At 59.1% G+C, this 216,500-nt stretch overlaps 16 protein-coding genes and 2 non-coding genes across 20 annotated transcripts; 6 read left to right on the plus strand and 12 right to left on the minus strand.

Annotated features, from left to right (window-relative positions):
- Positions 1 to 21,965: 21,965 nt before the first annotated feature.
- On the minus strand, positions 21,966 to 22,943 carry LOC136571428 (olfactory receptor 52B2-like). The gene has a single exon (XM_066571805.1). The coding sequence runs from the start codon at positions 22,941 to 22,943 to the stop codon at positions 21,966 to 21,968; it is 978 nt and encodes a 325-aa protein (XP_066427902.1).
- Positions 22,944 to 36,377: 13,434 nt separating this feature from the next.
- Positions 36,378 to 38,575, minus strand: RPS11 (ribosomal protein S11). Its single transcript, XM_066571741.1, has 5 exons — positions 38,474 to 38,575; positions 37,640 to 37,771; positions 37,368 to 37,443; positions 36,786 to 36,915; positions 36,378 to 36,541 (listed from the first exon to the last, which is right to left on the minus strand). The coding sequence occupies exons 1-5, from the start codon at positions 38,486 to 38,488 to the stop codon at positions 36,418 to 36,420; spliced, it is 477 nt and encodes a 158-aa protein (XP_066427838.1). The 5' UTR covers positions 38,489 to 38,575; the 3' UTR covers positions 36,378 to 36,417.
- Positions 36,628 to 36,717, minus strand: LOC136553827 (small nucleolar RNA SNORD35). The gene has a single exon (XR_010783228.1). It is a non-coding gene; the product is annotated as a small nucleolar RNA SNORD35 (small nucleolar RNA).
- On the minus strand, positions 37,186 to 37,269 carry LOC136553826 (small nucleolar RNA SNORD35). The gene has a single exon (XR_010783227.1). It is a non-coding gene; the product is annotated as a small nucleolar RNA SNORD35 (small nucleolar RNA).
- A 1,399-nt stretch (positions 38,576 to 39,974) lies between the features above and the next one.
- On the minus strand, positions 39,975 to 49,299 carry FHIP1B (FHF complex subunit HOOK interacting protein 1B). 2 transcript variants are annotated; one of them, XM_066571742.1, is made up of 14 exons: positions 49,195 to 49,299; positions 48,789 to 48,830; positions 46,989 to 47,250; positions 46,664 to 46,912; positions 45,873 to 46,259; positions 44,950 to 45,108; positions 44,783 to 44,869; positions 44,494 to 44,661; positions 44,243 to 44,322; positions 43,876 to 44,048; positions 42,235 to 43,176; positions 41,987 to 42,165; positions 41,556 to 41,718; positions 39,975 to 40,535 (listed from the first exon to the last, which is right to left on the minus strand). In XM_066571742.1, exons 3-14 carry the CDS (start codon positions 47,124 to 47,126, stop codon positions 40,264 to 40,266), a joined length of 2,997 nt encoding a protein of 998 aa, XP_066427839.1. In that variant the 5' UTR covers positions 47,127 to 47,250; positions 48,789 to 48,830; positions 49,195 to 49,299; the 3' UTR covers positions 39,975 to 40,263. The 2 variants fall into 2 exon arrangements, with proteins under 2 accessions (XP_066427839.1, XP_066427840.1); XM_066571743.1 differs by lacking the exon at positions 39,975 to 40,535 and adding an exon at positions 40,542 to 40,643.
- Positions 48,765 to 53,721, plus strand: CNGA4 (cyclic nucleotide gated channel subunit alpha 4). The gene is made up of 7 exons (XM_066571806.1): positions 48,765 to 49,328; positions 50,050 to 50,309; positions 50,790 to 50,903; positions 50,979 to 51,085; positions 51,514 to 52,506; positions 52,577 to 53,010; positions 53,650 to 53,721. The coding sequence occupies exons 1-7, from the start codon at positions 48,765 to 48,767 to the stop codon at positions 53,719 to 53,721; spliced, it is 2,544 nt and encodes an 847-aa protein (XP_066427903.1).
- Positions 53,722 to 54,158: 437 nt separating this feature from the next.
- CCKBR (cholecystokinin B receptor) lies at positions 54,159 to 58,055 on the plus strand. The gene is made up of 5 exons (XM_066571744.1): positions 54,159 to 54,439; positions 55,232 to 55,483; positions 56,039 to 56,294; positions 56,362 to 56,489; positions 57,046 to 58,055. The coding sequence occupies exons 1-5, from the start codon at positions 54,283 to 54,285 to the stop codon at positions 57,561 to 57,563; spliced, it is 1,311 nt and encodes a 436-aa protein (XP_066427841.1). The 5' UTR covers positions 54,159 to 54,282; the 3' UTR covers positions 57,564 to 58,055.
- Positions 58,056 to 58,624: 569 nt separating this feature from the next.
- Positions 58,625 to 63,240, plus strand: SMPD1 (sphingomyelin phosphodiesterase 1). Its single transcript, XM_066545612.1, has 6 exons — positions 58,625 to 58,889; positions 59,785 to 60,563; positions 61,086 to 61,257; positions 61,337 to 61,413; positions 61,820 to 61,965; positions 62,199 to 63,240. Exons 1-6 carry the CDS (start codon positions 58,626 to 58,628, stop codon positions 62,612 to 62,614), a joined length of 1,854 nt encoding a protein of 617 aa, XP_066401709.1. The 5' UTR covers position 58,625; the 3' UTR covers positions 62,615 to 63,240.
- A 379-nt stretch (positions 63,241 to 63,619) lies between these two features.
- Positions 63,620 to 70,962, minus strand: APBB1 (amyloid beta precursor protein binding family B member 1). Its single transcript, XM_066545611.1, has 13 exons — positions 70,365 to 70,962; positions 69,806 to 69,984; positions 69,465 to 69,521; positions 69,284 to 69,390; positions 68,897 to 68,933; positions 68,442 to 68,579; positions 67,934 to 68,058; positions 66,483 to 66,597; positions 65,439 to 65,523; positions 64,897 to 64,980; positions 64,659 to 64,780; positions 64,081 to 64,257; positions 63,620 to 64,007 (listed from the first exon to the last, which is right to left on the minus strand). The coding sequence occupies exons 1-13, from the start codon at positions 70,888 to 70,890 to the stop codon at positions 63,840 to 63,842; spliced, it is 1,920 nt and encodes a 639-aa protein (XP_066401708.1). The 5' UTR covers positions 70,891 to 70,962; the 3' UTR covers positions 63,620 to 63,839.
- A 3,017-nt stretch (positions 70,963 to 73,979) lies between these two features.
- TRIM3 (tripartite motif containing 3) lies at positions 73,980 to 83,255 on the minus strand. The gene is made up of 12 exons (XM_066545610.1): positions 83,147 to 83,255; positions 82,015 to 82,156; positions 79,984 to 80,218; positions 79,413 to 79,573; positions 78,973 to 79,153; positions 77,840 to 78,563; positions 77,546 to 77,649; positions 77,032 to 77,199; positions 76,780 to 76,948; positions 76,048 to 76,118; positions 75,820 to 75,960; positions 73,980 to 74,644 (listed from the first exon to the last, which is right to left on the minus strand). Exons 2-12 carry the CDS (start codon positions 82,140 to 82,142, stop codon positions 74,492 to 74,494), a joined length of 2,235 nt encoding a protein of 744 aa, XP_066401707.1. The 5' UTR covers positions 82,143 to 82,156; positions 83,147 to 83,255; the 3' UTR covers positions 73,980 to 74,491.
- Positions 83,256 to 85,563: 2,308 nt separating this feature from the next.
- ARFIP2 (ADP ribosylation factor interacting protein 2) lies at positions 85,564 to 91,261 on the minus strand. The gene is made up of 8 exons (XM_066545616.1): positions 91,175 to 91,261; positions 90,199 to 90,306; positions 90,000 to 90,108; positions 88,460 to 88,575; positions 87,834 to 88,055; positions 87,376 to 87,533; positions 87,122 to 87,296; positions 85,564 to 86,788 (listed from the first exon to the last, which is right to left on the minus strand). Exons 2-8 carry the CDS (start codon positions 90,295 to 90,297, stop codon positions 86,633 to 86,635), a joined length of 1,035 nt encoding a protein of 344 aa, XP_066401713.1. The 5' UTR covers positions 90,298 to 90,306; positions 91,175 to 91,261; the 3' UTR covers positions 85,564 to 86,632.
- A 6-nt stretch (positions 91,262 to 91,267) lies between these two features.
- Positions 91,268 to 92,298, plus strand: TIMM10B (translocase of inner mitochondrial membrane 10B). Its single transcript, XM_066545617.1, has 3 exons — positions 91,268 to 91,394; positions 91,661 to 91,756; positions 91,827 to 92,298. Exons 1-3 carry the CDS (start codon positions 91,356 to 91,358, stop codon positions 92,031 to 92,033), a joined length of 342 nt encoding a protein of 113 aa, XP_066401714.1. The 5' UTR covers positions 91,268 to 91,355; the 3' UTR covers positions 92,034 to 92,298.
- Positions 92,299 to 92,678: 380 nt separating this feature from the next.
- On the minus strand, positions 92,679 to 102,349 carry RRP8 (ribosomal RNA processing 8). Of its 2 annotated transcripts, XM_066545615.1 has the most exons (18): positions 102,154 to 102,349; positions 101,917 to 102,077; positions 101,435 to 101,840; positions 101,022 to 101,151; positions 100,649 to 100,755; positions 100,453 to 100,549; positions 98,101 to 98,280; positions 97,468 to 97,785; positions 97,004 to 97,086; positions 96,531 to 96,669; positions 96,093 to 96,227; positions 95,875 to 95,998; positions 95,665 to 95,801; positions 94,928 to 95,041; positions 94,516 to 94,697; positions 94,184 to 94,409; positions 93,317 to 93,527; positions 92,679 to 93,115 (listed from the first exon to the last, which is right to left on the minus strand). In XM_066545615.1, the coding sequence occupies exons 1-18, from the start codon at positions 102,216 to 102,218 to the stop codon at positions 92,847 to 92,849; spliced, it is 3,084 nt and encodes a 1,027-aa protein (XP_066401712.1). In that variant the 5' UTR covers positions 102,219 to 102,349; the 3' UTR covers positions 92,679 to 92,846. The 2 variants fall into 2 exon arrangements, with proteins under 2 accessions (XP_066401712.1, XP_066401710.1); XM_066545613.1 differs by lacking the exons at positions 100,453 to 100,549; positions 100,649 to 100,755; positions 101,022 to 101,151; ... (1 more) ...; positions 101,917 to 102,077; positions 102,154 to 102,349 and adding an exon at positions 99,398 to 99,587.
- Positions 102,350 to 102,532: 183 nt separating this feature from the next.
- On the plus strand, positions 102,533 to 108,866 carry ILK (integrin linked kinase). Its single transcript, XM_066571745.1, has 13 exons — positions 102,533 to 102,615; positions 104,435 to 104,528; positions 105,557 to 105,722; positions 106,045 to 106,140; positions 106,232 to 106,328; positions 106,421 to 106,504; positions 106,610 to 106,695; positions 106,934 to 107,043; positions 107,300 to 107,427; positions 107,522 to 107,643; positions 107,726 to 107,825; positions 107,900 to 108,030; positions 108,269 to 108,866. The coding sequence occupies exons 2-13, from the start codon at positions 104,440 to 104,442 to the stop codon at positions 108,416 to 108,418; spliced, it is 1,359 nt and encodes a 452-aa protein (XP_066427842.1). The 5' UTR covers positions 102,533 to 102,615; positions 104,435 to 104,439; the 3' UTR covers positions 108,419 to 108,866.
- Positions 108,867 to 109,358: 492 nt separating this feature from the next.
- TAF10 (TATA-box binding protein associated factor 10) lies at positions 109,359 to 111,046 on the minus strand. Its single transcript, XM_066571747.1, has 5 exons — positions 110,866 to 111,046; positions 110,436 to 110,587; positions 110,218 to 110,282; positions 109,993 to 110,107; positions 109,359 to 109,519 (listed from the first exon to the last, which is right to left on the minus strand). The coding sequence occupies exons 1-5, from the start codon at positions 111,044 to 111,046 to the stop codon at positions 109,430 to 109,432; spliced, it is 603 nt and encodes a 200-aa protein (XP_066427844.1). The 3' UTR covers positions 109,359 to 109,429.
- A 251-nt stretch (positions 111,047 to 111,297) lies between these two features.
- Positions 111,298 to 117,168, minus strand: TPP1 (tripeptidyl peptidase 1). The gene is made up of 13 exons (XM_066571748.1): positions 117,104 to 117,168; positions 116,537 to 116,632; positions 116,323 to 116,462; positions 116,100 to 116,250; positions 115,716 to 115,837; positions 115,251 to 115,441; positions 114,845 to 115,043; positions 113,465 to 113,653; positions 113,304 to 113,376; positions 112,693 to 112,813; positions 112,409 to 112,567; positions 112,202 to 112,339; positions 111,298 to 111,540 (listed from the first exon to the last, which is right to left on the minus strand). The coding sequence occupies exons 1-13, from the start codon at positions 117,112 to 117,114 to the stop codon at positions 111,400 to 111,402; spliced, it is 1,731 nt and encodes a 576-aa protein (XP_066427845.1). The 5' UTR covers positions 117,115 to 117,168; the 3' UTR covers positions 111,298 to 111,399.
- Positions 117,169 to 119,835: 2,667 nt separating this feature from the next.
- On the minus strand, positions 119,836 to 159,973 carry DCHS1 (dachsous cadherin-related 1). The gene is made up of 20 exons (XM_066545618.1): positions 158,231 to 159,973; positions 144,563 to 144,751; positions 144,234 to 144,465; positions 142,974 to 143,210; positions 141,671 to 142,690; positions 141,101 to 141,288; positions 136,478 to 136,574; positions 136,007 to 136,164; positions 133,638 to 134,472; positions 133,114 to 133,353; positions 132,580 to 132,705; positions 132,128 to 132,337; positions 130,745 to 131,608; positions 130,161 to 130,274; positions 128,198 to 128,409; positions 127,901 to 128,055; positions 126,622 to 126,752; positions 125,872 to 126,158; positions 125,169 to 125,307; positions 119,836 to 124,947 (listed from the first exon to the last, which is right to left on the minus strand). The coding sequence occupies exons 1-20, from the start codon at positions 159,971 to 159,973 to the stop codon at positions 122,333 to 122,335; spliced, it is 9,792 nt and encodes a 3,263-aa protein (XP_066401715.1). The 3' UTR covers positions 119,836 to 122,332.
- A 23,995-nt stretch (positions 159,974 to 183,968) lies between these two features.
- Positions 183,969 to 207,795, plus strand: LCMT2 (leucine carboxyl methyltransferase 2). Its single transcript, XM_066545619.1, has 15 exons — positions 183,969 to 184,006; positions 184,793 to 184,917; positions 186,610 to 186,691; positions 187,020 to 187,200; positions 189,502 to 189,658; positions 190,079 to 190,268; positions 190,671 to 190,778; positions 192,817 to 192,907; positions 195,054 to 195,311; positions 197,338 to 197,568; positions 198,569 to 198,666; positions 200,365 to 200,552; positions 200,747 to 200,882; positions 202,813 to 204,878; positions 205,059 to 207,795. Exons 1-14 carry the CDS (start codon positions 183,983 to 183,985, stop codon positions 202,978 to 202,980), a joined length of 2,037 nt encoding a protein of 678 aa, XP_066401716.1. The 5' UTR covers positions 183,969 to 183,982; the 3' UTR covers positions 202,981 to 204,878; positions 205,059 to 207,795.
- Positions 207,796 to 216,500: the final 8,705 nt, after the last annotated feature.

The raw sequence follows: 216,500 nt of genomic DNA on the forward strand, positions 1-216,500 counted from the left end.
AAAGCAATGGGCTGCACATGTGGCTGCCCCAGACTGGCCCTGGCTGGAGGCCCTGGAGGGCAGAGTCAGCCCTGAGCAGGCAGCCTGGTCATCCCTCACAGAATAACAATGCCAGGGGTAACCTCCAAGCAACCAGAAATGAACCCAAGCTGCTGAAAGAAAATTCTTGTGTTCCATCTCAGAATGGCATTAGAATTTTTTTTTTTTTTTTGCTATTTTTAGAGAGCAACGTGCTCAGTCACATGGCTCACTGCACCAGAGCTGCAGCTCTGCTCTGGGGATGTGGCTCTGCTGTCTCCAGCTGCTGTTCCAAACTGATGCCCAGGAGATTTTTAAGCTCCAGGAAAGCAGCTACTCTGCAGCAGGAGCATTTTCAGGATTTGATAACAACAATTTGTTTCAATGCCATTCTGTGATTCTTCTGAGAGTGATTTTTCACTGACATGTTTACTCAAAGTAAGGTCAAGTGATGCAGTTAAGGAATAAAGACACCCCATGAATGCTGAAGTGCAACACTTGGTTTTATTTCTGTATTGCTCCTTCTGGAGATTTTTCAATACTATGAATTTTAATGAAGAACAACCCTCTAAGATGAATTTCATTATACATGTGTCATTCAGAAGAACACACTCATTACAAGTCTTTCCACCTGAGTCCAGATTTATTGTCACACCACAGTAGAATTCCACTTTCCTCCTCCTCCTCCTCCTTGTAGGGGATTTAGATGGGAACTTCCAGCTGAGCACGAGGGAAATCCTTTTGCTGCGTGGCTGATGGAGCACTGGAGCAGCTGCCCAGGAGGTTGTGAGGTCTCCTTCTCTGGAGATGGCCAAAGCCCACCTGGCTGTGCTCCTGTGCAGCTGCTCTGGGCGAGCCTGTGTGAGCAGGAGGGTCAGCTGAGCCGATCCCTGCAGGTCCCTTCCCACCCCAGCTCCTCCATGAGCCTGGGGCTCTGGGGTTCCCAAAGGTGATGTGCCTGGGGAGGGTCTCATTCCCGTCATCTCTCTCCTTCCATTGCCAACCTGCCATCCTGATTTTTGCCTTTTTCTTGCATTTTGCACAAGCCTGGGGACAGCAACGTGAGGATGTCGGGTGCTCTGTATTTGCCTGGGGTAGCAGACTTGGGGTGTTGCCTGACGGAGAATTTGGGGTGGGGAGCTGGAGCCCCATTTAGGCACCCACCACTCTCACTCTTGTCTGGGTAGGTGGCCCTTGGGGCAGATGAACAGCACCAGGACCCTGTCCCTGATCTGCTGCCCATCAATAAACCCCATCCCTGACCTGCTGCCCATCAATAAACCCTGCCCTGATCTGCTGCCCATCAATAAACCCTGCCCTGATCTGCTGCCCATCAATAAACCCCATCCCTGACCTGCTGCCCATCAATAAACCCCATCCCTGATCTGCTGCCCATCAATAAACCCCATCCCTGATCTGCTGCCCATCAATAAACCCCATCCCTGATCTGCTGCCCATCAATAAACCCCATCCCTGATCTGCTGCCCATCAATAAACCCCATCCCTGATCTGCTGCCCATCAATAAACCCCATCCCTGATCTGCTGCCCATCAATAAACCCTGCCCTGATCTGCTGCCCATCAATAAACCCCATCCCTGATCTGCTGCCCATCAATAAACCCCATCCCTGATCTGCTGCCCATCAATAAACCCTGCCCTGACCTGCTGCCCATCAATAAACCCTGCCCTGACCTGCTGCCCATCAATAAACCCCATCCCTGATCTGCTGCCCATCAATAAACCCCATCCCTGATCTGCTGCATCCTCACAGGATCGCAGTGATCCTGGGAACACTTTCAAATTTGACCTTAGGAGAGCTGGACTGGGAACTTGTGCTGAAGGAATACAGACTGGTTCCATATCTCAAGGCTAAGTTAAAACCAGCAGGTTCTGCTGAGGATGACCTCGTTTTGGGATTGTTATGAACAAGTTACCATGTTTGTTGGTTGTTGGATGTTGGTCACCAAGTTGAGGGTGTTAGTTCTGTTGATTGCCAATATTGCTGATCACCCAGCAGTCCCTTGCCTTGCCTGTACCTTTTTCCCATCGAGTATTGCCTCAGCTGCTTCCCAGGATGCCTGAGCTATGAAGGAGAGAGCGATGTCAGATGTAAATTGAGAGACATCCAGTACTGCTTGAAAGAATAACACCCTAAAAAGACCCTCAGCAGTGGGGGGAACAGCCCGTACAGGCTGGCCAGCAGGATGTGTGCCTCAGGGGTGTCCTGGTTTAGGGCAAATTTGGGAGGAAACCTCCAAAGGAGGCCCCTCCAGAAAGCAAAGCCAAACGGCTCCTCCTCCCAACAGGGTCAGGCAGGGGGAAGGACTGACCAGGGAAGAGCCCACCAGGGATAACACTTGGGGAGGAGGGGAGAAAGGGGAAGACCCTGTGGTGGTAGGATACAAATCATGTGAACAGTGCAAATTACCAAACACCCAGTGCAAACAGCTGAGTAACTGTTTATTGCAGTACAGCAGGCGCAGGCCAGGCAGGTGTGCCCGCAGTAGGTGTGCACAGCGAGGGTGCACTAACACCCACAGACACACAGCAGGACAACGTGGGAGCCCAGGACATTCCTCTGCCTGCCCTGGAGGGCTCGAGACCCTGCCTGGGGGCTCAGAGACCCTGGCACAGAGCCCAAGAGCCCTGTGCCTTTGATTGAGCCCTTGGAAAAAACAATGACCAACCTTGTATGAAGAATGACAAGCCACGACAGTTTAAGTAGAATGATAGTGAATTTATCACAAGGTGAAAAATAGATTTTGGGGGTTTTTGGAATGGGGGTTCAGGGGGCAAGATGGGGGAATCTGGGCATGTCCAGCCTTTCTCCTCCTTCTTCTTGGCCTCCATCTTCTGCTGTGATGGTGGCACTTTTGGATTGGTTTAGAGTAGAAGCTCACTGTCTAACACAGGTGATAGGTATTGGGAAGTAATTGTAAATATTGCACATGTAGTTTTTAGAATAAAAAGATAACACTGCCCTGGGGCAGGCAGAGTGCCTCTGACTGACTTGCTGAGTGGACCTCAGCAAGACAAGAGAAAAAAATTTATAGATAAGATACAATAAACAACCTTGAGACCGAGAAATGAAGAGCCCTGACTCCTTCTTCGAGCGCCGAGCTAAGAAAAGAGACTTTCTAATGTTTCTGGAAGTCACTCTGAGCAGCAGAGACTCCAAGAAACCACCACAGCAGGAACACGCAGGGGAGAGGATGCAGAAACTCCTCAGCAGAGCTGCCAGCCCCATCCTGGCCACAGCAGATGGGAAGTAGATGGCCACAAAGGGGTCAAGGGCTGGGGCCCCAGGCAGGGATACAAAGCCAGGCTGGAGCCCCAAACAGGGGTACAAAGCCAGGCTGGAGCCCCAAATAGGGGTACAAAGCCAGGCTGGAGCCCCAGGCAGGGGTACAAAGCCAGGCTGGAGCCCCAAACAGGGGTACAAAGCCAGGCTGGAGCCCCAGGCAGGGGTACAAAGCCAGGCTGGAGCCCAGCCTAGGGTACAAAGCCAGGCTGGAGCCCCAAACAGGGGTACAAAGCCAGGCTGGAGCCCCAAACAGGGGTACAAAGCCAGGCTGGAGCCCCAAACAGGGGTACAAAGCCAGGCTGGAGCCCAGCCTAGGGTACAAAGCCAGGCTGGAGCCCAGCCTAGGGTACAAAGCCAGGCTGGAGCCCAGCCAAGGATACAAAGCCAGGCTGCAAACCTCGTGTCCTCACACCCTGATGTGTGAGAGCCAGGGTCCTGATCTCCTCCTCGCTTGATTCCAACACAACAGTCACACATTTTTCTCCCAAGTGCTTCCACTCGAAGCAGAGTGGCTGGAGACAGAACCGGCTCCTGCTGTATGAATACTGGGATATTTCTGTGCTCTCCGAGTCCAGAGCAGAAGGAAGAAGTCAGGCAAGGAGAGAGGAATGGTGAAGGGTTTGCAGGGGTGAGCAAGATGTTCTCAGGCACCCAGAGTGGGGAGTTCTGGGGCCCCTGGGCTCAGCCAGGACAGAGAACAAAATTAACTCCAGGTTTGGAGCTGGCTGCCCATATCTCCAAACCTTTCTTGCTCTCCTCTTTTAGCTCTGAGACCCAGTTCAATTTGCTTTGCAGCATTTTTCAGAGGAAATCTAGCAGAACTAAAATTTAGCCAGGCAGTAGGAAAGACCCTTGTGTCAGAGGAAAAAAACCTGTGGGAGATGGAATCCTCCCTCCAGCTAAAGGAAGGGAGGCGCTGCTGCCATGGAGAGCCCTGAAGAGCCCCAGGGGCTCAATCAGACCCGGTCACACAAATTAAGATGGAATGTGACTGTTTTCAGCAACTCAGGTCTTAAATCTCAAAACTCAACCATAAGGATTTATCCATAAGGCGGGAGGAAGTGGGGTAAGTGCTGAAAAAATGTCATGTTGTTGCACACCAAAATATTGACTCTGTGTATGAAAAACCACCTGTATCTTCAACAACAGATTGGATTCCCTGCTCACACTCAATTCCATGTCTAAAATACCCTGAACCAAGAAAGTGCCCAGGGAAACACAATATGGCAGTAGATCATCTTTAAAAATAAAATTAATAAAAAATCATACGGGATTCAAGAAGAAGAAGAAGAAGGAGAATAATTATTATATAACAAAAACTACTATTCTCTAATAATAACAACAAAATTTGTCAATTTTTAAAAGCAGTTCAGAATAAATATTGCATCAACCAAAAACAGATGTGAGGTGTTAACAGAAAAGATATTACTAGTGCTGGGAGCTGGCAGCGGTGCTGCCATGCCAACAGCTCAGCCTCTGTGACAAAATGCAAATATTAAACTGCAAATAAACAGGGATCCAGTGGGAATCTCAGAGCACCCAGGAGCTCTGCACCGAAGGAGTCCCTCAGCTTTAGTCCCTTCTTCCACACCTATCAGAGCCCTTCCTCCACCACGTTCCAGGTCCTGTCCCATGACCCATCCTCACTATAAAACTCCATAATTACATTTTCAATGCAGCTCTGAGGATGCAGCTCGCACAGCTCTGCCCAAGCGGCTCCTTGGACTCTTCTCCCCTAAAACCTTTCCCTTTTTCATTAAACTCCGAGCAGCGACCCTAAAACACGAGCTCCATCTGCGGCCAGACCGACAGGGGCTGGAGCCCCCGGCCCGGCCCTGGGCAGGCGATCGGGGACAGGGGGTTCCCATGGATCCGGGGGGTTCCCATGGATCCCGAGGGTTCCCATGGATCCCGGGGTTCCCACAGATCCCGGGGCGTTCCCATGGATCCGGGGGTTCCCATGGATCCCAGGGGGTTTCCATGGATCTGGGGGGTTCCCATGGATCCGGGGGTTCCCATGGATCCCGAGGGTTCCCACGGATCCCGGGGGGTTCCCATGGATCCGGGGGTTCCCATGGATCCCGGGGGGTTCCCATGGATCCCGGGGTTCCCACAGATCCCAGGGGGTTCCCATGGATCCGGGGGGTTCCCATGGATCCCGAGGGTTCCCATGGATCCCGGGGGGTTCCCATGGATCCGGGGGGTTCCCATGGATCCGGGGGTTCCCATGGATCCCGAGGGTTCCCATGGATCCGGGGGTTCCCATGGATCCTGAGGGGTTCCCGATGATCCCGGGGGGTTCCCATGGATCCCGGGGGTTCCCATGGATCCTGGGGTGTTCCCATGGATCCCGAGGGTTCCCATGGATCCGGGGGGTTCCCATGGATCCAGGGGTTCCCACAGATCCCGGGGCGTTCCCATGGATCTGGGGGGTTCCCATGGATCCAGGGGGTTCCCATGGATCCGGGGGGTTCCCATGGATCCCGAGGGTTCCCATGGATCCGGGGGGTTCCCGATGATCCCGGGGGGTTCCCATGGATCCCAGGGGGTTCCCATGGATCCCGAGGGTTCCCATGGATCCCGGGGGGTTCCCATGGATCCAGGGGGTTCCCATGGATCCCGAGGGTTCCCATGGATCCCGGGGGGTTCCCATGGATCCCGGGGGGTTCCCACGGATCCCGGGGGGTTCCCATGGATCCCGAGGGTTCCCACGGATCCCGGGGGGTTCCCATGGATCCCGGGGTTCCCACAGATCCCGGGGGGTTCCCATGGATCCTGGGGTGTTCCCATGGATCCCGAGGGTTCCCATGGATCCCGGGGGGTTCCCGATGATCCCGGGGGGTTCCCATGGATCCCAGGGGGTTCCCATGGATCCCGAGGGTTCTCATGGATCCCGGGGGGTTCCCATGGATCCAGGGGGTTCCCATGGATCCGGGGGTTCCCACAGATCCTGGGGGTTCCCGATGATCCCGGGGGGTTCCCATGGATCCCGAGGTGCTCCCGATGATCCTGGGGTGTTCCCGCAGGTTCTGGGGGTTCCCACAGATCCCGGGGGTTCCCGCGGATCCCGACTCTCCCCAGGACGGAATGAAGCTGCAGCCGCGTTTCTCTTGCCCGGGGGTGCGTCCGCGGCTCCGGGCGGGGGCGAGCGGGCGGTGCTGGAGCTGGTGGCCCGGTCCGGTCCAGCCCGGTCCAGCCCAGCCGGCACCGGCCCCGAGCATCGCCCGGTGGGCACCCCCTGTGCCCGCGGCCGCTGCCCGGTCACCCCAGCCCGGGCACCCCAGCCCGGTCACCCCGGCCCGGGCACCCCGGCTGCGGGGATGCTCTGTCCGCGTCCCCGTCCGTGTCACGGCGGCTCTCGGCAGGGAGGGCTCTTGCCCCGTTTACCTTCCCGGGGAATTCGGGAGCTCTGGGCCAGCCCCTCGGCGCCGCAGAGACCCCTCCATCCCCGGATCCCCAGCACGAACAGCTCCGCGCTCCCCGGCCGGGGACGAAGGGAGCAGCGGTCCCTCCGCGGGTGCCAGCGCCTGGGGACGCTCCCGTCCCGCTTGAGAATCCCCGGTGCCTGCCCGGTGTCTCCCCGGTGTCCCCCGGTGCCTGCCCGGTGCCTCCCGGTGCCTCCCCGGTGTCCCCCGGTGCCTCCCGGTGTCCTCCGGTGCCTCCCGGTGTCCCCCGGTGCCTGCCCGGTGTCTCCCCGGTGTCCCCCGGTGTCTCCCGGTGTCCCCCGGTGCCTGCCCGGCCCCGCACACCGGGAGCTGCCGTTCGCCGCGGGCTCTGACGGCCCCGTGTCCCCCCAGCCCACCGAGGGCCCCCCCGTCCCCGGGACCCCCCGGCACCGAGGGCGGACCCCGGGCGATGGCAAACACGGCGGGGAGAAGGGGCCGGCGTGAGGAGCCTGCAGAGCGCTCCGGCACGGGATGATTCCGCCAACGGCAGCGCTCTCTGTAAACAGCAATCCCTGATCTGAATAGTCATTGTTATGCGGATCGCTCTTGGCGATTAACTGGGTGAAGGGAATTTGGAAGAGTTTCCCGGTGGGAATGCGGGAGGAGCTCTGAGGGCTCGGCGGCTCCAGGGATGGGAGCAGAGCTCGGGCTCAGGATCCCTGCTGGGGCTGAGTGGGATGGCATCCGTGCCCACTTAGGGCGGTGAAACGCCCTTTAGGGCGCCTCCCAGACCCAGCCCGCCCTGTGATGCGGTCCTGCTCATGGGTCAGGGGTGGCCACCCCTCCCTGCAGCCCCAGGATCCATGCCCCGTGCTGGCTGTGGGACCCCATCCCTCTGCGGGCAGGAGTTCCTGCAGGCTGGGCCATCCCAGCCACAGCCGCGGGCGTGTCACCCCCAGGGCAGGAACACGGGCAGGTTTTGACCATAACAAAGCCAAGAACTCCACAGGAGCAGCGGTGGCACTCAGCATCCAACAGCCCTGAGCCCCCGAGGCAGGAGTGCCACCCTGCCAGTCCTGGTGAGGCGTGCAGGTACAGCAGGAATCACGGAATCACAGAGCCATGGAGTGGGGTGGGCTGGAAGGGACCTTAAATTCATCTCCTTCCAACCTCCTGCCACCTCCCACTGTCCCAGGTGCTCCCAGCCCCAGTGCCCAGCCTGGCCTTGGGCACTGCCAGGGACGCAGGGGCAGCCCCAGCTGCTCTGGGCACCCTGTGCCAGGGCCTGCCCACCCTGCCAGGTGACAGCCTCTGACCTCCCTTGGCGTAAAGCATTCCCTGTGTCCCACCACTCTCTGCTCATGGGACTGCTAATCCAGGTCAATCCAAAATCCAGGCGATGCCTGTCTGGTCTGTGTTGCACTCAGGGCTGGCCCAGGATCAGCCAGCAGCTGGTGTTCTCCAGGGGAGCGTTGGGCAGAGGATATCAGAGGATATCCAGCAATGCGTGCCTGGAGGTGCCCACGGCTGCTGCCTGTGCCAGGGACCCTGGGTGGGCACTGCAGCCCAGGCACTGCACACAGGGCAAGGTTGGTACCCAGGGGCCTCATCTGTGGGGAGAGCAGAACCATGGGTGGAAGATGGGGGCTCCGGGGACTGCAGGGCCATTTCCTCTTGGGACAACCACCTCACCCAGCCACTGGCCATCTGCCCTGGCCAAGTCCCCTGGAAAGCCCCAGAGACCCTCCCTGTCTGCTCCAGCCCCTTCTTCCCTGGTTCCTTAAGCCCCCCATCCTGCCAAGTGTGCTTAGGGGATGTAAAACACCCTGGCACATCACAGCCCAGGCAGCCTTTGGGTCCTGCAGGGGTCCTGCTGCCAGCCCTGTGTGCCCACACCTGGCTCACCCTCTCCTCTCATGGGCTCCCAGCAATGGCACATTTGGGCAGCATCCTTGTTCAACTCCCTGTGCCCACAGCAGACACCTTCCAGCACCGCCAGCAGAACAAATATTTACCCAGCTGAGAAAAAGGGTGTTTGTTTCAAAAGAAAACCAAAAGGAGGCAAATATGTCCCAGCAACCCATGGCTCATTTCTTGTTTGTGTGCTGCATGGAAAGAAATGTCCACGGTGCCTGGGTCACTGCTCAATTTCATCTGCAAAATCCACAGAGGGACCCGAACACCCAGGTGCAGAGCCAAACCTCTCCATTGGTTCAGGCTTCACTCACAGCTTTCAGGATATCTGATGCTGACATCAGTTTTCTAAATTACAGAAGTTTTCCTTCCATCAGAAATCTCCTGATCAGTTCCCAGAGAGCCTGGCTCGTGTCTCAGCTGCTGCCCAGACAGCTCCCGAGGGGTGTGGGTGGTGAGGGCGCCCTGAGGTGCCAGGGGCCCATGCCCCAAGCCCAGCAGCAGCCCCAGAGCTGCTCTGCACTGTCTGTCTGTCTGTCTGGGCAGAGCCCCTGCCATGCACAGCCGGGACAGACACCCACACCAGGTCACTCCCTGTCCCCACTGACCCTGTGTCCCCCCACTGCCACCCACAGCCCTGCTGCTGCTGCTGGGGACAGCTGTGGCAGTGTCCCCATCACTGCTGGCTGAGCCCCGGCCCCAGGTCAGTGAGAAATGATGGGATGGCACAAGGAGAAACAGGTTTAAACTAAAATAGGGAAGATTTAGATGGGACATTGGCAATGAGGAATTGTTCCCTGGCAGGGTGGGCAGGCCCTGGCACAGGGTGCCCAGAGCAGCTGGGGCTGCCCCTGCATCCCTGGCAGTGCCCAAGGCCAGGCTGGGCACTGGGGACAGTGGGAGGGGTCCCTGCCATGGCAGGGGTGGCACTGGGTGGGATTTAGGGTCCCTCCAACCCAAACCATTCTATGATTCTAAGCTAGAGCACCCCCGGGTAGCCCCAGTCCCTGAGGGGCTGCACAGAAACGACTCCTGTCCAACAGCCACAATTCCTGGCCTCTGCAAGGGGCTGGGGGCCTGGAGATGAGTCTGGAGATGAGGCTCCCCCATGCCAAGGGGACACAGGTGACAGCAGCTGGGGCAGTGCCAGGGATGCAGGGGCATCCCTGCCTGCTCCTTGAGCTTCTGTGACTAAAAAAGGACAAAAGTTCAGTGCTGGAGCTCTGGAACAGACGTGGCACAGCCTGGCCCACACCAGTGGCTCCCAGGCATAGAACTGGGGGCACTCCAGGCTGGGCAGGAGCCAGGGACACCTGCGGGCACTCAGTGTCAGCCAGGGCTGAGCCTCAGCTGCCTCCAGGGATGGACCCTCCAGGAACCTGCTCCGGGCTGGGAATCACAGCCCAGGCCAGGGACAGGTGGCACAGGTACCCAAGGTGGGACCAGGGCATCCCCTCCCCAGCTCAGCAGGGATGATGCCTTGGGAAGGCTGAGCCAGAGCAGAGGCTGGGCAGAGCTCCAGAATAAAGCAGGGATTGATTCAAAGCATCTCCTCCATGGATGCACCTTGGGCAGCACCAGAGCCCAGCCAGGGCTGCACCCAAGATGAACCAAAATGGCCCCAAAATGCACGGCCGGGCACGGGGTCTGTCCCTGGGATCAGTTCTGCTCCATTTGCACCTTGCAGTTCATTGTCCCATTCCAGCTTCAGCCCCTGCAGTCCCACCCTGCTTGTTTTTCTCTCTCCAGCCCACGGGGTTTGTGCTCTGGGGCTGAGATTTGGATCATTTGTCCTTGGTGCCCAGCTGGAGCAGGAATTGTTTTGTCTCCCTGCTCTGTGCACAGAGCTCACCATCCCAGAATGTGAACCCAGACCCACACACTAAAGCAGCACAGAACCTGAAAATATAAGAGCTCAAACCTGAGGCATCATTTCCCCCCTTTAGAGACTCAACAAGGCCTTTACCTTGCCAAGTCTCTTTTCTAAATATATACTAATAATGGGTATTTAATAACAGATAAGTATCTAACAATAGTAAAAAATTATCAATATAAACATCTAATAATAAACATCTAACAACAGATAAATATCTAATAGTAAATAAACATCTAATACTGGATGAATTTCTAATAACAGTAAATATCTAACAGTACATGTCTGATAAGAGCCTGTTTTCCTCTTCTCCCCAGCTCGATTCGCCTCCCTCCATCCCCACAGCATTTCGAAATGTAAGCATTGACTGAAGAAACAGAAAATTCACGCTTTGTTCCTGTTGCAGCTGGTAATTTACACTGTCCAGAGAGAGCTGGGATTCCAGGCCGGTGTTTCAGCTCCTGCTTTGCTCTGGTGCCAGAGAACTCTGCAGATGCTGCTCACAACCCAGAGATGCCCCTGACCCAAAACAGGGCTTTGCTCTCCTTGCCTCACCAGACACAGGGAAGGGCTGGGGGCAGGAGGGTATTTAACACCACGAATGCTGAAATAGATGTCAGGAGAAAGCTCCCCACCTCCCAGCCCAGCCCAGGGCCAAGGCAGCACCCAGGGCTCACCTGATGTCACCTGGTGGCCTCCCATCCCCTCAGCTCAAGGAGCCTGGCTTGATTTCCAGCAGTTCTGGGACCAAAGTCTCATTTTCCCCAAGGAAGGACAGCAGGGATCACCCAGCTCTGCCCCTGTAACCCCTGCAAGGGGCTTTGCTCTCAGCGGGCTGGGAGCAGCCAGGCTGGGACAGGGGACGTGTGTCCAGGGGAATTGGGCACTGCAGCCCTGGCTGGGCAGGAGCAGGGCCTCTCCTGGGGCCAGCACAGCCCCGGCCCTGCTGGTGCCACCCACGCCCAGACCTGCCACCCTGGGGGCTGCGGGAGTGCTGGGGAGCCAGGTGAGGGACACCGGCCCTGGGCTGCCACCCTGAGCCTGCCTGGCTGCAGGGACAGACACACTGACACCCTGCCTGCTGCAGGGACAGACACCCTGTGACCATCCCTGGCTGCAGGGACAGACACACTGACACCATCCCTGGCTGCAGGGACAGACACACTGACACCCTCCCTGCTGCAGGGACAGACACACTGACACCCTGCCTGCTGCAGGGACAGACACACTGACACCCTCCCTGGCTGCAGGGACAGACACACTGACACCCTCCCTGCTGCAGGGACAGACACACTGACACCGTCCCTGGCTGCAGGGACAGACACACTGACACCCTGCCTGGCTGCAGGGACAGACACACTGACACCGTCCCTGGCTGCAGGGACAGACACACTGACACCCTCCCTGGCTGCAGGGACAGACACACTGACACCGTCCCTGCTGCAGGGACAGACACACTGACACCCTCCCTGGCTGCAGGGACAGACACACTGACACCCTCCCTGCTGCAGGGACAGACACACTGACACCGTCCCTGGCTGCAGGGACAGACACACTGACACCCTCCCTGCTGCAGGGACAGACACACTGACACCCTGCCTGCTGCAGGGACAGACACCCTGTGACCATCCCTGGCTGCAGGGACAGACACACTGACACCCTCCCTGCTGCAGGGACAGACACACTGACACCATCCCTGGCTGCAGGGACAGACACCCTGACACCCTGCCTGCTGCAGGGACAGACACACTGACACCCTGCCTGGCTGCAGGGACAGACACACTGACACCCTGCCTGCTGCAGGGACAGACACACTGACACCCTCCCTGGCTGCAGGGACAGACACACTGACACCGTCCCTGGCTGCAGGGACAGACACACTGACACCCTGCCTGCTGCAGGGACAGACACACTGACACCATCCCTGCTGCAGGGACAGACACACTGACACCATCCCTGGCTGCAGGGACAGACACACTGACACCATCCCTGGCTGCAGGGACAGACACACTGACACCCTCCCTGCTGCAGGGACACTCTGTGACCCAGGGACACCCTGTGACCCTCCCTGGGGCCACCCAGGTGCCCCCACCAAGGTGCTCCTTCCCCCAGACCCCTGAGCTGCCCTGGCTGGGGCCAGGCCTCTCCTGCTCTCCCCTCGATTAAATTGGTAAATTGGTAAATTAGTAAATTAGAGTCTCTGTATCAGCCAGAAACCTCATTAGCAACGATTTTGGGCTTGTGTTTACACAACTGATCCCAATCACGCAGCATCAGAGCCAGCATCAGGCCAGTCCCTGCAGGCCCTCTCCAGGGGCACACAGGAGATGAGGCCTGCATTGGAGGGAGGGTTTGCAGATGGCAGAGTCCCCCAGCAGCGGCTTTACTCGTCATTTATTCACGTGTTTGTGTGCCACAATGAGCTCTGTAGCACAATGCTGTGAATATAAACGCACTCAGGGTGCATCAAGCCTGGGGTCAGTTTTTCAGGCTGGGGGTAACTTTATCAGCCATGTGGATGCAGCAGAAAATGAAATCCCATGTCTCCACGGAAGCTGAATGCCCAAACGAGCCCTGATTGCCGTTAATTACATTCCTGCCCTTTTACACTTTATTGATCAAGTCTCAGATTCACTTTGCCATTATTTTATTTGAATCTAAAGGCAAATGAAGCTGTTTCAGATTTCTCAGATAATCCTATTTCTCTGTTCAATTTAAGCACATGAACTGTTTTCCTGACTTAAGTCAGAAACTTGTTTCTTTTACCTTTTTTTTTTTCCCCTGGTTAGGCTGAGCCAGAGATACCTGAGAAAGGTTTGCTTGGCATCTGCACCAGGCAAACAGTGAAAGAGAAGAGGGTGGGCAGAGAGCAGAGGACACCAAGAGTTTAGGGCAGAGCAGGGTGCAGGGCTGGGGCTGCCCTCCCTCCCAGATCTCGGGTTTTGGTTGATAATTGCAGCCCCGAGATGTGCAGGGTGTCTCTGCTTCGGCCCGTGCAAATGAAAAACGAGTCTGGACTCTTCACTTTTCGGTCCTGAGGTTGTTCATTAATTCTGATCTATGAAATTTTCTTTCTGCCCAGCCGAGATCTGCTCAGCAGGGCAGCCACAGGCACTGTGACCGCCCCTGAGGCGGTGCTGTCCTTTTATACTGCAAACTACATAGACCATATTGATACTTAATTCCAATACCTATCACCTGTGTTAGTGCACTTCTACTCTAAATATAACATATTGACACTTAATTCCAATACCTATCACCTGTGTTAGTGCACTTCTACTCTAAATATAACATATTGACACTTAATGCCAATACCTATCACCTGTGTTAGTGCACTTCTACTCTAAATATAACATATTGACACTTAATTCCAATACCTATCACCTGTGTTAGACAGTGCACTTCTACTCTAAATATAACATATTGACACTTAATGCCAATACCTATCACCCAGGTTAGACAGTGCACTTCCAATACCTATCACCCAGGTTAGACAGTGCACTTCTACTCTAAATATAACATATTGACACTTAATTCCAATACCTTTCACCCATGTTAGACAGTGCACCTCTAAATATAACATATTTACACTTAATTCCAATACCTATCACCCAGGTTAGACAGTGCACTTCTATTCTAAATACAACATATTGACACTTAATTCCCTATACCTATCACCTGTGTTAGACAGTGCACTTCTACTCTAAATATAACATATTTACACTTAATGCCAATACCTATCAATCACCTATGTTAGACAGTGCACCTCTCTCTACTCTAAACCAATCCCAAAGTGCCAGCATCACTGCAGAAAATGGAGAACAAGAAGAGGAAAGTCTAGACATGCCCAAGTCCCTCCATCTTGTCCCCAAAACCCCCATACCAAAAATCCTAAAATCTGCATTTTCACCCTGTGGTAATTTTATTATTACACCATTCAAGCCTCTGTGACTTTCATGTCCTCATACAAAGCTGGTAACTCGCTCCAGGGGTCACCATCAAACCCACAGGTGCTCTGGGCTGGGTGCCAGGGTCTCTGAGCCCCCCAGCCGGGTCCTTGGTAACTCTGGACACCCGGAGGGATGCACTGAGTTCCGACACCTCCCTGCAGTGAGAGCAGGACCCAGCACCCAACACAGACCAGCATGGGGAGCCCTCTCCAGCCCAGGTATCCCCAGGTGGAGCACAGGACAGGGATCCTGCCTGGCTGGGTGCTGACATGTGTCCCCAGGCAGCACAGCTCACCATTCCTCACCTGCAGGAGCTGGGGAATCACAGAATCACTGAATCACACAAGGTTTGGGCTGGGGGGGGCCTTAAATCCCATCTCATTGCAGCCCTGCTGTGGCGGGGACACCTTCCCTGTGCCAGGCTGCTCAGAACCCACCCAGCCTGGCCCTGGGCACTGCCAGGGTGGGGATCCCAGAGCTCTTTGGGCAGCCTGTGCCAGGAGGGTGTAAGGAAATGGCCCCAAGAGCAGCTGAGTGAGGAGGTGGCTCAAGGCCAGCACTGCTCCTGGCACAGACACCTTGACTTCTGGGTCACCTTTTAACTGGGAATAGTAAATATGGGACAGTTTGCTTTATCAGGGTGCCCCTCCACTGTCCTGGCTCCTTCATCCTGGCTGGGAGCTGGAATTTCTGCTGCTGGAGCCTTGGAGATCAGAGCATCTCCTGCCTGCAGCTGCCGAGCTGGAGCAAAGCTCAGAATCAGTCACTGAGGCTGGAAAAGCCCTCTGAGACCAGAGTCCAGCCATTCCCTGCACTGCCAGGGCCACCACTGACCATGTCCCCAGGTGTCACATCCACAGGGCTGTGAAATCCCTCCAGGGATGGGCACTCCAAAGCTCCCTGGGCAGCTGTGCCAGGGCTGCACAGCCCAGTCTGGGAAGGAATTGTCACAATATCCAAGCTGAGCCTGCCCTGGTACAGTTTGAGGCTGATTCCTCCTGTCCTGTCCCTGTTCCCTGGGAGCAGAGCCCGACCCCCCCGGCTGTGCCCTCCTGGCAGGGACTTGTGCAGAGCCACAAGGGCCCCTGAGCCTCCTTTGCTCCAGCCCCAGCCCCTGCCCAGCTCCCTCAGGGATTCTGCAGCCCCTGCCCAGCTCCCTCAGGGATTCTGCAGCCCCTGCCCAGCTCCCTCAGGGATTCTCCAGCCCCTGCCCAGCTCCCTCAGGGATTCCCCAGCCCCTGCCCAGCCCCATTCCCTGCCCTGGACACGCTCCAGAAGATTCACTCTGGATGTGCCAGGAGTTGAAGTTAAATCCCGAAAAGGCTGAACCAGCAGTGCCAGGTCCCAGCCTTGCTCTGTCACCCAGCCCTGCCCCTGCCCTGTTTGTCGCAGCCCAGGGGTGCACAGGGTGGGTGGGGAGGGGGCTGTGCTCACCCTGAGCCTCTGGGGAGGGGCACAGGGACCTGGCCAGGTCTGTCCCTGGGCATTTCCTGCAGCTGCACTCGTTACCTGCACTGCACAGCCCTGCAGAGCCTCAGGCTGCCCTCGCCTGTCAGAGCCCAGCACATTGCTCTGGCTGCCCTGGGTGGATCCAGACCCTGCCAGGGGGCTCAGAGACCCTGGCACAGAGCCCAAGAGCCCCGTGCTTTGATTGAGCCCTTGGAAAAAATTACCAACCTTATATGAGGATCTGCAGGCCACGAAAGTCTAAGTAGAATGATAGTGAATTTATCACAGGGTGAAAATGTAGAATTTTGGGGTTTTTGGAATGGGGGTTCAGGGGGCAAGATGGAGGAATCTGGGCATGTCCAGCCTTTCTCCTTCTTCTTCTTGGCCTCCATCTTCAGCTGTGATGGTGGCACTTTGGGATTGGTTTAGAGTAGAGGTGCACTGTCTAACACAGGGGATGGGTATTGGAATGTTATTGTAAATAAAGCACATGTAGATCTCAGTATAAAAAGCCAACACCACTCCAAGGGCAGTCAGTGTGCCACAAACCGACCTGCCAGACAGACCTCAGCAGGTCAGAGAAACAATGTGATAAATAACAGAAAATAAACAACCTTGAGAACGAGAACAGAGGAATCCTGACTCCTTATTTGACTGCCAGGCTAGGAAAAAGAGACTTTCTAACACATCTCAGGGTGGCTCTGAGCAGCAGAAGCCCCGAGAGTCACCACCCCATCACTGGTGCTCCTGGGCCAGAGCCACCTCGGCACAATTCATGTCCTGCCCCTGGGGCACAGAGAGGCTCCCAGGGCTGTGCCTGTGCCAGCCTGGGCTGGCAGGGACACGGTGAGAGCTCTGCCCCTGCCTGGAAGTGCTTTAGGACCCAGAACTGTTTGAACTTTTTGGAGGTCAGCAGACATCCCTGCTAAAAACCTCTCAGGTGATTTTGTCCCCATTTCTGATTTTTTGGACCACTGGAATTGGACCCCCCAGAACCCTGCAGAGGCCCTCGGCAGGGAATTGCAGTCAGCAGCTCCCTGAGTGCCAGCACCCTTCAGGGAGCTGTCAGGGACCTCTGGGACCAGCAGGAATCTCCAGTCCATGAGATCAAACCACGCACCCAACACTTGCCCCGAAGGCTGAGTCACCATCTCATTTCAGCAAGGAGGTGATGCTGTTCATTATCTGCCTTCTGTGGAGTGGGATTTTGTTGTAGTAAGGCTGGAAAACCATCAAGAAAGGCTTCATGAAATCAAGGCTGCTCTCCAGGCTGGCCTTGTCAAAGCCAGCCCTTTGCGAGTTCCCACGTGAAAGCTGCCCTGGTGTGAGCAGCTCGTTAGCAGAACAATCTACTCCTGCCTGAAAAACAACCAGCACTTGTACAAACTGGTTTTGCACCGTTAGATGGAAAAATGAAAACTATCTTTTATAAAGAACTGTCCCTGCAGGTACTCACAGGGCTTGAGTGACCAATCAATACAGAATAACAACTTGTTATTAACCAAAAAAGTTAATTGGCAGGGAAGCTCCTGACCAATTGGGGTCACACAGGAGGTCTGTAAAAATGATACAAAAACGAGTTACATGAATAAAGAAGAGGCTTTTTCCACCATGAAGAAAATGGAGTCCGTGATTTATTCCCATAGGATTTTATTAAATTAACATTTCACAGAATGATGGAATCATCCTGGTTCTCCCCCTTCCACTGGACCAGGCTGCTCCAAGCCCCATCCAGCCTGGCCTGGAGCACTTCCAGGGATCCAGGAGCTCCCAGCGGGCTCCCCACCCATCCAGGTGGGCTCCACGCCCCCAGGTGCTCCCTGGCACCGAGGGGGACCCTCCCCTGCCCATCCATCCCTCCGGGAGCCTCTGTCCTGCCCTTTGCCAGGCAGTGCCAAGAGAGCAGAGCTCAGACCTGAGAATTCTGCTCTAAATGAGGGACAGGTACCCAGCACCATGTTTGTGAACAGAAACAAAGCTGAGAGGGAAAGGGCCCCTGAGCCTGGCACACCCTGAGCTGTGTCCCTGTCCCTGCAGCACTGCCATCCCTCCCCAGCCCTGTCCCTGCAGCACTGCCATCCCACCCCAGCCCTGTCCCTGCCATCCCTCCCCAGCCCTGTCCCTGCAGCACTGCCATCCCTCCCCAGCCCTGTCCCTGCCATCCCTCCCCAGCCCTGTCCCTGTCCCTGCCATCCCTCCCCAGCTCTGTCGCTGCAGCACTGCCATCCCTCCCCAGCCCTGTCCCTGTCCCTGCAGCACTGCCATCCCTCCCCAGCTCTGTCCCTGTCCCTGCCATCCCTCCCCAGCTCTGTCCCTGTCCCTGCCATCCCTGCCCAGCCCTGTCCCTGTCCCCAGCCTGACTCACAGCCCAGGGCTCCATCTCTGCTCCAGTGCAGGCTCAGCTCCTTCTCCGGCACAGAAACATTCACTGAGGGCACACGAGGGTTTCACAGTGACTTCCACTTATTGCCCACAGATTCCTGAGATTCCATTTACTTCTTTCATGTGGGAAAAACACCCTTTGAAATGATAGAATAATGGAATTCTATGAAATGATAGAAAAATGGAATGGTGGAATGGTTGGGGTGGGGAGGGACCCTAAAGCTCATCTTGTTCTAACTCTGTGCCATGGCAGGGAGCCTTCCTCCCTCCCAGGCAAAGATGCCTGTAATCCAAACACACTCACAAAAGCCATGAACTGAGCTAAAACCACAATGGGCGTCTCCAGATTTGGAAAAAAAAAATATCAAGGAGCTGTGGTTTCCCACCCTGTGTGAGTTATTAAGCTGACATTTTAACCACCTTGGAATATAAATCTCCCTGCTTGGCTGGCTAATGCCCCATTAGGCACGGGCCCCTGGCCAGGAATGGCCCAGCTGGTGATTCATTGACTTGGGGACATTTCCCTGGGCAGTTTCTCCTGACCTGGCCCCACCTCCAGCCAAGGAGCCGAGCAGGGGCTCACGTTCAAATCTGCCTCCTCCATGGTGTAACACCATCCTGGGAAATCCCAGGAGCAGACAGATCCACAGAGCCATGGGGGCACAGAGCAGTTTGGGCTGGAAAGGACCTTAAATCCCATCTCTGCCATGGCAGGGCCACCTTCCACTGTCCCAGGCTGCTCCCAGCCCCATTTATTGACAAATCCAGGGGGCAGCTCGGTTGTTCTCGGAGCTGCCCACAGCAACGTGCTCTCCTGACAGATTTCCCTTCTCACAGCTCCATCTCCTATCAAAAATCACATGGCAGCTCTGTGCAAACACTCTTTTTTTTCCCTTTTTGCTAAGAAAGCCAAGGCAAACACGAAGGTTTGGGGACATTAAAAGCCCAGCGACAGCAGCAGCTTTTGTACCAGCTCCGTTATCTCTGCTGCTAGACAAACAGCCTTTAATGAACAGACTTTCATTTCCCCTGTGCCCATCACAGGGTGCCACCTTTGATCAAATCAGAGGGAAATAAAACAAAGAAAAGAAAAAACGTGATGCAGAAGTGAAAAACTTTTGGGGGGTTCTGATCTGAAACCATGAATCCATCTCTTGCCCTTTTCTTTTGAGGCCGTGGCAGCATCACTGGTGTGGCTGGAGCAGAGTTTGCTGGGTTGATCTCAGCCCCTGTGCCACTCAGGTGTGAACACACCTGGTGTGCCCCGGGCTCCTGCCCTGCCCCAGGACACGGGGTGTGATCAGCCCCAGCCAGGATGGCCCCACAGCAGGGCCCTGATGCAGGGCACAGCATTTCACAGAGCCCAGGTCCTGGCAGAGCCATTCCCAGGCCACCACCCCTCCAAACGAGGCAGCTCCAGGTGTGCAGCAGAGCCTTCTCCACCTGGGCAGGTCCCACAGGGCTCTGCAGCCCAGCGGGCTCCGGGACTGCAAGTGCTGGCTGCCCCCAGCCAGGGCAAGCGGAGGTTCTGCAGAAGTGGCTGATCTGCTCTATCTCAGGAGTAACACCAGGAACACACCAGACCCTTCATGGGGTCTCACAGGTGACACAGGGTCAGACCATCCCTCTCCTGCATTGCTGTGAGAGCTGTGGGGCCTCCAGAAGGGGCTCCCTGAGCACCACAGCCCAAACTCTCTGGTCACTGCCTGGATGAGGCAGAGCTGTGCTGCCAAGACAGAAAGCATCCCTGTCACCCCCATTTTTTAAGTTTTTCTAAGCCTTCTGATGTTTACATTTTTGTAACAAATTTCTCACGCATTTTATGTAAATAACTTGCTGGTTTGCATTCTTTTATGGAAGAAGAGAAAATTAGTGGACTGTTGTTTGTCCAGTGTCACTGGAGAGGTGGCACTGTCACCCGTCAATCCACTGTCACTTTTAGAAATCTATAAATGTTAAGAGTCAAAAATTAAAAGTTCTCTTTTTACCATCAAAAACTGTGTGTCCATGTCATGTTATTTCATGTCCTATAGTGACACATCCCTGTGGGATGTGCTGGGTGTAGGAAACCTCTGTCCCTTTACACACCACTCTGAAGGCTTGAATTGCATTTGGGGGTGATGGTTTGAGGGAAATGTTTCTCTCAAACACGGGAAAATAAAGCCTTTCCCAAGCTCTCAGGGCACTTCAGCAGTGAGGGCAGGAGGACAAACCCCCTCTGTGCCATGGTGAGCACTGTGGAGCCCATCCAGCCATGCTTGGTGTGCCATGCTTCAGTCTGACGACCAACAAGGTGTCCATGGTGTGGTCTCTGTTGGAAAGGGGAAGGAACAGGCAGAAATGAAGCTGTAGGACAGCAAACGTAACCAGCTGCAGCAGGTGACAGCGAGTCAGCAGGTCTGAGTGCCTGGACGTTTCTCAGCTGATCCTGCCCAGTCTCTGCCAGTGAAGGAAATCCAGGGGAAGCAGCTCCAGGAGAAACCAGCAGCAGTGGAGGTGCTGATGAGCCCAGCCCACGTTCCCAGAACCCCCACCACCTTCCGCTTCCCTGGAAGCCCTTGGGCAGACGGGCTCCTCCAGGCCCAGCAGAGCTGCAGCCTGGGTGCTGCTCTCCAGACCCCATCCCACATCCCAGAGCTGTCCCATGTCCCAGAGCCATGCCCCATCCATCCCTGCTGTCATATCTAGCGCAAGAGTTCCATTGTCATTACACTGCAAGGGTTCCACATTGCCAGAGTTTCGTACCTCCTTGATGTTTCTTGTAGGCAGCTCCTCCAGGCACTGACTCTTCCTCATCCTCACAGCAGCCAACTGGCTCCAGTTCCCTCAACCAACCAATCCACTCTTTTATAACACTCTTCTTCTGATTGGCCACAGGTGTGGCCTGTTAACATCAGGCCTGCTCCTAGTCCTTAATGATTGGCTCAGCTACAACTCTTTAAGGGGTAAGATTATTTTCTATACTACCTTTATTTACTTATGTTCTATCCCCCTACATTTCCCCCCTTTTTTTTAATTACAGAGTTGCAGCATTTCTAGAAGGACATGTTCAAATAAATTAACATTATGACACATTCATGTAGTTCATTTAGAACTAAGACTTATACAAATGTTCAAACAACATATTATAGTACGAATATATATATATTTCTGAGTGTCAGTTCAGATTTGCAGCTTTTCTCAGTTTACAAAGTACTTATCTTCAAAATCTTTTATACTCATATTTAACAAACACCAATGGCTGCAATTGATACATTTTACCAATAGTTTAGTATTCAAGTCCTTTTCCCCGAATCCACGGGGTCATATAGTTTAGCATTCACATCCTTTTTCCCGAATCACATTGGCGTCACCATTTTTGTCATATCTAGCACAAGGGTTCTACTGTCATTACATTGCAAGGGTTCCACATTGCCAGAGTTTCATACCTCCTTGATGTTTCTTGTAGGCATCTCCTCTAGGCACTGACTCTTCCTTGTCCTCGCAGCAGCCAACTGACTCCAGTTCCCTCAACCAACCAATCCACTCTTTTATAACACTCTTCTTCTGATTGGCCACAGGTGTGGCCTGTTAACATCAGGCCTGCTCCTAGTCCTTAATAATTGGCTCAGCTGCAACTCTTTAGGGGGTAAGATTACTTTCTGTACCACCTTTATTCACTTATGTTCTATCCCCCTCCATGTCCCTGCTCAGCAGTTGTCCCCCCAGGCGGGGCAGGCACAGCCCGTCCCCGCGGGGCAGAGCAGGCGGGTGACGCGCTCGCGGATCTGCCGCGTCCTCACCCCGTAGACGATGGGGTTGAGCATGGGCGGCACCACCACGTAGAGGTTGGCCAGCAGGATGTGCACCTGCCCAGGGATGTGGCGGCCGAAGCGGTGGGTCAGGAAGGAGAAGAAGGCGGGCACGTAGAACATGAGGATGACACAGAGGTGGGAGCCGCAGGTGCTGAGGGTTTTGAGCCGTGCCTCGCGGGTGGGCAGGCGGAACACGGCGCGGAGGATGAGCGCGTAGGAGGCGGCGATGAGCACCACGTCCAGGCCCGAGGAGAGCAGCGCCGTGGTCAGCCCGTACCAGACGTTGGCGCGGATGTCGGCGCAGGCCAGGCGGGCGATGCCCATGTGCTCGCAGTAGGTGTGGGGCATGACGTTGTGCCCGCAGTAGGGCAGGCGCTTCAGCAGGAAGATGGGCGGGCACATGATGCACAGCCCGCGGGCCACAGCAGCCGCCGCCACCTTGGCAATGGCCGAGGGCGTCAGCAGGGCCCCATAGCGCAGCGGGGCGCACACGGCCACGTAGCGGTCGAAGGCCATGGCCAGCAGCACCGAGGACTCCACGATGAAGCTGAAGTGGGTGAAGAACATCTGCGTGATGCAGGCATCGAAGGAGATCTCCCTGGCGCCGAACCAGAAGATGGCCAGCATTTTGGGCACGGTGGTGGTGGACAGCAGCAGGTCCGAGAGGGCCAGCATGGCCAGGAACAGGTACATGGGCTCGTGCAGGCTGCGGTCCGTGGCGATGAGGAAGAGGAGCAGCAGGTTGCTGAGCACGGCGGTGAGGTACATCAGGCAGAAGGGCACGGAGATCCAGATGTGGGACTCCTCCATGCCCGGGATGCCCGTCAGCACAAAGGTGATGGGGTCGAAGCTGCTCTCGTTGAGCTCGTACATGGCGCTCCCGGGCTCAGCCCCGGCCTGACCCGGCTCTAAGCAGGAAGCAGAAGGGACAAACCAGCCCTGTGAGCCTGGCCTTGCCCATGACACCTGAGAGATGCTGCAAAGCAGGACACACGTGACAAGGCTCCTGCCTTCCGCCCCAAGGGCTGCCCTCCCTCGCTGTGTTCTGGACAAAGGACCCTGTTTGTCCTGCCATGTAGCCGTGATATTTTCTGAAAAATCCTTTCCTTAGGATTTTTCCTCCTGAGAAGCTGAGAGGCCTCAGGAACAAAATGCAAACAATGGTTATCTGCTGCTGTGGAATGCAACAGGTGCATCTGGGATTGGGCTCATGTGGTTGTTTCTAATTAATGGCCAATCACAGTCCAGCTGGCTCAGATCCTCTGGCTGAGCCACAAGCCTTTGTTATCATTCTTCCTTTTCTATTCTTAGCCAGCCTTCTGATGAAATCCTTTCTTCTACTCTTTTAGTATAGTTTTAATATAATATATATATTAAAATAATAAATCAGCCTTCTGAAACATGGAGTCAGATCCTCATCTCTTCCCTCATCCTGGGACACCTGCAAACACCATCACACTGCCAGTCCCACCAAGTGTGGCTGGAAGAAAAACATCTGTGCCCTCCCACTGCTAAACAGGTCAGGCCTTTTTCCAGCTCTGCTTTATCCACTGCCACAAAACCCTTGTAAAAGTCATAGAAACAGTCATAAAAGTCACCCTCAGCCTTGTCCCAGCCAGTGGCTCCATCTGTGAGCACACACAGAGCTGTGTCTGTGATGGGACTCCAGGTTCCTCCAGGGATGTGGAATGACACACTTTCTCACCCTGCTCAGACCAAAGTTCCTTGTAAAACCCTGAACACAGGAATAAAATGAGGCACTGGAAGGGGCTCCAGGGTCACCTTCTCCAGCCTGAACAGCTCCAGCTCTCCCAGCCTGGCTCTGGAGCAGAGGGAGCCCTTTCTTTTCCTGCCTTTTGCTTCATTCCTTTTCCGCTCCTTCATTAAGAGGGGCAAAGACATGGTGGACTGCACAGAGTGATCCCTGGACAAAGAAATTCTGGCCCAGAGCAGAGCAGAAACACCCCAGGGAGACACCCCGAGGGCAGAGCTCTGCACTGATGCTGGCCCTGGAGCCCTTCCAGGCTCTGAGCGCCGTTTTCCCGGCCCCTGAAGCGCTGGGCAGCCGGAGCTGGGAGCACCGTCCCCACCTGCAAGCACTGATGGCCTGAGGGCATCTCTGGAGATCTCAATAATGCAAACCAGCCAAGCTGCAAATCCTCCGCAGGAGGGCTTTGGGGAGTTCCCACCGCAGCGCTGCTGGGTCCATGGGCTTCCCCCATCTTACCCCTGTGTCAACTCCATCATACATCAGAAGAGCTCCAGGCCAGGGCTGGGATGGAGGAAAACCAGTTGGATTCGGGCCAAAGATAAACCTTCCCTGCTTGCAGCCTGATTTACTTTCCTTGCAAGCAGCAGGTACCCGAGCCAGACGTGTTTGCATTTCTAAGCGCTTCCATTAAGGACTCTCAGCTCCCTGAACCAAAAGCCCACAGAAAACACGGCTCAGGCCGGGAAAGACCTTCAGCTCATGGCAAATATTTGCACAGTCGCCTCTCCCACCTGCAGACCCATGTCACCCGGGTGGACGGAGCCAGCGTGGGTCCAGAGCAGGGGATTCAATCAGCCTGGGCGCATCCCCAGCCTCCAGCACCGGAGTGTGCGTGGGCTACAGAGCAGCTCAGCAAGGCTTTCCACCTCCGCTTCCCAGGAATATGGAAATCTATTCCTCTCGCACACCGCTGTGCTCCCTCCAGCCTCTCCAGCAGAATCGCTGCCCCAAAGCCCGGGGGTCGGCAGGGAAGGACTCACCGAGGGCCAGCTCCGGCTGGGGGAGCGCCCCAGGGCTGGGGCACCGATCCTTCCTCTGCACACCTCAGGACGAGCATCAGTCCCTGCGCCGGGCAGGTTTAAATCGCCGGCGCATTAACCATTAACAGCAGTTAACACTCCCGGGGAGGCATTTCCTGCCCTCCCAGCATTTGCACTGCGAGTGATTTTCCTCTCTCCTGGGGCACCGGGCCCCGGGCCGGGCTGGGGAGAGCAGGAGATGGGCACGCCTGGGATCCAGGGCACCCTGGATGTCTGAGAGTTTACCCGCAGCAGGGGACAATTGTCTCTCTCCACCGCTGGAACCTCCCTGAGCATCCCCTCGGGCTGCCGGGTCCCCTCTGCCACCCGCCCCAGCCCATGGGCACTGATCGACCACCCTGATTATAATTATCAATTATCAATGAGGATCATTGATCAAATCAACAATCCACGAAATCATTATTAATCCACAAAATCATTATTAATCCACAAAATCATTAACCCTAACCCCAGCCCATGGGCACTGATCAACCACCCTGATTATAATTATCAATTATCAATTTTAATTATCAGGAGGATCATTGATCAAATCAACAATCCACGAAATCATTATTAATCCACGAAATCATTATTAATCCACAAAATCATTAACCCTAACCCCAGCCCATGGGCACTGATCGACCATACTGATCACAATTATCGTGAAGATCGTTGATCAAATCAACAATCCACAAAATCATTATTGGGAGGGAATTGTTCCCTGGCAGGGTGGGCAGGCCCTGGCACAGGGTGCCCAGAGCAGCTGGGGCTGCCCCTGCATCCCTGGCAGTGCCCAAGGCCAGGCTGGGCACTGGGGACAGTGGGAGGTGTCCCTGCCATGGCAGGGGTGCCACTGGGTGGGCTCTGAGGTCCCTCCCAACCCAAACCAGTCTGGGATTCCATGATTCCATCATTTTGTGACCTCCAAGACCATCAAGTGCAAAAAGTACTGTCAGGAAAGTCAATATTGAGCCGTGTCCTGCCCCACCCAGCGACAGTGATCTCAGTTCCAAGCCCTCCTTCCCCATCCCTCCTTCACCCCGGGACACATCTCCCTCCTCCCCAGAGACGCAGCTCCTCGGGCAGCAAGGACCAGGAGCTTCTGCTGCTGCAGGAGGATTCTGGCTGCAGGGAAGGCTCCGACACCATCCCTCCTGCAGCTGCTCTGGAAATGTTCAACAGGAACCTCACAATTACAAATATTGGTGTTGTCTCTCTCTGCTGCCTCATGCATCTCAAAATGCAGCGTTTGGACTGGATTCCCCTTGCTTCAGCTGCAGGGAGGGTTTGTGTCACAGACACATTTTATGGAAAATCCTTTCCTTAGGATCTTTTCTCCTGAGAAGCTGAGAGGCCTTGGGAATGAAATGTACCCAATGGTTATCTGCTGCTGTGGAATGCAACAGGTGCATCTGGGATTGGGCTCGTGTGGTTGTTTCTAATTAATGACCAATCACAGTCAGCTGGCTCAGACTCTGGTCAGTCACAAGATTTTATTATCATTCCTTTCTATTCCTTGCTAGCCTTCTGATGAAATCCTTTCTTCTATTCTTTTAGTATAACATTTTCTTTTAATATAATATATATCATAAAATAATAAATCAGCCTTCTGAAAGATGGAGTCAAGATTCTCATCTCTCCCCTTGTCCTGGGACCCCTGTGAACCCCAGCACAGGTTTGGATGATGCTGTGAGCCCTCGGGGGTGAGCTGGGCTCCCTCTGGGGCTGCTCCTCCTGGGCAGAGCCAGAGCCTCGGGCAGGGCAGGAGCTGCAGGGAGCCTCAGCTGAAGGCTGGACCCAGTGCCTTGGGAGGTTTTTTATCTGTGTCCCGGCAGGGCAGGAGCTGCACAGGGTCTGTCAGCTGAAGGCTGGACCCGGTTGTTAAAAATAGATTAGAAACCGTTGTAAAATAGTTGATAATTGTTAAGCATGTGCTGTTAGTTTGGTTGTTATATTGTAAAAGGGGTTAAAAGGGCAGTTAAAGGAAATAAGGTACCATCACACACCTCAGTAAAGTGCACCAGGAGCCAGCCACTTCCCATCCCACTGTCACACCCCAAAATCCCCAACTTCCCAGCCCAATTTCACACCCAAAATCCCCCACTTCCCACCCCAATTTCACAACCTAAATCCCCCACTTCCCATCCCAATTTCACAACCCAAAATCCCCCATATCCCACCCCAATTTCACAACCCAAATCCCCCACTTCCCATCCCAATTTCACAACCCAAAATCCCCCATATCCCACCCCAATTTCACAACCCAAATCCCTCACTTCCCATCCCAATTTCACACCCCAAAATCCCCCATATCCCACCCCAATTTCACAACCCAAAATCCCCCACTTCCCATCGTTCCAGGAGCAGAGCTGGCTGAGCCCCAGGGCATTCCCAGCTCCAAAATTCACACCCCAAAATCCCCCACTTCCCATCCCAATTTGGCACCCCAAATCCCCCAATTCCCATCGTTCCAGGAGCAGAACTGGCTGAGCGAGCCCCAGGGCATTTCCAGCCCGGAGGGAGGAGGAGGCTGAGGGCAGGTGGCACAAAGGGGTGCTTGCGGCTCAAACTCCACAAACCCGCAGGAATTTCCCTGATGATTTCTGTGGCGGCTCCTGCATTGCTGGGGTGACAGAGATTGGGCTGTGGCTGCTGGTGAAATAATGATTTTACTGAAAAACTAAATAATCACATAACTAAGTAATTAAATAATGAATTTCCAGAATAACTAAATAATTAAAGTCATTGGTAATTAATTAATGAATTTATGGAATAAGTAAATAAATAACTAAACAACCCAATAGCTAAATAAATAAATAAATAGACAATTAAGTGCCTCATGCAGAAGCAGCAGGCAATTAATTATCTAGCTAATTAATTGTTTCAATTAACTGCCCTCTCTGCCTGTGAAAAACACCAATCACTTCTTTTTAAAATTTTAAAGAGTTTAATGATAATAAAATGGTTCTAAAATAGCAATATAATTAGAGTAATAATAATTTGGACAATTTGCATTAGGACAATATGAGACAATAGAAACAAAGAGTTACAGACAGTCTGGGTACCTTTTCTGGGCAGCATAAGCCCGGAAAAGGCCCCACGTTTACAGAGGATTAACCCTTAACAGCAACAGCCTGTTGCATATTCCTACACCTCATCCATGATGCATAAATTCCATTCAAACTCAGGATTCTGGCTGGGCAGTGTCAGCTGCTTCCTCTGAACCCTGACGGTGTCATCATGGCTGAGTGAGGCAGGAAGAAGTTCATTTCTCCTGATAATGGAGCAATGAATTCTCTTTCTCTGAAAGATTCAGGTGTCCTGTGGCTGCTATCTGGTGTGAGTACCTCATTCCTTTCTCTAAAAAAAAATCCCACATACATAGTTCCTATTTTAGCTACAAAAGTCACATTTTAACGACAAAACTACATTTACCATACTATTAAAATGTTAATACAGCACTACGAATCGATACAACAAAATACACAGAGTAAATATCTGCGTGGAGCCGTTATCAAATGCACTTTTCCCACTGCCCACAGGGCAGCAGCGCTGCGGGAGCAGCACAGAGCCCAGAGCGGCTGCACGGGGGGGCAGAGATGCACCTGAGCCGCTGCTGCTGCCCCACACCTGGAGCCCCAGGAGCTCTGAGGGAGGAAAAGACCTTCGAGATCACCAAGGCCAGCCTTTGGTCCCCCCCTCTGTGAAAAATGCGTATTTTATGGCTGGCTTTTCACAAATATTACAATGAATATTAGATGTGTTATGTTAGAAAGTTATGCTGTGTTAATTTTCTTAAGTAGCGTGTTAAATATAGTTTTAGGTTATGTGAAAAACGCCAATCACTTGTTTTTAAAATTTTTAAAAGTTTAATAGTAATAAACTGGTTATAAAAATAGTAATACAATTAGAGTAATAATAATTTGGACAAATTGAATTAGGACAATATGAGACAATAAAGACAAAGAGTTACAGACAGTCTGGGTACCTTTTCTGGGCAGCATAAGCCCAAAAAAGGACCCACATTAACAGAGGATTAACCCTTAAAAGCAACAGCCTGTTGCATATTCCTACACCTCATCCATGATGCATAAATTCCATTCAAACACAGGATTCTGGCTGGGCAGTGTCAGCTGCTTCCTCCAAATCCTAACAGCGCCTTCGAGGTGGGAAGAAGTTCCGTTCTTCTGATAAGAGGGCCATAAATTCTTCTTCTCTGAAAGATTCAGGTGTCCTGTGGCTGCTATCCCACTGCGAGTCCTTTCTTTAAAAAACTATCTTACATAGCAGAGTTTCTATTTTAACAATTTTCATAACCTAAAACTATATTTAACACAGTACTTAAGAGAATTAACACAGCATTACTTTCTAACACAACACATATAATATTCATATTAATATTTGCAAAAGCCAATCATAAAATACCCATTTTTCACAGGTTATAACAAAATGTTAAAATAGAAATTCTGCTATGTAAGATACTTTTTTAAAGAAAGGACTCACACCAGATAGCAGCCACAGGACACCTGAATCTTTCAGAGAAAGAGAATTCATTGCTCCATTATCAGGAGAAATGAACTTCTTCCTGCCTCACTCAGCCATGATGACACCGTCAGGGTTCAGAGGAAGCAGCTGACACTGCCCAGCCAGAATCCTGAGTTTGAATGGAATTTATGCATCATGTGTGAGGTGTAGGAATATGCAACAGGCTGTTGCTTTTAAGGGTTAATCCTCTGTTAACGTGGGGCCTTTTTCGGGCTTATGCTGCCCAGAAAAGGCACCTGGATGTCTGTAACTCTTTGTTCTTATTGTCTCATATTGTCCTAATCCAAATTGTCCAAATTATTATTACTCTAATTTTTATGACTGTTTTTATAACCATTTTATTACTATTAAACTTTTGAAATTTTAAAACAATTGATTGGTGTTTTTCACCCCCTCTGGGAGCAGAGCCCAGCTGCTCCCCCAGCCCTGCCAGGGCCACCAGGGACCCTGTCCCAAGGGTCACACACAGAAAAGGGGGCGGGTGTGTGGTGGCAGCAAGGTGAGCGGGATGTGGAGGTCTCCAGGCCACAGCAAGGTCAGGAATTCCCATGGGAGAGTCCCTGGCTGGGGAAAGGCTGACTCAGCACAGGCTGAACCCACCCCAGCACATACTGTCACCAAAACGGCAAAGAATTGCACGGAATGGCGTGGAATTACACATAATTACGATGATGAGGTGTAATTACCCTCCTGAGTGATGCTGCACGACAGCTGTCCTGGCTCTGGGCAGCCACAAAAGCAGCAATTCCAGCACCAGGGAGCTCCTGGCCGTGGGCTGGGCAGCAGCTGGGAGGGAGCTCCTGCCCGGCACGGGCTCTGCAGCCGGGCAGTGGGGTCAGAGCGGGGCCAGGCCTGCTCTGCCCCATCACAGACACCCCCGGGGGCTGGGGGTGCCCCGGGAGTGTGGCTCAGACTGGGACAGAGACCCCCAGGCAGGGAAGAGCCCAGGACGTTGCTGGAACCCAGGACATTGCTCTGGCTGCCCTGGGTGGATCCAGCCCCTGCCAGGGGGCTCAGAGACCTTGGCACAGAGCCACAAACACCTGTGCCTTGGATTTTAACCCATGGAAACCATTACTGACCTTATATGAGGATTTACAAGTCATGAGACTTTAAGTAGAATGATAGTTAGTTTATCACAGGGTGAAAAAGTAGAATTTTTGGGTTTTTAGAATGGGGGTTCAGGAGGCAAGATGGAGGAATCTGGGCATGTCCAGCCTTTCTCCTTCTTCTTCTTGGCCTCCATCTTCTGGGTGATGTTGGCACTTTTGGGTTGGTTTAGAGTAGAGGCAGACTGTCTAACATAGGTGATAGGTATTGGGAAGTTATTGTAAATAAAGTACACATAGTTTTTAGTATAAAAAGCCAACACCACCCCAAGGTGGTCAGTGTGCCGCAACCCGACCTGCCAGACAGACCGTGGTGGGTCGGAGAAAGAATAACAGAAATAAGAAATAATAAATAACCTTGAGAACAAGAGCAGAAAAATCCTGACTCCTTCTTTGACTGCTGGGCTGGGAAAAAGAGATCTGTACATATCTCAGAGTCACCATGACCAGCAGAAATCCCGAGAGGAGCTGAGCCAGGGCAGGGGGCACAGGGACACCAAACAGCCCAGGGAGCTGCAGCTGGCCCAGGGCAGGGGGCACAGGGACACCAAACAGCCCAGGGAGCTGCAGCTGGCCCAGGGCAGGGGGCACAGGGACACCAAACAGCCCAGGGAGCTGCAGCTGGCCCAGGGCAGGGGGCACAGGGACACCAAACAGCCCAGGGAGCTGCAGCTGGCCCAGGGCAGGGGGCACAGGGACACCCAGCTGTGCTCAGGCTCCCGGGCAGGGCTGGCACGCCCTGAGAAGCCCAATGGAGCCCACAGGGGCCCCCTGGTTTTACCTGTTCCCTCTGGTGAGGGAACTGACCAAGCACACCCCCCTTTTGGATGGGGGCAGCTCCTCTCCTGCCCTGCTCCTTGCAGGGGCACAGCAGCCCTGGCAGCACCTCCAGCCCCTGCTGGTCACAGTGCCCAGCTGGGGACACCACAGCTGCCACTCGTGGCAGTGTGTCTCTGGCAAAGCCACTGATCTCCTCAGGGCAATGGCCATCCCCTCAGGGTACTGGCCATCTCTCCAGGACAATGACCATCCCTTCAGGGCACTGACCATCTCCGCAGGGCATTTGCCATCTCCTCAGCACATCTGTCCATCTGCCAACTCTCTCCACAATTGGCAGCAGCTCCCCTTCACGGGTTTAGATCTGGTGTCTCCTGTCCCCAGTGCCACCCCTGCTCTGTCCCTGGGGGTCCTTGGGTGTCCCTGGGGGTCCCAGGCCCCCTCCCTGCCCCTTTCAGGTCCCAAAGGCTGATGCCCCTCTCAGGATCCATCACTCTGTCTCTGATCCCACACGGACCCTGGCACTGCTCCCAGCACTCCTGGAGCTGGAACATCCCACTGGGCTGGAGAGGGAACAGGACAAACAGCCTGGGGAGATTCTGGGGAGATTCTGGAGAAATTCTGGGGAAATAGGGAGTGAGGGAGCCTGGCTGGCCATGGGCCATGGCGTGGTGTGGGACAGGGTGGGACAGTCACAGCCCAGGTGGGAACAGGGATTTGCAGCTCCAGGAGGAGCCCAGCACATTGCCATTGCCACAGGCCGGGGATTGAGGGCCTGGAGCTGGGCTGGGCACCAGCTCTGTCACCATCAGATTTTCTGAAAAATCCTCTTTGCTCAGGATTTCCCTCCTGGGAAGCTGAGAAGCCTCGGATAAAAAGGAAAACTATTATCTCATTTGCTTCTCCTGTGTTTTGCTGCTTTGGAATGTGGTTGGAGATTGTTTATCCAACATGTGAATTGTTTTTATTCATTGGCCAATTTTGGCCAAGCTGTGTCGGACTCTGGAGAGAGTCACAGGGTTTTCTTTAGTATCTTTTAGCCTTCTGTCTGTATCCTTTCTCTATTCTTTAGCATAATATCATATCATATCATATCATATCATATCACAATACATTAGCCTTCTAAGAACATGGAGTCAGATTCATCATTTCCTTCCTGCCACGGGGGACCCCGAAAACACCACATGGGTGTCCATGGGACCCTGCAGCTGGGGCTGCCCCTGCATCCCTGGCAGTGCCCAAGGCCAGGCTGGACACTGGGGCTGGAGCACCTGGGACAGTGGGAGGTGTCCCTGCCATGGCAGGGGTGGGATGGGATGGATTTTAAGGTCCCTCCCAACTTGGGCAAATCGGAATTGGGGAGCTCCACCTTGGAATCTGGAGCCCCTTAGATCCACAAATGTCCCTGCATTTGGGAACTTTGGACTGAAAACAGAGGTGCCATGGTCAGCCCAAGGGTGGAAAATTCCCACTTTGAGGCAGGGAGAGTACCAGGAGCCCCTTGGCAGCTGGAGCAAAAGCAATCAGAGTAACTGAGCTGCCTGGCAGGGGAATTCATTCCCAAATGTGCCAGCCAGCAGAGAGCTGGGCGAAGATGAGGCTGACAATGTGAACCCTCAGGTGATGGAATGGGGGCTTTACTCCAGGCAGGCAGGGCCATGGCCAGGGCAAACGAACAGCCACCAGCTCCTGGGCCATGGATCAGCCAGGCTGGCTCTGCTGTGCCAGGCTGGAGCTCTCTGGGACCATGGATCAGCCAGGCTGGCTCTGCTGTGCCAGGCTGGAGCTCTCTGGGACCATGGATCAGCCAGGCTGGCTCTGCTGTGCCAGGCTGGAGCTCTCTGGGGCCATGGATCAGCCAGGCTGGCTCTGCTGTGCCAGGCTGGAGCTCTCTGGGGCCATGGATCAGCCAGGCTGGCTCTGCTGTGCCAGGCTGGAGCTCTCTGGGGCCATGGATCAGCCAGGCTGGCTCTGCTGTGCCAGGCTGGAGCTCTCTGGGGCCATGGATCAGCCAGGCTGGCTCTGCTGTGCCAGGCTGGAGCTCTCTGGGGCCATGGATCAGCCAGGCTGGCTCTGCTGTGCCAGGCTGGCTCTCCAGGGACATGGATTGTGCCAGGCTGCCAGGCTGGCTGGCCCTGTGCCAGAGCATCCTCCCATCCCCACAGCCCCAAAGGCAGCAGTTCCTGCTCTGGAGCAAAGCAGCAAAGGACAAAGTGCCCCACTCCTGCCACAGGAAGGGATTGGTCCCTCAGCTCTGACTCTGAAGTTTCTGTGATCATTTGTGAGAAGGTAAAACCCAGGAGTGGGGAAATGGGGGTCCCAGGGGGACACAGATCACTCCCCTCACCACTGCTGGGAGCTGCTTCCCTAAAAAACCCAAATCCAGCAGCTCTGAGCATGTCATGAGGGTTTAGGAGGGATTAGAGGGATTAAGAGGGAAAGCTTTTAACATGAGCTGTCCCTGTGCCAGTTCTGGGGGTGCAGCAGGGACATCAGGACCCCACAGCTCCCAGCAGGGGGAACACAGCCCACCCCCAGCTCAGACACCCCGCTAAAATCACAGTTTGGGGTTAAAAACCAGCCTGTTGGGGTAATTCACAGGGGAGGTGCATTAGCCAGGTAAATCTGCTTAAGGGAGTGAAGGAGGAGGACTAATCACTCTGGGATGAAGGCTTGGGATAATCTCCCAAGGAGAAAATAATTGGGCAGTGAGGTGTGGGGGATGTAGGCTGCAAGCAGGCTGTGCTTTGTCCTGGCCCTGGGGGAACTGTGGGGACAAACACCACAAACCCTCAGCGCTGCAGGGCTCCTGGGGCTCCTCTGGACCAGACCTGGCTCTGCCCGGGAATGGGCACCGCAGCTCTGGGAAGTGGCACACACTGGCACACAGATATCACAGAGACCCAGCACCACCAGGGCAGCCCCAGACAGGCTGCTGGGAACAGGGAGAGAGGGACAGGGACCATGAGGGTGGGACAGGGACATGGGACAGGAGTGCTGGGAACAGGAGAGGGACAGGGACCATGAGGGTGGGACAGGGACACAGGACAGGAGTGCTGGGAACGGGGGGAGAGGGACAAGGACCATGAGGGTGGGACAGGGACACAGGACAGGAGTGCTGGGAATGGAAGGAGAGGGACAGGGACCATGAGGGTGGGACAGGGACACAGGACAGGAGTGCTGGGAATGGAAGGAGAGGGACAGGGACCATGAGGGTGGGACAGGGACACAGGACAGGAGTGCTGGGAATGGAAGGAGAGGGACAGGGACCATGAGGGTGGGACAGGGACACGAGGCTGCACAGCCCCACTCACCTGGCTCAGACTCAGGTAAAGGTGTCCCTGGGCTGGAGTTGGGACTCATTCCCAGCATCCCCACCACCCCACAGTGGCATTTGGCCCCAGGAAGGGTCAGCCCAGGGCAGCTGAGGGCAGAGCTGCCACAGCCCTGCCACAGGAATCACCACAAATGAGGTTTTCACAAGGCCAGTGCTCCCAAAGCCCCGGTGCTGACAGACTGCAGCTGCACATGAGGGGGGCCCTGCAGCAGGACCCACCCACCCTTCCGGGAGCCCCCAGGACAGCAGGCTCAGGCAAACCTGGTGCACCAGAGCTGCTGCTGCCCACAGCTCCAGCCTGCCCCGAGCACACGGGCTCGGGAATCAGCTGGGCGTGCACCTTGTGCTGCAGTGCCTGCTGTGGGACACACGGGGCTGGTGGCACCAGCGCCTTGTGCTGCAGTGCCTGCTGTGGGACACACAGGGCTGGTGGCACCAGCGCCTTGTGCTGCAGTGCCTGCTGTGGGACACACGGGGCTGGTGGCACCAGCGCCTTGTGCTGCAGTGCCTGCTGTGGGACACACGGGGCTGGTGGCACCAGCAGCTTGGGGTCTCTGTGCTGGGGGGATTGAGCTGCCCCCACTCAGGAGCTGGGGGGATCACACATGCAGGGTCCCAGGGATGGATGCCCTGTTCCGTGTCCTCTTTTCTCCCCTACCCTATGCTCCCCTTTAATCCCGACTGGAGGCGCTTCATGCCCCAGGCAGTGACATCACCCGAGGCTGAACGTGGGGAATGTTCCTGAGACCAGGGTGACTGGTAGGGCACAGGGATCCAATGGTCCCCGTGTGTCCCTCCCAACTCAGGCAGTCCCACGACCCTCCAAAGTGGGGGTGAGCCCCAGGGCACTCCTGGCACCTCCCAGCACTGGACACCAGTAGGACCCCTCCAGCCAACTGGAAACTCTCCTGCTTGTTGTCCCTGGACACCAGGTCCCTTGTCCTGCACTGCTCCCTGATTTCCAGTGCAAACACGGGACAGTCCCGTGGTTCTGCCAGGACCAGGAACGAAGGCATGGATGCCACCAAGCCTCAAAAATCTGAATTTACTTGGAATTGTGTGAACTTACCTCAAACGCTGAGCTTTCCTTCAGGAGTCTGAGCAGGAAGAGTGGCTACAGCCCCACCCTGGTGCTGCAGCTCCAGCCCACAGCCAAAGGCATGGGGCTCACCTGGGGCAGGTGAGGCAGCCAGAGATCATGGAATCAGTTTAGGCTGAGGGACCTCTAAAGCTCACCCAGTTCCACCCCCCTGCACGGGCAGGAACACCTTCCACGAGACCAGGGTGCTTCAGGTCCTGTCCAACCTGGCCTTGGGCACTTCAGTGTGAAGGTGACACCGCCAGAGCTGGCCCCAGGTGCTGCCACCAGTGCTGAACCACTCATTCCCGCTGAGAAGGACCCTCAGGGCCACACCTGTCCCTGTCACCAGCAGGTGACTTCACATTCTGGATTATTACCAAACGCACACCCAGCACCTGCTGCAGCAGCACTGGGAAGGCAGACACAGCCCAGAACAAACCAACGCTGACCTGGGGCACAGCAGGGGACAAGAGCAGCTGCAGTGTCCCCTTCTGCCGTGACCTGTGCCCCAGCAGCACACACCTGAGCCTTCTGCTGTGACCTGTGCCCCAGCAGCACACACCTGAGCCTTCTGCTGTGACCTGTGCCCCAGCAGCACACACCTGAGCCCACACGTCACCGGTCCCAGGCTGCACCACACACAACTCATTCAGCTCACACACAGGTAGTTCCACCTTCCCTTCCCAACATTTATTGCTCCCACAGGTGTCAGAACTTCTGGAACTGTTTCTTGGTGCCCGCAGCCTTGGTCACCTTGAGCACGTTGAAGCGCACGGTCTTGCTGAGGGGGCGGCACTCGCCCACTGTCACGATGTCTCCGATCTGCACGTCCCTGCAATGACACCGGGGGGTCAGGGAGCTCCTGGGGCTCACCTGGCCCTCAGAGCCTCCTCCTGGCACAGCCAGTGCCAGGAACCTGCCCCTGGTTCAGTGGATGCCAGAGGCATTGTCAGCAGCCCCTCAGCCGGGGCACTCTGCAGACCATCGTGAGTTTGAACATCATAACCTGTGGGCAGGCTCCAGGGAGGACAGGCTGTGTCCCGCCCAGGTGGGGACAGCCCAGGGCCAGCACTCACCTGAAGCAGGGGGACAGGTGCACGGACATGTTCTTGTGGCGCTTCTCGAAGCGGTTGTACTTGCGGATGTAGTGCAGGTAATCGCGGCGGATGACGATGGTGCGCTGCATCTTCATCTTGGTCACCACACCTGCCACACAGGGGACACACACCTGAGGGGCTGCAAGGGCACTGCCAGGGATTGCTGGCAGCAACAGGCACCAACCCCAGCAACCTCTCCTTGTTTATTGGCCCTCAGTGCCAGCCCACAGCCTCCCTGATTCTGTTACAAACCCTGCCACGGCTCCTCTCCAAACCCTTCTGACACACTTCCTAACACTCCCCACACCATCAGCCCCCATCCCACCCCACACCATCAGCTCCCATCCCACCCCACCTGCCCCCAGCACACCTGGTCCTGACAGCTGCATCAGTACAGCCATGTGGCAGTGTCGTCATGCCCACACAGGCTCAGCAGACCATCGTGAGATTGCCATCATTTGCAGCTCCAGGACTGGCAGGCTGCAGGGCCCTCGGGGGTTGTTACCTCGGTTACCTGCCCCAGACCTGCCCTGGCACTCCTCTGGGGATGCTCCAGCTCACCTGAGAGTATGCGGCCCCGGATGGAGACGTTGCCCGTGAAGGGACACTTTTTGTCGATGTAGGTGCCCTCGATGGCCTGCAGAGACAGGCGAGTGTCAGATGGGCACAAACAGCCCATGTGCCATCAGAGCCCAGAGAGCACTCAGACACAGGTGGGGAAGAGCCAGCAGAGGCCTCGAGTCCAAGCAGCACTGCCAAGGCCACCACCGACCCGTCCCGAAATGCCACATCCACATCAGGGCCACCACAGCCCACAGCCCAGGCGCCCTCACCTCCTTGGGGGTCTTGAAGCCCAGCCCCACATTGCGGTAGTAGCGGGGCAACTTCTCCTTGCCCCCCTCACCCAGAAGCACTCGCTTCTTGTTCTGGAAGATCGTCGGCTGCTTCTGGTAGGCGCGTTCCGTCTGTGGGCGGGGACAGCGGGGGATCAGCACCGGGGGGAGCCGAGGCCCGGGGGAGCCGGCAAGGAGAACTCAGCACCGAGAGTGAGCCCCGCCCCGGGGCACCGAGACCTCACAAAACCCCCGAGCCCCCAGATCCTTCCCCTAACCCCCGGGACACCGGACCCTCTGCCCTCCCCCACACCCCGGGGCACCGAGGCCCGTCCTGAGTTCCGGGCTCGGAACACTCTGCTCCATCGCCCCCGTGTCCCGAGACACGGCCCCTCCCCGCGAGGGGTACAGCCCCAGGGCACGGGGGTTTCCGTTACCCCGGGACCCCGAAGCTAGGCATCCTCTGGGCTCCCCTGCCACGCCGGGGCACCGAGAGCCGCCCCCGCCGACCCCTCCCCGAACCCCGGCCCATCGAGACACCCCCCGCCCCTCGCCGGCTCCGGGATTCCGGCCCCCCTTCGTTCCACCAACCCCGGGGAACGGGTCCCCCGCGGGGAACGGGTCTCCACACCCAGATCCCCCACACCTCCCCTCATCACCTTCCCCACGCCCTTAAGGCCCCGAGCGTCTCTCCCGCACGCCGCCCCTCCCCGATCCGGGCGGCCTCTTCCGCGCCCCCCACCACCGCAGGGCCGGTATCACCCTCCCAGGGTCCGGGCGGGGCTGTCCCGGGGCTGTGCCCGGCCTGTCCCGCGGGCCCCAAGCAGCACCCACCTGCGTGTCCGCCATCTTGGCGAGCGCGGCCGGAAAGAGGCCGCGGCGCGCGCGGGGCGCGGGTTAACCCGGGGCGGGGCCAGGGGCAGGAAGTGACGTCACGCGGCCGGTGTGTCACGGCGGGGCCGGAAAGGCGGGAACGGCCCCGGAATTCCTGAGGGAAGCGGGAACGGAGCGGGCCCGAGAGCTCCGAGAGCCCTGGCTGTGCCCTCCGAGTGCCGGCTGCAGGGGACACCTGCAGGGCTGGGCACTGCAAAGCTCCCTGGGCAGCCCCTGCCAAGGCCTGAGCTCCCTTTCCATGGGCAAATTGCTGCTGCTGTCCACGCTGAGCCTGCCCTGGCCCAGCCTGAGGCCGTTCCCTCTGCTCCTGTCCCTGTTCCCTGGGAGCAGAGCCCGACCCCCCCGGCTGTGCCCTCCTGGCAGGGACTTGTGCAGAGCCACAAGGGCCCCTGAGCCTCCTTTGCTCCAGCCCCAGCCCCTGCCCAGCTCCCTCAGGGATTCTGCAGCCCCTGCCCAGCTCCCTCAGGAATTCTCCAGCCCCTTCCCAGCTCCATTCCTTGCCCTGGACGTGCTTCAGCCCCTCCATGTCCTTCCTGAACTGAGGGACACAGCCCTCGAGGTGTGGCCTCAGCAGTGCCAGCACAGGGCGCTTCCGTGCCTTACTGGCCACACTGTTTCTAGTACAGTCAGGACCTCCTGTCGGGCAAAAGCCCCAAGAGGGTGAGTGGGACTTGGTCACAGATGGATTGGCGATTGTGAAAAGGCTCGGCTGCAGGGCTGGAACTGCAGCTAAGGCAGGCAGCACCCCCAGGTTCTGGCCTGGGCTGGCTCCACATCCCTTTGCTGGCTGGCTGGCTGATGTTGCACACTGCTAGGACAAGGCTGGATACAGCTCACCCCACTCTGCCCGGAGCACCTGCCCCGTGCAGCTGGAGAAAAGCTGAAGACTGACTGCAATAAACACGTGAACTACTGAAATCCAGGCATTTTCCAGTCCTTGTTCCCACAGGTCGCATAGCCAGGGGGTGTTTGGGACACAGAATGGAGCCATGGCCTGGTGGGCTCCCAAACCCCCAGGAGACACCACCACTGTGTATCCAGCCCCTTCAGCCTCATCCCATCCCACCCCCATCCTCATCATCCTCATCCCCATCCCATCCTAATTATCTGCATCTGCACTCTCACCCCAGGAACACTTGGAAACCTCTGTGTGAGGGCCATGAAGGGGTCCTGGGGGTGTCCCCAGGGGTGTCCCCGGTCAGTGCTGGATGGGAACTGCAGTGGCAGCTGGAGGACCAGTGCTGGCAACACTCCACGAGCTGCCTGCTGTCCCTGGCAGTCACAGCCTCAGCCAGGGCCCGTGGCTGCCCACAGACCCCCGCAGACGCCCAGAGCCGAGGGGGAAGCAGGCACGGGCTGTCCCAGGCAGTCACCCGGTCGTGCAGGGGAGCCCTGGCCAGCCCCCGAGCCTGAGCGCTGCACAGACAGGGAGGCACTGCCCTCAATCAGACCCTTTATTGCCAAGGGTTTACACAGCACAGACACACAGCCCTCCCCATGCACAGCCCCCCCAGCCCAGCCCCCGGGGCTTGCATAGAGAGCGGCCGGCCGGCGGGGCCGAGGGGGCAGAGCCAGCCCGCCCCGCGCCCCCCGCCCTGCGAGCCCCGGGGGCCCCCCAGGGTCCTGCCCTGCTCCCCCGGCGGCGGCGGGGCCAGCCAAGGTGCGGCCCGGCCTCGCCCCGCACCACCCCAATAAATTAAAAAGGTCCGAGTCCGGGTTAAAAAGGGGGCTCACTCCTCGGGGGGCTCGGTAAGGAACGGCGAGGTGACGGCGTGGGCCTGGGCGATGGCGGCCAGCTCCTTGAGGAACTCGCTGAAGATGACGGCGCAGTAGACGGCGTTGCGCACTCGCAGGGCCTCGCCGTGCCGCGCCGGGGGTCCCAGGGGGTGCAGCCCCCCATCCCGCAGCCCCTGCAGCGCCAGCTGCGCCGCCTGCCGCGCCCGCGTCGGGCTGTTGGCATGCCGCAGCAGCAGCTCCCCCAGGGACGGCTTCCGACTGCGGGCTGGGGACACAGGGGGTCAGGGACATGGGCTGGGGGCACAGGGAGACCCAGCACAGCCCCCAGCCCAGGCACCCAGCCCGGACCCCAGGGACGGCTTCCGACTGCGGGCTGGGGTGGGGGCACAGGGGGTCAGGGACACAGGCTGGGCGCACAGGGACACCCAGCACCCAGCACAGCCCCCAGCCCAGGCACACAGCCCCCAGTGCAGCCCCCAGTCCAGGCACACAGCCCCCAGTGCAGCCCCCAGCCTGGACCCCAGGGACAGCTCGTGGCTGTGCACACACAGGATGGCACCCTGCCCCCAGTGAAGCCCTCAGCTCCCCCACACCATCTCCAACTCTCGTTATCACACAACACACGACCCCCAGGCCCCCTCCCCAGTCCCTGCATGGACCCCTCACCCCACCCACACACCAGACTCCCAAAGAAACCCCCAGCCCACCATGCACAGCCAGCCCCTTGCACAATGCAGCCTGCTGCACAGCCCCCAGCCCCCCATGCAGCACCCACCCCCTGCACAACACACTGACAGACCCCAGACCCCTGTACAGCCCCCACCCCCTGCACTACACACTGACAGACCCCAGCCCCCCGTGCAGCCCCCATCCCCTGCACAACACACTGACAGACCCCAGACCCCTGTACAGCCCCCACCCCCTGCACTACACACTGACAGACCCCAGTCCCCCGTGCAGCCCCCATCCCCTGCACAACACACTGACAGACCCCAGACCCCTGTACAGCCCCCACCCCCTGCACTACACACTGACAGACCCCAGCCCCCCGTGCAGCCCCCATCCCCTGCACAACACACTGACAGACCCCAGACCCCAGTACAGCCCCCACCCCCTGCACTACACATTGTGCAGACCCCAGACCCCAGGCAACGCACAGGGCAGCCCCCAGCTCCTTGTTCAACACAGCGTGCAGCCCCCAGCCCCAGGTGCCAGTCCCAGCTGCCTGCAGAACCCGCAGCCCCCCAGGCAGACCCCAGCCCCCCAGACAGGGCCATGTCCTCACCCAGGGTGTCAGTGCGCCGCAGGGCAGGGACAGCCCCGGGCCCCTCAGCCCAGTCCAGCCGTCCCCGGGCAATCAGGTACTTCTTGGCCTTGAAGAGCAGCGCTGGGAAATCCTCTTGAGTGGCAGCAAAGCTCTCGATCTTGTTCTTCACCGAGCCCAGCACCTGCAGGACCACAGCACGGGGGTCCCCACAGGAACAGGGGTCCCCATCAGATGGGGCATTCCCTTGAGCACAGGGTACCCCAACAGGAAAGGGGGAGTCTCCACGGTAACAGGGGATCCAGAGGGGGTTACAGCCATGGGGGACATGGGGCAGGGGTGGACTGGGCAGCACAGGGCAAACTCAGCAATCTTGGGGTTAAAAAGGGTTAAAACCCTTTCCAATGCTTTCCCATGGCTCCATGAGGGCAGGGGCTCCCCAGGGGCCATACCTGGAGCAGGGACTTGACACTGGGCTGGAAGACCATGTTGGTGTTGAGCAGGAAGGAGCGGAGCAGAGGCTGGGGGTAGCAGGCCAGCTGGGCCACCAGCCCGGTCAGCAGGAAGTTGACATACAGCGAGTTGTGGGGCATGTTCTCCAGCTTCCCAAAGAGCACCGACACAAAGGGGCCTGGGGACACGGCGGGGTCAGGCAGGGCCCCGCGGGGAGCCGGGACCCTCCCTGTGCCCCCGTGCTCACCTGTGAAGGGCTGGCTGGGGGGCGGCCCCACCGCCCGCGGCGGGCTGGCCACCACCTGCGCCAGGGGGTCCGGGGGCCGTGGCGGCGCCCGCCCGGTGCCCGCGTCCCCCTCAGGCAGTGCGGCGAAGCTGGCAAAGGCCTCCTCCTCCTCGTGGGACAGGGGCGGCTCAGGGGGGTCCGTGGGGGCGGCCGGGGCCCCCCCCACACCCCCGTTCTGCATCTCAGCCTCGATCTCCCGCAGCTCATCGGTGAAGGTCTCGATGGAGACGCCGGTGCCTGGGGCCTCGGCGGGCACGCGGGCCAACAGCTCCTCCAGCAGCGAGTCCACCGAGGGCAGAGGCTCCCAGCCGGGCGGCTGCGCCCCAGGGGCCCCATTCGGAGCCCCCCCGCCACCCTCCCCCTCGCCCTGGGGGCTCCGGCGCACCTTCTTCACGGCCACGTCCCCCTCCGGCCGCCCCGGCTCGGCCGCCCCGTGCGCCCCGTTCACCAGCGTCCCCCCCTCCCGGGGCTCGGGGCCGGGCCCCCCCACGCGGGGCTCATCGCCCCCGAGGGGCCCGCCCAGTGCCTCCCGCGCCCCCTCCTCGGGCAGCCCCCGCTTCTTAGTCCGTGGGGTGGGGGGCCCGGGGGGCCGCCCCGGGGCGCTGTCGGGCTCGGGGGCGCGGGGCTCCTCGCCGTCGTAGGGCGCCGACCAGACGCGGCAGGCCCAGGCGCAGCGGTCGATGCTGTGCCGCGCGTCCCGCAGGTACTCCAGGTAGTTCCTGTCCAGCTCGGCCACCTCGTCCCGGGGGCCAGGCCGGGGCGGGCTGCCCGCAGGGGGCCCAGGCGAGCGGGGGGCCGCAGCCTCGGCGGGGGCCGCGCTGGCCTGGCGCATGAAGAACGAGAGGCGCGACGGCGTGGAGGGCTTCGGGGCCGGGGGGGCGTCTGCGCCGGGGCTGCTGTGGCCTGCAGGGGACGCGGGGCAGCACCAAGGTCAGCACGGGGATCAGCACCGTGAGCAGCAGCAGGGTCAGCACCGGGAGCAGCAGCAGGGTCAGCACCGGGGGTCAGCACGGGGGTCAGCACCGAGCTGGGGCTGGGGGAATTCCAGGTGCCACGGGGGTGGTGGCACAAGGCTCAGCACTGAGCTGGCGGAGGAACGGGGTCCCAGCGGCTGCAGGGGTGGCACAGGGGAGCCCAGTGCCAGGACAGGGCTCGGGTAGGTGGGGATGGCATGGCACGGCACGGGGGACTGTGGCAGGATGGGGTGGGGATGGGGCTCAAGTTGCCACAGGAACGGCACCAGGGGCTTAGCGCTGAGCTGGGACAGGGTCCAAGGGGACAGCAAGGCAGAGCTCAGCAATGGGACGGATGGGCAGGCAATGAAGGGGCCATAGGGAAGGCACAGCTAGGACTATCAACAAGTTGGAGCAGGGGTGGGTTACAAGTGGCCATGGAGACCCCAGGAGAGGGCTCCCCATCAAGCCAGGAGGGGGACGGGGTCTAAGGGGCCACAGGGACAGCACGGGACAGCTCAGTGCCAAGCCAGGGTAGGAAAGGAGTCTGAGGGGCTGCAGGGATCCTGGGAGAGGGCTCGGTGTCAGGACAGGGTCCAAGGGGCCATGGGGAGGCTGTGGGGGTCTCTGAGGGGCCAGAGTGGCGTACCTCTGGCCCGGGAGGGGGGCTCCTCATCCCGGTCGCGGGGCGGCGGAGGGCTCTCGGGCCGGCAGCAGCGCGGGATCAGGGACAGGAACTTGGCCGCTGTCTTCCCGTAGATGTCCAGGTCCCGCACCGCCCGCTTCTGGCTCAGCATCACGTGGCTGCAGGGCAGCAGGTACCTGCGGGCAGGGTGGCACAGGGCAGCTGCAGGGGACACACGGGGACAGGGACCCTCCGCAGGACCCCAGCCCCTCCACAGTGGGGCAAACGATGTGGCTGCCTCACATCCGCATGCCCACCTGGAGACAACTCCCCAGGCCCATCCCAGAGGAGCCCCAGAGTGGGCCAGCAGCAGGTGACCTCACCCACTCACCTGAGCACCAGCTGCAGCATCACATCCTCGCAGTTGAGGCTGAGCAGGGTCCGGAAGAGGCTCAGGGACACCATGCACAGCTGGGGACAGTGCAGGGTGTCAGAGGGGCAGCGGAGCGGGCGGGGGGCAGTGCCACCCACCCCACGGCAGGACAGGGGAAGGAGATGGGAATGGGACAAGGATGGGGACACTGGGAACAGGATAAAGATGAGGACAGGGATGCTGGGGGGCCGTGGGGGCATGGGGCTCACCCGGGAGTTGCTGTTGATGCGGCCCACCAGTGTGTCCAGGATGGTGGTGTTGTCATGCCGGTGCAGCAGCACAAAGCGCAGGAAGGTTTTCAGCAGTGCTGTCTCACTGACGCTGCGCAGGAACAGGTCCAGGTACGCCGTGCTCGCAATCATCTCCTCCACCGAGGTCTGCAGGAGGGGCACGGGCAGCTGGGAGCCGCAGGGCCAGGCCCCACGGGTCCTGCCACCCACAGGGGCAGTGGCACGGGCAGGAGACCCCCATCCCACCCCTGCTGCCAGGGCCCCTCACCTTGTGCAGCGCCGGCCCCATGACGGGCACAAGAAATCCGTTGTGGACGTAATCCACCAACTGCTTCTGCACCAGCGGGTGGGCGACCTGAGCGGCCACAGGGGGGTCAGGGAGCGCCCTGTGGGGCTGGGAGCCCCTCTCAGCCCCTCGCAGCCCCTTAGCCCCACCTGGATGACGGCGTTGCAGAACTCGAGTGAGTTCATGAAGAGCACGAGGGAGGAGACGCCGATCCAGTCCTCACGCCGCAGGAAGTGCCAGTCATCTCCTCGCACCTCGATCTTGCGGGGCAGGGAGGAGTACAGGGCGCTCAGGCCCGTGGCCAGCACCTGGGAACACATGGACTCTGCTACCCCGCAGCCCCTCGCACCTCTGGCTGCTGCACCCAGCCAGCCCTCCCCACACCCCAGGAACCTGCCCCCACAGACCTGCCCCACTCCAGCGCTCCAGGCAGGGCAGCTGGGCTGGGTCCTGCCCAACACTGACCCCAGGGAGTGGCTCCCTCATCCCCAGCCCAGCGCGGGGCACTCCACCATCTCCAAGCTTCCCATCACCACCAAGTCCCCCCATCATCTCCAAGCACCCTGGTCCCGGGCCCATCATCCCCAAGCTCTCCATCATCTCCAGGCTACTCTGTCACCTCCAAGCCCCTCATCACTTGCAGACCTTCCATCACCCCCAGACCCCCCATCATCTCCAAGCCCTCTATCATTTGCAAGTTCTCCATTGCCCAGCTTCCATCATTCCCAAGCCCCCCATAATCCCCAGCCCTGCCCCCCACCATCCCCAAGCCAGGGCAGGACTTCTCCCTCTAGGCCTGTCTGGCTCTTGCCCCAGCTGGCCCAACTCTGAGCCAGCCATGCAGGGTCCCAGCACAGTCCTGGGGAGGGGACATCACTCTGGGGAGGGGAACGCTGCCCCAGGGAGGGGAACGCTGCCCAAGGAGGTGAACGCTGCCCCAGGGAGAGGAATGCTGCCCTGGGGAGGGAAACGCTGCCCAAGGAGGTGAACGCTGCCCCAGGGAGGGGAACGCTGCCCCGGGAAGGAGAACATTGTCCCAAGGAGGGGAACGCTGCCCCACGAGGATCCATACCGGGCAGAAGTAGGAGTTGTCGGTGATGGACTGGGCCACGGCGCGGTTGCTGGCTGACATGGCCATGATGAGCAGCAGCGCGTCCCGTGCCTGCTGGCCCCGCGCGCCCTCGTGGTGGATGAAGGGGATGAGGAGCGAGAAGATGATGAGGTTGGCGGGGCCCTGGTCCGTGTGGCTGTGGAAGAAGAGCTCCAGGATGGCGGGCTCGCGCGCCACGGAGACACAGAGCTGGTTGAGCAGCAGCACCAGGCTGTTCTCCAGCGGGGCCGAGGCGGGCTCGGCGCACACGCTCAGCAGGCGCAGCAGCGGCGTCAGCACCGGTTTGTGCCGCAGCAGGGGCTGCCGGGCCTGGCTGATCAGCATCTCATACAGCTTCAGCTGCTCCACCTGCACACAGCACACAGCCAAAGGTACAGAGACCACCCGGGCCTGCTGCTCCTCCAGCACAACCCAGCCCACTCAGCCACGGCCCCAGGTGCCACATCTGGGCTGGGGATCCCAGCACTGCCCTGGGCATCTGTGACAGGGCTGGAAAGAATTCCTCCCGTGAGGAATTGCCTACAGCATCATGGAGTTTTCAGGATGGCTCAGGTAGTCTCAACCCCAATCCTACCTGAACTTGCCCTGGGACAGTGCCCTACCCTTGGCTCTGTCAAGGGCATCACCGGGACAGGGCCAGGACTGCCCAACCCCAACCCCAACCCAGCACCTTCACCCTTGGGATCCAGCCTGTCCCAACCTCCCCACAAACCCCCCAGCAGTGCAGATCCCTCTGCTCCCCTCACTCAGACCTTCCTCTCCTCAGTGAAGTCGCCCTGCAGATGCCAGCACAGGAGCCGCTCCAGCAGGTTCTCAGCAGCCACAAACTCCAGGATGGGCCCGCAGGCCATGTCCCCGTCCCCCTGTGACCTGTCCTTGTCCCCATCCCCCCAGGGCCGGTCCTCAGCCAGCAGGTTCAGCATCTGGTAGGTGTTGTTGCGGACGGCGCTGAGGTCGTCGGGGGCCGGTTTGCTCCCGCGCCGCTCCAGGATCCGCAGCACCTGTGGGAGGGGGGCTGGCAGTGGGCCCTGGGGGCTGCAGGGCCGGGGGACCCTCGCCGCCTCCAGCCCCGCTCACCTGTGCCCAGTGGTTCTTGAAGACCATGAGGCAGGTCTCGGGGTCGGCGGTGACGGGGGGCTGCAGGCTGGCGCTGCGGGGGGCTCGCTGCCCGCCCGCCCGTGGGGTCAGCTTGCTCAGCCAGCTCATCCTCTCCATGGGCACGGGGTCACGCACGGCACCGGGGCACCCCAGCCGGGCTGGACGCGGCCTGGCACCACCGCGGGGGCACAGGGCAGCGGGCGGGGGGCCAGGGTCCTCTCTCCATGCTGCTGCCAGCGAGCTGCAGGGACAGGGGCATCAGAGGGCCCGGCCCAATCTCACCCAGCCCAACCTCACCCAGCCCAACCTCACGGCCAGCAGCAGGGAGGGAGGCAGAAAGGGGAAGAGGAGGGAAGCCAGGAAGGAAGAAAGTCAGGAGGAAAGGAAGGCAATCAAGAGGAAAAGGCAGGCAGGAGAGACAGCAGCGGGAACTGGGCTGGGCAAGCATGCCGGAGCAGTGGTGACTGGAGGACTCTGGATCCCAGCCCTGCTCACACCCAGGACTGGACTTTAAACTAGGAACTGGCCCAGCATGGGTGTGGGGCGTGCCCAGCAGCCACAGGGACACCAGGACAGCTGGGACAGCTGCCCCCCCTATGCTCAGCAGCACCCACGACAGCACTGCCAGGATATTTATAGTGCCCCGTGCCCTAGCACCAGCACTGCCACCGCAGGCACCCGCACAGCACTGAGCACCAAGGCCCAGAGCCACAGCACTGCTCTCTGCCCAGGGCAGAGAGACACCACAAAGACACCACAGGGGCCCCCCACTTCCCCACCAGCTCGTGGGGAGGGCAGTGGCTTTGAGAGCCAGTGCCACAGCCCTTACATGGTGTTTGGGGAAGTGAAAGAGCCATTAAGACACCCCAAACCACAGGGGCAGGAAGGGAAAGTGGCTGAAGCTGGGGCAGTGGGACACAGCACAGGCAGGGCCTGTCTATTTATACCCAGCTCAGCCCGTCCCACCCACAGCCAGCGCTCGTGTGGCTGCTAAAGTTAGAGCCACTGAATGCCAGGGCAGTGCCAGCCCTGCCACCAGCACTGCGGCCCTGCAGGAACACGGAGGCAAAGACCACAGTATGGCACACTGGGGTGTCCCTGTGCAGGGACCCGTGTGACACACGGCCAGGACCATGCTGGTGGGACAGGACACCAGCTGCCACCACTTCTGTCCTGGTACCAGTGCCCCTCACCCCAGCCTGGCTGTGCCTGTCACATGCCAAAGCACCCAGCCACTGGGGCACAGCAGAGGGCCGTGGCATCACCCCAGTGTCACCTCAGTGTCACCCCAGTGTCACCAGGATGGGCTGAATGGGAGAGCACCTGCCCAGGGAGCAAGTACCGAGAGCACTGGGGGTGATCAGGTGCCACCAGACCAGGGAAAGGGACACTGCAGGCAGGACACCGAGGGCACAGGGACACCAGGTGCCACCAGGGCAGGGACAGGGCCACCGGGGCACAGCCACCGTGGGCAGAGGATGGCTCCCAGTGCCAGGAGGTTGTGGGTGATGAGCCCCGGCCCCTCCGGTGCACCCGGGAACCGAAGCACCGTGCGAGGGTCACCGAGGGGCCGCCAGGGCGGCCGTCGGTAGGCGCCGGTGGTCCGGGTGAGGCGAGGGCTGTCACAGCCCGGGGCCGCGGTCCCGCAGCCCGCGGAAGGCGCTGCTCATTTGGGCATCCTCAGCCCCGGAGCCGTGGAGCACCGGTACCGGGACGCCCTCGGGCTCCGGGGTCACGCGTAGCCGGGGCCCCTGCATGCCGCGGGGCCGGGCCGCCTACCTGGGTCAAGGTCGCGGCGGTCCCGTCCCGTCAGCGCCGCACCTGGGGAGGGCACAGGAGGCGTCGGGCGCGGGGCCGGGACCCCCGGGACCCCCCGGGACCCCGCGGGCCTGCGCGGGACGGGGCCCCTCGCCCCTGGGCACTGCGGCCCGCTCGGACCCGTCCCCGCCGCGGCCCCTCGCCCTCGACACCGCCCGGGCCGGGCCGGTCCCTCCGGTCCCGCGCGGCCAAGGGCGGGCGTCGGCCCGGGCACCCCGGCACCGCGGCACAAGGGCGGCTGGACCTTCCCCGAGGCCCGCCCCGCTCCCCGCTCCCCCCCCTCCCGCTGTCCCCGCTCGCCGTGTCCCCATTGCCGGTGCTCCGGCGCCCCCCGGCCGCTCGCGGTCCGCCCGGCGCCGCCGCTCACCGCCCGCCCCCGCCACGGGCCCCGCGCTCCCGACGCCATCTTCCCGCCGCGCCCGACGCACCGCGCGCGCGGCCACGCCCACCGCGGCACGGGGACACGCCCATCGCGGCACGGGGACACGCCTACATTCCTCGGTGGGCGTGTTCTCTCCGGGAAAGCCTGAGCTCTCATTGGCTAAGCTGTGAGTGGGGCGGGGCCGGGGCGCGTGGGACTCGGGAACCGGGAACCGGGATCCGGGATCAGGGACAGGCGGTACCGGACACGCCGGCACCGGGTACCCTGTACAAGCACCCCCGGAGCGGGGCATCCCCAGAAACCAGGAAGCCCTCCCAGCCGGGCAGCAGTAACCGGGTACCGAGCTGCCGGGACTCTCGGCACCCAGAGCCCCAGCACGGGCACCACTCGGAACCGGGCACCGCGCTGCCCAGCCACCCCTGTACTGGGACCCCCGTAACTGGGCACCCCGGTACCGGGTAACCCTGCACCGGATAACCCCTGCACGCTGCTCCCGGAACTGAGCACTGCTCGGAATTGGGCACCCTGGTACCGGGACCCCCAGAACCCCTCTCGCGGGCACCCCAGAAACGGGCCCTCCCTGGCCCTGGGCACCCCTGTGCCAGATAACCTTGCATCGGGCACTCCTGTGCCAGGCAGCCCTGTGCCAGGTGCCGGGAGCCGCCGCCGCCTCTGCACCGGGCGCTGCCTGGCACCGGCTGTTGTTCCCGGAGCTAACCTGGGACCCGCACACCTGGCCACGGCTCCGTGCCCCAGCGTGCCCGGCGGAGCTGGCACGGTGGCTGCTCCGCCCACGTGTCCCCGGGGCCAGCGGGTGCCCTGGGGACCCCTCGTTGCTAGGACACGCCCGGTGTCGCAGGAGCCGCGGGGCTGCGTCCCCTGGAGGAGCCGCGCCCGGCACCGGGGCAGGCGGCAGCACCCGGCAGGTGTGCAGGACCCCCGGCCACCGGGACGTACGGGATCCCCGCTGTGAAGGACCCCACCGGGACCTTCGGCTCCGTCCTGTCCTGCCGCTGGGCCGGGCTCCAGCCTGGCAGCACCGCCGGAGCCATGGCCGCAGCCCGGGCTGGCACCTGCACCGGCACCGGACGCGCCTCGGGGTGAGCGGGGCACGGCCGCCTCCTGCGGCCTTGGGGTAGGGGCGCCACAGGGACCCCCTGAGTCCCACCGGTGCTGGGGGGGCTGGCTGAGCCTTAGAGCCACTGGCAGCCGGGCTGAGCACGGGCAGAGGGACCCCAAATGGGCACGGAGTGACCCCAGTCCCCCTGTGCCTCCAGCCACCCCCCAGAACTAGACCCCAAATGGAGACAGAGTGACCGCCGGTCCTCCTGTGCCCCCAGCCACACTGCCACTCCCCTGAACTGGACCTGGCCCCCAAATGGGGACAGAGTGACCCCCAATCCCCCCTCTGTGCCCCCAGCCACACTGCCACCCCCCTGAACTGGACCTGGACCCCAAATGGGGACAGAGCGACCCCCAATCCCCCCTCTGTGCCCCCAGCCACACTGCCACCCCCCTGAACTGGACCTGGACCCCAAATGGGGACAGAGCGACCCCCAATCCCCCCTCTGTGCCCCCAGCCACACTGCCACCCCCCGGACCTGGACCCTGGACCCCGCCGGGCACTGGCACTACCAATGGATCAGCCTCATGGTGCTGCCCATCCTTTACAACTGGGTCGTCCTCATCCTCAGGTGCCAGGCAGTGGGGTTGGGGTTGGGGTTGGGGTGTCCTGGCCCCGTCCCAGTGATGCCCCACTCGTACCCCAGGTGCTGCTTCCCTGAGGTGCAGGAGGCACACGCAGGGCTGTGGCAGGCCCTGGACGGGCTCAGTGACGCACTGTACCTGCTGGACATCATCGTGCACCTCCACACAGGTACGGACACGCAGACACACGGACACACAGGTACACATGGACACACACACAGGTACAGGTGTGTGCACAGACACAGAGACACAGGTACGTACACACAGACACACAGGTGTACACACACACACACACACACACACACACACATGTGTGTACATGTGCACTCCCACCTGGTACAGCCACCACCCAGCCCCACACAGAGGATGTCTGGGTGGGTGGTCTTGAGTCCCACAGCCACCCCTCTGCCCCTCAGCCCCATGGCAGCTCAGGGAGCTGCCAGTGACCTCCCCCAGGGTGCCCACCCAGGGTTCCTGTGCCTCCCTGTGCCCCAGGCTGGGCGCCTGCGTGGTCCCCACTGCCATCACGGGGAGCAGCCCCTGTCCCTGCAGCGCTGGGTGCCGGGGGTGCCACGGCTGCCCTGGCTGCCCACCCAGGTTTCCTGGAGGACGGGATCCTGGTGCGGGATGCCAGGCAGACGCGGCGGCACTATCTGGGCTCCTGGAGCTTCCCCTGGGACGTGGTGGCCGTGCTGCCCACCGAGCTGCTGTGTCTGCTCCCGGGGGTCCCGAGGGTCCCGGGGGTGCCAGCGGCACGTGCCAACCGCTGCCTGCGGGTGCCACGGCTCTTTGAGGCCTTCGACCGGTGCGAGACGCGCACGGGATGGCCCAACGCCTTCCGCATGGCCAAGCTGATGCTGTACCTGCTGCTGGGCATCCACTGGCACGCCTGCCTCTACTTCGCGCTGTCGGCACGCCTGGGGCTGGGCACCGACCCCTGGGTGTGCCCCAGCTTCCCCCGGCTGCTGCGCCGCTACCTGCACAGCTTCTACATCTCCACGCTGGTGCTGGCCATGGTGGGTGACACGCCGGCCGCACAGCGCGAGGAAGAGCTCCTCTTCCTCACCGCCGGCTTCCTCCTGGCCGTGCTGGGCTTCGCCACCATCACCGGCAGCATCAGCACCGTCATCGTCAACCTCAGCTCGGCCGCCAGCGCCTTGTACCCCGAAGCGGGCCCGGTGCGGCGGTACCTGCGGGCGCGGGGCGCGGGCGGGCCGCTGGCGGCGCGGGTGGCGCGCTGGCACCAGCACCTGCGGGCGCAGCGCAAGCTGCCGGCCGAGTGGCGGGTCCTGCAGCACCTGCCGCGGGGGCTGCGCGCCGAGGTGGCGGCCAGCGTGCACCTGGCGGCCCTGCAGCGTGTGGGGCTGTTCCGCGGCTGGGAGCGCGGCGTGCTGCGGCAGCTGGTGCTGCGCCTGCGGCCGCAGGTGTTCGGGCCCGGCGAGTTCGTGTGCCGGCGCGGGGACGTGGGCCGAGAGATGTACTTCATCCGCGAGGGCCGCCTGGCCGTGCTGGCGGCGGACGGCGTCACGCAGCTGGCCGTGCTGGGCGAGGGGCTCTACTTCGGCGAGATCAGCCTCATCAACATCAAGGGTGAGCTCCGCACCGCGCCCCGATGCTGCTGCCCCGCGCTCCCCTCGGGCTCACGGCCCCCGCCCCGCAGGCAACATGGCCGGGAACCGGCGCACGGCCAACATCCTGAGCATCGGCTACTCGGACCTGTTCTGCCTGGGCAAGGAGGACCTGGCGGAGGTGCTGGCCGAGTTCCCCAGCGCCCGCGCTGCCATGGAGGCCAAGGGCCGGGAGCTGCTGCTCCGCATGGGCCAGCTGGACACCGGGGCTGAGGCGGCGGCGCTGGCGGCCGAGGCCGAGGCTGAGCGGCGTCTGCGGGGGCTGGAGGCGGCCCTGGAGGGGCTCCAGACGCGGGCAGCGCGGCTGCTGGCACAGCTGGAGGCCAGTGCCCTGCGCATGGCCCTGCGCGTCCGGCGCCTCGAGGGACGCCTGCAGCTGCGGGACGGAGCCGTGCGGGACAGGGCAGTACGGGATGGAGCGGGGCGGGACGGAGCCGTGCGGGACGGAGCCGTGCGGGACAGGGCGGTACGGGATGGAGCGGGGCGGGACGGAGCCGTGCGGGACAGGGCGGTGCGGGATAGAGAGGGGCGGGACAGGGCGGGGCGGGACGGAGCCGTGCGGGCAGACAGAGCAGCAGGAACGGCCTCAGCACAGCAACCTGCCGGCCCACAGGGTCCTACCGGCGGACAGAGCCCCCCCAGAGTGCAGGGTTCAATCGAGGCACAGGCTGTTCTCAGGGCACACGGTACCTCCCGGGCACAGGGTCCCTCCGAGGTGCAGGGTGCCCCAGGCTCCGCAGAAGGACGGGGTCGCATTGGGGTGCAGGGCCCCTCCAAGGCACAGGGTCCCCACAGGGCACACAGTCCCCATGGAGCACAGGGTCCCAGTGACATGCCAGGTCCTCCCAAAGCACACGGTAGCCCCACGGTGCAGGGGCCACTCAGAGCATGGGGTCGCATTGGGGCACGAGGTCCCCGTGGCATGTATGGCCCCATGGCACAGGCTCCCCTCAGGGCACATGGCATCCCCATGGCAGAGGGTCCCCTCAGGGCACAGGGGCCGCCCCGGGCACGGAGGCGGATTGGGACACGAGGCCCCAGTGGCATGTACGGTGCCGGAAGGGCGCAGGCTCTGCCCGGGGCACGGGGTCCCTCCGGGGCACAGAGATCCACAGGGGCACACGACGTCCCCGGGGCTCAGGGGGTCCCACGAGGGGCGGGGGTGCCGCGGGACTGAGGGGTGACTGGAGGGGGGACACAGCAGCGACCACTGTTGTGGGTGACACCGACAGCTGCTGCTGCGGCACCGGGAGAGGAAGGAGCCGGGATGGGGACGGGTCAGGGTCACGGAGTTTCGGGGCCGTGAGCAGCTTGGGACCTCCGGCCGGGCCGGGCCGTCCCGGGGCAGCCGCAGGGACGCGGTGACAGACCCCGAGGTGGCGGCCGTCGCCCGGTGCCTCAGGAGCGCTCCCTGCGAGCCCCCCAAGCTGCCCGACCCGCCCGGGACTCGGCCGCAGCCCGGTACCCCCCGAGCCCCGCTCCCGGTGCTCTCCATGGCCCCGCCCCCCCCCCGTCCCGGGCTCCCCCTGTTCCCGCCTCCCCCGCGCCCCCCGGGCTCCCCCCGCCGCCGCCACCGCCCCCCGCCCCCGGCCCGCCCCGCGCCGGGCGCCGCCCCCGCTTATCCACCGGCGGCTCCGAGCGGATCGGAGCCTCGTCCCTCCCGGAGCCTCCCGGTGCCTGCTCCTTCCCGGTGCCTCCTGCCGGAGGAGGGGCGGGGGGAGGCGGGGGGGTCCCCGCCATGGACCCCCGGCCCCTCAACGAGTCGCTGCAGGAGATGCTCTGCCGCTCCGGGAACGGCACCGGGAACGGACCCGGCACCGGCATCGGCAACGGGACCAACGGCTCGGTCTGCGACCTCCTCCGCAGGGGCCTCCGCGGGCCCCCGGCGCCCAGAGGTGAGAGCGGGTGCAGAGGGAAGGAGCGGGATGGACCCGGGAAGGGACCCCCTCCCCCGTTCGTGCCCGGCCCTGCGCTCCCCGGCACGCCGGTACAATCCCGCTCCGTCCCGCCGTGCTGCCCCGGTGCCCGCCGCTCCCGTTCCCCCGGCCCCCGAGCGGTGCCGCCCCGTCCCCGCCGTGCCCCTCCTCAGCCGGCACCATCCTCCCGATCCCCGCGGGCTCGGTGGCCCCGGCGCTGCCCAGCGGTTCCGATGCGGATCTCGGCGCTGCCGGAGGGAACACGCCGGGCTGTGCCGGTGGCAGCGGGAGGGCGGAGAGGACTCCGACAGGGACGCCACGGACACAGCCAGCGCCCGTCCCGCACCCCTGCCCCATTGCCGGGGCCGGGACCTCCAGCTGGACCCTCGACTGGGACGACCCCAGCCCAGCCCCGGCTGGGACCCCTGCTCCGGTGTCACTCCGCTCTCCGGGCAGGACGTGCCCGGTCCCCGCGCTCAGCACCGAGGCGGAGGGTGGGCAGGATGGGGGCACCCACCTGGATGAGGGTCCCTCAGGCTCAGGGAACTGATCCGAGGGGCGGGGGGTTCACCCCGAATGCCAGCGGCTGCCACACGGGGGGAAACGACGCACTCATCTGGTGGGTGTCCACCGTGCCCACGCCGGAGCCCCGGTGTCCCGGTGCCCGGGCCTGTGCGGGGGCGCCTTTGGGGTGCCCTCACAGCGTGTCTGGAGGGCCACCGGGCTGCCCTCGGGGTGCCCCGGGGTGCCAGCGCAGCGCCATGCCCGCAGAGCTGGACGTGGCGGTGCGCGTGGTGCTCTACGTGCTGATCTTCGTGCTGAGCGTCGGGGGCAACGCGCTGGTGGTGGCCGTGCTGGCGCTGAACCGGCGGCTGCGCACCGTCACCAACTGCTTCCTGCTGTCCCTGGCCCTGAGCGACCTGCTGCTGGCGCTGTGCTGCATGCCCTTCACCCTGCTGCCCGGCCTCATGGGCGCCTTCATCTTTGGCGACGTCGTCTGCAAGCTCGTGGCCTACCTCATGGGTAGGGTGGGACACGCGGCAGGGGCTTGTCCCCTCTCCTGGGTGGGGCACAGGCAGGGCTCGTCCCCTCTCATGGGTGGGGTGGGGCACACAGGGCTTGTCCCCTCTCCTGGGTGGGGTACACGGGGTCTTGTCCCCTCTCCTGGGTGGGGTGGGGCACAGTGGGGGCTTGTCCCCTCTCCTGGGTGGGGCACACAGGGCTTGTCCCTTCTCCTGGGTGGGGCACAGTGGGGGCTTGTCCCCTCTCCTGGGTGAGACACACGGGGCCTTGTCCCCTCTCCTGAGTGGGGTGGGGCACACGGGGGTTTGTCCCCTGTCCTGGGTGGGGCACACAGGGCCTTGTCCCCTCTCCTGGGTGGGGTGGGGCACGGCAAGGGGGCCTCATCCCTGCCTTGTCGGTACGGGGGGCGCAGGGAGGGGGCTCGTCCCTACCCCGTGGATACCTGGAGGTTATCCCCACCCCTGGGCGCACGGAGCGCAGCACAGGGGGGCTCCGGGAGGAGCTGGGGGCCTGCAGGATCACACCGTGCCCACCGACACTCCCTGCTGCCCGCAGGGGTCTCGGTGGCCGTGTCCACCTTCAGCCTGGTGGCCATCGCCATCGAGCGCTACAGTGCCATCTGCAACCCGCTGCAGTCCCGCGCCTGGCAGACGCGGTCCCACGCGTGCCGCGTCATCGCGGGCACCTGGGCGCTGGCGGCGCTGCTGATGCTGCCCTACGCCGTGTACAGCAGCACCCGGCCCGCCGCGCCGCGCCCGCCGCCCGCACAGTGCACACACCACTGGCCCAGCGAGCGCGTCCGGCAGCTCTGGTGAGTCCGGGCACCCAGGGGGTTCGGGGCCTGAGGGGACACCGGGTGACCAGGCCACCTGTCCCAGGTACGTGCTGCTGCTCCTCGTGCTGTTCTTCATCCCGGGCGTGGTGATGACGGTGGCGTACGGGCTCATCTCCCGCGAGCTCTACCGGGGCATCCGCTTCGAACTGGACGTCAAGAGGGACGTGGCAGGTGAGGGATGGGGCAGGAGTGACACTGCGGGTGACACTTGGTGTGGCTCCTGTGTGGGCAGAGTGCCCACCCCAGCAGCAGAGGCAGGGCTGAGCCCTCACCCCTGCTCCCACAGCAGTGTGCTCCTCAGGGACACCCCCTTTCCCGGGGACCTCCTGGTAGCCTCGGGGTGCAGCGTGTCCCCATGGTGCCATGGCCATTTCCACATCCCCTGCTCCTGGAGGATGTTCCCGGCAGTGTCGGGGTGCAGCATGTCCCCGTGGTGCCACGGCCATTTCTGTGTCCCCTGCATCCCATCCCATCCTCCTGGAGGGTGCTCCTGGCAGTGTCGGGGTGCAGCGTGTCCCCATGGCACCATGGCCATTTCCATGTTCCCTGCACCCATCCCCTGCCCCTGGAGGATGCTCCCGCAGTGTTGGGGTGCAGCGTGTCCCTGTGGTGCCATGGCCATTTCCATGTGCCCCGCACCCCATCCCATCCTCCTGGAGGACGTTCCCGCGGTGTTGGGGTGCAGCGTGTCCCTGCAGTGCCATGACCATGCCTCCTCGCTCCACAGCCCAGCGTGGCACCAGGGGGGACCCAGCGCCCAGCTGCGACGAGGGTGACGGCTGCTACCTGCAGCTGTCCCGGCCGGGCGCGGCGCTGGAGCTGCGGGCGCTGGGGGCGGCCGCGCAGCAGGACCGGGCCCGCATCAACAGCTCAGGGGCGCAGCTGGCGGCCAAGCGGCGGGTGATCCGCATGCTGGTGGTCATCGTAGCCATGTTCTTCCTCTGCTGGCTGCCCATCTTCGCCGCCAACACCTGGCGCGCCTTCTCCCCGCGGGCAGCGCAGCGGGCGCTCTCGGGCACGCCCATCGCCTTCATCCACCTGCTGTCCTACACCTCGGCCTGCGCCAACCCCCTCATCTACTGCTTCATGAACCGCCGCTTCCGAAAGGCCTTCGGGGCCACCTGCGCGGGCTGGGGCTGCCGCCGCGCCTGCCCCCGCCGCCCGCCCGAGGACGAGCCGCCCATGGCCAGCGCCTCGCTCTCCAAGTTCAGCTACACCACCGTCAGCAGCCTGGGACCCCCCTGAGCCGCCCCCCGAGCTGGAACCCCCCGAGCCCCCCAACACCGGTGCCTGGGCCCCCCGAGAGCGGGACCCCCACGGCCAACCCCTCTCTCCCCAAGCTCAGCTACAGCATCCTCAGCAGCCTGGGACCCCAGAGCTAGCCCCCCTTAGGGACCCTAACACCAGTGCCTGCCCCCCCCCGCCCCCCCCGAGCTGGACATCCCCACCAGGACACCCCGAGCATGAACCCCTGCCCTGCCGGCACCTCCGTGCCCCGCTCCGCTGCACCCCCAGACGCCCGCCCGCGCTCCCGGGACACGCTTGCCCGGCACCCCCCGCTCCATCCCAGCGGCCCCGAGCCCCGGCGGGGTGGGGGCGAGGGGCGAGCGGGAGGAGCCCCGGGGCCGGGCAGGGGGAGGCTCAGGGAGGGCGAGGCACACAGCCCAGCTCAGCCCGGGGTCTCTCCGCGCTGCTCCCCGGCTACGGCCACAATAAACTGACCCCGTGCCCACCTGCGCCGCTGCTCCCAGCGCTCCTGCCCGCCGGCACGGAGCCTCCGCGGGGCAGAACCGGGCGGGACGGGGGGTCAGCACCGCGGGGCAGAACCGGGCGGGACGGGGGGGTCGGCACCGCGCGAGGCTCGGGGGCTGCGGGCTGGGACCCTCCGCTGCGGGAACTGCTGAGCCCGGCGGCAGCTGGGGATGGGACGCCCGGGCCCGGTGCACCCAGTGCCGCCCCGGAGCGGGGGGGGGGCCAACCGCACACAGGGGAGGGGACCCCAGGGGAGTGGGACCCTGGGGAGCGCCACCAACCCCAGGACTCCATCTCCCACCGTGCCCCGCGCGCCTTACGTAGGCCCGGCTCCCTCATTTGCATACGGTCCCCGCCCCGGGTGGCCACGCCCCATCCCCGTGGACATTGGTCACGCCTCCCTGTCGGCCACGCCCCCGCCGCGCTCGGCCATGGCGCCGGGGGCGGGCCCTGCCCCGACCTTGACCCCTCCCTTTGCGCCCTTGCCCCGCCCCCTCGCCCATAAATGGCGTTGCTCGGCCCCGCCCCCGAGCCGGCCCCGCCCCTCCCTCGGCCATGGCGGCCGGGGCTCGGGCCCCGCTGTCCCCGCGCTCCCCGCGGCCAAAGCTGCCACCGCGCCCACCGGGGCCATCGCTGCCACCGCTGCCACCGCTGGCCCTGGCCCTGGCCCTGGCGGCGCTGCTGGCGCTGCCGGTGTCGGCGGGGTCGCCGCCCGGCCCCGGGGAGCAGCTGGCGGCGGTGGCGCCGCGCTGGGGCTGGCGGAACGTGTCGTGCCCGGCCTGCCGGGTGCTCTTCGGGGCGCTGGACCTGGCGCTGCAGGTGGGCACGGGGGGTCGGGGAGTGCCGGGACACGGGGGGCACCGGGGGGACACGGGGATAGGTGGACAGCGGAACACCAGGACGGGAAGAGCGGGGGCGACAGAAATGGGATAGGAACGGGGACAGAGAGGACAGGACAGTGGGGACAGGGCGGGACAGGACAGGGACGGGCCGGGCCAGTCCCTCGTGACGGGCCGGGGCCGGGACAGGCCAGGACAGGTCGGGGCTTGTGACAGACACGAGACCGGGCTGGGAATGCGGACAGGGACGGGCGGGGACGGGGAGAGTGACAAGCTGGGACGGCTGGAAGAGCAGCGGGGACGAGCGGGGTCCTGCCAGTGGCTCCACTTCGGGGAAGGGGGACAGGAACCGGGACAGGAACCTGAACCGGGACAGGAACCTGAACCGGGACAGGAACAGGAACCGGGACAGAGACAGGAACCGGGACAGGCTGGGGCGGGGACGGAGGGAGGAGGGCACCAAGCCGAGAACCAGAGGGGCTGGGGGACCCTGTGGGTCCCTTCTGGCCTCGGGATATCCAGCTGGGTGGGCCGGCGGGTGTGGGACAGTGACAGCAGCCAGGGACCATCCCGGGAAGCTGCTGGGTGCGGCACGATGATGGCAGCTGGGGTGCCGTGCCCCTCCCGGGGAGTGCCGTGCCCATCCTGGCAGTGCCGTGTCCATCCCGGGGGTACTGTGTCTCTCCCGGGGGTGCCGTGCCCATCCCGGGGCTGCCGTGCCCCTCCCGGGGTGCCAATGGGCACAGGCCAGTGACAGCAGCTGAGTTCAGTGTGCAGGGTCTGTGCTGGGCAGCCGATGATGGAGGGGAGGGAGGGCAGTGAGGGTGGCAGGAGGTGTGGGGTGCCGTAACCATCCTGGTGTCCTTCCCCTGCAGCTGGAGCCCAACGTGGCCCGCGTGGGGCGCGTGGCGTCGCGGCTGTGCCAGGAGCTGCGGCTGGCGCGGCCGCCCGTGTGCCGCCAGGCCGTGCAGCTCTTCCAGGGCGACGTGGTGGCTGCCTGGGCCCGCTCTGTGCTGCGCCCGCCCGAGGCCTGCGGGCTCCTGCTGGGCCCCCACTGCGGCCACTGGGACATCCTGGGCGCCTGGAACCTGTCCCTGCCCGCCGCGCCCAAACCGCCGGTGCGGCCGCCCGTGCCGCCGCCGCCCGGAGCGCCCACGGCCCGCATCCTGTTCCTCACGGACCTGCACTGGGACCGGCAGTACGTGCCAGGCAGCGCCGCCGCCTGCCCCGACCCACTGTGCTGCCGCGGGGTGCCCGGCGAGGGCCCGGGGGCCGCGGGCTTCTGGGGCACCTACGGCAAGTGCGACCTTCCCCTGCACACCATCGACGCGTTGCTGGCCCAGCTGCCCAACGGCACCAGGAACGGCACCGGCGGCTTCGCGGCGGCGTACTGGACTGGGGACATCCCGGCTCACGACGTGTGGCAGCAGAGCCGCGGGGACCAGCTGCGGGCGCTGCGCACGGTGACGGCGCTGCTGCGCGCCCGCCTCGGCCCGCTGCGCGTCTTCCCCGCCGTGGGCAACCACGAGGCCACGCCGGTGAACGCCTTCCCGCCGCCCTACGTGCGCGGCAACCGCTCGGCTGCCTGGCTCTACGACGCCATGGCCGAGGCCTGGCAGCACTGGCTGCCCCCCGCCGCCCTGCGCACCCTGCGGTGGGCACCAGGCCGGGGAGGGGGATCCCGCTGCCCAGGGGATGGGGATGGGGGGTTTGTGCCTTCGGGGGTGGGAGGGCACAGGGTGGGGGTTCTGGGCTGTGGCATTTGGGGTACCAGGATCAGGGGATGCAGCGCTGGGAGGCTCCAGACGGGGGGCTCTGGGCTGACAGGTGTTGTGGGAGCTGCAGTAGCGCAGGCTGGGGGCTCAGAGCACGGGACTCTGAAATGCTGAGGGCTCAGGACCAGCAGGACACACAGTGTGGTCTCCATGCTGCAGGGGCAGTGGGGGTACCAGGCCAGCTGGGGCTGCATGCAGATGTTTCAGCTTCACGGGGGGAGAGGTGCAGGGAGGGAGTTGTGGCTGGCTGGGGTACAGAGAAGGCTGTGGGGTAACGGGGGCTCCAGGCTGGGGGCTGTAGGTGGGTGGGCAGTGCAGGTGGCAGAGAGCTGGGGGTCCGTGGGATGGGTGCAGGGTCTGTGGCTCAGGGGACACAGCACTGACCCCCCTTTTCCACACAGGGCTGGTGGGTTCTACACAGCACAGGTCTGGCCTGGGCTGCGCCTCGTCTCCCTCAACATGAACTTCTGCTCCCAGGCCAACTTCTGGCTTCTCATCAATGCCACTGACCCTGCAGGGCAGCTCCAGTGGCTCATGGGGGTCCTGGCAGATGCTGAGCGTGATGGGGAGAAGGTGTGGGGGGGTTCTGGGGGGACATAGAGGGTCCCTGTGGGCCCTGGGCAAACCCCCAGTCCTGGCTCCCTGCCCACAGGTGCACATCATCGGGCACATCCCCCCAGCCCACTGTCTGCACAGCTGGAGCTGGAACTACTACCGCATTGTCAGCAGGTCAGTGCCTGACCCCTGCCCAGACCCCGCACCATGGGCCCCACCCCACATGCCAGACCCCCATTCCATGCGCTGGCCTCCATCCCCATGTGCTGGACCTCTGTCCATGTGGCCTTGACCCCCACACCAGACCCCCCACCCCACAAGCCAGAGCCTGGCTCCATACCCTGAACTCCCATCCCACAATGGTCCTCCTGCCCTACACAACAGACCCCTGCCCCACATGCTGCACCTCTGCACCAGAGTCCACCCCACACCCTGGGCTCTCTCTCCGTGTGCCATCCCATGCACCAGACCCCCACCCCGTGTATCCGGGACCCCCAGCCCACATGGCGGACCCGAGGGCCAGGGTTGGGGTTTTGGGGTGGGGGTCTGGGGATGCGCCCCCGCTCACCCACCCTGGCAGGTTCGAGGGCACCATTGCGGCGCAGTTCTTCGGGCACACACACCTGGATGAGTTCGAGTTGTTCTACGATGAGGAGACGCTGTCACGTCCTGTGTCCATTGCCTTCATCGCACCGAGTGTCACCACCTACATCAGCCTCAATCCCGGTGCGCCCCGAGCCCCCGCTGTGTGTCCCCCCCGCCTTGTGTCCCCTGCCGTGTGTCCCCCCGCCGTGTGTCCCCCGCCGTGTGTCCCCTGCCGTGTGTCCCCCGCCGTGTGTCCCCCTGCCGTGTGTCCCCTGCCGTGTGTCCCCTGCCGTGTGTCCCCCCACCGTGTGTCCCCCCACCGTGTGTCCCCCGCACCCCCCGCTCCCCGGCGCTGACCGTCCCTCCCGCTGCAGGGTACCGCGTGTATGAGGTGGCCGCCTCCTACCCCGGGAGCTCCCACGCAGTCCTGGATCACGAGACCTTCATCCTTAACCTGACAGAGGCCAACGCAGCGCCCCCGGGCACGGCCCCGCGCTGGCAGCGGCTCTACAGCGCCCGCGAGGCCTACGGGCTGCCCGCCGCCTTCCCGGCCGACTGGGACCGGCTGGTGCGGCGCATGCAGGACGACGAGCCCCTCTTCCAGCTCTTCTGGTTCCACCTGCACAAGGGGCACCCGCCCCGCGAGCCCTGCGGCGCACCCTGCAAGGCCGCCCTGCTCTGCGCCCTGCGCTCCGGCCGCGCCGCCGACCCCGCGCTCTGCCGGCCCCTGCGCCCCGCGCTGCCCTTCCCGCGCATCCAGCAGCTCTGGCAGCAGCGGCGGCTCTGCTGAGCCACGGCCGGCAGCAGCAGGGCTGGGACACGGGGACACCGGGAGCCCCTGGGATGTGGTGACACTGGGAGCCCCTGGGACACGGGGACACTGGGAACCCCTGGGACACTGGGAGCCCCCGGGATGTGGTGACACTGGGAACTCCTGGGACACGGGGACACCGGGAGCCCCCAGGATATGGTGACACGGGGAACCCCTGGGACACGGGGACACCGGGAGCCCCTGGGATGTGGTGACACTGGGAACCCCTGGGACATGGGGACACCGGGAGCCCCTGGGATGTGGTGACCCTAGGAGCTCCTGGGACATGGGGACACTGGGAGCTCCCAGGACACCAGGAGCCCCTGGGATGTGGTGACACCGGGAGCTCCTGGTATGTGGTCACACCAAGAGCCCCTGGGACATGGTCACACTGGGAGCTCCCAGGACATGGTCACACTGGGAGCAGGGTCAGCAGTGGTCTCACTGGAAACAGGACAGGGAAACAGTTACACAGGGAGCAGGACTGTAGCCAGCACAGGTCACAGCAGGAGCAGGATCGGTACGAGGTCACTGGGAGTGAGGTCGGGATTGGCACGTGGTCCCCATGTCCCACCAGTTACACAATAAAGGCACAATGGACACCACCACCCCTCCTAATCCTCTCCACCAGGATTGGAACTGAGATCAGGATCAGCACGTAGTCCTCATGCTCCCATCACCCCCCAGTACAGGTGTGATGGACCCCACTGTCCTTCATCCTCCTCACTGCAGTTCTCAGCCACCACTTAGGGAGACCCAAATCAGGGATGCTGGGGCCCCACCACCCCACCTCCTTGTCCTAATTCTCACCTGCTGGGATTACAACTGGGATCAGCCCATGATCCCTGTACACCCATCGCTCCCCTAATAAGGTGTGGATGGACCCCAGTGCCCCTCTGCACCTGTGACATCCTAAGAAGACCCAAACCAGACACAACACCCTGCTCCTCCCTGTGTGAGGCCAGGTGCAAAGCCGAGCCGGGCTGGTGGAATGGGTTTATTAATTAATGATTTAGTACAACACAGACCCTCATTATGCCACATGCATTGGGGACCCTGGGGGGGGCGTGACCCACCGTGGGGGCAGCGGTGGGGGCAGGACCCCCAACACCCGGGGTAACTCTGTGCCCTGGAGCGTTGGGTCCGTGGTCCTGCCCCCCGACACTGCCTTGCCCAGCCAATGCCCCCCCTGCCCTCGCCCCGCTCAGGGGGTCTGAGCCCCTCCCCGCCGCTGTTTGAGGGTCCCCAGGAGGGTCTGCACCCCCCGGCGCACGGAGGAGCCCACCCGCCGTGCCACCGAGTCGGCCGGGGGCGCGGGCAGGCAGGAGCTGGAGGCCTGGGGCCGCGCATCCAGGCACTTCTGGTAGCGGAGCTGCGGGCAGGAGCGAGGGAGCGGCGTCAGCGGGGCCGGGGGCAGCCCAGGGGGGGACAGGGGCGGCACTCACCACGCAGGCAGCCTGCAGCGCCTCGCTGAGCCCCGCGGCGTTGGGCTCACACCACACCATGTGGCAGCGGAAGGTGCCGGGGGCGCTGGCCATGATGAAGGCGAAGGCGCGGACGTCGCGTCCCACCCCCATGAAGGACAGGAAGCGCACGCGGCACTCGCACAGCACCGCCTCTGTCTGGGGACACCGGGGACACCACGGTGGGGAGGGGGCCATGGGGACACCCTCAGCAAGGGGACAGGGTCAGCCGGGCACATGGGGTGTCACCCCAGGAAGGGTGGGGAGGTCACTGCGGTACCCTGGGGCTGGGAGGGAATCCCCCGAGACCCCGCGGGATGGGGTGGGATGGGGACACGGTGGAAGGAGCCATGGTGGTACCCAACCCATCCCTGGCACAAGGACGGGTCTCTGCAGCCCCTCTGACACATGACAGAGTCACTCAGACCCCATAACAGGGTCACCAGTGAGGGCGGGGGTCAACACATCTCCCCTAGGCCAGGGTGGTGGTCCGAGGTGGGGATGGATGCCCCTGGTGATGGTGAGGGTGCCAGGGGAGGGGGTCCGAGGGGGGCACCCACCTGGCGGTGAGCAATGGTGAGGGTGGCGGGGGCCACACTGACCACCACGGGGGTGGGCGCAGGGGGCTCCCCTGAGCCAGGGGCCAACGCCGCCTCCAGCGCCGCGTTGATCACATCCATGCCTGGGGGCACAGGGAGCCTCAGGGCAGCCCTGGGGGTGCCCTTGCCCCACAGCTGCCGAGCATGGGCCAGAGGAGCCCCCCGAGACTCCCCCCTTCCCCTCAAGTCCCCGACTCACCCACTGGCTTGGCCACGGGGACACAGCCCAGGTAACACACGGGGAAGCGCTGAACCACCTCACTCTTGGGGGCTGGGAACTCCACTGTGGGGGAGGCACTGTCAGACACCCCCAGAGCCCCCCAAAACACCCCAGAGCCCCAACATCCGTCCAGAACCCCTGCCCAGCCCTCAGGGCTCACCCAACACCTCCCAAGACCTCTTGGATGCTGGGCACTCCAGTGTGGGGGTGACATGACAGACCGACCCAGGGCCCTCCAAGACCCCCCAGAGCACCCCCAGAATTCCCAACACCCCCAACTGCACTGCCTTGCTCCTGGGGGCTGGGAGCCCTGCTGTGGTGGGGGACATTGTCAGACCCCCCCCCAAACCTCCCTAAAAGCCACCCCCCCTCCCACTGCCCTCCACCAGTGAATGCAACCTCCAGACCCACAAGGCCCCTTCCTGTCCCCTTGCAGGACTCCCCCTTCCTGGTTACCCCCAGACTCCCAGGGTACCCCCAGAGCCCCCCAGCTCTCTCCCAGGTACCCCCTAGCCCCGTACCCTGCAGGGGAGGCTCCCCCAGCCGGGGGGGCTCTGTCCCCAGGCCATTGCCTGCTGCCCGGGCACTTCGCCGCTCCGCCGTCAGCTGGGGACAGATGTGACACCACTGTCACCTCCAGGGACCCCCACGGTGACCCACAGTCCCCCAGATGTCACACAAGGGCACCCCCAGCCCTCCTGGCTGTCACACCCTGGGCACCCCAGGGACCCCTGGCCCCGGTGCCCTGTGGCAGGTCTGTGGGGACACGGGGGTGGGCAGGGGTTACCCCTAGGGGCCGGCTGGAGGGGCCTGAGGTCTCACCTGTGTGCAGATGTGCAGGCTAGGGCAAGTCCTGGCGGGGTTCTGGGGGTCTCACCTGGGCACAATGTGGTGCAGACCAAGGAAGGGGAATTTGGGGTGGGTTACCTGGGCCTGGGGGCTCCTGGGGGTGTCTCACCTGGGCCCAGACCTGGTGCAGGCCAGGTGGGGGGTTCTCAGGGGCTTTGTGGGGGTCTCATCTAGGCAGAGACGCAGCTCAGGCCAAGGTGGCAGTTTGGGGGGAAGCCCAGCAGAGGGTTGAGGAGGGTTTACCTGGACACAGAACCAGTGCCAGCCAGAGTGGGGGGCTCAGGGGAGGTTTAGGGGGGTCTCACCGGAGCACAGACCCGGTGCAGGCCATGGGGCAGTGTGAGGGGCTCTGGGGGTCTCACCTGAGCACAGACCCAGTGCAGGCCATGGGGCAGTGTGAGGGGCTCTGGGGGTCTCACCTGAGCACAGACCCAGTGCAGGCCATGGGGCAGTGTGGGGGGCTCTGGGGGTCTCACCTGAGCACAGACCCAGTGCAGGCCATGGGGCAGTGTGGGGGGCTCTGGGGGTCTCACCTGAGCACAGACCCAGTGCAGGCCATGGGGCAGTGTGGGGGGCTCTGGGGGTCTCACCTGAGCACAGACCCAGTGCAGGCCATGGGGCAGTGTGGGGGGCTCTGGGGGTCTCACCTGAGCACAGACCCAGTGCAGGCCATGGGGCAGTGTGAGGGGCAGTGTGGGGGGCTCTGGGGGTCTCACCTGAGCACAGACCCGGTGCAGCCCGGCGGCGATGGCGCTGGCAGGCCCCTCGCAGCGGAACACGTGGCACTTCAGCACCTGCGTCAGGGGGTCCCGGGCCACGTATGCAAAGTCCCTGGGGGAGGGGTCACACTCAGGACCACCCCGGTGCCCTCCCCAGCCAGCCTGAGCCAGGACTGGGGGCACTGGGGGTCTGGGGGCAGGTTGGAGCCATACCTCTCCCTGTGTCCCCGGCAGCACAGCGGGACAGAGCAGGGTTAGGGGGTGCCGGGGGGGCACGGGGCCCCCTCAGCCCCAGGACCCACCCCACACTCCGAGGGGCAGATCTGATCCTGCCCCACACCCTTCTCTGCTGGGGGGGCTCAGTGCTGGGACCCCATGGCCCCCTCCTGCCCAACCCATGGGACCACATCCACACGTGGGACCTCCCAGCCCTGTGCACATGTGAACCCCACAGCCCCACACCTCACCCCTGTGGGGAACCCAGCCCCATGGCCCCTCCACACCCCAATGCCTCCATACATGGCATTCCAGAGCCCCCACCCCACACTGTGTGGGACCTCCAGGCCCCGTGGGGGTCCCACACACCCAGACCCCCCATCCCTGCACCCCACATGTACAGGATCCCCAGCCCTGGGTACCTTGCAGACACCAGAGCCCCCCATGTGGCCTCCCCAGTGCTGCACACACACACAGTGTGCCCCGTGTGCCCTCCCCAGTGCAGCACACACAGTGTGCCCTCCCCAGTGTAGCACACACACACAGTGTGCCCCGTGTGCCCTCCCCAGTGCAGCACACACACACAGTGTGCCCTCCCCAGTGCAGCACACACACACAGTGTGCCCTCCCCAGTGCAGCGCACACACAACAGTGTGCCCCGTGTGCCCTCCCCAGTGCAGCACACACACACAGTGTGCCCTCCCCAGTGCTGCACACACAGTGTGCCCCGTGTGCCCTCCCCAGTGCAGCACACACACAACAGTGTGCCCCGTGTGCCCTCCCCAGTGCAGCACACACACACAGTGTGCCCTCCCCAGTGCTGCACACACACACAGTGTGCCCCGTGTGCCCTCCCCAGTGCAGCACACACACAACAGTGTGCCCCGTGTGCCCTCCCCAGTGCAGCACACACACACAGTGTGCCCTCCCCAGTGCTGCACACACACACAGTGTGCCCCGTGTGCCCTCCCCAGTGCAGCACACACACAACAGTGTGCCCCGTGTGCCCTCCCCAGTGCAGCACACACACACAGTGTGCCCTCCCCAGTGCTGCACACACACACAGTGTGCCCCGTGTGCCCTCCCCAGTGCAGCACACACACACAGTGTGCCCCGTGTGCCCTCCCCAGTGCAGCACACTCACAGGTGTGTCCCCCCAGTGCAGCACACTCACAGGTGTGTCCCCCCAGTGCTGCACACTCACAGGTGTGCCCCCGTGTGCCCAGCCCCACCTGCTGCCGTGCCGCCCCACGCCCCAGACGCGGATGGCGCCCACGGGCTGCGCGTGCAGCAGCGCCCGGTCCTGAGGGTCCACCAGCTTCAGCGTGCGCTCCTCCAGCACCAGCAGCGCCCGCGCCTGGGCACGGCAGCATCAGGGGGGGCTCAGCTCCCCCGGGTGACAGGGGGGCCGAGGAGAGGGAGTGGGATGGGTGTGGGGGCACAGGGGGTGTGGGGTCACTCACCTCCCCCAGGGGGACAGCACAGAGGGTGTGGGATGGGTGTGGGGGGCACAGGGGTCACTCACCTCCCCCCAGGTGCCGGGGAGCAGCGCAGAGGGTGTGGGATGGACACTGGGGGCACAGGGAGGGTCTGGGGTCACTCACCTCCCCCCAGGTTCCAGGGGACAGCACAGGGTGTGGGATGGACACAGGGGGTCTGGGGTCACTCACCTCCCCCCAGGGGGACAGCACAGAGGGTGTGGGGGTACAGGGGGCACAGGGAGGGTCTGGGGTCACTCACCTCCCCCCAGGTGCCAGGGGGGCCCTCGCGGGGCCCCGAGAGCTGCCGGATGCAGGCGCTGACGGTGCTGCTGCTGCGGCCAGGCCCCAGCTCCTCCTCCCGCAGCTGCACCCAGCCCAGGGAGCGCACCGGGAGGCCCTGGGGGCAGCAGGAACGGCACTCAGCGGGGATGTGTGGGGCTGGGGCTGTGGGGCAGGGATGGTGAGGGGCGAGGGGGCAGGGGGGCGGTGTGGGGCAGCCTCAGCTCCGCAGCAGTAACCCGGCCCCGCACTGCCCCATCTGCACAGCCCCGGGGCAGGGCAGGTCCACACAGGCCGTGGCCGAGGCCCCTCCCCTGCAGGTGACACCCTGGGGCACCCCTGAGGCGTTGGGTCCCAGCCCCCAGCAGCGGAGCAGACCCCAGGGAAGTGGGGAAGGGGCCCTGCGGGCGGGCAGGGTCAGGAGAGCGGCCCTACCTTGGAGTCCAGCACATCCTCCTCGCCCAGGGCCATGCTGCAAGGGGAAGGGTGGGGGCGTCACCGACTGCACCCTGACACTCTGGGGCCTCTCCAGCCCCAAACCCTGCCCGAGAGCCCTCTGGGATCCCCCACATCCCATACCTGGGTCACTGCACCCTGACTACCTCAGACATTCCCCCCCAAACCTCTGCCTTGAGATCCTGGGAGTCCCCCAATCCATCCTGAGACCCCATTTCCCTGCCCCACACCTGGGTCCCTGCCCCCTCAGCTCCCACTTCACAGGGCACACCCTCTCTCACCTGTCACCCAGAGTCCCACATCCCGACAGGGCCCAGGCACAGCCCTGCCCATGTGTCCCCCCAGTCCCTGTGCCCCCCAGCGCACCCCTCTCCTGGCGATCCTGGGCCTGGTGACAGCATCTCCAGGTCTGACACTCCTGGCTCCTCATCTTCCTCTTCCTCCTCCTCCTCTTCCTCCTCAGCCGTGGGGTCCTAGGGGCAAGGGGGCTCTGTGGGGTTGGGGGGCACTGACCCCCCACCCTTTCCCATCCACCAGCCCCTCTCACCTTCCACAAGTCTCCATTATTGAAGGTCTCGGCCGGGGCAAAGCTCGTCCAGGAAAGCTGCAGGGGACTGGGTCAGGCTGCTGTGTAGGGCAGCCCCCCAGTGCCCCATGGTTCCCCCAGTCACCCCACAGCACACTATGGGAGCCCCATGGTAACCCCAAGAACAACCCACGCCCAGACCACCGGTGCCCTAAGCCCCCCATAACCACCCCACCATCATCCCATAGCCACCCTGTGCCCCACAGCCACCCCCATGGCCCCACAGGGGCTGCCCTACAGCCACCCCCATGGCCCCACAGCCACCTCCCAGTCCAAGCCCAGCCCTCTCGGTCCCGACTCACGGTGGGCCCCTCGGTGGGGGTGCTGCCGTCGGAAGGGGTCTCGTGGGGCCCGCCGGGGGGCTCCCACTGGGTGGTCCCAGTGGGGACATGCCAGTAGTAGGTGCCCGAGGTGTCCTGCACCCGCAGCCAGCCGGGGGGCAGGTCCCCATGTGCCCCTGCGCCACACGGCCACAGCGACTCTGTAGGGCAGGGGCAGAGGGCTCAGCCCGGCCCCGCACAGCCCCCCGTGCCAGGGACATGAGGGCTCCACAGGGACACGGGGACAAAGGGGGGGCATGGAGATAATGGGGCTGGGGACACAGAACAGTGCCCAGGGGCTGGGGGACCAGGGACCAGCAATGGCACCCGGGGGGCTGCGAGTGCCGCAGTGGGCACACAGCCAGGGACCAGGGGAGATGTGGAGCTGACAGGGGCACGGGGCATGGCAGGAAGGAGTACGGGCTCTGCGGGGCAGCCAGAGAGTGTCAGAAGCCTCCATGGGGCAGCTGTGGGACAGCGAGGGCTCACCGTGGGGCTCCGCGGGGCAGCCACAAGTCACGGGAGCTCCGGCGGTGCCCACCTGGCTCATCGGGGGAGCTGCCGGGGCTGCCCTGGCTCAGCGTGGCCCAGCTCGAGTCCTCGTCGCTGCCGGGGCCGGGCCCCCCGAAGAGGCGGCTGGCGCTGCGCCCCGGCGGCTCCCGCAGGCCCCGCTCCGCGCCCAGAGCCGGCGGGGACACCCCGGGCCCGTCCTCCTCCTCCTCGTCCTCCTCCTCCTCTTCATCCTCCTCCTCCTCCTCCGAGGCGCCGATCAGCAGGGCCCGCGGGTCGCGGGCAGCGTTCCGGGCATTGCGGGCCCGGACCCCCGGCTCCAGCGCCCCGGGGGAGTCCCCGTGCGCCCCGGGGGAGCGCCCCGGCCCCGGGCCCGGCTCGAGCTCGTTGCGGTTCTGGTCCTGGCCGGCCTTGGCCCAGCCGGCGCCGGGCAGCTCCTCGGCCGGGGCGCCGCCGGGGCCGGTGCGGGGGTCGGGGGCCGCGGGCAGCCCCAGGCTCAGCCCCGGGCACCGGTTGTCGTTGGCCAGGTCGCTGCGCTTGCTCAGGGCCCCCGACATGGTGCGAGGACGCGGGGAGCGGCGGGACCCCCGGCGCGGCGGGAGCCCGGCCCGGCCCGGCCGCGGCTGCCGGTGCTGGGGTGGGCGGGCGGGGGGGTCCTACAGCCCCCGGGGCGCCTCCGCGTCCATCGGGCCTGTGGGGAGCGGCGGTAGCACCGGGACCCCCGGCACGGACGCTCCGCGGCCCCGGCTCCTCCCAAGGACTCGGCATCCCCTCGCAGCCCCCTCCCGGCCCGGGCAGCCTTCCCCGGCACCGGCATCCACATCCCCGCACCCCGGGGCACTGGCATCCACATCCCCGCATCCCGGAACGCGGGGACCCCCCGGCACCGGCACCCCCTCGGCCCCGCATCCCGCACGGCCCCGCGGCCCGGTCCCGGCTCCCCCCGCCGTCCCCTCCGCGCCCGCAGCCCCCGGGGTGACCCCGCCGCTCCCCCGGCCCAGGGTCCCTCCGCATCCTCCCCGCGGCCCCGCCAGGGGGATCCCACCGGGACCCCGCACCCACGGCCCCCTCCGCTGCCCCGGCCCGGCCCTCGGGGGTGTGCGTAGGGCCCGGCCCCCCCGCCCCACCCGTGCCCAGCCCAGCGGGGCCGCCCGTGCTCCCTCCCCCGTTCTCTGCCCGCTGCCGGTACCTGCGGCGGCTCCGCTGCCGGGGGTCGCGGGGGAGGGTGGGGGGCTTGGGGCCACGTCACTTCCGCTTCCGGCCGGCGGAGGGACAGCGCCGCCTCCGGTACCGGTACCGGCACCAGCACCGGCCGGGACCACCGGCACCCGCCGGGCCCTCTCCGGCACCGGCGGGACCACCGGCCCCTCTCCGGACCCTGCCCGGCACGCACCACCGAAGACCCCCGAGTACCCGCCGGGACCGGGAGCTCCAGGCCTTGCCGGCGGCGGGCAGCTCGATCCGGCCCTGTGTGGCAGCGGGACCTGGGCGGAACGGGGACCTTCCCCCCGGCGACACTCCCGGGCCGGTGACCCCGACACTGCCTGTGCCCACCCCATTGTTCCGGTGCCACGGACCCGTTCAGCCCAGCTGAGCCCCCCGTTACCCCTAGCGGCATCCCGCAAGGCACCGGCACCGCCGGTTTCCACCCCGCTGCCCCCACACCGGGACGGGGCCGGGGCAGCACCGGGACTCCCTACGGCTGCTGTGCCCCCGGAACCCCCTGCCCCCGGCTGGACCGGGAGGCTCCCGGCTCTTACCAGCCCCGGAGGGGCAGCACCGGGGGTTCCGGCCGGGAGCAGCGACGGTGACACGGGGTGTGGGGACCGGTCTGATCCCGCACAGGATCGCAGCCACTCCGTTTGGTGAGACCGCCAAGGCTGAGTCCAGCCTGTGACTGATCCCCACCTTGTCCCCAGCCCAGAGCTCCGAGTGCCACCTCCTGCTGTTCCTTGGACGTGGGATGGGCACTCCAGACCTCCCTGGACAGCCCCTTCCAGCACGGGGCAGCCCTTTCCATGAAGAAATTCCTCCTGATGTCCAACCTGAACCTCCCTGAGCACCGCTTGTGGCCATTTCCTCTTGTCCTCTCACTTGTTTCCTGGAAAGGTCCCCCCTGAGCCTCCTTTGCTCCAGGCTCAGCCCCTTCCCAGCTCCCTCAGGGATTCTCCAGTCCCTTCCCAGCTCCATTCCCTGCCCTGGACACGCTCCAGCCCCTCCAGGGCTCTCCTGCAGGACCAGAACTGGACACAGCCCTCGAGGTGTCACACAGTGCCAGCACAGGGGACAATCCCTGCCCTGGGGCTGTGCCCACACTGGGTCTGTGCCCACACTGGGGCTGGCACAGCCCAGGTGCCATCAGCCTCTTGCCCATCTGGGCACACCTGGGCTCACATCCAGCCCCTGTGCCCAGCACCCCCAGGGCCGTTTGCAGCCCCCTGCCCCTCTGCCCAGCCTGGGGTGTTGCAGGGGTTTTGGTGACCCGAGCAGAAGCCCCAGCACTTGCCCTTGTTGACCCTCACACCGCTGGCCTTGGCTCGTTAGTCCAGCCTGGCCAGACCCCTCTGGGATCCTTTCTGCCCTCGGCAGAGCCACATTCCAACCAGCCGTGTGTGGTCCATGGACTCCACGCTCCATCCAGGTCACTGACAGCTCTGGGACAGCACCGCCCCAGCACTGAGCCCTGGGGAGCCCAGCAGTGCCTGGCCCCCAGTGTGGCCCCATTCCCACCCCTCCCTGGGGCTGGCCCTCAGCCAGGTGCTCCCAACAAGGAGCACCTGTCCCAGCCAGGCTGCAGGTGCTCCGTGGGATGCCAGGGAGACAGAGATGGTGCCAAAACCTTTCCTGAGCTTCAGGCAGGCACACCCACGCCTGTCCCACAGGTCACCCTGTCTCCCAGCAGGACCTGCCTTTCCCAGCCCTCAGCTGGATCTGATCCCCTGGCTGTCCTGCCCATCCTGTGGGACCCACAGGTGATCTGTTCTGGGAGCTTCCCAGCATCAGGACCAGGAACAGGGACTTCCCTGGATCCTCCCTCCAGCCCTGCTTGGGAACAGGGTCACAGACACCCCAGGGATGGTGGGGGTGATGAGCAGGGTCTGGTGAGCTCTGCTGCCATCCAGGATCCCCCAGGGATGGCCAGAGTCAGTGAGGACCGGGCAGAGCAGCCCCGTGACCCCTCCACAGCCCCTGTGGTATCCCCGGGGGTCCACTGGGGTCTGAGCAGCTCGGCAGGTCACTGACCACTTTCTCCCGGGTACACGGACCAGTATGGACCAGTTCCTACTCCTAGTACAGCCCAGTCTGACCCAGTCTCCATGCCAGTACAGCCCAGTCTGACCCAGTATAAATACAGACCAGTCCAGCCCAAACCCTGCTGCCAGCACAGACCACTCTGACCCAATACAGACCAGTCTAACCCTGTCCCCACTCCCAGTGTGTCCCTGTCCCTGCAGATGGGTCAGTGCTGGCAGAACGCCCAGGCCAGGCAGGCGCCCACGGTGCCACTGAGCTCCAGGCACAGCTCCTGTCCCTGCTGGCCTGGCACTGTCTGGGGGTGTCCAGTGCAGCTGGGGGGGCCCACAGGCCACGGGGGCTGCAGGGCAGGGTGTGTGAAGGACAGCCATGGCTACGGGGCAGCACGGGCCAGGGTACTTCCAGAATACTTTATTTTGTACATACAGTTTTGTCAGCGTGCGGCAGCTGCCCCACAGCCCCTGGAGCCCCCCAGAGCTGTGGAGCAGCAGTGCAGTGGGGCAGCAGGCACACACAGTCACCCCACAGCTGGGGAGGGGAGCTGGGAGCTGGGGGGCAGCCCTCAAGGGGCATGGGGCTCTGGACTGGCCACCCCCAGCCCCCCACAAGCCCTTCCAGCGGCTCCCCCTGCCCCTCAGTCCCCCCACACCTTGGGAACCCTGTCAGCAGGGGCAGTGGGATGCTGGCCCTGCCGTGGGTGAGGGGCCAGACTGTGACCCCCAGGCAGCCCCCACCCCACGGGACCCATCCTCACCCCCCCAGGCCCGGCTGCCCCCTGGGATAAAGTGCACATGAAGCCAGGATGGCGCTTGGGGGGCAGGCGAGGCCGCGGGGCAGCCGTGCCCCCGGTGCAGCTGCAGGCTCCTGCTGCCGTGCCCGGTGCCGTGCCCGGTGCCCTGGCCGTCACTGCAGGTAGCGATAAGCCTTGAAGCAGTGGTTGCCCGAGTCGGCCACGACCACGTGGCCATCGGAGGTGAGGGCCAGCCCCTGCGGGCCGTACAGCGGGTCAGCCGCCGTGTTGATGTAGGACAGGAACGAGCCCGCGCTGTCAAACACCTGCAGGAGTGCACAGTGCTGTGCCCCACGGCCCAGGGACACCCAGCCCCAGGGACACCCAGCCCCAGGGACCCCCAATGGCCCCATGGCCCAGGGACACCCAGCCCTGACAGCCCCCAAACCTGCGGGATGCACTCCCTGTGGGGGCACGTGGTCAAGATCCCCCCCTGGGTCTATTCCAGTTAACCCAAGACGCTCCCAGTTGTTCCCAGATGACCCCAGACCCCTTCCCAGTCCATCCCAGTTGCTCTTGGTGCAAAACTCTTCCCAGCTCCTCCCAGTTGCCCCTAGGCCCCCATGGACCATTCCCAGTTGACCAGAGACCCTCCTCTGTTGCTCCCATTTGTCTGACCCCTCCCATCTGACTGCAGACCCTGCACAGACTCTTCCCCACTGACCCAAGATCCTCTCCAGTCTCTCTCACTCAAACACAGTTGTGTCCTGGTTCCCTGCAGGTGCCCTCAGCACACACGTGGGATGGGGAAGGGGCAGTGCTGAGCCCCCTTGGGCTGCCCTGGGGGGATGTGCGCAGGTACAGGTGTGCAGGTACAGGTGTCCATGTAGGCACAGGTGTCTGTGCAGGCACAGGATTCCGTGTGTCCGTGCAGGCACAGGTGTCTGTGTGTCTGTGCCAGTACAGGTGTCCATGTGGGCACAGGTGTGTGTGTCCATGCAGGCACAGGTGTCCGTGTGTCCATGCCAGCACAGGTGTCCATGTGTCTGTGCAGGCACAGGTGTGTGTGTGTGTATGCCCGTGTGTCTGTGCAGGCACAGGTGTCTGCGTGTCCATGCAGGCACAGCTGTCTATGTGTCCATGCAGGCACAGGTGTCCGTGTGTCCGTGCCAGCACAGGCGTCTGTGCAGACACAGGCGTGTGTGTGTGTGTGTATGTCCGTGTGTCCGTGCGGGCACAAGTGTCCGTGTGTCCGTGCCAGCACAGGCGTCCGTGCGGGCACAGGTGTGTGTGTGTCCGTTTATGTCCGTGTGTCTGTGCGGGCACAGGTGTCCGTGTGTCCGTGCCAGCACAGGCGTCCGTGTGGGCACAGGTGTGTGTGTCCGTGCAGGCACAGGTGTCCGTGTGTCCATGCAGGCACAGCTGTCTGTGTGTCCGTGCGGGCACAGCTGTCCGTGTGTCCGTGCCAGCACAGGCGTCCCTGTGGGCACAGGTGTGGTACCTGGATGCGGCTGTTGCCCCAGTCAGCCACGATGATGTTGCCGTTGCTGTCCACGGCCACCCCCGTGGGTGCGTTGAACTGCCCATTGCCCTCGCCGTGTGAGCCGAACTTGAACAGGAACTCACCCTCGGCATTGTACACCTGGTGGGCATGGGGGGGTCACTGCAGCCCCCAGCCCGCCCTCAGAGCACCAGGGGGCTCTCAGCACCTGCCTGTGCCTACACTCACCTTCACAGAGTGGTTGTGGAAGTCGGTCACCACAATCTCATTCTTGTTGTTGACAGCCACAAAATGGGGTCCTGAGGAGACAAAGGAGGCTCAGGCCGAGAGGGGCACAGAGAACTCATCCCCAGGACCGGGGGGCTCGGCCCTGAGGGCAATGGCGGGGTTCAGCCCTGGCCCCATTCTATGGCAGGACCAGAATGGACCCAGAGCCCTGAGGCATGGACAGAGCCGAGAACTCAGAGCCCCCAGGATGGAGCCACTGCCAGAACCTGAGCCCAGGGCCCCAACCCAGAACTAAACCCAAACCCACAATCTGTATCCAGAACTAAACCCAGTGCCCCAGTCTAGGACACACAGCTCAGAACCCAGACCCAACCCAGAACCAAACCCTGAACTCAGAGCCTGGGATCTCAGTCCTGAACCAGAGCCCAGAGATAGAACCTGGAACTGGATCATCACCCCAGAGCCCTGAACCTGTTGCTGGACCTAGAACCAGATCCTGGCTCCCTGTCCAGCCCCAGAACTCAAACCAGAGCTCAGAACAAGTCTTGAGCCCAGAACCTGAACCCACAGCCCAGAGCTGGATCCAGAAAGCAAGTCTAGAACTGCAGCCTGGACCTGTGCCCCAGGCTCAGGCCATTCTTGGGGTCCCAGTGCCACCAGCTGCCCCAGCAATGTGGGGCACACGGTCCTGCCTGCCCTGGGCTCCCAGCTGGGGGGTCCCAGGGCAGGTACCTGCGAACTGGCGCTCGGCGGTGCCGCGGGAGCCAAACCGTGCCACCAGCTTGCCGTTGGGCTGGAAGATGAAGACGCAGCAAGCCTTGTTGTCCACCACGATGATGTGCCCATTTTTGTCCACAGCGACGCCCTTGGGGCCCATCAGCCGCCCCGCACCCAGCTTTGTCTGGGGGGGGACAGGCAGTGAGGCTGGGAGCTGCCATGGACCCCCAGCCCACGGCTCCCCCTCAGAGCCCTGCTTTGCCTCACCTTGAACTTGCCCTCAGGTGAGAACACGCTGACCCAGCGGTTGTCGTAGTCGGCCACAATGATGTCACCGTTGGTGTCCACTGAGACCCCTGTGGGGCGCTGGAGCTGCCCTGGGGAACGGCCCCGCACCCCGAAACGCAGCCGGAACTGCCCCTCGTTACTGAACACCTGCGAGGGCAGCAGGGTCAGGGGAACCAGGGCAACACCCCCCACCCTGAAATGCAGCCAGAACTGCCCCCCATTGGAGAACCACTGTGGGAGCCAGGGGGGAGCAGGGGGAGTCAGTGGGGGTCTGGGACACTTCAGGGATCCAGGGAGGGGACTGTACCTGCACACATTGGTTACTGCTGATGGGGTCAGTGGGGTCATGGGGGTTCAGGGTTACCCAGGGGGATCAGCGGGGGTCCCAGGGGTCCATACCTGCATGCACTGATTGTTGCTGTAGGGGTTAGTGGAGGGCAACAAGAGTCAGTGGGGGTCCTGGGGGGGTTGGAGGTCCCAAGGGTGTTCATACCTGCACGCACTGGTTGTTGCTGTCAGCCACAACGATGCGGCCAGCGCTGGATGTGGAGATCCCCTGCAGGTTGGTGAACTCGCCCTTCTCCCGGCCACGGCTGCCTGCAGGCACCAGTCAGGGGGGAACATGGGGCCCCGGGAGACCACTCACCACCCCGGTAAACCCCTGCCACGCCCTGGGGCCCTCCACCACCACTCCAGAGAGCCATGAGGAGCCCAGGGAGACCCCACCATCCTGGGGAGCCCTGGGGAGCCCCCACCATCCCAAGACACCCCTCTGCTCCCCACTCACCGACGCGAAAGATGAGCTCGTCCTCGATGGGGTTCTCCTTGCGCTTGGCGCTGCCGTACATGCTGGCGGGGCGGCGCAGGGCCTTCTGCCGCACATGCCCCCCGCCCGGGGACTTGACGCGGCGCTTGGCCTCCTCGGGGGACGGGGGCACGTCGCTGGGGCGCAGGGCGCGCGCGCGGAATGGGGAGCCGCGCACGGGCTGCCCGTAGAGCAGGATGGACAGCACGAAGTCGCCCTCGTTGCGCGGTGTGTACACCAGCTCGTAGGTGCCGTTGCGGTTGTCCTGCACCTCGGCCTCGGCCGCGGCGCCGTCGGGGCCTGTCACGGCGAAGCGCAGGCGGGCGCCGCCACTGCGCACCAGCGCCCCGTCCTTGTCCTTGGTGGTGACGCTGAGCGAGCAGGGCTGCCCCACCACAGCCTGGCGCAGCCCCTCGCCTGTGGCCACCGTGGTGTGCGCCGTGGCGCTGGTGGTCAGCAGCGCGCCCAGGTTCTGGATAGAGCGGCGCAGCCCCTCAGGCTCGGCGTGGAACTCGAGCTGCGCGTTCTCGTGCGGGTGCTCGGGGAAGGGCCGCGCCGCCAGCTCCCGCAGCCGCTCACCCATCTGCTTCTGCACCAGCAGCACCTCCGTGGCTGAGCCGTGGTGCAGCGCCTGCTCCGTGAACGCGCAGCTGCTCAGGATGCTCTCCTGGCCCTGCCGAAGCACCTCCAGCTGCGCCTCCAGCACCTGCGCGACCAGGACATCATCACCTGTGGCACCAGGTGGGACCCCAGTGCAACACCCACACTTGAACCACGGGACATCACCTGTGGCACCAGGTGGGACCCCGGTGCCAACACCCACACCTGAGCCACATCCTGGCCCTGCCAGGACCTCCAGCCGCCCCTCCGCGCATCCTGTGGGGATGGCACGTCTCTGTGGTGTCCGTGTGGGACCCCCACACCCAGCACCCCTAACCAAGGCTCCGCATGCTCCCCCACCTGCACCGTAGCCATGGCCACAACCCCAGTGCTGGTGCTGCACTGGGACCCCAACTGTTGCACCGGCTGGGCCACCGGCAGTGGGGCATGGCTGGGGTACCCACACACCCTCCCAGGAAGGCCTGGTGAAGGGCACAGAGCCCCAGGTGTGTTACCTGCTGCTTGGCAGCACAGGTGGCCTCCAGGTCGCGCAGCAGCACCTCCCGCCGCTGCCGCAGCGCTGCCTCCAGCTCCTCGAAGCTGCTCCCGATCTCCGCCTCAGCCTCAGCCCGGCGCTGCCCCAGCTGCCGGCTGATCTCGGCTACCAGCCCCACAGCTGCTGCCAGCTGCGGGAGCCTGGGGAGACACAGGGACCCCCTGAAGTCCCAAACCCCCACCAACCCCACCTGAACCCTGAAATCCCCCACAGCACCCTCATCCAGCTGTGGTACTCTGCAGAAGGAGGACACGGGCACTCCCTGAACCCTCAAACCCCACAGTACCCACGACACCCTCAGCCTCCCCTCCCTCTGTACCGTGTGTGGGTGGCATCAAGCTGGCACTGATCCCAGAGGGAGTGGGGCCCTGGGGACCCCAGCACCCCCTGCCCCCGTACCTGGCACGCACGGCATCCAGCTGGTGCTGCAGGGCTGCCTTGTGCTGCTCCAGCACGTCGCGCAGCGGCACGGTGCGGTGGTCCCGGTGCTCCCGCCGCTCCCCCTCCGTGCACTCCCGGCACATGGCTGTCTCGCAGGGCTCGCAGTAGAACTCCATCACCTGCCACACCTGCGCTCACCTGCTGCCCCACACCTCAGCCCAAGGACCCTGCAGCCCGCCCCAAATCACCTCCTGAGCCCACACAGCCTCCCCCATACTCCCGGGACCACTGCAGCCTCCCCAGACCCTCTCTGGACCCTTTCTCCAAGGCCTGCAGCCCCCCCGAGCCCCCTTGACCCTCACAGACCTTCCACATCCTCACAGACTTCCTTAGCCTTCCTTCCCCAGATCCCAGCCCTCCTAGAGCCTTTCCAGCTCCTGCAGGTCCCCAGTGCCCCTGAGTCACATCAGCCCTTGGGACCTCCCCAGGCCCCCCAGACACCTGCAGCCCCCCAGGTCCCTTCAGCCCCCCCCAGACCCCTTGAGCCCCCAGCACAGCCCCCCAGCCCCTGGCCAGCGCCTGGCCCCACCTTTCCCTCGTGGTTGGGGCAGCAGAGCGGCTGCCCGGTGGCGGCGCCCAGGGGGGGCAGGGGCGCAGGGGGGGCCCCGCGGGGGTCGGGGTCCCGCTGCAGCACCTCCATCAGGTTGGTGATGAAGAAGTTGTTGGGCAGCGCCGGGACACCCCGCTCGGGCAGGATCGAGGTCTGGCGGCACACGGGGCACGACAGGGACAGGCTCTGGGCCGGAATGTAGTTCTGCAGACACCTGGGGTCACAGGGGTCAGGGGGTCACAGGGGTCACGGGGGTCAGGGGTCACACGGGCATGGCAGGGACAGACTGGGCCAGGACATGAAGGGGCAGGGACAGGAGTGGGGGCACAGGGGGCACGTGGGTCCAGATATAGGGACAACAGGGGGACAGATGAGGGGATGGATGGGGGGATAGGGCCTGCTGGGGTGGGGGATGGGGCATGTCTGTGGGGGCAGAACAGGGGGATGAAGGGACAGACGGATGGACAGGGAGACAGGGGAACAGACGGACAGGTTGATGGGGGGACAGAAGGGTGAACGTGCCACCTAGGGTTGGGGGCAGGTAGAGAGAGTGGGATGGACAGATGAACACAAGGGTCAGGATGCAGGACAAGAGCACGTGGATAGGCCTGGGGACAGATGGATGGACAGGGGGGCTGAACACACTGACAGTGGGACAGGAGCAGCAGGATGGACAGACAAGGCAATGAGGAACACAGGGAGAGGGGGGCAGTGAGACAGACCCAAAGGGTTGGGGTGCAGGCAGAGAGCAGGGGGAGAGATGGACACACAGACATGGGGGCTGTGTGGTGGAGCACCGGGGGTGAGAACAGGGTGGGAGGGACAGACAAACCAGGGGACAGATGGACAAGATGGCAGGGCTGCAGTGTCACACTGGGGTGCAGGAGGAGGACAGATGGACAGTCACATGGGGGGGCTGCACAGTGTCACATGAGGATGGGAGACACAGATGGACAGACAGACTGGAGGGCTGTGTGGTGTCACACCAGGTGGGGGAGTGGCAGGGGAGCGGGCAGTCAGACAGATGGACAGGATGGACAAGGGATAGCAGTGCCAGTGCCCCTGGGGAGATGATGGATGGATGGATGGATGGATGGATGGATGGATGGATGGATGGATGGATGGATGGATGGATGGATGGATGGATGGAGTAGGACCAGAGGGCTCTGGGAGCACAGAGAGAGGGGGACATCAGCAACAAGACCCCCCCACTTGGGGACCCAGCCAGGGTGCCCCCAGCACCCACACTCAGGGGGCTCAGGGGCTGTGCAGCCCTCCCAGAGAAGAGGGGTGTGGAGGGCAGGGGGTCCCAGCCCCACCGTGCGCCATGGATGTAGGGGGGTCCCAGTCCCCACCTCTGGGGGCACAGGAGGCCTGACTCCATCTCTCATTGGGAGGGCAGGGAGTGCAGGAGGGCCTGGCTCACACCAGTGGGGCTCAGGGGGGTTCTGCTCACACTGAGGGTTTAGGGGGTGCAGTGGGGCACATGGGGGTGCAGCCAGTAGTGCTGGGGTGCAGGCTCAGGGACACAGGGGGTGCAGCAAGGCAGAGGGGGCTGGGTGCACTGGGGGGCAGAGGGATAGGTGCTGGAGGGGCAGAGCAGCTGGGGGGTGCAGGGGGGCAGTAAGGACATGGGGAGTGCATTTGGAGGGTGGCAGTGGCAGGGCTGCAGTCAGGGCTCAGGGGGTGCAGGGGGCCCAGGGCACGGTGGGGATGTGCTGGGGATGGATGCTGGTGGGGTGCAGAGGGCACAGGAGGGGTGTAGGGGTGCCCAGAGACACGGTAGGGATGGAGAGTGGGTGCCAGGCACAGAGGGTACACCGGGGGTGCAGTGGGGGGCAGGGAGGAAGTGTAATGAGGGGTCCCACCTCTCACAGGAGGTGTGCAGGCAGGGATTGGGTTCAGGGGGGCAGGGGGGGCTCAGGAGGTCCCATCTCTCACAGAAAGCGTGCAGGCAGGGATGGGGTTTGGGAGGATGCAGGGGGCTCAGGTGGGTTCGGGAGGTCCCACCTCTCGCAGAAGGTGTGCAGGCAGGGCAGCACCTTGGGGTTGCAGTAGCGGTCGAGGCAGATGCTGCAGATCAGGAACTGCTGGTCAATCTGCCGCACCACCGGGCTGGCGGGCTCATGGCGGGCCATGGTGGCTCCTCAGCCTGGCGGGCACACCACAGTGAGGAGCACGCACCCTGCAGCACCCCACGGCGCTGCCGGCACCCCACGGCCGCTCCCAGCCCCAACCACGGCGCCACGCAGCGCCCACCCGCCCCACAGGCTCGGGGTGGGTCATGGCAGACCCTCAGCCCGAGAGTGGGGGGAATTTAAATGCTGGGGAGGCACTGCATGGCACCCTGCAGCCCACCACTGAACCCACCGTGCTCCACAGCCCCCTGCCCACCCCACAGCCCCAGAGAAGGCCATAACAGACACTCACCCCGTGGCATGAGGGCTCAGCACCCCGGGGCAGCCACCCCAAGGGATCCCGCAGTCCCTGGCCCCACAGACACCTTGTGGGGCACACACGGGGACGCCCCCTGACCCCACCGTGCCCATGGCCCCCACAGCCTCACACAGACAGCACCGTGTCCCCGGCACTGCCCTGCCCCTCCTGCCCCTCGGAATGCACTGACCCCACAGCCCCTCTCCTTGGCCCCATGGCACCATCCATGGTGAGGAATCGCCACAGGGCACCCACAGCACCCACAGCAGCCGCCCTCCCGCCCCAGGGGCACACCCCACCGCCGCCGCCGCCGCCTCTTGAGCCCCCCGGCACCGAGCCCAGCCCCGGTCCCGTGCGACACCCCTCACCCCCCTGTCCCCGGCGCCGCACTGACCCCGCAGCCCCGTGCCCACCGCCGCTGTCCCCCGCCCCGGCCCCGGCCCCGGCCCCGCTCACGGCGCTGCGGCGGCTCCGCGCTCCAGGCCGCGGCCCCGCCCCGGCCGCCATTGTGCGGCACCGCCCCCCCCGCGGCACCGGGGCACGGCGGGGCCCGGGGGTCCCACGGCCCGCGGGGCCCGGGGGGCGCTGCCCGCGGCCATCCCGCCCCCCCCCCCCCCCGCCCCTCACACCCCTCCCCGCGGTGCCCCCCCCCGCCCGGTGCCCGGTGCCCGGTGCCGGGGCCGCCCCCGCTCACCCCCGCACTCACCCCCCCCGCAGCCCCCTCCTCGCTCCCGCGCGCGCCGCGGGACCCCACGGCGCATCCTCGGCCCCGGCCCGGGATGCGACAGGGAGGCGGCCGGGCCGGGCGGCACCAACCGCGCTCCGCAGGGGGAGGCGGGACGCGCCACCGCCTCCCCGTCCCACGGAACCCGCCCCCGAGGACACCCCACGCGCGGTGCCGAGGCGCCGCCGCAGGACGCGCTGCCGCCCCCGGCTGGGGGGCTCGTGGGGAGGGTGCGGCGGGAAAGTGCGCAAAGTGACCCCTCGGCCCCCCCTCCAGCGGCAGTGGTCTCGCCCTGGGCTGTGGCTCTGCAGCTGGGGGGGGCTCCGCGCATCCAGGGGTACCCGGCTGTTGCCACGGCAACCACATCCCGACCCCGAATCTGGGGGGGCTGACCCCAAATTGGAGCGGGAGCAGGGCTGGGGAATGTGGGAACACACTGGTGGGTGGGGGCATGGCGCGGCGGGGGGTTACCGAGCGTGGGGTGACGGGTGGAATAAATTGGGAAGTAGGAAGAATATAAAAGGGGGAATAAAGGGAAGGTCAAGGCGAACAGGTGGGTATAAAGGGCGGCGAGGGGGATGCACAGGTAAAAAGAGGTGTAACATAGCGGTTATAGAGGGGTGGTATAAAGGAGGTACAGGCCGGGTACAAAGGGGTTTATAAAGGGGGGGATAGGACTAAAACCAGAGCCCAGTAGGCCCACCCCAGCCCCTCAGTTTTTAGGAAGCCCACGCTTCTTCCCACCTGCCAGCTGCCACAGCTCCTCCTCCACGTGGGACTCCCCTCATCACCATCCCCCCCATCAGCTGGTGCCCCCCCACCCCGTTCAGGACGTGGCATCGAGCCCACCTGCTGCAGCTTCCCGGGAATTCCAGCAGCTCCCGGCTGCCTCCTTTGGGTGAGGCAGGTCTTGGACAGGGCATCCTGGAAGAGCTGGAGCTCCAGAGGTACAGAGGAGGTGCCCCTATCCCCAGCCAGGTCACTGCTGGACTGGGCCATGGGGGGATGATGGCCACAGGGACAGGAAGGTGCTGACCCAGCCCAGCACATTTGGGGACCCATCAGGGAGACCCATCAGCTCCAGGATGGAGCCAGAGCTCTGCCATGAACCAGCCCCCCAGTAAATCTGTCCAAATCCACATGGGGGGCCCCAGCATGGTTCCCTGCCCCTCCACCTTGGCGTCAGTGTCTGGAGGGTTCCGCAGCCAGGCCAGACCTGGTTGTGCAGCCATCACAGTGCCCCAGGAGCAGGGATGATGATGATGAGGGTGATGGGGGTGACCTGCCCTGGAACACGGGACCCACCCCCAGGACCCCCCACTCACAGCCAGCACCCCCAGACACAGCAGTGGGGGCTGAGGCTTCACGTGTCCCACCTGCAGCACCGCGGGCATCACCTGCTGGGACACCTGCAGCACCACGGGGATCAGCTGCTGGGACACCTGCAGCACCACGGGGATCAGCTGCTGGGACACCTGCAGCACGGGAGCAGCACGGAAGCAGCACAGGGGCTCCCCTCCACCAAGGACCTCCATCCTCACCTCCAGCAGCTCTTCCTCCCCACAGAGATCCCAGGTCCTTCCCCAGTATCCCACAGGACCTGGAGGATGGGCCTGGGGGCACAGAGCAGGCACCTGGAACAGCTCTCATCCCTTGGGGGCAGACACCCACCCGAGCCCAGCAGCTCAGCATGGCCAGGGATTGCTCACATCCATGTCTGGGGAGTGGCAGGACCCCATGGGAGGGTTTCAGTGTTCCAGGGGGCAGAGGGAGAGGATGTCCAGGAGGATGGTTCAGGAGGGCTGGGAATCTTCTGAAGGCAGTGTCCCAGGGGCCAGTGAGTGTCCTGGGGGGTGTCCAGGAGCCCCAGGGGAGCAGAAATTGGACAAATCCAATTCCTAGAGTAGGAATAGGTTGAAGGGCAATGGAGGAGGGCACCAGATGGCACCAGCCCGAGTGCCTGGCCTGGGGAAGGGGAATCCATCCTGTGGGACTCCCGAGCTCTCAGTGACACCAGTGGGACAGTGGTGATGGTGCCAGGAACCCCAGGCCGATCCCACCCAGCCTCCCCGTGTGGTGCCCCCCATCCTGTCCCCATTGACTCCCACCTGGTCCTGGTTCATGCTGGTGCCACGGGGCTGGAGCAAGGGGTGGCTCCCCTTGCCGGAGGGGAAGCAGGATCCCCCCAAGCCCCTCTCTCACCCCCAGAGCCATCTCTCCCGTGCTCCAGCTCATTCCCCTTCCAAGCCTGGGACCCCACAAGTAGCAGCCAGTCCCCCTTGCCCTAGGGCTCCATCAGGGTCCTCACTGTTGTGGGGCTCATGCCCCCATCTCCCACCCACCCTGGCAGCCGCAGCCCGCAGCTGCAGCCCCTCCTTGTCCCGCTGTGGCTCGGCACACACTGATCTGTACCATTTATTGGGGTTTTACAGAAGTCAGGGGCTTGGGGGGTCAGACCGTCACCAGGGCGGGGCAGGGGGAAGTCGGATCCCGACATTAAATTATGAGTTAAATTAATGAGCAAGAAAAACCAACAGTTTTGTCTCAGGAGAAAGTGCCCAAGTGCGGGGGTAGCGGGGGGCCCCTCATGGGGTGGGGGTGGGCCCTGGCCGGGACCCCAGCCCCCGTGTGCAGCACAGGTGCCCAGTCCGGGGACACGCGTGTGCCCACACACGGACACGCATGGATACGCGTGCACCCCCTGTGTCTCCACTGACCTTTGGTCCCTGCTTGGAGCCCCCTGTCCTCTCCCAGGGTTCCAGGGGACCTGTGCCTGGCCAGCGACTCCCCCTGCCACGAGCAGCAGGGCACAGGGACCCCTCACCAGCCCAGCCCAGGGTGCCACAGCCCCGGTTGGGGAAGCAGGGGGGTCTTTGGGGGTGCAGCCCCCTGTGAATCAGGAGTGCATGAGCAGCCAGGCTGGAAAAACCTGTGAATGGCCTGGAGGGGGCTGGGGTGTCCCTAGCACTGGCAGGCAGAGCAGGAGCCCCTTGAGTGCCAGGTGCAGCCCCACAGCCCCTCCTCAATACAGGGGGGTCTGGCTGTGCCGGTGCTGCCCCCACCCAGCTCCACTGTGCCACAGGGCAGGGGGCTCCCTGGGGGGAAGTGGCAGTGGGCCTGGGAGGGGTGCACCCTCATCCTGCCCCGGGGAGGCAGAGGGGGGACAGTGGAAGGTCCTGGCTCACCCCAGGGTGAGTGGGGTGTCTGGGGGCAGCAGCTCAGCCAGCCCCCTTGGGAGTGTCAGGGGCAGGGGGGCTCCAGCTGTCTGCTGTGTGGGGTCTGTGCCGAGGAGCTGCTGCACCCTGCCCTGAGGAGGGGCTGTGGGATGAGGGGGGACCCAGCCCTCTGGCAGCTCCCCACACCTGGGGGCCCCCCCCCATCCAAGACAGGCCTGGGCTGTGGCCCCCACGAGCCCCCGGCCACAAATGAGGTCCATGTGTGCTCCTCCATCCGGGGGGGCACGGGGGCTCACTGCTCCTCCAGCCAGGAGGGCTTCTCGGCGCCGGGGGTCTTGAGCTTGATGTTGAACTGCTTGAGGGTCTGCTCAAGCTGCTGCTGGTTCCCAGCAAAGTACGCAGAGATGGCATTGTGGAACAGCAGCAGTTGCTTGTGCATCACCTTGATCTGGGAGGGGAGGGATCATGACCGGGGGGGCCTGAGCCCACCCCAGCAGCACAGAAAAGGGGTTGGAAAGCCCTCTGATACCCCCTGAGTGCCACCACTCTCCCTCTGCACTGCCCGTTCCACCCAATTCGTGTCCTTGAGTGACAAATCCAGTGTGGCTGTCAAATCCCTGCAATGACCCCATCCCTGTGCCTCCTAACCCTGCACTTCCCCCCATCCCTGCCCCAAATCCCCCCTCCTCATGTGCCCCATCTCTGCATGCCTCACCTCTGTCTTGCATCTCCCATTCCTGTGTCCCCATCCCCACCCCGCACCTCCCATCCCTGCACCCACCTTGTTCTCCTCCAAGAATTTGAGCTTGATGGCCACGTCCGCCCGCAGCTTCTCGTACTTGTCCTTGTGGCTCTGGAACTGGCTCTGGGCGGCGTCCAGGCGGCTGACGGCGCCAGCGTCGCGCGGGCCCATGCTCAGCTCCTCCAGGTCCGTGCGGTACGCGTCATACTCCAACCTGCACAGCATCCCTGCCATCACAGGCCTGCCCCCAGGCCTGCCCAGGAGCCCCGAGCCTCCCGAGCCCCCTGTCCCACCTGGCTGTCTCGTACTGCTTGACTGTCATGAGTGTGTCCTCCATGGTCTTGTTGACCAGCGTGTTGATGCTGGACACAAAGAAGTTGACAGCGCCCAGCAGCGTCTCCCCGTTCTTGCACAGCAGCTTCTGTGTCTCTGCGTTGTACCCAAACTCCTCCTGGGGTCACAGGGATGGGGGCACAGTGAGGGGCCACGGATCCCATCCCCACTTCCCTCCATCAAGGATTCTGGGGGAAGAGCCCCCTGAGACCACCAAGGCCAACCATGACACAGCACCACCCAGCCCAGCAGCAGCACAACATCCACTCTTGCGCAGATTGTGTTTCTGCCCTGGTGCCCAAGTGTGACTCCCCAAATCCTAACCTCCACAACCCCAGGGTCAAGCTCCAGCCACCCCTGCTCCCCCCAGCCCAGGTGTCCCTGCCCTCACTGCAGTGTCCCCCTAGCCCTGGCACACCTGTAGCTCGGGGGATTTCTGGCTGAGGTCAGCAAAGGCGTCGCCCAGGGCGTGCTGGGTCTGCACGAGGCTGTAGAGGTGGGCCGTGAGTGCCCGTGCCAGGTGCAGGACGCTCTCGTACTTGCGCTTGGTCTCCCGCAGCAGCTCGATCTGGGTCTCCAGCTCCAGGTCCACCGTGCGGGACCCTCGGCCGAACCGCTCCGACAGCAGCTGCTTGGTGCACTGCAGCAGGGGGAGATGGGGCCCCAAAGCATGTGTGAGTCCCCCAAACCCCTCTGAGAGCAGCTGCTTGGTGCACTGCAGCAGGGGGAGATGGGGCCCCAAAGCACGTGTGAGTCCCCCAAACCCCTCTGAGAGCAGCTGCCTGGTGCACTGCAGCAGGGGGAGATGGGGCCCCAAGGCATGTGTGAGTCCCAAAACCCCTCTGAGAGCAGCTGCCTGGTGCACTGCAACAGGGGAGACAGGGCCCAAAGCACACGTGAGTCCCCCAAACCCCTCTGAGAGCAGCTGCTTGGTGCACTGCAGCAGGGGGAGACAGGGGCCAAGGTACATGTGAGTGCCCAAAACCCCTCTGAGAGCAGCTGCTTGTGGGAGTGAGGCAGGAAGGCCCACCAGTGTCCCCTCACCTTGTAGGTGTTGATCCCCCACTTCTTGACAATGTCAAACTTCTCAACGGCAATGCCACGCACGACCTCCTCTCCACCGGCTGGGGGTCCGGGGGGCGGTGGGTGCAGCCCAGGGCCTGGCACAGGGACAGGGATGGGAACCTGGCACCAGCTCCAGGAGGGCAGCAGCCATGGGGACCGGGCAGCCCCAGCCTCCAGAGCCCTATGTCCTGGAGCTGCTGTTTCCACAGCAGCATGCCTAGCTCTGGGCACATGCCCAGCACTGGCTCGCAGGCATTGTGGTGAGGACCCTGCTCCTGCCAGCCCCCCTGAGGGTCCCACACAGGGGCACAGACCCCAGCCCAGCCATTTCTGCTTGCACCAGGCCCTGCCCCATCCTCACCAGGCTGGACACAGGGGGAACACTGCCCAGCAGCACTGGGAGTGCCTCAGGTGGGCTCAGGGGCAGACTGGGCCCCCCTGGCCAGGAGCCACCTCTAAGCCCCTGGGCCCATCAGCGCTGTTCTCAGCACCGTCCCAGCACAAGGATCAGCAGCAGGCTCTGGCCATGACTCAGCCACCACGGGGGCTCTCACCAGTGTCCCTCGGGGGCGCCATACCTGCGGGAGCCGCGGCCGGGCGGGCCATCCTGCGGGCAGCGGGCGCGCTGGGGGGCACCGACGCTCCTCGGGGGGGGTGAGGGTGGACAAGAGAGCCTGGAAACGGGGGGGCTGCGGGGCCGAGCGGAGGGGGGGGGGCACAGGGCATGGGATAGTGGGGTAGCCAGGGCAGAGGGGACGGGGGGCAGGGGACAGGGACGAGTGCGCGGGCGGGCGGCAGCGGGAGAGCAATGGCAGCAGGTGAGCCTTGGAACCCAGAGACACGGCTACAGCCACACAGATGGACTCCCCCAGCCCAGGAACCGCCCCCACCACTGCCCCTGGGCAGGAATCCCTGCACCCCAAGGGTTGGGCTGGCCTGGTGTCACGGGGACAGAGGGACACAGGGCCAGCAGCAGCAGTGCTCCAGGGAAGCACACACACGTGCACTCGCCCTCTCTGCCCACACGGACCCTTCTCAAGCCCTGGGGCACCCTCAGGGAGAGGTCTGCATGGAACAAGGACAGTGGTGCCAGGTCTCCCGGGGTGCACAGCCCAGCTGGCCCCGCAAGAAGGGGTCAGTAGGGTGTGGGCTCGGGGCCCCCTGCCTGCCGCCTCATCCCCAGCACACTCCAGAGCTCCCACTACACAAGGGCCAGGACAGACCTGGGACCCTCTGGCACAGCAGGGACTCAGAATCCCACAGGGATGGAAATTCCCAGCAGAGATCCCACCCTGTGATAGGGGAGCACCCAGCCCAGGGAGAGTGGAGCTGGGACAGCAGCCCTTGCTCTGCCTCAGTACACAGCCCCACATGCTGCCCCTGCACAGAACCTGAGCCCCCCCAGGTGACACCCCAGCTAGGGTGTGGCACAGCCCTTTGTCATGAGTCAGGGGCACTGAGGGGAGCTGAGCCCTTCTGTCCCACGATGGTCCCCCTCCCTCAAAGGCAGCCCCAGTACCTTTGATGGTGCCCGTGGGGATGATGCCCTCGGCTGTGCCCCCATAGCCGCCTGACACAATGCTGGTCTCGTTCAGGTTGGGTCCCGACACCATCACCTGCTGCAGGTCCTAGGGGGCACAGGACACAGTGGGTGAGATGCAGAGACAGCACAGCCCTGGGACAGCCCCAGACACCCCCGGGCTTCCCGAGCCCCGGACCTGCTCCAGGCCATCGTCCTCAGGCAGGCTGCTGGTGTCCCCGTTGCTGCTTATGGGGATCTCCATGGTGGCTGCCTTGCTCAGGATCCCGTCCGACATCCTCAGGGCCTGCAAGGACACGGACGTGGCACTGGGACCAGGACCTCGGCCCGGCCGGGGCACCGGCAGCACCCGCGGCGCCGTGCTGGGACAGCAGGAGGCTACAGCGCAGGGAGGGGCCCGCATCGGCAGCCGCGGGCGCTGAGCAGCCGCTGCCCCCTGCGCAGGGCCTCCTGCAGCCGCTGCCCAGCCCGGCCGGCCGCCCCTCGGGACACCCCTGCTCCCGGAACGGACCCGCAGGGCGGCACATCCCAGAGGCACCGACCCCACCGTGGCTCCCACACCATCGCGCCCAGGACTGCCGGGCTCCCCCGCCCCTCGGGCCGCACGCCGAGCTCCCGCTCACAAACCCCGCTGGGGATCCCCGCAGACCCTGCCCGAAACAGCGGCGCTGGCGGCGCCCCGCACGGCCCCGGCCAGGAGGGCGCCCGGAGCCACGTACACAGGAGCGCGGGGGGGGCCCGCAGCGCTCGGACCGGTCCGGGCACATTCCAGAGCAGGCGGGGCCCGGGGCGGGCTCCCAAGAGCCCGTTACCCGCGACCTGTCCCCTCCCCGGCGGGCACAGCGCCCGGCCCGGCTCCAGGGTCCAACCCCGCGGGCAGAGGCCGCCACCGCCCAGGGCCATCCTCGCCGGAGAACGGCCCCGCAGTCCCACAGCCTCCGGGGCTGGCGGGGGCAGCGTCGGAACGGAGCCGTCCGCAGCCACGCACGGCAAGGCCCCGGGACGGGACCGACCTCCGAGGGAACCCCCGGGGGCCGCTCCTGCCGGAACCGACCCCGGGCGGCGGCGGCGCCGGCCTCGCTCCCGGGGCTGTCCCGGCCCGGCTCCACCGGCCCCACGGCCGCTCACCCCGCCCGGTCCCTGCCCAGCCCCACCTGCGCCCCGGCCCCGCCGGGCCCCCCCGCGCCGCTCCCGCTCCGCTTCGGCCCGGACGCGCCGAAAGTGGCGTCAAGGGCCCGGAAGTGGCGTCATCGCTGAGCCGAGCGGAAGTGACGTGCTGGGAGTTCGCCGGGTGGTCCTGCGGGTGCGGAGGGACCGGGCCCGGCCGGGCCCGGGATGGACCCGGCGGCCGAGCACCGGCAGCAGCTCCGCAGCGTAAGCCTCGGGCCAGGGGCGGGGGGCGGCATGTCCCGCGAGGCCTTCATGGGAAGTCCCGGGTGCGGTGGTGTGTCCCGGTGTGTCCCGGTGTGTCCCGAGGGCTCCGGCCCTGGGATCTCGAGGTGCCGGGTTCTCTGGAGAACCGGCGGAGTCCTGGAAGGGACCCGGGCGTCTCGGGCTGGCCGGGGGACAGGCCGGAACTCGCGGTGGGTGTCGGGGGTCCCGGCCCCGTCTGCCCGGTGTGACCCGCGCCTGCTCCCCAGCTGCGGGACTTCCTGCTGGTCTACAACCGCATGACCGAGCTCTGCTTCCGCCACTGCGTCTGCAACCTCAACTACCGGCTTCTCACGGGCCGCGAGGTGAGCGGGGCACGGCGCCCGGGGCCCGCAGGCCGGGTGTCCGCCGCCCTTGACCCCCTGTCCCCCGCAGGAGTCGTGCCTGGACAGCTGCGCCGCCAGGCTGGTCCGCGCCAACCACCGCCTGATGGGCACCTACGTGGGGCTGGTGCCCGCGCTTCTGCAGCGCCGCGCCGCCGAGCACGGGGCTCCCGCGGGGCCGTCCGGACCGCCGGCCTCCCCTGAGCCGGCGCCGGGCTCCGCGGAGCCCGGAGAAGGCACTCCCGCTGCCGGTGTGTAGCAGCAGCTGGCCGCAGCTCCCCGCGGCCGTCGGACGCGACTGGCGGCAGCCCGGCCTCGCACCGGCCAGCGGCTGCACCCCTGCTGCATGGAGCCCCAGGCCGGAGCAGCACCTGCACTGGGCCCCGGGAGCCCTGAGCAGCTGCTGGGCTGTGCTGGGCACCAGGGATGGGGGCACAGGAACAGGGGGAAGGCTCCCCTAGCCCTCCTGGTTGTGGATTTCTGGGCAGTGGACTGTGAGTACCAATAAAACGTCTTCAGAGTAATGGCTTAGTGTGACACGTGGGGAGGGCACCAGAACCTGGCCTCTCTTCCCTGTTGTGTGTGCTGGGGGGAGCCCATGGCACAACAGGGAATGCGGGCAATTGCATCTAAATGTGAGACACAAGTCTCCCTGCAGGAGCCCTGTGGTCACCGGGACACTGTAGGGCCCTGAACATTCTCAGTACACCTGGCTGGTGCAGAGTGGGCACTCAGGGCAGTGTGAGGTACATGCCAGGTGCTGCCAGGCCCATGCCCACCAGCTAAGGGCATGTGTGTGCATGTCCCTGGGAGAGCCTGCCCTCTTCTCCCTGCTGCAGCCCCTGGGCAGAGGGCGTCAGCTGCGGCCCCGGACAGGCTTGGGGCAGGTAAGCACTAGCCCCAGTAGAGAAATAAAGTGATATATTCCGTGTACAAAACATGCTCCTGCAGCCCGGCCGGGCACTCCCGCGCATATAAATAAGGCCTGGCCCGGGCTCCCTCTGTCCTGCCCGCGGGGGCCAGCGCCTGCGCCGGGGCCACCCCTCCCGCGGGACCCCCGGGCTGGCCGGGGTCACTTCAGGTCCACGTCAAAGTCCAGCACCAGCAGCTTGGTCTCCTCGGTGCCGTTGCGGCTGCCCACGGCACACACCAGCTTGGTGTTGGAGGCGCGGATGCGCCACACCACGCCCCCGGAGCCGCCGCTCTCCAGCGCCACCAGGTTCCGCACAAACTCCCCCGTCTTGAGGTCCCACAGCTTCACCGTGCCATCATCCGAGCTGGTCACCACGAACTTGGAGCTGAACTGCAGGCAGGTGACGGCACTCTGGTGCTTGCTGGGACCTAGGGGGAGGCACCCGTGAGTGTCACACCGGCTACTGTGTGACATGGCACCTCAGAGCCACCCAGCCCTGGCTCCTCAGGGACACACATCACTGTGCCCAGACACAGCCAGCCCAGCCCCAAGGGAGAGAGCTGCCCCTTGCCAGCCCCCTGGTGCAGGGAACTCCCCCGCTGCCCCCCGGGAGTGAGCAATCCCCTCACCCTGCAGAGTCTGCAGGCACTGCCCCGTCTTGATGTCCCAGATCTTGACGGTGGAGTCCGCATTGCCAGACACGAGGATGTTGTCGCGCAGCTCCATCCCGCTGGTGAGGGACTGGTGCCCCATGAGCGTGTGCAGGCAGTTCCCACTCTCCACATCCCACACGCGGATTGATGTGTCCAGGGACCCGCTCACGATGTGTGTCCCATCAAACTGCCACAGAGAAGGGACCCAGCTCAGTACCAAGGACAGGAGCATCCCTGGTTTGGGGTGCAGCCTACAGCTCTCACATCCCCTGGTTTGGGATACAGCGCCCCCAGTTCCAGCAGCACCACCAGAGACCCCAGTTCAGCAGATGAGACAGGCTCACACATGTCTTGCCTTTTTGGACTGTAGAAATGCTCCAGGGGAGGGGTATGGAGGAGTATTTGCCCACAGCATGTGTGTGTGGGAAGTGGGGTCAGGGGGGCAGAGACTGTCCCCACAGGAAACAAACATGGTCCATGTGTCCTTGCAGGGCAGATACATCCCCTTCAGGGCACACAAGGCCCTGCAAAGCTCACAGGGCCTCGCATGACATAGGCACAGCCTAGTTGTCCCTACAGCACGTGGGACCTTTGGCACAGCTTGTGCCCATGACTGGAAGGCAGGGGAGCGATAGGGCAAGCAAGCAGGAAGGCAGGTTGTAGCTGCAGGGAGCAGGGAGGGCAGGTTGTACCTGTGAGGTTGTACCTGAGGGAGCAGGGGGGGCAGGATGTACCTGGAGGGGTGTACCTGAGGGAGCAGGGGGGGCAGGATGTACCTGCAAGGTTGTACCTGAGAGAGCAGGGAGGGCAGGGGAGCTGGAGGGGATCCACACAGGCCTGTACCTGTAGCGAGTAGACACGGTTGGTGTGCCCCTGCAGTGTGTGGGTGCAGCTCTCGCTCTCAGGGTCCCACACCTTGACCGTGTAGTCGTAGGCACCGCTGACCACCTTGTTGCCGTCATACTGGACGCAGCGCACGGCCGCCACGTGGCCCATCAGCACGTGCAGGCACTGCCCTGTCTCGATGTCCCAGAGCCGCAGCGTGGCATCCCGGGAGCCGCTCACCACCCTGCAGGGGAGGGGACACCTGGGGCCCAGCTGCCAGGGCAGGCTGGGCTGAGCAGCCCCAGCCCCGTGGCTATGCCCCCTGGCCCAGCACGCAGCCCCTGCTGTACCTGTTGCCGTGCAGGTGCATGCAGCGCACGGTGGAGGTGTGCCCGTACAGTGTGTGCACGCACTCGCCGCTGTCCGCGTTCCACACCTTCAGTGTGCGGTCCGTGGAGCCACTGATGACAATGCTGTCCCTCATCTGGGAGGACCAAACCCCCCCGGTGTGGCCCACCAGCGTCTGCACACACTGTGGGGAACAGGACATGAGGGACAGGCGACCATCTCACAGCTCCCCACCCCTGAAACAGCACAGAGGAGCAGCACAACTCCACGTCCTTGTTGTAAAGGGCCCAAACTGACCCCAGGAGCCAGGGTGTAACCCCACCTGTGCCCAGCACAGGGAGATGGTCCCTGTCCCAAATCCCTGTGGCACTGTGACAATGCCACACTCACTTCCCTGGTGACAGTGACACTCACCTCCCCTGTGACAGCTGACCACACTTTGAGTGTGTTGTCATCAGAACCGCTTACTATGCGATTCCCGCAGAACTGCAGGCAGGTGATCACATGGTCATCGTGGCCCTTCAGTACCTGTGGGAGTGCAGGAGTGTGTGGGGGGCAGTGTGGTCCCCCCAGCCAGCAGGACCCCCCAGCACAATGAGCAGTGAGAAGGCAGCAGGAGCTGTGGGGAGGAAAGGCAAGCGGGTCTCCAAATAACTTGCACCCCCTGATGGTTCTGCAGGGCAGCAGAGCTGGGGTGTGAGGTGTGTCTGGCAGCTGCTCAGGGGCAAGGGTTACAGAACAGGGAGTGGGGGGCTCAGGAACCCAGCAGTAAGAGAAGGGGTGGTGGGTGGGGACTCTGCCCAGGGGCAGGAGGGACCCCCAGGAAGAGATCTCCCTGCACAGAACACAGTTGAGCCCTATGACTCCGCACCTTCTCTGGGTGCTGGGGCTGGCTGCAGCCCTGCATGGGGCCTTGGAGAGGGGCAAAGGAAGGAACCCCCTTCTCCAGGCCCAGGGGACCTCACTTCTGCTGCCCTCACTGGTCTGAGCAAGCCAGATCTGATCCCCGTGGCAGATCCTGTACCAGCTTCCCCATACCAGTGACCTGGGCTCTGTCCCCAGAAGGACCCCCACCAGCCCCTCAGCTCTCCATGGCTCACCTGGGGGACCACAGCTCCCTGGAGCCTGTCCCCAGGGACAGCCAGACCCACCTTGGGGGGCCGCAACTCCCCGCTGCGCCAGTTCATGTCGATGCGGTGCTGGCGCAGGAAGGCAAATTTCCAGGGGCTGTACATGAACCCGGGGCTGAGCAGGCGCCGCTTCCGCAGGTGCAGGGGCTCCTCGATCCCTGCAGGGGACAACACGGTGCTGCCTCACCTGGGTCAAGCCTGGGGTTGTTCCCCACCCGGGAGGACCCTCACCCTCCTCACGGCACTTCTCCCTCCAGAGCAGATTGTCCTCAGCCAGGACCCTCCAGTAACGACACGTCTGGGCTGCACGGAGCAGGTCCCGTGGCTCCAGGAAAGACAAGACATACAGGGCCAGCTGTGGGGGGGGATAAAGGTCACTGAGGGGTCACCGGGGCGGGGGGGGGGGGTGTCAGGCTCAGGCCAGGCCCTGGTCCCCAAGCTTCACTCACCTCCTTGGGCAGCAGGGAGATGAAGTCCCGCTGGAACTGGGGCTCAATGACCTGCATCATGTACTTGATCTGCGCCGGCTCGCAGCGGTCAATGAGCTCATCCAGGGCCAGCAGCTTCTCTGGGCCGCTCCAGCGCTGCAGAGGGAACCCCAGTGACCCCGGCTCTGTGTCCCCAGCTAGCCCGGCCACAGCCCAGGCAGCCAGGCCTCTTGTCCCAGGCCAGGAGCCTGAGGCAGCTGGGAGTTTGGTGGGCCACAGGTGCTGTGTGACAGGTGACACCACACCTGGCCAGGGCTGAAACCTCCTCTGTGTTTCCTCACACAAACAAAACCACCTAAAATCCACTATGGCCCCAACCCCTGCCCATAGTGGGGATCCCTCAGGGTCGGCTCCCTCCCATCATACCCAGGCTGCCTGGAGCCACCAGGCGAGCCATACCTGGAAGGTGCGGAGCCAGTCCTGTAGCTCAGGTGGGGGGGCCACGGGGGGGATGTGCCGGCGCCGGGCCTGCCCCACCTTGGCATTGCGCAGGTCCCCAAAGGTGGTCGTGGGGCTGGGTGTACAAGGACCCAGTGTCCTGGGAGAAACACCCGGCACAGGTGAGGCCAGGGCACAGCTGGCACATGCCAGCACTGCTTCGGGCCATGGTGCTCCAAAGGCTCTTGGAACTGGTTCCTGACAGTGGGAGCTCCACCCCACTGACCCCTTCTCCTTGCTCCCACCCTGCTGACCCATGCAGCCCAGCCTGCTCAGTAGACAGGCAAATGGTCAGGGCTGCATCTCCCTGGGCCAACCCCTGCTCAACCCAAGTGGCTCCACCATCCTCCTGGGGAGGGCAGCAGGAGCCATGTGCTGCCCCAGCACACAGGACCCCCTTCACCAGCTGCACTCAGAGCCCCCCTACCCCTCACCTGCCATAGTCAGAGCCCTTGCACAGCTTCTTCCCGGGGGACAAGGCCCGGCCATCCAGCCCATTCTCTGACTTCCGCTTCATCTGTGGGACACAGCAGGTTGGAGGGGCTGGAGAAACCCAGGCAGACCTTTGCAGACCCCCTGCCCACAGCAGATCCTTGTGGACCCCTACAGGCCACCCAGCCAGAACCAACTCCTGCAGGCCCCCTGCCCAGAGCTATGGGGCAGACCCCCACCTGCTCCTGCTTTCTCCCTTCAGGGTCCCTACAGCAACAAAGGATCCCTACACATGGCAGAGGGGCTGCACCAGGGCCAGCGAGGGCTGGGGACCAGGGCAGCACCTCCTTCCCCCACCCTGTGACCCAGGACCCCCACACAGGCTAGGGGTCTGCATGGGGACTGGGGCAGCATCTCCTTCCCCAGGCCCAGCAGCCAGGCCCCACGGAGCCCCAGCCCCCGGCACCTTGGGGCGCAGGTGCCGCAGCAGCCCCCCGTCCCCAGTGCGCTGCAGGTAGTCAATCCACCGCTCTCCCAGCGTGTAGTACAGGTAGACGTTGCTGCTGTCTTCCCCCTCCTCGCTGCAGCAGCTCCCTTCCTCCTCCTCCTCCTCTTCTTCCTCCTCCTCCTCCCTGGTGGACCTGGGGGGCTCCTGTGCTCCCCGCCCCCCAGAACCATCAGGGTCTGCTCCGGACCTGGGGGTACCCTTCCAGGGGCGCTCCGACTCCCAGGGCCCTGGGGCCTCCTCCTCCTCCTCCTCCTCTTCCTCCTCCTCAGCCACCACCTGAGCAGGGAAAAGGCAGGGAGCAGGGCTGACTCTGCACCAGCCTTGGACAGACCTCCAGACTCCTGCTGGAGACCAGGAGCAGGGCAGGGGCTGGGAGTGCTGCTGGATCGCTGCCAGTAGGAGCCACGGCCCTGCAGCACAGGGGCTCCACCCAACAGCACTGTGGGGGCTGTAGGGCAACCACAACCACGAGCTCCTCCACAATCCTCCAGTGCAGCTCTGTCTACTCGCCACGAGCTTCCCCTGAGCTCCCCAGAGCAAGACCTCGTCCCTTATCCCCACACCTGGCAGCAGGAACCCTTTTGCACCTACCTGTGCCGCAGGTGCCCTGTGGTCCTCGCTGTCCCCCAGGGGAGCGGGGCTGGCCCGTGGGGGCCCCTCGGGGCCGGGGCAGCGCCGGCACGTCATGCGCTGGCTGTTGAGCTCCAGGATGCGTGTGGTAATGCCCTTGACGTGCAGCAGGTCATCCAAGCAAGTGAAGCCCTTCAGCTCCTGCGGAGGGAAGTCAGCCCTGCCCAGAACAGAATCCCTCCTGCTCCCAGAGCCCCCTGCCCAAGCGGCCCCGTGGGGAAGAGTCACAGCGCTGTGAAAGGGGGGCAGCAGCCCAAAGCTGCCAGCTGGGGCAGGAGCACTGTGCCCCCAGATGAGCTGGATAAGGAGCGAGGCTGCAGCTCCAGGGCAGGGGAACAGCTGGACACGCACAGATGCACATATACGAGGCACCCACTGTCCCGCGGGACCCCGGGCACTGCCCGGCCCCGATCGGGGATCAGCTGCCTCCCGTCACCCTACACGGCTCCCAGAGCGCCCTCCAGGGGAGGAATCCAGCGGGCCGGGCTGTGCTGGGGCAGGACTCGACAGACAGGGAGCCCGGGAAGGGCCCGACTGGCCCTTCTGACGCGACAGGGCTCGTCTGACGGTGCTGCTGCTGCTGCTCCCCACAAAGGGCTGCAGTAGCAGCACCGCCCGGGACAGGTCCTGCTCCAGACCACCCTCCCGTTGTATCGCCTGTTTCTGCCCTCCCGCCTCCCGGTGTTCCCGAGCGTACGTGTCCACAGCGCTTGGACATCCGCTCCTCTACCTCCTCTTCGAGCCCCGAACATGCCAAGCGCTCCTAGCCCTGCCTCGCCCGGCCGCGGCGCTGCCCATCCCTGTGGCACCAGGGCACGGCTGCCGCTGCCGCGCCCGCCGGGCTGGGCCCGCGGTGCCACTCCCTCTGCCCCCGACCGGGGCACCACTCGCCGCAGGGTCGCGCCCCGCCATCGCCGCTGACGGCGCTCGAAAGTCGTCGGGGTGCGGGCCAGTCCCGTTCCCTCGGTTCCCCGCTCGGCTCGGGGCGCTGCCGGGACCCGGCAGCACCGGGGCGGCTGCGCTCGCCCGGCCCCGCAAGCTCGGGGCGGGACTCGGGGATCCCGGCCCCCCACCTGCCCCGGCTACCAGCACGGAAACAGCGCTGTCGCCCCCGCACTCCTCCCGCGGCCCCCGCACTCCTCCCGCGGCCCCCGCCCCGGGACCGACACCGCCACGGCCATCCCCGCCTCGGCGTCCCGGCCCGGGTCGCTCAGCGCGGGGTGCCGTCCCCGCCGCTCCCCGGACCGCCCCCCCGCACCTCTCTCTTGCGGACGATACCGCGGGCACGGCGGCGGCCGATGCCGCTGAGGGCACCCTCCAGCTCGGCCACGCCGGCGCGGTTGATGTCGAGCTTGGCCCCGGCGGGGCCCGGCCCCGACATCCCGGCACCGGTCCCGGGCGCTGCCGCCGCGCAGGCCCGACCGCACCGCGCAGGCGCGGCCCCGCCCCCCAGACGCGCAGGCGTAGCTGTGAGAAAGCAGCGGCTTTATTGGTGACTGCGCCCAGGGGGCGGGGCCATCGGCAGTGGCCCCGCCCCCACCCCGGCGCGCCCCCGCCCCGTCCCGGCGCTCCGGTCACCGGCGCTTGTACAGACACGGCCGCAGGCGCAGACCGGGAGCAGGGCCGGGCCGGGCCGGGCCCGTCTTGGTGAACTCCAACACGTAGAAATAGGAGCTGGAGAGGTCCTGGGGGCGTAGGGACACCCGACTCTGTTACCGGCAGCCCGGAGCCCCCATCATCACCATAGCCCCGGAACTCCCAGCCCTCCAGCACCACTCAATGCCGTCTCAGAGAACCCCGCATCCCCCCTGCCTCCTTCTAGACCCGCACTGTGCCCAGACCCTGGCTCCAAAGCCCTTGTGCTGCCTGAGTACCCCAGCCCTCAGCACACTTCTCTAAATGCCCAACACACCCATCACCAACCCCACACCACAATTCCTCCAGGCCCCGGGACCCCCAAGCCCCTCCTGGGCTACACGCCCACCTCCAAGCCCTGCGCAGCAATCCCAGTGCGCTCCAGGCCCTCCTCATCCCCTCCCCAGCCCTAGCACCCCACCCAAGCTGCATCCCAAACTGCCACAGCGTGCCCCCACGGTCCCCCAAACCTTCCCCCAGGGCTCCACCCCTGTGCATATGCATCCCCCATTCTCCCATCTGCAGTCCCTCATGCACCAATGCCTTCCACCCCCATCTACTTTCACCAACCCCTGGTCTGCTCCACACCAGGCTGGCCTCAGGACACCCCCTCCCTGGACCCCTTCACTGGGCTCCCTGGTTCCTGGTGCTCCCAGTGCCCAGCCCTAGGGCACACACCTTGGAGACGGTCTTGAAGCCCAGCTGCGTCATGGCCCTCAGGAAGGCACGGGTGTCCTCGAAGCGGCTGGCCACCTCGGCCACCAGCAGGGTCCCCCTGCAGTCACTTGAGCTCTGAGCAGGGTGCCCAGGCACCCCCAGGACGCTGTTCAGCAGCCCTGCCCCAATCCCCCATTGCCCCAGGACCTCTGCCTACCCGAGCTTGAGCACACGGTTGGCCTCTCCCAGGATCTCCTGCAGGTTGGTGCCCATCAGCGCCAGGCAGAACACAGCCACATCCACCGCCTCAGCTGCCAGCGGCACCTGCCCACCCCGGGACAGCCCCGGAGGAGGAGGAGGATGACTTGGCCTGGAAGTCGCTCTGCACACCCCCGGGAGCAGGAGGAGGAGGATGGCGATGTTGATGGGGCAGGGACTCGCCCCGGACTGCCCAGACTCGTGGATTCAGCCGTGCCCCAGGCACAGACCCAGCTTTCGAGCAGACACACCGTGCTTCCCCCAGCCCGCACGGGACCCTCGGGGTCACGGTCCCACCTGCTCACCCTCCCTGCTCCGGGGGTGCCCCGTACCTTGGCCATGTCACAGACGGTGACTCGCGGGCTCAGTGGCACCAGGTCGAAGCAGTGCACCTGGTTCTTGACGCTGGCGGCCAGCGTGCAGTCCCCGCAGCCGAAATCCGCCACCACCAGCGACGCGGGGCTGGGGCACGGACGGCGGGCTCAGAGCGGCCGGGCCCGGCGCCTTGTCCCCATCGCTCCCGAGCCCCCGATCGCTCCCGGGCCCCCGATCGCTCCCGGGCCCCACCGCTCCCGGTCCCCCGATCATTCCCGGGCCCCACCGCTCCCGGTCCCCCGATCATTCCCGGGCCCCACCGCTCCCGGTCCCCCGATCACTCACGGGCCCCACCGCTCCCCGGCTCTCCGTTCAGCCCCTGGCCCCGCTCCCGGCCCCCCGGTCCATGTTCCCGCCAGGCCCCGCTCACCGGCGGCGCAGGTAGCGCACGATGCGCTGCACCGGGCGCTCGGGCCAGCGCCGCACCTGTCGCTCGAAGCCGCGGTGGTAGAGGTGGAAAGCGGCGGGGTCGTCGCGGAAGAGCCGCGCCGCGTCCCGGCTGCTGCCGGTGTAGAGCTGCTGGTTCAGGTAGCGGAACCGGGCGCCGAGCAGCCGCTCCTCCATCCGCGCGCGGAGCGCGGCCGCGCGGCCTGAGCGCGGCTCCGGCGGAGCCTCCGCGGGGCCCGGCGGGTCCGGGGGGCCCGGCCCGGAGCCCCGCTCCCCGTCCGACCCCGCCGGCGGCTCCTGCTGCCGCTGCCGCTTCTGCCGGTTCCGCCGCTGTCGACGGCTCAGTCCCGCCGGCTCCCCGGGCTCCTCCGCCGGCTCAGCCGCGCCGTCTGGGGGCATCGAGAGGGGGTCAGGGTGCGGAGGCGGCTCTCCCCTGCCCGCCGGGCCCCGGCGCCGTCCCGGTACCTGTGTCCGGCCGCTGCCCAGCCTGCCGGGGCTCGTCGGGACCGGCCGGGAGTTCCCCCGCCGCGGCCCGCGGCCCGCCGGCCTTCTTCCGCTTCCGGGGCCGCTTCCGCGCCGCCTCACCGTCCCGAGGGGTCCCGGGCAGCCGCCTCTTTCCGGGGGTCCTGTGCAGAGCGGGCCCCGGTAACGTCCCCGCGCCCGGGACTGGCCCGGCCCGCCGCCCTCGCACCGCCCGCTTACCGGCCGGCCCGAGCCCTCCGGGGCAGCGGCTCCGCTGCATCGTCCCAGCCCTGCTCCGCGAACATGGAGCGGGGACCCTCGCTCGGTACCGGGACGCACGTGCTCCCGCCGCGGGAACAGCCCCTCCTCGCGGCCCGGCGGACCGGGAGGGGGCCTGGGCTGCACGGGCGGTGCCGCGGGCGGCCCGCTCCGCCCCGGCCGGGAGCCGCGCCCCCGGTCAGTCCTGGCACGCCCCGTACCCGCGACCGGCCCGCCTGAGCGCGCTCCCCGCCCCGCCCCGTCCGGTGCCGTGTGGCGGAGCAGCCGCGGTCGGGCGGGTTCCGGCCAGCAGAGGGCGCCCTCTCGGGCGGAGCCCCCGCCCGCCCGCCCGCCCGCCCCGCGCCCGCCGCAGCCGCCGCCCTGCGGAGCCGCCGGGACACGCACCCGGTAACGGCGGGACGGCACCCGCGCCCAGCGGAACAGGTTCGGGAGGCCGCGAGGGCGGCTGCGGGCGACCCAAGCGGGGGCAGGGCCGGACGGAGCCCGGAGGGAGCCGGAGCCAAGGCCGGGGCGGGAGCTGCAGGGAAGGGTTGGGGGGCGCAGGGAAGGGACCGGCGTACAGGGGAGGAATCGGGGTCCAGGGAAGAGCTGGGGGCGCAGGGGAGGGATCAGGGTGCAGGGGAGGGGTGGGGGGCGCAAGGAAGAGTTGGGGGTACAAGGGAGTGTTGGGGGTACAAGGGAGGGTTGGGGGTACAGGACTGGGGGTATAGGGGAGGGTTGGGGGTACAGGGGAGAGTTGGGGGTACAGGGGAGAGTTGGGGGTGCAAGGGAGAAGGGAAGGGATCTGGGGTATAGGACTGAGGGTACAGGGGAGTGTTGGGGGTACACGGGAGTGTTGGGGGTACAGGGAAGGGATCGGGGTGCAGGGAAGGGTTGGGGGTACAGGGAAGGGTTGGGATGCAGGGTAGGGTTGGGGGTACAGGGGAGGGTTGGGATGCAGGGGAGGGTTGGGGGTACAGGGGAGGGTTGGGATGCAGGGGAGGGTTGGGGGTACATGGGAGAGTTGGGGATGCAGGGAGGGACTGATGTGGCCACAGGGCAGAGCGGGGCCCTAGCAGCTGGTTCGGGGTGACACCGGGGCACTGTGTCTCCACATCCCGTGCCCTGCCCCGGGAGCTGAGCAGGCCGAGATGGGCATTGGCCATCCGGGCAGGGCTGGGGCCGCTCGGCCCCGTGGGACTGGGTAGGGGCCGGTGGGTGACAGGAGGGCACAGTCCCGGCCGAGCAGGGGACAGGGTGGGGCCAGCATGGGGTGTCATCGCTGTGGGGTGAGGTCCCACAGGGCCGGGACTAGTGTGGCACATCCTGGGGACCCCTTTTCATGAGGTGCCCCCAAATGGGTGGGGCATTGCGGGTGTTCAGGTGCCAGGACAGGGCCAGTGCTGCTGTGGGTGTGCTGGGGCCATGCTGGGGTGTACGAGACCCTGGGTAAAAATCCAGGGTTCTGCATACCCTCCCTCTGGAGCTGCCTGGGGAAAGGGGTGCAGGGGGGACAGCTGGAGGTGCTGGCAGCTGGTGGGGATCCTGCTGTGTCTGGGTGGGCATCAGGTCCAGGGGATCCTTCAGCAGCAGGTTTGAGCCCCAGTGGGTGCGTGTCGGGATGCCATATTCAATCTGACTGTCCCCACACTGTGAGACTCACTGTATGTCCCTGCTCAGCTCGCAAACTGCAGCAGTGGGTCCGACGCTCGCAGCCAGGGGGACACGGGGACACGGGGAGTAGGAGGGAGCTCAGTGCCTGGCTCTGAGCTGGGGTGTCCATGGATCCTCCATGTCCGTGGGGTCCTCTATGCATGAGGCTTTGGGGTCTCTCCATGGCCCACGCCAGGCCCAGCCAAGTGGGTCAGGAGGGTCAGGGAGCTGCAGGATCCCGTGCCAGGGATGCTGAGCTCCCCCAGCCTCACTGCCCCACCAGATCTGTGGGTCCCATCTTGAGGTTGCTGAGCTCCCCCAGCCTCACTCCCCCAAGAGCTGTGGGCACCGGGGCCAGCTGTGCCTGGTGATAAGCCCGGGGTGCCAGCCTGGCTTCCTGTGGGTGGCCACGGTCCCGCTGGAGTCACCCGGGACGTTCCCCTTGGGCTGCGGGTCTGGCTCCAGCCCTGACCTCAGCCTGCCCGCGGCTTCCTGGAGAGCTGCAGGGACAGGGACAGGCGGGAGGCTCCTGTACTTGCTGTTCCAGGGCCCTCCCCGCCGAGGGGAATCGGGGGTCTGTCCCCATGTCCTTACCCACGTCCCCCCGCAGCTGCCATGGACGACATCTTCACACAGTGCCGGGAGGGCAACGCGGTGGCCGTGCGGCTGTGGCTGGACAACACCGAGAACGACCTCAACCAGGGGTGAGCGGGGCTGTGCGGGGCTGGGGGCTCGGCTGGGCGCTGGTTGCTGCTGTCTCCATGGAAAGGCAGGGGCAGATGGCAGGACGCAGCTCCTCCCCGCTGGAGGAAGTTACCGCATCGCTGAGGCACGAGGCCAAACATCCTCTGGCCACTTCCTCACGGCCACAGCCGGGGATCAGCTGGGCTGGGGCTGCCTCCCCTGTCCCTGTGGTGGCGGCTGTGTCCCCTGACCTTGTCCTCGTGTCCCTGTCCCCTCTCTGGGGAGCACCATGGCAGATGTGTGGGCACACAGCTGGGACCACTGGGCTGGGAGTTGTGGGGGCCACTCTGTATGCCCAGGGCTCTGCTCCCCACAGCCTGTTTGAGGGGTCTCGCAGGACCGTAGCGTCCAGCGTGTGCTCACAGCCATTCAGGAGCACATTTGGGCCCGGCTTGGGGCTTGGAGCATCTGCCAGCAGTGTGTGAGCTGGCGCAGTGTGACCCTGCACCGTGACCCCAGCCAGGCCACAGCCCTGGCATTCCGGACACGCTCCAGACAAATGGCTCCCTTGGTCAGGCCTCCCTGCCCCTCCTGGGGGTCCCAGGCACATGGAGCTCTCCCAGACCCACAGAAGGTGCCCAAGGAACTGTTCTGTGCTGGGTAGCCCCTGCCTGCAGGGCCATGGTGGTGACAAATGGGGTCTGCTGTGCCAGGGAGCTGGAGCAGGGCTGGGACTGGGGGGAGCCTGGGCTGGAGGGGAGCCGGGGCTGCAGCAGCCCCTCTGCCAGTTCCTGATCTCCATTTAAGGCCTGGCTGCCACCTCCTCCCTTACTTGGTCATGGAGTGGGGGGATGGGGACAGGATCCAGCTGTGATTCAGCCTTGGAGGAGACAGGATTTGGCCTGGGCTGGTGGGGCCCTGGTGGGGGTGGGAGTGGGATGGATGTTCAGCCCAGTCCCTTGGCCCCTGCCACTGGTGTTTTGAGAATGATGCCAGCGATGCCCAGGCCAGGGGGCTCCAGCTGAACAGAGCCCCCGCCACCCTGCAGGGACGACCATGGGTTCAGCCCCCTGCACTGGGCCTGCCGCGAGGGCCGCTCCAACGTGGTGGACATGCTCATCATGCGCGGGGCCCGCATCAACGTCATGAACCGCGGCGACGACACCCCGCTGCACCTGGCCGCCAGCCACGGCCACCGCGACATCGTGCAGAAGGTACCTGGCCCCTGTGCCAGCACCTGCCTTAACCCACCCCTGAGCAGCCTCCACACTACCCTTGTGGGCCTTGCTCCCCTGGTCACTGTCAGGAGCACCTGGCATGCCCCCAGCACCAATGAGCTCCCCACTCCTCACAAATCCTCCAAATCCCTCTGAGTCCCACGTCAGTTCAGCCCCCTCCCTACAGCTCCCAGTGTGCTGCCCCTGCATCCCCCAGGCCAAGGCACAAGGAGGATGAGGGCTGTCCTGGGCTCATGGGGATGTGGCCTGGGCTTACCAGGACAGTCCTGGGCTGATAGGGGCTGTCCCGTGTCCCCAGCTGATGCAGTTCAAGGCAGACATCAATGCAGTGAACGAGCACGGGAACACGCCACTGCACTATGCCTGCTTCTGGGGACACGAGCAGGTGGCTGAGGTGAGTGGGAGCACAGGCAGGAGGGAGGGCAGGGTGGGAGGGGGACTGAGGGGAGATCACAAACCACAGTCCCTGCTCCCTGCTCCCACAGGACCTTGTGGGCAGCGGGGCCCTGGTCAGCATTGCTAACAAATATGGTGAGACCCCCACAGACAAGGCCAAGACGCCACTGCGAGAGATCCTGAAAGGTATGAGGGTCTCTCAGGACCCTACAAGTGACACAGCCTCCAGCCAGCCACAGCAGGCTCGGGATGCCACCATCCTTCTCCTTCCTCTGCAGAGCGTGCTGAGAAGCTGGGCCAGAGCCTCACCAAGATCCCCTACAAGGACACGTTCTGGAAGGGCACAACCCGCACCCGGCCCAGTAAGGACTGGGGGTCCCTTGGGGGGTGCCATGGGTCCCCTGTGCCCTGCTGGCACTGCCTCCTGGATCCAGCAGCCAGAGGCATTCATCCCTCTTCCACTGTAGGGAACGGGACCCTGAACAAACTCGCCGGGATTGACTTCAAACAGCTGAGCCTAAGCCACAAACTGAACGAGAACCAGTCGGGAGAGGTGGGTCCCTCTCACCCCAGATGGGTGCCTGTGCATACTGCCGTGTCCTGGCCCTGCTGGGCACAGCCATTCTGCAGTCCCATGGCCAGGCGCAGGGAGGGAGCTCCTCCCCAGCTCAAGGGGCTCCCTTCTCATTGTGGACCCTTGGTCCCGTGGGCTTCAGAGCCCCACAGGGGGGCCTGGGGATGCTGAGGCCTCTGCACCCCTTTCACGGTGCCTGTGTCTGCTCCTCCTCCAGCTGTGGAAGGGGCGCTGGCAGGGCAATGACATCGTAATCAAGATACTGAGGATCCGGGACTGGACAACGCGAAAGAGCCGGGACTTCAATGAGGAGTACCCAAAACTGCGGTGAGCACTGCACGTGCCTGGGGCCATGCTGGCTGTGATGTGCCTGGGATCCCCACCAGCACTTCACCAGGGCACCTTCTTAGGGCCAGCAGCAGCTCTCAGAGTATGGGGCAGGCAGGAGCCTCCCAGGAGGTCTGTGGGGCCAAGAACGCTCCAGGGTGGTGGCCAAGGGCTGGGAGGCCCTGGGGGATGGCAAAGGGCAACGAGGGGTGCAGGCAGCCCCTTCCTGTTCTTAGGGCTGTCACTTCTCTTGCAGGATCTTTTCCCACCCCAATGTGTTGCCGGTGCTGGGTGCCTGCCAGGCCCCTCCAGCTCCCCACCCCATTGTCATCAGCCACTGGATGCCCTATGGCTCCCTGTACAACGTCCTGCACGAGGGAACCAGTGAGTGCTGGGGGATGGTGTGTTTGGGGGCAGCCTCTCCAGCCACAGACCTGGCTGGGCTTAGGGTGGGTTGACCCTGTCCCCCCCTTCCCAGATTTTGTGGTGGACCAGATGCAGGCGGTGAAGTTTGCCTTCGACATCGCGCGGGGCATGGCCTTCCTGCACACGCTGGAGCCCCTCATCCCACGGCACCACCTCAACAGCCGCAGCGTCATGGTGAGCAAGCACAGCCCCTCTCCCAGGCAGGGGGCTCTCGGGGCAGGGGGGGCTCCCACTGACCGCCTGCTGCTGTCCCCAGATCGATGAGGACATGACGGCACGGATCAGCATGGCCGACGTCAAGTTCTCCTTCCAGTGCCCAGGGCGGATGTATGCCCCGGCCTGGGTGGCTCCTGAAGGTGAGTGCCCAGTTCCCAGCCCCCCCAGAGCCCCCTTCACCCCCAGCCCCACTCAGCCCCCAGCCGTCCCCCAGCCCTGCAGAAGAAACCAGAGGAGATCAACCGGCGCTCGGCTGACATGTGGAGCTTTGCGGTGCTGCTGTGGGAGCTGGTGACACGTGAGGTGCCCTTCGCTGACCTGTCCAACATGGAGATCGGTATGAAGGTGAGGGGGTGGAGGGATAGCAGAGGAACTCATTTGGTTCAGAGTTAGGGGAGAAGTTCTGGCCATTGAGGGTGGTGAGGCCCTGGCACAGGTTGCCCAGAGAACTCTGGCTGCTCCATCCCTGCAAGTGTTTAGGCCAGGTTGGAGGGGGTGTGGAAGCACCTGGGCAGGTGGAATGTGTCCCTGCCTGTGGGGGCAGGGTCCCAGTCCTGACTCGGGCTCCTCTTCTTGCCTGCAGGTAGCGCTGGAGGGGCTGCGTCCCACCATCCCCCCCGGCATCTCCCCCCACATCTGCAAACTGATGAAGATCTGCATGAACGAGGACCCGGCCAAGCGCCCCAAGTTCGACATGATTGTGCCCATCCTGGAGAAGATGCAGGAGAAGTAGGGAGGAGGCGCCTCCTCTCCCCTCCAGTGCTGCCTTGCACCCCCCGCCACCCCCAAGTGCCTTTAGCCCCAGAGCCAGGGGGAGCAGAGGACACCCCTCACCCTGAGCCAGCCACGGACACACGGTACAGATGGCACTGCCTGCGCTGGAGCTCTGCAGGCTCCGGCCCCCCGCCCAGGGCAGCCCCACCCAGCCCAGTGCAGACCCCTAGCCCAGGGCACGGCACGTGGCCTGGCCGGGCTGCGGGGGGACGGGGCTGTGGGGCCCCCTGTGCCCCTTGCTGGGCAAAGCCCAACCCAGGACTCAGCCCCCCAAGGCTGGGGGGCAAGGGGCAGGCCAGGAGAGGCCACCTGTGGTGCCCAGCACTGCCCCCGCTTCACGCTTCACTGGCCACTTCCCTCTGGCCCCAGAATGGCCACTGGCAACCAAATAAACCTTTGGTATGGAACCAGCCGCTGGGGCACAGGGCAGGGAATGGGGGTGTTGGTTGGGGGTGAGGAGCTGGAGTGACTGAGGGGCTGGGACTCACAGGGAAGGTCTAGGAGTGAGGGTGGGGTTGCATTGATGTGGCGCTGCCTTGCAGCCCACAGAGCCCTGGGCACGAATCACCACCCACAGCAACCTCTGGTGCTCAGCACAGGTAGGGTAGATGGGCACAGGGCCCCTCGGGCGGTGCCTGCTGCAGGAGGGGTGGGCTCAGGTCCCGTCCCTGGCTCGATTTGTAGTGCTGCCTGTGCAGCCCCCAGGGCATTCCCTTGGGAGGCAAGGGGCAGTTTAGGGACAGAGGAGGAGGAGGAGTGCTGGGCAGTTCCTGTCCCCTCACCCCACTCTGCTCCAGCACTGTCGGGAGCACCGAGCCCCCTGTGATGGGCAGAGGGGGTTGAGCATGTGGAGGACCAGGGCCAGCATTAGTGGGCACAGGCACAGGAGCAAGGCTGCCTTCCCACAAAACCCTGGGAGGTGTTTAATGGCACCAACACAAGCCCTGCACACTGCCAAGCTCCCCATGCTCTACGTGAAGTAGTGTGGCTTCTTCACGTTGATGCCGTACTCGGCCAGCGCCGGTGTCAGGTCCTCCATGGTCAGCGTGTACTTCTTGTCCTGGGGACACGGGGCAGGGGTCACAGCAGGGACAGCTGGGGCTGTGGGACCCCCAGGGCACATGGACAGGCGTGTCCCACTCCCAGAGGAGCTGCTGGTCAGCACTAGGGCATTCCCAGCTCTCCACGTCCTGTTGCTCTGTGCCCTCAGATGTCCCCATGCACCTAGCACCCAATCCCATTGGCCTTGTAGAACCCCTGCACCCCAGATATGGCACTAGGAGGGTCCCCAGGACCCCTCACTCCAGCTCCTCCCCAAGACCAGAGCTGTGGCCACTGCTGGGGCGGGGGGCACCAAAGCGTGCCCACAAGCTCCATGCCCCGCTCGTGTCCCCGCCAGCCCCTCCCCACCTGCAGGGACCCACCGTGAGCCCAGCAGGTTCTGGGATTCCTGCAGCCCGTATTCCTGCCCTGGGTGGCTGCAGGCTCAGCCCCATCTCCAGGAGGGTTCCCCACCTCCCTCGGTGCCCTCACCTTGCTCTTGCTGCGGGAGCTGCCCGAGGCCGTGCCCTTCATCTTGCAGTGCTGCAGCGCGTCGTTCGCGATGTCCGAGATGAACTTCTGTGCTGCCAGCGAGATCAGGCGGATTCTGTGGGACAGGGCCGGTGTCGGTGAGGTGGCAGGAGCCCGCGGGCCCCTCTGCCGGAGGGTGAACCCCTGCGGGGCTCCGGCGACTCCCCCCGCCCCGCGGCGACTCACATGCGGGGGTCCGAGGCCTCAAATCCCGCCCGGTTCAGGTAATACCCCGTGACGGCGTCCGGGATCTGCGAAGGGAAGAGTTGGAACAGCTCCACGGCGCCGTGGGAGCCTTTCCACATCCTGTATCCCGCGGCACGGGACCTGCCCCGTGTCCCGGCACCGCGGGACCTGCCCCGTGCCCCGTCCCGTCCCCCAGGAGCCGCCCTGTGTGTCGGTACCGTGGGCGTGTAGTCCTCCAGCTGCATGAGGAAGTCCACGAGCGGCGTGGTGGACACCACGGGCTTCACGTCGCCGTTGGCCGCGGGCGGCACGTACACGCCGTTGGACATGGCCCCGTCCGGGGGGGCGGCCACGGCCGCGGACACCGGCACTGCGGGACAGCACGGTCAGCGCCGGGAGCCCCGCTGGCCCGGCACTGCAGGATAGCACGGTCAGCGCCGGGAGCCCCGCCGGCACCGGCACTGCAGGACAGCACGGTCAGCGCCGGGAGCCCCGCGCGCCGCGCCTCGCCGACACCGGCACTGCACGCTCAGCGGGACTCGGACACCCGCGGCCGCCAGACGCCGCTCCCCGGCCAGAGCGGCTCAGGGCGTCCCGCGGGGCTCCCGCGCCCGGGGCCCATCCCCCGCCGGCCCCACCGCGACTCACCGGGCCCCCTCGCGCCGGCCGCACAGCCCTCGGTGGCCCGCGCCGCGCCGCCCCCCGCAGCCGGCGCCGCCCCGGGCCCGGCGCTGCCCACGGCGGCCGGGCTGGGCTTGCTGCCCTCGGCGGGGCCTGGCGGGGCCGCCGGGGCGGCGGGCGCGGGGTCGGGATCGGCGCTGCCGCTCATGGTCCCGGCACCAGCCCCCGCTCCGCGCCTGCGCGCGCCCGGCCGCTCTATTGGCCCCGCTGCCCCTCCGCCCCGCCCCTCTCGCTGGCCCATTGGCTCTGTCGCGCCCCCGCCCCGCCCCCATTGGTCCCGCCCTCCGACGCTCATGGCCCCGCACGCCTCCTGGCGGAGGCGCGGGCACAAACAGAGACTGTAGGCGGGGCTTGGCGTGTTTATTGCCCCGCCTCCTCCAGCCCCGCCCCGCCCCGCCCCCGGTTCCGCGGCCTTCGCTGTCCGGTGCCGCTGTCCGGTCCGGTGCCGCTGTCCGGTCCGGTGCCGCTGTCTGTTCCAGCGGTCCGGGCCCGGCGCCCTGCTCAGCGCGGCCCCAGCGCCCGCAGCAGGCGCGGGAAGTTGGGGGTGCCCCAGCCGGTGACCGGGTCCCAGGCGGGGGTGGCGCAGAAGCCCTGGCCCTGCACGGTGCCGTCCAGGCAGGACAGGTGGCAGCCCTGGATCACCTGCGGGGACAGCCTCAGTGCGGGGACTCAGGGACCCCCCCCGAGTCTCGATACAGCGACCTCCGGAGCACAGAAGCCCCACACAGCCCTGGGACAGGGACCCCGGGGCACAGGGACCCTGCCCATAGTCCCTGGGAACCAGGGACAGCCGTGCCTGCCATCCCTGAGACAGGAATCCCAGGGACAGGGGCCCCTGACATCTGACACGGGGACCCCCACAACACCCCCATGGCACAGGGTCCCCTCAGGACACTGGCATGTGGAACAGCACGCTCAGCTGCACCCTGGGACTTCTGCAGTCACTGGCCACTGCTGCCCCGGCCACATAAGGGGAACTGCCCCACAAAGCTCACAGGAGCCTATAGACACCACTCCCATGGAAAGGTCAAGGGGAACCCCATGACACCCCTGCCATGGGAAGGCCATAGGGACTCTCTCCTGCCCCCCAGCAGAACACTGCTGGCCCTGCCCCAGGCACAGCTCTGGGAGCAGGAGCCCCAGGACATTCCCCTCAGCCCCCAGCCCAGCCCCTGGAGCACACATGGCCTTCCCAGCCCCACAGACAGGCCCACCCCAGGCCTCAGCCCAACACTTCAGGACACCCAAAGTCCCCTCAGCCCCCAGTAGAGCCCCTGAAGCCCCCGTCCCCTGCCCCACTCACATCGTAGAAGGCATCATCGAGCCCTTGTTTCTGCAGCTGATAGAGCGCAGGGTTGAGGAAGCCAAGGGGTGGTAGCCCCCGCTGCAGGCGCCGGTCGTTGATCAGTGCCACCATGCCTGCCACCACCGGCGTGGACGCCTGCGTGGGCACAACCCCTCAGCCTGGGCCCGCCGTGCCGCGGGCAGTGGGAGAGGATGAGCTCCTTACTGAGGTGCCCGAGACCCAGGGCAGTGGGATGCGGTTTGTCACCACCCAGTAGTTGTCAGAGAGCGCTGCCAGGTCAGGGTAGGCGCGGCCGCTGCTGTTGTAGTAGGAGCTGGGGGGCAGCTTGGAGGCTGAGCGCAGGAAACGCCCGACAGCAGCAGCCTGGGGATGGCAGAGCCTGTGGGAATCCCCACTGCCCACTGTCCCCAACATGGGCATCCCCACTGCCCCCTGTCCCCACAGCCCTACCCCTGCAGCCCCCGGGCTGGCAGCACAGGGGTCCCTACCTGGTACTCAGGCAAGGGGAAGACGTTGCTGAAGCCCCCCCCGCTGATGTAATCCGTCACCTCCTCTGTCACCAGGAAGGGGTTCTTGAAGGACGTGCCACCCACCGTGGTGACATAAGGGCTGGGGAAACGGGGACACTGCAGGTGGGCACACGGCTGCCTGGGCCTCAGCAGCCACCAAGAGCCCCCTCAGCTACCCCAGCCTCGTCCCACAAACCAAACCACCCCCCGGAGCTGCACAGGCTGCAGCTCTGGGGTCTGTAAGAAGCTGGTGAGGATCCCCAGGTGACCTTGGAGGCCTCAGACCCCCACGAGGCTGGGGCTGGGGCTGGCTGTGCCCCCAAGGGGCTGGGGCTGGCCGGCTGTACCCCCACAGGGCTGGGGCTGGCTGTGCCCCTGGGGGCTGGGGCTGGCTGTGCTCCCACGGGGCTGGGGCTGGCCATGTCCCCGTGGGGCTGGGGCTGGCCATACCCCCACAGGGCTGGGCTGGGGCTGGCTGTGCCCCCAGGGGCTGGGGCTGGCCATACCCCCACAGGGCTGGGGCTGGCTGTGCCCCCGAGGGGCCAGGGCTGGCTGTGCCCCCGGGGGTTGCACCAACCCCTCGCACCCACCTGGAGGCCGGGAAGCTGGGCCGGAACGTGTGGTTCCCACTGTGCTCCCGCCGGCAGCCAGCACCGTCGTCACCTGCCGAGACAGAACAGGTGACGGGGGATCCCTGTCAGTGGATCCCTGTCAGTGAGGGATCCCGCTCAGTGCTCCAGCCCAGTCCCACCTGAGGCGAAGAGGATGGTGAGGCCGCGCGCCGCCGCCTTCATGAACTCAGTGTTGACGCGCTCCATGTAGGCGTAGGACAGGCTGTCCTCGTCGTCCCCGTAGCTCACCGAGTGCACCCAGGGCACTGATGACATGTTGCTGAGCAGCAGCAGCCAGGCCAAGAAGGGCTCCTGGCTCTCGTGGCGCCCTGCAAGGACATCGGGCAAGGGACACGAGGATAGCTCCTCCGACATCAGGGATGGGGGATGGCACAAGGACCTCTGCCTCACCAGCACCAGCACCTTCCTACACAGGGCAGCCCCAAGTGCCCCTTCCTGTGGGCCATGGAGCCACAGCACACCCTGGAGCTCCGTGAGCTCATCCTGGGGCTCCTTACATGGCATGGCACTGAGCTTCAGCTCAGCCCATGGGGTTGGCAAGAGGGTCATCGTCAGCCCAGGACAGGGGGCTGCACTCACACCCCTCTCCAAGACTCTGCCCAGGGCTGCAGCCACATGGGCACCTGTGGACCCAGCAGGACCTCGGCTCCTCCTGTGGCAACAGGTCCCAGCAGAGTGGTGCATGTACCACCTCCACACATTCCACCTGCCCTGGTCCCACCCTGCCCTCCAGCCTCGTCACTGGGAGAGGGGCAGAGCCCCAGCCACCCCCACTGACTCTCAGTCACCCACATCACTGCATCTGCACCTTCCCACACCAGTAACTGTGGCGGAGGGAAGGGCAGCGCTCTGCTCTCACTGTCACCATCAGGGACAGGGCCACTGTCCTGTGGCACTCACCTGCTCAGCCAGTTCCCAATCTGGGACAGGGACACTGCCCCTAGCACTGTGCCCTGTTTGTGTTTGTGCAAGCTGTTTGGCAATTTGTTTTCCCCAATTCCCTCACTCTCCCTCATCTGCTCCACTGGGAAACTCGTGGGTGGGAGCTGAGCTGCAGCAGAGCTGGAAATCCCCAGGGGAGGAGGGCTGTGCCCTCCCTCATGGGAGCTGAGCGGGGCAGCTGCTCTACGTGGTGCAAGCAATGAAATCCCTGCTTCAGGATACCCTGGACGTTGAAGGTTCACACAGTTCACAGTCACTACACACAGCAGGAGTGATGTCCCCAGGAGCTGGGAGTGAGGGGTCAGCTCTGACTTGGGGAGCACACAGGGTGCACTCACAGCAGCTGGGAAAGCACCTGGGGCTGTCCTACAGCCAGCTGCCTGCACAGCCCTGCAGCTCTCCCCTCACCCCTCTGAGCACTCCCCTCTCTGTTCCAGCCCCCTCCCTCACACCTCCAAGTGTTCCCTCCTGTGCTCTGGGCGCTCCCCTCCTCCCTCTGGGTGCTCTCCCTCCCCCTCCAGGTGTTCCCCTTGCCCTTTGGGGCTGTTCCCCAGTACCTGGATTGCTGAAGACCCAGGTGGAGATGTTGGCACCTGTGCTCATGATGTATTCCACGTCCAGGCTGGCCTCCAGCCCCGCTTTGCCCCGGCCCTGGCGCCCCACCACCCGGTCCACCTGCGTGCGGTGGGCAAAGCCACTGCCAAAGAGCTGCATGAACTCGGCCAGGTCAGCTTGGTGGAAGTACTGCTCGAGGAACTGCGGGACACAGAGGGACAGGTTTTCTCCTCTCGAAAAAACAAGGTAACATTTTGATCCTGATACAGGAAATTGCCCAGCACGGGTGTGAGCTACACCAGGCTCCCAGCAGCCACTGAGGGACACCCAGCTGTGCCACAAGCCCCGGACCAGCACCAATCCCTGGGACACCCACAGCACACAGGGCTCTGAGTGGGCAGTGGTTACCTGTGCACAGGCCTGGCTGTTGTTGGGCAGGAGCCCCACATCCCCCCCTGTCATGTTGTATCTCTGGCGCAGGACGGCCGGTGTCACGCCCAGGTGGAACGACGCCCGTGCCAGCTGTGGTGCCAGCCGTGGCTCCTTCCTGGCCCTGCTGACCGCCTTGCGCTCCGCGGGGAAGCGGTGCAGCCCACCCACTGCAGCAGAGCCCAGCGGGACAGGAGAGGCTGTCAGGGCACAGAGCCACCACAAGGCAGGACAGAGCCCTGGGACTCTCCATCACTGCCCCACTTCTACATGGGCAGGCCAGCAGCAGGGCTTGGAGAGCCCAGCCCTGCAGCCCTGGCCCAGGGAAGAGCCTCTTCAGCCTTCCACGGCTGAGCCACAGCCCCAGCCCGGCACCCCCTGCACTTCTCACAGGATCCCACAGAACAGGGGTCTGCAGCCTCACCTCCCCCAGGGGGGACGTACCAAAGTCCAGGTGCTCGGTGAGTTCTGCAGGGACAGTGTAGGGCAGCGGGGACCGCACCAGGCTCTGCTGGCCCTGCACGTAGCGGTGGAACTCGGCCCCAGGGAGCAGGCGCTCAGCCGTGCTGCAAGACAGGGACAGCACTGGGACACAGGGACAGCCAGCACAGGATGGGACAGGGCTGGGAGAGAGGGACAGCCACCACGGAGTGGGATGACACAGGGGCATCCACCAAGGGACAGGACAGGGCTGGGAGAGAGGGACAGGCACCATGGAGTGGGACTGCACTGGGACACAGGGACAGCCAGCACAGGATGGGACAGTAGTGAGACACAGGGACAGGCACCACAGGGCCAGCAGAGCTGGTTACAGCCCTTGGAGCTCACCTTGCAGGCAGGTAACACTCCAGAAAGTCAAGGGTGGTGACACTACGGCAGTCCTCTACACCATGGCCCTGCAGCCACTTCAGAACTGTCATCAGCGTGGCTGGGGAAGGCTGGACCAAGTCCCTGAGCTGCTCCAGGGACAGGTACTGCCCTGGGGGGCACAGAGGAGTTAGATCCCCTCACGGCCCCCGGGGATCCAGGGCCTCAGGGATGTGGCCGTTACCGTATCGCGGGGACCGAGGGTCGGAGACGGCCTGGACCAGGCGGGCGAGGCGGGCAGTGCCGCGCTGCCGCAGGGCGAAGGTCAGCTGCACCGGCTGCCCAGGATCCACGCGGCCGGCGTGGGCCCAGCCGGGGGGCACGCTGCAGGGGGGCGGTGAGCGGGGCGGCACCGGCACCTGCACCGGCACCCGGCCCGGCCCCCGCCCCGCACCTACCGGAACGGCTGATCCCGCTCCAGCTCCAGCGCCAGCCCCGGCGCGCAGCTCCAGGCGGCCGCACACAGCGCCAGCACGGCGGAGACCCCCCAACACCTGCAACGGGCTCAGGGGAGCACGGGCAATGGCACAGCCGTGGGGAACCGGGACCGAGCGGGGACCGAGCCCGAAGGCGGTCTGACTGCGCCTTAGCCCGGGTCTGGGGAGCCCCGCCGGAGCTCCCGAGTCCCAGCACCGAGGACGGAGCCTGTCGGAGCCTGTCTGACCCTGGGGAACCCCGCCTGACCCGCGAGCCCTCGCCACCGGGGAACCCCGCCTGACCCCCCGGGCCCCGTCCCCACCGGGGAACCCCGCCTGACCCCCCGGGCCCCGTCCCCACCGCCACCCGGGAGCCCCACGGACACCCTGAGCCTCCGTCACCCGGGAGCCCCGCCGGACCCCTGCGTTCCCCATCGCCGCCGGGGCCGGAAGGCGCCCCCGCCCCGGTACCGCCCCCGCCCCGGCACCGCCCCCGCCGAGGGGTGTCCCGGTGTCCCCGTGCCCGGGTGCCCGCTCGGTGCCCGTTACCCCCGCGCCATGCCGCCCTGCCGCCGGTCACGTGCGTGTGCGGGCGCGTGACTCCCGCCACGTGGGGACACCAAAACAGCGCCCACGTGACCGCCCTCACGTGACGGGCGGAGCCGCACGCCGGCACCGGTGGAGCGGGACTGGGCACCGGGAACTGGCACCGGGAACTGGCGCCGGCACCGGTGCGGGCTCGGGGCGGGCACGGCACCGGCACCGGCGGAGCGGGACTGGGCACGGCACCGGCGCCGGCGGGGGAGTACTGGGCACGGCACCGGCACCGGCGGGCGGGGACTGGGCACGGAACCGGCACCGGCGGGCGGGGACTGGGCACGGAACCGGCACCGGGCGGCGGGGCGGGACTGGGCAGGGCACCGGCTCCGGCGGGCACTCGCTGCTTGCCGGCCGCCCCGAGAGGCGGCTCACCCACGGCCCCGGCTGCCCCCTGTTCCCGCCCGTCTCCCGGCGGGATGCGGAGCGGACATTTGCCGGCGGGACGGCTCGGAGCGGGGGCTCGGCCGAGGGCCCCTGTCGGGCTGCCGGGCTGGCAGGGCTCCCTGCGGGGCCGGGGCCCCTGGGCTGCAGGCAGGACGAGAATCCTGGGGCTGATGTTCCCGGGCTGCTGCGGCGGGAGGAGAGCCCCTTATGAGGCTGGGGGTCCCGTGCAGGAGGGGCTGCTGGCCACAGCGCAGGAGATACACAAAAGATAACAACCATTAACGAACATCAACTCCAGACACCACCCTCAAACAGGAAACCAAACACTAAGAACTTTGAAACTTGGGACCAATGAACCAATGAATTTCTGTGTGTTTTGACTGTATAAAATATGTGGAAAATCTAGTAAAATTCACGTGTCATGGAATGATTTTCTCTGCACAACCCAGGACATATGTGGATGAAACAATTTCTGTTGCACATCCTGGCCAGAACAAAATCCTGGCCAGAATAAAGCAATGCCTTGATTCTCTAACAGTAAAAACGTTGTTGGGAGATTTTTGGTTTTCCTGCAGTTTCAGTGACAAGCCCAGTCACACGGCACATCCCACGGCTCCATCCAGCAGTTCCCAGCTGTTTTCCTGCTTCTGCAGAGCGGGGTCCAGGCCAGGAAGAGACAGGCAATAGGAAAACCACCTGCCCGGCCGTGGCTGCCAATCCCCCTCACTGGAGCAGTGCTAGAGGTGTCTGTTCCTGCTCCCCTGTGCTGCCCTGGCCTGGCAGCCCTGGTCATCCCCTGCCCGCAGACAGAGGGGGACCCAGCTGCCCTGGCTGCAGCCCGGGGCTGGGGGGCTGCCAGGGCTGCGTGCCCCATGTGCAGTTTGGGGATGGGCTCTAAGTGGGATGGGATTTGCAGGGGCTGCTGTCCGGCTCTGTCTGGACAGCTGGGATTAAGGTGGCCAGGCAGAGCTAATCGTGTTAGGGAGCATCTGCTGCTGGCCCGGTGCTCGGAGGTCAGGCAGCCTTGGCGTGCCCTGGCTGCAGCTTCGCTCCCCCAGACCTCGTGTGCAGCTCCTGCAGATGGGGTGATGAGTCCCTGCTGTGGGCAGCTGGGTTTTCCCGAGGCCAGGAACACCAGAGGAGCACTGAGGGCAGCCAGCATGCCCACTGTGCCCCAGCAGGGAGCTGGAAGGGGTCGGTTTGGCATGGAGGAGCAGAGGGAGTCCCAGGGACACCATCAGGGACAGGGTGGCCCTTTCCCCCTGCCCCGGCTGTGCTGGCCTGTGCTTACCCCTGCAGTGTAAGGAGCCCTGTCAGACTGGGGGGACAGGAGTGCTCCCCTGGCCCCAGAGCTGCCAGCAGGGCTGGGCATGCCTGGGGGGGCTGCAGAACAGGCTGGGGCTGTGCAGGACAGGCTGGGGCTCTGCAGAACAGGCTGGGGCTGTGCAGGATCACTGTGGGATGTTGGAATCTGAGAGCTGAGGATGGGGAGTACACAGGTTGGTTTGGGGAACAACAAAAAAAGGAAAGCAGGGAAGGCAAGATGGAAGTGGATGATCATATGGATGGTTGATGGTCACTGCTGGGTCTGGCCACATGCAACACCTAACAGCTGCACAGCCACTCCTGGGTGTCCAGCTCCATTTCCCGGGACTGGGGGGCACTGTTTGGTGAGAGGAACCTGTGTGGCATCTGGAGATCAGCAAAGAGCCCTGTGCATGTCTGTGTTGCCCAATAGGGATAAGCAGAGCCAGAGCTGCTGCTGGGCAGACTGGTGGGAGCACTGGGATCCCTGGGGCAGGTCTGTGTGTGCTGGCTGTGATGAGGCCATGCCTTGGGGAATTTGTGTGTCCAGGTCTCCTCAGTGGGGATCCAGGAACGTGAGGTACCTGCTGGGCAGATGACGTGTCCAGGTGTGGCTGCTGCAGCTCTGGGGGCCTGCACTGCCCTGCCCACAGTCCCCACCAGAGCCAGGGTATGAGATGGGATAGGGATGCCCGTGCCATGTGGGACCAGCTGTGTGCACGTGTGGAGACATGCCTTCCATGCGTGCCTGTATGGAAACACACCCAGCCATGGAAACATAGCCAGCCTGGCTGCTGGACAGCCCCAGGGCCATGGTCCTTCACTGACCCCTCAGGAAAAGGACTTGGCAGGACGCAGCCATGGATGTGGGACCAGAGCCTGGCCAGCCCCACGTGAGCCCTGCATGGGGCAGGGCCACTATCCCCCCACCATCAGCCCCATGGGAACATGGTGCCAGCCTGACAGCGCCCAGGACAGCAGGGATGGGGCGGTGTCTGTACAAACGTGTGGTTTATTAAGGCATTTTTGAGACGTTGGCACTTGGGTTCAGGCTGCACCGAGCGGCCCCTGCCTGGCCGTGGGCAGCGCTGGCACATGCAGCTCCACGAGACACAATACAAAAGGTACAAATGAGTAAAAACAGGAATTGTAGTACAATGTGTAAAAATAAATAACTGGGGGCTCGGTGACCCCAGCCCAAAGCAGGGTGCGTGTGTCTGGCCCTTCCTGTGGCGTGCAGGGTGACCCATCTGTGTCCCCATCCCAGATGTGCAGTGCAGCTGGGCTGTGTGGGCAGCCCAGGGGCATGGGGCACCCCAGCATGGGACTGGGTAGCCCTAGAGTGCCCCCACAGTCCTGGGGGACACAGGACCACAGGACACCCCCAGAGTGTCCCTACAGGGCCTGGGGAGAACAATGTGTTCCCACGGTGCTTGTGAGCAGGACACAGAGGGGATGGGTTGCTCACTCCAAAAGCCTCTGTGGGCTGTCCCTGTCCCAAAGCAGAACCATCTCCTCCTCCCAGGGCACCCCAGGCCCCTGTGGGTCCCCAGCAGAGTGGGCGTGGCCCTTGGTGGGGCCCCCTTGGTGCCCACTGTTGCAGATGCCTGTCCCTTGTCACTGCCCTGTGCCCAGGACAGCACCTGGGACCAGCAGCATGTGCCAGGACCCCATGGCACAAGGGGGATGAGAGGCTGACTGTGACACATGGAGCTGCAGCCACAGATGGTTCTTCCTGGGAAAGGGGGCACGGGCAGAAGTGATGCATTTGTCTGCTGTGACAACCCCTTTGTGGCTGGGGCTGCAGCCATGCCGCACGTGTGCTGGGTCTGGGGAACGTGTGATGGGAAGGAGCTTCCTCCCGGCTCTGCTCAGGCACAGGGTGTCCCCCTGACCCCCAGACACACCCCTGAGCAGACTGGGCATTCAGGGCTCTGTGGGGCACCCATGCTGCTCCACCCTGGCTCTGCCCCCATGGCCGTGTGGGGAATCACAGAGCTCAGGGCTCTGTGGGGCACCCATGGCCGTGCGGGGATCACAGAGCTGTGGGGCACCCATGCTGTTCCACCCTCGCTCTGTCTGCCTCCAATGCTGTGCAGGGATCACAGAGCCCAGGGCTGCACTCCCAGGGCTGTGATGTGGGAGCAGCTCCCGGTGAGCAGGAGGCTCAGGGAGAGCCGGGTGGGGTGGGTGTGCTGTGAGGGTGACATTGCCTGTGTGAATGGCCGTGCACGGTGCTGGGAGGAGATGAGGACCGGCCCCGTGCCAGGGGCTCTGCCTGGGCTCACAGCATGCATGACAGGGGTGCAGAGCAGCCCCGCACAGGGAATGGGGCCAGGAGCAGGGGGTGCTGGCACCCTGACCATGTTCTGCAGGTGGCCCAGACTGTCCTGGGAAGCAGTCATGCAACAGGGCCCCAGGGAAGGCCAGATGCCCAGTGTCCCCACTGTGCTGTAAGACAACACACTGGGTGATGTGGCTTTTTGGGGCAGCACTTCCCGCCTGTGCTGTAAGAGAACATGCTGGGCTTTTTGGGGCACCACCTCCCACCTATGCCCCTGCAGGCTGCAGGCTGCCTGCCAAGCCTGAGGGTCATAGCAGCCATCCCCACTGCTGCTGAGGCTGGGCTGTCCCTGTCAGCTGCACACTGCTCTGCCAGCCCCATTGTGCTGACTGTGCCTGGGCACTGTCCCTGCCTGGGACATTGCCCAGAGAGGCACCTGCTCCCAGGAATGGGATTCCGGTGCTGAGCATGGCAGGCGCCTCCCTCCCAGACCACAGGAACCATCCTGAAGTTCTGGGCAGGAGATTCCCTGGATGTGTTACCTGCAGTGGGTAGCCAAAGGGCTGGAGAGACCTCAAAGGCTCTCCTATCCCTGCCCAGCTACAGACAGGCACCAAGGTGTGGGCACTGCTGCCTCCTGCTGCAGCCAGCCCGGTGAGTGTCCCCTCCCAGCCAGCTTCATTCCCACAGGCAGCATCCGTGCCCCAGGGCATTGCACCCCGCCCGGGACATCACCCGCCAGCCACGGGGCATCGCTCCCTGCCCTGGGAGCTCCGAGGGTCGCAAGGGAAGGCTCAGGGTCCTCCTGCACCCAGGCTGCTGCATGGCCCTGGGCAGGGCAGGGTCTGGGCCTCCAGCCCCCCTCAGCTCCTCGTCGCTCCCGGAGCACCAAGTACCGTGAAGCACCATCGTGCCCAGCACCCATCTGAGCCACATGGACCATCACCCCGGGCTAAGCAGCACACGGACCATCACCCCGGGGTGCCAGCACTGGGGTCAGCAGTCCATAGGGCACCAGCCAGCACAGGCTCTGCCAAGCTGTGGGGAGGGGCAGGGGCCACGGCCCCCAAGGGCATTGGCAGTCCCAGGGCCCAGGCCAGGCACAGCGCTGGGAGCAGGATGAGCGCCCATTTTGGCAGCCCTGGGCTGGGCCCCGCTCCGGCCCCACGGCTGCGGGCTGGGGCAGAGGAGTCCAGGGCCCAGCTCTAAATCCTGAGCTCGGCCTCCTCAGGGGGCTCCAGCGAGTGCTCAGCACTGATGGTGGAGGTGGATGGCCCCTGTGAGATGCCGAAGGGCGAGACCACCGGGGAGCGGGCGGCCAGCGGGGACAGCGATGGGGAGAAGCTGGGCGACATGGCAGAGGACGAGATGGAGCCCTCGTGGCTAATGGGCGAGCGGCGCAGGGAGGACGGGTGCGGGAAGGTCCTGCCTGGTGGTGGCTTGGGGGGCACAGACTTGGCACCTGGATGGGCCACTGAGGTGATGAGGGGCGGGGGGTCGATGCGGGGCTTGGGCTCTGCCTTGGGCTTGGCTGGGAAGGGCTTGCGCAGGGAGCTCTCATCCTTGAGGCGGGCGATCTCCGTGAAAACACTGGCCAGCGGCTGGAACTGGGGACACCAGTTCAGCAGGTAATCCCAGTTGTAGCTGCCGCGGAGCTCCTCATCGCTGGCCACGATGGCGGTGAGTGAGCCCTCCACGGAGGGCTTGCCGTCCTCGGGGAAGGTGTAGTCCTGGGGCTGTGAGGAGACGCTGAGGCCGCAGCGGACGCCCAGGAAGGCGCTGCCTCCCCCATCCTCACGGTACAGCTGCAGGGGTGGCCCCGGCAGCAGTAGCCCAGAGCCCTTCTTGCTCTTGAACCACTGGGCACTCTCCAACGCAGCTGGCTCACAGGAGATGTCGGAGAGCTGGTCAGCATCCTGCTGGATGCCAGAGTCAGGGCCACGGGCAGCGATGTGCTCCTGCATGGAGGCTGTGATGCTGGCCACGCGTGGGTACTCGTTGATCATCCGTATCTCGTCATCCTCAGCGGCTTCAGCAGAGCCACGGCCGCTGGAATGCGAGGGGTCCAGGGAGCCGCCCCGCGTGTAGGGCCCCGCCGGCTCAGTCCCATACCCTGGCAGTGCCTGGTGGTAGATGTGCTCAGCCCCGGGCAGCGCTGGCTCCTCACGGCCCAGCTTCTGCAAGGATCCGCTCTGTGCACGGGCCAGTGCCCCCTCTGCCTCTGCCTTCTTGTGGCCCCGGCGCTGCCGGGAGCGCACCAGGGCCAGCACGATGGCCACGGCGGCCAGCACCACCACAACACCCAGCGAGGCGGCCACGGCCACCAGCAGGAGGTTGAGGTCAGGTGCCAGGCCAAAGGAGGTGTGCGTGACGTCAATGGTGACCTGCGCAGAGGCCACGCGGGAAGCGGGCAGCGGGCTGCGGGCCTGCACCTCCAGGCTCATCTCCCGTGGCTCCCTCTTGGTGCGCCCAGCCCCGGCTTGGGGCTGGCTGTCCACACGCAGGTAGATTGAGCCTGTGGTCTGGTTGATGGCAAAGTACGGTGAGGGCTTTGCCAGGGTGTACAGCACAACACCATCAACCCCCTCATCCTCATCTGTGGCCAGCACCCGCCCGATGCTCTGCCCTTTGCGCGCACCCTCGGGCACTTCGAAGTTGAAGGAGGGGCTCAGGAAGATGGGATCATACTCATCTTCCCCCGTCACCAGCACCCGCACAGTCACAGTGGCCGAGGCATTGCCGGCGTCGATGGCCCGAACCAGGAGCTGGAAGGCTTTGGCTCGCTCGTAGTCAAAGGTGAGGCGGGAGCGCAGCTCTCCAGAGCTGCCATTGACAGCAAAGGCATCCCGGCCGTCCCCCATGCTGGGGTCCCCCAGTGCCTGCTCCAGCACCACGTACCGCAGCTCCCCAAAGGCGCCGCTGTCGGCATCCACAGCACGCAGTGTGGTCACCAGCGTGCCGGGGGGCAAGTTCTCCCGGATGCTGGCGCTCAGCACCTCCACCGGGAAGTACGGCTTGTTGTCGTTGATGTCCTTCACCTCAATGGCCACGGGGACCAGCGCAAAGTGCCCGCCCGGCGTGTCCGTGGCCCGCACCACCAGCGTGTGCAGAGCCTGGGCCTCCCGATCCAGCGGCCGCGCCAGGCTCAGGGCGCCCGTGCTCTCGTGCAGCTGGAACAGCCCGTGCTGGTCACCCGAGCTGATGGTGTAGTGCACACGGCCGCGCGGCCCTGAGTCGGCGTCGTGGGCGGCCACGCGCAGCAGCTCGGTCCCGGGCAGCGCGGCCTCGCTCACCGCTGCACGATACTCAGCCCGGCCGAACACGGGTGGGTTGTCATTGACGTCCTGCACCGTGATCAGCACGGGCACGGTGGTGCTGCGCTGCGGCAGGCCCCGGTCCGAGGCCGCCACCGTCAAGTTGTACACCGGGATGGCCTCGAAGTCCAGGGGCTCCACCAGCACGAGGGCTCCCTGCGTGCGGAGCTGCCCCCCGGCCTGGGCCACCCGGCTCTCCACCTGGAAGGCGTTGCCACCGTTGCCACTGACGATGGTGTAATCAAAGCCGGCGTTCTCCCGGGAGAGGTCGGCGTCGCCTGCCTCCAGCATTAGCACGGTGGTGCCTGGGCGCAGGTCCTCGGGAACGCTGGCGTTGTAGCACGGCTCCTGGAAGCGGGGGCTGTGGTCATTCACATCCAGAACCTGGAGCTGCACTGTGGCCCAGGATGAGAGGCTGGGAGAGCCATGGTCGCGGGCCTCCACCACCAGGTCCAGGGTGGGCTGGCTGGCGTTGAACTCCACCTGCCGGGTGGTGAAGAGGGTCCCTGTGGAGCACAAAGCCAGGGTCAGCATGGGAACCAGTGGGAGCTGGGAAGGATATCAGCTGGAGGAGCATTTGATGGTCACCCTGCTGTGTCTGCTTCACCAGCCACACCAGAAAGTGACCTCCTGAAGGTTTGAACACAGGCAGGACGGGGCACTCCCCTCCACAGACAACCTTAGATTGACCCATGAGAGAGGCACACAGAGCACCAAGCCCACGCACCATTGCTGGGGTCGATGGCAACATCAGGGCTGGGCACAGCCAGGTGGAAGGTGATGTCCCCATTGCTCCCTGAGTCGGGGTCGGTTGCACTCACAGTGAGGATGACACTGCCAGCAGGTGTGTGCTCTGGCAGCAGCACCTGGAAAAGGAGGAAACCGCAGTCAGCATCTGGTTCTCCCCTGCTCAGAGCCCCCAGCATGCCTGGGACGGGGGTCTGGGGCTGGCAAGGCAGCCAAAGTCAAGGGCACCCAGCCTCTCACTGGCCAGGGAAACCATACACAAGGGGTTTGTGCTCCTAGGCCCTGCAAGCATTCCTGGGCTCCCTAGCCCCTTGCCTGGGCTTTGGTGCTGCAGCATACGCTGCCCAAGCCAGCCTTCAACAGGGACCAGGTCTCGCCCCAAACACTTGTCTGGGCTGGGACCCATTTCCCACCCCCTCTGGCCTCCCCACTGTGCTCATCCATTTCTGCTGCACCCTCTGCATCCAGCTGTGCCCCTTGCAGGGGCTGGTCCCAGGGTCACCTGCCTGGTTTCAACTCCTTCTATGCCACAGTGAGAGCATGAGGGATGCCAGGATGTAGATGTGGGTCAAAGAGTGGGGCCAGAAGGGGCTCAGACCCATCCTCTGCTTTGTAAGGGCAGGGGGGCCAGGCAGGAGTGCAGAGGGCTTGTGTGGGATGGCTGGCACACCTGGTGCATGTACCTGATAGAAACCCTGGGTGAAGGTGGGCACGTTGTCATTCACATCCTCCACGAGAACAGTGAGGTTGGCCTCGGTCTCGTGGCGCGTGTCGGAGGCGCGCAGGGTCAGGGTGTAGCGGCTGCGCTGCTCGTGGTCCAGCGGCCCCGTCAGGGACACGTGGCCCCCGTAGCGCAGCACCCCGAAGGTGTCTGCCACGTCCCCCTCCAGCAGCAGCGTGTAGGACAGTGCTGGCCCCGAGTCCACATCGTTCCCAGTCAGCTGGGCTATCTGGGTGCCCAGCAGCGTGTCTGTGGGGAGCAGACATGTGAGTGAGCAGACCCAGCCTTGCCCAGCATACCTGGCTCACCTGGTGGGAAACCAGCTCAGTCCAGAGCCTGAGCACCAGGAAGAGGGGAAGATGCTATGGGAGAGGGGAATGCCGGGGGGAAAAAGAAGGTCTTGGGGGCTTGGCAGGAAGGTGGAGGTATGGCATGGGCACAGGGCATACTGGCTGAGGACGGTGAGCAGGCAGGGCAGTGTCTGCAGCCAGAGTCCCAGACATGGGGCAGGGGCCAGGGCTGAGCTGGTCACTCAGGTTGCTCCCTCAGGACACAGCAGCAGAACAAGGGTCATGCTGGAGAGCTCGGGGGGCTTCACTGGGTCAGTGTGACCCAGCTCCTGACAGGGACTGGCCTGGCCTCCCTGGGGCTCCTCCCTACCCCCTGGTGCCCATGGTACCCCAGCTCTGGCCCTCAGTGCTCCGGCACTCACTCTCAGGGACACGGATCTCCCAGGGCACCGGGATGGTGGGGCTATTGTCATTGATGTCCATCACCACCACGGTCAGCGTGGCCGAGCCCATCAGCGGGGGTGTCCCTCGGTCCATCGCTGTCACCACCAGGCTGTGGGCAGGCATGAGGGTCAGATGTGTGTCCACACATGAGAGGGAGCACCTCACCCGTGTACTGGGATATGCACTGCACACTGCATTGCACCTGGGACGTGAACTGCAGGTGTGCACAGGCCTGGAGTGTGTGTGTGTGGAGGGAAATGCACAGCAGCTCAGACTCTGGAGTGATGGATCTGTGCAGGGCATCCTCTGGAGTCGTTTAGGGAAAGACTGCATGCAGCACTCATTGCTCTAGTCTAGCTGAGAAGGTGGTGACCAGTCACAGGCTGGACTCAACAATCTCAGATGTCTTTTCCAACCTCAGTGGTTCTGTGATTTGGAGAGCACATGTGGGGCAGTGGGTGTGGTACATGGAGAGCATGGTGGGGCACGACAACAGGTTTTTGCACACCTAAGGCATGTGTTGAAGTCTGGAAGGTGTGTGGGTGCAGGCAGAGCACCTTGTGGGGTGCAGGCGGGTGTCTGGGGCTCTCTGGCTGCTGGGGAACACCTGGAGCCTCTCTGGAATGGTGAGGGGTGTGTGGATGGAGGAATACCCCAGACTCCCCCCACAGGGAAGAGGACAGAGGAACCCCCAGCCATGGGGGCACCTGTGAAGGGGGAGAACACGAACTGGGGGTCCTCGTTGGAGCAAGGTGTGTGGGAAAGGGCAGGAGAAGCCTCAGATTCACAGTGGGGTGTTTGCCAGCATTTCACATACGTGTGGATGGGCGTCCAGAGCATGCACATATGGTGAGGGGCCCAGAGACCTGTCTGGATGAGAGGGGACATCTGGGGGGGCTAGTGCAGGGGTCTGGAGCCATGTGGCAGAACACAAGTGTCCTGTGCTTGGAAGTGGAAGAAATTGAGCAGATGCAGTGCGGATTAAGGAGGCAGGAAGGGGAATGGATGAACCTAGGGCCCTCTCACAATCTCCTCAGCTCGGTAGAGACCTGACTGAGCTGTGTGTGGGCTCATCTTGGCCATCTGGCTCCTATGTCCTTCACTCCCACTGATCCTCAGCTGTGATGCTGGATAGAGCCATTTCACAGCCAGGCTGGGACAGTTTTGGGGGCACCAAGAACAGTGTTCCCCATGCCCCGGGGCTGTGCTCCACAGCTCTGTCCCTGCCCTGGCATCCCCCAGCTTGGCTGCACTCACCGTGTCTGGGACCAGATCTCTCTGTCCAGGATGGCAGCAGTGGTAATGGTGCCAGTCTGAGGGTCAATGTGGTACAAGCCCGGCATTGGCAGGGACTGGTTGATGGCATAAGTCACCTGCCCATTCACTCCCTGGTCCAGGTCATCTGCCAGCACCTGCAAAGCCACATGAGATTCAGCTGTGAAGCCCCTGAGGCAGGACTTGTGTGCTGGTGCCAACCCCAGGCCCATGCAGCCCCCATCCCATAACCCCAGCCAGGCCAGGGCTCAGGTGTTCCTTGTTTGTGCCCTGCCATACCTGGATGACAGGTGAGTCATAGCCCTGTGACTCCCAGATGAATGCCACATAGTTCTGCAGCTGGAAGCGGGGCAGGTTGTCGTTCACATCCTGGAGGTTGAGGTTGATGGCCATAAAGCCAAAGGAAGCTGCAGTCTCTGCCTGGATCACGAGGCGCAGCCGGGGGCTGGCCTCGAAGTCCAGGCTACTGGAGTCCTGCACTGAGATGGCACCTGGAGGGGAACAGAGGGAAGGGGGAGTGAGGTATCAGCACCATCCATCCATCCATCCATCCATCCATCCATCCATCCATCCATCCATCCATCCATCCATCCTTCCATCCATCCTTCCATCCATCATCCCTCCATTCATGATCCATCCATCATCCATCACCCATCCATCATCCATCCATCCTTCCATCCATCCATCATCCATCACCCATCCATCATCCATCCATCCATCCATCCATCCATCCATCCATCCATCCATCCATCCATCCATCCTTCCATCCATCCATCCATCCATCCATCCATCCATCCATCCATCCATCCATCATCCATCCATCCATCATCCATCCATCCATCCATCCATCCATCCATCCATCATCCATCCATCCATCCATCCATCCATCATCCATCCATCCATCCTTCCATCCATCATCCATCCATCATCCATCCATCATCCATCCATCCATCCATCCATCCATCCATCCATCCATCCATCCATCATCCATCCATCCATCATCCATCCATCCATCCATCCATCCATCCATCCATCCATCCATCCATCACCCATCCATCATCCATCCATCCATCCATCCATCCATCCATCCATCCATCCATCCATCCATCCTTCCATCCATCCATCCATCCATCCATCATCCATCCTTCCATCCATCCATCCATCCATCCATCCATCCATCCATCCATCCATCCTTCCATCCATCATCCCTCCATTCATGATCCATCCATCCATCATCCATCCATCCATCCATCCATCCATCCATCCATCCATCCATCCATCATCCATCACCCATCCATCATCCATCCATCCATCCATCCATCCATCCATCCATCCATCCATCCATCCATCATCCATCCATCCTTCCATCCATCCATCCATCATCCATCCATCCATCCATCCATCCATCCATCCATCCATCCATCCATCCATCCATCCTTTCTCAGGTGGACAGGACAGACACACTGAGCTTTTCCAAGCCCTCCCCACACTGTCAGCTTCTCATCATTCTCAAGAGCTGCCCTGAGTGGTAACACCCACACCCTGCTGGGGACAGGCAGTTCCTGCTGCCATCACAGCATGTGACAATCCTCCCATCTGGAGACCCCACCGAGGGTGTGGAGCAGAAAGAGCTGCTCCTACCATGACATAAGCTCATCCAGCTCCAAGCCAGAAACACCTCACTGCAGCTTTGAGACCAGTCAGAGCCTTACAAAGTGCTCTGAGGACAGACAGCCACTGCCACCAACCTGAACCGTGGGCAGCCAGGCTGCTGGAGTGACAAGGTGCTGCTGTCCCACCCGAGGAGGAGGAGGGCAGACAGCAGGATATATTGAACTAATTGACAACATTCCTATGGGCACATAGGGGGGACACCTTCCATTATCCCAGGTAGCTCCAGCCCTGTCCAACCTGGCCTTGGACACTTCCAGGGATGGGGCAGCCACAGCTTCTCAGCAGCCTGGGCCAGAACCTCACCACCCTCACAGGGAAGAATGTCTTCCCCAAATCCCATCTAACCCCACTTCCTGAGGTTTTGGGAAAAGGTCTCATTATGGGGGACCCCAATTGCACTGGGAGCAGTGCTAACAGCCTCTGGCCAGTGACAGGGCAGTGCCCACATTCCAGTACCAACACCTCTCACCTAACTGGTACACAGTGTGGACAGTGCTCCTGTACCCTGGGGGCCCTGAGCACCTGAGCAGGCATGAGCAAAGCTTCCCAGGTGTTCCTGGAGCTGTACCTGAGCTGGGCTGGATCAGGAAGGCGTTCCTCTCATTGCCACTGATGATGCTGTAGGTGATGTGCCCCGAGGAGCCCCCTGTGTGCATGGCCTGGACACTCACCACCTCAGTGCCTGAGAGAGCAAAAGGGTATGAAGAGACAGAGACTCGGAGCACGTGGCAAAGGGTCAGGGTGATGCAGGGCAGCACGTGCTGTACCACAGGAGCACTGCTCTGCCTGAGGACACTGTGACAGGGGATTGAAGAGCTAAGGTTAATGTTGGGCTGGGAGCCTGGTGTCATGGTGCCTATTCACGGCTCCTCAGTGGTCTCACTGTGACCCTGGGGACCTTCTGGGAGCACTTGGGCACCTGTGGCTGCCTACAGTGATCTGAACACACTCAGGCCAGCCTACAGGGACACCACCCCGACCAGCCTGGGCACCACTCAGACCCTGCAGTTCCTTGGGTCTGCCCAAAGCACAACAGGACTTCCCCAGACCCCACAGTGCTCTCTGATCAGAGTTCCCCACAGCGCTGCTCCCACTCCCCTCGTGCCCTATCCCATTCCATCCCAGCCCTCCCTGGTTGCTGCCCGTGGGTACCTGGGGCGGCATTTTCAGCCAGGGCCACATCTCTGGTGCTGCGAGGAAAGCGCAGCCCGCGGTAGGGCTCCTCCTGCACGTGGATCACCACCACCCCTGTGGAGGAGAGCGCCGGCTGCCCCAGGTCCATGGCCAGCACGAAGAGCGTCCGCTGGCGCTGGCTGAGGGCACCCAGGGGCTGCAGCAGCTGGATGTCCCCCGTGTAGGAGTTGATGGCAAAGGCGGAGCTGGGGGTGGCAAAGCGGTACAGGATGGAGGCATTGGCCCCTGCGTCCCTGTCCTCGGCCCTCATGGTGGCCACCACCTGCTTGAGGGGCGTGTGGCGGGACAGGTTGACGGTGAGCGGGCTGTGCAGGAAGGCCGGCACGTGGTCGTTGACGTCCCGCACCACGATGGTGACGCGCACAGCCGCGCTCCGGGGCTCCCACGGCGCCGAGTCCACTGCCCTGGCCAGGAAGCTGTAGCTGGGCTGGCGCTCCCGGTCCAGGGCCTGCGTACTCCGGAGGCGCCCGCTCTGCAGCTCCACCTGGAACATGCCCAGCGACTCGTTGCCCAGGTAGTAGGAGACCTGCCCATTGGTGCCCTCATCCGGGTCTTCAGCCACCAGCTGCAGCACCAGGGCACCGACCGGCAAGTCCTCTGGCACCTCCACCGTGTAGCTGGCCTGAGCAAAACTGGGGGCATTGTCATTGAGGTCCAACACCTGCACATTCACCGACATGGTGGCACTGCGTGGCGGGGAGCCGTGGTCCTGCACCACTACAGTGAGGCTGTAGGAAGCAATTTGCTCTCGATCGAGGGCATGTGCAGTGGAGAGGACACCGGAGACAGGGTCTAGGCTGAAATCCTGCCCAGGGTCTCCACCTAAAAGAGAAGGGGGGAAGTAACAATGCAGAATGCCTGTAAGTGGAATGAGAAAGGCCCCAGAGAGCATGAAGCCCACCACCATGGGATCTGGCAGGGTACGTAGAGTGAGCCCCAGTGAGAGCAGACTCCATGGGCTAGCTCCGTATGAAGAACTGACTCTAACCACTCACAGGCTAGTGCTGCTGCCATGGGGAGTTGCCAGGCAGCCTGTGACAGGATACAGCAAAAATCTGACCTGGCAACCTGTGAATTAACAGGTCAGAGCAGCCAAGAGAGGTGTGGAACTGGTCTAAGCCTGGGAAACTAGACACAAGCCTGGGGAGTGAGCAGTGCAGCCTGTCCAGACCTTAGGGTCCTCTTCACTGGGGGCAGAGAGCTGAGAGATGACAGCAATGCTCTGAAGTTTGCAGCAGGAGAGAGCTGATGTGGAATGGGACTGCTGCAGTTGATGTCCCCAGACCCAGGGAGGCCCAGGGAGAAGTCCTTGCCCAGTCCCACGCTCCCAGTGCATCTCACCTGCCACCCGGTATTCCAGGCGTCCGTTCTCCCCACCATCAGGATCAGTGGCCCGCAGGGTGTAGAGTGCCACACGACTCTGGTTCTCAGGAACCTCCACGGAGCAGGACTCCCTCTCCAGGAGGGGTGCATGGTCATTCTCATCCCCCACGGTGACCCACACTGTGGCCTTGGTGAGGCTGGGCGGCAGGCCGGCATCCCGCGCATAGACTGCAGGACAGCGAGAGCACCAGAGGCTGACTGGGAGCTACAGCCATAGAGCCCGTGTGCCAACACCCAGACACCCACAGGGGCAGCCAGGCACATGAGCATCGGCATTCCTGCAGCCCCAAACCGCCCCACAGCTCCTCCTCCCTCCCCATGGCCTGCCCTCTGCAACACTCCCCACACCAGCAGCAGGGAGTCCCTGTGTACCCCCCTGACCCCCTGCCCGCTGCCTGCCCTTGCTTTACCTGTCAGCACGTGCTGCTCCTGCTCCTCCCGGTCCAGGGGACGCGTAGTGACAATAAGCCCCGTCTGTGGGTGGATGGAGAATGGCCCTCCGGAGAGACCCCCATAGGACACCTGCCCATTGGCACCTGTGGGCACAAAGGAGCTCTGAAGGCAGCCCAGCAGCAGCCCCAGCGCCTCGTTTGGCTCCCAGTCCTGCATCCTCACCCGGGGCCCACAGGCTGTATGAGAGGGTGGGCTTGCTCCTGGTGGCAGAGGTGTGTGTGGGGGTCCCAGCCTAACCCAGTTGATGGGAGGCCAAGGAGAACCCACAGAACAAAGGCCAGGGGCCAGGGGACCAGAGGGAACCACAGGTTCCATTCCCACCCTCTCCCAGGATTCAGCCCTCCCACCTCCAGGCCAGGTGCTGATCCTTCCCTCTGGCCAGCCAGGCTCTCCAGACTGGCAGAAGGGAGCAGGGTATGCCCAGGCCTGGGGCTGCATTTCCAGACAAGCCCTGACTGAACCGGGCAGCTCATCCTGGCCTGCATCCTCACCCAGATCGCGGTCCGTGGCCAGCACCTGCAGCACCGGGCTGCCGGCCGGCAGGTTCTCCATGATGTGGGCCTGGTACTCGGGTTTCTCAAAGACAGGAGCCTCGTCATTGACGTCCAGCACCAGCACGGACAGCAGCTGTGTGGCCGAGAGGCGTGGGAAGCCATGGTCTGTGGCCACCACCGTCAGGTTGTGCTGCGCCACCTCCTCCCGGTTCAGGGCCCGCACGATGGAGAGGGCACCTGTGGGCACAGGAGAGGGGCAAGCTGGCACCAGGGGCACTGGGCCCTATGCCTCGGAACTACTGTGGGCTGCAGGACAGATGGCTTTCAGGAGACAGCAGCACTGTGCCAACCAGATGCTGTGCTTGGGACTCCCTGCACCCCCAGTCTCCCTCCTGGGGCTCCCCAGCCCACACCCTCCATGTTCCCACGCACCATGCAATGTCCTCGTGAACCCCTGCACCCTCCTCAGCATCCAGTTACCAGGATCCCTGCCACCACTTCTGCACCCTCCCAGCCCTCACCAGTGCTGGGGTTCAGGTGGAAGCGGCCATCAGTGTTGCCTGCTCGCAGGGAGTAGCTCACGCGGCCGTTCTCTCCCAGGTCGCTGTCCTGGGCCACCACGTGCAGCGCCACGAAGCCCGTGGGCTGGTCCTCCATGACGCTGACGCTGGCCGGCGAGAGGAAGACGGGCGCGTTGTCGTTCTCATCGGTGACGAACACGCGGGCCGTGACGGCGGCCGAGCGGCGCTGGCTGACATTCCGGGCCTGGTCCATGGCCTCCACCACCAGCAGGAAGGAGGCGGTGGCCTCGCGGTCGAGGCCCTGGCGCAGGGTGAGCTGCCCCGAGCGGCCGTCGAGCTGGAAGGGGGCTCCGGGCGGCTCCAGGTGCAGCAGAGCATAGCGCACCTGGCTGTTGGGGCCCACCCCATCCCCATCCAGCGCCTGGAAGGTGAAGATGGAGGAGCCAGCCTGGGCATTCTCAGGCACCACAATGGTAATGGGGTCTTCGGGGAAGGTGGGTGCCTGGTCATTGCAGTCCTGCACGTGGATGTGGACCAGCACCAACCTGCTGGAGGGATAGCCGTGCTGCGTGTCCTCAGCACTCACCTGGAGCACGTGCCGTGCTCCAGCCTCATAGTCCAGCTCACGGGCAGCGTAAATCTCCCCTGTCACACTATCAACCACAAAGGTGCCATCCCCACCACCTCCTACCACCGTGTAGGTCAGCTGTCCTCGTGCAGGGGCGTCCGGGGGGGCCACTGAACCAATCACAGACCCCGGCTTGACCCCCTCGAGGGGATGCAGGGTCAACACAGTGGCATCAGGCCGGGGCAGCACACGGGAGGATGGCAACACCTGTGAGGAGAGAAGGAGTGAGAGGCACACACAGGGGGCTGTGTGCCAGAGCACACGCTGGAACACAGGAGGGTCCCTCTGCTCCTCTGAATGCACTTTACACTGTGAGGATGCCTGAGCCCTGGCACTAGTTGCCCACAGGTGGTGCAGTCTCCAGCCTTGGAGGCAGCCAGAAGTCACCCAGACAGCCCCATGTGAGCAGGGAGCTGGAGAAGGTGACCTTCAGAGGTGCCTTCCCTCAGCCACTCTCGGGCTCTGTGGCTGGGTCTGATCCTGCAAAGCCAATGGACAGCAGCAGAAACAATTCTGCAAACATAAGCAAGAGTGAATGAGAGATCACACTCATCCTGATGGGAGGCACAGAAAGAGAACCCAGTATGACCCCAAGATAAATAGATACTATCACTGGTTTTATTAAAGATACTGGAGTTAATTTGGGCATGAGGTGCACTCGCAGATGGGAGAGAGGATGCTGTAAAGGCCACCACAGTATGACCTGAAGGGAAAACCCACTGAAGAAGCACATTCCTGTCAAGGAGCTGAGGAAAACGGGAGTAACAACAAACCTGTCAGCCCAGAGGGGATCAAACCCAGCGACTGTCAAGCAAATATCTATTACAGGGATGCAAACCAGCCTGATGGGGATGGCCAGCCTAGCCTCAGTGCTCTGGAGGCTGCAGAACAGCTCTGATGACAAGAACAGTTACAGACATAGTGGAAAAAGGAAACAGTATAAAACATGTTGCTGGTGGCTGAAGGCAGTTTTGGCAGGCTAACACCAGCTCCACTCCTCAAAGGAATGTGGTGTATCATGCCCACCTGGGCTAGAACTCAGCTCTGGAGCTCCCACACTAGTGAGCGACAGGCACAGAGTGGGGATGCTGTGTGACAAAGGACTGAGAGACCAGCTGGCTCAAGGGAGCAATGGGCAGGGCTGGTGGAGGTGGCACAGCAAGGACAGTCAAATGGCCTTAGCAACTGCAAGGACATGGCTGAGAAAATGTGAAACAATGTTCAGGGGGAGTGCCTTGATAGGGGGAACCAGAGCCTCTGCTGTAAAAGGAAGCTCATTACTAACAGTGAAGAAAGGATGTAGCTGTGCGGGCAGCAGCAGGCAGGGAGTACCAAAGTGACACAGACATGAGGGGCACCCTGCAGGTCAGAACACTGGTTTCAGCAGACCCTGGGAAGAGTGGAAGTCTCTGTGCAGGGAACCTCTGATGTCTTTCCTGCATCAGGGTATCTAGGACAGGGCCGGCTGTCTAAAGCCTGGAGAAGGCAGAACTGCAGTTGGCAGTTCTTTGGACATGAGAACAGGTGCAGGGTAATTCCTTCCTGTCCAGGTTCTCCCTGTGGATTTCAGGCCTGGATCACCAGCTGAGCAGGAGCAGAGGGTGCCCAGGGATGAAGGCGGTAGGGGATGAGGGCGGGCAGAAAGGCTGCCAGGTGTGGATGGTGTGCTCCAAGAGGCAGGTGATGTGCAGGTGGCACAGGGACGAGAGGAGGGGGCATGCGGGGACAGGAGGGGCTGTACCTGCACACGGACGATGGCTGATGTGCTGCGGGGCGCTGTGCCACGGTCACTGGCTGTCACTGTGAAGAGGTACTCGGCGCGCTCGGCCCGGCGCAGCACCGCGGCCGTGCGCAGCTCGCCCGTGGCCACGTGCAGGCTGAACCGCTCTGCCCAGGCCCCTGCGGAGAGATCAGAGCGTGGCACCGGGAGCACGGCACAGGGAGGCATGGGCAGGGTGCCAGGGAGGGAGCGTGCTGTGGGATCCAGGCAGCGGGCACCATCGCCTGGGGGATGGCTGCTGGGCAGGGCAGTGTGGGTTTGCTGCTGCCGGGCAGGGCAGGGAGCGCGGGTTTGCTGCTGCAGGGCAGGGAGCGCGGGTTTGCTGTTGCCGGGCAGGGCAGGGGTTTGCTGCTGCTGGGCAGGGAGCGTGGGTTTGCTGCTGCCGGGCAGGGCAGGGCAGGGAGCGCGGGTTTGCTGCTCTGCAGCTTGTACCTATCAGGGAGTAGATGATGGTCCCGTTCTCCCCCTCGTCAGGGTCCTTGGCCTGCAGGGAGGCGACCAGGAGTCCCGATGGCTTCTCTTCCAGCACCTGCAGCATGGCCCAGGGAGCAGTTGAGTAGCACAGAGAACCGCTCAGATCACCCCAGAGACCCCAAGCCTTGGCACGACCCAATGAGCTCTGCACCATCCTGCACCAGCCCTACACCTTCCCCACATCACAGACTCCCCACAGGACCCACAAGCTGTGTCTGAGGCTGGGAACACAGAGGAGCCCACAGCAATTGGCCAGGGGAGGTTGCGCCTCACCAGCCCTCCTCCCCTCGTGTCCCATTTAACAACCCACTGGGCAGGGTGGGGGCACATGGAGGAGGGCACTGCTTCACCCTGCTACACCCAGAGCCTCTGCAGGCAGGTGACTGCAGGGCTCCACAACAGTCCTGGTCCTTCCTGCCCCAACAGACACCTTCAGCTGGAAATGCCACAGTGTGAGCCCTGGCAGCCCAGTGCCAGCCTCCCTGCCCACAGCCAGGGATCTCCTCAGTTCCCACACCAAGCCAGGGAAGTTTTCCACCTCTGGAAGTGCAGCTGGCAGATCTTCTGGGGCTTAGGTACCTCAGCCTGGGCCTTTTCCCTTCTCTCCCTTGTTCCTGGGTAGCATTGCCTGTCTGTAGGTACTTCAGACCCCCAATTTATGCCAGTGCAGCACAAGACCATTAAGACATCAATCACACATGCTCAGGTAACCTCGTGTCCTGAGGAGAGCTACCTCCTTTGCCACCGAGACCACACATTACAGCACTGCACACCTTTTCTGGATAGCTATGGAACTGGATGCATCCCCATCACCGTCCCCCAGCACCTGTCAGGTTTTGGAATCCTCCTCAGCAAACATTCCCTCCTGCTGCAGACCTGCCCCCTCCAGCACACACTCTTTGGTGGAACAGGATTCCCACTTGGCACAGGCTCTGCTGTTCCTTCCACCCCAGCAGAGGCCAAATTTCCACCTCAAGGGGACAGACCTCACATTCCCATCCCATCAGCACATCCTGTGGCAGAGACCACCCTCCCAGACCCAGCTGTGCAGCGTGATCTGTGCCACTTAATGCATTTGGGGAAGGGACAAGTGGAATCCAAGCACGACTCTGGAGAAGAGGGTGCAGGTTTCTGGGGAGAGGGTGAGGGCCAGAGCTATTGCCCAAGCTGCTGGCACTGTGCTGAAGCCCTGGGAGGGGAGACCAGAGGAGCTGGACTCGTTCAGCCAGGCTAGGCAGTGCTGGGACTGTGCTCTGTAAACACTGGGAGAGGGAGGGAAATTCCAGGGAGAGAGGACAGCTTTTTAAGCAAAAACACAATATTGGCACAAGAACAAATGAGTATAAAATGGTCAGAAATTAGTTTAGGCTGGAAATGAAGAGATGTTTTCTAGTACCAGATCAAGGAATCTGGAAGAGCCTTTCACAGCAGTGATGGAGGCACAGGCCTAAATATAGCCTGGCCCTTGATGAAAGGAAGGTCTGCGTGGACACCTCGACGTGGGCCCACCCTTCCGAGGCCCCTTCCAACCTCTCCCTGCCACAGGCTGGGGCAACATCTGCCCCCACTGCCCTCAACCCAGATTTGAGAGGCCCCTGCTCAGCAGGCAGGGACACTCTCCCTTCCACAAGGAATCAGAGCCCTTTGAGAGAAGCAGACATGTCAGAGGAGTTACAGAGCAGCATCCACATGTGCGAATGCCAGCCCAGTCACACAGACAGGAGTAAGCAGCAATGGCAGTGGGCTTGCCCATGCACACTGGTAGGACAGAGGCCATGTGGGCATGTCTGGGTCAGCCCACCCTCCCCAAAGGTTGCTGCAAACCCCAGCCTGGTCCCAGGCTTGCAGAGCCCTTCTGGCCACCAGCACAGCTCCGGCAGGGCTGGCAGTGGATGCACAGAAATGTGAGGAACGTGGTACGTATGGAACAATTCTCCTGTGAACTTCCCCGGCTCCCAGCCCGCTGTGGCTCAGACACTTCCTGAGCTACAGATTGTATTTGTGCTCATCAGCCTTTGATGGAGTTTTTTCTTTCCATGAATTCATCTAGTTTTGAACCCATGCAACTCTGGACAATGATTTCACAATTTAATTACATTCTGCATAAAGAAATGCTGCCTGTGTTTATTTTAAACCTGCTGCCTGGTCAGTTCTTATGGAGTTGCCCAGCTTTGTGTTATGAAAAAAGCAACTTCTCATTTCCCCATGACTCTGTGCACACCTTTGTGATATTCCTGAGGCTTTGTCCATGCCAAAGAATGTTTTATTCCTGCTTGGAACCATTATCTACCAGAGATCTGTTAACATCCTTCTCTAAACAGTTTCTATCACTTCTGCTCACTTAGGGAATGGAACCAGAGAGTGTGGGCAGAATCTGAGCTGTGGGTGATGATATTTTCTTTCATTCTGTTTCTTGTCTAATTAAACTCAACATTTGATTTGCTTTTTTGCCTACCCTGAGCCTGGTGTGGCACATTCACAAAGCTCCAGGCTTCTCCCCAAACTGAAGCAGCCAGTTCAGAGCCCACCCCTGGGCTGTGCCATCTGTGTTGCTTTCCAGCAATTTGCTTAGCAGCAGTGATTTCATGTCCCATCATCTTCCCTGACCAACATGATCCTTCTACAGCTCTTCACAGGGAGCCCTCATCCCGAATGCTGTGAATAGACCAGTGACATCCACCATCACATCGTTGAGGGGATACAGCAAAACACGAGCACCAGGGCAGTGCCTCTGTGAAAACAGGCACTCCTTTCCCTGTGCTCCCTCTCCCCTCTCCTAGCAATCATTCCCTGGAGGATCCATCACTGCAGCCCCTTTGCAAGCTCCCCCTGTTCTGCCAGCACATCACCAGTGCTTCATCTCAGCACACCACACCTGGTGCTCGAAGGTGGACACAGAACCCTCCTCTGCTCTGCCTGAAGAACCCTGACATGAATGTGCCCTGAGCACGTCTGCAAGAAATCATGGAGCTTTGTGTTATCATCTGGTTTCACTTCTTCCTCCAAGCCTCTTCTACATGCAAAACATGGCTAAGAGTGGGCCGTTGTGGTACTCCACCCTTCTCTACCTCTGCTTCCAGCACCTGCAAACCAAAGTGCCCAAACAGGTGTTTTCTCAGGGCTGCTGCAGCATTTACCTGCCCTCAGAACTCTTGAACCCCTCTCAGCCTGTCCTGTCCCCTGAAGGACACACCTGCTTTCATGGTCTCTTTGTAGGAGCAGAGCCCTACCAAGCTCTGGCAGGGCCCTTTAAGCCCCCAGACACTGGGCTCAGATGCAGATCCTGCCGTGTGGTGTGTCACCTGTGTCCCTAGAAGGGCTCCCAGCAGATGCCAGCTGGAGCAATTATCACAGAGCCCACCCACTGCTCCCTCAGGCAGGCTGTGGCTGGCTAGTCCCTGGCCTGCTCTGCTCCCAGAGCCTTGCTCAGAGACAGGGCAAGCCTTACTGTGCCCCCTTTGCCTCCTTTAGGCTCTGGAAGACGTGCTCACCCCAGCCAAGCCCTGCCAACAGCTGTGCCAACAGAGCAGGGCATGAAAGAAGATGGCTGGGCAAGGAATGACTGCACCCTAGGATGGGCTGGCAAGGAATGGCTGCACCCTAGGACGGCAAGGGAAGCAGCAATGAACAGGGAAGGCCTGGCTGGAGCTGCAGAGTGTCCCCAGATCTTGTGTCACCCAGGTGGCTACCAACACAGTCCTGTCTGCTCTGACCTGTCTGGGGTGCACAGCTTGAGCAGGACGTGTGGCAGAGGGTGGCTGTCACCATCATGGTGTTTTTGAGCCACTCAGAGCCAGGGGCTTTGAGCACACAGCCTTATGTGCAGCAATGGACGTGCAGAGAGGGCCTGGCTGCCCAGCTGTGGGCTGCCCCTGCTCTGTGCCAGGGCCCTGCTGCCCATGCAGCCTCCCTGCTCTGCTGCTGCCAGTGCCCCTCAGCTGGTCCCACAAGCCCTCGCTGGTGCAGGTCCCCTCCCAGTTCTCCTGAGCAGTACCCATGCAGCTGGGTCTGCAGCACATGCAGTGCCCAGTGACTGCTGCCACCAGAGTGTGCAGGGAAAGCTTGGCTGGCAGGCACAGCAGATCCACAGAAAACTCTTGTGCATGCCAAGCCCAGATGGACAACATTTTCTTGACCTCCCAGAAAGACAAGTGGCTGCACCCAAAATCCCCAGGCCTAGAGGGTGATAGCCTCATGCATCTCCTTGCACACAACTGTTCACCCTGGCTCTTCTCTGAACCTGTGTCAGGTTCAGGGCTCCTTTTGCTGTCCCTCTCTAGAGGCACGTGTGAGCCAAGAGCTTCTGCCTGCTGGCCAGTCCTGATTGTGCCAGAGCCCTCTAGAGCCCCTGCCTGCTCTGTGCACCAGGATTTCTTCCCTGCCCAAGGACATGCCCCTCCTGCCACATTTCAGATTTATCCAACTGTCCTGGCTGCTGCATGGATCCAACTTGTGGCTGCTCATCTCTTACCCTGAAGCTCTCCTGGGTCCCCCTGCCCACCCCATTTTCCCCAGCAGTACCCCCTGCCCCCACATCCAGAGGCCACCAGGCCCCATCGGTGCTGCAGCCTGCAGCCCTACCTGCACAGTTAGCTCCTGACCACTGCCCACGTGCAGGAAAGCAGGAGCGTTGTCATTCTCATCCAGCACAGTGACATAGATGGTTCCGGTGGCACTGCGAGGCGGTGCTCCCCCATCCTGCACAATCACCAGCAGCTGGAAGTTGGACTGCTGCTCCCGATCCAAGCTGTGCTTGGTGCTGACCTCTCCTGTGAGGGAGAATCCCAGAGGGGTTTGGGTTGGAAGGGACCTTCAAGCCCATCTTGTTCCACCCTGCTGCCATGGGCAGGGACACCTTCCACTATCCCAGGTTGCTCCAAGCCCTATCTAACATGGCCTTGAATGCTTCCAAGAATGGGGCAGGCACTAGAAGTGAGAATACTGATGAGCAGGGACCCAGCTCAGCCCACAAGCTGCATTAGAGCAGAGCCTGTGCTCAGATGTGTTATTCAGTTGTGTTGCTGGAGCCCAGCACTGCGGGGGCAGTAAGGTGAATATTCTGCTGCTGCATTGGCCTGGCTGCCGTCACTGCTGCCCTGCCCTGGGCTTTCTCACCAGACAGCCCCACCTGGGAAGCCGGGAGTGTCTCACCTGTCTGTGTGTGGATCAGAAAGTTGGGGTCATGCTGGAGCAGGCGGTAGGTGAGCCGGCTGTTCTGTCCGGCGTCCCGGTCGCTTGCCATCACCCTTCCCACGGTGCTGCCAGGAGCCTGGTTCTCAGACACGGTGAAGAAGTACCGCTCTTCGCTCAGCCGCGGGCTATTGTCGTTCTCATCGGTGACGCTGACACGCACGGTGCTGGTGCCGGTTTTCCGCGCGTCCGCCGCGGCCCCGGTGCCTCCCACCGAGGCCAGCACCGTCAGCACGTACAGGTCCCGCGTCTCCCGGTCCAGGGCACTCTTGACGTACAGCCAGCCGCTCTCGGGCACGATGCCGAAACTGGCAGCATCCCCATCCGCACGCAGGTGGTAGGTGAGGGCCGAGGGCTCCACATCATGTGCCAGGGCCCTCACCTGCAGGAAGCGGGTGGAGACGGGAACACCCTCCTGCACCTCCACGCGGTAGGTGAGAGTGTCAAAGATGGGTCCGTTGTCGTCCTCGGCCTGCACGTGCACCAGCAGCGTGAAGGTGGAGCTGAGCTGGGGAACGCCGCTGTCCCGGGCCACGATGGCCAGGCTGTAGGCTGAGATGGCCTCGTACTGCAGGGCCCCGAGGAGCCGCACGGCCCCCGAGGCATGCTCCACGACAAAGGTGCCCTCACCCCCCGAGAGCAGCTCAAAGGCCACCTGTCCATTGGCACCGCTGTCACGGTCCTCAGCCTGCAGGGTGTACACTGTAGTGCCGGGCTCTGTGGCCTCTGGCAGCAGGATGGAGTCAGAGGGAGTTGGGAATGCCGGAGCATTGTCATTCACATCTGACACAGAGATCTTCACCCGCGTGTTGCTGTAGGCAGGGGGGGAACCGCTCCGGGCCTGGACATCCAGGACGAGAACTGCCTGGGACTCGTGATCCAGAGGCAGGCTGGTGCGCAGCTGCCCCGAGGCCGAGTCAATGGAGAAATAGCCATGAGGGTCCCCCGAGGAGATGGAATAGAAGATGTCATCAGCATGACCTGTGGGCAAGAGGACGGAGACAGAAGGAATGAGGTGCCATCCAGCTTACTGCCTCAGCCCCGGGGTCAGGCAGCTGTGCTCCAAGGGGTGCAGCAGCACAGTGCCCATGTGCACAGACCCCAGGTGTGCTTATGCACTTGTGTAAGCACAGGTGCTGAGCTGGGTGCACACTCAGGTGTCAGTGTGTGGAGCTCTCAGAGCAGGGAAGTGTGGTGGATGCTGGACCTCAAGGATGGTGTGGGGACAGGGAAAGTGGCACATGCAAAAGGGACAAGGCCATACCTGGAGGGTTCTGGGCCTGGACAGCCCCCACAGTGGTGCCCTGCGGCATGTCCTCGGGCACGCTGAAGAAGTACTGAGCTTGCTCAAAGACAGGGGGTGAGACTGTGCCCTCCACGATGCTGATGTTTACCCGGGCATTCGGCTGTGCCTGCAGGCCCCCCCCATCCTGAGCAGAGATCACCAGCTGCACCAGGGTGTTGGCTTTGCCATTCAGAGACCATGACAGAGAAATGACACCTGAGGAAGAAAGTCCTTGATGCGGCATTGTGCTGCACCCCTGGCACCTGGCACCAGGGAACAGGCCAAACCATAAAGTGGAAAAGGCAGACCAGAAGGGGTAGGAGAGAATGTGCATCACAGTGGAGCCCACCACGAAGGAGCTGGAGTGAATGAGTGGAGCTCTCCCAGGAAAGCCTCCCCAAACCCTCCGCGCTTTGTCTTACAGCCAGCTCTGAGTTTAGCGGCGGTACAGGCTGTGGGACATGAGCCAGAAGGCAGGTCTTGGGAGAGGGAAAGGCAGGGAGAGGGCTTCCAATCTGGGGCACAGGGAGAGTGTCATAACACAGCAAGCAGGCCCTGGGCAGGCAGACAGGATCTGGGAGGGGATATAGAAGTGAAGGATCATAGTTGATAGGCCTTACAAAGGAGATGGCCCTGCATTAGGAGGGCTGGTAGGGCTTGTAATCTTCCCAGTCACCTGCTGGGAATTGAGAACCAGTGTGCAGATTCCCCAGTGCACCTTTCTGTCCTGCTGAGAGTCCCTGGCATCTCATACCCATGCACCCACTTCCCCAGCAGAAACTGCTCTGGCTTCCAGCAGATGCAGCCAATGAGAACAGTGGGATCAAGAGTGACAGAGTTATAGGAGAGTTAACTGAGCTGGAGAAGAGGGAACTAGCAGGGACAAGAAAGGAAGCAGGATACAGCCTGATCATATAGCTGATCATACAGCTGTGTGATCAGCACACAAGAGGAAGGGCACAGTGAGTCAGAGATGGGGAATGGGGAGAAGAAGGCATACAGGACAAATGAAGAACAGAACAGGGAGCAGAAACAATAAGTCAGGGACTGACTCTGGGAAGGGGTTACCAGAGTCTAAGGAAATTTAGCAGGGAAAGATGTGGCAGGGAGAGGAACAGACGCACTCTGGAGACAGACTGCACTGCTGAGGTGGCCAAGCAGTGACACTCAGGCTGGTTTTGACACCTCCCACATGCCAGTGCTCCAACTGCTGCCTGCCCTGGCTGCCTGAGAGCTCACCTGTGTCCTTGTTGAGGGAGAAGAGCGGGGGCGAGTTTCCCCGGACGATGCGGTATGTCACCCTGCCATTGAGGCCCTCGTCCTTGTCGTGGGCAGTGACGCGCAGCACGGCTGTGCCCGGCATGCTCTGGGTGCTGATGCTGGCAGCGTACTCCAGCGGGTAGAACACTGGCCGGTTGTCATTCGTGTCCTCCAGGAACACCTTCACGTACACCATGGAGTTCAGGCCGCCCTGCGGAGGCACCGGGTCAGGGACAGCCCAAGGACAGCAGTACCCCTGCCCAGGGCTGGCTCAGCAGCACTGCGTGTGCAGCCTCGGCAGCACTCACCCCATCCACAGCAGTGATGGTGAAGTCGTAGGCAGCCGTGCCCTCATCACGGTCCAGGGGCTGCACCGTGCACAGCTGCCCCGAGTGCTTGTCAATGCTGAACTGCGTGGGGATGACGCTGCCGATGCCAGAGCCAATGGAGTAGGAAAGGGAGCCAAACACACCACTGTCTGCATCTGTGGCTGTCACCTGTGTGAGGGAAGGCACCACCTGAACAGAACAGAACCCGCCAGAGCCAGCCCAGCCCCACCACCACGCCCCAGTGCCACCTTCTGCTCCATGGCCACAGCCACCATGCCACCCTCAGAGCTGGCCATCACAATGCAGCGTGACAGCAATTGTGGCTCTTGTCCCAGGCCAGCCACTGCTTCTTCTGCAGGACATGCAGCACTGCAGCAGCAGCAGCCCCTGCACCTCTATTCCTTCTTTTCTGCAAAGACACTCAGGATGGGACAGGAAGAAAGTGACCCCCCTGCCACCATGGCCCTGGCTCTGTCCTGCTCTCAGGGCTCCATGTCTAGCAGTCCCAGACACAGGGCATGAGGATGGAGGGTGGCACTGCCCTGTGACAGTCCAGTCTCACGTTGTCTGTAGCACAAGAAATGCACCCACTATGACAGACGTGGCAGGAGGAGGAATGCTGCTCCCTGCCTGCCCTCCCCAGCTCCTCCTTCAGGCTCCCACAGAGCTCAGGTCAGCAGAAACCAATTCCTGACTCCACATCCCTGCCCACAGCTCCTCCACCAGCTGGGAGCTCCATGGAGAGCAAAGCTGGGGGACAGAGCTGGGGAAGGCAGCTGGGCCAGGCGCGGGTGAAGCGGAGTTCAGGCCTCGTCAGCCACAGCTCCTCCCCGCAGCAGCCATGGGGCCTCGCTTTGCACGAGGAGCGCTGCGCCAAGCCGAGGGCCTGGCTGGGGGCTGTGAGCTGCTCACCGGGGAGGCAGCAACCAGGGGACAGGACACAGGGCCTGCAGGCAACAGCCATGGGCAGGGGTGGGACCAGCCTGTCCTGACAGGGAACCAGGGAACAGGAGGCAGCACCTGCGACACCCCCAGCAGCCCTGCTGCCTGTGGGCTGAGGGGCTGCCTGCAGGGAGAAACTGAGACCACATCTCCAGGGAGCACTAAGCTCCTGTGCAGAGAATCTGCTCCCTAACCCTGCAGCAGCTGCCAGAAGAAGCACCATGGAACAGGATCCCCCTCCCCACTCCAGCTGCAGAGCACTTGGAAGCACAGGTGCTGTGACAGAACTGGGTCAGGAAGCACTTTGGGAAACTAGACCCACCTAGAGCTCACCATCCCCCTCCCTACTGACCCATCCCATCTTCCTGGGGAACTGCTCAGCAGAGAGCACAAATCTGACCCTGCTGATATCACTGGAGCTCTTGTGCAGGTTACCAGTACAGTGGCTCCATGCTGCCTGTCATTACTGGGGTACAGCCCTGTACCCACACCCTGTGTGCCTCTGTCCTGCCTGGGATACAGCCCTGTACCCACACCCTGTGTGCCTGTGCCTGGGATACAGCCCTGTACCTACACCCTGTGTGCCTCTGCCATTCCTTGGGTCAGCTGCCAGCCTTCTCCTGCACTGCAGATGGAAATGCATAACCAGCTGGAATAGGTACTATATGGTAAATGAAGTTTTTTCTTTCCTTCAGAATGAAGTATTTCTCACTCTGAAGGTTATCTAAAATGCACATCAGCTGCTTACATCACTGTACAGCCACACACTCTGCTGCAGAGTGAGATAGCAGCTTCAGGCTCCTTAGCCCAAGGGGCTCTGATGCTTCCAGAAGAGTCTCCCTTCCCCACCATAACCATCTTCTGATGGGTGCCACCCTTAGGATTACCCAGAGGGGGAATACCCAGCTTCCTGCCACAAGACTTGGGCCAGGTTTCAGAAACAGGGAAGCAACAGATGAGCTCTCACTACTGTGTAATGCAGCACCACCTCCCTGACGGCTTCCTGGTACCCAGAGCCATGTTCCAGCAAGATAACTGGTGGAGCCAGCAGTGTGGTATCAGAACCAGCCCTGGCTGTGCAGCCAGGACAAGGTATCCCATGTATCTACTGCTTCACTGCCCCATCCTGTGATGGGACCATCTGTGAACCGCTGGTCCAACACAAAACTCTGCCCAATATGAGCCTACATAGCATCTAAGAGAGGTCACATCACTGGTGCCACCACAACTGCAGCCCTGCACCTGGTTCTTGTCTCCCTTGGATGGGAGATGCTAAACTGGTGCCTAGAGAGAAGCCACAGGAACAGCAAACACCTGCTGGACCAGGTCACGGTGTTGGCTGAGTTTGGGGCCACTGGACACTTTGCTCTGTGCTCTGCCACTGCGTGCAGAGGGAGGGGGCTGTGGCTGGTGCACGCCAGCCCAGCTCCCTGCCTGCAGACTGCTGATATCCCATGTGTGCATCCCATGGGATGGGGCTGGCTGACCGCCCGTGGGCAGCCCACGTTCAGCAAGGCCTGACACGAGACCCAGGGACAGCAGGATCCCCGCTGCAGCTGGGTGATGCCTCCTGGGGACTCCTGAGACACCACAGGGACCACCAGGTATGGCAACCACCTCATTCCAGCTGCATGCACTGCTGCAGACTCAGAGCACACACAGTTTGAGACTGAGACACATTTTTAGCTGTGAGGGCAATTAGCCACCAAAAGGGCTCATTAAGGCCTGCGGTGAGTTCACCACTTCTGGAAATTTTTAAACCAAGCATGGACATTTTTCCAGGAACTTTGCTAGAAGCTAATGCAGGGCAGCCCCAGGCTCTGTATTTAGCATCCGCCCCAAGTCTTGGATCCACAGCTGGTTTCACTGCAGCTCACTCATGAGACTCTTGATGTTTGCCTGAAAAATAGAGGGAAACGGGGTCAAGCTGCCTGTGGAACTGCCCAGGAAACTGCACTGGGGCTGTGCCAGTCCTGTTGCTCGAATGTGTGGGAGCAGAAGCCAGGGCTCTGAGCCTGAACAGCAGCCCCACTGCCCTCTCTCCTCTGACTTCTGAACGGAGCCCGCACAGCCACAAAGGCTTTAAGCACAAGGACACCAATGCCCTGCCAGGAGATTCCTGACCTGAAGCTGCCAAGGAAGCAGCAGTACCTGAGGAAGCCAGGATCACAGACCCCTGGTCTCACAAAGATTCCAGAGTCCCTGCCAAGCAGGGGTGGCATGCAGCTGGATCTGCTGTTCCCTAGAAGGGACTGCTAACTGGGGATGTGGCAGCTGGCAGTAGCTGTGACTGCAGTGGCCCTGAAGCAGCAGATTCAGTATCCTAAAGGGAGTGAGGAAGAAGAGAAGCTGAGTACAGAGCCTGGATTGCAAGACAGAGTTCAGCTTTTACAGGGAACTGGTCGATGGAAGGGATCTCATGGGAGGCAGCACTGAAGGCCAAGGCAGCTGAGGAAAGCTGGAAAGCCTTCAAGAGCAGCCCATCCCAGGGCTCAGGAAAACACAGAGACCTCAGCAGATGGCCTGGGCTAAGCAGGGGCCTCCGGGCTAAGCTGCCATGCAAAAGGTGGTGCATGCTAAGAGAATTGGACTGTCCAGCCTGGAGAGGGGGAGGCTCTGGAGCGACCTGACTGGGGCCTTTCAGTACCTGGAGGGAGCCAACGAGATGGAGAGAGAGGCTATTTAAAAGGGCCTCAAAAGACAGGACAAGGGAGAGCTGCTTCACACTGACAGCGAGTAGGTTTAGATTGGATATTGGGATGAAATTCCTCCCTGTGAGAGTGATGAGGCCCTGGCACAGGGTGTCCAGAGAAGCTGTGGCTGCCCCTGGATCCCTGGCAGTGTCCAAGGCCAGGCTGGACAAGGCTTGGAACCACCTGGTTGAGTGGAAGGTGTCCCTGCTCATGGCAGGGGGGTGGAAGGAGATGACATTTAAGGTCCCTTCCACCTCAAACCATTCCACAATTCTTTGAGATGGGCATGGAGGCAAGACACATAGTAGGAATCTATAGACACTGCCAGGCATGTCAGGATGTGCCAGCAAAGTCAAAGTTCAAGCCTGAGCGTGCCAAGAAGAGCCTCTGCACTGTGCTGGCAGTGAAGGCCTGAAGAAGAGCCCATTTCTGAGTGTGGATTCAGCAGCAGCAGGCACAGCTAAGACTGGGGCACTCAGTGCCTCCTTCACCTCGCTCTCCACCAGCCTCCCAGGCCTCCATGCTGTTCAAAAGGCTTCAGAGAGCCTCCAGAGAGGGGGGAAGAGAGAGTCAGTATTTCTTTGGAAAGATTGATCCACGTGAATCCATGGGACTCAACAGGCTGCATCAATGGATGCTGGCAGAAATGGATTTGTGGGGCTGCTCTTCACATGTGAGGGCAAAGCAGGGGAGATCCGTGACACCTGGAGGAATGCAAGTCTCACATCCCACCTTCAACAAAGGCCAAAAGGATCATCTGAGGGTCTACATTCTCATCAGCCACACTTTGGGCCCTGGGAGAATGATGGAGCGAGTCTTCTAGCATGTTTTAGGCCACATGAAAGATCCTGGAAGGGAAGAGCCATCATAGATTGACCATCCTGTTTGCTCTCTGTGGTGATGGGATCTGGGCTTAAAGGGCTGACAGCTGTGGGTGACAATTGCCTTGACTTTAGGAAGGGTTTTGACACCTTCTCCCATTGTCCTCATACTGAAAGAAGGATGTTAGAGTTTGGAGGGCTGGGCAGTCGGGTGGGTGAAAGACAGGTCAGGAGACAGGCTCTGGGGAGAAGTTCATGAGCAGTGAGGGAAAGGGTCTGGATGAAAGTGACAGAAGAAATACTCCATTTCTGTCAGACAATGGATGTAACTGAAAAGGCACATGCCCTTGAGACCAGAGGATGTGTTAAGGAACCCAGGGATGACCCCGATGTTTTGAGGACTTCGTGGATAGGTGTAGAAGAGGCTGCTACCACGGCAGGGTTTGGGGATCACATCTGGGCTACCTTCAGCTGAAATCACTCACTGATCAGTGCAATCACATGGGAACGCTGCTGTTGGCATCCAGTTCCCAGCTGGGTTTGAATCTGGCAAGGGATGTCAAAGTCAACAAGAAGGGCTTCTGTAAGCACATTGGTGACAGAAGGAAGGCTGGGTAAAATGCAGACCCACAGCTGAAGGAGACTAGGGACCTGCTGACACAGGACATGTAAAAGACTGAGGTACTTAATGCCCTCTTTCCCTTACTCTCTACTAGTAAGATGGGTCTTCAGGAGCCTCAGGTGTCAGAGAACAGGGTGAAGGACATCACTGCCAGGCCCTTCACAATAATCTTTGCTCAATCATCACGTTTGGGAGGTGCCTGAAGACTGTGGGAAAGTAAATATCTCCCATCTTCAAGAGTAAGGCAGGAGAACCCAGGTAACTACAAAACAATCAGGGTCACCTTGATCCCTGGAAACTGATGGAGCAGCTACTCCTGGAAACCATTTTTATGCATGGGAAAGACAAGAAAATCATCAGGAGTGGTGAGCACAGCTTCCCCTAAGGACAAATCATGCTTGATCCACTTGATAAATGACTGGCCTGGTGGATGACAGAAAAGGAGTGGACATTGTCAACGTGAAGTGCACTAAATTCTTTGACACTCCACCCCATGAGATCCCCATTCAGGTGAAAACCAGCTGAATGTCTCCTGTGCAGAGAGTGGTGGTCAGGGGCACAGCACCTACCTGGAGGCCAGTAGCTAGCAGTGTACCCCAGGGGTCAGTCCTGCCTCCAGCACTGTCTGGTATCTCCATTAATGACCTGTTTGAGGGTGCACTGTGTACGCTGAGCACGTTTGCTATGACCCCAAACTGGGAGGAGTGGCTGATTTGATTTACCAGAGGGTCATGCTGCATCTGGAGTGACCTTGAGAGGCTGCAGGGAGGGACGAGAGGCCTCCTGAAGGGACAGTGCAAAGTTCTGGGGAGGAAGAAATCCCCTGCAGCAGCAGAGGCTGGGGGCTGCACACTGGAGAGCAGCTCAGCACAGAGGCCCCCATAGTGCCACGCTGAAGATGAGACAGCAATGTGCCCTTGCTGCAAGGAAGGAGAAGGGTGCCCTGGCAGCATCAGGTGAGTGTGGCCAGCAGGGAGAGGATCCTGTCCCTCTCTTCAGCAGTGGTGAGGCCACAGCTGGAGCTGTGTACAGCACAGTACTCCTCAGTACTCCCACAGTACAGGAGAGAAATGGCGACACTGGAGAGAGTCCAGTGAAGGGCCACAAAGATGAAGGGACTGGAGCACCTCTCCTGGGACAAAAGACTGAGGGACCTGGGGTAGTTCAGCCTGGAGAAGGGGTATCATTCATACAGGAAAGAGGGCAACAAGAGGATGGATCCAGGCTCTTCCCAGTTGTGCCCAGTGTCAGGATCAGAGGGCATGGGCACACACTGGAACACAGGAGAGTCCCTCTGAAGATCAGGAAGCACTTTTCCTTTATGAGGCTTCCCAGGAAAGTGGGGATGCCCAGGGCAACCAACTCTGGATGGTGCTGCTTGTGCATGGGGGGGTTGTACTAGACTATCTCAAGAGGTCCTTTCCAAACTCAACCATTCTGTGATCTCCAGCTAAAGACCCTCCTGAACACCCAGTTCCCCACTGAGCTCAGATTGTTCCAAGAGAGCTGATCTGCTCCCTGTCCCTGCAGAGCAGCCTTGACCACAGCGGGCAGCAGCATCTGCTCCCTGCCCCTCCTTGCCCGCAGGTGTGGCGAGAAGGCTTTGCTGGGGTGCCTTGCAGCTGGGCAGAAGAGCATGCAGGGGGAGGGCTGTGGCCACCACGGAGCAAAGAGGACAACAAAGGAGAACAGCAAGATGACTCAGGGTCAGGCAGCAAGAAACCACAGCACCAGACTTGGAAAAGGAAGCGGGGTCCTGGCCAAGTGTGCCTCTCCCCACTCCATGGAGAGCTGGGAGGGCAGTGATGGGTATGGAGGCCTTGCAATTTCACACCCTCCTCCCAGGACCCCAGCAAGACAGGAGGAACAAGTGGAGCTAGGGCACAACAGACTTTCTACATTTCCCAGAGATGGGGATGGATGAAGTGCAGCCCCACACCAAGGTCCCTCACCCTGTGGGAGTCAAAGCTGCCCCTTCCCATAGAGCCACACCAGAGCCCCTCGTACACACCTCCTGCTGACCCATGCCCCAGCCCACAGTGCTGAGAAGTGATGGAGCACTGCCCAGCAGCTCGGGCTCCATTCCTCAGCCGTGCTCCCCACTGCAGCCAGCGCAGTCAGCAGGCAGGGAACTCATCTGGAGCCTGGCCATGGCTGGGGCTCTGCTGCGCACATGTTGTGCTGTGGCTTTGGCAAACATCTGGCTCTGGGGCTCCCGCCCCTCTGAGTGACGGCTCTTGGTGGGAGAGGAGGGGAGGCTGGCGCCAGTGTGGTCAGCGATCCCACGCACGGCTCCCCGCGCCGGAGTGCGCGCCAGCCTCTGCCCTCCCAGCCCTGGCACGGCCACTGGCCGGCTCAAAGCAGCCAGGGAGCAGCTACACAGCTATTTCAGGAGCCGCTCCTGTCTCCAGGCTTTGTCCCAGCCTCCAGCACGGGCAGGTCCCAGGGGAGGGAACAGGGTCAGGGCTTGGCCCAGCAGCAGCGCAGCACACGTGGCCAAGGCGAGGGTCAGCTCCCATAGCTCCCCATGGAGCAGGGAGCCCCAGCACAGCTGCCAGCACTGCTGGGTCCCTCTGCTGGGTCACACTGCTGGGTCCCCAGGGCCCCAGGCACGGGGCTGGGGGTCCCACAGCCAACTCCACACTGCCCAGAGCAGCTGTGGCTGCCCCAGCCCTGGCACCCAAGGCCAGGCTGGATGGGGCTTGGAGCAACCTGGTCTAGTGGAAGGTGTCTCTGCCATGGCAAGGCATGGAATGAGAGGGGCTTTAAGGTCCCTTCCCACCCTCCTGTGATTCTAGGACAGACACAGGGCTGCCAGAAACACGTGTAGCTGGGCATGGGGAGCAGGGGCTGCCCAGAGACAGGCTAAAGAGTCAGAGGGTGAGGGGAAGTGGGTTAACCACAGACACTGGCAGGGAGGCAGGGTGTGAATATGGGGCTGGGCAAGAGGGAAGGGAGCCTGGGAGTGCCCAGCACCCTTCTGGGAGCCCAGGGGCTTCCAAGCACAGGGACAGAGCAGGGCACAGATGGACAAGGAGCGAGGTTCTTCACCTGGGTTCCTGGGTGTCCTTGCTAGTGAAATGGCATCTGCAGCCAGGAGCTGCAGGGCATAGGGAGCCCCACAGAAGGTGCAGAAGCTGAACAGGACCTGGAAGCTGGGGAGCAGAAAGGGGCAGGGAATCCTGGAGCAGAGCAGGGCTGGGAAGCTGGGAAGAGTGCCCAAGGTGGGGGGCTTGAATGGGCAGCCACAGCACAGGGCAGAAATGGCAGGACCCTGGGGGACACTGAAGCCAGAATGACCCCAAACCAGGGTGTGGGGCTGGGTTTCAGCCATGTGGAGCTCAGGCAGAGAGCACTCAGAGAAGGTCTATACAAAAAGATGGGACACACATCAATAAGATGTGCAGGAGAGACTGGGCTGGGGTCAGCGCAGGATTGAGCATGCCAGGCAGGGTGAGCCCAGGGAGCAAGGCCAGGATGGGGACTCCAACATCAGCAGGACATGGAGCTGCACTGGAGACAGGCTGTGCAAGACGGGGGTGTTCAACCTCAAAAAGGCTCCAGGGAAACCTTAGAGTGCCTTCCAGTGCCTAAAGGGGCTCTAAGAGAGCTGGACAGAGACTTTGGACAAGGGCCTGGACTGACAGGGCAAGGGGGGATGGCTTCACATGGCCAGAGGACCAGGTTAGATGGCACATTGGGAAGAAGTTCATCCTTGTGGATGGGTGGGCACCTTGAGGGTGGGCAGGCTCTGGCACGGAGTGCCCAGAGCAGCTGTGGCTGCTCCATCCCTGAAAGTGTCCAAGGCCAGGACTGGTCTAGTGGAGGGTGCCCCTGCCCATGGCAGGGGGTTGTAACTGGATGATCTTTAAGGTCCCTTCCCACCTAACACCATTCTGGGATTCCACAGGGAGAGGCTGGCATGTCCCAAGGGCAGTGCAGGTGGAGGAGAGCTGCCCTGGGTCACAGTGGCAAGAGGGAGAAGACAACTGCAGCTGGCACTGACCGAGGGGTGTGGGGAGAACAAGAGGGAGCAGAAACGGGGGTGCAGGGGGAGCACGCTGGTGACTGGGGCCACGGGAGGGGGCAGAAGGGACTGGCCCTTCGAGGGCTGCACGTGTGGGTGGGGTGTGGGTGGACATGGATGAGCGAGCTGTGCGATCAAGGGCAGCGGTGGAAAGAGGAGTTCTGTGGGGCCTAGGGCTGAGGCAGAGGTAAGGGGAAAGGGGCAGCTCTGAGGGGGCTGGGGATCGCACGGAGGAAGGAGGGAGCTGTTCCAGGGGGCTGGGAGGAGGAGCAGAGCATGGGGGAGAGGAGCGCAAGGGGCTGGGGCCTCTCAGCTGCAGTGGAAAAGCTGCTGCAGCTCCAGGGGAAATGCTACTTGAATTAATCATGGCGCTGGCTGCTGTGCCAAGCCCAGGAGGAGGCTGCTGGCAGCGCAAGGAAATAACTTTCACAGGAATTTGGAACAAATGCAGCTCTTCTGGCGGTAACAACAGCACTCACCTCCCCCCACAACCTCCCCATGTACCAGCATCTCCCCCATGTCCAACCCTGTGTACCCCAGATCCCCCCACATGGCAGCCTGCTCCTCAGGACCGTGACACTCTCCCCCCCTTGTTCCTGCCCCCCAGCACACTCCCAGGCGTCTCCCCATCTTGCTCTGGAAAGCTTGCCTTGTTTCTAAGGAGGGGGAGGCCTGTTCTGTGTTGTGCAAAGGTCTGGAAATAGGTTGATACTGAATCCCTTGCCCTAAGAACACAAATGCAGGCAGGCAGCAATGCCCCCTCCCTCCTGCACTCTCCTTGCCCGCAGTTGGTGAGCATTAGTCCTCGTGCTGCCCCAGGGCCCATGCATGGCTACGCTCCGTGTCCCTGCCAGGAACAGCCCTCCAGACCTCTTTCGGTAATACAGTGTATGTGCCCTGGTGTAGCCTACAGCTCTTCATCCAAATCTTCCTCCCTGGGGCACGGCCCATGGGGTTGTCCCAGTGCTATGCATGTAGCATTGCCCATTAATGCCCCACGGAATCACAAAACAGAACCAAAAACTCATCAGACTTGTCCTCAAAACTGCAGAGACTCTACATTAGGTACATTGCTGGTCAGCTTTTAATTTCTGACGTTCCCCAGCATTTGTGTACGGGTGCAAAGGCAGTATGTAAACCCTGGTTCCAAAATCATCAGTAGTGGATATATGCAAGAATCAATAATCCACCACTCCATGTCATTCAGGTTGCTGTCCAACCAGCCCATGCTCACCACATGGGGCTCACAGCTCTCTCTGCCAGAGCACAGACAATACTTGATTTAGCATGAAAAGTCAGAAAGTCCCAGAAAAACACTATCTGACCATGCATGCAGTGTGTTGGTACACAGTCAAATGTTTAAAGCAAATTTAAACCAGCAGGGTGAACTTATACCAGAGCAGATTTATACAGAGCGCAGCACTGGAGCAGGGTCCGGTGCCCTAAAGCTTCTGCATCATCAGCTCATGGTGGCAGAGAGGAGCAGGGCAGCCAGCTGGGGACCATCTCCTGCTCCATTTTCTGCTGGTCTCATGTTCACTGCTACACTGGGCTCTGTCTCCACCAGTGTTTCTTTCTCATCTCAGATTTGAACAGCGAGTTTGCTATTTCCTTTGCTTCATGCTCAGTCTGCTACTGTGGGACCTGGCCCATAGTAAACACAAGTAATAAACAGAGAAGATGTTATGAGTTCCTTTTTCTTTCTCAGAAGCTCAGGCCAGCAACCTGCTCTGCTCATCCCTGTTCACACTCAGACACAAAGACTGTCCTGGCAGACAGAATGGAGTCTGCAAGGCAGCAGATCATCTGTAGTGATTGTTCAGGTCTCTCCTGCTCACTCTCAGGGACTCCTTCCTTCCCCACCCTTCTGTCCTGTCCATGGAGAGTAGACATCTCTGTCTAAAAATGGGTCTGGTCCTCCCAGGCTTTTCTGCCTAAAAATGGGGCAGACCGACAAAGAAGCAAACTGAGCCCTGTGCTGACCTGGGTGACTGTCCTTTGTCCTGTACCTCATGTGGCAGGGCCTGCCCGTGACCTGAGCACTCATCACCATTGTGTGGGTCTGGACAAAACCCAGGCTTCAACAGAGATACTTTGCTGTCCCGAGGCAGGGTGAGCCCCAGTGCCTGGAAGCCATAGAGAGATGGAGCCAAGCAGGAGCAACAGCACAAAAGGGCTCTGGGGGCAGCACACCCAACATGGGCAACTTTGTGGGGAACAGTGCTGGGCACTGGCCACCAAGAGTCCTGGCAGCACCTCTGAAGCCTTCCTGTTTGAGGCAACAGGGGTGGCCATGCCAGGCAGCTGCGCTCCAAGCGCAGGGCTCCCTGACCTGGCTCTGCCCAGCTCCCAGACTCAGCTGGCTGCTGCTGCATCCTCGATCAAGCCCTGGGCCTGGCCAGCCTCCTTTCCCATCCTCTCACATTTCCTGGCCCAGAGGAAGCAGCAGCAGATGTGTGAGCTGTTTGCTTTGTGCCGAGGCCGCGCGGGAGTTACCTGTGCTCAGCCTGGCCGTGCTGTTTCCAAACGAAACACCAGCACTCGGCCAAGACATCAAACGTGGCCAAGCCTCGGCCCCTGTCGGCTGCCAGGCCAGCAGTGTCCCTGCACAGGGCAGAGCCAGGGGGCCATGTGCTGGGCACTCCCTGGGGTGCCCCCAGCCCCTGTGCTGGACACACTCTGGGGTGCCCCCAGACCCTGTGCTGGGCACTCCCTGGGGTGCCCCCAGCCCCTGTGCTGGGCACTCTTTGGGGTGCCCCCAGCCCCTGTGCGGGGTACTCCCTGGGGTGCCCCCAGCCCCAGTTCCTGTGCTGGGCATTCTTTGGGGTGCCCCCAGCCCCTGTGCTGGGCACTCCCTGGGGTGCCCCCAGCCCCAGCTCTGTGCAGGGCGCTCTCCTCCAGCCCGGCCCCACGGCCGCCTCAGGAGCCCCGCCGCCATCTCCAATTGCATTTCCAGAACCCTTCCCACACGGCGAGTGAGCGCGCTGAGCAGGAAGGCACGGACAGGGAAAGAGGGGGGCCTCCCTTCGGGGGCTCTGCACAGGCCCGGGGCTGCCCTGCATCTCTGCTCTGACCCTGGCCCTGACTCCACCCCTGACCCTTCCCCATCTCTGTCCCCAGCCCTGCCCATCCCCACACACCCCACACTGGGACAGTCTGTAGTGTTGCCCTGCATACACCAACCCTAAATCTCCCCTGACCTACATCTTCCTCCTCATCTCCCACTCACTCCTTCTGCCCATCCTTCCCCCTAATCCTACCCTTGACCTGTCCCCAAGCCATCTGTGCCATCCTACACTTGCCCCAGCTCCACATGCCTCCTCTATTCCACACCTGGTCCTTGCTCCCACCCAATTCCTCCTTCCTGCCACACTCCTACCCCATCTGCTGCACTCACTCCCCAACAAGCCCCTCTCCAGCACTCCCACTCCACACCATCAGTCATCTGCACGCACACACACACTCCCCACAGCCCGCCCACACTCACACCCCCCATGCCCCTGCAGTGTACCCACAGGGCACCCACAGACCATTCTTTCTCGCCACCTCCAGCATGACCTAGGGACCCTTTTTCTTGGCCAAGTCACAGGACCTCCTCCAGCCTTGTCTTATGGACTCCAGAATTTCTGTTCTTCCTGTCCCTTAGGCCCCTCTCACCAGTCTGGCACCAGAGCTTCTCATGGTCCCAGCCAGACATCCCCGTGCCCCACACCTCCAGCAGGGACGTGCCCCCAGTGCCACTGGTGCTGTCCCCATGGACAGCCTGGATGCTGCCACGGTTGGCAGTGCCTCACTGCACCCTCACACCTGCCCTCACCCCAACTCAGGCAGGTGGATCATCTGTCCCAGGGATCAGCCTGGATCAGCCTGGCTCCAGGGCCTGAGCTGCAGCAGAAACACCAAACACAGGGAGCACAGAACACACAGAATCCCAATGGCATCACTAGCTCATCACAGAGCTTTTGGAGGCCCAGCAGCTCTCCAGCCCTAGCTGTGACCTCTTGCCACACAAAGGCTGGTGCAGCAGCACGTGCCTCAGCTCATTAGCCCATTAGCATAATTAATGCTCACAAGCAGCCTTACCAACACTGATGAACTTGGGCTAACAACCTCACAGGGGGAGAGGGAAGTTTGAAGCCTGGCTAGAGGCAGTTTCCCAGAGGCAGTATCACATTCCTTAGCCCCATTTTGAGTGTCCTGGCTGCAAGGTAGCTCCACACTGATGTAAGCAAGGCCTGGCACAGCAGGAGCCACCTCAAGAGAGGCCCACACCATGCTTTGTGTGATGGGCAGCCTTGTGGTGTGCCTGGTGGCAGTGGCATTGCCCACTGCTTGCACACAGAAAGGATGTACATGACTTGGCCCCATTGTGGGCTCACACCAAGGGTGGGGATCTCTGCCCCAGCATTCCTGCTGCAAACGCTGCCCGCCAAAGCCATGACACCTGCACCAAACACCCTGCACCAGCAGGTCTCCCACCCCAGGCTGCTCACTGCCCTGGCTGTGCCCCTGCCGAGCTCTGACCTCAATACCTGCACCTACCTGCAAGAAGCAGGTCCCAACAGGGGTGTTCTCCTTCAGGGACACGTTGTAGAAGTTACTCCTGAACACTGGCTCATTGTCATTGACATCCTGCAAGGCCACGTACACCACAGCTGAGGAAGAGAGGGCAGGGGTTCCCCGGTCTGTGGCCAGCACAGTGAGCTGAGGCTGAGGATCCTTTTCATAATCCAGTGGGGCAGCAGTGGTGATGATGCCAGTGGCAGGGTCGATGGTAAACCAGCTGGAGTGGGTGTCACGGCCATGCAGAATGCTGTACCGCACCTCCCCATTGGGACCCTGGTCCTTGTCACGAGCTGTCACCTGCAGGACAAAGCTGCCTGGGTACACCACCTCAGGGATGCTCTGCTTGTACTCCTGCTGGTCAAAGAGCGGGGGATTGTCATTAACATCCATCACCTGCAGCACAAAGGCTGATTCTGCCCGGAGCGGGGGCGTTCCTGAGTCAGTAGCTGTCACCCGCAGATCATAGGAGTCTCTTTCTTCCCGATCCAGAAGTTGGTCCACACAGATCAGGTAGATTATGTTGTCCTTGGTAGTGAGGGCAAACTTGCCATCTCCTCCCTCCAGTGTGACATTGACATTGGAATACTCTCCATAGTCGGGATCGGAAACAGAAATGCGTGCCACGTACTGTCCGGGCTGGGCTCCCTCGGAGATTTGTGGGGAGCCATCCTCACTCAGAAAGATGATAGTCATGGTGGGCTGGTTGTCATTGTAGTCACGCACGTGGATAGTGACAAAGGCTGTGGTGACCTCAGGATGGACAGCCTTATCCCTTGCCTGCACCACCAGCTCATGCACCTTCCTCACTTCATAGTCCAGACCCTTGTTGAGCTTGATGACTCCAGTCCGGGCATCGATGGTGAAGTACTGGTCAGGATCGCTCTGCCGTCGGTTGATCTCGTAAATCACATCCCCGTTGTCACCTTCATCCGCGTCAGAGGCAAAGACCTGCAGGATGCTGCTGCCAGGTTTCAGATTCTCTGAAATGAGCGTGTGATAGCGGCTCTGGTTGAAGCTGGGGGCGTTGTCGTTGATGTCCTGAATGGACACGTCCAGTGTCATCTGGGTGCTCCGGGGCGGAGAGCCCCCATCGTAGGCTTCCAGCAGCAGGGAGTATGAGGAACGGTTCTCCCGATCCAGAACGTTGCTGACCACCAGGTCCAAATACAGGACCCCATTGGGTCCTCGGCGCGTTTCCAGGCGGAAGGCCTGCCCCACATTCCCTCCCTTAATTGTGTAGCCTTGTGTGTTCAGGAGGCCACTGTCGGCATCAAAGGCCGGGTCCAAGGGAAACCTGCTGCCAATGGGGGTGTGCTCTGGGATCTGAAAGGTGCTGTGCTGCTTGGGAAACGCTGGGGCATGGTCATTGATGTCATTCACTTGGATGTTCACCTCTACCGTGATGCCCTCTGGGGTGACAGCAATGAAGCTGTAGCGGTCCCGAGTCTCCCGGTCCAGGACACGAGCGGTTTTGATGATCCCTGTATTCTCATCTATCCCCAAGTCAGTGGAGACACCACTGCCCTCCTGTGCTGAGATGAAATACATGTAGGCACTAGTTTCAGGGGGTAGGCCAGCACTGATGTCCCCAATGATGGTGCCAGCTGGCTGCTCCTCATCTATTTGTAGATCCAGGGTGCCCAGGACTGCAGAGCCCATCGCTGCTCTCAGGCCCCCAAGAATAAGCAGCTCCAGCAGAAGCATTGTTGACCTCTTCATTTGCTCCATGGCTGGCAGCTAGCAGAGCAGAGGGTGGCTTGATCTCCTTTGCAGAGTTCGCTTTAATCCTGCCTGGAATGCAGACCAGAGGATACTGGTTAAGAGAGAGCAAAGGAAGGACAGAAGGACAGAAAACAGCCTGAAGAGGGAAGGCCTGCCAGGTATCTGCTGCCTGATCACTATGTAATGCCTGTCCCTCACAAGAGGCAAATGGGACAATATGTGTCAGAGCCTGCCCAGAACAAAAGCCTGGGACAGCACCTGGAAGCAGCTCACACCTGACAGTGCCCCGAGGTGAGCAGCTAGGACCCTGTCACAGAGGTGCTTCCTACATCCCCAGGTGCTCTTTCCAGCCCCTGCCTGCCTGGCAGTACTGGCATCAGCTGCCCCGAGCAGCATGCCCCTGGTGCCTTTAACAGCCGAATGCTTCCTGAGAGGTTCAGAGCCTGTCTGCAAGAGGACAGAGGGTTTGAGCAAACAGCAGCCTTGCATCTCTCCACCCTGAAGAAAGCCGGTCTCAAATTACGAGATAGCTCAGCGAGTCGCTGGTTGAGACCCTGGCCCCCACCCCCTCTCTCCCCAGCAGCGTGCCTTTCAGGACCTCGGGGACTTAGGTGCCAAAAACCCGTGAAGTGCAAATCTGCTGTCCCTGGGAAGGAGCACAGAACTGGAGTGGGCTTCCATCCAGTGAACAATAAATCAAAAAGGATGCATTGCAAAGGATGTGCCCACAGCTGGGAATGCCCGGGATAAAATCAGGCCGTGCTCATTGTCTGGGCTGGCACGGAGATCGGTGGGTGCCCCACGCCGGTGCCATGGAGGGCGGCGGCAGTGCCGTAGGAACGCAGCGACTCCCTCGGAGCTGCCAGCTGCTCCGTCCCACACCCTCCGCTGCTCACTCCCCTCCTTTGTCTCCTTCTCGCTGCTCCTTGCTGGCTCCGGCTCCTTCCCTCCCTTTCCCCGTAACTGCATTTCATTGCAGCAGTGGGGGAGGGCGGCAGAGGCAGCCGCAGCTCCTGCAGCGCTGCAGCCGGACAGGCAGAGCCCGGAGAGCCGCCCGTGCCCGCGGGTGCCAGCGCTGCCCTGCCCTGCCCTGCCCTGCCGGGAACAGCCCGGGTAAGACCGCGGCCACGGAGCTGCGCAGGAACAGCGGCCCCAGGACCCGCTCAGCGCCGCGAACGAGGCTCCGTGGTCTGCGGGGATGGCGGCAGCATGAGCTCACTCTTGGACTCTCTTGAAAGCGTTTGCTGCTGGGCCCATAACCACACTCAGGAGCCGCTCATGTCAGATGCAGGAGCAAGAACCTCCCTGTCTTGCGGGATGGAGGTGGCTGGCAATGCCTACTTTGGGGACTAAGAATATCAGCCCTTGACCAAAGAACTCCACGGCAGTGTTAACCCTTTCCAGGGCACATATGATGGTATTCTTGGGTCCCCTTTCCCACCTCAGATCAGCTGTCTAGATTTTTTTTTTCTGTGTAAATCCTGGGTTAGTGACAGAAACAAAATAATTTAAAAGTATTTTCTACTCATAAAGAAATGTTTACTTCAGTGGGCATCCAGTCTGAGGCCTATCCACACAGTCTGAGGTAAATCCACATGCTCTTCTTGCACCCAGCAGGTGAGAACCCTCACAATGTCCTAGGGCCTGAAGTCAAAAGAAAATACTTTTGTGTGTTGCAATTTGTGAATCTGCATGAACTCAGAGGTCCTAGACAGGTCTGCCTCTCTGTTGGAGCTAGTTTTAATTCCCCAGATGGAAGGGTAACTGCCTACCCCCAGAACGTGCTGGAGGAATGGGATCTGAGGTAGCTTCTGTGATGAGACTGTACCATTCTAGTGGTGCTTCAGATACTCAGGTCATGGGAAGGGCCAGGGCAGAAAGTTTAACGCCTTGGTAGGAGCTTAGACTCTTGGGCAGCTTGGACTCTTAGACTCTGGAAGAAATCAGGGCACAGACATGGGGAAAAGCCCACCTGGTTCCATTAGTTGCCTTGAGAAGCCAGTGAGGCTTTATGGACTGCTGGAGGGGAGAAGAGAGACTTGAAAAGCAAATCTGGGGAGTGTGAAGAGCAGCTGAGAGCGCTAGCACAACCAGGGAACAAAAATTAGGGTCCCTGGGCTGGAAAACTGGTGATGAAAGCCTGTATAAGCTTCTTCAGTTCTATCCTCCCTGGATGCAACTGAGTAGTTTCACAGCAAGCCTACCTTTCAGCAAAAGGTGGAACTGAACATTACTAGACTGCACCAGCCAGAGGTACCAGCCATCCTTGGTACCAGCACACCCCTGTTACAACGAGGTGTGCAGGTTTGGGTCAGAGGGAAACAGCAGTGACCTCAGTGGATGCAGAGTCACAAAATCTGAACAGCTGCTTTCAGTTAGCAGAGAGCTCAGTGCGGGGCTGCTTGGCCGGTCTGTGTAACGTGAGCCACACTGCCCTGCTCCCTCTGTGTCCCTCCCACCACCGGGCACCCTTGTGAAGAACGGCAGCAGGAGCCTCTGAAGAAAACTGCCAGAATCTCTTCACATAGGTCTTTGAGGTCCAGAGCCATGATGAGGAGGTTGACAGGAAGGGCAGCTAAAATGGAGTGAGCTGCAACATCCATCTAAGCCTAGAGCTGACAGGCTGGAGCACCAGGAGAGCCCAGCCTACACGTAGCAGATGTGTGATATTTTGAAATAAAAAAGATATGGAATTACACTGGGACCACTGTGTGCATCCTTGCCAGCAGCAGCTTGTGCCTGCTGTCAGCCATGGGAAAGGGGAAGTGGGCTCTCAGCAGCCCCAGCAGAGAAGCTGGAGAGACGGCACCCACTGTGCATGCCACAAACAGATGTCAGAGGGCTTGCTGTGCGAAGGCTCCATGAAAGCTGCAGATGCTGCTGATGCCATACCCTAGGTCTGACATGAGAGGCCATGACTCGTGTAATGATGTTTTTGAGACTCCGGTCCAGAAGAGGAAGCCTGTTTAATCTTTGCTGAGCACTGGTCACTGACCTAGAATATGCTTTCCTCCTGTACATTCACAGAGATTCTCTCTCTAGTTTCAGATGATCTGCCCTCGACACCATGCATAGCCCCGACTTGCCTGCAGTGCAGCCTTGGACTAACAACTCACTTCCAGCCTTTACTCAACCCTACCACTACCTACAGCCACCTCCGTGCCTCCTGGCTCTCGTGCCACCTCCCACCTGGGCCTGCAGGACCGGCACCCTTCTGCTGCCTGCCAGCCCGGCCACACAGCCTCATGACACTCTGCTACGGCCCCGAGCAGTCAGAGCGGCGGTGGCACTCCTTTTCTGCGGATGCAGTCAAGTCCCTGCTGCATCCTTGTGAGTCCCATTTTTGTGCCACACTGGGGCTCCCCGCGGGCTCTCCTGTCTCTCAGAACGCATCCCCCACAAAGGAAAGTCTAATGAAACATTTCCGCGCCGGAGCCAATTCCCACAGTTCTGTCTCGGGACATCCCCGCTCTGCACCGGCCCCTGCCGGATTGTGCCCATCGCCAAGGCGCTGCGGGGCCTCGCCTGCTCCCTGTACACCGGAGCCCGCGGCTGTTTGGGCTCGCTCTGCCCCGAGCTCCGGCCTCCCGGAGCTCCCCAGCCGCCGGGCCCAGCGTCCGGTGCCGCTCCCTGTCGCGGTCCCTGGCGCTCCGGACGTCCCGCACCGGGCAGCCTCGGTGCCGGCGCTCTGCCAGCCCCGCTCCCCGCTCCGCCCGGGCTCGCAGCCCCCGCCCGGCGCCTCCACGGTTCCGCTGAGCGCCCTCCCCTCAGCGGCTCTGCCCTGCAGCGGCACCGTGAGCGCCCGGTCCCGTGCCGTGCCGTGCCGTGCCGTGCCGTGCCGTGCCGCCCGGCAGCCGCCAGCGAGCCCGGTCCGGCTCCGCGGTGTTGCGCCGCCTCGGGCGCGTCCCCCCGTTCTCCCCCGCCCCCCCACTGCCCCCCCCAGCTCCATTGTCTCCGCGGCGGAGGCAGAACAAAGCGCCCGGTCCCGGTCCCGGTCCTGTCCCACCGTGCGACGATGCCACCGTGCGGGGCTCCGGCAGGGGCCGAGCCCGGCGCTGAGACTTACACTGCGCGTCCCGTTCCGGCGGCGGTCACATCCCGCGGGGTCCGGCCCCGCCACGACGTCCCGCAGCCTCCCCGCGGCTCCGGCGCTAAGGTCTCTCCGGCCCCGCCGGCCGCTCCGGTGCCCCGAGCGCTCCGGCGCTGCCCCGGTGCCGCGGCCGCCCCGGTGCGGCTGTGGCCCCGCGGAGCGCTCGGCGGCGGGTCGGCGCTGGCTCGGAGCTGGCTCGGCGCGAAGGCTCCTGCTGAAACCCGACCCAGCGCCGCCCTCAGCCCCCCGCTCCCTCCGCCGCCCCCTCCCCGCCCCGCACCGGAGCGCGCCGGCGGAGCGCGGCCTCGGGGCGGCCACGGACGGGCGAGCGGGGCTGCGGGCGGTGCGGCGGTATGGCCGGGCTCCAGGGCTCGGGGAGCAGGATCGTCACGGAGAGGGAGAAAGGGCTGGACCCGGGCACAGAGGGATGGAAGAAAGCGGTGGGTGCCGGGAGCCCGAGAAAATGGGAAGCGGTTGGCAGGAGCCGGAGCAGGAGTGGGACGGGACCGGGCAGGGAGAGGGCTGGGCAGGGGATCAAATGAGGCTGTGGGCGACGCTGGGGGCATGTGGGTATATGATCACAGGCCATTCTTTCCTCTCTACCGCAGTTGCTGCTTCAGCTCATAACCCAGAGCTCAAGTACCGGTGATGTCCCAACACCTTGATTCACATCAGGGCTCCGAAGGTCCAGCCTGGTCCAGGCTCACTCAGTGTGCCTGTGCTACAAGGGACTGGGGCTCCACCAGTCTATGCCAGGGAAGAAAACAAGACTGATAACTGTCCAGGCATCTCCACCAGCAACTGGCTCCTCAGCTCAGCTTGGCCACTCAGGCAGCTTTTCCCTGCTCCAGACAGGTCTCAGCAGTCTGTGTGTCTGTTGGAGCCATGCAGCCTCTAGGGCCAGTAACCAATGCTGGATCTTCTTTGATTTCTTGGTGGAGAAACTGCTGTTGACTAGGGTCTGTTGCAAAGATCATCTGCTAAAGGCCATGGCTCAGTGTGCTCTGAGATGGTCAGATGGTCCTTAAAATATTGTGCCTGTTCCAGTTCCAACAACTTCAAGCCTTGACTTAGCTACCACGTCTCCTCTTTCTTGGACAGATTCAATGACATTTTGTGTAGAGTACAACAGTTCTCAATCCCCACGTGTAAGAAATCAGGCAAGGAGGGTGAAAGACTGGCACGGCTGACTCAGGACCTGCTGGTCAAACTAAAGAGCAAGATGGAAACATACAGGCAGTGGAAACAGGAACAGGTATCCCAAGAGGAGTGCAGGGACCTTGCCCAGCTGTGTAGGGAAATCGTGAGGAAGACTGAGGCACAACTGGCACTGACCTTGGTAAGAAATACAAAGAACTATAAAAAGACTTTCTACAGGAATGTCAGTCAGAAAAGAAACATTAAGACAGTGTACCCTGCTGATAAACATGACTGGCAAACTGGTAACAAGGGACAAGGAGAAGGCTGATGGGTTCAGCCACGCTAGGCAGGATTGTTGATCTGGTGGAGCATAGGAAGGCTCTGCAGAGGGTTGGGACAGGCTGGGTTGATGGACTGATCAGCTGATGTATCACGTTCAACAAGTGCTGGGTCCTCCACTTGAATCACCACAACCTCAGGCAGCACTCCAGGCTGGGAACAGAGTGGCTGGGAAGTTGGAAAAGGACTTGAGGGTGCTGGTTGGCAATGGCTAAACATGAGACAGTATGAGCCCAGGTGGGCAAGAAGGATAAACATGAGACAGTATGTGCCCAGGTAGGCACCTGGCCTCTGTCAGCAATAGTGCAGCCAGCCGGACCAGGACAATAATTCCTCCCCTCTGCTCCACTCTGGAAAGGCTCCACCTGGAGCACTGCTCCCAGCTCTGGAGTCCTCAGTACAGGAAAGACACAGACCTGGTGGATTGATCCAGAGAAGAGCCTCAAAAATGACCAGAGATCTGGAGAACCTCTCCTGTGAGAACATGTGTAAAGAGTTGGGGTTCTTCAGCCTGGAGAGAGTGGGCTCTGAGGAGATCTTAGAGCCCCTTGCAGAACCTAAAGGGACGTTATGACAAAAATGGGGACAGACTTTTTATCGGGGCCTCTAATGACAGGATGTGATGTTTTATAAAAAATAGATTCCGACTAGGTATAAGGAAGAAATGTTTATGGTGAGGGTGGGGAAACACTCAAGGTTAGGTTGAAGGGGGCTCTGAGTCACCAGATGCAATAGAAGATGTCCCTGCTCATTGCAGGGGGGTTGGAGTAGGTGACCCTTAAAGGTTCCTCCAACCCATCCCATACTATGATTCTATTATTCAAACATTACACTCAACTTTCAGAAAGAGAATAAGGAACTCAGAGAACCACCAGTTTGTGAAGGTCATCACCACACCTGGAAAACTCAGAGACTGCATTGTCTCAGAATCCATTTCTGACCATATGGAGAACAAAGAGGCAATCAGGAATAGTCAGCGCAGATTTAGCAAGCACGGATCATGCTGAGCAGCCCAATTAGCTTCTCTGGCAAAACGATTGGCTGTATGGATGAAGGGAAAGCAGTAGCTGCAAAGTGGCTTGACAGCACTGACAGCTGCTCCCGCTGAGTTTTAGTTCACAACCTGAGGACATGGTCTGAGTGAATCGAGCATTGGGCTGAAGGCTGGTGGCACCTCTGGGCTGTGAGGGTAGTGATCAGTGACTCAATACAGAGATGGTGCCTAGCAGCCAGCAAATATACCAAGCATTGATTTAGGAGCCAGTATTGTTCAGTCTTTGTTGATACTCTGTGATGACAATGGAGTACAAGACTCCAGGAGATGACATCCAGGACATGACACTAGCAGGGGTCACTGATATGTGGCTTTTTAGTCCAAAGAGGTGTCTAGAAACTCACAGAAAGAAATTAGCAGAAATTAGATCTGAGTCAGAATAACCCCAGAATTGCTACAGGTTGGGAACCATCTGGCTAAGTCACAGTCCTGCTGAAAGGAAGATGAGAGTAGGGATGAGCATGGAATGAAGAGTCAGTAGGATGCCCTCATTGCAAATCAGGCAGACAACTTCTCCACTGCATTAGGAGAATGGTCAGCAGCGGACTGAGGGAAACAATCATCCCTCTTGAACTGGGATATTGTGAAGCCACAACTGGAATCCTCTGTACATTTTTGTCTCTCCCTGTTCATGAGGGATATTGAAAAGCTGTAGGAGGTAGGTAGTGCTCTGGGGCATCTGATCAATTTATAACAAGACACTGAAGAAGGTGGGCTCTCTGATGATGCATAGGCAGTGGGGCTGTTTAACAGCATCCTGCTGCTGCCTCAAGGACAGGTTACAAAGATGATGGAACCAGATGCCGACAGAAGCACAATAACAATGACCACAGTTACACCTTGAGAGATTCAGAATGAAGATTAGACACTGTTTTTTTTAGCTGGAAGGGTAGTGTAGCACTGGAAAAAGCTGCTCATAGAGCAGTGAATCTCATCCTCTTGCAAGTTTCCAAGGGTGACCTGATCCATTATTGCTGATTGTCTTCACATAAGAGGTTGGATTATGCAATTCTGGACACCCCTGTTAACCACAGGACTGTCTGCTATGAACTGGTGAATTTCATTCCATTTCTGTTATGCTAATCCTTAATAATAGCTTTTTGCTTTTATGATGTCCCAGCCACCGTCTATAATCACAATGCCTCTTGATGCTGTGTCACTAAGCTACCTTATCCATGTACTTTTTTTTCCCTGAGATCTTTACTGAAAAAAATTGAAATAGAGGAGCTCTAAAACTGACCTTGAAAAGACTGCGCATTTCCTCAAGCATAAAACTCCTAATTTACTATTTTTTTTTTGCCAGTCTTCCACATTTTAGTGGAAGTTTTCATATTAATATCTGTCTTCTTCAATTGAGTAAATAATTTCTCATGTGTTACTATAACACTGCAGTTCACATAGTCTGCTCAGCTGAAAGGTTGATCCTGGTCCCAAAAAAGCCACTTATCAAGGTGTCTAATGTGCTATTCTGGCATAATTTGGCAAAATTATAGAATCACAGAGCATGCTGAGTTGGAAAGCATCCACAAGGACCATCAAGACCAACTGCTGGGCTTGCACAGCACCATCCCCAGGAGTCACACCATGTGCCTGAGAGTATCCAAATGCTCCTTGAAGCCTCTGTTAGGCTTGGTGCTGTGACCACTGCCCTGGTTCCAGTGCCCAACCACCCTCTGGCTGAAGGACCTTTTCCGAATATCCAAACGAAACCTCTCCTGACACAACTTCAGGCCCTTCCCTCGGGTCCTGTCACTGTCACCACATTGTCTGCCCCTCCTTGGCCCCTCATGAGGAAGCTGTAGAGCTTTAAGCTCTCTTCTCCAGCTGAACAGACCAAGTGCCCTTAGCTGCTCCTCACACGGCTTCCCCCCAAGGCCCTTCACCATCTCTTGCCCTCCTTTGGAGGTTCTCTGATAGTTTAACATCTTTCTTACATGGCAGTGCCCAAACCTGCACACAATATTCCAGGTGGGGCCTCCCCAGCCCAGAGCAGAGCAGGACAATCCCTCCCTGGCCTGGCTGGCCGTGCTGGGCCTGCTGTCCCCAGGACAGGGCTGTCCCCCCTGGCTGCCAGGGCACTGCCGACTCAGGTTCAGCTTCTGCTGACCAGGACTCCCAGGTCTCCTTCCACCGCTCTGCTTTCCATCTAATTTCCCAGTCTGTATGTACATCCAGGATGTCCCATCCCAGGTGCAGAACCTGGCACTTTTCCTTGTTGAACTTCATCTGGTTGGTGACTGTCCTGTCCTCTGATTTGTCCAGGTCTCTTTGCAAGGCCTCCCTGCCTTCCAAGGAGTCAACAGCTCCTCCCAGTTTTATATCAACAGCCAACTTGATCAGTATCCCTTCCATTCCTGCATCCAAGGAATTTCTGAAGATGCTGAAGAGCACAGGGCCTATCACATTACTGACATGTTTTCAAAATTATCATTTTCAAATGTCATTCAAATATCATGTCAAAGGTCATTCCCTTCAGTCCTTCCTTCATTACCAATGAGTTTGTTACTCCTCAGCCCCATGGCATTACCCCAGATATCGAACAACCCTCCTCTCAGACTTGCAATGGGTTCTCAAGTGCTCTCTCTACTCGAAGATAGAAATTAGTGGATTCCTTTTGGTCTTCTAGTAAATTCTAGTTTACTAGATATTCTGGGAGCCACTTTGCAGGAGAGGGGAGAGCAGAGCCATGTTATGTGCTTGGACATTCAGAGAGGCTCCCACAGTCATTCTGAGGTGCATATGGGGGCTGGTAGAAAGAGGTTAAGCCGAGTTGTGCTTTGTGAGAGCAACTATGGCACAGAAGCAAGAGCAAAAAGTACATTATTCACCTACTCAGGGGAGACCATTACTGCCTGTCATATTTATTCAGTGCTTTGGTGAACTCCCAAAATCGAAATAATGTAGGAGGTGATAAAATATGGCAAACTGAGCCCAAGGTCAGGTGAGATGAGCACAGGAAACACTCTCTGCATGCTCCAAGAGTGCAGGCACCATGGTGGGATGCCATGGTACCACCCCTCAGAATGCTGCTCTGCCACACCGACCCCGAGCCCTGAATCAGGTACATCCTCCCCAGCCTGGACCTGCATGTTCCTGTCCTCATCCCGAGCAGGTGGGAAGTGCTTGGGCAGTTTGGCACCTTCCTGCTCGATGGCAGCTTGTCCCAAAGCTGGCAGGGGTCACCTGGCCCATGGCATGGCAGGGCTGAGGCTCAGAGGCTCTGCTCGTGCAGGCTGAAGCCTGGCTCCAAGTCCCAAACAGGAAATCCTTCTAGGACGTGCTTAGGCTCCGATTCCCGGATGTTTGCAGCAAGCAAAGGTTTCCTCCATGCAGAATGGAGGTTAAAAATAAAATAAGGCACCTGCTAGGAACATACATGGCTGGGGCTGGAGGGAAAGTGAGGGGACAGCTCTCCCTGAGACAGGGAAAGTCTTTTTCATGTGGGATCCCAAGTTTGCCTCTGCCATTTTGAATTCCCTTAACAACCATGAATGAGAATCCATTAAATCCATGAACAGAGAAAGCACTGCAGGATCATTTCACCTACAAATGGAGCTGGTACCTCAGCTGTTCAGCTCTGTATTCACAGCCAGGACAAGAGGAAATGCTCCTGTGAGCTGCTTCTGGATCCAACCCAACCAGAGATCTTTGAACCTCACAGTGGAAGAGTTCTTGTGCATTCCCTGCTTGTGTGGATGGACACAGAGCTCCTGTCACACAAAGCTCTCTCAACAGGCATAGATTCCTGTGCTACAGGGGCTGTTCTTGAAGCCCTGAGTGTAAGGTCCACTCCCTGGGCTGCATGTGATGGATGCTTTTAAGGTACAGCAGGTAGAATTCAATTTGTTGATGAGAATGTTTACATTCCTGGAAATTTGGTGAAGCTCTGGCAGGTATTTTTTAAATAGCATAGTAGAGGCAGGTTTTGAACAGAAGAAGAAAGATCTAGGGCTGTCAGATGATCCATTCCCTCACCTCAAAGAGGCTTCAGTTGAACCCAGGATACCTGCCATACCTCACAGATGTGCACCTAGCTAGTTCTAAAAGTCCACCCATAATGAAGATTTCATAAACCTGGCACTCAATCTATTCAGTGCTAAATTTTCTTTACTATTATTTAACATCATTTCTTATACTACCTGTCATGAACACTGGAAGTAGATTGTTCTCTTTGCAATGTCCTTTACAAATCAAGGTGGTCATCGTGTCTTTCCACTCTTCTCTAACCTAAATTGCCCAGAGCATTTGATCTTTTCATATTGCATTTTCTGAACCTCTCATTGTTCCCTCTGGACATTCACAAATGTTTCTACATTCTCTGGGGTGCACTGGCACAAAGTACTGGCCACAGTCTGGCTGCAGGCCTGATCACAGCAAAGCAGAGCCAGAAATGTCAGTTCCTGCATCCTGCAAGTCACATTCCTGTTTATACCATCTCATGCGATGTTATTTTGTTTTTACAATATGCCCTCAGCTGATTAATATTCAACCTACAGGTGCCTATAAACCAAACCCTGCAGACAGTTCTTCTCAGTCTGTCTTTACAGTTTATTGTTCCTATTAAGCACATAAACTTCCTACTGAGGAATAATTGTACTACTAACATTAATTTTTAAATTTCTGTCAATGTTTTTAGTATCTAGACTAATGATCTTTAAGGAAATATAAACTGACTAAACAGAAGGTCACAGAACAACAGGGAAATTCTGTTACTGCAGCTTTAGTGGTGCAAACTTAATGTTCAATATTTATAGAGACTGCAGAAAACTCAAAATGGCCAGAGAAGAGTCATTAGAATGAGTCAGGATCCAAGGAACAAGGTTCCATGTGAAGACCTTTAGTAAGATTAAAAAAAGTAATGATTTATAAGGATCTCTAAGAATTAAAATTTTTAATTGTTTCAATAATAATAATGTTTCAATCTAGCAAATAAAGGTGTAACAGGAGACACGCTGTGGAACTGAAGTCATGCAAACTGAAAGGAAAGAGGGGTAGTTCAGTGGAAGGAGGAATGAATCACTATAACCATGAAATCACTATAACCTGAAAAAGACATAACAGATTCCCAGCAGTCAGAGTTGTACATCTTGGCTAATGAGGGTGCTGGGCCAGCTCACATGGACCATGCTTTTGCCCAGAAAACTTGCACCACATGACCCCTGAGATCACTTCCAGCCTGGTGTTCTCCAGCTCTACGAGTCTGTGCCTTTCTCAGGAGGTAGAGCCTGTCCCAGGCTCTGTGATCTTTGTGATTCCCAAAGGGCGTGGGCAGTGCCATCCAGTCCTGGTGTCCGAACTGAACCCGAGTGCTGCCTGCCCTACGGAGCCCTTCCCAGAGCGAGGGCTGGGCTGTGTCAAACCAAGGAATCGGCGCAAGGGGAAAGGGAATGAGATAATGATGAGAAGGAAACCATGTAATACATGTTCACATGTTCATCTGTGAGCCAAGACAGAACTGAAATCAACATTTCCAGAGGGTGAGCGGGCTGAGCCGAGCCCTGTGCTGCTGACTGCTGCACTTCCTGTCCTGGCTCCTTGCTCTCTCCTCCTCCGAGATCTCTCCATCCACGTTTGCAGCGGGGTGACCTCATTTGGCAGCAGTTCTGCCAATGAGCGCCGGCTGGAGCGCACCGCTCTCACCGGTGCCTCAGAAAGCTGCTTGCTAAGGCCTGCACTTCCTCCCTGGTAGCAAACAAGTCTCCTTCTGTTCCCCTGGAAATCAGCTGGGAGGAAGTGAGATGGGGGGGTGGTTTCCGAAATGCTGGATTGTGATTACAGACACAGCCTCGGGCTGGGGGCAGAGGCTGCAGGGGCTGCGGGGAACCCAGGGGTTCCTGCAGGAGGGGACAGTGCCTTTGGTGTGCACACACAGGTACAAGCCCCATGGCAAAGGACACGCTGAGTCCAGGGAAAGGAACAAAACAATTTGTGAATTACCCCTTCCTAAGGACCATGGCTTTTGCTTTGGAGGAGTTTTCTATATATAGTGGCGTGATTATTTCAGAATGGAAAATGTTTGTTCAGGAAGGAAAGGCTCTGAGATCAGTAGAGTCAAATCTCACCCACATGCTGCTGACTCCATTGGACTCCTCTGCCCAGCAGCAGGGACTTGGGAGAATTCTGCAGGGATGAGGGTACTGTCCAGGAATTGCCCACTTGCACCAAATTTATCTATGCTTAAGCTTTGGTTCAAGCTGGGGTCTGCCATGAGTGGCAGGTCTGAAGTAAGATCCGATGATATCTCCAGGGGAAAAAATGCAGATGGCTTGACCTTCTTTTTCCCTGAGACAAACCATGTTTATCATCCACAACTGTTGTGCACTGAGATGCGATGAATCCCACAAATACTCTGGACTGCAGATGCCAACAGCAAACAGAGCAGTGCCACACCGAGCAGAGTCTGTGCAGAATGTGCTCTATGCACACATCAGATACCACAAATAGGATGGGCAGCTGTCTGTGGAGAGGATCACCAACACACACACAGAGACACACAGAGAGACAGACAGAGACACACAGACAGACACACACACACACACACACACACAGACACACACACACGAAGACACACAGACACACACACACACACACACACAGAGACATAGACACACACAGACACACACACACACACACAGACACACACAGACACACACACAGACACACACACACAGAGACATAGACACACACACACACACACAGACACACACACACACAGACACACACACAGAGACACACACAGAGACATAGACACACACACACACACAGACACACACACAGAGACACACACACAGAGACATAGACACACACACACACACACAGACACACACAGACACACAGACACACACACACACACAGACACACACACAGAGACACACACACAGACATAGACACACACACACACACACACACAGACACACACAGACACACACACACAGAGACATAGACACACACACACACAGACACACACACACACAGAGACATAGACACACACACACACACACACACACACACAGAGACATAGACACACACACACACAGACACACACACACAGACAGACACACACAGACACACACACACACACACACACACACACGCACACACAGACACACAGACACAGACACACACACACATACAGACACACACACACAGACAGACACACACAGACACAGTCACACACACGCAGACACACACACGCACACACAGACACACACACACAGACACACACACATACAGACACACATACAGACACACACACACACAGAGACACGCAGACACACAGACACACACACATACAGACACACAGACACAGACACACACAAACACATGCACGCAGACACACAGACATACAGACACAGACACACACAAACACACACGCACGCAGACACACAGACACACAGACACACACAGACACACAGACACACACACACACAGACACACGCACGCAGACACACAAGGACTGCCCAGAGGAAGGCAGAATGGACTGGTATGGTGCAGCTCCATCTTGTGGGAGTTTCTCAGTGCTGATCTCAGGAATTTTATTTATCTGTGGTGTAGCATTGCTTGTGAGTCCCACACTGACCAGTGCCTGCTAAACATGTTTGAGCTTTTTAAAAAAACCACAATAACAGATTGTTACCTTGCAGTTTACCATGATGCACATAATCTGACAAACATGTGACCATTAGATAACATCACATGAGCTAATCCAAGTCACAATCCCAAAACATCCCCTAGTTAAAAGTGCACATATGAGCCTCCCATTCACTTTAAAAGTTACTCAGTCCTCCAGGTTAAATCCCAGCCCTGTTGCTCCTCCACAGACAGAATCAGGCTACAAACCATTTACTTTGCTGATCCTGTTTTACACAACCTTAAGGGCCATAACTGATGCAGAAGAAGGAAGAAAATTTGGCTTATGAGTCAATTTAATGATTTAATTATCCAGAAATAAATTGGGCCACTGAGAGGTGCTGTGAGATAAGGGACAGGTGATTCAGAGGGAATACAGAGGTGTTATCCAAGCAAGAAAAGGGGTAGGGAAAACCCAAGCCCACGTGGAATCAAATATGGCAGGAGATGTGAAGTGTAGTGAGAGAGGCTTCTGCAGAGATGTCTGTAGCAACAGGAAAACTGAGGAAAACATGGACCCATGACCAAACAGGGCAAGCAGCCCAGTGCTGAAGGACGTGGAGCAGCAGCCTCCAGGGACTGCAGGGCTCTGAGACCAAAGGGGAGCTCGAGAGCAAGGAATATGGACCTGCAGTGCAGCAGACTGACGTGGGGACCACTTCTAACCCAAAAGGATGCACCCACGGGTAGTGAGGGAGCTGGGCAGCACCACTGTGAGGCCACTCGTGATTTTCTTTGAGGGCCTGGTGATGAAGGGAGGCTCCTGACAACTGGAAGAAAGCAAATATCACTCCTATCTTCCAGAAGGGCAAAAAGGAAGATCCAGGGAACTACAGGCCAGTCAGTACAGGCCAGTCAGCCTCACCTCTGCCCCTAGAAAGGAGCAAACCTTCCTGAAAAGCATCTCCAAACACAAGAAGGCACAAAGGTGATTTGGAGTAATTAGCAAAGATTGTAGCTCAGTTGGTGAGAGCATGGTGCTAATAATGCCAAGGTTGTGGGTTCAACCCCTGTATGGACTTGGTGATCCTTGTGGGTCCTTTCCAGCTAAGAATATTCTGTGATTTATAAAAAGAAAATTGTGCTCAATAACCCAATAGCCTCCTACAAGGAGATGATTTAGGGTAGGAAAGGAGATCAGCAGATGTTGGTGGCTCAGCTTCAGTAAGGCTCTAGTCAGGAAGGATAACCACAGTCACAATTCCACAGTGATTTGGATTGACAGAACCTTAAAAATCACCTATCTCCAGCCCCCCTGCCATGGACAGGGACACTTTTCACTAGACCAGGTTGCTCCAAGCCCCATCCAAACTGGCCTTGAATGCTTCCAGTAACCAGATGGGTTAAACCCTTCTCACATCACCTTTATAAACACCTGCATGGGACGATTTTTCCTCCTTTCATTTAAATTGAATGACACCTTAGGTAACTGCAGAGAATGTCAGTCCCACAGCTAGTGCACAGTCACTGATTTTAAAGCCAGGGTGTTAGTTATCCTTTAAAATATTTTTTTCACAAGTTGTAGTGTAATTGTATATTTAACATTTCAAAGTTTGTGATACTCTTTTCCTCGATGATGTTCTCTTTGATGATAAGAACAGGCTCCTATCTATTACTGAGGATGGAATTCTTTGGCAGCCACTAATTTGCCACGGGGTCACAAGTTCACAAAGCAGACAAGGTACAATTTCCAGTTTATAGCATGGATACCTGCCTGCCTTACAAAATCTAAACACTTTCCAGAAGCTCATCAAGGCAATGCTATAAAACCTCTCTGATGGGCTCTGCTGGAGGTGTCCATGAGGTGAAGGATACAGTAAGAAAGGTGTAAAAGCTGGGGCATATCTGTAAATCAAATTACGTAATGCCAAGTATCTTCAAATAAGCAGATCTGCTTCCAAACAATAAATTCTCCTCACCTGGTCTTTCTAAAAGAATCAGGCCAAAGAGTATTGAGCCCTGATAATTGAGCAAACAAACCAGAAATTTATTTTGTCAACTGATGGCCCAGTATAGAGCAGGGAGACAGAAAATCTGGGTGGATTGCATTTCACCCTGCAGCAGCAGCTTGAACTACTGCTTGTGCATGGAGAGCTCTCTCAGAAACCACACACAAGCCTGTTTGCTCTACAGCCTCCTCCTCCTCTTAGAGGCCCCCCCAGCAGCAGCCACAGCTCCCTTAAAGCTGTCCTGCCCCAAACACTGCATTGCCCCACAGCTGGGAGGTTCCAGGGCATCTCCTGGTATTCCCTCTGCAGCAGCAGCTCCCTTACTGCAGTGCTCCTTCAGCACTCTGATTCCCATTCTGCGTTTTTACAGCCTGAAATTGCACCCAGTTTTGCTTGTGTAGTTGCTGCCATTGTTGAACTAAGGCCCGATACTCTGCTGTCCTTGGCTAAGGCATCAGACTTCCCTGTATGAGGAACTGCTGGAGAAAGGTAACAGAGAGAAACCTAGAATCCACAGAAATGAAGAGACTGATTTCCATACCTGAGAAGCATGTTGTTAACAGCACAGGTGCGAGGAGGGTGTGGAAATGCTCATTTTCTGATGGAAACAACTGGAATTTATTTTCATTTGATTCATACATTGTCTCTGCATTCCAGAATGGACATAATGGGCATATATAACTGCAGCAATTGATAATGGAAACAATTTTTAATCAATTCTACCATATCAGAGGTGAAATATTTGGTAAATATCCAATGCAGTAGATATATTTAGGGACGATTTCTTAAAAAGTGTTTTGAACAATTACCAGTCTTTTAGATTGAATGTAACAGAATGCAAAACTGTCCTGGATGCAATCTTATAAAACAGACCAATTCAAAAGCAGGATACATACTTTAACAGCCTAAGTAATTAACAATATGAGCAACTTAACTAAAAATGTTGTGAATTTCTGGTGACTGGTAACTTCTCAGTGAAAACATGTTTGTGAGGGGCTTTGCTTTGGGTTTCGTTTTGTTTTGTTTTAATTTTTTGTTTGTGTTTTGGTGGGTTTTGTTTGTGGGTTAGGTTTTTTTTTCCTAATATATGTTATTAAATCAAGGAAAAGATAATTCAGTGAAGTTCTATGACATGTTTTACAAGATAACAGTCCAACTCACAGTACTCTTTCTGTTGGTTTGGGATTTATGACTGCTAGCAACTGTATCGCTGAGTCATTTAAATCCTACAGTTCTGAAGATTATACCCACAGTTATATGTGTGTTTAGACTTTGGATCTTATAATTACCAGACGTAATTAAACAAAAGGGTCAAGAAAATTCAAGGATTGGAGTTTTTCAAGGATAAGAATATTCAGTGTTACGTTATCATGGATTGCAAACAAAAAATCCCCAACCTTAATTGTGTGAACACGTCTCTGTTATGTCAAAATCTACCCTCTTTTAGTTTAAAACCATTATTGCATGTCCTGTCACTGCAGGCCTTGGTTAAAAGTGTCTTTGCTGTTCTCACAAGCCCCCTTTAAGCACTGAAAAGCTGTAACAAGGTGTCCTTGGAGCCCCCTCCTCTCCTGGCTGAGCTCTCCCAGCTCTCCCAGCCTGTCCCCACAGCAGAGGGGCTCCAGCCCTGGCCTCCTCGGGGCTCCCACCAGCAGCTCCAGGTCCTTCCTGCTGGTGCCCAGAGCTGAGGCAGTCTCACCCGGGCAGAGAAGGGAGGATCCCTTCCCTGGAGCTGGCCCCAGCGCCGATGGATTCCCTGGGCTGCCAGCACCCACGGCTGGCTCACAGCCACTGTTCCATCCCCTGGGGTCCTGGCAGGACTGCCCTCAGCCTCTCCATCCCCAGCCTCCGCTGGCACTGGGGGTTGTCCCAGTCCAGGTTCTGGGGTTCCCTAATGAAGGCAAAATGTGATCTCAAGCAACTGAACATTCTACATTCATCCTGGATCTGACAAACCTGAAAAAGTGTTCAAAGTAAAATCACGTGAGCAGGGAGCACAACAGGAGAGGAATCAGAAAAATCTGTGTGGTTTTTTAACCTGAGCAGGGAGGTTCAGATGACATTAGGAAGCATTTCTTTAGCAGAAAGGCTGGTCAAACACTGCAACAGACTTTCCAGAGAGATGGTCAATGCCCCAGGCCTGTCAGTGTTTAAGAGGCATTTGGACATTGCCCTAAATGCCTTAAAGCTGTAACTTTTGGTCAGCCCTGAAGCAGTTGAGCAATTGGTTTAGATGATCCTTGCAGATCCCTTCCAAGTGGAACTACTTTATTCTAATATAAAATAAGAATAATATCTTCTGGTTTCACTACTGTCAAAGGTGAAGGACTCTTCTTAGCCCCTTCCCAGGTCTGTTCCACGCCGTGTCCAGATCTGCACTTAGGAAGGCTCCATATCCAACATCACCCACCTAAGGAACCCTGGGACTGCAGTGGCTCCAGCAGCCTCTGTCACAGCCACAGTGGGCAATATGCAGCTTGCAGAACGCCGTGATTCTGAGAAACAAAATCCTTCACCTGTATTACACACTACTGCAGATCTTTGTTTTATTTGTACAATTGATTATTTCTCAAATAAAGAAGCAAAACATAAGGGTTAAGTGTTGTTTACAGAAAATTAGCACATCTCACAGCACTTTGTGCCTGAGGGATTTTGTGCATCACGGGTTTTAAGTTCACTCTTGCTGTAGCCTGTAGCCTTGGAGACTGAGATACAGAGCCCACCATGCTGCAAAGTCACTACTTGTTGTACAAACACCACCTACAAACTTCATCTTCCCTTCGACAGCAAACAATTAGTCACATAAATTCTTTGAAATTCTGCACTTGAAATCCTCAGAGTATGTTACTTGAGATTGCAATAACAAAATAGGTAAGAAATTTCTGCCTTAGTGGTGGGGAGAAGAAAGAGAAGAATGAAACAAGGCAAAGAGAAAGAAGAGGTTATTCCCTGTTCCTTTCCTGTGGGAGGAAGCAGAGAGCTCTTACAAAGAAACAGCTGAGCATAGGAGGAGGAAAGAGTTTGAGGAATGAGCTAAAACAGGTCAAATCCACCTGAAATGAAGGAGAAGGAAATAAGCCAAACTTTGAACCTTCCCCTTTTAAATTAGGAAGATGGCAAAGTGAAAGTGGGAGGGAGCAGTGCAGGAGGTGAAGGAGATCCTAGAAGTCTTTAAAGGCCGAGGATTTTCAGGGTTTAGATAGTAATGGAAGAGATGGAGAAAATTAATCAAGGGTAGAGAACATCAGAGCATGAAGAGAATTAGTCAGTGGAGAAATGTGAGCCATGGCTGAGCAGAAAAAGAGAAAGAGCCAAGAACTGAAAAAAGAAAGGCTGGCAGGGTGGATCTGGTGAGAGCAACACCAAAAGCTGAACAAAGCACTGCTCTGAAGAGAAGGTGAAAGGAAGCAGGGTAGAGGGAAAGGCAGCAATGGAAAAGCAGCAGTGCAGCACTCCCCTGGCTCCTGACTCAGTTCAAACAACATAAGTTATCAATTTAGACCTGAGAAATGTCAAATAAAGGCATTGAAGCTGCTAAAGGACTCTGGACATACACAGGGAGACCATGAAGGTGCCAGAGACAGATCCATTTCTTACAAAGTACATTTCAGAAACAGCAGGAAAAAGCAAGGTAATATTAAAATCAGCAACATGACCAGTTGAATAAGGAGAAAAGAGGGAAGGAAACATTAATCAAATTAAGGGGGACAGAAGGAAGCAGCAGCTCTTGCAAATGGATGCAGAATTTAAATTTATACTTACCATGGGAAAACAAAAACAAATCAGAGAAAGGAACTCTGATAAGGGTAACAAGATGGAAAAATAGCATCAGCAAGATGGGAGGAATAAAAAAGTAAGAATGGCCTATAAACAAGAACCCTCCCTCCAAGATTTTGAAAAATACCAAGCAGACAATTTTCATAGCAGGACCTCAGGGTGCACGACTGTACCAGAGGAAAAGTGCCTGATTGCAGGGGAAGGCATAAAAATTAAGACTAAACAGAATTTCAAGAATGTATTCCTAAGGGTTTGTTAAACTATGGGAGAGGGCAGAAAAAGTACTGGAAATTATAACTATGTATTAACACTCCACAAAGCTGCAAATTTATGAAAAATGTATAAAAAGCAAAAATCTTGAGGCATCACTCCAGCAAGGAGCCTTTCCCACAGGATAAGAATGTGCTCCATTGCTGCAGTCCCCTCCCTGTGACAGACTGGATCAGGACTGCACTGTTTATCAAGTAGCTGCCAGCAAACTGTCTGCTCTGCACTGGTGGCAGAAAATTAAAACCTTCCTTGGTGCTGCTTTCTCCTCTCAGAATAGAAAGTGCCTTCCTCCCCATTATGAAACCCATTCCCAGCCCAGAACAAAGGCTGGAAGTTTCTGGCAGCTGCAGATCTCACCACAAGAAAGCAGGGGCCAGCAAAATTCATTCCATTTCCTCCCTTGCCATCCATGTGTGGGGCCCCAAGGTGATGACATTGTGGCTCAGATGCTGTAAGGCCAAACTCATAGACCAGAGGCTCCCTGGGGACTGAGTAGATGTCTGTGTCAGGTTAGGAGATCCTGGAAGCAGAAATGGCAGCAGGATGAAACTGTGAGAGGAGATGTTGCAGAACTGGGAGACAGAACACAGAAGGACTTTCCCTGTGCTAGTCCTGTCCATCTAAACCTCCTGGGAATAAATGGGTATGTGTGATTCTGGTTTAAACATCATGGGGATGGGGAATTCTAACTTGGGGAAAGCAGCACTACATCGGCTGACAAACATCACAATACTGGTGATCCTTGAAACATCAGGAAATTGGTAAGAAATAATGTCAGCTGCCAGCAGAGTAGATGCATTATGGAGCTGGGAGCTTGACAAAATCTGCTCACAGTCCAAATACAGATTGGATTTCATTTTCTGAAAGTCTTCTTGTAGATCCATACTAGTCAATTTTACAATAATTTTACCACTGAAGAGACTCTGTGCCCTCATCCTCTGAATACAGAGGAGAATTTAAGGAATTAGTGATTGCATTAGGTGACCATTGTGAATCACAACTCCTTTTAACTCCTAACCAAGAGGGGTTTGAAATGCTGATCCCAGAACACTGACATTATGCCAGTAATCATTTTTACTGAAATAAATGTAAGTAACGCCAATCCTTCTTGCAGCTGAACTAGATGATTATTGGTCTCTTTCAACTGTTCTATTCTATTTTTCATAGATGCTTCAAAATACCTTTTGGTCTAGCTGTCTCATTAAAGTGGAACCTCTGCTTTATTGGTCACCTAATGCAATCACTAATTCCTTTAATTCCTACTTTCCAGGACACAGACACCAATCTGTACCCATTAAGTGCTCTGTGGCACTCTCCTGGAAACAGCCCTACTGCTGACAATCATCTATTGGAAAAGCAGCAACAGAGTTTAAGTCAGAAGTTGATTAATCACTGATTAGTGTTTAATCAGCTCTTCATGTACTACTGACAAATGTCTCACACACATCACTTCTCTCCAATGTGTCAAAAAGATATTTTTTTTCCCTTCATGCTTTTCCCCTTGGAAGTATGAAATTTGGTCTTATCCCCATTTTACAGACAGGGAATTGAGACAGAGGTGAAGAGGAAACAATGGAAGAGCCAGATTTTTGAAAGCTTTCAAGTCACCAAAGAAACTGTGAAACAGTCAGTGTGTAACTTGTGCATTTGGAGAGAGAACAAGGCAGGGTCTTTATCTCTTAAATACAAATGGAGCCCTGAGAGGGTTGAGTCTGCTGGTCAAAGCAGCTGCAGGAACAGCAGCCCAAACACCTAAATACAGGCATAAAGGTGACTTTTGGAACTTCAGCTTCCCTCAGTGGAAGTTAAAGGCTTCTGTCTTGCTCAGTAACTCTTTGAAAAAAGTTCACACCGTGCAATAACTCAAACTGCAGTTTGGCCTGTACAGATGATGCCTAGACAGGCAGACCTGGAACAGAGGCTGGACAGAGTTACAGGAATAAAGCAGGGATTTAATAAAAGGCCTTTAAAGGACACACCTTGGGCAGTACAAGAGCCTGGCTGTGGCTACACCCAAAATGGACTATGGGTCAAGAGTTTTCACACTTTTATAAGTTTTGGTCCGTTTCCATCTTGGGGTTAATTACAATTACAGCTCCAGGTGATGCAGTTACACCCTCACAGATTGCTCTCCTCCATTCCCTGCTGTTTGCACTTTTTGGGCTGAAGCTGCAGTGGTGTCCTTGGGTCTGGGCTGGAAAAGGATTGTTCTGTGTGACTGAGCTGTGAGGAGAACCTGCTGACACTTTATATGGAGTTCAGAGTTATACACTAAGGCAGTGCAGAATCTGGAAAATATGAAATCTAAAAATTAAGGCATCACAGAGAGCAAAAGTAAATTGATCCAGTGTTTTGAGGTCTCTGAACAGCGCAGACATACCTGCAACACAGCAGAACATACAGTGTCAGTTTATCAGGAGTACCACGCCATGAGTACAATCCATGATTATTCACAAAATGCAGAGAATCACTGAATGTAAATGCAACAGATACATTTGGTAATGTGCCCTTAGAACAGGGAAAGCAGCAGGTGGCACAGGAGCTCTATGGAAGGTGAGCAGATGAAGAGTGCTCCCACTGGGCAAAAGGAAGGCAGGTGGAGCTCGGCACCCCTTGATGTGGAGCTCAAGAGTGTCCTCCTGCACGAAGACATAATTTTCAGAACTCTAGTAATTTTTGCAAAATTGGTGATTCCAGCAGTGCCTAAAGTCTCTTGTCTTTCAACATGAACTGGATAACACAATTTTAAGAAGTTCTGAATCACTAACAAGTAGATTTTAAAAGACCACAATATTGAGTAATAATAAAACAAAGGGAAGCAAAATATCCTGGGACAGCAATGTACCTCCACTGGTGGTATTCCAAATCAATTGGAATCAATTACATTTCTTGGAAATATACATTGGCTGTACAGTTAATGGCAGTCATCATTCCCTCTGACAATGTGGGGCCAACCCTTCCGCTACTCTGTCCAGGGCTGATACTGTAGTATGGAACAATTTCACAAGACATGTCATTTTCATTCTATAAATGTCAGCACACTGGTGCTTCCCCCAGATCCTCTGTCCAAGTTCTCTGCAAAATAAGAACAACAGAAAAGCAAAACCCCCATCCTCAGCATTCTTGTTTGCCACATCTCCTCAAGTGTTGATTCACAAACCTATCTCACTGTAATACCACTGCAAAACCTATCCGGACTAGCATTTCAGCACATCCATATCTCACTTCCTCCTTCTCTACTGCAGTCTCCACAAGGCAATAAAACAAAGCACTCTTGAAAGCCCTCGCCACTGTTTCCTGCACTTTCCTTGTCGCTTCTGTGACAAGACAGAGGATGATTGTTCTTTCTCTCCGCTTCTGACATCACTGCCATTATATCTAAGGATATCTTCTAAAATTCCTTTCTATGACTCTTTTTGATGGAGACAAGATTCCAGTGAACATCAAAGAATGAGAAGATCACGGTATTTTCCTGGACAGTGATGGGGTTTTTTTGGAGATGTTTACATTCTTAACAATGACCAGGAAGCGAGTCCGCTGTGCCCAAGTTCCTGTGATTGCTTTCAGCGATCAGGGCCGGTCGATGGGTCTAGTGCAGATGTCCCTGCCCGTGTCACACGGGCGGGCCGGGCTGACGGGTCCCGCCCCGGCGGGAGGCATCGCAGTGCCAGGCCGGGCCCGCAGGGGGCGCGCTCCGCGCTCTCGGCGTCCGGCGCTGCGCTCGCGCTTCCGGTCGGTGTCGGTGCGGTGTGCGCAGGATGGGCCGCGGGCGTCCCGGTGCTGTGAGTGACCCCCGGGCCGTGAGCCGCCCCCGGGTCCGAGTGACCCCCGGGCCGTGAGTGACCCCCGGGCCATGAGCCGCCCCCGGGCCGTGAGCCACCCCCGGGCCGTGAGCCACCCCCGGGTCCGAGTGACCCCCGGGCCGTGAGCCACCCCCGGGTCCGAGTGACCCCCGGGTCCGAGTGACCCCCGAGCTGTGAGCCACCCCGGGCCGTGAGTGACCCCCGGTGCTGTGAGTGACCCTCGGGCCATGAGCCGCCCCCGGGCCGTGAGCCACCCCCGGGCCGTGAGCCACCACCGGGTCCGAGTGACCCCCGGGTCCGAGTGACCCCCGGGCCGTGAGTGACCCTCGGGCCATGAGCCGCCCCCGGGCCGTGAGCCACCCCCGGGTCCGAGTGACCCCCGGGCCGTGAGCCACCCCCGGGTCCGAGTGACCCCCGGGTCCGAGTGACCCCCGGGCTGTAAGCCACCCCGGGCCGTGAGTGACCCCCGGTGCTGTGAGTGACCCCCGGGCCGCGAGTGACTCCCGGGCCGTAAACGACCCCCGGGCCCTAAGGGACCTCCGGGGACCCGCTGCCGCGGGGAGCAGCCCGGGGAGCGTGGGCTCGGCTGCTTCGGAGAGCGAGGGGAAGCGGAGGCTGGGTCGGAGGGGGATCCGACGGCGGCGGGCACTGCCGTCCGCTCCCCTCGGGGTCCTCCCGGGGCTGCCCGGCCCCGCCATCCCGTGCGTTTCTCGGGTCGCGCTGCTGGTGGGGAACAGCAGCAGAGCCGTGTCATTGTCCCGGCAGGTGCAGGGTACCGGCGGCAGCAGCGCCGTCAGCAAGTGCTCGGCGGCAGCGCGGGGCTACATCCAGGACCGGTTCCTGCGGCTTCTGGCGGGGCGGCGGCGGCGGCGGGCGCCCCTGATCCACCGGTGAGGAGCGAGGGCTCGGCAGCACCTGCGGCTGCTCCGGCTGCTGAGCCCCGGTGCCCGCGGGGCGCGGGAGGGGATCTCGGCCTGCGGAGAGCCAGGAGCGACAGCTCGGAATGGGGGGAGCGGCTTTGAGTTGAAAGAGAGTAGGTTACATATCAGTAGGGAGATCTTCCCTGTGAGGGTGGCGGGGCCTTGGCTCTCCGGTTGCCCAGAGCAGCTGTGGCTGCTTCATCCCTGGAAGTGTCCATGGCCAGGTTGGACACTGGGGCTTGGAGTAGCCTGGGACAGTGGAAGGTGTCCCTGCCATGGCAGAAGGGTGGAACGAGAGCAGCTTCAGGTCCCTTCCACCACAAACCTTCGTGCTTGGAGTTGTCAGTTGGGCAAGGCACAGCCTCTCAAACACAGTTTAAGCAAAGTACAGAGTGGCAACGTGCAGTGCCCTGTCTCACAGTACTGTAACCTTGTTAGACTTTTAATATAATGTTACATGGCTTCTGGACCAAAACTGAATGGTTTGTCCTGAGAATGATATGCCACCAGACTGGTTCCTAACTCTAGTGTTCAATGCTGTTGAAAACTTTGTATATTTGAAGATATACCAATAGTGTAATAACATCAATAGCTTTCTCATTATCTACCCAGAATGTTACAATTTCTGTAAGGTATCTGGTGACTCTGGGAAGCAAGATCTTTAGAGTCAGTGGTGTCTGACCAGGAGAACTTCTCCAGAGCTTTGTAAGAGACAGGAATGTTTTAATGTGTGTTTGCAGAGGGCTCTAGGCTGATGACATTGTGGAATTTATGTAATTTGAGGAGAATAGTTTAATGCAATCCAAAAGACTGTGAATTGCCAAAGGAGTTTCATTCAGGGGAAAATCACACAGTGGTGTTCAAGCAGAAGCTTGCAGGCCTATGAAGATGTGTGTGGTTCATCAGGAAACCTGCATTGAATTGTCACACAACATTGGCATGCCAAGCTGAATTCACAGGAAGAGTTCTGTATTGCATTTATCAACAATTTTGGGACATCTTAGACTGTGAAGTCCCTATGAGGTGTGAAGATGATAACATGCTTGTTAAAGGGGTGAAAAAAGCTGGAATATAACCAGGTGGATCTAGGATGAAACTAACTAAAAGAGAATGCCAAGAGACAAGAGGCATCAGTCCATGCCAGGCTAGGGAAATGGTAAATGCTTTCCAGGAGTTAGTCTGATTTAGTTCCATTTATTCAAAAAGCAGAGAACAAGATTCCTCTCCTAACTTTGCTTTTCCTCCCTTTTTTGTTCCATTCTCACTACATGAGCACACACATTCATGTTGTTGTTATGACATGTGGTTTGGGGCAGGAACTCAGGTATCGGCCATCTGCATTGTCAGGGGGCATCATCACTGTCAGGAGTCAGCAAATATTTATTTATGCAAAACAGAACAGGTCCAGCTGGGGTATCTGCACATTTTCTCTGGGTTATCTGTTGTCTTGATGGTTAATATGCACACTGATTGCAGGAGATCTGTATTTATTAGCAAGCTCTAGAGATGACAAAATCATCTCCCAGTTCAGGTCTGTAAACAGGGAATTATTGGGTAGAAGATTAGAGAAAAAAAAAATCTTTATTTTTTTAAAATTGCAGATGCTAGTGCTGGAGAAATCAGGTTCCTGGCCAGTGATTACAACTGAATTTGTTCCTACAGGGGTTATTACATCCGTGTCCGTGCTGTGGATCACTGTGTTCAGGACTTCCTGCTGAAGACACAAAGCCTGCCCAGGACACAGGTACATTTTCTCTGAGACTTCTGGCATCTCTCACTAAATTATGTGTAAAATCTTTCTGGCATCTGGGCAGTGACTCGTTAGTGCATCTGTTCTGTGCCCTTTCTCAGCAGGGCACAGAATCTGACTGGCAGAACTGTGGCTGTCCATGTGTCACTTTGGCAGAAGTACCTGGGGGGGAGGGTGGGTAATATCCACACAAAATTCCTCTGCCTCTTGCAGGAGGTTGCCTGATTTTGTCACTCTACAGATGGTATTTAATATTTTTCACACCTAGATTTCAAGATGCTGCTAGAGTTGAGTATAACTTTTTCTGATGCTTTCTCTGCAGATCCTGTCTTTAGGTGCTGGCTTTGATTCCTTATACTTCCGTTTGAAGGATATGGGTCTTCTGCATCACACTGTGGTATATGAGGTGGATTTCCCAGATGTGGCATGCCAAAAAGCTACTCTGATCAAAGGAGTGAAGGAGTTGTCAGCACTGGTGGGAGACACCGGAGGGGAAGGATTAGGTATGGCATTCATGGAAGATTTTTTTTTTTGCACAGAGTGTTTAGAAGGAATAAACACAGCTTCGGCCTTCAAAAAGCAAGAGATTATGGTAGGGGAACTATGAAATTGTAGATTAAAAGGATATTCATTTTATGAAATCGTTGAAACAAATAATTTGTAAGCATTGGGAGATAACAAGAAGCCAGGATGGATTTGTCAGGAGCTGATTATATCAAACCAAGGTCAGGTTTTTTCTGTTGCAATTTCTGAAAGGGTGTGTCCAGCTTGGAGCATACTGGTCCAAAACCAGTGGCAAACTGTAGCGTGTCCAGTGGGAGGTTATGAGGATGATGAAGTGATGGAGCAGGTGATGTAGGAGGGGAGAGCTGATTTTGTTCAGCCATCTGGGGAGGAGTTTGGGAGGGAGGTGAGTCTTACAGCACTCTTCAGCTTATCTATTGGGAGAGGTTAGAAAAGACAGAGCCACACTTTTCTTGGGGGCATAAAGCAAATAGTCAAGGGACAGTTGAAAGTGGCAAAAAAAAAGGAAATTCCAGTGATGTATAAAGAAAATGTTGGGGGGAGATTGTGCCAGATGAGTAGTTAAAAATGGGAACAGATTGCCTGGAAAGGTAATGGACTCTCCAGCCTTGGAGACCAAAACCACTACAGAGATAGAGCTTGACTGGACAAAGCTTTGAGCAACATGACAACAGATAATTGCCAAGAGGAAGTATTTGGACAGGATGACTTTTAAATCTCCCTTTCATCCTAAATTATACAATGATTTATGGGCTTGATGGGAAAGAGAGAAGGTTTGACTGTTAAGTGTCTTGACTGTAATAGAACATTAGTTGTTATGTCTCCTGACTTTTTTTTGCCCTCCAAGGCAGGAGAAAATGAGCCTTGTGAAACCACTGCAGAATTTTGTGCCAGCTGAGTGCTGAGGGCCAAAAGGAGGAATGTAAAGCATGTTGATCACTAGAGGTTTCTCCTGCATCTGTTTTCCTCCAGCATTTCTAGTAATGCTCTAGATGACGTGCTGTAGAATATGAAATGTCATAAACCTGCAGGAAACATGGGGACTTGCAGTAAGATGAGTGAGTGTGGGAGTTTGACAAAGTACACGAATGGTCTGGCAAACATGGAATGAAATGCCATAGGGACATATGTTAGCCTCTGCATTTAGATGGCATTGATTAATTTAAATACAGATGGAAGACTATAGAGTGTGAGTTCCTGACTCACAGGTCTTAGTGAGTAGCTCTTCCATGGGCTTGTTCCTTTCCTTCCTGAATCCATTCACATTTTTAATATTTGCAGAATCCTGTGGCAGGGAGCTCTGTCCATACCAAGTATCTTCAGGTACTTAAAGGAAGGTCTCAGATAGTTGGAAATACCCTATTGTCTATGTCCAGAGGTCAGCAAAGGATGGATGGACAAGTTAGAAGAAATTAGAATGGAACACTGTGATGGACTTCTGAAAAAGACCATTTTACCTCCAGAAGTGTCTGCATTTGACAACAGTGTAGGTTAAGTGTCCTCAGGACAGATACAGTTGTTGGGCTGCAGAGACAGAGTAGGTGATTTCTAAAGGTACTTTACAGTTTGCTTTGTTCATGATGTGATTTTGACTGAAAAGGTCAAAAACAGGCCATAACTTATCCTATTCTGATGGGTTACAGAGGTATGGTAATGCTTGCAGATCAGAAACTGGAACTTACTTCTGAGGATGGTGATCTGTGAGTCAGGTCCTGGTGTTTGCTGAAAGCTAGCATGTACAGTTTCAGGACTCAGTGCTATTATACAGAAATGAAATCTGTTTAACAAACAAACCAACCAAGCCTAGGAAACCTGACAATCGTGTTCTAATTGTGAGGGGAACCATTGAAATTCTATCAAAGCAATGGTGCTTTCTAGCCTAAAGTGAAAGGTGTATAAATGAGAGCCATTTAGGTTTGATTTTGAATTACAGTGGTTCAGAAAAATTCTCTTTAGGTAAATATAATAAAGTTTTGTTGTTATAGTAAGTGTAATAATTCAATGAGAAGTCTGTAGGTAAAATTTGCTTTAGGAATACGGGAGTTGCAGATAGACTTGCAGATAATGGATCCCATGGCACTACCCCTTGCAGATAATGGATCACATGGCACTACCCCTTCATGGGTCATGTAGTGATGGGGATTTTCTTGTACTTGTTACAGAGAAATACAGTTGATGGACATAGCCTTGTGAGTGATTGCCTGATTTTCCTGTTTGTCTCTTTTGGTCTCAGTATTGCAGCAGCACCATAGTGAGGTTGCATCATTTTTATCTCCCAGGAGCCATTACCTTTTCTGGAGATGATTATAAATTACTGGGAGTGGATTTATCAGAGCTGTCTGAGCTGGAGAGAACCCTGGAGGAAGTAGGACTGAACAATGAAATCCCCACCCTCTTCATCGCAGAGGTGGTGCTCACCTACATGGAGACCACCAGGTCAGCTTGGTTCTTCTCTCTTGCCTAGGGGTAAAGGGAAAACAGCAAGCTTCTTTCTGAGTGTATCACCTTGGGCTTGGAGACCTGGTCTCTTGAAACTAAAACCTTGGGAATTCTGTGGCATCCCAAATAGCTCCCTACATCGTAATTATGATGATGTGATTGATGTCCACGTGATATCCTAGGAGGGAGGGAGGGAGGGAGGGAGGAAGGTCCCAAATGAACAATTTTGAGGTTTTTGTTCTTCTCATCCCCTGAGTTGTCTGTGCAGGGGGGGAGGAGATGTTCAGCCCAGCACTCTTGTTAGTGTATTGCCACTTGTCAGGATGCCTCAATAGCAGCTCTGCGGTGTTGCAGAAGGATGCACTGCATCTATTGTAGGGCCCTCAGTTTAATTCCTTACGCACAATCTCCCAACAGGTCAGATGCCCTGATTCAGTGGGCAGCAGAGCATTTCCCTCGGGCGTGTTTCCTGCTGTACGAGCAGGTGCAGCCAGAGGACCCCTTTGGATGTGTCATGCAGCAGCACTTCAGGCAGCTGAGCACGGCACTGCGCTCGCTGGCGCTGTACCCCGACTGCCAGGCTCAGCAGAGGCGCTTCCTGGGCAAGGTGAGCACCTGCAGCTCCAGGGCGGGCACCAGGCTGGATTTACCTGAGGATGGGGGGAACACCAGTGCTTGCTCAGTTATGGGCTGAAGCAAACAGGACTGAGGCTGAGCTGCTGCCTTCTCTGGTAGCATGAATTGTCATCAGAAGGTGCTTCCAACTGGCTTGCAGCCTATTGCCTCATATGGGATTAATGGGTTCCTCTGGGACTTTTGATGTAATAAGTTAAATTTTTAAGAACTTTACACATGAGAGACCTATTTTCACCAGTTTTTAGGAAGCTCTTGCTTTAGCTAAACAGTCTTAGTGGCTCATGCAGGTGTTTAATTTAGGGTCTTTGTTTTCCTGTGGGAAGTGAGTTTCTGTCCTTCCAGGGGTGATAACTTCAAGGGATTTGTCTTTTAGGGCTGGACTGAGTGCAGTGTCATGGATATGAATGAGTTTTTCACCTGTTGTGTTCCAGAAGATGAGCAGCAAAGAGTGCAGACTCTGGAGCCTTTTGATGAGTATGAGGTAACCCTCCATTATTCTGAAGATCAGGGACCTGGCTTTGATATCATAAGGTATTTGCAATTTGTTATGGTTGCAATTCTGTACAGAGCTGCTGGGCACAGGTGTTCATGGAGGCAGAAAGGACCTTGGATCAGCTTACTTAAGCCATGGGGAGCTCCGGGTGAAGCAGCATGGGAAGAAGGCTCTCCCTGATCTTAGAAAAGCTGCATGTTCCTTCCTCCCTTCCTTGAGCAGTCTCTCAAGGAGACAGGCTTGTCATAGCAAACTACCTGGTAGTATAAAAGAAGTTATACATGCTAGAAGTTGGCATGGATTCAAGGGACAATTACTTTAATGAAAGAGAAATTCATTAAGGATTAATGAATACATAAATATGCACCTGATGTGCTGTTCCTGACTACAGTTGGTTGAGAGCATTCCTGGGGAAAGCAGATGCACTTTTCCTTCTCCCTTCCATTTCCATAGACTACTTTATTGTTTGTCATTGTTGGACACAGGTTACTAATTTCAGATTTTTTTGGTCTGACTTTGTACAGCCATTCCTGCATTAATGATTGAAATTCAACTATGACTCTGTTCTTTGCCATTTTTATATTAACTGCTGGCAAAGTTTCTGACTATTTGGCGTATAGAAGTGAAGATAAGTCCAAGATAGTGAGTAACTTTGAGCTAAATATCCTGTGGAATACTTACTAGAAGTTTCCCTTTTGATTTTATGGTTTTCTGTTTATAAGTCTAGAAATTGAATAACTGCAGTATGAAAACACTTGAATGTGCTTGAATTTATTTTGCCAATATGCTAGGATCTGCTCTGCTATATGAATGCAAAAGTGGTGACTGAAAGTGGTGGCAGATTTGCTAAGTGGTTTAGAAATGTCTACTGGAACTGTAGGTCAAGGTCATTGCTCATACAGTGGGAAGGTAAAGACTTGGTATTGTTTTTCTTACAAAGGAGGTTGATGTGCATGAATCCGAGCTGGAAACGTGCACAAGAGTAAACGATGTGACAACAGAGAGCTCTACAATTAGCCTTTGAGAGAAAGATTAAGTAAGATCCAAGGTCTTATTGTAAACAAGCTTGGTCAAATTAGGTAAAAAATGTAAAATAGACACCCAGTGTGGAGGGAGAGTATTTTTAGACTAATTTTCTTAGGGACTAATAGTTTTCCATTTTCATTAATTTACATTAATTTCTGGATGTCACTTTTCAAAAGATGCTTTTTACTTCTAATATGGGTTGGGGCAATGAAGCTGATACAATGAGTTCTTGTGCCTTTTAAATTGATGTTTATGCTCGCTAGTCACAAAGTTGGCTGAATGTATCCCACCCCACGGGAATGAACACACTCAATTCCCTAATGTCCATAAACGCCACAGTGAACTCTCATTGCTGCTGGTTTCCTGTACATGCCTTTTGCTTGTGCTTCTGCCTCAGAATGTTTCTAAGGCCAGACTGAAATTGATGTATTATTGTCCGGCACAGAGCACGTTGCACCTTTTAACATTTGTGATTTCTTTGGAATCACTTCAATCCCTCTGGTATAAAGACCTCACTCTTTTTTATGATCAGAACTCAGAGGCATAAGGGGAAGCTGATTCCAAAAAGAAGAACTTTCCCATGCAACACATAGTTAAACTATGGGATGTATGTTGGGCATGTTAAAGTTTATGTGAGTTCAAAGAGCAGCTGGGTAGGTTCATGGATGAAAAATCCATCAAAGATTGTTCAATACAAAGACACAGCTTCTTGCTTAGAAGATCCCTGGGCTTTGTAAATTTTTGGAAGTAAATTTTTGAAAGTTGGAGTGAGAAAGGTATTTACCCACCAGTTCTTTCTCCGATTCAGCTTTACCCCTCTGATTTTGACCATTGATGAGAACAGTGATAGGCTGTTGGTATTTGATTTGGTCACCTTGGCTGTTTTGAGGTCCTTACTACTATTTGCCCTAAGATTTTGAAGGGGATTGATTTTTGTTTGGTTCTTCCTTTATTGGTTTGTTTTTTTGTTTATTTGTTTTTTACTTTGGGCTTGCTACAGGAATGGCATCTGAAGTGTTCTCATTACTTTGTGTTGGCTGCATCGAAGGGGATGGAACCTTCCTGGACTCCGTTGTCACCCAGTGGGACAGGTACACACCAAGTAGTTTTCACATTATTCTTTTATCTCACGTAGGTGTCTCTGAGAGGTTTTAGGAGCCATTGAAATCCTGGAAGGGGCAGATGGGATGCTGCAGTCTGGTAGCTTTCTCCACTCCTCCACAATAGTTCTGCTGTCCAAACCAAGCCAGGGCTGTGGCCTAATGCTGCTGGTTCTGATCACTCCTGTTCTTTCAGTTTATTGACCCTCTCAGTCTGATCAGCTTGTCATTTGTTCACACATGAGCCCCTCCAGTGCGTGGCTGCAGTGCCAGCCTACCCTGCTCCTAGTCCTGTTTTTGGGATCTCCCTTTTGAATTTATTCCTGGTTGCCTCCACATACCATTCTCTCCTTCCAGCTCCCCAGAAGGTTGTTCTGTTTTCTTTACTGCCCTGTCCAGCAGACCACTCAGGAGCCTGACATGAAGCTGTGCTTTGTTTCCTTATCCCTTGTGGGTGCAATTGTACCTGCCATATTTCTGTTTCTGAATTGCTTTTAAATCTGAATGTCACCTTTTTTAGATGGGGGAAAAGTGGTACAGCTGGGGAAAAGACAAGACCAAGATTGTCTTTCCAAGATAAAAAGGATTTGGGGCCATGGCAGTCCAAGAAATTCCTGATTTTGACTGATTGCTTCCTTTTTCAGGATAGAAAGCAGAAGGTTATTTTTAACCTGTTTTATATCACTAGTGTTCACAGTATAGCACCACAAGTAGTTGTAGCTTCAAGAGAGAGTTGAAATCTCTGTTCTAGGGAGCAAGAAAAGCAGCTGAAAAAGGATAGGGCAGGATGGCATTCCTGAGGCCAGCAAGGCCACTGAATCCATGTGTTGTGTCTCAATTAGATTCGAAGATGTTGGGAAATTGAAGCTGAATGACTGTGGGTGAGATTTAATGTACTGTGTGATTGTTACAAGTTAAATCCTTGAAGGCTCCTAAACGCATAGTACCTATCATTAAATTAAGGAAAAAAAATCTGACATTTTCTTAACAAATTTTACTACAGTGAAACCGTTTGTTTAATTAGAGACAGGATTAGGGTTTTTCTGCTGCTATCTTTGTATTCAAAACTGATAGCAAAAGCCTTCAAAGTCCAGTAAATTGTCCATGCTTAGATATATTTTACTGGGAATGCAAAAGATATGTCTCTAATATCAATAAATGCCCCCAGTTATCCTCTCAGATAGACTGGGGTCCCAGTTAGAGAGAGTGCAAGTACTAAATCTTCCAAAGAGATCGTGGTAAGTATATTTTGTGATATGAAAAAACTCATTCATCTTTAAAAAATTAGTCTGTAAAAAGATATTTAAGCCCAAGGAGATGAAATTTCTTACTTCATCAAATGATTAAGTAGGGTCTTGTGCAAAGCAATGATCAGTACAGGCAATTTTTCTGATTATGGCATACAAAAAATGGACTGTGAGCTGCTCCTCCTCTTCATCATCTCTTACAACACAAGAATAAAGACCTTGATTAAAACGAAGAAGACACAGATTCCAAACTGATTAAAGAAAACAATGTGTAGGTGAGCCAGAGTCCTGTGCTGAGAGTTTGCTTCATTGCTAAGGGATATAATATTTAGAGAGAAGATACTTAGGTAACTGGAAATACTCTCCTATAGTAGGACCACTGGAGCTAATAGATTACTTGTCATGCTTCAGAATGTTATTTCAGTGCTTCTGTGAAGGTAGGATCAAAATCTGGGAAGAAACTTTGAAATCACCTTCCAGGTGTTTGTCCTTTTTCTGCTGTTCTTTGCTGTTCATGTAGCCAAATATTGCCTTAATCAGACACATCCTCCTTTTGAAGGTACTGTAGTGGTTCATATCTTGCTGCAGCAGTTTAGGACACTGCACTTGCCTGGCCAGTCCTATGTCCATCCCATGAAAGCAGTCTCAGAATTGCAGGAGCCGAGTGAGCAGAGTAGAAGTTACAGTTAGTACAGTGGTAGTTTTAACGATTACATCCTGATTTCTAGGGCATGTCAGATTATCTGGGTGCACTGTCAACTTGCTTCTCAATTATTGCTTCTTGAAAAGATGAATGGTCATTTTGAAAAGGTGACGTGCTTAATCTCTTGCTTAAGATGTAGTCCTTGGTTGCATTTGTGCCCAAGTTCTTTGTTTCTCTTTGTCTCCAGTTCCCTGTCACGCTGGTCCTGTCGGGGTGGCAGGCAGTGTCCCTGCAGCAGTGTGTGCAGGGCTCTCAGCAATTCCTGGCCTGAGGCGTTATGGTCACCGCTCTGTTCTTGTAAAGCCCAATGTGATTGTGACCACAGGAGGCTTTGGGGAGGAGGATGGACAGCACTGCCGTGTGAGGAATGTCCACCTGCTGAGCAGGCGTGCAGGCCACTGGGGAGCTGTCTGTGTGACACCGAATGTTCCTGATCAAAGATGGGGTGAGTTCCCATACCCATGGCAATGCAAGGGGGGTACCTTTGTGCTAAAAGAGAGAGAAAGTCTGGTGAAGAAGTGCTGTCATGGCACAGTGATGCTGCATTCACAGACACTTGACAGATCTGGTTGTTGAATGTCCCATCCTGCCCTATGGTCATCACAGCCCCATGCAGTGCCCCAGGCTGAGGGCAGGGTGACTGGAAAGCTGGAAAAGGACCTGGGGGTTCTGTTTGACAGTGGTTGAACATGAGCCCAGGTGGGCAAGAAAGCAAATGGCACCTGGCTGGTACCAGCCTAGTGTGGCCACAGGCCTAGAGCAGTGATTGTCTCTCTCTACTGGGCACTGCAGAGACCCTTGGGAGTGCCAAGTCCAGTTCTGGGCCTCTAACAGAAAGAGAGACAGTGAGGGGCTGGAGTCACAGAATCACAGAAGGGTTGGGGTGGAAGGGACTTTAAAGATCATCTAGCTCCAACCCTCTGCCAGGGGCAGGGACACATTCCAGTAGACCAGGTTCACCAGAGCCCCATCCAGCAAGGTGTGGAACACTTCTAGACAAATGGCAACCACTTCTCTGGGCAACCTGTGCCAGGGCCTCCACACTTTCACAGAGAAGAATTTGTTCCCAATATCCCATCTAACCCTGCACTCTGGCAGTTGGAAGCTGTTTTCCCTTGTCCTGTCACTGCAGGCCCTTTTCCAAAGTCCCTCTCCAGCTCTCTTGGAGTCCCTTTAGGCACTGGAAGGGGTGCTAAGGTCTGCCTGGAGCCTTCACTTCTCTGGGCTGAACAGCCCAGACTCTCTCAGCCTGGCTTTAGAACAGAGGGGCTTCAACCCTGTGATCAAGCTAGTGGACTCTGAATTTTTCCAACAGCTACATGTCTTAATTGTGCTGGGGGCACCACACCTGGATGCAGAACTCCAGGTGGGGTCTCAGAAAAGCAGCATAGGGGGTGAGAATCATCTTCCTTGACCTGCTGGCCACACATGGATGCAGCCTGGGACATGGTTGACTTTCTGTGCTGTGAGCACATACTGCTTTGTCCACAAATGCCCCCAAGTCCTTCTCCACAGAGCCGCTTTTGATATGTTCTCTGACTAGTCTGTATTTATGTTTGGATTGTCCCAACCCAGGTGCAGGACCTTGCCCTTGGTCCTGCTGAACCCCATGAGGCTCTCACATCCCACTTCTCCTGTCCAGTTCCCTCTGGATGCCACTCCTGTCCCTCCAGTGCATGGCTGCACCACACAGGTCCTTGTCATTGGCAAATGTGCTGCGGTGCCCTCGGTCCCACTGTCCATGTCACCAACAAAGATGTTAAATAGTGCTGGTCCCTAGAGAGACCTGAACAACAGCACTCACCACTGGTCTCCACACAGACACTGAGCCAGTGGCTGCAGCTCTTGGAGAGAGAGCATCCAGCCAGTTCCCAATCTACTGAGTGCTCCATCTGTCAAATCCATGTCTGCAGTTTGGACACTGGGTGCTGGGCAGGACAGTGTCAAATGCTTTGTGTGAGTCCAGGTAGATGGCATCTGTTGCTCTTCCCTCATGCACCACTGCTGTAAGCTCTGTAGTAGTGCCCAAGGGAACTGGGCAGGGCAGGGAGCTCAGCCTGAAGAGAAGGAGGCTCAGGGGGAAGCTTCTCACTCTTTACCACTACCTGAAAGGAGGGTGTAACCAGGTGGAGGTCAGCCTCTTCTCCCAGGAGACAAGGGACAGGATAAGAGGAAATGGCTTCAAGCAAAGTGCCAGGGAGGTTTAGGTTGGATATTGAGAAAAATGTCTCAAAGAAAAGGGTTGTCCATGCCTGGCACAGGCTACTCAGGGTAGTGGTGAAGTCTACATCCCTGGAAGCATTTAAAAGCCATGTGAAAGTGGCTCTTGGGAACATGGTTTAGTTTTGCCCTTGAGAGTGCCAGAGGAATGGTTGGACTTGATAATCTTTAAGGGTCTTTTCCAACTTAAATGATTATAAATTTCATGGAAAAACTGCCTGTGTGAAGCATGATGTTTTGTATCTCCACAGGTGAGAGGTTGTACCATACTGTGTCTCGTGTCTCAGACACTCTGGCTCTGGTGGTAGGAGGACGAACATCCCCGTCGAGCACAGGCTTGGGAATGTTGTGGCTGAAGTTCCCTGAAACCTGGGGTGCCTCAGACCCAGGTGATGTTGCAGTGGAGCTTGTAAATCTGCAGCCTGCTGCTGAAGCAGCAGCTTTGCGTTGGAGACACAGCACAACTGAAATTACATTCAAAGGTAAAAAGCCTGGAAGGAGTGGAAATGGCTGTAGGGATGCAGGATCTTGCACTTGACCTTGTTGAATTTCATTAAGTTCATATTGATCATTCCTCAAGCCTGACAGTAGTAAAGAAATTAGGAGTCTTTGAGATCTCTTCTTGACACTTCAAATATGGTAATTTTTTATTTGGTTATCTCATTATCCCCAGTGGCAAATAGGATTGAAACCTACTGTAATCCATTCTGGAAGACTGATTCTTTGAGATCACTTATGGCTGAAGTTACTCATGCTTGATCATGGCAGAAATAAGTTTTGCTCTCTCTGAAGGATATTTTTTTTGTGGAACAGGATCCCAAGCTCTTTATCCCAAAGTCCTTCAGAAGAAACGTTACTTTTCTAGTAGCAATTGACAAACACTCAGTAGTTGTGAACAGCTCTAGAATCAGGTCCTGCCATAGCAAGCTAAAGGTTGGTCTGTTAAAAGATCCAGGTTGTAAGGGGCAAAAATTTAAGCAGTGGCATTCAGGAGCTGAAAGCTGTCCTTTCCTAAGGTGTCCCATTCCTGCAGCTGCCAGGGAACTCTCCAAGGGGAGCAGAAGGGAATTGTTGAGCAGTTGTTAGTCTAGTCTGGAGCACACTTTCCATTTGTGGAACAATGTTTAATTAACACTGTAGCATTAAGCCTTCCAGTCAGAATTTTATATCAAAAAAGCAAATGCTAAAAAATTGTATTAATTATACATTGGGTTTTGTTTTTGTCAGACTGTACTGTTTCATCTTACTTTTGCCTTGATATTGCTTTGTAGCTGAAGAAAGTGACCAACACTGGTGTTATCTGCACAGTCCATTCTGAATCAGTGAAAGGACAGGGCACAGTGCAGTAAATGCAAGTCCTTGACATCTACCCAAAGTATTATTGCACCCTTTTGCCAGCTTCCCTTCTATGCAAACAGAAGTTTTTGCTGCTGTGGCACACCGGGTTGTAAGTTCTGTTGCCTCCTGGCTGTGTTTCCCTAGGTGAGCAGTACCTGTTTGTGTATGGTGGCCGCTCTGCTCTGCAGCCTGTGCTCGGGGATTGGCATTTCCTGCACGCTCCAGAACTCTCCTGCACTGCGGTAAGAATGCACTCTGTGGGGATTACAGCTAGAGCTGACTGCTCAACACCCAGCTTTTCAGTCAAATACAGTCTCTACAGAGCAGTGGAGCTTGGAAGGGACATCCAGAGGTCATCTAGTCCAGCACTCTAGCTTAAAACTGGTCTAACTAGAGCAGGTTGCTCTGTATATTGTCCAGGTAGGATTATCACCATAGATGGAGACTACACAATCTCTTTGGGCAACCTCCTCCAGTGCTTGACCACCCTGATAGAACAATATGAGGGGGTTTTATGTCTATTTTTTTTTTATGTCAGTTTGTGCCCGTTGCCTCTTGGCCTTTTGCTGGATGCTACTGAGAACATATTGTCTGTCTTCTTTCACCTCTCCCATCATTATCTAGCTGTGAGCTGGACATTTTTGTGGAAGGATAGTGTTAGAGACAGTGTAGCTTTGCTACAATCAAAACCACCTCCACATCTGCCTCAGTCAACTAGATTGCTGAATGTGTCATAAAAGGAAATTGAGTGGCAGAGGACTTAGTCCCTCGTTTATGTACTGGCCACCAGCCTGTGTAACTCTGTTTACTATAACTCTTTGAACCCAGCCTTGTACATAGCACACCTGTAGGGTGAAAGATGCATAATTGCTAGAGGTCACAAGCTAAACATGAGTAAGCAAATCCCACTGTTGTGGGAGGCCTACCCTGTGTCTTCAGTTATGTAACCAGGAATGTTACCTGGTAGACACGTGAATTGCTTCTTTTGTTTTCTACAATGTTTTTAATCTCAGCAGAACTCCTGTAAAATACCCAAAGCTGACAGCTAAAAAGGAGGTAGACAGGGTGTAAAACAGTTGTATAGAGGTATGCAGCAAGAATGACCAGTCCAACATACCTCGCAGGATTTTAAAGGTCTTCTAGCTATTGGATCTGAAGAGATTCAATATAGAAATAAATCTTCTAATATCTAAAATACTACTGTTGAGAAGAAAAAAACTGTTCTCCATTTTAACTTTGAGTAGTACAGGGAATCAGATGGACACTAAGGAATGGTTGATGGTGAATTGATGGTGAGTCTAGCTGAGTCTGCAATAGACTACCTAAAGAAGTGAGAAATTCTTGTCACTGCAGACTTTTGGAAACTGTTACATAAACATCCATCCATCTATCCATCCATCCAGATGATAACATATAGTTTCATTTGTTGTAGGGAAAAGGTGTGGACCAAGTGGCCTCCAAATTTTTCTACATCACTTATTTGCTGTGATATTCCTTTAATGCCTGACCTTACATTTTTTCCTTTAGTGCTTGCACTAAAGGTTTTCTTTCTAGATTTTAGTCCTGCAGTTGAGCCTTTTAACCCACTCTGTGGTTTGAGTAACTGATCACCTCCTTTGCTGGTCACTGCATTAGTCCATGTGTTTCTAAGCAAATTTGGAGTTCCAAGGTGTATGTCTTGAGCAGAAAGCAGCCTGCAAGAATGCAGATAAAGTTACTTCTAATAAATGTGTGAAAATAAATCCTCTAAAGGCTGATTATATTAAATGTACTGAGGGCCAGAGACAGTGTAAATGGAAGCATGGAGCAGTCCCTAGAGGAACATGTGGGGAAGGTTGGGTGTCACAAAACTTAACCACACAGGAAAAGGCATTTAAAACCTGGACATTAAGCAGACACTTAGCTTGGCAAACTTCAGCCTTGGACTTGTGTTTTTTCAGATTGCTGTTGAGGGTCCAGTCCCAGAAGGCCGCCACTCTCACAGTGCCTGCAGCTGGGAAGGAGGTGTGCTGATTGCAGGAGGTCTGGGAGCAGCTGAGCAGCCCTTGGGTTCCGTTTTCCTTCTGAGGGAGCTTGAACATGGCTTTCAGTGGCAGACAATAGAGACACACCCTCCTCTAGTCCCACGGTAAGCAGAAGGCATTCATAGCATCATAAAATAGTTTGATTTGAAAGGGACCTCTTAAAGGCCAAGTAGTGCAACCTCCCTGCAATGGGCATCTTCAGCTAGACAGGTTGCTCAGAGCATTCAGCAGAGAATCTTCAGCCTGTCTCTACCAGCATCCCTTGCTAATGGAGTTCAACCTCATTTTGAACTCCCAGGTATTCACATACTGCACATGTGCATGAAGGAAAGCTTCTGCTCGTTGGTGGAGTGTGGTTTCATGCATCCTCTGTGCCTGGTATCACTGTCATCGACTTAATGACTGGTCTCTGCTTGAACTATGTGATTAATGTGGTAAGTACTGAAACTTTGCTTTCAGGGTAAACATTGTCCTGTGAAAGAACATGGTCACTTTATGGAGAGGTAGGATCTAATTCCAAAGTGCTGTTACCCAGCACAGAGAACGTACAGGGTTAAGAGAGGGACAGATGGAATGTGCAGAAGACTGGAACATGGAGCTGCTCTGTTTAGGACAAGGGGCAGCAGAACTGAAATGGTCACTTTGGGATGTCTGTGGAGGAAGAGAACAGATAAACCAGAGGCTAAGTTGGTGTTTTTAAGGTCTGTAGTATAATTTCATTGAGATCTTCTGGGTGGAAACTGGTGTGCTCTAGCTGCTGCCTGAAACATGAGAAAAAAACTAGCACAGAAATGCTGGAAACTCCACTGGAACATAAAAGCTTCCTGTAAGGATGATTGGACCCTGAACAGATTGCTCAGAGAGGATGTAATATTTCCATTATTGGAGATATTTGAAACCTGACTGGGCAAGCTACTGAAAAGCCTGCTTGAGTTGAGCCTGCTTTGAACAGGGTGGTTGGACTGGATGGTGCTTGGAGGACCCTTCCAACTTTGACTATTTGGTGACTTTCTTCTATGAATCACTGAAGAGCAGTCATACAGGTGGTGTCACACAGCAGGATTTTGGCATACTCTGGCTAAAACTTGGTCTATGTCTCTGAGTAGCCCTTATGTCAGATAATACTGCCTTGAGTAAAAGAAAGACATAGATCTGTTGGATGAAATCCATAGAAGGGCCACAAAGATCAGCAGAGAGCTGGAGCTGATCTCCTGTGAGAATGTGCTGAGAGGGTTGGGGTTGTTCAGCCTTAAGAGAGAGGGAGGGCTCTGGGCAGATCTTAGAGCCCCTTCCAGTACTTAAAGGGGGGCTTGCAAGAAGGATGGGGACAGACATTTTAGCAGGGCCTGTAGTGACAGGACAAGGGGTGGTGGTTTTCATCTAAAGGACAGTAGCTTCAAACTGGGTATATGGATGAAATTTTTTATGAGTAGTGGTGAGGCACTGACAAAGGCTGCCCAGAAAAGCTTTGGCTTCCCCGTCCCTGGAAGAGTTGGAGGCCAGGTTAGATTTGGCTTGGAGCAACCTGGTCTAGTGGAAGCTGTCCCTGCCCAGTGCAGGGGGGTGGAGCAAGGTGGCATTGTTTAAGGTCCCATCCAAAACCATTCTGTGATTCTGTAAGAACATTTCTTTGGCCTGACAAGTTTTTATTTATCTTTTATGTAAAGAAACTACTTTCTTTTGATAACTGTACATATGGAACCTGTTGTTGGTGAAACTGGAATTTGTGACGAGTCAGTTTTTTATAGTGAACAGTGTGTGTGCATCCAGTTGATCTTGCAGCATTTTGCTGAGGGTATAAAAGCATGAAAAGTGCTTAATTATAGCTTAGTTTTCAATTATTGCCTGTAGCAGAAGTTGTAAGTGGCCTCATATCCTTTAGATAAAATAGACTGCCCTTGTTGGACAGCAATGAGGATAGGTACAGTGATAATAAAGTTGTATCTAAAAGAATGTAACTTTTTTGTTTACACTGAATAAACGGATGCAGATGGATTGGTGTCTTGCTTTGCTTAGGAGCTGTTTGCTTTGACTAAGGTGAAACTCTCTAGGCTTTTGAACCCACCAGTTACATAGATAAGCTCTGGAGCTCCTTGCCACAGGCCATTAATGCCAAAGATTTACATTGAACCACAAACTAACTGGCTACCTTCTTGGGAGGAAAAGCCTCAAGATTCAGGGAGTACAAAGGCATTTTCTCTCATTAAAAAATCACTGAACTGCAAGTTGGTGGGTGGGTGTTGTGGAGGAGTACAGCTCAGAGGTTCCTTGTTCCTGTATTCTCTAGCTATCTGCCCACATTCAGGGGTGGTACAGTGGACCACATGAAGTCCTGTATGTTCAAAATCTCCTCTCCTTTTTCAGGAGCACCTGGAGTGGCCGTTAATGCTACATAATCATAGCAGTGTCTTTCTGCCAGATGAGAAGGAGCTGTTGGTTATTGGTGGAGGTGGAAACTGCTTCTCCTTTGGGACACACCTGAACCCAGAGCCTGTCTTGCTGAACCTCAGCAGCATCCTGACCAGCCACTGAGTGGGACCAAGCAGGGCTGAACCCTGCTACTGCACTGTGGGGAGACATCTGTTCACTCTAGGTCCAAAAACAGCACAACATTTCCACAAAGGCTTTGTATCCAGAATGCGTTTGTGAAGGTGGGATCAGGAGGGACAGTTACAGCGAGGGATTCACACCTCACTGGCTGTTGAGTTTTTACAGCTCTTTGTGTTGCTGTAAATAAAGTACCTCAAAAGCAGCTGGCAGCAGTAGTCCTTAGAGGTGAAGAGCAGTGTGGTTTGGGTTGAAAGGCGCTGTAAAGACCATCCTGTTCTACCTCCCTGCCATGGGTAGGGAAACCCATGAGGATTCTTCACTTCTGCCCTGCTCTGGTAAGATCTCACCTGCAGTGCTGCCTGCAGCTCAGGGGTCCCAGCACAGGAAAGACATGAAGCTGCTGGAGAGAGTCCAGAGGAGACCCCAAGATGATCAGAAGGATGGAGCACGTCTATGCTATGAGGAAAGGCTGAGAGAATTGGCATTGTTCAGCCTGGGGAAGAGAAGCTTTGAAGTGACCCAATTGTGGCCTCGTAGTACTTGAAGGGGGCCAAGAAGAAGGATGGAGAGAGACTTATTTACAGGGGCCTGGAGAGACTGGACAAGGGAGAACGGCTTCTAACTGAGACAGAGTAGGTTTAGATCGGATATTGGGAAGAAATTCTTCCCTGTGAGGCTGGTGAGGCCCTGGCACACATTGCCCCAAGGAGCTGTTGTTGCCCCATCCATGAAAGTGTCCAAGGCCAGGTTGGATGGGGCTTGGAGCAACCTGGTCCAGTGGAAGGTGTCCCTGCCCATAGCAAGATGGTGGTACTTGATCTTTAAGGTCCCTTCCAACCCAAACCAATCTGTGATTCCATGATAAGTGACTGACTGACTGCACATCAGTTGTTGGGTGCAGAGAAATTGTTAATATTAACTTTATTTGTTTTTATTCTCTCTTTCTTTTCTATCATCCAATATTTTTGGAATTTGTTTCTATTTATTGAATTATCTCACTTTATGAGTTTCTTTCTCACTTTTTTTTCTTTACTGAATTGCCAGCTGGAGTTAAAGCACAAGACCCTTCCCCAGCTTCATTGGCCTTCTCTGGATACACTCCAGCAACCTCAATGTCTTTATTGTTATGCAGGGCCCAAAACTGAACACAGGATTTGAAGTCCGACCTCACCAGTGCCCAGCAAAGGGGCATGATCACTGCCCTTGTGTCATGGAGGCTTATGAAATTGAGACAAATCATCTATTCAGAAGAGATGTATTTTATGAAGCAGTTAGCCTCCTCCCGCTCCCAGCAATTACAGATCCAACAACAACCGAAAACAGATTCGTGATGTCAAATGAAATTGTTACCACCTGACAGACTTCAAGAATCCTGAAGGTTTCAGCAGGGCAATGTGGAATGCATGGCAGCAAGGGCTCTCCATTGGCCTCCTGTGGGCTCCTGGGTATCCAGAAGGGGGTTCTGACTGCCCAGGATGGCACACAAAGGGCTCTGGCTGCCCCACGCTGTCACAAAGGGATTTCTGACTGCCCCACACTGTCACAAAGAGGGCTCTGGCTGCCTCATGATGTCACACAGGGGACTCTGCCAGGCTATAAAAGGGGCCTCACAGGAGCAAACTGCTGGGCACCACAGTCTGGCAGTGTCCTGGCAGACAGCAGCCTCAGCCTCTGCCACCCCAGCAGGATTGGATTCCCTCACTGGGATCCTGCAGGTCTCTGGGGAGCCTCTCCACCAGCCTGTGCTGGTGACCTGGATTGCCACAGACGGTGCCATGGGGCTCCTCAACATCTTCACCATGGGTGAGCTGGTGGCAATCACGATGGTGCTGCTGCAGCTCATCCTGGTCTTTGTCATGCTACGGGACAAGTGTCTGTGGGTAGGTGGCCTCTGATCTGCTGTGTGGGCCGGGCTGGGCTGGGCTGGGCTGGGCTGGGCTGGGCTGGGCTGGGCCGGGCCGTGTGGGTTTGGGGTGTGTTGGTGGTGTGCCATGCCTGGCAGGACGGTGTGGAGCGTTCTGGGGAGCTGCTTCTGTCTCACCCATCCGTGGTTCTTGCAGAGGATCCATCAGAGCTCAGAGCATCCGAGCGCAGCCAGAGGCCGGCTGGAGGGGCAGAGCAGCGTGGGCAGGGCACGGAGATCAGCACAGCTGGGGCTGCCCCACGGCAGCTCCCCACGTGGCTCCATGAGCTCCAGGAGGCGTTTCCCAAGGTTCATCCGGAGCTGCCAGGACTCGCAGGCGCTCTTCGAGGAGCACCGCAAGGAGCTGGAGGCTCAGCTGTCCCAGTGGCGATGGGGCCGAGGGAGCCGAGGGAGCGGCAGGGTGGTCCAGGCTGATCCACATGTTGCACCAAAGCTGCTGGGGGCCAGAGAGCGTCCCCAGTGCCTTGGAGTGGAGTTGGCAAGGCCAGACATGTACAAGGTGACAGAAGAGAGCAAACCTAAGGACATAAGTCGATGCAGTAGCAGCAGCTCCCTGATGCTGCAACGCAGAAGATCTGTGGCGATCGCCAGGTTGCTCCCCAGACTAGTGGTGATCATGAATCCCATTGTATTGGAAAGCAGTTGCAGCAGCTGCAGCAGCAGCAGCAACTCGGTGGAGCTGGAATACAGCACCGGCACTGCTGCTGGGAGGCTCCTGGAGCAGCTCCATGCCCGCCTGCAGAGATACCTGGAGGCCTGGCACACACGGCACGGTCAGCGCCGCCGCTGCTTCAGCATCCGCTTGAGGCCCCGGTGGTGGCGGCGGTGCTGGACCCAGCTGAGAAAAAGGATGTAGTAAGAATGAGTGGCCAGGGAGGGGCAGGGGAGAAGGGGGTTTCAGGAACTGCCTGGGACAGTGCAATCCCTGGGCCTCTACAGGTTCCTCTGCAGAGTCTTCCTGTCCTCTGGCAGATCCTTTACAAATTGGCTGAGGGTCCCCTCCTCCAGGTCATGGATAGAAACAGGACTGGTCTCAGTGCTTCCCAGGGGAGCCCCACTGGTGACTGGATAGCAGCTGAATTAAACTGTCCCCTACAACTCTCTGGGTCTGGCCATCCAGACCCTTTTTTACAGTGAACGGTGGACCTGTCCAAGCCATGGGCAGCCAGTTTCTCCACAAGAATGCTTTGGGGAATGGTGTCAAAGGCTTAATAAAAGCCCAGGTAAACATCATCCCCAGCATTTTTCTCTCCCACCAAGCAAGTCACTTTGTCATAGAAGGGAAGCTGTGGACAATCCAGGAAACTTCATTGCACCCTGCTCTAAGGGTAGAATGAAGGACACTGGGAGCTACCAATCTGCCTACCAGCCTTCCTAAGATTCACACTTTGGTGTCTGCTCTTCCCCTGATTCTTACCCATCAACCCTCGACCCTTTCATCACCACTGTCAATTTCTAGAGTCAAAATTTGCCCTCATATACAGGGCTACCACACTGCTTCTCCTTCCTTGCTGAGAAGGAAGGGTTTATCACTCTCCTGAATGAGCCCTTCTGAAGGGTTTATCACTCTCCTCCCAGCTCCTTGTGCAACATCAGCCTATTTGCTGGCAGGATGCTGTGAGGAGCACCAAAGTCCTTGATGCTCAGCACTGGTTGAAACATCCCGGGGCTATCAACAGTCTCTTCAGCACAAATCCAAACCACAGGCCCACTGGAAGCAATTGAACTCTTCCTGCCCAACTCAGCATGTTCTCCAGCCTTTATTAATCCATGTGGTGTATGTCCTGCTCGGGTCCCACACCATCACAACACATCCTCACCACTCCTTTGCCCATGAAATGTCTGGGAAATGTCCATCAATCTCCAGAGCTGGGCAACAGTTGTCCTGTGGAAGCAGTGAGGAGGAGGGTGATGGAAGTGGAGGATCTTGTAGAGCCAGATAGGAGAAGCAGCTCCATGGGGCTGTGCAGCACTGTCACCATTGCTCTGGGTAGAAGTGGTTCCTCAGGTCTTCTGCTTTCCCCTTTCTAAAAATGGGGGTTATATTTTCCTTTTTCAAGTCACCAGGGACTTTACCTAACTGCCACAATTTTCAAAAAATTATGGATAATGGCTTAGCAACTTCTGCTAGTTCCCTCTGGGCCTGGGGATGTATCTCTTCAGGTCCCATGGACTTGAGCACTTGGATGGTCTCAAATCTGGTTCCTTGGATGGTCTCAAATCTGATCCTCTCAGTGGGCTCAGGGTCTTCATTCTCCCAGTCCCTGCATTTGCTTTTCTCAGCTTGGCAGCATGCCTGGGGCACTTGCCATTGAAGACTGAGGCACAGAAGTCCTTGTGAACATCGGTCTTCTCTTTGTGCAGGGTCTGTTTCCTTCTAGAGGGGGCCCACATTACCCCAACTCTCTTGCTTGCAACATCTCTATAGAAGCCCTTCTTGTTATCTTTAATGTCCCTGCCCTCCCCTTAACCTTCACCCACAAGCTCTCAGCTGGCTGCTCGTACTGCCCCAGGCAGAGTTCCATATCTCTAGAGGGCTGCATCCCCTCCTCATCCTCCTAGGTTGTCTTTCCTAAAAAGCCTAAGCCCTTCCATCCCAGTGCTCTAGTCATAGGAGCCATCCCACCATGTCTCCAAGATATTCTGATTTCCTTTTCACTTGTTGGTTGTTGCCAGTGCTTGCTTTTATTCAAATGAGAAAGTTGCCAAGCAGTTTGGTTAAAAATGGCTTTCCCAAGTGTGGAAGGAGATGAAAGAACCTGAAACTGCTTCTTCTGATAAGTCCATGAAGGTGGGATGCTGTATGAAGCTCACTGCTGTAACTAACCAGTAACTTTCACTGTTATTTTAACTATTAAAAAATGTGACTTTTATCATGACTGTGTGTGTAAAATACAAAAACTGTTGGGCCTTCTCCATTCTATGAAGCTTTGTTCATGCATCTACATCCTGGGGAGCCCTTTGGCCCCAGTCCTGGGTTTGTGGTGCCACCCCTCACACATGTCCCCCCACTCAGGTGTCTCCACCTCCTGATGTGCAGCAGCCTCAGGTGTGGCCGGTGAGGATGAGGAGGGGGCAGATGCTGCTGGGGGGAGTGTGACACCTGGCTGCCCTGCTGCCAAGAGCTGCAAGGGGAGACTCCGGGGAGTCTCTCACGGGGTGGTGGTGAGACCTTCTCACAGGGGCTGGCGAGGACCTGGGGCACTGCCCAGATGTGCAGGGACAGGCCCTGTGCCGAGGGGCAGGAGAGGAGGGGAACTCACCTACCCTAACCCCCCTGAGCAGGGGAGGGGAGGGGAGAGGAACACACCTACTATAACCCGCCTGAGCAGGGGAGGGGAGGGGAGGGGAGGGGAGGGGAGGGGAGGGGAACACACCTACCCTAACCCACCTGAGCAGGTGGGGCACGCTGGAGGCACAAGAAGTTATTTTTCCTTTCATTTTCCCTGTCCATCCCACTAACCCCAGAAAATTGAGGTTTTGTGGGGAAAAGGGTTGAAATTGAGGAGAAAATCTCCTTTTCCATTTCTGTGTTTAAATTGAGGGTAAACACCTTATTTAATCTCCAGCATTTATTAAAATATTTGAAAAATGTCTCACAGTTTTCAGGTCAGTATTGTTAATTTTTTTAGTCTAAAAAGCAGTAGCACCATCATCAAAACCCACAAGTTTTTGACAGTTTAAATTGATATTGTCATGGATTTAATTTGATATACACTTGATCTGACCATTTTTCTATCTATTCACACAGATTTTTAAAACATGGGAAATCTTCCCTAAGGGACAGTGTTTCATTAACTTTGTCTGTTATTTGTACCAATACCTGGAATTTGGTACAGCTACAGACTGGAATTTTCTGGATGGATTCTGTGACATGGCCAGCAAGATGGAGAAGTAGCACTTCACAAATCTTCCCCGAGCACTAATAATTGTACTCCTTTAAATACGCATTGAAAAGAACAGATACCAGATCGGAACAGGAAGCAGAAAATGAGAAGAAAAAAAACCTGAGCAAGGGAACTCCTGGACTTTTTCTATGGTCAGTTTAAGATTGTAATCTTCCAACCATTCAGAAAATCAGAAAACCATTCAGAAGATCAGAAAAGTACCGGTACCTAAAGAATTTAGGGAATTAAATGGAAATAAAACTAAAGCAAAATGCCACTGCTAAATATTCATTGGGAAATACTGTCCATGTACCAGACAGAGAAAGCAGTTTCCTGATTAAGGTTACTGAAAACAATACTCAGTGACTACTTCCAGCTGAGTATGAGTGTTTACTATGATGTAACCTTCCAATTAGAATTCCAGTGCTTTGCAGATTAATAATGAGCAGAGAGGCTCTCAAACTTCCTTCAGGCCTGGCTTCCTCTGCTTGGTAGCAACAAGGCAGAGAAGGGGGCAAGAACTATAACATGCATTTTAATTTTCAGGGGAGGATGTTAGCAGTCAAGGTAGGTGGGCAAGGTGAGCAGTGACCGGTGGATGGAAGCAGTTGTTATTGCTCAGCTCTCGATTGCTGGTGCAGCTCTTCGCCGCTGTTCTTGTTCACTGGTGTTGCACCGAGACCCCCTCACCAACAGGCCAATGGACCCAGTTCATCGCTCTCGTGGGAATTAATACTGAGAAGTAAATTTGTGTTCAAGTAACTGGGTTTGGGTTTTTTTTTAATGTATTATTGTTAAGTTGGGTCTTAGTAGGGTTAATTGTTTTAAGTTGTAGTTTTGATATTTTGAGGTAACTTCTTTGTGGTTTTGTAGGTTTTTTGGTTTGGTTTTTTGGTTTTGGTTTTTTTTTTTTTTGTAACTAAATATCATACTAGCATTTGTTTCTAAAGATTTGAGTGACTTTAATTTTTGTGGTTAAACTGTAATTTGGGTAGGAAAATGTAAATTGTATTTTAAGTTTATGTTATGTATAGGATTTTTTTGATTTACAATTTGAAGATTGTGAGGGATAAGGTTAGTTGTGAAGAGGGATACTAACAAGGTATTTAGAAAACGGATTTTGAGGATTGGTGACCGATAAACACTGTATTTGGATGTGTGGTTTTAGTGTTACTTATACGTTTTGTTTTGGTTGTGGAACTATTTATCTTGGGTTTTTTCGGTGTGTTTTAAATAAGGTTTGACACAGGCAGTAGGAATCTCGTGTGGTTTATGTTTTTGGAAACAGAAGTATAACTTTTTCTGTAGGTTTAGATTTCTTTAGGGAGCCGAACCGAACCGAGGCGCGCCGAAGGCACAGAGCGGCTGGGAGTTGGGCCGAAGCGAGGCGAGCTCTGCCGAAGAGGCGAATGCAGGCGCCAAGAGCCGAGTTGAGGCGACAAGAGCCGACTCGAGCCGAGCGTCTCCGGAGCGAGCCGAGCTCCGCCGAGCGCAGCATCCCGGGCAGGGCGAGGCGCCGGGCCGGGCTCGGGGTGCAGCCGGGGCTCTGGAGGGCTTCCCCGCCTGTCCCTCTCTCTAGCCCTCCTTCCTTCTCCCCGCATTCGCCTTCTCTCGCTCCCTTTCCCCCATTCCCTCTCCCCCCACAAACCTGGCTCCTTCCTGTCCTGTCCCTAGCCCGCTACTCCCTTCTGTTCCCCCTCTCTCCTTCCTCTGCCCAGCCTCCCTGTACCCTCGTCCCGGGCTTTCCCTTCCCGTCCCGCTTTCCTGCGCAGCCCGAGCTCCCTCGCCGCCCTCTCTCATGCCCTGCTCTCGCTCCTCTCTTCCCGTGCCCCCTTTCCTTCTTTGCCCCGCAGCCGCGGGGCTCGGGCTGCCGGAGAGTAAAGCCCCGAGGGCCGGAGCCCGGCGGCCCTGGGCCCTTGCAGGAGTCCCCGCGCGGGGCCGGAGGCTCTCGGCGGATCCCCCCGTGCCGCTCAAGCAGCCCGGCCGACAGCGCCGGAGCTGCGGCTTTGCCGGCATGGCGCTGAGAGCGGCCCCCGCCCTGTGCCGGGCCGTCCCCGCCGTCTGTGCCGCTCCCTCTCTCGCTGCCCCCGGCCCGTGACAGCGAGGCTGGGCAGGAACCTCAAGCCTTCTGGGGGCTGCCCCCGCTTTCTTGTTGCAGCAGAATCCCTTGCTGGGGCCATGCACGTGTGGGAAGGGCTTGGGGGAAGCGCTGCGCTGCTGTCCAGGGCAGTCGGATTCGTTCTGAGCCTTCTTTGGGGGTCAGGAAAAGGGGGGGGGGGGGGGGGTGTGAAGACTCGGGGCTCTGATGCCGTTGGGGGCACCCCAAGGTGCCCAGGAGAGGGAGCCCCACTGCGGTGCAGGAGCAGGTGGGGGGCGGGCGAGGGGCGGGGGTCACGCTGGGTGCCGTCCCCCAGAGGGACCCAAAGCTGCCACCAAATGCACAGGGAGGGAGGGGTGAGTGGGTGTAGGATGCTAAAACCTGGCAAGGCGTTCGGTTTTCTAGGTATTGCTAAAGAATAGGAATTGGTCTCTAAACTCAGCTGGGGAGAAACCCTCTCTACGCACTCATTTGTTTCCAGGAATGTAGAAGGTTCCGACTGGAGATGGGTAGTAGTTCTGAAGATATTGCCGTGAGGTTTTGATCTAGGAACGGACCGAGCTGTGCCCTGGAACCCTCAGAACAGCTGCAGGGGCTGAAGGCGATAGAAGGGGCTCTCTGGCACCTTTTGCCTCCGTTCTCTGCCAGCGCCCAAATCGTGTCGCAGTCCCGGAAGAGGCGCTTGTCATCCCGAGAGCCAAAAGGAAGACGTGTAAAATCCCAGCTCTGCCTTGGGTTTCGTGTGGGTTTTGTACTTCGTATCGATGTCATTCCAGAGAGCAAGGAAAGAAGAAATGTGACCGGGTCCCACTATTACTGTGTGAAGGCTTTCTTGAAAGGCTGCTGTATTTCTATTGTCTTTTTCCACTCCAAGCTTGACTTTTCCCTTTGTTTTTCGAGCTCTGCTGCATTGGGTGTCCCAAGGAGGGCGGGGTTCCTCAGCAGGGCTCTTAGGAGGTGGCGCTGATTCTGCTTTTTCTGAAGGCGTCTCAAAGCGTGCTACCAGAATGACAGTTTTGTGCACTGGAAAGCTTTCCCTCAGTGCCATCAGCGCACGTCCGTGTCTGAATTGTGGAAGCAGACGGACTAAGAACAGCCAGCACCCGGAGCAGATGTCTGTTGGCTCTGTGTCTGTGAGAAGCGGGCTGTGTGCTGGACGGGGAGAGGCGCTGTTGGAGAGTGGCATCAGCGCCAGGTGTGAGCTGTGAGGATGATGGGGGGCTCGGAGCAGCCCCAGGTGTGAGCTGTGAGGATGATGGGGGGGCTCGGAGCAGCCCCAGGTGTGAGCTGTGAGGATGATGAGGGGCCGGCTCCTGCCGGGGGGGGGGGGGAGGCAATTTTAGGGGGAGGCTTCGCCTCGGCTCCCTTTTGCATGGAGCTGCTGAGAAGAGGGGTTCATGGGGGGCTCCCGGGGCTGTCTCATGGAAGGACTGCGAGAGCTTCTCGCAGCGTCTGGGCGAACACCTGGATGCGCGCTTGGAGACGCGGAGCATCGCTTCAAGGAGGTGCCGAGGGACGAATCTTTGTGCCAGGAAGCAGCAGCCGAACGGGTGAGCGCGTGTGGATTTGGAGCGGGGACTTTGGTCCTTTCCCTTTTCGATTTGATCTTGGCAGTCCCCCCTCCCCGGTTCCCCAGGACCAAAAACGGAGCTTGTGAAGACAAAAGAAGGAGAGGCAAGCAGCTACTCTCCTAATATTGTCTGTGTTCGAACTGGGAGGGATCCGCCTTCACCTGCGGTTCGAAGGGTGTTGATGGAAGGAAAACCTGCCTTTTCCCGGCTGTTAGGGGTATCCCAGGGGTGACAGGGAATCCCTGCGTTCCATTTGAACGGGAATGGGCAAAGTATTGTTGTCATCTGAGGGGTTTGATTTGAAGGCAGCCAGCCCATTTTCATCATCCTAAGGTTTAAATGGAGGGGACAGCGCTGGTGTCCCTCCTTTGCAAGGGTTTGAATTGAGGTCCAAATCCCCCTTTCCACACGGCTTGAAGGATTTCATTGGAGGAAAGCCCCTTCTTTTCTGCTCTCCCAGGGGATGAACTTGAAGGGGAGAACCCATTTCTTTGCCCTTGTTGAAGCGAGGTGAGCGCCGCCCGCGGCGTCAGTTTCGGGGTTCAGTTGCGGGAAGCCGCAGCTCTGGCAGCGTTTGCAGGGCTGCAGTCGGGGCTGTGCCGCTGCATTTGAGGGCGCTTCTTGTGGCCGCGGCCCGGCCCGGAGCGTTGCCGCTCGGGAGCGCTGCCGGCCCGGGCCGGGCGGTTGCCGAGGCGCACGGGGAATTTGGCGCGGCAGCGGCGGAGCCGCTCTGCCGGTGCGAGCCGCCGTGCGGAGCCGAGGGCGGCTGGCGCCGGGCCGGCCGAGGGCGGCAGAGGCGGCGCGGGCGCTGCTGCGCCGGCCCGGCCGGTGCCCGCCGCTCTGTCCGCTCCGGGCGCGGGGCTCGGGCGCCGCCGGGGTCCCCCGGGCAGGGGGAGCGGGCGGGGGCGGGGGGGTCTCCGGGGCGGCGCCGCCCCTGCGCGCCGGAGGAGCCGCTTTGCCGCCGGGAGCCGCGCTCCGTCCGGGGCCGGCAGCGCGGGGTTCGGCTGCCGCAAGTTCTTGGGTGTCGTGGTTCGGAGGTGCTCTGTAGGGATCGATCGCACGGTTTTGTGTGGGTCGCAGTGGGTGTGCGCTAAGGGCTCTGGCGTTCTTCCTGACCGGTACGGTTCTCGGTTCAGGTGGTGACGATAAAGGTTTGGTTTGAATCGAGTTCTGTAGTCGGATATTTTTTCTGCCGGGCTATTCTGTTTTTAAAGGCGTGCAATGGTTTCTACGGGTCGTTGCGCGAAGCAGCGGCTCGGATTTTAATTCTGTCGCGGTGGCTTTTATTAGCGTGGGCGTGTAGCGTTTGTTTCGGTGGGTTCGAGGTGGCGTCGTGTCGTTAATAGCAGCGGGGTTTTTAAAATCTCTCTAATTGCGTTCGTGTTTATCGTCTTCCAGGGCTTTTATTGATTTGGTTTGTTTGATTGTAGTGTATGTTGTATTGTTACGGGATCATTTGGGAGATATTGTTAATGGTTACGTTTCTCTTTAGGCTTTGTGTTTATTTCTGGGTGGTATTTTTATTTTGATCGAATGAGGCTCTATGCGTTTATTCTTCAGCTGGGAATAATTTTTTTGTTGTAAATTAAAGTTGATTTGGTTTGGGGGACTTTTGTTTTACAAATGTATTTTCTTTTGGTTTTTTCCTTTCTTTTTTTTTTTCTTTTCGTTTTTTGTTGTCCTTCGACGTATTTGGTGGTTGTTGATCAGTTTTATTTTTGGGAACGTGGGTATTTATATGGTGGGTCTTTTTAAGTAGTTGTTTGTTTTTGTTGGTTTTTTTTTTTTAATTTGGGTAGTTATTTTCTTATTTTTTAGTGGTTGAGATTTTTTGGGTTTTTTTTCTATTTCGTTCATTAGTTCACTTTCTAAAGTTCTTTTGACAGAGTATTGCTTATTCTTTGAGTTAGTGTAGATGTAGAATTTTGGTTAGTTTTTAAAATGACGTTCAGGGTCAGTGGCACTGATTGGAGTTGAGCGAGTTGGTTTGGGTTTTTTTAGAGGCTTTTGTGATTTGCTGCGTGTGTTTCTCCAGGGTTTTCTTTTCGTTTGGTTCCATTTTTCTGATGTGATGAGAACTGTCAGTGAAAAGAGTGTTGTGTGTTTTTTTCGCTGGCAGTTGTTTGGCCGGTGGAGGTATCTTGATGGTTTTGGAAGACATTGGTGGGAATTCGATGCTGTTTGTTTTGTCCTTGTATTTAGGAATTGGATTTTAAATGTAAAATTCTAAGGATAGCTATCTTTAAACAAAACAAGTAGATGTGCAGAAATGGGAATAAACTTTTATTTTGATCTATTCGATCTATATTTAAAATTTAACAGGTAACATAAGTCATGATATATTCCAATAAGATATTGTATTTTTTAATAGAGCGTTGTGTATGTTTATAGATATATCAATAGAGATGATAAATATAAACACAGCTCAAAGGAAATTTTAAATATAGAAATGTGTTGCGAATCTATGCAGATATATATATCTAAAATTATTAAAGGATTGTAAATCTAAAGTGACATAAATCCATACAACACGTAATACAAGTGATACTGTATATATCTTATTATGATCTATTATAGGAAATAGCCATAAATCTAGTACATCACTATGATATAATATCTAAAACATTATAGATATGGTAAATGTAAATACAACAATATTATTAAAGGTAGTTTAAAAGAAAGGAAGGTTTTGTTTTTCACTTGGCAAAAGCAGGGGTTTTATGATAAAAACTACAAATACAAATGATAGAAAGGTAGAAATCTACTTGTAAAAATATCTCATGAATACATCAAGATGGATATAAAAATTGAAAATATTAGAAAAAAGAAGTTGTAGCAGTAGATTTGGTACATAATAAAAATAATAATTTATCTATACGATGTGAATAATATATATGTGATATGTAATTATGAAGAGAATGCATCAGTATAAACTGTGACTATAAAAGTGAATATAATTATGCAAGCTATAAATATAAAACGATTTCAATATAGTTTAAAAGAAGGGTTTTTTGGTATTTGTTTGGTTAGAGATGGGATTTTTTTTGGAATAATAAAAGTATGATAGAAATCTAAATCAAAGTATAGAAATATGCAATCAATATATAATGATATTGATAAAACCACAAAATATGAATAAATACAGATAATAGGAATAGGCATAATAGATTGTATAAACGACGTAACACATCAATGTCCGGTATAAATATGCGTGTGAATAGAACTAGGAAAACTAGAACTATAAAATTTATTTCAAGAAGGCTTGAAAGAAAGGGGGCTTATTTGGTTCTTGTTTGGTAAGAGGCAGGTTTTTGGCATTTATTTTTAGAGGAGTTTTTTGCGGGGGGGGAATCGCCCCTGTTCTTTTTTGCCGCCTGGGCTGCCCGCAGCCCCAAGGCGCGCGGCGCCCCCGGCTGGGGTGGGCGGCAGTGCTGCCGCCTTGTGGGCAGAGCGCGGTACTGCAGCCCGCCGCCGCCAGGCAGCCCTCTTGGGCGTGGCGCGTGGCGGAGTTTGTTTGACCTTCTAAAAATGGCGGCCTAAAGGGCGGGAAACCGGAGGACCCCGGTGTGTCTATCCGGACTGCCTGCACGGAGCACCGACGCCGCCGCGGCGCCGGCGGAATTTTTGGGGCGTTTTAGGTGTACCCGAGACGGGCTGTGCGGTCAGCGGCGCCGCGGGCGGGCGTATTTCGGCGGTTTTCTGACCGGCATCTGAGTAACCGCCTCTCTCGGCCGAGGGGGGGGGGTCCTCCCACGGCCGCCATGTTGGGAGTGGCGCGTCACCAATGTCGCGGGTGTTTGTTTGACCTTCTCAAAATGGCGGCCAAAAGGGCGGGAAACCGGAGGACCCCGGTGTGTCTATCCGGACTGCCTGCACGGAGCACCGACGCCGCCGCGGCCCCGACGAGATTTTCTCTGGCGTTTCGATTGCGATGATGGCATTCCGGTTCGCCTGCAGGGTTCGGCGTCGCGGGAAATCGTTTCTAGGGCTCGAGGTGGGTGTCGGCATTTTGATCAGGCAGC

The sequence above is a fragment of the Molothrus aeneus genome, chromosome 2 (genome assembly GCF_037042795.1).
Source record: "Molothrus aeneus isolate 106 chromosome 2, BPBGC_Maene_1.0, whole genome shotgun sequence".
NCBI lineage: Eukaryota > Metazoa > Chordata > Aves > Passeriformes > Icteridae > Molothrus > Molothrus aeneus.

Coding starts and splice junctions, on each gene's coding strand:
- SMPD1 (XM_066545612.1), top strand. CDS start 58,626: ATGGCGGCCGGGGCTCGGGCCCCGCTGTCCCCGCGCTCCCCGCGGCCA. Junction 61,414..61,819: donor TACTACCGCATTGTCAGCAG/GTCAGTGCCTGA, acceptor CCACCCTGGCAG/GTTCGAGGGCACCATTGCGG. Junction 61,966..62,198: donor CTACATCAGCCTCAATCCCG/GTGCGCCCCGAG, acceptor CTCCCGCTGCAG/GGTACCGCGTGTATGAGGTG.
- RPS11 (XM_066571741.1), bottom strand. Junction 37,444..37,639: donor GCTTCAAGACCCCCAAGGAG/GTGAGGGCGCCT, acceptor CTGTCTCTGCAG/GCCATCGAGGGCACCTACAT. Junction 36,916..37,367: donor CCGGGGCCGCATACTCTCAG/GTGAGCTGGAGC, acceptor CCTGTGTGGCAG/GTGTGGTGACCAAGATGAAG.
- CNGA4 (XM_066571806.1), top strand. CDS start 48,765: ATGCCGCGGGGCCGGGCCGCCTACCTGGGTCAAGGTCGCGGCGGTCCC. Junction 49,329..50,049: donor GGACACGCCTACATTCCTCG/GTGGGCGTGTTC, acceptor CCTCGTTGCTAG/GACACGCCCGGTGTCGCAGG. Junction 52,507..52,576: donor CAGCCTCATCAACATCAAGG/GTGAGCTCCGCA, acceptor CCCGCCCCGCAG/GCAACATGGCCGGGAACCGG.
- FHIP1B (XM_066571742.1), bottom strand. CDS start 47,126: ATGGAGAGGATGAGCTGGCTGAGCAAGCTGACCCCACGGGCGGGCGGG. Junction 46,260..46,663: donor ACTTCACTGAGGAGAGGAAG/GTCTGAGTGAGG, acceptor TGCTGTGTGCAG/GTGGAGCAGCTGAAGCTGTA. Junction 44,049..44,242: donor ATGCTGCAGCTGGTGCTCAG/GTGAGTGGGTGA, acceptor CCCTGCCCGCAG/GTACCTGCTGCCCTGCAGCC.
- CCKBR (XM_066571744.1), top strand. CDS start 54,283: ATGGACCCCCGGCCCCTCAACGAGTCGCTGCAGGAGATGCTCTGCCGC. Junction 55,484..56,038: donor GCTCGTGGCCTACCTCATGG/GTAGGGTGGGAC, acceptor TGCTGCCCGCAG/GGGTCTCGGTGGCCGTGTCC. Junction 56,490..57,045: donor CGTCAAGAGGGACGTGGCAG/GTGAGGGATGGG, acceptor CTCGCTCCACAG/CCCAGCGTGGCACCAGGGGG.
- TAF10 (XM_066571747.1), bottom strand. CDS start 111,046: ATGAGCGGCAGCGCCGATCCCGACCCCGCGCCCGCCGCCCCGGCGGCC. Junction 110,283..110,435: donor TGGAGGACTACACGCCCACG/GTACCGACACAC, acceptor TTCCCTTCGCAG/ATCCCGGACGCCGTCACGGG. Junction 110,108..110,217: donor GAGGCCTCGGACCCCCGCAT/GTGAGTCGCCGC, acceptor CCTGTCCCACAG/AATCCGCCTGATCTCGCTGG.
- TRIM3 (XM_066545610.1), bottom strand. CDS start 82,142: ATGGCCCGCCATGAGCCCGCCAGCCCGGTGGTGCGGCAGATTGACCAG. Junction 79,154..79,412: donor CTGGATGCCGTGCGTGCCAG/GTACGGGGGCAG, acceptor GTGTCTCCCCAG/GCTCCCGCAGCTGGCAGCAG. Junction 76,949..77,031: donor CACCTGAGGGCAAGTTCAAG/GTGAGGCAAAGC, acceptor GTCCCCCCCCAG/ACAAAGCTGGGTGCGGGGCG.
- TIMM10B (XM_066545617.1), top strand. CDS start 91,356: ATGGACCCGGCGGCCGAGCACCGGCAGCAGCTCCGCAGC. Junction 91,395..91,660: donor ACCGGCAGCAGCTCCGCAGC/GTAAGCCTCGGG, acceptor CCTGCTCCCCAG/CTGCGGGACTTCCTGCTGGT. Junction 91,757..91,826: donor GGCTTCTCACGGGCCGCGAG/GTGAGCGGGGCA, acceptor TGTCCCCCGCAG/GAGTCGTGCCTGGACAGCTG.
- RRP8 (XM_066545615.1), bottom strand. CDS start 102,218: ATGTTCGCGGAGCAGGGCTGGGACGATGCAGCGGAGCCGCTGCCCCGG. Junction 96,228..96,530: donor ACTGGCTCCGCACCTTCCAG/GTATGGCTCGCC, acceptor TTCCCTCTGCAG/CGCTGGAGCGGCCCAGAGAA. Junction 95,802..95,874: donor GGAGAAGTGCCGTGAGGAGG/GTGAGGGTCCTC, acceptor TGTCCCCTGCAG/GGATCGAGGAGCCCCTGCAC.
- TPP1 (XM_066571748.1), bottom strand. Junction 115,044..115,250: donor ACAGCCAGGCCTGTGCACAG/GTAACCACTGCC, acceptor TGTGTCCCGCAG/TTCCTCGAGCAGTACTTCCA. Junction 113,377..113,464: donor CACCATCCTCTTCGCCTCAG/GTGGGACTGGGC, acceptor CTGTCTCGGCAG/GTGACGACGGTGCTGGCTGC.
- APBB1 (XM_066545611.1), bottom strand. CDS start 70,890: ATGTCGGGGGCCCTGAGCAAGCGCAGCGACCTGGCCAACGACAACCGG. Junction 69,522..69,805: donor CCCCCACCGAGGGGCCCACC/GTGAGTCGGGAC, acceptor AGTCCCCTGCAG/CTTTCCTGGACGAGCTTTGC. Junction 64,981..65,438: donor GGGGGAGCCTCCCCTGCAGG/GTACGGGGCTAG, acceptor CCTCCCCCACAG/TGGAGTTCCCAGCCCCCAAG.
- ILK (XM_066571745.1), top strand. CDS start 104,440: ATGGACGACATCTTCACACAGTGCCGGGAGGGCAACGCGGTGGCCGTG. Junction 105,723..106,044: donor ACCGCGACATCGTGCAGAAG/GTACCTGGCCCC, acceptor CCGTGTCCCCAG/CTGATGCAGTTCAAGGCAGA. Junction 106,141..106,231: donor GACACGAGCAGGTGGCTGAG/GTGAGTGGGAGC, acceptor CTGCTCCCACAG/GACCTTGTGGGCAGCGGGGC.
- ARFIP2 (XM_066545616.1), bottom strand. CDS start 90,297: ATGTCGGACGGGATCCTGAGCAAGGCAGCCACCATGGAGATCCCCATA. Junction 87,534..87,833: donor AGAAATCCCCCGAGCTACAG/GTGTGCCAGGGC, acceptor CTGTGACCCCAG/GAGGAGTTTGGGTACAACGC. Junction 87,297..87,375: donor AAGCAGTACGAGACAGCCAG/GTGGGACAGGGG, acceptor GATGCTGTGCAG/GTTGGAGTATGACGCGTACC.
- DCHS1 (XM_066545618.1), bottom strand. CDS start 159,973: ATGAAGAGGTCAACAATGCTTCTGCTGGAGCTGCTTATTCTTGGGGGC. Junction 130,275..130,744: donor GGCTGAAAATGCCGCCCCAG/GTACCCACGGGC, acceptor TTGCTCTCTCAG/GCACTGAGGTGGTGAGTGTC. Junction 124,948..125,168: donor TGCCATCGACCCCAGCAATG/GTGCGTGGGCTT, acceptor TGTGCTCCACAG/GGACCCTCTTCACCACCCGG.
- LCMT2 (XM_066545619.1), top strand. CDS start 183,983: ATGGGCCGCGGGCGTCCCGGTGCT. Junction 186,692..187,019: donor AAAGCCTGCCCAGGACACAG/GTACATTTTCTC, acceptor CTTTCTCTGCAG/ATCCTGTCTTTAGGTGCTGG. Junction 187,201..189,501: donor CACCGGAGGGGAAGGATTAG/GTATGGCATTCA, acceptor TTTATCTCCCAG/GAGCCATTACCTTTTCTGGA.
- LOC136571428 (XM_066571805.1), bottom strand. CDS start 22,943: ATGTACGAGCTCAACGAGAGCAGCTTCGACCCCATCACCTTTGTGCTG.